The sequence below is a fragment of the Lytechinus pictus genome, chromosome 19, assembly GCF_037042905.1.
Source record: "Lytechinus pictus isolate F3 Inbred chromosome 19, Lp3.0, whole genome shotgun sequence".
In the NCBI taxonomy this organism is placed as follows: Eukaryota; Metazoa; Echinodermata; class Echinoidea; order Temnopleuroida; family Toxopneustidae; genus Lytechinus; species Lytechinus pictus.
The window spans coordinates 6,585,579-6,873,936 of record NC_087263.1 but is presented as its reverse complement, the minus strand read 5'-3'; the positions used below and the strand labels follow the sequence as shown (position 1 = coordinate 6,873,936).

Sequence of the window (288,358 nt, the reverse complement as noted above, 5' to 3'; positions counted from 1 at the left end):
AATAATGTGAATGTATCTGATCTTTCGGCTTGTAATCCTGATAGTCTTGATAACTCTGATCTTGATTTTGCCGAACATGATCCGTGTGTTCAGAAGAGTTTGGATCTGCACGAGGAGGTCGCGAACAGTTTGGGGAGCAGTGGTCCCACATGTTATAACCCTTTTTCAGTTTGCAATATTAAGTTTAGGTCGATTGTGGACACTGCTGCTAGCCTGGCTGACTCGTGGCCTGAACCAGACTCTCAGTCCGCCGGTGTCTGGCGAACTACATGTACTGTGGCCTCGATGGCTACTGAGCCGTCTAGAACAGAGTGGTGCGAGATGAAGGGAGATCCCGTCCCTTCATCTATCAAAGGGTTAGGTCTCTCATCATCTTTCCCCAATAGGTTAGTCCCAATATGGACCCCCCGAATTGTATTTGACCGTGGTAAAATTTATGATATCCAATAGGTAGTAGTTAGGAGTTATCTCTCATCCTTGGCTATTCATAGCTTTACTGCTGTCTTCCCATTTTGGCAGATGAAGGAGATGTAAGATAAAGCCGACATTGTCTGGCTGGCCAGTTTTATGTGGCTTCAAACTCCTAATTTACCCCATACCATGGAGTACCTCAGTCATAACTCCAAATTTATGATCTAAGCTAATAAATAGGGAATGTAGGTCACATTGACATTTCTATAATTGATCCTATATAATACTTGTTATAACAACCATTAAACTTCATGAATCAATGAGATAAATTTATATTCATAGTCAGTGATATTTGATCATTGCTGATCATAATTAATATTTTTCAGGTTCTGAATTAATAACTAAATTCATTCATAGTGATTAAATATAGGAATAATTGATAAGTGGCAAACTACATTAAGTTGACTTTATGAACTGAATATTGCCAAGCTAAGTGTGTACTTTCACTTTACAATGTAATCATCACAACTAAAAGGTTAGGGATGGTATTTATACTAAAAACTTTAAGGATATGAATAAGACTCGAGCATGATTAGTAAGTACATCATGTAGGAATTCGCCTTTTTAAACAATGTTTCACTTGTCAAACTTCATCGGTGAATAATAATAAAAAATTAAACTTTGAATTGTGACCTGTTTATTGAACGATTGATTTACTGATAACAAAAAGTGTTACCGATTGTTGTTACCACCTATAACTAAGTTAATTCATGAAAAAATTTAGGGAATAACCATAGTGGCAAACCCGAGACATCGCTTCTTACGGATGGTGTTAAACAGACTTGTCTGAAATACTATTCCCCATATAATACAAATCCAAAACTCCAAGTTTATAGGGCTGTTAGGCATTTGGGAAGGCAGTCATCTACCTGTAAGCCTTCAATTCTTGGATGGTACCTGAAAAGTTCAATCATGCCCTAAAAATCTCTTGCCGAGAACCCTTGGCTGGAAATAGATTAAGTAGGAGTTTATCCAAGCAAACTTGATGAATGAATTAATATTTCATCACTTTTCACTGGAAAATAATAAGGCGCTTGTAACCAGTATGAGGGATAATTTAAACTGAAGTTGAACAGGTATTAATTTTAATCCTGTTACAACTACCATAAACTGCCATATGAAATGAAATCAGTCACTATTCTGTTAGGCTCTGACCAAGATTAAATCAATGCTCTATTCTTTAACTAGGAACAATTACTCTATCACTTTATGTTTATATTACGCACCTTGGTTGGAAGTGAAAGATTCATGTCTTTCTTGAAACAATAATTCATGTTCCCTTTGAGTTATTTAAAGCAAAATTGTACGAGTGACCTGTATGAGTGTAACTTACATTATCTAATATGGAAATCCACAATATTCGATTGGGCCTTCAAGGCACAAATATCATTCAGCTGAAGTTTTCGAATAAGATCGTTTTTGGGGTGTTTGTTAAGTAGGACTCTTAATAGGATCTGCTTTAATATTGAGGGCACATAAATAACACTTGGTAAATAGGTTTTTAATATATTTACAGAACATCTCACCAAAGGTTTCTTTGAAGCCTGCCCTTCACTTTGCCGCCGGCAAGTCTGGCTGCTGTGTTTCATTAGATAAATCAAGTAACATGATATGGTAATCGTGCTACGTTAATGATTAAAAGTAAAAGTTAAACAACTAATATTATTATCAATAAAAGTACATCAAGGGCTGAGCATACACAGCCAAACTTACAAGTAAAAGTATTCCAAGTAAAAGATATAGTTTTAGAACTATCAAGTTCAGGTAAAATAGATGTTAGGTAAATAACTTGGAGAATAATATTATATTAAGTTAGAATAATAAGTCAAGTAAAAGGGGTAAAAATTATGAAGTTAGTATAGCAGTGGGGTACTTAATCTTTAAAGTATAGTTATCAATTGTAAACCATAAACTAGTAGTCTATTAAAATTTAGCATGGATTCAATTAACATGAATTCATTTGGCTATTTAAAATTATTAATGAGACGAACACTTTTCAGATATCAAGCCATAGAGAATTATATTCTCCACACATATTCTCAATTAAGACCCCTCTTGTAACGATCCTTATACATTTAGCTGACACAAATTCAGTGAAAATGAAATCCACCTCTGTTATCAAATGGAAAGTCAACTTGTATAATCTGTTCCATTTTCAGGCAAATCCTGTCATACCATTGGTCAAGCCTACAAGTTCATTTACACCTTTACTATAGTACTGCCATTCAGGCATAATTGATTGCAAATAATGCGAACTCATTTTCCTTTTAATTAGAAACTGTTTACTACTTTCAGTTCTATTCTCAAGAGTTTAGATATTTTCCAGGTCTATATACATGATTAAAGTTTATCTCAGAATCTCGGATGCAATCAGTTTATTTTAAGAATTGATCGCCCATCAATTTAGAAATCCTTCAATTTACAGAGTTACAGCTTATTGTGAGGTACCATAATATTGGAACTCATTGTTATCCCCGTGAAAAGGGACAATAAGCCTTGACTCAAACTACCGACATAGCATATTAGAATGACAATATGGGTCCTCACTCTCAAAGTTTGGATTCCAGGTTCAATAAGTATGCCGTAGTGATGGCCTACTTTCTTATAGGTGAATTCTCGCCTATCCACCCATCCTTTTGATGATCATGCCATTGCCGTGATTTGTGGCTCTAGGTATATGGTCATTCATTCAACCTTCTTGTTTTCTAAAATTGCTCAACTGCTTGACCTGTGTGGATGCTTTTCATCATAACCAAATTCTGAAATTCGAATATTCAAAGTTTCAGCACATTCAAGAACCCTTGTAGGTTTAGTAACCATATAGGCTACCCGTATATAGACAGAAAATAACAGATACTTATGTTTTGGATTGTCCATTCTGATCTAGTTTAAGAAAGATATTGTATTACAATGTCAAATCATGTACACTCGTAGTTGTACCTACATGTATGTAGTTTTAGTGAAATATTCTATTCTCTATACATGCATGATAACTTCTCAATGATGTACCCAGTATCAGATTTAATATACCATAGGTTCCTTGTAGCTTAAACTATGACTGTTATAAGTGTATGTATTGTTAGTTTTGTTACCAATGTGAAAAGAAATGAATAAAAAAAAATATAAAAAAAAATAAGAGAAAAGAAAAAAAAAAGAAGAAAAGAAGAATGTCAAAAAAGAAAAATGGTTAATGGTTTATTTCTTTTCAAGAAAAGAAATGAACAAATGAAAAAGAATACAAAAGAAAAGAAAAGAATTCAAATGAAAAGAAGAAAAAATAAACGAGAGAACAAAAGAAAATGAAGAAATAAGATAAACGGATGATGTATGTAACACATGTACTGTAAAGTTCTTGCAGGAATATTTTAATTTTATCTCGATAATTGCATTTAAGTAAGATTAGTTTGTTAGGTTAAATGTTAAAGTTTGAGTGGAGGTTTAATTTTAAATAAGTCTAGATAGGATCTATCCTCAATAAGATGGGGAGAAGTGTAGAGACAAGCACTAATTTTATGTACATGTATCATGTGAACACTTCCCTTATTCTTGATTGTATACTGTGTGAACACAGCCTCTAATATAACAATAGACATTTCCCCTCTCTTGGATACAGGATGTTAATGTCAATGCATCCCTTTGTATTATGTTAGCTTTAAGCTGCTGCATTGGGCAATTTATAGGGTTCTATTATAACATCATGCCTTGCTCACCCATGCTTGGCAGTAACTCCTAGTAAGGCCTAGGGTATAAATAGGAGACAGTTTTTAGTTAGGTTAGTTGTTATGAGTTGTTATTGAGTGTGCATGGATCCACCGCTGAACGTGTACTGGCCTGAGGACGCACCATACCCCGGCAGCTATGCTACAGCAAGGACCAGAGCGCTCTGCAACGGCACCTGACATCAACTAGTTCGAGTTCCATTCCAGGCCTTCATCGAACTTCGAGATCCATGTATTAAGGTTAGATTAGTGCATACATGTGTAGGTTAGTATAGTTTACAGTATAAGTTTATAGGCCACGATACAACACTTCTTTCACCAGGTTCTTTGTGAGGTTTGTTGATCGTGTTCCAGACGCCATTGTGGTCATCAAGAGAATGTCAATGAAGCTATTTATGTAGGATTAACAGAGATTAACATCTATTCAAGGTTCAATACTAATCCTTTCGTTCATGGAGTATATGTTTCAAAGGTGAATGTCCAGTATGCTGAATGCAAAACATCACGCAGAAAGCAGTATAGTGGGACTGCAGTATGTTTCCAAACAAGCAGAGTGGGATCCTGGTGGTAACTAAAAAGTCACCAAAGTTTGTTAAAATGTCACCAGAGTTTCTCTTCCAGGCAGTGAAACCTATATCAATATTAGGCTTACATAATTATTGAGCCAGTCGATAACACCAGTAGCAAATTCCTCCAGAGGCAGCACTATATAGCACTATATATTACTATACGAAAACTATTTTTTTGCAGTTCAGCATATTTGATACCATATTCTCGTAGAACATGCTGACCCTCACTATGCAATTGTATTTATGCATATACATGTATTATGCAAATCAGCTGATCACATAATTCCCATTGAATACCAATTGAAAACAAACGGCTATTTCTCCCAGTTGAACCAAATTGGCTATTGGCCCCAACTAAAACAAATTCGGGGACCAAATGGCCCAATGGGTCCAATCAAAACGAGTAAAAAACTAACTGGGTATTTGCAGGATCCCATTATAATTCCAATGGGGACCAATTGAAGACCCATTGGGACCAATCGGCCCCATTAGACTTCAATTGGTCCCCCATTGAATTATAATGGGGCCAGTTTGCCCAATATTGACCCTACAATAGGAACTCGATTGGTACCTAATTTGGACCCATTGGACCTATTGAAGTCCATTTAAACCAATTGAATCCAAATTGAAACCGATTAAAAATTCAATGGGTATTCGTCTTCCATTGGTCCGCACATTGAATTCTAATGGGGACGGTTGGCCCAATTGAAACCAATTGACCCTACAATAGAACCTAAATTGGTATCTAATTTGGACCCATATTGGACCTATTGAAACCCATTGATACTAATTGAATCCAAATGAAACCAAATGAAGCCAATTGAAAATTCAATGAGTGTTCAATTGGAATTTTTATGGAAACGCATCGATTCTCTTCAAAATGCAATTAAAATCACATTGGAGAGCTGAGAGGCATTTGTGTGAAGTTAGTTGACTGGGATAGCAGATCATCCAAAGATTTGCCGCGGAAGAACAATTCCAATTATGTTGTTGTCCAGAGTCTAGAATAGGTCGGAACTTCACACAAATGCATCTTAGCTCTCCAATGTGATTTTAATTGCATTTTGAAGGGAATCGATGCGTTTCCAGGAGAAAAATCCAAATTGAATAATCATGTAGACACGCATACATCATACTATCGAACAAACTTTATTATTTTTTTTTCTTCAAATTTTGATCAACTGAAGTTTAGTTGGAAAAGGGGTTAGATCCACTTTGGACCATTCCGAGAAAAACCACGTGTTTTATTCTCACTAACTGCAATATTCTTATGAGAAACTAAATTGTCATGATGTACGTCTCTATAATGTGAACATAAAATTGGGTATAAAAGAAATCTACCTGCCTTCTATTTTTTTCTATGTATTCTTAAAAAAAAAACTATCATTGTGGACATAACCCCTTTTGCAACTAAACTGAAATGAATCCAATCTATTTTTATTAAAAAAGTGATTTTTCATTGCCACTTTTTTTCACGTTATCATGAAAATTTCAAATTTTCTTTGTTTTCATCAAAGCGACTAAAAATGTAAAGGTTTTTAGACAGAAAACAATAACATTTATGAACAATGGACCTAACCCCTTTTGACAAATGAGCTCTTCAGAAGAGTTTGTTTGCAAAAGGGGTTAGTTCTACTCAAAGAAAATCATTTTTTTTTTTTACCATATTGCAATATTCTTATGCGAAACTAGATTTCCATGATACCTTACCATGATTACATAAAATTGGGTATAAAAGAAATCTACCTGTCTTCATAATTTTTATTATATTCTTTTCCCCCAAAAAATCTTTGTGGACCTAACCCCTTTTGCAACTAAACTGAAATGGACATAACCCCTTTTGAAAAAAAGTGGTTTTTCTTTGCCATTTTAGTTCACTTTTTAATAGGAATTTCAACTTTTCTTTGGCATCATCTTATAGAGCTCCTAAAAAATCTATAGGCCTACATTGAGACATAAAAATCAAATTTAATGAAAAATGGATCTAACCCCTTTTGCAAGTGAGCTCTTCAAATATCGGAGGTGTGGTTCAATTTCTTTAGCACAGAGAACCCCCTTCCCCTTTCTTTTTTGCTCTACTAGATTCGAGTTTTAATTGTATTAGTGGATTTTTTTTCAGTCGTCCTTGACACCAAATCCTGGACCCGCCCCTGAACTTCATTGAATCATACCATGCAACTTTTAAATTCCCTTCGACGGGCTTGAAAATTTCATTTGACGCTCATGCTGGCGGATATGAGATATATCTTTATTAAAGGGGAAGTTCACCCTGTCAAATAGTTTATTGTAAAAATATAGCATAAAATATAATTTAAACTTGGCGAAAGTTTGAGGAAAATTCATCAAAGAATTAAACGAGTTATGACTTTAATCATTTAAATTGCATGGCAGTCGGGCGAGCAACGTTCCTACATATCGTATGAGAAAAATCAATGAAATGTCATTTTCTCAGAAAATTGAAAATGGGTTTTATTGTACATTCTGTATATCAATACACAAATCATTTCACACACCCCCCTGAAAAGAATAATGAAAAATAAGTCACCACGAACAATTAAAGACTACATTTTTGCATTTGCTAGCATATGGGGCAGCTGCTATATAGTAAGGACGTTACCCAAAAAATAAAATTCTAACTTTCTTAATATTTAATGGATTTTTCCCCCAAACCCGCACAAATAGTTCTTATTTTTTTTGTTTCTGCAATGTTTATAACAAAATTTTCGTCAGGGTGAACTTCCCCTTTAACGAGCACTATGACGTCATGTACTGGTAAAGCCATGTCAATCAAAACCCCATTAGTCGCTCAACAAATGACATTGGAAGAAAACAGTAATCTCAAATACTTAGAACTTCTCTATTGTCATGATTGTATCCATGTTTTCCAATTACTTATCCATGTCAATTTGTAAATGGATTATTATAATCTTTGCAAGCATAAATCAACTTGCAAAATGCGGAATCTGACTGATGTTAATAATAATAATACAAAGTTCTTGTATAGCGCATATCACAAATATGAATAATGACTCTATGCGCTTCCAAAGGACTTGGATATTATTACCCCAGCTGTAGCTTGGCAGCCGTAATTACTAAGATTACAGCGCACACGCATTTCAAGGAATAAATTCATGCCAGGTACCCATTCACCTCACCTGGGTTGAGTGCAGCACAATGTGGATACATTTCTTGCCGAAGGAAATTACGCCATGGGTGGGATTCGAACCCACGGCCCTCTGTTTCAAAGTCCGGGGACAAATCCACCGGGCCACAACGCTCCACAGGCCTCAGAGAGATATTATATACTACAGAGAATGGGTAGAAACAAGGGGCAGATCCACTTTTACAAGGGGGGGGGGGGTTGTGCAGGGAAATTAATTTTGACAACAACAAAATAAAGGTTTTCACTACCAAATCCAGGTCATTTTGTTCTTGGAAAAACTTGACGAGCAAAAAGGAAAAAAAGAAGGTTCCTGACTTGCCTATTATGCATAACATATTTCAGGGGGGGGGGGGGGCACGGGCCGGGTGTGACCCCCCCCCCCCCCATCCGCCACTGGTAGAAGAAGAGCACATTTGAAAAGGTATCAATGGACAAATATCACAAAGAAATCTGAACCTTTATTTAAACTCATTAGTTTGAAAAATATTTCCTAATATTGATTTAGATAAAATATACCCTTTCTACGCTTGCATAAAGTAATACATACTTGGCTGTCAAGATGATAAAGATTATAGATGGTATCTCTTAATTATAGAGCAATTTACCACAACAGCGAGCTCTGTACTAATCACTGTTTGATGGATCGTTTTAATATGACCACTCTCCCCAATTTTAAAAATGACAGCTTTATTAGATATCGCTTCAAAATTGGTGTCTCTTTCAGCCCAGTGACATTGAAAGGAGAATGAACATGTTGACATATAAAAGGCGATGGACCCGACTCGTCCGATGACGTGGATGATGCGATTATAATGAACTGGAAAACGAATGCATAAAACCCTTTTTTTCTGGTATGCATGCAGTAATGGTGCTGGTGATTTTGTTTGCGTAATTTCATAAGGAAATAGCCCATATAGTCCAGTCAATCTAGTCAGAATAGGGGGGGGGGGGGGGGGGGGCTAACTCACCACTAATTGCAACACGAGATATCCCACTGCAATGCTTTCCAGAAACGTCCCCCAACCAACATACTAAAAGTCCCAAGAAATCCAAGCAGTGGAAATTTATTAAATTTGCATATTATGCAAATTAGCCATAAAAAGTTAGAAAAAAAAGTTAGAAAATTAAGGAAAATAGTCCAAAGATTATAATTCAAGTGTCCAAAACAATTTAATTTGAGCGAAAATTCATGATGAATAACTGTATTCAATGTTTTTAATAAAAAACGCCGACAAATCTACCTCAATTGCATACTATGCAAATAAGCATCCTTATAAGGAAAAAATATCAAGATATTGTGATTGTTCTCATATAGACTGAAAACATTTCATTTATGTTGACATTTATATGCTACTATCACTAAGCATGAGAATTCATCCTAATGCCTGAAAATTAATTTGCATATTATGCAAATTAGCCATTGAAATTTAAAAAATAAGGAAAATAATCCAAAGATTATGAATTACATGTCAAAATCAATTAATATGAACAAAATTTTATGATGGTTAAACAAGTTCGATGTTTTTATTCAATTAAGCTAGCAAATCTGCCTCATTTGCATATTATGCAAATAAGTATCCTTATATGTGAAATGTCAAGAAATTTTGATTTTCTCACATTGACTGCAGTGAAAACATTTCAGTTGTTCAAATCAATATGCTGATATCACTAAGCATGCATATTTATCCTAATATAATTTGTATTGAAGGAAAATACTGGAAATGTGTTCTTAGCTTCCTAAAGCCATGTTGTTAGTCTGATAAGATGATGGAATTGGCAAGAACAAAGCACAATATTTGAAATTGGTGTGTAGTTAGTTAGAGTTGACAACCCTTTTTTACATGGATGGGAACGACATAGACTTTCTTAAAATTTCACCGTATGAAGAGGGGAGGCCAGGAAAAGCAAACTTATGTCAGGGAAGACCTGATGAGTAGTCTCATTAAGAAGTGTAGCAGAGATTCCATCTGGCCTAGTAGCTACAGGCAGGTTGTTTTCTTTCACAATTTCTTCAGTAGTTTGGCTACACCTGCTTGACTAAACAATATGTTATCTGGTCATGTTTGGGTCAGGACTGGGTTCCAGGACTTGTAGAGCAGCGTCATCATCATCATGGTCAATGGTAAGACTTAAAAAAATTGTCTTCCTTTAGCGCTATTCCAATGTAGTCATAGCGCATGATATTAAGGGCTTCCAACATGCTAATTGTTACAGCCTAGATCATTGTCAATCCGGTCAACAAATTATGTATCATAGGCTTGTCTACAAACCCCTTTTATGGTCCTCATTAATGCATTGTAGCAATATTGAGCTTTACCTTACTGATGTTTTGGAGATCTAACATGCGCAAACCTTCCCAGCCTTCCTATAAAACTCTTGTCTACTTCCGACAAAACTTATGTCCATTGTCTCATTGAGACAACTTGAGTCGGTGTGTCGGAAGAAGACATGGGTAACGGTTGGGTTCTTGTCAAAGTCCTCTTGATTGACATTCAACATGTTCAATCTCCTATGCTCGACTTGTCGGATTTCAGTACAGAGAGTTGTATGATTGTTCAAAGTACATCTGCATGACACTATTAAAGTCAGCATTCCTCCAGAAGAACATCCTTAGTCGTACCATAAATACTGAAAGGTTTATTCCTCTGTATAGCCTCGCAGTATATCCATGAGTAACATATTGTGGCAAAGAAATCCTGGAGTGGATACACACTGTCTAATCATGGAGGTAGGAGTTGTGGATGGTATTTGATGGTGATTGGTGTTCCATTATGTTGTGTCCTCGTGATGGAAAGGCAATAATCTGGCTTAGTCCTCCATCTATTAAAGTTTGCTTGTTTGTTCATTGTGTCACTGAAGAATTTCTGTTTACCAGAAATATCAGGAAATTGATATTATTATTTGCATACGATTTGCTTAGAAACTATAGCTACAATATTTGGAGATGGTTGCCATCCTTACGAGATTTTTCAGAGGAAAGAACAGAAAATGGACGCTTCATCCTGAAGCAGCAACTGGATTCAGCAAGAACGTCTAATCACGATTCATGTATCTGAGAAAGATGTCTATAGACTTTAAGCCTTTATCCTGACTTTACGAATGACTTTCATGTCTCTCGTATGGGCAAATGCTCATTGGTACTCTTTTAAACATTGCCCAGAGATCTCGTGATCCAAGCAAGTAAGCATACTATGATTCAACACCAAGACAAAGTGGTATGCTACAAGAATCAAATATTCGAAGCTAACGGTCCGTTATTTGCACCGGGTGGGACATCTTGTACTGATCACTTGACAGTCCAGAAGCTTGCTAGCATGGACTATACTAGCAAGAAACGCAAAGACTCTACAAAGTCAAGAAGAGAGCAAGACTTGGATAGAAATAATAAGCATGCAAGCAGTGGGATCCATGTAGAACTGACTCATCATTGCACAATATGAGTGGGGTAACTGCTCATAAAAAGTCAATATCAACCAAGCAAGAAGTGTAGAGAAGGTCATCATGGTTACACATAATCTACAGTACATGGAATTTTATAGTAATGTATCATGTATGTGTTTCCTTGAATATTTATAACATGTCGATTGCTTAATATTTGCATGATATGTAAATTACACTTCAAATATTAAGCTGATTATTAATGTATTAGTTCTTAGTGGTCACATCATATTGATCTAGACAAAAAATCATAACTGTTTCTGAGATAAAAATCAAATTTTCTGTGTTTTTCCCCCATATAAGGATGCTCATATATATGCATATGAGGTAATTTAATTACCATTTTTTATTAAAAAAATAAATAAATTTGTAAAACTTATCATTAGCTTCTGTTCAATTTATATTGATTTTTGCATTTGATTTCCAACATTTGGATTATTTTCCTTATTTGCAACTTATTATGGCTAATTTGCATAAAATGCTAATTTTGTGATTGTCCTATGGTTGTATATTTTAGGACTTTTAATTCGGTGTTTAGGAAACATTCCTGTAAGGCATTGTCATATTACAACTTCAATAGATAATCTACTTGCAATTTTTGAGGGATGTATTACCAGTGTGTTTTCTTGAATATTTATAACATGATAGATGCTTATTTGTATAATATGCAAAATAAACTATGTAATCAACGTCTTTAGTGATAACAGCATGTCAATTTCAAAATTAATGAAATGTTTTCAAGCAGTCAATGTAAGAAAATCACAATATCGTTTTCCATACAAGGATGCTAATTTGCATATTATGCAAATGAGGTAGATTTCTTGGCACTTTTAATTAAAAACATTGAATACAGTTGTTTATCATGAATTTTCGCTCAAATTATATTGCTTTGGGCTCTTAATTTGTAATCTTTTTGGACTATTTTCCCTATTTTTCTCACTTTTGGTGGCTAATTTGCATAATATGCAAATTTCATAATTTTTCCACTGCTTGGATTTTTGGGGACTTTTAGTATGTTATAAAGGGGACCTTCCTGGAAAGCATTGCAATAGAATATCCAGTGTTGCAATTAGCTAGTGGTGGGTCAAACCCTATATTGACTGGACGCATCCCATGGACCCGTAATTATGACAGTGGCGCATATTTTCTACGATATTTTCTTGGCTACTATGTATAGTTTACAATCAATGGGCAAAATCAAGCGTACGATTGTTAACTTTTGTGTAAAGGGACTGAAGACCGATGGCTTAAACTCCTCTCCGAGGAAACTGGTGATGAGGATATATATGCCTAATTACTACTATAAACAGACAAAGGACACTTACTAGCGCACAAACATGACAAAGTGGTAGCGGAGTTACCTGGGTCATCGAATTACGTAACTCTCGCTCTGCCGACTGAGGTATCACGCCTCTCAGCTCTATCATCATCATCTATATGATCACACTATCATCACCATGAACATGTCTACAGCTTCAATATCATTCAATGCTTCGGCTACATCTTCTGATATGAACAACCCTACATTAATTGGAACATTAACCTTGATGTTCCATGTCATAAATACCGCTTCAGGAACAGTGTGTCTGTTCACTCTCTTATGCATATTATTCCACAAGAACCTCCGGAGACAGACCTTTATCATTCCTTTCAACATTGTTCTTTGTGATTTCATCTCTGTTGCTACAAGATATTCCGGAGTAAGGGTAAGTCACTGATGAGAAAAACAACTTTTCGATGAAAAATTAATTTAGAAAATGTTTTGATTCTATTATAGGGGCCATAACAAGAAGGGAGAATCCTTAATCTCATCTTGTTTTCTTTTTCTCTTTATAGTTCATGAATTTTATTCCATGACTAATTGTTTGATGAGAGGAATTTCGACCCTTTATGCATTCATTCGTGGTTGACCATTGTGTCGACGAGAATGGTGCTGATAACATAGCTAAATAGCTAACGCGGGATCAACGTTGAAAACCAAAAACTCGAAGGACGCGGAAGAAACTAGCGCAAATTCTGGTGTCACACCTATTGTTTTAGAGGTGATTTATAGTTCCAACCCCCCCCCCCACCCCCCTTGAATAGAATGACTTCAGGGATTCCCGCCCGTGGTTGGAAGACACAGTTGTGTCAACGCTGGAGCAAAGTTGTATAAGGTATGTTGAAGAGCTGTTGGACAACCAGCAATATAGCCATACCATGTTGGCAACTATTACTTGAAACTATTAGGTTGGACCCTTGGTAGCTCCATGGTTGAACAGCGGATGAACCGATGGCCATGGCACAACGTAGGAAGCTAGTTGTTGAAGAGCAGCTAGCTATCGACGGTCAACGATGATATCATGCAATTGGAAAAGATGTTTCGTTGGCAGTACGGAGTCCAGATCAACTTTAAAGGTCAGGTCCACCACAGGGAAATGTTGATTTGAATAAATATAGACAAATCAAACGAGCATAACGCTGACAATTTTATCAAAATCAGATGTCAAATAAGAAAGTTATGACATTTTAAAGTTTCGCTTATTCAAAAAAAAAAAAAAAAAACAGTGATATGCACAACTCAGTGACGTGCAAATGATACAGTCGATGATGTCCCTCACTTACTATTTCTTTTGTTTTTTATTGTTTGAATTCTACAATATTTCATTTTTTACAAATTTGACAATATGGACCAACTTGACTGAACCATGTAGTATTAAACAATGCTTATTCCATATGTTCAGGGAGAAATTATTGCTGTTTCACTTGACAGTGAGGAGAAAATTAGATTATTTCATATAATAAAATACAAAAGAAATAGTGAGTGGATGACGTCATCAGTCTCCTCATTTGCATACTGACCACGATGTGCAACCGTTTGTGAAATTAAGCAAAACTTTAAAATGTCTTAACTTTCTTATTTTACATGAGTTTTTGATGAAATTTTCAGTTTTATGCTTGTTGGATTTTTCTCTTTTTATTCAAATAAACTTTTTTGTTGAAGTGGACTTGTCCTTTAAAGGATTGATGTGGACAGCATGGATGTGCACAAATGAACATTGATCACAACAGGAAAACATGCAATCCACCGTGCGAGGTTTTCGGAAAATTAATGTATCAGATTCATATAGCCTTTTTAGTTATTGCACATGCCCAAAGACCTAGTTGTCTATACAAGAATTTTAAAAATCTTTGAAAAAATCAGAAACAATAAGTTATATAAATAGTCATGAGGAAGAGAAATTAAAATAGAAAACAAATCATGACAATATCCTAAGTTGATATGGATATATCAGTCTGACAATGAGATTGGTGATTCTAAACTACACGTAGATAGACCCCGGGGGCCGGGGGTCAAAGTATATTGCTCTACACATGCATGGCCCAAAAAAAACGCGTTTAAAGCAGGTGTTTTTCAAGTTTTGGACGCGGGCCGCGCATGCACACGTTTCAAGTAGGCCTATCACAAACACCGATTTTTTTTTCAAAGGGTTGTTTTGAAAGACTGGTCATGGTCAATCGTAATGACATATGATTGAGGGTATGTTTTTTTCCACTGCTTTTTTATAAATACTAGCCAAAAATGTGTTAAGAGTATGTTGTTTCCCGAGCTTTATCCCCGGGGACACGCATGTGTACAGTAATTAACTGACACCCCCCCCCCCCCCGGAGATAAGCCTCCAACAAGTCTACAACTGTGTCTTTCGACAAAATGGCCGGGGGGGGGGGGCACTTCCATTCACGAGTGGATACCATGCGCGACCACGGGGTCTCGAAAAGCACCCTAAACACGTAATTTCCATATTCTGAAAATGCACCCCTTAACAAGTATTGGCGTGTGAAACCCTACCCTTAACAAGTATTGGAAACAAAACAATACTCTTGGCAAAAAACCCCTGAAATGAACCCCTAAACAAGTACAGGAATGTTTTATTGTTACGGATCATTCGGTCGTCGGCTTTACCTTATTTGGTTTAGTACGACCTCACCTTCTACACCTCTTGCAAATCGGACTCTAAACACGAAGTGTTGGGGCAAAAAGGACATCCTTTAGAAAACATTTTAATTTTGTTTTATCATCCCCGCAAATTCGACCCTAAACACGTAATTGGTCCTAGCGAAATAGATACCCTTTTTTCCATTATTTTTGTGTTTTTGACACCCTTATCACGTTACGTACGTAACGTGTCCTATCGTAAAAAAGACATCCTTTTTACGTATTTTTTTGGTTGCGCATAGTATCCACTCGTCAATGTAAGTGCCCCCCCCCCCCGGGCAGAATGGACAATAAATCTAAAGCTGTTACGAATTTTTATGAGTGGACAGAGGCCTAAATTTCTTCCTACTGCTTTTTTTTCCAGAAAGGAGTAATTGGTTTCATCGTCTACATGGCAATATTTGGAAGCGACGTGACGTCCCTGTTGAGCATTTTCCTCGCCGCTCTGCATCAGTTCATAACCATTCGAATCGATCCTTTCGGAGCCCGTCGCATCATCACAACGCCACGCTCCATCGCTGCTTGCATCGTTAGTTGGCTACTACCTGTACCCGTCCTTACTGGCCTCTATGTATCCAACGAGGAATACTATTCATATTATCTTGGGGGCATTGACATCGGGCTTCTCTTTCTCACCGGCATGTTTTATCTTTTTCTCTATCGGGCTGTGTCGGAAGGACCACCGGGTGTGGCCATCTCAGAACAGAGAAAGCAGGAAAATAGACAAATCTTCATCACATTGATACTCGTTTATGTGACGACCTTAGTATTCCGAATGATTTACAGAATAGAATATGTTTTATTGGAAATTTATAGGTTAGAACCGCTGGGCCACATGATGAATATTTTTTATGCTCTTTGCGCCTTCTCAAATTCTGTTGTTTATTGGTGGCGCCTCGCGGAGTTTAGGTCCATATTACTAACGTGTGGGAAATGTGGGAAATGCAGAAAGCGAAGAATTGGGGTACTGGTCTAAAGTTTGTTTGTTGTCTATTTAGGCCTATATTTCCGAATGTCAAGTGTGGGTCATAATTATTATGCCTGTTTTGCATATTTGGTGATTATTTAAGAAACATTTTATGTAAATTAGATTTTGGAATAAACTTGTTATAGACCTTATTATTTCGAAGTGAATATTTGTATATTTATATATGTTTTATCATTGTATATAATATCTGCATGTGAATTTAGACCCGGGATTTGTACTTGTCTTTTTAATCAGATGTGGAAATAAATTTGAATTGAATTGTAATTATGGTAGGTGCACAAAACAAATAAGAAATGAAACCAGTTCTGTTTCGGCATATCGTTGAGCATTTGACCCGAGCGCTAACAAGTTCCAGTTGATGTATTTCTCTCCCCTGAAAACCAAGAACAATACTTTTATTTATGTATATAATAAGGTTCAAAATCATGAGAGCAGTTGCTTAAAGCGTGTACTGGTACATGTATTTTATTTGGTGTGGTTTGGTTTGGTTATGATTAGTGTTCTACTAATTAACTTTAAATCAATTGCAATTAATCCATTTATAATTGATGGGTATTAATAGTTAGTTACTTTTTTTGCTTGTTTCTCAAACTAATGTATCACTAGAAAATGGTAAATTGTTAAAAGGTACATTGCAAAAACAATAAAATTTTATTTATGCATACAGTATGAAATAGGCTGATCACATAATCCCCATTGTTTACTGCCTGTTCGACTTATTGTATTTGTTAAAAAAATTGAAGAGTCCATCGAAAATCCATCGAAGATGTACATTAATATCTGTATTAGATATTAACTGCAATGTAGTCATCAGTCTCATCAGACAAGTTTTTCATGAAGTTACGTGTATTTTCACTTCAGTGTTGAACTTAATTAGTTCAGTGTGTATTTATTTTTTTCTTCTCCTTTTCTTTGTTGGGGGTTTGTTGTGAATTTCATGAAAACGTAACTATGACAACATTTCCTTTGATGTCGGTTCCACTTCCATTTTTTTCTTTCGTGGAACTATATTTCGTGTGGTGTACGCCTTTCCCCTTTGGCATTCCGTTAGCAATCTCCTAAAAACTTCAAGCATTCCGTCGATATTTGTTTTGCAGTAACTGTATGAGCAGACAGGTACCGTCCAGTTATTACAAAATATCAATTAAAAGATATAACTATACATTCAAACAAGCCTACATAACGCAAAAGGTAGATAAGGCATTGTTTACAGTCACTTAGGCTATAGACAGGTTTATTCATCAGAAGTTAATCTATCGATTTTAAAGTCTTGCTAGTAATTAACCAAACATCAATTATACGTATATTCGTAACGTTCATGTAATTATAATTTTACGAAGGACATTTATGTAATCCCATCTTCATCTAATTAGAAACCGGAATATGGAGTTTCCGAGTGAATAGGAAACCTATACCATTAGAAGACACGTTCAGTCCGCCTATAGCCTTCCCGAATTCCTTGTGAATCAAATTTTTTTATTATTCGGTTTACTGACACATGGGCACTGGACGGGGCGTCACTTTGCTCTCCAGTGAAATAACCGCCAAAATGAAGCCCGAACGTTGTTTTTCGTTTTCGCCAGTACTTGTGCCACACTCACAAGAGGACGTCTTGATGGGGCATTGAATTCGTAGAGGTGAACTATTACTACGTCACTCATTATCCATACCCTCACTCACCGTTCAATGTTGACTTCAGTATATAGTGATATCACAACGATGTGCTTAATTCCCATGTTAATATCTTGACTGGCGGAGATTGCTTTTCGAACTTTGAGTTGACCTGATATCATTTGAAGACGAACATCAACGTTGCAAATTTTTCATTTTAATTTTTTACACTTGACACCCATCATGTCGCTCATCACGACATCAAGCGTCATAAACGTTTCTTCGTCTTCTGTTGATTTTGAAGTTTTTGACGAGGATAATTTGTTCACAGCTTTAAATATGGTTTTTCGAGTCATGAGCGCGGCTTCAGGGGTCCTCAGTTTATGCACCATGCTGTGTATTATCCTCCACAAGAACCTTCGGAAGCAGAGTAGCATCATTCCTTTCAATATCGTCTTGTGCGATTTCATCTCTATCGTTTTAAGATATATCCCTCCGAGCGTAAGTGATTACCTTCTTTTAAAAAAATGATATAGGTAAACTTTTCTCATAATAGATTGATGAAGATGATAATAATAATTTCATTAATGATAATAATATGATAATAATATATTATTTTCATCATTTTGTTATTATTATTTAACTATTATTATTTTGGTAGTAGTAATAGTAATAAATGTACTACAAATATCAATGTAATTGTCATTATTTTATTATTATTGTTATCATCATTACTGTTATTATGCACTGCACTAAAAAGAAGAAAAGGAAAGTGTTAGAACATAAAATGAATTCTTAAACTAATAGAAATCTAGGTTGGAAAATAGATATATGTTTCAATATTCCTTTCTTTAAATGAAGTGACTTATGGTGATTGCATGAGTGTTAGAGGTAATATATTCCTATTTTAATTGAGAGAATGATAATGTGGCAGCAATTGCCAATAAAATTCAACACGCTAAATTATGAAATTCTGATAAAGAAATATTGAAACAAAATAAAATTTAACTGTACTCAGATTGCATGCCTTCCCGTGTTTATTGTTTTGGTGGCTGATGCAAAGCCCTCAAAATGTGAAATGAGAATATGATGCATATATACATGCTTTTGAACACCCGGCCCCCTAATATAACTAAATAAAAAATAAAAAGAAATAAAACATGTTAACTAAAAATATACGTAGGCCTTTTGATAAATTGTAAACCGGGACATGAAAATATACCAGGGCCTTCTCCGCCGCGTCCATAATTCCATCCATTTTGATGAACTAGTTTTGATCCCGCCAAAACAGGAATTTCTAGGAATGTAGAGCACATAACTTTAGGTTTTGGAGTGTCGAACGGACCAATGTTTGAATTTCCTTCTCTCTATTGATTGCTCCGACAGAACAGACGACTACATGTCATCATCTACACAGCAATTTTAGGCAGCGACTTGACTTCCCTTTTAAGCATCCTTCTCGTCGCCCTGCAACAGTTTATCACCATAAGAGTGGACCCGTTTGGCGCCCGTCGCATCATCACAACTCCTCGGACCATCGCAGCCTGCGTCCTCAGCTGGATCGTACCCTTGTCCTTCACTGCCCTTCTTGCATTAAACCACACTGGAATTGCGACGTTCTTCCTCATCATGGACACGACGATCCTCGTCACCATCGGAATATTTTATCTATTCCTCTATCGGGCCATCTCGAAAGGCCCTCCTGGTGTGCATATCTCGAAACAAAGAAAGCAGGAAAATAGACAAGTTTTTGTTACGATTACTCTTGTTTACGTCACAACTTTGATATTTCGAATGATTTTTCGACTTTTCCATTTGGCGATGGAGCGTTTCATCGGGCATCAAATTTTGTGGCCTCTGACGAATATCGCTATCACCTTCAGCGTGGTGTCCAACTCACTCGTTTATTGGTGGCGCCTAGAAGAATTCAGATTAATATTATTTAAGTGTAAGAAATATACGATTAGACCCACGAAAATCGATGTTCTTGGATAATCACATTTTGACGATGGAAATCATTAATAGGATCAGTATTATACTTTTGATGATATTCAAAAAAATATAGCGCTTAAATGGTGAGATCGTCTTGGCGTAAAGCTGATTTAATGTAGATGCAGAAAAAAGAACATTAAGAAGGTTTGAAGAAAAATCATAAGAGATTACAAGAGTTGTGCATTTCAAACCTTTTATTTTGTTTTGTCGCATGCGACCATGCAGCTGCTCCAGTAATATAAATTCATTAAAAAACTCATTTTCTCGGACTATTAATAATAGTTTCCATTCATTATTTTCTACCATTTTATACCTGTTTTTTATAAATTTACTTATTATTTCCAGTCATCATGAACCATAACAAATTGGGAGTTTCATTCAATTTATAGATGGGGCAGCTTCTTGTATACAATCCAAATGTTTAAATATCATAACATTTTTTTCAGGGGATCTTCGTTCAGCCTTCACCAATATCAAGTTTTCTCTATTTTCTGCTTAAAAAACAAATTTATCGTAAGGACAAAGTACAACGACTACTCTATGCTCTACATAATCCCCCGAACAGAGTTCGGAGGATACTATGGATTTGGCCTCGTCGCGCCGCCGTGTCTGCCGCAGATATTTCCTTGTGAGCGCTCTATCAGCTGCATTTCTTCTCCGATCGTCTTCAAATTTGGCATGAAGGTTGAGTATGGTATAGCAAAGAATCCTATCGATTTTGGTGTTGGCGGAGGTCACATGATAAGGTCAAAGGTCATATTGAGGTCAACATTAAAGTTTACATGCAAGACTTTATTATGACCCCTAACTTTGCAACCGTAATTAAGTCACTTTAATTTCAACCAAACTTGGATGATAGATGGACTTGGGAAACCTGCATGTTATGCCGTAGTCAGAGGTCACATGATAAGGTCAAAGGTCATTTTCAGGTCAACATTAAAGTTTACATGCAAGACTCTCTTATGACACCTAACTCCGCCACCAAAAGTCACTTTTCAACCAAACTCGGATGAGAGATGGACTTGGGGAACTTGCATGTTATGCTGCAGTCAGAGGTCACATGGTAAGGTCAAAGGTCATTTTCAGGTCAACGTTAAAGTTTACATGCAAGACCCTCTTATGACACCTAACTCTGCAACCGTAAGTCACTTTTCAACCAAACTTGGATGGTAGATGGATTTCGGGTACCTGCATGTTATGCTGCAGTCGGAACTAACATGGGACGGTCAAAGGTCATTTTCAGGTCAACGTTAAAAGTTCACATGCAAGATTCTCTTATGACACCTAACTCTGCAACCGCAAGTCACTATTCAACCAAACTTGGATGGTAGATGGACTTGGGGGGCCTGCAGGTTATGCTGCAGTCAGAGGTCACATGGTAAGGTCAAAGGTCATTTTCAGGTCAACGTTGGAGTTTACATGCAAGACTCTCTTTCTCCGCAACCTCAAGTCACTTTTCACCCACACTTGGATGGTAGATGGGCTTGGGGGACCTGCATGCTAGGGTCATTGTCGCCATGATAATTGTATTTTTTGTCAAATTTCTGTGTGAGCTCTATATATCGCAATGACGGATGACGCGGTGGGTTCGGGGGATACATGTTCTCGGCTGCGCGACCCGCCGAGCATCTCTAGTTCTAACCCCGATCATCAGTTTTTGGCTTGACCGCACAAAAGAATGCAGTTTCTCCACGCCCGGGGAAAAATTCCAACATGTTTTCAAACTCCAAACTGTAAAAAAATATTGGGCAAAATTTTAACCAGCACGAGGGTAATTATGTGTCCAATCGATTTGAGGCAGTATTTTAATCAATGTGTGAAGCAACAAAATAATGAGCAACAATCCTTACTTTAGAATGGGCAAAATTTTAATTGCTAGTCATGTTACCGCGTACCCATTAACCTAGATTGAGAGTGGCAAAATGTGAATTGACGCCTTGTCAAAGGACTCTAGGCCGCGATGGTATTCGAACACATTGATTACAAGGCGGGAGCCAGGCTCGGGATCATAAATCAACAAAGAGCAGCCAGCCTCGACAAGACTTTCCTAACTTTTCAATTTATGAATATACTTTCCATCTGCTAGGTTAGATTTTAAAGAACATTAAAATATCTAGCCCTACGCTTTATTCCCTTACTCTAATTTCCTGTCGTTTTGATTATTTTAATCTAAAAAAATTAAGCTTATTAAATTTTGTAATATACCAACATGTACACATTCTTGTATTTTTAGGATAGATCACTTTGTTTAACAAATTTCTCAGACGCAAAGTTACAGGGGAAGATCATTCGACGATATAAATTTTGATAAATACATTACAATAAAGAATTTTTGGTGAAAGTTTGATATAAAAAGGCATAATAAGAGAGTTACGATTTTTTTTATAAAAATTGTAATCTAAAATATGATATAAAGTCAATGCTATTTCCATTTTTGAATGGGCTTTGATGAATAAAACAGTTTTCCTTTTTTATGTAGAAGGAGAGAGGATGTATGAAAAACTGCCCCAAGATGTATTCCCGGTTCTATGAATTTTGCCACACCATTGACTCGGAGCAGATGTCGTTTCACCATATTGACCACTCAAAAAGCATATTGTAGAAAACTTTTATCAAAATTTACCTCGCACGACACAATGGATGGGCTGCTTGACTTTAAAATTATTCCATGCACAATGCATTTCGTGTCGTAATGACCCTCGGTTTATAGATTTAGTCGAAAATGACAGCAGTTATCTAATAAACTCCTTCATTGAAAAACAAATGTAATCGGTGTCTTGTGTACATCCGTGTAGGGGGGGGGGTTAGTGGGTGAGTGCGTATGTGTGATCATGGTGTGATGACGTAGATCCGTAGATTGCTATTGATGGTTGATGATTTCTTCCAGTTTCTTATAAAATATAACCTTCTTACGTATACAGTGGAAGACTGACGGAAAAAAGAATAGTTATAATTCCTATAATGGCTATTATCATTTTGTGACTGACAATGATTCGTATACTTGCCTAAAAGATTGATGAATAATGGTGATAGCTATCCAGATATTATGCAAGAGTCCATTATACCGTTCTGGCCCACTACCACGTTCGTAAAACAGTGTAAACATGTTAACTGCAAATTTAATTAAAATGACTCTTTGTGTTCTCCTGTTATTATAGGAAAATCACCTTTCACGCAACTCAATTTGTTAAGTAACCGAGTTCTCTTGTTTACTTTACCGGTTAGCCCTTAATATCCTTTTCATGTTTTCTACCTTCTTGGTCATATGTTTGAAATATTAATTTCATCTTAATATCACGAGGTCAAACACTATACCATGACGACATGTAAGACCAAACGGAATAGAACCTCTAATACTATATTTATCGAATTGTTTGTATGTTTTACACACTATAAACTCCACGCATATCCCAACAACGGTTGTTTTCGAAGAAATTTCAACGAGCTTTTGGGTTAAAGGAATGAATTCAATCATCCTTATACTGGTCATTACCACAGGAAACTTGAATTTTCGCACCCTGTTGTGCATCTTGCTCCATAAGAAACTTCGAAAACAAAGCAACATCATTCCCTTCAACGTTGTTCTTTGTGATTTCATTTCAATAGCTTTGCGTTTAGGCAGGTAAGAAGAAAATATCCGTTTCAATGCAGAGCCAGACATTTTCTCAACTTAAGATGCCAATATATATTAGATTTTACTTCTTTGATGCACAGAGTAACAAGAAAGCCAAGGGAAAAAGAAATACTATTATACATTTTTCGTCAGTCTTCATTTTCAGAAGAGAAATGCAAAATGGTTAATTTATTTCAATTCTTTAACGAATAATGACCAAAGCATGAGATAATCACGCACCACCAGTGGCGTACCTAGGATTTTCCACAGGGGGGGGGGGGGCAAAATCGGCCGCCAAAAAAATTGACAAGCCAAAAAAAAAAAAAAAAAAGGTCTTCAATCAAAAATAAAGGTTATTGTACCAGAAAGTATATTGACAAGCAAAAAAAAAAAAAAAAAAAAAAAAAAAAGTCTTCAAGCTCGTCAGGGGGGGGGGGCATAAAAGGTCTTCAAGCTCGTCAGGGGGGCAGTGATATGTATTTTGTATGGGTTGTAGCTCGTCAGGGGGGCAGAGTGCCTTTAGGATAGAACATGATCATAACAGAGCACAGTCCTATGTAATTATAATTTCTCATTTTTTTTAATTTAGTGTTTGCCCCCCGGGATTTTTTCTTGCCAAACCCCATTAGTATAACGCCGCTTAGTCTATTATTATGGTGGGATGAATTGTTGTGATAAGTAATAGAAGAGAAGTTCGATCACCTGGGAATTAGACTAAATGATAGTTTAGCCCAAAATTTGTCCAATAACCAACTCGATCGTCTACTATCATTCGGTCTACCATCAGTTCGTCCAATATCCATATGGTCTTATTGCCATAATTTCATCAACTCACCATTTCGTATAATAGCCAGTTGGTCCTCATTGGGCAAAATGAATAACAAGAAAATTGGTATTAGAGCAACTGGTCATGAGATGAAACGTCATAGACGAACTGGTGACTAGACGAAGTGATTATAGGACCAAATGGTTAACTGTTAGACGAAATGTTGACAGACGGAAAGGCATTAGACTAAATGAAGGTAGACCATGTGATGAGAGGACAAATTGGCAATTGGAACCTCAAAAACATTTAAAATTTAACGCGATGACTCCAATGAGAGCGTCCCCATAGCAACAAGACCACTTCACGTGAAGTGGTTATTGAAGCTAGTTCAGGATATTGTGATGAGGGCGCTAAGCGAAGAGTTCTTCTAGAATGGTTTCTTAATCTGGTTTAAACTAAGGAAAACGAAACCTTCAAAACAAGATATCTTGTGCGAAAACAGTCAAATCAAAGAAATAGATCAACGAAAGTTTGAAAAAAAATCAATTAATAATTAAGAACTTTCCCACTGTGTTATTATATACATTTCACTTAAACTGCCTCTTTGATCACATCTATCAGTAGATCGTGTGTTAATTCAATAGGAGGGCATGTAATACAGATTTTCAAAGAATTTAATATGGATAATGAGTTTGTATCACCATTTTGACATTTTGGGGGTATTTTATAGTCCATCAAAGTGAAAGTTGTTCACGTGTGGTGTGACATCACACATCTTTGTCGCATTGCCAATATAAGGATCTTCATAGCATTAGTGATCGCAATATTCAAATGCTCATCATTTTCTCATTATTTGTCCGATTTTTCTCAAACTTTCTTTGATCGTTATATTCTTTGATTTTTGTTATGTTTCCACACAAACCCACTTGTTTCAAATGTTTCATTCCCAGCTACTACTTTAAGAAAGCATACTGAGAATGGGGTCAATGTCAGTCTAGATTTTTCACAAGAGAGTAACATAAAAATTCATATCCATTTCATAAAAAAAACTAGACATGAGAATATCAGAATAACATATAAAGGTTATATATACCTTCTTCACATTCAGCACCATTACATAACTTCCATGTGACTAATGAAGAAATTATGATTATGACATGATTATAATAGAAATAATGATATCAAATCAATTACAATAAGTCATTTTTGCCGTACATCATTCTAAATAGAAGTAAAAAGGTAATTTTTTTTTTATATATTTGCAACCTCAAAAAAATGCACAACAGATCAAAATAAATATGCAATTGGACGGAAACGAAGGAGGCAGCTTAAAGGCGATTTAACTCTTCACTCAAGCCAAGGGTTCTGAGAGCAAAGGCTACAGTGACTTTTGTCCTGAAGGCCCTTAATGTTCTAGTCAATGAGTGAAGACCCTCTTATTGATCGAAGTTTCAATCAGGATCTCTGTCCGCTGACTCGAGAGCAGCCTGCCGTTATCATCGCCTTCCATTTCCATAGATTCATCTTCTGCCATTGACCTGGCCACGGAGGATTATCTCTAGTTAATGGGGAATCTGCGACAATGCTCAGCTCTCCCAGCAACATTTTATAATGATCCTCAATGGACAGGGCCCTTTACGTCTTTTGCTCGCCCCAGGATTGCAAGATCTGGAAATTGTTACACGTACAACTTTTCAGTGATTTATTTTGTAATAACATGTGAATATGATTGATAAATAAAATAAATAACATCAAATAAAAGGCACTCTAATAACGAAGAACTCATTTAGTACATACAAAACTTCTATAGTGACTGCACCTTGCAGAGCTGATTTTCAGCACCCCGAAGTGCAGTCACTATATACAAGCTACATTGGTGCTAAATCAGCACTACATTTTTATAGTGTAAAATCATGACCAATGACTCGGTCACTCACAAACTGATAACCGCAAATTAATCAGATTATTAATTCCCATATACAATCTTGCCTAGATTATAAGTTGATCTCTTGCTCAATTCACAGGCTATTTCTATAATAAATTATAATAAAAATATAATATAACGGAAATTAAAACCAACTCTTGTCCAATGCGTACGTGGCAAGAATCATTTCCTTAATTATTACAGTTGGTCACTCGACAAACACTAATCACATATAATGAAAGCCGTTTCAAATCCACAAGACAAGTCACACTTCACAAATAATCAAATTTTCATATTATATGCATACACCTAACAACATAGTTTGGTAACAAAATATATGGAATAGTTTCATAATGAAATTCAAGTATGATGGTAAGATATATATACTGCTATATCCAAATAGACAAGTAGCACTTCACAAATAATCGAAGTTTCCCATTATATCCATACAACAGTTGGGTAACAAAATATTTGGAACAATTCATAATGAAATTCAAGCATGATGGCAAGATATATAACTCTTATATCCGGATATATCAGGGTGTACACAAAAATTTGGAATTTAATAATAATATAGCACTTGACCATTACTGCACTGATGGGAAGGGGGGGGGGGGCTGGAAGGCCCCCTCAACGTTTCGCCGCAACGTTTGGTCTTTTTTTCGAATCTTCCGCATCTTTTAAGACCATATTTGCGACGTCCGGGACTGAGGGTGGGTGGTTCAGGAGTTCCGCAACATTATGGTTGTGCAGGGAAGTTGGAGTTAGAACTCCCACCACCAAAAAATACTTAAGAACTTGAATTCAGTTTCAATACATATAGTTTTTCAGCCAAAAACCATGAATGTATAAATCTTTTTTCTTATTACCCTTTCAAATTTATTAATCTTATGCTATTTATGTTCGCAACACTGTCACCGACAGATTTCCTCGAAAAACAATAAAGAACAATAAATGGTCGGATTTGCTAAATATACTACAAAGAGTATCAAGACCAGAAATAAGCAAATTTTGAGCTTTATCAAGTGATTTTTAGTTAAAGACTGATTTGTCACATAAACTATCATAATATTAATCAAAGGACCTATAAAAAAAGTTAAATAAAAATGTGGAGAGTACGTGTCAGGCGAAGTGCATTGCCAACGAGATCGGGGGGGGGGGGGGGGGTGGGGGCTCCGAGGCCCCCAGTATTTTCATGGAGCTAAATAGCTCAGTACAGTAAGGCTTAGTTGATGTTCTGTTTTATGGCGTAGGGTTTCAGCAATTTCGCCAAATATTCAGTGAATAGGGAACATAAAAACATGTTTGGTAAAAAAACAACAACAAAAAACGAGGTAATCAACATGTTTCATGACTAACATTGTGTAAACTGTACACAGAATCAGTCGCATTTTACCAAACAATCTTCACCAATATATTTCCACAATTTTTGCAGCTTTTCCCTAAACACACGCAATGAGGAATTTGGTTTGTTAAGAGCACATTCTTTACTCTTTGGTATGAAATGGCATTGGGCATGCTTGCATTAGAGAAGTCCTTTAACCCTATAAGGATTGGGGGAGGGTAATATATATATGAATACATTCACAAAAATGTATCTTCATACCATAACAAAAACATTAACTTGTACACCATCCCACTAAATACAATATCAAAATGTTGACGTCTTGATCAGTGTTACACATTTACAGAATAATAAATAAGATGGAAAGAAGGTCCCCTACATGGGATACAGTATAGATTGGGTATTCTCCACTTATTTATTTTCTACCTCTTCTTCTCGTTCTCCTTCTCCGCCCTTCAACCTCCTCATTCCCCTCCTCCTACTTTTCTTCTTTCTTCTTCATCCCACCTTCTCGCTTTTTTTTCTTGTTTTTCTAACTCCTCCCATTCTTCTTTTAATAGCCTTCCCCTTCTTGTTTTGTGTGTTCTCTCTTCTTCCCCAGTCTCCCTCTTCTTCGTCTTCTCTTCCTCCTTATTCTTCGTCTTCCTCCTCCTCCTCTTCTTCTTATTCTACCTTCTCTTCTTCTTGCTCTTGTTCTTCCTCTTCGTATTATTTGACCTTCTTTAACCCCTCCCTTTCCCCCCTCTCACTCAAATGACGTTTGCACAGATTCACTCCTACATCTACATCAACTCTCTGCATTGGGGTTATCGCCATTTTGATCCATTATGGGCGTGGCCACTGAATCGTAGGTGGGCGGAGACTCTGCAGGGGTCGGGGATGGTGGTTCGTAGGGCGGTGATGGATTTTGCGATTCCGCACAAACCCCATCAACATGGCTATCATTCGTAGCTGCGGCTGTGAAGCCAGCGGAGGCTCCCGTGGAGGTGGCGTTGGTCGGCGTGCGTCGACTGTGATAGCAGCAGCCGATGATACAACAGGTCGGTACGACTACTGCTACGGCGATAAGAAGGACCTCCCAGCCGGTTAGACTACTGCCATAACTAACATCTATAAAAGCAAAGCCAGAGCAGAACAGGGTTTAGTCACCATTCAAATTATGATTATTACGCTTTATTATTTCATTATGCCTTCATACATTATAATGCTTTATTTTCCAGAATACCTTTTTCAGACGTGATCACTTGTTTTATTTCTCAATAGAAATTTCTTCTTAGTGATTTTTTTCTATTCTATTCTTGTCCCAACTTTCTCCACAAAGAAGAGATTTGTTTTTTGTTTTTAATTTCAATACTTGTATTGCATTTATCATCAAGTTTTTATAGTTGTAACCTATTTTGTATAACATGTCCCCTTATGTATGTATGTATGCATGTATGTATGTGTATGCATGTATGTATGTGTATACATGTATATATATATATATATATATATATATATATATATATATAATTTATATGTATATATACACACATACACATATATATATAAAAATACAACTTAAACTCTGTACTGCAATATGCCTATATCAAGTCACTATTATCATTATTTCACTTCATGTATTTGAATTCACTTATTTCACTATGCATCTACGATTACTTAGTAACCTTTGTTTGTATCAGTCTCCTGATTGTTTTAACGAGGAATTATTTTGCAATAAACCGAAATGAATTATGAATCTGAAACCATCATACTATTACGTTCATGTATCAGGAATTCCATTATCTTGCAACCCTGTTACCCTGGTGAAAGCGACTAGCCGACTAGCAAAACCAGTGTCGGTGTAGCGGCGAATTCGGTACCTGGCAGATACGGTACTTGGCACACAATCCACCGGCGGATCGTGTTTCAACTCCGGCGGATTCCGTACCAATATCTCTTCGGCAGATATTGTTATTAATAATATTATTATTCCGCATTTATATAACGCTCAACACATCGGAACGACGTCTCTAAGCGCTTTACAGATATATCATATATTATATGTATTGCTGTCGTTCATGTACGTACCGTATATACGTATACATCATGTGGTACGTGGCTGCGCGCGATAATATATCTCAAACTAAATCACCCCCCCCCCCCCCATATTGCCAGAGCCGCGCATGCGCTGCCGAGGGTGACGTCATAATGAATACGCGTAGTCAATCTGAACCAAATCCGCCGAGGAACCAAATATGCAAACATGGTTCCAAGTATGAATGGTATCTGCCGTTATGAACGGTATTTGCCGGTGGATACCGTATCCGCCGGTGGCCAATATCCGCCGCTACACAGGCCGCACAGAAACGTTGTCAGCCTTACAGAGCGTTAACAGTAAGCCTATAGTCACATCTTTCGGATTGTTAAGTCAAACAATTTATTTCAATATGTAAGGAATGCATTGTTTTTACATTCGGCATCGCTGCCACATTACGATTGCAACAGAGCCTCTGTTAGAGCACTGTCAGCTCTAACAATGTTTCTGTGCCGTCAGTACTGTGGTTGATTGACATGAAGGCCGTCCTCAGTAAAATTTATTTTGTTTATGACGAAGGGGTTAAAGCTTTGCAGAGAGAGCAGTGTTTTCGCTCTCAAATTCTGAAGGGGGTGGGGGTACGAGGAGTTGTTTTTTCATTAAGTTAAACAATTATGGGTAACATAGGGATACTACTAGTCCATGTTTTTTACAGTAGTAATAACAAGATTGCTCGGTTATTATTTTGCGTAAATTAGACCTATATTAAATCCCTTAGTACTCTACAATGTACTCGTAGCTTTATTTTATTCTTTCTGTCTATTCGTATTATTCGGCAGGCATGCCCTCAGCTCCACCCCGATAATAATAATAATAATAACAATGATAACCAAACTAAAAACTAAACTCACCTGAAGTGTCATAATCTAATGTCTGGTCCACATACACGCATCTGGCGGTAGCTAGATAGGCTTTGCTGCAATCGCCGGAATAACCCCACGGACCATGTCTGCATTCATATATCTTATCGTGTTCAACACCATAAGACGAAGAGTATGACGGGCAGAATGAGAAACGGAACCAGATTGGACCATCAGATGTGTACTTCCCATCGTAGTTCATTAGGGTGCCTCCTTCTGACAAATCTGTATGCCCGAGCTGACGACAAAGGATCTAGGGTATTAAAAAGGGGGAAAATAAGGATGATAATTATGTCTTTTCGTTTTTGGTGGTTAAACTATGGAGCATACATGGTGATACATTTTTTTAGTGGGTGGAGGGGGGGGGGGGGTAGAATCCCAGGCCCCTCCCCCATTTATGCGCCAGTGCCTTGTAGGCCAACCTTAATAATAAATAAATGCATTTATATAGCTCCATCTATCTAGAAATATTCTATTCCGAGGCGCATTGATATTATTATTACCCCGGCCTTAGCTCGAGCTGCCTTTCAGCGTTCATGCATTCAAGGAAATTATCCTGCCGGGTACCCATTCACCTCCCCTGGGTTGAGTGCAGCACAATGTGGATACATTTCTTGCTGAAGGAAATTACACCATGGCTGGGATTCGAACCCACGACCCTGTTACTAAGTCCGAAGACTAACCCAGGTAACAAGCCAACGTTGGCTCCACGTTGGAAACTTGAAAGTCGTTGGACGTTGGAAAAACTTGATGGATTAACGTTGAATCGACGTTGGAAACTAGTTTGATGGAAAGATGATGGACAATCAACAATGACACGACGTTGGCAACGTTGGAAACTTGTTAGTTGGAGAGTTGTTGGACAGTCGACAATGTCACAACGTTGGAAACACGTTTGAATGGATAGTTGTTGAACAGCCAGCAAAGGCACAACGTTGGCAACGTTGGAAACTAGTTCGCTGGAAAGTTGTTGAACAACCGACAATGGCACAACGTTGACAAAGTTGGAAACTAGTTTGTTGGAGATTTGTTGGACGGTCGACAATGGCACAACGTTGGAGACTAGTAAGTTGGAGAGTTGTTGGACAGTCGACAATGTCACAACGTTGGAGACACGTTTGATTGGATAGTTGTTGACAGCCAGCAAAGGCACAACGTTGGCAACGTTGGAAACTAGTTCGCTGGAAAGTTGTTGAACAATCAACAATGACACGACGTTGGCAACGTTGGAAACTTGTTAGTTGGAGAGTTGTTGGACAGTCGACAATTGCACAACGATGGAAACTAGTAGGTTGGAGATTAGTTGGATAGTCGACGATGACACAAGGTTGGCAACGTTGGAAACTAGTTCGATGGAAAGTTGTTGAACAACCAACTATGGCACAACGTTGTCAAAGCTAGAAACTAGTTCGATGGAGATTTGTTGGATAGTCGACGATGGCACAACGTTGGAAACTGGTAGATTGGAGATTAGTTAGATAGTATACAATGACACAACGTTGATAAAGCTGGAAACTAGTTAGATGGGAGGTTGTTGAACAACTGACACTGGCACAACGTTGGAAACTGATAGATTGGAGATCAGTAGGATAGTCGACGATGACACAACGTTGGAAAGTTGTTGAACAACAGACAATGGCACAACATTGGAAACTAGTGTGTTGGAGATTTGCTGGACAGCCAACAACGTCACAACGTTGGAAACGCGTGTTTGATTGGATATATAGGTGTTGAACAGCCAACAAAGGCACAGCGTTGACTACGTCGGAAACTAGTTCGATGGAGAGTTGCTGAACAACCGACAAAGGAACAACGTTGGAAACTATTTTCTTGGAGATTTGTTGGACAGTCGACAATGGCACAACGTTGACAAAGGAGTGGAAACTAGTTTGACGGAGAGTTGTTGAACAACGGACAATGGCACAACGTGGACAGCGTAATTGGAATAGTTTATTGGAGAGTTGTTGACAGTTAACATTGACACAATGTTGGAAACTATAGTTTGTTGGATATTTGTTTGACAGTCAACATAATATCCCGGCATAATATACACAGTGTTGAGAACGTTAGAAACTGGTTCATTGGAGAATTGATAATGATATACAGACGACTACTCGCATAATTATTAATGGGGCCAAGGGGGGGGGGGTCGATCAAGTAAGTTTGCTTGTCTATCCATGTCACCCTTGGTATCCCCCAGCAATAAGGGGAAAAGAAATCGAGAGAGAAGGAAAATAATGGGAAGGGAAAGAGGAACTAAAACTAAGTCTAAGGGGAAAACAAAAATAAAGATGGGGTAGAATAAAGAGGCTGCATGCACCGGGGGATGCAAATGTGTCGATTAATATAGAAAATAAAGGAGAAAAACAAGAAAAAAAATGTAGTTCAAGACCAGAATTTCCAGAAACGCCCTCGTCCTTTGCAGCTGGCTCGGCCTTTCACAGTAAGTACGAGATAATTCATAGGCCTACCGTCACATAACTAGAAGAATTATTGAAGAAGGAAATACAAGCATCAAATGTGCCTATTTAAAAATACCATACTATTCTGATGCGCAGAATTAGTCTCGACGTCGGACTCCTTCTGTCATGTCTGTGTAGTCTGCTTCCTTCAATTTTGAACTTGAAGAATCTGGTAGAATTTGGACTGGATAGTGGATATAGACAATTGAATTCCAGAATATCTAGTGATCTGGAACAGTACTTATAAGCTGCATCAGTATTTAGGACCTACAATCTACAGTGGAATTTTCTTTGCACTTGCAGATAATCGGTAACTGCAACCATTGATCCCCTCCGAAAGATCCCGGAGTCAGCTTCTGTGCGCGTACAGTCCGACGCTACTATATTCGTGTAAGTAGTAGTAAAGTAGTACTTAACACCAGTCACTGCACAGTATAACATATACGGTACTAACTAACCTCGTAATTAGCTTGTGTGAGTGACTAATATAATACTAACCTCGCAATACGTGTGAGTGGGAACGAGTATGCGATACCAAGGGCGAGGCAACAGTCATTGGGTGATTTCAATAATTTCAAGTACAGTCATGACAGTGTTGAAATCTGGTGTTGGAGTTGTGACAACACCGTACTTGAATCAGGCTGGTGTTGAGATTGACCTTGGAAAATATGGTGTATTTCCGGCAGTTTGTGTTGAAGGCTGGTGTTGATTGTCATCTGCTGAACCCAACACTGCACTGTGGCTGCATGGTGTTGATGATCTACAAGCAATTTCCCCATTCAGCAACAGTGCACCGGCCCCCCCGGGGGGGGGGGGGGGCACTCGACCAAAAAAGTGGTAGGGGTGTGCCGCGGGCGAGGCAAAAAACGGGGCCTTGGAGCGGGCTTATTGTAAAAAGGAGGGTCCTCGGAACGGACTTCGGAACTACAAATGTTTGTGAAAACGGGGGTCCTCGGAACGGATCTCCGTATCTCTGTGAGTGCGTATGCATCCCTATGGAACGGGCAATCGTGCATGACGCAGCTAGCGCGGCCTCCGCCGGGTGCGCTCTCGCTTAGGCGATGGTCGAAAAGCGCTCTACGGCCGCTTTTCACCAAATTGCAGCTCCTTGTAGCAAATCAATGCGACCGGAACGGCGTGACGAAAAATATGCGAAGCTTTGGAACGGATTTCTTTCTTCTTTTTTCTCGATAAGAAGGAAATGCTATGCCTTGGAGCGGCTTTCTTTGTTCTTTTTCTCAAAAAGACAAAAATGCTATGCCTTGGAACGGAAATTTGAGTGTAAAAATGGGGGTCCCCTCCGCGGCACATACCCACTATGCATTATATACTGAGTGCCCCCCCCCCCCGGACCGGCCCCCAGGGATTGGGAGAATCGTGATTTAAAGTTCAGTGTTGGTGTTGATGAACTGTAGCTCACGAACAGGGGGCGAACACGACGAACCATCTCCGTAAAATTATCTTTTACATTTAAGATGAGAGCAAATCATTAGAGTTTTAATACATTTCAATGAAAAATAATATTACGCTTGGTGTTGGAGCTCAGTTCAGCAGCCCTTTCACGCTCTCAACACCGTACACCGTACTTGAAATCACCCAATGACTTGCTACCTGGCATTCCTGCCTTATTTATTATACGCTGCCTTGAATTGACCTGGTCGGTCCTGCCTGGCCTAGCCTGGACCGAGTGTTTTCCAACTGCAGTCAAACCTGTAGTTGCTATGTGAGGCATGCTACACTTGACGCTGAAATATCATTTAATAGTTATGGCACGAGCGAGACTGGGCCATGGCCATGCATATTGAGATATCAGTTGACTTCTATCTTAATAAAAAAAGAGGCACTCTTTAGTTACAGTAGGCAGTAGTTACGTTACTCTGAGTGAGGCCAAGTTACGCGACCTCCCTTTTAGATTTTGTAAATACTGAGAGACTGCAATTACACATGTGAGTTTTTGTGATGAATAAATATCACACGTAATTCTCTTGATTCCTCTTAATTATGTGAAGAGACTTGTAACAGAAAGAATGAAAAGAAATAAATAGCTGTAATAATAGTTGTAATGTTTTTTGATAGAATCATGAACAGGTTACAGATGATGATGGCACAGTGTTGAAAACTGTTTGATGGAGATGGTGCATCGTTGGATTTGTTTAAAATTAGACCAACAAAGAATCAACGTTACAACAACATTTAACCGATATTAGACAAACATTGAATCAACGTTTACGCTAACATTGGACTAAAGTTGAATCAACTTTCCATCAACATTGGACCAACATTATACCAACGTTGGATCAACGTCACCCAACGTTGGACCAACATTGGACCAACGCTGCCAAACCTGCCTCATCTGGACAATGATTATGCACTCATGAATATTCATTACATCAGTAAATGACCAAAATTTTAGGTAATATTGCTATAATAATTAGAGTATTTATGTTTATTCAATATTTCCACCATGAAAAGTTTCAGAAAAGTATGTGGCTCCATTACCATATCATTTATAATCAAAACATATTATTCTAAGTGAAATATTCAAGGTTAAGTGTGGAAAATGATATTAACTGTATTCTGCCAAGTATAGCAAAGTTGCTCTATATATAGGAGTCAATGACAGGATACAGTGGATAGGTGTAGGATGATAGGAATAGGATATAGGATTAGGATGTAGGGTTTTAGGATAGGATAAGACATGATGATAAAGATTAGAGTGAAGAGTTGTAATGGTAGACTTCACCTTGAAACCAATTAATGTTTTGTTAATTACTGCCATACGTTGGAATAACGTTGGAGCAATGTTGGAGCAACGTTGTGACAACGTTGTAACAATGTTGGAGCAATGTTGCCAGACAACGTTGGAGCATTGTTGCTGGACAGCGTTGAACCAACGTTGTAAACATAGTTGGACTGACGATGTATGCAAGTGCACGTCCATCGCTGCTTCAACGTTGCCCATCAACGTTGCAGCAATGCTGTTATTGATGACTCAGCCGACATTATACCAACGTTGGAGCATTGATGGTGGACAACGTTGAACTGACGTTGGAAATGTTGTTGGTCTGACGATGTATGGACGTGCACTTCTATCGATGATGCAACGTTGCTTACCAACGTTGTAGCAATGTTGTATTTGACTATTTAGCCAACATTGGATCAACGTTGCCAGACAACGTTGAACTGACGTTGGAAATGTTGTTGGTCTGACGATGTATGCGCGTGCACTTCTATCGATGATGCAACGTTGGCCTGCCAACGTTGAGGCAACGTTGGGAAAAAATTTCCCAACGTTGATCCAACGTTGGTCCAACGCTGTATTGTTACCTGGGAATCCACTGGGCCACAACGCTCCACCTTCTATAATTTGTTTTTAAAAATATCATTAAAATTTTGTTGATACATGTCATGTTACTCGATGAGAATCAAAGCAAAAAAAACGACACAGGAGTCCTGCCTTTAAATCTTGCCAGGTTCATAATGTTTAAGGTTTTATGAGCTGTCTTAAAGCAGGATGGCAAAATATATTCATTTGACAAACCCAAGCTAATAGAGAATAGTGTATGCATATGGATGGCTATCTAACACTGACTCTAGGAAGAGCAATCAGGTCACTTCCTTTGCCGAAACGGAAAGGAAATATCCCTTAGCGTTTGGAAGTATTTGCTTACACAGTAAAATATATCGGGTAAAATTTTAACCTGCACAAGGGTAATTATGTGTCAAACAAATTTGGGGCCGTATTTTACCCAATGCAGGAAGCATATTGTCCAGTAAGGTTAAAAGAATAAGCCGCAATTACTTTAGATTTAGAATGGCCAAAAATTTCGTCATACTGGATGAATAAAAATGCCCAATGTTGGTTGGACACATAATAACCCTCATGGAACACTTTTACCTAATATTGTTTAGAGTGTAGCGGAAGAATTCGGGTTATTTTATTGTTGAAGGTTGAATGAGATCTTACCATGAGATTTTTTCATACATGTTGATCTATTTTTTTTAATGAGCACTTTGACATACATCGCTCTTGTCAAATATGAAATACCAGATGTATTTTCTATCCACTGGAAGTATTCAATAGCCCAGGTTCCCTAATTTCATCCTTTCTTTGGATGATTTCTTTTAAAAGTATGATATTTTAATATTGCACTTTTATCCCCATAAACATACATGTTCATGGGGGAAATGTTAACATGTGTGACATATATGATGCACAACATTTTGAGCAATGTAGTCTAGTAATATATGCTTATACGAATCGTAATTTTTTTTTATTGCAAGTACTTTTCTTCTCAGGCATTTCATTTCCTCTTCTCAAATGGAATTATATGCTAGCTACTAACTACTCTGTATTAAAGGTCAAGTCCACCCAAGAATAATGTTGATTTGAATAAATAGAGTAAAATCAAGGAAGCATTAATTATGCTGAAAATTTCATCAAAATTGGATGTAAAATAAGAAAGTTATGATATTTTAAATTTTCGCTTATTTCTCACAAAACAGTGATATGCACAACTCAGTGACATGCAAATTAGACAGTCGATGATGTCCCTCACTCACTATTTATTTTGTTTTTTATTGTTTGAATTATACAATATTTCAATTTTTACAGATTTTACAATAAGGACCAACTTGATTGAACCATATAGTATTAAACAATGCTAATTGCACATGTTCAGGGAGGAATAAATCGTTGTTTCGCACGACAATAGGGAAAAAATTGGAATATTTCATATTTCACATAATAAAATACAAAATAAATAGTGAGTGAGTGATGTCATCAGTCTCTTCATTTGCATACCGACAAGGATGTGAATATAACTGTTTTGTGAAATTAAGCGAAACTTTAAAATATCATAACTTTCTTATTTTGAATATGATTTTTGGTGAAAGTTTCAGTGTTATGCTTGGTGGATTTTTCTCTTTTTATTCGAATCAATTTTTTGTTGGGGTTGACTTGTCCTTTAATAACTATTTAAAAAGGCATATTTTAAGACTAACTATTAAAGCAAATACGAAACCAATAGCGCCATCTCGAGTCCTCAACTACTCATACCTGGCCAGTTTCCTGACACATAATGCTAGTGTAGTCTATAGTAATATAGACCCACTTGAACGATAACATGTTCATGAACCACTCAATACATTTATACTGCAATAATTATGTTACCAAGTTGCAAAAGAATGACTTTTCCTCTTAAAACATTTCAGTTTCTCTATACAAATACAATTATAGGTCAATTTATTCTCTGTAGTATTAGTAGATATCTGAAAATGTATATTTTAAGACTATGTATTTAAAACACAGTCAATGAGAGACCACACACAGTTCACTCCCCCTTTAATAACACAGCCATGCAATGAGAGACCACACACAGGACATTTCCCCTTTAATAACAGTCAATGAGAGACCACACACAGTTCACTCTCCCTTTAATAACACAGCCAATGCTCCATTTAATAACGCAGCCAATGTGAGACCAAGTTCACTCCCCCTTTAATAACACAGTCAATGAGAGACCACACACAGTTCACTCCTCCTTTAATAACACAGTCAATGAGAGACCACACACAGTTCACTCCCCCTTTAATAACACAGTCAATGAGAGACCACACACAGTTCACTCCTCCTTTAATAACACAGTCAATGAGAGACCACACACAGTTCACTCCCCCTTTAATAACACAGTCAATGAGAAACCACACAAAGCGTTGATCAGTTTGATACCTCTTTCAACAATGTGTTCATGCATAGTGCTATACTATTAAAATCAAACAAGAAAACTATGGCTCGTATTCTGAAGTCAGGTTTAACTTAGACCATGGTCTCACTCTGTGCTAAAATTATGGGAAGTCAAAAGTGTCGAACTTTTAATAAGTTGTATGTTTCTTATGTTTACTGTGCTCTTTCCTGATTCACCGATGGTGAAGACAAGCATCTATGTATATTTCCTAGACAATTATGAATGGTGGGAGAGCCAAATGAGCTGAAATATGATATCTCTACCGTTAGTGATTTACGTAACATTTGGCCATCCATACTTAAATCACAACTTTAAACCTGAGTTTAAGTTAAACCCGACTTCAGAATACGGGCCTATGAGTCAAACTTGCATCGCCAAAGCTTGTTACTCACCTCATATTGGTAAAAGCTAGCGTCGCAAATTGGACCCCATACTCCATCATGGTATATTTCAATGACTCCATAATTCCTGTTTACCACTCCATTTTCATCTCGGAACCTCATCGGGTGGTTAGCGACACTTTCTGTGGAATTTAAATTAAAAAAAATAATAAATCATTATAGCTCCACCTGAAGTGAACAGTGTATATTTTTAGACATTTTCACTCCAAAAAGAGGTAAATCCACTCTCAAAAGATGTAAATCTCACTCTAAAACGGCTGGTTCGTCTCACTCTGAGAAAAGTGTGACTAGGGACCAGATTTGCATTTATCTTTGCTTCCTTACATGTTCTGAAGTTAAGTCATCTCTGTTCTTGAAATTCAATTTCTTCTCCGGAAATGCCATTACCTTTTCTTTTTTTCATTTTGTTCACGGACTTAACGAACCTCACGCACAACATGGCAAACAACATTTCTTTGGAACATCTGGCGAACTAGGGTTTTCACTTTTTGGATTATAAATCATTTTGCTACAATTATATTTTCAGTGATACGAATTTGTCAACTTTCGGACAGTATACAGACTTTGTGTCAACCTATTAAAAAGTAGCGAACACTATTTATATTTTTTTTTTCTTCAGACAACATGCATAGAGTACACCATCAAAATACTTGTATAGCATCTTAGGTAACTGTATGGTGCATGACATTAAATGTCAAGTCCACCACAGAGAATGTTGATTTGAATCAATAAGATAAATCAAACAAGCATAACACTGAAAATTTCATTACAAGTGGATGTAAAATACATTTCAAAGTTTCGCTTTTTTTCATAATACAGTTACATTCACAATATTTTATGCAAATGAGAAAGTCGATGATGTCCATCACTCACTATTTCTTATGTTTTTTTTAATTGTTTGAATTATAGTAAAATTTCATTATTTACAGATTTCACAAAAAGGACCCGTTTCAAGTTATATTATGAGTCAGAAACAAACATAATTACACAGCTTCTGTATAGTCGAGAGAGTAGCATTTAATAAGTACTAAAGGTTTGTAGCGCCCTCATTTGGCAGGATAATTACATGCTCCTCAAATATCATAAATATGCCGATATTGTAACATCCTCCCTTATTTGAGCTTTGTGCTAGAGAGAATGTAGATAATTTAAAAAATATCAATGATAAACCAAATAATTAAATGTATGTAAATATTTCTAAAATATAAAACCAAAATACCAGTTTATGAGACTTTCACATTTTTGTAGTTGCAGAAAAATAATTGAGTTCAAAACAGTTCTTCCAGTTGCAAACAAAATGTTTTAAAAGTCCAGGTTAAAGGGATTGTCCGGGCTGAAAATATTAATATCTTAATACATAGAGTAGAATTCACTTAGCAAAATGCCGAAAATTTCATCAAAATCGGATCACAAATAATAAAGTTATTGAAGTTTAAAGTTTAGCAATATTTTGTGAAAACAGTCGTCATGAATATTCATTAGGTGGGCTGATGATGTCACATCTCCACTTTCCGTTTTCTTATGTTATTACATAAAATCATATTTTTTTCATTATGTCATACTTGTGTGAATAATATGTCTCCCTTATAATGAAATAAGTTGCAGCAATAAATATCTAATGCACTAAATCAGATGTCAATCCATTTTTTCTAGTTCTTGGAGGAAAAAAAATGAATAAACCTATTTTCATATAATAAAATACAAAAGAACAAGTGGAGATGTGACATCATCAGTCCACCTAATGAATATTCATGACGACTGTTTTCACAAAATATTGCTAAACTTTAAAATTCAATAACTTTGTTATTTGTTATCCGATTTTGATGAAATTTTTGGCATTTTGCTCAGTGAATTCTACTCTATTTATTAAACTATAAATTCTTTCAGCCCGGACCATCCCTTTAAATTGTCCAGGTATTTCACAAAATAAAAAGTCCAGATAGATGAGTTGATAAATGAGTTGGTTGTTGGTTCAGTTCTGACTTCAAAATTTGCTTGAGTTAAAAAAAAGAAGCAAAAACTTGTTTAAGAAATATTAGCGTTCAGTTTGTTTATTTCACATTCACTCTCTTTCCTTCTTTGGTTTAAATGTTCAAAATGTAACAAAATCCCTCATCTTAAGCGGTTCGCATCGTTGACGTCTAGATCGTCTCAGGGAAGCTGGGTTGGCTGGTTCTGTTTCTGAGGTATTGCATCACGCGACTTCTCCGGACTGTTAATATCCGCAGTCTGGGACATCTGGGTCCTAGTATGGGAAGTATGGCGCTCAGTAGTTGGTACATCAGGTTGAGAATTACCATCAGAAAGTCTCCAGTTGAACAGAGCAGGACCAGTGTCATGTACATATTGTGGTTCAGTTGTGGCTCTGAAGTGTTCTCTGATCCTTCTGAGAACCTGGCTCTCACAGCGAACTTCATAGGGACGGTCATCCAGTTTTTTTAAGGATAACTGCTTTCTTCCACTTCTTGTCATTGTTGAATGGCTGGACTCGTACGGCTGCTCCTTGTGAGAGATCTTTCAACTTTCTTGTATCTCTGTTGAAATACTTTGCTTGACATTTCTGGATTTCTTTCAGTCTCTCAAGATCAGTCTGTGGGTTGCGATCAGGTGCAAGCAACCGAGTCGAAGTGGGGAGGAGAGTACGAGTCCGACGACCCATGAATCTCTGGGCTGGACTACTCTGGATACCTTGTGTAGTGGTGTAGCGAATGTTGAGTAAGGCTAGATCAACATCATCTCCAATATCCTTGCATCTTGTAAGTAGTCTTTTTGCAGTCTTGACAGCAGACTCTGCTTTGCCATTAGCTTTGCTGTTGTAGGAGAGATGGTATTGTGCTCAACTCCAAGCTCCTTGGCAAATTCAGCAAAGTCTCTTGAGGAGAAAGGAGGACCATTGTCAGATACAATGATGTCAGGTACTCCATATCTCCCAAAATGATGTTTGAGTCTCTTGATGACTGCATGGGCAATTGTCCTCAAGCTTTTCCATCTCAAAGAAGTTGGAGTAATAACAAACCATGATGAGATAGGTTTTATTACCATGATGGAAAAGATCAATTCCCATCTTGGCCCATGGTCTGTCAATAATCTGGTGAGACATCAGAGGCTGGGCAGGCTGTGAGATAGAGTTTTCTTGGCATGTGGCACATGTTTGAATAAATTCCTTGATTTCTTTACTCATGCCCGGCCAGTAGAGATGATCCCGAGCTCTCCTCAAAGTTGACTCGACGCCATTGTGACCACGATGTAACCCCTCTTTCATCTTGTGCCTGACTTGTTTTGGGACTACAAGCCGTTCACCCTTGAAGATTAGATCATCACTGACAGAAAGTTCATCTCTGAAACCAAAGTATGGGGTAAGTGACTGAGGAAGTTGTGACTTGTGATCTGGCCACCCTTCAAGAATGGTGTCTTTTGAGTTGGCAGAGTGTTGGGTCATTGGCAGTCTGTCTCTTTATCTCTGCTATCTTGTCATCAGGGAGTGCCAGGTGGTTAACAGCATTCACCACTTCTAGATCATGTTGTCCACTCTCATAGGGAAGAGAAGCACGGCTAATAGCATCAGCCAGGACGTTGTCCTTGCCCTTGAGATATCTCACTTGTATGTCATATGCAAGAGCTCGTAGCAGTAACCCTTGCAGACGCTTTGGAGCTCTATCCAGGTGTTTATTGCAGATGCTTTCAAGAGGTTTGTGGTCAGTGAACACAGTTATTTCACGGCCAAAGTTGTATTGATTCCATTTCTCCAGTACAAATACTATACCAAGCGTTTCTTTCTCAATGACAGAGTATCTGGATTCGGCATCACTCAGCATTCTGCTAGCATAGACTATCGGTCTACCATCTTGTAGCATAACCGCACCCACGCCTGTGGAGCTGGCATCTCTCTGAATTTCTAGCGGTTTACTATGATCGTAGAAAGCCAACACAGGTGCTTGTACTAGCATCTCTTTCAACAGCTTGAAAGCTTTGTCGTGGTTGGAGTCCCAAGTCAACCATGAGTTGATATGTATCAAGTCATTGAGAGGTTTCATCACATCTGATAACTTAGGTATGTATCTGGATAGGTAGTTTACCATGCCACCCAAGCGATGGATGTCATCTTTACAGGAAGGATCGCTCATGTTCAGGATAGCTTCAATCTTTGATGGATCAGGTTTGAGTCCAGAGTTGGATACTACGTGGCCAAGGAATGAGATTTCCTTCAGTCGGAACTGACATTTCTCCTTGTTCAACACAATGCCAACAGCTTGACATCTCCTCAGTAGACAATGTAGTCGGGCATCATGCTCAGCGTCACTGTTGCCCCAGATGATGATGTCATCGGCCACACAGCGGACTCCATGAAGACCATCAAGTGCTTGGTGAAGCCTCTTTGGAAGATTTCACTACTGACTTTCAAACCAAATGGAAGACGTTTCCATCTGTACCTTCCCCAGGGTGTGGCAAAAGTCGTCAGTAAACTAGACTTTTCATCTAACTCGCAGTGAAGGTATCCGTCTTTCAAGTCGCAGATTGAAAAGACTGTAGCATCTGAAAGCTGAGGTAGAATATCATCTAAGACAGGTAAGGGGCAGTGTTCCCCCTTGAGCATGATGTTGAGAGGTCTGGGGTCTAGACAAACACGTACTTTACCAGAATTTTTCTGCACCACAGCCATCTGATTTACCCAATCAGTTGGAGAGCTGACTTCTTCGATGATGTCTTTTGCCTGAAGATCATCAAGTGCATCCTTTACTTTGCCTTTCAAGGATTCAGGGATGATTAGATAGATAGATAGATAGATAGATAGATAGATAGATAGATAGATAAATTTTATTTTCACACGGTAAAAAACCCAAACAGATACATAGTCTGATTTGCATTGGGGCCGTGCCATGAATAAAATGTACAAAGTAAAAGGCACCCAATCTTAGTATACATGAATAATACATAAAACATAATAATCGTTATTATTACCAGGTGATAATACAAAGACAGTAAGTTTATACAAATAATTACGAATTGTAATCAAATGACAAATTAGTAATATACAGAATACCTTCAATATGAATGCATAATACAGAAAATATAACATTATTATAGGGTGAAATATTACTCAGATACATAATTATAAATGGATTAATTTGAATTACTGATAAAAAAAACTATGTCTAACAACACTGCACACTCACCCTTACACACAAACAGATACACACCACACATCCTTGCATACACCCGTCATCATTAGGTCTCATCCCTTTGATTTAACGCATACAGGTATACGGGAAAAAAAAAAAATATATACATACATACCCTCCCCCACCAACCTATCCCTTTGTGATTCACTTCCTTGAATTAGCTAATGCCCTTTTGAAACTGGTAGTGGTATTAGATTGTTGCATTTGGATTGGTAGTGAGTTCCAGCATTGAGCCCCCCTGAACGTAAAAGTTTTCTTACCAGATTCGGTTTTTGCTTGGGGGATATTTAAAGTTAGTGGACCTGACCGTGTATTATATGTATGCGTATAAAATGAAAATCTTTCAATTAAATATGTTGGTGCCTGTCCTGTCATTATTTTAAACATAATTATAGCAATGTTGTCTCTTCTGTTTTCTTGTAGCGTTACCCATTTTAATTTATTTAAATTTTCTTTGGAAGATGAATACCATGGAGATCGATTTATCATTCGGGCAGCCCTATTTTGTAGCTTTTAAAGAATTTTCTGATTAATCAACCCGCAGGTACCCCATACAGCATCGCAATAGTTAAAATGTGACATTATCAGGGAATTATAAACAATGATCAGATCCTTTTCGTCGACGAAGTTCTTTATAGACTTTAACATGAATAAACCACCGTTTACTTTCTTCTGAACATAATCAATATGGTTTTGCCATGTTAAATTAGAATCAAGGATAACACCTAAATATTTGCATTCATCTACCTTACGCAATGGAGTATTATCAATATGTATCTGAAACATATCATTTTTAATTTTACAGAGCCTTTGTTTGGTACCTAGCACAATGTACTCGGTTTTATCGATGTTTAAATGTAGTTTATTTTTAATCAGCCATTTTCTTATGTTTTCTAGATCTTCATTAATCTTAAAACATATTTCAGTGGGGCTTTTGCCTGAGCAATAAATCATCGTATCATCTGCATACAAGCTAACTTTACAATGTTTCAAAATGGACGGTAGATCATTAACAAATATGATAAAAAGTAGGGGTCCCAATATTGACCCCTGGGGAATACCACTCAGGATAAGGCGAGTTTGAGATATATGGCCACTGACTCTTGTAACCTGCCCTCTTCCCTTTAAATAATTCGTGAACCAGTTTATTGACACTCCATCCAGACCATACTGACATAGTTTATCGATTAACAATTCGTGATTTACAGTAACAAACGCTTTGCGCAGATCAAGCTTTACAGCACATACAACATTCCCGTTATCAAATTCATTAAACCAATCATCGGTGATTGAAAGCAGTGTTGTCATGGTTGAATGAAGGGGCCTAAAGCCTGATTGGGAAGCATTCAAGAGATGATGAGAATTAAAGTAATTGTACAATTGGTTAAAAACTATTCTTTCTAAGATTTTTGATAAGATCGGTAAAATAGAAATCGGTCTAAAATTATTAAGTTCATTAGAGCCTCCTTTGTGTAATGCAGTCACGATGGCATTTTTCCACATTTCAGGAACTTCACCGAATATAAAAGACAAGTTTATTATATGTGTTAAGGGCCGAGTGATATATTCGGCAACTAATTTGATCAGTTTAGCGGGTAACTATGATTCTAGCTTTGCAGACAGTAGGCATTGCATCATCCGTACCTGTCAGATGAACATGACTTCAAGGCAGAGTGCCAATTGAAGAAGACGAGAACACATCAGGATACTTGTCAGGTATTATCTCAGCAATGATCCCAGGAACTATGCTGCGTACTAGCTCAAGGGAATCATAATGAACAGTAATGAGCTGCATCTTTTCCCCTGTTGTTTTGCTCAACAGTGGAGGTAGATCTTCCTCTACCACGATATATTCAACTTTGTATTTCTTGCCAGTAGCAAGATTTCTGGTTATCACCTTACACTTGCAAATAGCCTGAGTTGTAGCTTTATTCCACATAGATAGACAGATGTTTGCACTCTGAACTACATCCTCCTTTTTCTAGATACTTTTGTGGTAGAAGATTCACTGTTGCACCTGAGTCCAGCTGGAACGGTACCCTCTGATTGTTGATAAGCATGTTACAGATAATTGGCTCTTTGTCCATATCCACTGCATTAATTTGCACAAAACTAATGCTTTCAGCTGAGGATGAGTAGTCATCATCTCCGACATGGTGAACATTCCTGGTCTTGCACACTGAAGATCCTTTAAAGTGATTAGGCTTACTGCAAGCTTTGCACTTTTGTCCCCATGCTGGACAGGACTCTTTTTTCATCTCATGAATCCTGTTACAGAACTTGCACTTCTTAACCTCTGATTTACCTTTCTGTAGATCTTTCCCCTTTGGTTTCTGCGTGCTATTCTTTTTTTCTTCCAGACTGTGGGAAATGTTTCTGTCCAACCTTATGTATGTCTTCATTCTTTTGACTCATAGCTTTCATTTGGACAGATGAAGCCTCTACAGCTTTACAAACGTCTATAGCAATCGTGAGGTCAAGGTCAGATCTCGAAATGAGTAGTTCTCTCATATGATCATCACGCACACCGAGTAGGACACGATCAACAAGCAGCTTGTCTTTCATACAATCACATAATCCACACGTTTTGCTCATCATACGAAGAACCGTGACATACTGCTCAATGAATTCACCACTCTCTTGATTGCGCTGGTTGAATTTAAATCTCTCAAAGAATTCCCTGCTCTCCGCAAGGAAATGTGTGTTAAACTTGTCCATAATCACAGAACATTTGATGCTTTTAGCCTCAGTAGCAAATTTCATGCCATTGTAGACGCGAAGACATTCCGGTCCAACACTGTGAAGGGGAAGGGCAGTCTGATAACGATCAGGTTGTTGAGAGAGATTTGTGAGAATGGAGTAATTTTCCCATTGCTGGCTCCGCATTTTCCACTCCTCTGCAACATTATTTCCAGCAGGCGCATTTAAATGCCCAGGGGGTTGAATGACAGGCTTAGCAAAAGTAGCTCCAGCTGAAGCTCGGAAGGAGACCCATCACTATGACTATCAGTCATCATGCAATCAACAGTAGTAACAGTATGTCAGAATGGTAATTCACACCAATAGCGATACTGAATGTAGAAAACAGTACACAGACTCACATATGTGGGACACATGCAGGAATGACTCTCAGAAAGCTAGCGAAATCCAGGTCAAATCACAGTCTGCAGATGCATGATAGACTTCAGGGAGAAGAATAATAACTGCTCTACGGAAATATGTAACTTTTTACCGCTGCCATCATGTTTCAAGTTATATTATGAGTCAGACATAAACAGAATAACACAGCTTCTGTATAGGCGAGAGAGTAGCATTTAATAAGTACTAAAGGTTTGTAGCGCCCTTTTTTTGCAGGATCATTACATATGCTCCTCAATTCTCATAAACATGCAGATATTGTAACAGGACCAACTTGATTGAACCATAAAATGTTAAAACAATGGCAATTCCATACTTTTAGGGAGGAATAAAACTTTGATTCACAGAACAATGAGAAAATTAAAACATTTCATATTTCATATAATAAAACACAAAGAAAATGTGAATGACGCCATCCATTCTCTCATTTGCATATAACTATTTTGTGAAATTAATAGAACTTAACAATGTCGTAACTTTCTTATTTTACATCCGATTTTGATGAAATTTTCAGTATTGTGCTTGTCAACTTTTTGTTGGGGTAGACCTCTCCTTTAGAATTGTTTTTAGAATACAAGTATTAATTATGTCGTCAAAGTGTAAACATCACATAATTCTTTTTTACCATATGGAAAACATAGCACACTGACTTCATGCGATTGTTGGCGGGTCGAATTGGGTCCACTCAAATCTAGTCTGTAGCAATCGGTTATCTTCATATCGCTATCAGAACACGATATGTCGTCTATAAGAATCGGCCGAGAAGACCGTGCGAATTCGAATTTGTCGTACATATCGTACTGTGCTCCCGCAAAGCCAAGATGGCGACACGCTGTATCTTGGGAATCACTTGAAAAGTATCCTGCAGCTACATAGCCCCACTCGCCTTTGAGAAAGACCTCAAGACGACCTTGCTCACTGAATCTGTTTCCGGTCATTCGAAGGTCAAAGTCTGACATAAAAAATAAGAAAATAGCCATGCATTTATCACTATGATATCAAATCACCAAAATAGGATCGTTATTTTATATTTGACACGTTTGAAGGTATCCTTCCTGTTAATATATTTTAACGATTTCAAATGAGGTGATGACGATAACTCTTGGATTGGAATGCTCGTAAGCATGAATCATGAATATATACATCTTATTATATGGTATTATCCTAATCACGATCTATCATTCTAGACACTCTTCATGCTGGCTCTTATTGCTATGATCGCAGCCTCTAATTGAGGTACCACCTTATATCAAGTCGTTCCTCGACGAAAACGACTCCATAATTGAAACCAAAAGCTCTGTTATAAGACAGCCTACCATAGAGAAAACGAGACTACCCTTAAAAACAGAAAGGACCTAGACATCTGGACGGTTTGAAAACAAAATTGCGTCCAATGCGTGATCACATAGATGCCTACTTTAATACACCGACTTTAATGAGTGTGGATTCTTGGCCCCTTTACTGCCTTACAAATATAGATAAATAAAATGGAGGCTTTATGTACATTATTTGCTTGTATCTATAATGTAAACATGTGTTCAATTTCACTGTGTATATTTTTATGTAAGAATAGCTTCATATGTTTAATACAGTATGTTTATTATTTTCACTTGGAAGTTGTGAACGAAAAAAATTCTGACTTAGATGAATGAAGACGAACTTTGAACTTTGAATATTTACGCCACCGTACTCACCGATTGGTGGCCCACAAACAACCTGCGCTATATGTTCAGGGTTGCATCGGTCAGCTCTGGGCACTACTGTAAACGTACAATCTCCTATCTGGTCTTCTGTTCCGATGCAATGATAGTCATGGTAATAGATGGTCCCAGATAATGGACCAAGAGAAACAGGCTTTTCATTGGATCCATGCTGGTATCCTAATTGTCGACAGAGAACATCCGCTTCTTTATCACTCCAATCCGAATCGCAAATCAGGCCAGGCTCAGATTCAGCTCGGTATTCAACGACGCCTTCGAAACTACCGGATCCGCTCAGGAGTTTTACAACAGCTGAAGGCTCTGTAGTTTTCGGGGGGGGGGGGGGTAAATAGAAACAATATGGCTTGACACTGGGCTAAGGTAACATTAACGTCCTAATCACATCATAGCTACCTGCTTACAAAACTCCGAAGTGATTATGTTGGACAATCAATGGAATTGTCATTCTTTGAGTCATTGAAGCAGCTATGGCAGTTTGTGGAATGAAGGAAGTCTCACTATAACATTAATATCTTTCTCCATAATGGAGTGCTACATCATACATCCATGTTTATCTTTTAACAAAGATCTGTTTACCCCCAATAAAAACGATATACATCTCTGCCTCCATTCAAGAAAATGTGAATTGTAGTCAAGCCGCTTCCATCAGTTTTCATTATGACTGTGATATGAAAACCTTTTCAGGATACCTGTCGATTTATAATAACGTAACAAAATCTTCATGGGACAAAGTTCTTGGACTGTACATTATAGGGGTATAGCGATCATTGGAATACTGTGATAAACATCGCACTTCTGATTATTGCTTTGATCTATTTGTTTTCATTCAGGTATAAATATTCCCTCTGTAAATGATATCATGTATTTGGATTTCCCTGCTTTGCCACCTGAGGTTAAGACTGACATGAGTACAGAGCAATACTGAGTAGGCCTAAAGTGGGAGACAATAGATCTCCAACGAGACTTTAGTGACTTGTTTCGATTCTTGCTGCCTGAGCGTACTAGAATCCCTTCTCACTAGGGAGTTGTCCCAGCCACTACGCAGATGCTTTCTGGAACGTAGAGAATCTATTGTCAAAATCCCCTTATGACAAAGCATTCTTTGTTGAAAATAGGTGAATCAAAACAGCTGTGCCGTGTGTGACTTTTGACAAACGACGCGTTTGCAATTATTCGTCAGCTCAGAATTTTACGATGACCAGCTGCCCCGGTTCACCAATTTTCAACAAAGGGCTCTCAGCTGCTCATAGTGATTTGACGGGCATTTTCAATCGATTTACTTACTGTGTTGTAGAATCTGTCCCCGTTGCCGTTGCGAAAACTCGCTACTTGCAATTCCCTGGAACATTGCAACCAATTAGGAACGTAAGGAAATATCAGCGTTTATTTGATACATCCACAACTCTGTTATTGGTTGTCTGGTCTTATATGTTTACTAATATCTAAAATCTCACTACCACGATTCACACCATGACTAAACAGTGGTCTTAATCGTGGAGTAGGGCCTAATCGTAGTGAACGTATCTGCCCGTATCAGATCGCATCAGATCAGTCGGTAGAGTGGGAGTTTGTGCGCTAGTGCAATTTGGCATTTAAATCCTCATTACCAGGTCCCTCGCAGAGGACCTTAAGCCGTCGCACAGTGGGCCGGGGCGAAAGAAAAGTGCGCCATAAGTCATTTTGGGCAATTTCAGATTTTTAATTTTTGTCATGCCCAGCTGAAAGACAACACTTTGAAGAATACTTCCGCAAAATATATCTCCTTCGGGAATTTGCATAAAGGTTGTTAATTTCCTACCTCAAATCGTAAAATGTGACATTTTGCGAAATGCCGCGTGTATGACAACTTAGTTAAAAAACAAGCAATTTCACGGGAGGTTTTCATGCAGGAATCTGAAATGGCACCCACATAATCCTGATATATTATTTTTATCGTGTGAAATGGTTTAAATTAGATAAAAGACACATTTCAGGAGTTTTGTTTATAGAACAATTATTCCTCGAAATAGGCTGATAATCCATGTTTTTAGCATTTACATTAGAAACGCTTACATTTCCGTGGATTTCCTTTTAAATTCTATCATCATCATCTTGCCAGATGTCTAAGCTTTAAGTCGATACCAAATTTATCTGCCAGTTTTTGCCCGTTTTCATGTTAGATCCGATTTTACTTGGCACAACACCCCCAAAACCTGTTCAAAAACGGTCATTTTTATACCGCGCAGTCATCGCAGCGCACCGTGTGGGGTGTACATTGCCGTTCATTTTTGCACGGCGAGGACGATTCCCCCTTCCATTCCATGAAAAAGACATATATTCCGGGCATAATGCAAACAAAATAAAGGTTGATAACGCATATAAGGGCTACCCGCCCCTCTTCCTGAGATAAAATTTACTTGTAGAATAATTTCAGCCAAAAGACCTCCTCACAGTAAAACATTCGTGGTCCTATATACTCGGCGTTTTACCCAAGTCTACACCGCTTGATAAAGCACGGTTAATATTTTTCAGATTTTTAAGAATTTTTTAAATCTAATGATCACTTTGATGCCATACAATTATTTTCAGGATCTCATACACACTTGTTAGGCATGTGAGAAGCATAAACCAACATTCACTCTGGTCAATCTTAAAGTAACACATAACACAAAGTTTATATACTACACATTGTTTAGCGTAATTTGTCTTTTCACAGATAGGTTTTAAGTACACTCTAAATTACAGGGATTTAAAATTAGTCCACATGGACTGTAGTTAGGGACCAATCGAATTCCGGATTTAATTGAATCCTTCAGATTCCTTTTTTAAATCTCGAAAGATTTAAATTTAATTTAAATTTAAATCATTTGAGATTTAAATTTAAGTCTTTAGGATTAAAACAAAATCCAGAAATCGATTGGTCCCTAACTACAATCCATCTAGACTTATTTTAAATCCCTGTAATTTAGAGTGTAGCCAATCAAAATTTGGTATCAAAGTGACGTCATATCGGCTTTAAATTATGTGCTGTCGGTTCTACGCCCAAAATTACCCTTAATCAACATGTTAAAGTAAAAATATAACACGGAATATAATTTTGGCGCACTTTCAACTCATTCTGGCCCAATGTGCGTCGGTCCTCTTGTTTCGTGCTTACAAGCATTCATGCTTTCTTAGCAGTCAGGTAAAATCACCACCATTTATTATTTTATTTATAAGATCAGTCAAAGTTTTAATGGATCAAAAACTTTCTCATGACAGTGGTTACTAGACATGCCCCTTTTGTATTTGTTTACTTCATTTTTTTTCCAGTATTAAATGAAACCAATTATCATCACTCAGGGCAAGATATCATTTTATCATATGATATGACATCTCTAAAATCTAGGAAATATTGGAATTATTCGACTTACTATTGCAGATAACGCCTGCTCCGTGCGTGTGGTCTTCAGCACAGTATTGTACGTTGGCGAAACCAGGGAATACGCAGTCAGTCAATCGGGTCTCATTCCCTTCACATTGCATATCGTCCATTAGAAACGGTCCATCGCCCCCATCAAAAAGCTTTGTGTTCCTAGCTCCAAGGGGGTATCCTAATTCTCTGCAGGCAACGTGGGCATCCTCAACGGACCATTCGGTAGGGCATATTCTTCCCCACCTACCCCCATAGTAAACCTCGATCCGACCTTCATCATCGTAATCTCCATCTACAAGTCGTGTAACTGTGAATCACCATAAGATAAGATTAATTCTTAAAAAGAGAGGGAAAGGTATTGGTGTAAGGATTAATTTCAGAAAAATTCAATTGAAGAGATGACCAATCACAATCCAGTTCAGAACTATTACTTTTTCTTCACATTCAAATTTTAAGTAAGAGATTGATCAGCCTAATGTCGAAAGTCGATGACAGTTGCTATTATTCTATAATTGAGTATTAAACATGATTCTCTTTTAGAACAGATTCCCGACCTAACAAATCTTTCAACATGAAAATCAGCCTTGGGTAAAAAGTAAAATGACAATGGGCAAAGATGCAACAAGAGAGGACCTACGTTTGGTGTCGCATTCCATACCCGCGTCTTCCCCATGTCCACAGTCGTGGGTCCCCCAGCCTTTGGTTACACTGCAGTCTCTCAAATGCCGCTTGTCGCTAGTACAGGAAAGTCCGTCAAGAAGAATAGGACCAGTTCCAGGACCAAAGTACGGCTGAGAGTTGGGATAGTTCCGATTTACCAAGGCGTCTAAAGCATCTGGATACCCTAGCTGCCTACACGCCACTCCTGCGTCAATCTTATCCCACAAATCGTCACATATTGTTCCCCATTCTCCAGATCCTCCAAGAATTTCAACACGACCTTCTCCAGGAACGGTTCCGTTTGCTAGACGAAGACTTCCTGTTTTTAGCAAAAGAAAGAAAAAAGGGAGATGACATGCAAATGTGGGTGCGCATATACGTAAAATACTTGTATATCAGGGGGCCGTTTCATAAAGCTCTTCGTAAGAGTGAATTTAAGAACAACTGGTGATCCTTTCTAATGCGCTAAACCATCGCTGAGCCTAATGAATATACAAGACGGGGTCACCTTTCGTTCTTAAAGTCGCTCTTAACTTACGAACAGCTTTATGAAACACCCACCAGATCGAGTTTTCAGTTTACCAAGAAATCCTATTAAATCGAATGCCTACCTATAAGCTATAGGTGATGATTGAGGTTTGGGGTCTAATGTAGACCTGTAATTAAAGAAAAGAACACGAAGACATTTCAATTAAAATGCAATACAGTGCAAATTAACAATTGTGCGTCTAAACTGAACCAACTTCCAAACGATTAGCAATTCAAAGGCATGAATTCATGAAGGCGGATTCTGCAAAGTTCGACGCTGTGAATTCGGGGCGAAGTGTGGCGCTTCAGTCTTACCCTGACTCGTGCAGACGACACCAGCATCTCTGGAATGCCCACACCTTGTATCTTCCACAAGATCGTATTTACAGGTTGAGAGGTTGCTTTCCATTCCGTTACATTTCATGTTCGTCAGCCCCACGGCTCCTTGACCTCCGACGAACAGCCCTGCCACCAATGCCAGGTCAGCTCCACTGTAATTCAGCTGACGACAGACAACAGTCGCTTCTTCAATACTCCAAAGACTATCGCATATTGTCACCCATTGGCTGTCTTGGAAAACTTCAACCCTGCCTTCGGATTCGTAGATACCACCAACCAGACGAACTGACCACGGGACTGCATCTAGGATGAGGGCAGAGCAGAAAAGAGGGAAAGTGTCAAACAGATTCCTGCCAATCGTGTTTTCTACCATTAATCCATTACTATCTTCAACATGTAAGTAAAAGGAAGGATAATCTCAGTCTAACATGCATGCAACAGCAACGAACACCCCTCCCCCGGATATTGAAGGGACTTACTCCTTATTGCAAACGTCCACCGAAATGTAAGTAAGTTGGAACCAAATCCTTCTTTTTGAACGTTATAATGTATTTGATATTTATAAATACAATCTTCATAATTTGCTTATTGTCTCTTGTCAAACTTAGGGGGGGGGGGAGGTGGAACTTGTTGGTAGGATCTTGACATTATTCAGAGGCACAATTATTAAAGTATTCACGAAAACCCGAACCACTGCTCTTTTATTGATGAAAATTAAATGGTCCCATTCAATATTCTATGAATATCAGCCCTTTAACTTCTGAAAATAAGAGACGGATAGATCTTGCCAATTAATTGAAAAAAAAATAATAATGCAGGACATTATACCAAACTTCCGTTCGCGATCGCATTTACCCGTCTAATGAGATACATTTCCTATTCAAAAGGATTATAAAATTTTTTAGTCAATTAATTTCATCAATTAGATATTCCGGAGATAAATGTATCCTTTCTTCACGAATATACAATATGCTTCTTTCCCTGTTTAGGTCAGTATAATGAATCCTTCAGCTCGCGCTTTGCGCTCGCATAACCTCGTTTGTAATATATGAGTCCTGCTTAAACTTTAATATGCTTGTTTTCGGTTAAGGTAAACCAAAATATTTCAGTTTACGATTCGTGAGAGGCTATCTTATTCATGATTCCCTGCAAACAATTTTTTTTTCAAGTCAATACAATACAAAATTTTGAGTTTGCACTTTCCGCTAGCGTTATTTGTTTAATATCCTGAAATATTTATCCCATTTACGATTACAAAATATGCTCAATAGGTAAGGACGTTTTTTTTTCAAATAAACATATTTCAGTTCTCGTCCTGCCTTCGTGACAAATGAATCAAGTTCAACAATATCTTTCTTAAACTGTCCCATTTCAGGTCAATAGAATATGCCAAAAAATGCATTTCGCGCAGTCATTGTTAAATTCAAGATTGACGAGATATACATGAAAAACAATGTGGGATAAAAAGTCTCAGAATTACTTTAAATTAAGTCTTCAGCCGAAAATTTACATGAAAAATTGGGTTTTAAGCCCCATCCCCTATTTAACAATAAATTATAGTGTGCCACTTTAATTCGCAGACTCTCAACGAAATACATTAAAACTTTCCCCTAATTAAAATTATTAAGTATAGTTTTAGTAAATGATTTTGGTTAGGGATTTAATACTAAATATTGCTTTACTGTTTAAACTTGTTCGTGAATTCAATTTCGTACTTGCCTCTCTACATTTTTAATAGCCGTGGGCTCCGCTCATTAGCAAGTTTGAAGTAGTTAGCAATCTTCTAGCAATAACTGAGTAATGACAAGTTGGATTTTGGAGTTTGTCCACTGAATTATTAGGGCGTAATAGCGCATTTAGTATTTAATTTTCAGTTTGGACTTAGCTTAATTTCCACTATAGTCAATTCCTGTGGTGGCACTTAAAAGGCACCCTCTTGTTTCAATAATATGCATTTTGAAGCTTAGTTAGCTATAGGCGGTGACACTTGATATAAGACCTATTTTTCCATTGTTTTATGGATAATTGCCTTATAGAATTTTACAGAGTCTAATAAGTGTTACGAATAAATTATTTACTTTCTTATTGGGATCACAAATTGGTTCCATAGCTCTCACTCCCTCACTCCAATTGATATTTGAACTTAGGTATTTTTAACCAAATAATTATAGAAATTATCAAGATTTCTGGCGGTGAATACAGTACTTGTTTTGAATTTAAGGATCCTTTTTGTAAATAAATTCTGAAAAGTGATTTACTACAAATTGACAAGTGTTATTGCTGCACTGCTTAGGAATTTCGGCAGCAATAAAAGTGTAATCATTTGTTCAATAAAATTAATCATTTGTTAAACAGTCAAGTAGACTGAGTGTTTAATATTTACAATTTATTTGGCAAAAAGACGCCTAACACAAAGCCAAGTGTGCTCCTTGAATTTGTTTTAGTTCAGTTTATTATCGTTGTCTTCGACAAGCAAGAGCTCATTGTCTATATCTGTATAACTTGTAAATACATGTATATATTTTAAAGTTCTTGCACTTAATTTACGAGGGTGCGCCGGCTTTCAATAAATGGTTACAAATTGCGTGCGTTTGTCCAAATTTGATCGCATAATTTTACATCACTGAGATCCAGGTTTGTAAGGCTACTTTAAGCGGCGCGCGTTGCGTAAAATCTAAGCATTTTTTACTATATAGTTCGTGTACTCCAATTCACAAGTTTGACATAATCTATGTAATTTATATAGTATTACAATTTGTGACTTTTGAATTTCCTTTTGCGAATTGTATCTATTCAATACAATTCCTAAAACAATTTGCGCCTTGTATTTTTGCAATTCGCAGGTTGTTCATTTGAACTCCTTGTAACTTATGATATTTTTTGGAGTATTTAGTAAAGATCTCATCGTAGTTAGTATAGGTATACTTGTCGTAGGTGTTATTGTAATATACTGTACACATTATCTTCGAGAGGCTTACATCATTTTTTATATTCCCTCCTAGTGTTGGTGTAAACATTTTAGATGAAAATTAAATATGTCCGGGACACGGGCCTATGAATATTATAGTTCAAGTTCCTCCAGCGATGAATCTTCCCATACAATTGACAGGTACAATCGCTGGCGGAGTGAACGTAAAGTCTCTCGTAGATACAATAATCGTTTGGATTCCTCTGAAAGAAGGAATCCAAGGTTGATGGAAGATCGTGATCACTCCCTTCAACGTTCACGGCATTACCGCAATGCTCGTTGCAATGCAGTAAGTCGTGACGACAGACAAGGGGAAGAAAATAATTATAACCGAAATAGGAGTATGTTGACAGATCCCATTCGCGCCGCAATCGGAGAGATCGCTCTATTTCCCCGCGACAATATAGGGGAGATAATTGCTATTCTAGCGAGACTCCATTGCGATGCGAATGCGATCGTCATCGCTATGACCCATCAAGAAGCGATCATCATCATAAGTCTCCCCTCCGTCGCAGTGGTAGGTCACATCGAGACTCCCCACCAAAATATCGGGATCATCATTATTACTATTATGATAATCAATACAACTCTCCACCGCGAGGCCGAGGTGATTACCATGATTATGATTACCGAAGACACGATCCATCTCCTCCACGTCGTGGGAGACGTTTCGAATCCCCACACAACTATAGGGATGATTATTACGATCGTAACGAATCTCCAAACCGACGTAGGGACGATGATCGCGAGTCCCATTCACATATATATCAAGACCGAAATAGATCTCCATCACCTTATGAAGAAAGACGGAGGGGTGAAGGTTATAGGCGGGATCCCCCGAGAGAATCATTTTACGATTCAAGGATGCGAGGGTGGGATACTCGCCCCCTCCACCTATTCGTCGTTCTCAATCACCATATGAAGAACAGAAGGATGACGGTTTTAGTCAGTATCCTCCTCGAGAATCATTTTATGATTCAAATAGGTGGGATGCTCGCTCTCCTTCTTCCATTCGTTACTCAGAATGGAAGGGTAAAGAACACAGGCAGTCTTCCCCTCGAAGGTCATTTCGTGATCATCATCTTCGGAATACTCCCTCTCCTTCACCCGTCCATTTTCGAGTAAGCACTGAGCACCCTATATAGCACATCTTATTCCCGGGTAAGTTCGGAAGATGAAGGAAATCATACTTCACCCCCTCGATCTTCATATGATCATCGAAGGCGTGAGTCTTGGTCCCCTTCATTTTCTCATCATTCAAACAGTGATGGGTACCCAAGTGTTTCTTCATCTTCTGAAGAATGGACACTTTAAGATTATAAACGGCTAACCCCGCAATCCTTCCATGAGCGCTCGAGGGATACTCGTTCATCTTCATCTGTCCATCTTCAAGAAAATAATGATGGATACCGGATTGATAGTTGCAGAGTAGTGGCATCTTCTCCAACATATGAAAATTGTAAAACCATAAACAATATGTCCTCTGCCGCTAATACTTTCTCACTCAAGCATATCAGGGTTATATACCCCAGATTCAGAATATAAGGGACCTAGCGGGTAAACTTTCCCCCTCCCTTTAAGGCTCCACCGAAGTTACTAAGGAATCTGAAGTAGAAGTATCTACTCATTCTCTTAAACAAAGGTCAATTGAAAAACGAATAAATCTTTTGGAAGACAAGATAGACTTCGTGCTTAATATCCTACAAATCCTTAATACACTGGAGTCCTCTGTCGAAGACCTAGCCACTTGGATTTCCAAATTTGAGCAACTAACAAGAACTTCACAAGAATCAAGGGGTTCCCCCGAGAATACTCCTGAGGCTACAAAGAATCAGACCTCTTTCAACCACCCTTACTCCTCCACAGTCTTGATAAAATCCTCAGAGGAGAGTATTTCATATAAGGGGTGTAAAAGGCTTGATCCTTTTGACATCAGTGACCTACATGCTGATAGATTAGTATCCATCGAAACTGAAGAATATCCGGGAAACGATCTGGGATCGGAGGAATGGGTCCGACCCAAGACAAAGGTGATGTTTAATTCCCCTTTTAATCTTTTAATCTCCCCTTGTTCTTTTATGGTTGGGAGGAATGTGGAGATCGTGGCTGGATCGTGGGCGCACGCATGGCACGTTGGGTCGTGACCTCAGTAGGGCCGCGACGGACCATGCGTGCGACCACGCCATAAGCATATAAATAGCCCCGAGCTCCGAGTCATCAAAGTTAGTTTCTCAGTTTATAAAGTTCAGTCAGTTGTTGGTCCCAGTCAGTCAGTGAGTTTCAGAGTACACAGTTTGTCAGTCTTGAGAGAATACACGTCGAGCCAATGGGCATCTAGTGGTAGCCATCGCCCGCATCGCGTATCGGTCATCATCAGCAGCTTCGTCATGTATGGAGACTCTGAGGATATACTTACCAGGCTCGGATCCTAAGGACTGAACAAGGGATCAAGGTTAACCCTCGTCTCTGTGTCTATACCTCAGGCGGGCTAAGGGTTAATACAATATTATATTATATATATATATATATATACACAACAAAAAAAGTAAGTCCCCCCTTAAACAAACATCCATAATTTCCGAACCACTGGAAGTTGTTAATATATTTTTACATAAGCGTGTAGGTAATTTTATAAGCTACCCTCTTAGTGAATGTTGCGGACATATTTTATGTTTTGCTTTAGTGAGCACCGGTAGAATGCAAAATTGTCACATTTTAAAAGTCACAAGCAAAATATCATGACTTTGATTCCAGTTTATTGGAACGAATTCCTTATTCTCATCATGAAAAATCGTCAGAAGGCTTGTAAAAGGTACTTTCTTAAAGACGATACAACTTTTTTTGCTAAATTTCACGGTTAAATAAACACAGTCAAAATTTGCCATTAATGGATTTTTTACACATTTCTATCGATAAAAATGATCGAACATGATGACAGTTATTTTTGGGAAGAGTATCTTCAACAATATTCATCATTTCACGGGTCAATGAACATGTAATGAAAACAAAAAATACGATTTTCAACTATCATTGGCAAGTAATGCTTCAATTTGGTAACTGAAATTATTTTTTCTCAACCTTTTTCGTGATGTTCATTACCAATTAACATGTTTTAATGATTCAAATGAGTTTAGTTAAGCATTTACGCTTGAATGAACATGTGGAATGTGATAAGCTCTTTTTTATGTTATTGGTAAAAATGAAATTGCTAACTATGGATTTCTGTCACAAACCTTCTTGCAAAGTTAATTTGATTGGATTCTTATGAAAATCCCGATATTTAATGCTTCAGTGAGCACACAATATTCGAAAATTATGCAAATGAGAAAAAAGTTCAAGGCCTTGGCCCCGCTCTGTGCCGAATCGAATGGTTATTTGAGTGTACAGGCCCTTTGGATAGTGTCACTCCGAAGCCATGTGCCAAGTTTCATGAGAAAATTATTGGCAGAAGTAACAAAAACCGTCTATGAAACAAACCCTTCTTTCACTTTTGTTAAAATTTTGAGTTCCTCTCTCATAGACATTTAGTACACTATTGGTGCATATTTTTGAGAATAAGTAACCCCAATTCAATATGGTGGAACTTTTTTTCAAAGCTATCTTTAGCACTATCATTTGGCAGTAATGTTTATCAACCTATGGGCAGAATTCTATGCAAAAATTAAATCGTATTGTTTGTTTATGGATGAGTGAGCACGCCTCAAAGGGGGAAAAGGGGCATTTTTAATGTCACAGACTCATTTTGAGGGGTTATAAAGTGAATAATTGGGGCAAATTCGGTTTCAGATGTAACTTAATTGGTGTTGTTTTTATCATCCATCATTTTTATCACCACACACTTTCCAAACTTTTACACTGTCATGGTTGAGTGACCACACTAAAAAACTTGGGAATTAATACTCAATTTACTGCATAAATTTATTCGTTTCCTAACAATTTTTCAGGATCAGTTGAATTTATGGACAAATAAGTGGTGGATCCATAATTTGGAAGTGGGGAGGTGTCGAGAAATTGGGGGAGGGGAGCCACCGGGGGAGCCACTAACATTTTCCAATTTTAACATGTTTTAACAAGTTACAGAGGATACTACCATAAACCCATATGAGAGGATGCGTCATCACAAAAACAATGTGCTCACTCAACCATGAACATACGTTATCAAATATTTGTGTGGAGTGGCTAAATGATGGATAGTAAAACAACATTATTGCCATAAAATTCACAAAAAAAAAAAAACCTTTGCCCAACTTTGTATTTACACAATCTGAAAAACGACTCTTGTGACTTTCAAAAATGGTCATATTTAATTCAATCTTTGATTACTCATGCATGACCCAACCGATCAATTCCTCCAGGAGTTGCCTAATGAGTGTAAAAAACCACCTACGAAATATTTTGTCTCAAAATTATTCCGTTCGAAAGTTACAGCATTTTGATTTAGGGGGGACTAACTTTTTTTGTTGTGTATATATATATATATATATATATATATAAGACATCAGAAATGCGAAACAAATTCACGAGTAATGCAGTTTTTGAAGTGCCAACAATTAAGTTCTTTTATTCACTCTCCAAATTTTCGATAGACGTCTACCTTCTTCAGGGAAGATTCGTGAATTGTGACAAGTTTGAATGACAGTTGTTTTTATTAAAGCGTTTACCAAGTTTTTACAACAGTTTTTTACCAAGATGCCTATATATATATATATATATATATATATATATGTGTGTGTGTGTGTGTGTGAGGGTGATGGTGTAAGGGTGTGTGTGGGGGTGTGAGGGATGGTATGTATATGTAAGGAAAAAAATGTGACATTTACAGTAGAATAAGAAAAAACAAATCTATAGATGACAACAAAATGAACACAAACCAAGGACTGGAGATCAAGTATCCCATCCCATTAAAAAAAATCGTTCGGCCCTTTAATACTCGCACTCTGTTGTTTTGCTCACACCCACACACCTCTTACCAGGGACTTCCTCCTCCATATACCATGCATCTATATAGGTCCATGCATAGAGCTATTAGCTCTATGGTCCATGCATACACAGACCCTAGCTGGCATGCCTGACAAATAAACTATGACGCTATTCCTAATCCTAACTTTGTTATAATCATACTTGCATGTAAAAATGTAGGCTATTATGGTGACTATATTGGCTTTGCTTGCTATAGACACAGTCATTCTCAATTGATCAGCATTGGCAGTAGATAGAATAACATACACCACAACGAGAAATATCAATTCATTAGACATTTTGGCTGCCCTAGATACCAAGGAGTATACCCCCTTCTCCTCGCTATACACTCGGTGCTATCATCTATCTCTCCCTTATACAATCTACGCGTTATTGTCCATGATAGGCCCCATAGAAAACTGACCAAACCTTGTTTTTCATGTATACAATATTTTTTTATGGTTTCTTGTCAATTCGAGGGTGCTGATTACGAATCTGAATGATGCCACTCGTGTAACCTTGAGCATTTTCCGGAAATTGGCAAAATCCAATATGGCCGCCAAAATATGCAAATTACCCACGAAAATCATAAAATTGCCCGCACATTGGTTTTAAAATGTATGTATTTGTGTTGCAGGAGTGAAATACTCTCTGAAAAAAACGATTCTTGACAAAAAATTATTTTCTAGATATTCAAAATGGCCGCCATAGACCCCTGTGTTCTATATTATGTACAATGTGAATGGGGAAAACTAAATTTCTCAAAAGTGAGCACTAAATGCAAGTTATTGTGATTTTTAGTGAAATAATGGATGAAAACATGATTGCTAACGAAATGTACCATTTGTTATGTCATTTTATATAATAAATGAAGCATTTTAATATTTTAAAAGCCACCAAATGCCATGACAGTATTATGTAAAATGTTCATGGGGACAAAAAAAAATCACAAGAGTGAGAACTAAAACGCATATTACTAGTATTAAGATAAGCGAGTGGAATACTGGCTAAAAACATAATTTTTTACGAAATAAAAAAGCAATTTATGTGATAAATGCTGTATCTTGACATTCAAAATGGCCGCCATAGGCCCATTATACATTATGTACAATGCGATTGGAGAAATTAATTTTCACAAGAGTAAGAACTATAAAATGCATGTAATTGTGATCACCGAGTAAAATAATGTCTGAAAACATGTTTTCTAGCGAAACATATCATTTATTTTGTCATGCATAATATAATGCTGTATAGTGAAATTCAAAATGGACCCTATAGGCCCTAACAGTATTATCTACAATGTGAATGGGGACATGTAATTTTGAAAGAATTTGGATTTACTTGATTATGAAATCCATAAAGTCCTGTTGTATGATAAAACATTATTTGAAAACATGATTTTTATGAAATAAAGCATTTCTTCTGCCATGTAAGTGATAAATACAGTATTTTGACATTCAAAATAGCTGATACAAGTCCTAACTAAATTATGTTACATGCGTAAAGGGAATCTACTTTTTACAAGAGTGAAAATCATAAAATGCAAATAACTGTGATGCATGAGTAAAAATATTGTCCTAAACATTATTTCTAAATAAATACATCACATATTGGTCATGGAGGTAATACATACTCAAATTCAAAATTCAAAGATATTGTATATATGACATAAACAAGGTTATGCCTCTTCTATCCTGGACTATTAGTATTATCATGAATCTCCATGGTATTAATAGCTCCATGGTATTATACCCAAGCCTATGTAGTTCGTTGCATGCAGCTGCAAGAGAAGCCGAGTAGAGGTACATATTATACATCAGCGCTCATACATGGAACCCCCTATTCATACCGTACCTGCACAATCCAATATTGAACAAGTCACTTACCGCTGTCGGATGTTATGCTATTCTGTGCACCAGCAAAGAGTGAGAGAGTACACGCTCCTAGAAGTATTACAATGAAAGTATACTGCATAGTTATATGGACGGCGGACATCTTGGTGGTCTACAAATTCCAGTCCACGGTCGTCAATGCATTCGAGCTTGCTATCAAAGCACAGCCAAGCGTATACGGTAGCTTATATATTCCGGTGATCAGATTTCAGATGCCTGCGCTTTCACCAACGATATAACTAGCGACCTCTCGTCCAGCTTCGAGCTGCGAGCGCGACTAAAAAAGGAAGACGCCGTCTTTATCAACGTCAGGCCTCGAATCCCCTCGAATTTGCTATAATATGACGGTAGTCTAATTCCCAGGGGTCTAATTACAATCATGATGATAAAGATAACACTAAAATGATGCAATGTGTCCTATCCTATAGCCTATATTTAGCGTGTTTGTTTTTAATGTTGCTTTTCCATAGCAATCCAGCTTCACACCCACAGGTTAGTCTGAACATGCTGGAGTTACGCTGTCGTTTTGACGACTATGTTAATGTATATTATGTTAATTACCATGATTATATATGTGCACATTGGTTAAAGTGGAAAATCTGTGCCAAAATGGATTCCTCGTCATAGAAAACATTTGAAGGGCTCTATTATTCATGTTTTCAAACCGTTTTGGACAATACAATAAAGAGAGAGAAATCTTCTTTATATTGCAATTGTTAAAGGACAAGTCCACCCCACAAAAAAAGTTAATTAATTTCACAAAACAGTTCTATGCACATCCAGTGTTCGATATGCAAATGAGGAGACTGATGACGTCATCCACTCACTATTTCTTTTGTATTTTATTATATATATATATATGAAATATTCTTATTTTCTCCTCATTACCAAGTGAAACAACTATTAATTCATCCCTGAACATGTGGATTTAGCATTGTTTAATACATGTACTATTATGGTTCATTCAAGTTAGTCTTTATTGTCAAATCTGAAAAAAATGAAAATGTATGATTCAAACAATAAAAACAAAAGAAATAGTGAGTGATGGACATCATCGACTGACTCCTTGCATTTCACTGAGTTGTAAATAAATTATCACTGATTTGTGAAAAATAAGCCAAACTTTAAAATGCCATAACTTTCTTAGTTTACATCCGATTTTGATGATTTTTTTAGCATTTTTTGTGCTAGTTTGATTTTTCTTTCTTTATTCAAATCAACATTTTTCTGGGGTATTCTAATATCAGATATAATTTTTGATATTCTAATCTGAATATCAACAATTTTCAGCTCGCTCCATTTAGTTAGTGAAATACGTATAGTGAATTCCTACAAACAAGCATTAGAATGCCCCTCTTCAGGTCTGAATTTCCTAAATTTTCAGCTCGCGCTTCGCGCTCGCAATATTTGTTTAGTGAGAGGCGTATGTTAATCATGATTACAATGACTATAAGTGCTTCATATGTTTAGAAGTAATTCTAAAGAAAAAAACGGGGGAGGAAGGGGAAAATGGAGGAAGTAGAAGGTCATGAAAAAGAAGAAGTAGTAGTAGTACTAGGAAAGAAAGAAAGAAAAAAAGAAAAAAAAAAGAGAATGACAAATCTTTATATACCATTTCTAGATTTCTAACTTTTAAAAGCTCTTTATTCTGAACTAAAGAAAAAATCATAGGGCCTATATAAATAAAAAAAAAATACAGCCAACTCGTCAGAGCACACTCCTAATTTTATTTTACATGTACCGGTACGTGTACATACGGAGCCTTTAAAGTGCCATCGACTTGACGACTTGGCGAGATACGTTATCTTGCCAGGTCGACATGATAACCTTATTATGTCGACATGGCGAGATACGTTATCTTGCCAAGTTGACTTATAAAAAGTTACATGTCAACACGGCGAGATATTTTATCTTGCCAAGTCGACTTATAAAAAGTTATACGTCAACTTGGCGAGATATTTAGACTCTCGAGGGCCTTGGACACTTCATATCTTGCCATGTCGACATATAATGTTTTATAAGTCGACTTGGCAAGATATTTCTTAATAATGAATTCTATCATTTTTGAAATCCCCGTTGATATAGAAATCAATGTTCGCTCCCAGTTGGACGGTCCCGTAAGGCGCGTCTACCCCATCCATGTCGTCGTCATTATCGTCATCGTTATCGTTGTGTGCATCGTCGCGTTCTACTCGTAGCTCTAGCACACGCTGATAATACTTGAGGTCATCTCCGGTCACATCGACCCGGCCGATTCCTGGGGTATTCTGTGCCGACCAGTACATTACGCCATCGAAGACAACGAATCGTCGGAACATATTGCTGCTCGAATTACCAGTCGAGTTAGGAAAATACATTTTCCTATCCTTCCCATTTAGTCTGACCGATTCGATATTATTCCGATTAGTATTTTGGCTCCAGTACATTCGATCATCTGCAAATGAATAAGATTTTGTCATCATTTTAAATAATTATGAGAATCCTTTCTGCAAGGAATTTTGTGGTGTTTGCTCTTTTAGAAGATAAGGGCACAGGTAATTTAATATTGGTCATGTTGTGGAATCATTATGATTAAGCCTCTGTTAGGAATTATCTGAGGGAGACCGCACATCTAGCTATGTTATTTCAATGTTGCCTCAAAGTGTTTAAAACATTTTCTGAATATCAATATACATAGTCTTGGGTTTTCAGGAAAAAATTTAAAATTATAATCGAAATTATTCCAACGATACTTCAAAAAAAAATTTGTTTGTATGATGTTTGATTTTTCCTATCATTAAAACCTGTCAGACTGGACGTTATAAAAACGTTAAATAGAAGGAATGTTATATATATATTACATCAAATTGTATTACAACACGATAATTTCAAAACATTTCTAAAATTTTGGGAAATTATATGGTTAGATACAATGTGCTAGCTGGTCAGTCTGAGTTGAAATTGTTACTCAAACCTTTTGTGTCGACGAACAATCCTTTTGCCCATTTAATGTTCTCCTCGACAATACTCTCCTCCATGTTACCAATCCTCCGTGAAATGTGTGAGCTCTCACCCCAGTATAAATTCCTGTAAACAAGGGAGGGCTTAAAAAGTTTACGGCGTAATGTTTTTTACGAAGAATACAGATAAAGATAAACATAAGACAATATTTACCTTTACATTACATTGAAAAACCTTAACACTAAAAGACATAAAAAAACATTAGCTACGGCGACTATATAAACGATTAAGAAAACTCGTTATCTCCCATTCTCAAGACATTCGAATACATATACCTGTATGAAAAGCCAGGAGCGGTGCCGTGATTTTTTTTTAAGAAGGTGAATGCCTAGGGCAAGGCGAATTAAATATGACGTCATATTTTTCCAATTTGAATTATATGGCTTTTAATAATAATAATAATGATAAAAATTATAATGAGGGCACACACCATCCAGAGACGCTCATGGCGCCAGCGCAGCAACAGTTCCTTTAGACATGTGAGATGCAATTACAAATATAAACATAAACGAGGTCAAATATATCTTACGTAATTACTACAAATACGGTTTTGCATCATCCACTAGACTTTTATACAAGGAATAGACATTTCCTTTTATACTCTTCATCCTTCCATTGCTTACTTATTTTTATATTTTATCTCCCCCTGTTCCCTACCCCGCATTTACCCTCCCTTTTTCACGATTTCACCCACTGCGAACACCCCCCCCCCTCCGGTGGCACCGCCCTTGTTAACAGAGACCTGAACTATCGCCAACAATAATTATCCAAATGTAGACTCACCCTTGGAAACGATCGAAAAACACCGTAAAAGGATTGGAGATCCCGGTATCATAGAGAAATTCACCTTCAACGGGAAGCTGATTAATGTCCATTGGGGACATCGAAATTGAGTAAGAATACTCGAAGATCCAGTAGATTATTCGGCCGTTCACATCCAGAGCAAGGTCTCTAATAACTCATTGTTTGAAGAAAAAAAAACAGCAAGAACATAAATATTGATATAATCATCAGCATTGCAATTAATGATATAATAATTATTCATAAAACCTACCTTTTCTTTAACTTATCATTATTTTTATCATCATCATCAGTAGGCCTGTCATTATCATTAATATTATTATAGTTAATATTAGTACAACTATTATTGAAATTAAAATGTTCATCAATTATTTCCTTGTTCCTGTTAGTTGAATACTTACAGTGTATTTTACGTATTCACCCACGGTAAAACTCAAATTCACTCAGAAAAACTGCTTTTCTTCGATAAAGTGGCATTACATAGCACGTGAGACAATTCGAAAATATCTACAAAGTATGCTAAAACTATTTCCAAAGAATGTGTGAAATTGCCAAAGAACTCGCGCCAATTTGATGTTTGTGTATTTATCCAAATCAATATTGCTTACGTGGCCCGAGTCTTTAAACGGTTATTTTATTATTATACTCCTGCGCTATATAAAAACACCCAAAGCTTGGAATTAATATTGTGTTTTAAGACAGCGTTGACTTTGTTATACACTGATTGTGCTTTACTGAATTTCAGAGGTAAGCGATTCCAGAGTTTTGGGGCTATACAAGCAAATGCTCAATCCCCAAGTGTTACTATTTAGGAGGATATGAATTGTTCTTCCAATTGACATTTTCAGAAAATATACAGATCAACAATATACAGAAAGGGCGGGGTGTGTACAAAAAATGAATCTCTTTGCTGATTGGTTTCATATTTTTCATAACATAAACAATGTGTGCTGTAGACCAGAGCTTGACCAAAAAATACTAAATCATACTATTTGATCCGTTGAAAAACGTTTGTTCCCCTGAGCCATCCCACTGAATCCTGTCGATTCTGGTCCCAAAGGCAAAGTAGACCTGGTCCTGTTTAGGGTCGTATTCCACAGCATTGATGCGACTTGCTGCAGCCGTATGTACCACATGGTAAGAAAGATTGAGCAAGTTGACACGTACTTCATAGTTGTCGGTCGTTGCGAATGCAGTTTTATAGATGGTTCGATCATGACTTAGCAATACCTTCGTCAGTGCTGGGAACATAATTGGAAGGTAAATTTAGACTTTAAAGGATTATTGGTAACAATTGACAGTATCACCTAAAAATCAATAATATAAATGTGATATGACCCTTATGGATATACCTCTAAGTATTGCCCCTTTCCGCCCCAAGACACATCTTCTACTTCTTCTTCCTCCTCTTCTTCTCCTCCCCACCTTATTCTTCATGATCTTCTTTTTTCTCCTACTGCTCCTCCTAATCCACCTTTTTTCTCCTTTTTTTCTTCTTCCTGTTCTCCATGTTTTACTCCTACATTTTTCTTCTTTTTTCCTCTTCTTCATTTTCATCTCCATCTCATCCTCCTCCTTTTTCCTTTCCCTTCAGTTTCTTCGTCGGTATCATCATCGCTACGATCTTCATGTCTCTCAACATCAACATCATCATTGATTAGATATCACTATCATAATAATGAATAGACCCCAATTCCATTGTTTTACCATGTTCGCATTGGTTTCCTGTGAATTCCCCGGAGCACTGGCAGGAATATCCATCCAGAATATCGGTACAAGTCGCTCCATTCATGCAGGGTTCACTAACACAAGCTGTAATGTGACAGTGAACACGGCATTGTTTAGCATTGGAGAAAGCGACTCAATTGTTACCTTCTACCACGACTACACTCTAAAAAATGTTGGGCAACATACGGTCCACACAACAATTGGTTAAAACTTTATCCAATTCTGGGTAGTTTTCAACCAATACTGTGTAGTTTTCACCCAAAGCACATATTATTGGTGTAAAACTACCCAGAATTGGATAAAGTTTTAACCAATTGTTGTGTGGACCGTATGTTGCCCAACATTTTTTAGAGTGTACGCATAACCATAATTACCATTAAAACAATCATTATTGCTGCTATTTACTAGACCTATACTACTACTACTAGTATTACTACTGTTATGACAAAGAATGATCTCTACTTCAAATTCACAAAAAAATTACACTAAAGCAATCATAAAGTTTAAGTAAGAATGGAATCGTCCTGCTTTGGACCTTTAATCAAAACTTTGCATCTCGTAAGCAAAGTTAAAAACAACAAAAGTTTCTTCCGAATCGCAACAACATGCTTCAATTATAATTTCAGCAGGTTCGATAAAATTGTAAATCGAACATTGTTTCACAATTTGTATGACCGTCACTCAAATCCCAATGCATTCAACTCTTATTTCAGCTATTAGTGGATTATGACTATGAGCTCGCTAATTCAACCTAAGGCTAAGCCTACTTAGTTCTAGATCTAGATTAGAATTTACAATACAATCAGGCCTGTCTAACGACGTTACAAATACATGTACGATACCGGTGCAAACTATAAACAATGTTAGACCCAGATTAGATTTGTTACTAGTTTAGTTTAACTTTACCAAAAATAAATGTTGGGGCCCAGTACTAGCAGTGAGACTGAATTCAGTTTTATTCTGGGAGTCTTCATGGTGTACTCACAGTCCAGTTCGCGATTTAATTGCCGATTAGTGTGTTCATGTGATTGTAAAGTTCATCCAATACTAGTTGACAGCGTTCACTGTGCAATCCACATTAATGTTGTGTAGATTACATCTCCGAAGCGTACTATGTGCGTGTAGTCCCAAAAGTTCATTAAAATGTTATGCAGAGACATTTTCGAACTCGGTTCCAAATCTCATTATTCAATGCGTGGAAACATTCAGGCAAAAGTCCACATCTTGGTAGAAAGAATAATAAGTTCAGCTAATATTCAAAATAACTTTCATCTCGAGTCAAAATCATACAGGGTTGAAAAGAACGACAAAGCTTCACCCGTTAAGATAAAAGACGTCACTTTTCTTTTCACGCGTTCCGCTTTCCCCACAGTTCACCAATGCCAATCTTTTTCCGAAACCATAGAAACAGTCCATTAGTCATGTTCCGAAGAGCAAAATCTTAATTCTCTCTACATGATAATAATAATTATGTTGAAATAAACTTAACCTTAATACGATACTATCAAGTTTATTCGTAACACCTCCACCCTAAAAGAAAAGAAAAATGTTATAAAGTTATATAATTTAACATTTTTCTTTCATCACATTTACTTCTTCAAAGGTTTCTTTGTAAAAACTCCAAACAAATTAAAAGTAAAATGTAACATCTTGACATTTTTTTTTCATCATTTTCTATTGTTTATTATCTAAAACCACCTCTTTCTAACAGGAAATTCATGACATTTTTATTTTTTTTTTCATAATTTTCTGTTTCTTCCTGTTAAAAAAAAAATATATATACTATTTCTAATGCCTCCACCCATAAAGAAAAAAAAAATGTCATTAAGATAATTTTCATACTACAAAAGAACAAGGTTGTCTCCAAGCAAGATTTTCACTTCCCTAGTAATATCATCATCATAGTTCTGATCAACAACAAGTAACAAAGTTGTAAATATTTAACACATGGCACAGCCATACAATTATTACCTGTATCAGTTTTTCACATTTTCACAAGCATCATGAGGTTTGTATCAACATACACTACTCAAAAAAAGTTAAGGACCACTTTTTAAAACGTACATAAAGATTTTATACAAGGTGTTTTATTTCTGGAAATACCTCAGTACAACTGTCCTAAATGTCCTTAAACACGCTGTAATCAATTTCACGCATGGGTGGTTTAAGTTGTTGCACAATGTCTCTCGCATCACTGCACATCCTGAAAAGTGGGCCCCGAGGGGTATCAGCTACCGACATGAAGTGGTAAAAACGAATGTCTGAGTGTCTTTCAGGCAGTTCAGTAACGAGTGTGACCACCTCCTGCAGCAATAACGGCTTCACAGCGCTGTCTCATGGAGCTGATGAGGCGATTGATGTCTCTGACGTCCAGTGCATCCCATGCAGCCTCCAGAGCCACACCCAGCTGCTGCAGTCCAAGTGGATGGGCTTCGAGCTGCTCGAGACTCCTCCCCATCATGTCCCAGACGTGCTCTATCGGGTTTAAGTCCGGTGACCTCGCTGGCCACTCCATACGCTCAATCCCCTGGCCGTCAAGGAACTCGGTCACCACCCTAGCTCGGTGGGCACGGGCATTGTCATCCATGAAAATGATGTTTTGTCCCACATTTTCTGCAAATGGCACCACTATAGGTTCAAGGACCTCATCCCTGTACCTCACTCCTGTCATTGCTCCCCCTGGGACCACGTAGAGACGAGTACGGTTGGCGTAGGTGATGCCTCCCCACACCATAACGCTGCCTCCCCCATAACGGTCATGTTCTGCAATACAGGGGTCTGCAAATCTCTCTCCTGGTCGCCTCCAGACTCTCGAACGTCCATCATTGTGGTCAAGGGAAAATCTGCTCTCATCTGTGAACAGAACTCTACGCCATTGCTGTCTGGTCCATCTGACATGCTCCCGGGCCCAGTTGAGACGAATTCTTCTGTGAGCAGGGGTGAGTGGGACACACTGAGCTGGCCGTCTGGCATGCATATTGGCTCTGTGAAGTCGGTTACGGATTGTTTGAGTGGAAACAATCACTCCAGTTGCTGCAGCGAAGTCATTGTTGAGGCGGCGTGCACTGTAAAAGCGGTTGCGGAGGCTGAGATTCGTCAAGTAGCGATCATCTCTAGGGGTTGTCGAAACTGGTCGGCCACTGCGGGGTCTCTCGGAGTATAGCCCTGTCTCTCGGTGTCTTTGATTTGCTCTGCTAATGACACTGTGTGACACGCCCATCATTCTGGCTACTCTTCGCTGACTGAGGCCAGCTTTCAGCATCCCAAGGGCTCTGGCTACATCTGTTTCACTTAGGTGGTGTCTTGGCATTGCTGTTGTAGGCAAGTTGTTGATTGTACAGACTAAAGACGGAAAATGCTTTGGAAGACACTTGTCTTATGGCCCACTGCAATGATGCCAGAGACATCATGAAAGAACTGCATGTGTGAAATTGATGTCATTGTGTTTGATGGCATTCTGGACAGCTGTATCTTGACATTGCTATTGTCAGCAAGTTGTTGATTGTAGAGACTAAAGACAGAAAATGCTTTGGAAGCCACTTTTGTACGGGCACATTGCAATGATGCAAGAGACATGAAAGAACTGCATGTGTGAAATTGATTTCATTGTGTTTGATGGCATCCTGGACAGCTGTATCTTGGCATTGCTATTGTCAGCAAGTTGTTGATTGTAGAGACTAAAGACAGAAAATGCTTTGGAAGCCACTTTTGTACGGGCACATTGCAATGATGCAAGAGACATGAAAGAACTGCATGTGTGAAATTGATTTAATTGTGTTTGATGGCATCCTGGACAGCTGTATCTTGGCATTGCTGTTGTCAGCAATTTGTTGATTGTAGAGACTAAAGACAGAAAATGCATTTGAATCCACATTTGTACCACTTCACAATGGGCCCACTTTTCAGGATATGCAATAATGCGAGAGACATCATGCAACAACTGAAACCACCCATGTGTGAAATTGTTACAGGGTGTTTGAGGAGATTCAAGACAGCCATATTCGAGTATTTCTAGAAATACAACACCCGGTTTGAAAATTGTATACACACATTAAAAAGTGGTCCTTAACTTTTTTTGAGTAGTGTATATACAAGAAACGTGAACTTAGACTCGAGACAAAGCATCCGCAATTATGTTATTTTTACCAGAAATATGCTCTATTTTCAAGGGGTAAGGCTGCAAGAGGAGACTCCAACGAAACAATCGCTGGTTCTTATTCCTGAACTTGTCTAAAAAAGAAAGCGGGTTGTGGTCAGTGTATACTTGTACGTCGCCAACACCGCTAGTGACATAAACCTCAAAGTGTTGTACAGCAAGCACCAAACCCAAAGTTTCCTTCTGAACTGTTGAGTACTTTCTTTGGTACCCATTTAGCTTGCGTGAGAAATAACCGACAGGCTTGTCTACCTTACTGTCATCAGTCTGAAACAGTACCGCTCCTACTCCTATGTCACTCGCGTCAATGACCAACTTGAAAGGCTTGCTAAAATCCGGTGCTGCAAGCACAGGATCCCGAGTAAGGATAGCCTTTAAGCAGTCAAATGCTTGCTGGTAGCGCTCAGACCAAACAAACCTAACCCCTTTCTTTAACAGGTCTGTCAGAGGCACTGCTATGGAGCTGAAATTAGGCACAAACCTCCGATAGAAGCCACACATTCCCAGAAAGCGCAGAATCTCGCGTCTGCCAGTCGGACATGGGAAAGCTAAAATAGCTTCAACTTTAGCATCCCTAGGCGCAACAACACCATGACCTACAATGTGTCCCAAATACGTTACCCTGGCCTTCATGAATTCACTCTTCTGGATATTTATTACCAGGTTAGCCTTGACCAGTCTCTCAAAGAGATTGCGCAACTGTGATAGATGAGACTCCCAAGTGTCACTGAAGATGATAATATAATCGATATACACTACGCAGTTCTCAATACCCTGTGTGACTTCACTCATCAATCTTTGAAATGTGGCAGGGGCATTTTTAAGACCAAAGGGCATTACCTTACATTGATAGAACCCATCCGGGGTGGCAAATGCAGAAATTTCCTTCGCCCTGTCTGTCAATGGCACCTGCCAATAACCCTTTAAAAGATATATCTTACTGACACACTTCGCATTTCCTACTCTGTCAATGCAATCCTCTAGCCTGGGGAGTGGGTAGCAGTCCGTCTTCGTTACATTATTGACTTTGCGATAGTCGATACAGAATCTTTGACTACCGTCAGGCTTAGGTACAAGGACAATAGGCGAGCTCCAGGAACTTTTACTAGGTTCTATGATATCATTATTGAGCATCGTTTGAACTTCCGCCCGAACTTGGTCTCTTTTCTGGGGATTTAAGCGATATGGATGCGTCCCCTACATCCACATCATGCATAGCCAATGTTGTCCTACCTGGGACGTCAGAGCTAAGGCTAGGAAAGTCACCTATCAAATCAATAATATCACGTCTATGACCCTCGGGTAGATAATCTAACACTTTATCAAAGTTCCTAACTGTCTCAGAATTAGAAAGTTAAGGAGGTATGGCTTCCGTGAGATCACTATGCCCACACGCACTTTTACCACAGGGCTTCGACCCCTCGGTATCCTCATCAAGCGCCTTAACAGCTACATCAGACATAGTAGCCATCACAACTGGTGCGCTCGACTCACGCTCGTAGTACCTCTTAAGCATGTTGATGTGGCATACTCTCCGACATTTTCGCCTATCTGGTGTGCTCACCACATAGTTTGCATTGTTCAACTGCTTAATGACAACATAAGGGCCACTGAACCTTGCTTTCAGAGGTTCCCCCGGAATAGGTAAGAGTACCAACACCTTGTCACCAGGCGAAAAACTTCGATCCTTGGCTTTCCTATCAGCTCTGACCTTCATGTCTTTCTGCGAAATCCTTAAGTGTTCCCTTGCTAGGTCACATGCCTTTGAAAGTTTACCCCTGAAGTTGGATACATACTCCAAGATATTGCACTCTTCAGGTCCTGTTTCCTCTAAGAGCTTCTCCTTGACCAACTTAAGGGGACCTCGAACCTCATGTCCAAGCACAAGCTCAAAAGGCGTGTAGGTGGTAGACTCGTTAGGAGCATCTCTGATAGCAAATAACAAGAAAGGAATACCCTTATCCCAATCATCTGGGAAATCTGCACAATATGCTTTGATCATCGTCTTCAAAGTCTGATGAAACCTCTCGATTGCACCTTGTGACTGTGGGTGATAAGCTGTGGATCTAAGGTGGTAAACACCCAATTCAGACATGACCTGTTTGAAAACACCAGACATAAAATTGGATCCCTGATCCGACTGTTTTTCCTTCGGAAGGCAATATCTTGTAAAAAAGTGCAACAAGGCATCTAAAACAGTCTTCGCTGTAATCGTCCTTAAGGGTACTGCTTCAGGAAACCTAGAAGACACATCCATGATTGTCAAAAGATATTTACACCCCGACTTGGTTCGAGGCAATGGTCCGACACAGTCTACCAACACTCTACTGAAAGGTTCACCTAACGCCGGAATTGGGATTAAAGGCGCGGGCTTTATAGAAGGTTGGGGCTTCCCCACCATCTGACAAGTGTGGCAAGACCTGCAAAATTCCGACACATCTTTACGTAAGCCGGGCCAAAAGAAATGCTTGGTAACTTTAGACCGAGTCTTCATGGTGCCTAGTTGACCGCCTACATGAATTTCATGTGCCATCCGCAGATCCTCCTGTCGATAAGACTGAGGCAAAACAATCTGATGAAGTATCGACCATTCCTCCGAGGCCTCCATTTCCTCATCAGGACCTCGGATTTTATGTAGAAACACTGTGGGCTATCTTGAGCTTCCTCCTCAGAAATTGCCACCGCAAACAACCGCTGAAGTGAAGGGTCACCGTGTTGAGCCTCAATTAGAGATGACCGACAATACCTCTCACCGTTAGACTCTATCTCATCCGCCCTACTCTCTAAATCCTGAAAGAATGTTTCCGCCAACAAGACTTCCGAATTATCACTCAACTCTACCGACTCATCAACCCATCAACATATTTACGCCCTCCATTGGCAGACTAGAAACTACCCCAACTGTAACCAGCCCAGACACAATATCACTCTCTAGGTATACCTTGCAGGGGCCGCGGAACGGTTTTGAAAGTGGGGGGGGGGGGTGGCTGACCATGCTAAAAATCACAATCATATGGTAATTTTTACGTTTTTGTACACGGTTTTGGAAAAAAGTGGGGGGGGGGGGGCTAAAGCCCCCCCTCCCACCCCCCCCCCCCGGTTCCGCGGCCCCTGCCTTGTACAGTGGCACCGAGATATTTCCTTCCCCAATGCCCCTTACGAGCGCATATAGCCCTGTCCAACTATCCTCAGGCAAATGTGCTACATCTGCAACTAACAGGGTTTGCAACGACCCAGTATCCCGAAGGATAATAACCGGCCTCAATTCGCCATCAGAGTGAGACACAGTACCATGAGACAGAAAACCGCGAAAACCATCAGTCGTCCTTTCTACTGAATCATCAACTGACTTAGTCAAACGACATTTATCTTTTCGGTCTACCTCTCTACCAACCTGCTCTCATGTACTTGGTTTGATGAACATCATTTCCTTCTGGTCATGTTTATCATATGCTAACCTCCAACATTTAGATTCTGTATGCCCTTTCTTTGAACAATACGTGCATTGCAATTTAGATTTACTTCGCGCACCCTGCGGATCACCCGGTTTGCTTTCATGCTGGGACTGAGAGCTCATATCTGACCTAACAGTTGACCTGGGTAGTGACCCTTCCTTGACACTGTCAAATTTCGGGCCCACTTTATTCTTGTGCAACAGTTCATATTCATCAGATACTACAGCAGCCCTGTGCAGCTGGGTAATTCCTTGTTCCTCAACATGTAGTCTAGTCTGAGTAGGCAAGGAACCCTTGAAATCCTCTAATATCATTGCTTCCCTAAGAGACTCATAATCAGATTTGATTTTCAAAGCACCAACCCAGCGATCAAAATACATTGTCTTTTCTCTTACAAGCTCAACGTATGTTTGATCTGATTTTTTCCTAGCCTCCCGAAACTGCCGCCTATAAGCTTCAGGTACTAATTCATATGCAGATAAAATAACTGCCTTCACTGACTCATAATTCTCCGATTCTTTTTCAGACAGAGACAAAAATACCTCTTGGGCCTTACCAACAAGAGCAGTCTGAATAAGCAGCGTCCAAAATTGCTTAGGCCAATCTAACCTCCTTGCTAACTTTTCAAAAGCCAAAAAGAAAGCATCAATTTCATCCTCGCAAAATTTCGGCACCAGTCTTGATTCTTTAGTCAAATCAAACCGAGTATACTTTAGACTAGATTCCATTTCCTACTTCTTTATGTCTAATTGCTTGGCCTCAACTTATAGTCTTTCTTTCTCTAATTCTAGCTTGGCTAACTCAACATCAATATTGCCGTTGCCTTTGCGATCTACTGACTCGAGTTCAAAGTGGTCAGATAGAATGTCAACTATTTCATCCTTTCTTAGCTTTGAATCTATCCTCAAGCCCACGTGACTGGCGACTGCTTTCAACTCACTCTTTTTCAAATTCTTGATTTCACCAAGTGATATGGCCTGCATAGATTTTCCAATATCTAATTCTTCTGCCATACTGAAATATTGTCAGTTTATCAAGTAAAATGAGCAAACAAAGAAAACAACCATGCAATATCACTAGTGTAAGTAATACTAGTATTACTACTGCTATGACAAAGAATTATCTCTACTTCAAATTCACAAAAAAATTACACTAAAGCAATCATAAAGTATCATCATCGCTACGATCTTCATGTCTCTCAACATCAACATCATCATTGATTAGATATCACTATCATAATAATGAATAGACCCCAATTCCATTGTTTTACCATGTTCGCATTGGTTTCCTGTGAATTCCCCGGAGCACTGGCAGGAATATCCATCCAGAATATCGGTACAAGTCGCTCCATACATGCAGGGTTCACTAACACAAGCTGTAATGTGACAGTGAACACGGCATTGTTTAGCATTGGAGAAAGCGACTCAATTGTTACCTTCTACCACGACTACGCATAACCATAATTACCATTAAAACAATCATTATTGCTGCTATTTACTAGACCTATACTACTACTACTAGTATTACTACTGTTATGACAAAGAATTATCTCTACTTCAAATTCACAAAAAAATTACACTAAAGCAATCATAAGGTTTAAGTAAGAATGAAATCGTCCTGCTTTGGACCTTTAATCAAAACTTTGCATCTTGTAAGCAAAGTTAAAAACAACAAAAGTTTCTTCCGAATCGCAACAACATGCTTCAATTATAATTTCAGCAGGTTCGATAAAATTGTAAATCGAACATTGTTTCACAATTTGTATGACCGTCACTCAAATCCCAATGCATTCAACTCTTATTTCAGCTATTAGTGGATTATGACTATGACCTCGCTAATTCAACCTAAAGCTAAGCCTACTTAGTTCTAGATCTAGATTAGAATTTACAAAACAATCAGGCCTGTCTAACGACGTTACAAATACATGTACGATACCGGTGCAAACTATAAACAATGTTAGACCCAGATTAGATTTGTTACTAGTTTAGTTTAACTTTACCAAAAATAAATGTTGGGGCCCAGTACTAGCAGTGAGACTGAATTCAGTTTTATTCTGGGAGTCTTCACGGTGTACTCACAGTCCAGTTCGCGATTTAATTGCCGATTAGTGTGTTCATGTGACTGTGAAGTTCATCCAATACTAGTTGACAGCGTTCACTGTGCAGTCCACATTAATGTTGTGTAGATTACATCTCCGAAGCGTACTATGTGCGTGTAGTCCCAACAGTTCATTTAAATGTTATGCAGACATTTTCGAACTCGGTTCCAAATCTCATTATTCAATGCGTGGAAACATTCAGGCAAAAGTCCACATCTTGGTAGAAAGAATAATAAGTTCAGCTAATATTCAAAATAACTTTCATCTCGAGTCAAAATCATACAGGGTTGAAAAGAACGACAAAGCTTCACCCGTTAAGATAAAAGACGTCACTTTTCTTTTCACGCGTTCCGCTTTCCCCACAGTTCACCAATGCCAATCGTTTTTCCGAAACCATGGAAACAGTCCATTAGTCATGTTCCGAAGAGCAAAATCTTAATTCTCTCTACATGATAATAATATGTTGAAATAAACTTAACCTTAATACGATACTATCAAGTTTATTCGTAACACTACTACTACAAATACCACCTTTAGTATTACTACTACTAGTACTACTACAACTACTAGAGGAGTAAATACTTTATACTATAAAAAATATAAATACTTTATCGTACTTCTTACCTGGAATCTCGCAAGTAAATACATTTCTGCCGCCAATGTTAAAAACATTCGCTAGCTTCGGGGCAATCTTCTTAAGCGCAGTTAGTATCTCGGTGCCATTGCGAAGCTTTATCATTCGACAAAAGGTCTTGACGTTGCAATGCTCGTTATAGTCATAACAGTCTGCACTTGGAGATGATGTGGAATTGACGGAGGCACAGACGACTGTAAAATAAACGGGACTCTCCGTCAGATGCAAATTACATGCACAATATAAAGCCTAGAATAATGTAATGCCTGTCACACAATTGAAACAGACTATTCACCGAACAAAGCTACTACGTAATCTCCGACGACATACCGTCGTTGGTGTACAGTCCGAACAGTCGTATTGAATGTGGTGATTTACATTAAATCAATTTCTAGTAAGTCTACCCACCTTTTCCTACGGTAAAAAAATCGTAATTTTAATGATGATTCCAGTGAAAAATAAGGCTAATGACGAATTTTTAGCTCGTGTGAAACCGAACATGACTAGAATCACGAACGCCACAATCACAAATTCAAATTCTCCTCCGGAGGTGAATTCCAGTTAAGGTTCACTAAAATCACAGTTTTCGAGTGAGCGTTCGAAAGGTCCGATGATTCTAAAGACAAATTGCAATCATCATTACAATGATGATTCAAGATTCACGTGTGAAAAGGCCTTACATCAATGTGAATTACAGTATATATCGGATAGTATAAACATGATTTAAAAAAAAAAGCTAGATATATTTTCTAGAATCGACAAATCAATTAAAAATCATAATACTAATGGGGAATTGCAAGAAATTAATATTTGATACCAATCAATTAAGGGTATGCCCAAAATAACTAGTCCCAACATTTGATTAAAGGCAAATTTGAAGCTGTATGATATCCGATTACTGGAACTCGCTATTACGCTTGCTTTTTGGAATATCAACGACGAGCTACGCTTGATTTGCGCTTGACCTATACTTGCATAAAAAGGAACGGGGGCGAGAGCCCCCCCCCCCCCCCCCCCCCCACACACAAAAAAGGAAGAGAAATTGACAGGAATATGATATTACTTGTTGAATAGTATGTCAAATTTTGACATACTATTAGTAATATCATAATCCTATCTGTCACAAAAAGTAGATTCGCATCTTAAATGCTAACTCGCTTCGCTCTCTCGCAACTTTTACACATTTTCTCACAGAATCCTTGTTTTGTCCCCTCAAATGGTTTGGCTATTTACACCATTTAAATGAACGTAGGTATCTTGCAGTGCGCCGTAACACAAAGTAAACGTTCCTTGGGAGCAATAGTGACCATATACCTTTTGATGAGATGAATAAGAAGATGAGCAACCAGTTGATTAGCAAGTTCAAGCCAACCTACAGAAAGCAAATTATACAGAATATGATAATAATATGGTCATGATGATGCAGAGCCCTTGACGGGGGGGGGGGGGGGGGGGGACGGTCTCACATACTGTTTAAACTCATGATTGTTTGGTCTGCATCGGGCCCGCACGAAATTAGTCCGCACCACAAACGTCCAGTAAACTACATAGCAGAGGGCGCTACTTTAAACGACAAGTCCACCTCAAGAAAATGTTGATTTGAATAAAAAGAGAAAAATCCAACAAGAACAACACTGAATATTACATTTTTTGATTTCGCATAATTTCACAAAACAGTTATATGCACATCCTGGTCAGTATGCAAATGAGGTGACTAATTACATCATCCACTCACTATTTCGATTTAATCTATTAAATGAAATATGAAATATTCTACTTTTCTCCTCACTATCATCTGAAGGGAGTTTCTTCCTCCCCAAATATGTGGAATTACCATTGTTTTAATATTTTTTGGTTCAGTCTAGTTGGTCTTTATTGTAAAGTTTGTAAAAAAATTTGGGGGACGTGTCAGTATCCAATGTCCGTCCATTATTTTGTCATGAAAATGGGATGTTCTTTTTTTTTTTCTTCATTTACGCGTATTTTGTTTTAGTGCCCGTTTTTGATAGTGTAGACCAAAAAGGCAACTACCTAATTAGAAGACGAAAGGAAGCAAGGAAAGAAAGAAAGTAAGTAAAATAGAAAGAAAGAAAGAAATAAAGAAAAAAAGGAAGGAAGGAAGGAAGGAAGGAAGAAAGGAAGAAAGAAAGAAACAAAGAGAATGACAAAGAAGAAAAAGGGGGAAAATTATAAAATTCGGACCATCAAATAAACTTCAATTTAAGTAATCAACATGCACGAATATATTATGTACTTGTCTTTCTTACGGTCTTATCCTCAAAAGGATAGTCCATGCAGGCTGAAACAATATGATTTGAATAGATAAAGAATGCCTGACAAACAAAACGGGGAAAATATGATAATAATCGGACGAGGAATAACGAAGATATGACATTTTGAATACTTGCATTATTTCTGTGAAACTGTTCTATACATGTCTTGATAAATAATATTCAATGAGCAAACTGATGATGTAATATCCCACTTGATCTTTTGTTGTATTTATTGCATTAAATTGTGCTTTAAATTAAATTTTGTCCTCCAAGAAAAAAAACCGGATTGACAACTAAATTAATATATTAGATTATATCTATGCAACTTTTTCTTATTATAGGGGAGACATAATTATCACACACACGTCACGTATTAAAAATATGAAATAATTATGATTTAATGAATTAACATAGGAAAAGGGGAAGATGGGGACATCATCATCAGCCCACCTATCGAACATTCATGATAACGTACGTGCGTATAACTATTTTAACAAAATATTACTAAGTTTTAAAATTCAATAACTGTTTTATTTTTAAGCATGCATATTTTGATGAAGGGAATTTTACTCTATTTTATTCAAATTAAATTATTTTCAGCCCGGAATACCCCTTTAAATTGAGCTAAAATATCTATATATATATATATATATATATATATATATATAGAGGTGGACTTGTAGTACATGTATAACTTCACACATTTATATATATATATATATATATATATATATATAAGCCAACTTACCAAACGCCTCATTTTGAAGATTCGCAATGACATTAGAGAATTACGATGAAAACCAGATAGCAAATTTAGAAATGCATTGAAGAAAAAATAACAAAAAGTGAGTTTCTTCTCATTAATGAAGTATTCAGTATATGACGTGAATTGTCATAAAAGCCGACATCGAAAATTAAAAGTATTGGCAGCCTTTGAAATCGTGGTAAAACCAGCGTGCATATACATGCATGTCGTTCTTTGCTCTTTCTTTTTTTACCGTTGAATAACCTTTTGGTGCTCGGTTTGTGGTTATAAGTATTATTAATGAGCTCATCTTGGAGTTTGACAGTGATCACGGTCATCAGCGCGCTTTTCAAGCGTACTGCATCTATTGGCTAACTATTTATTTTGGCCTGACGAAGAGGGCATAAATGAATAAAGATAGACAAGAGAGGGAGAATGAGAACATTAATGAGAGAGAGAGACAGAGTGGGGGAGGGAGAGAGAGAGGGGGGGGGGGGTCGAAAGAAGCTAAAGCCCGTGGCGAGAAGGGGAAATTTGGAGTGAGAGAAAACTAATAATAATAGCTGGATTTATAAAGCGCTTTTTGCCTGAGGATTCAAAGCGCTGCTATTATTACCCCGGCTTTTAGCTCGAGCTACCATTACCGGCGCTCAGTGCATTCAAGGAATTACTCCTGCCGGGTACACATTCACCTCACCTGGGTCGAGTGCAGCATAGTGTGGATAAAGTTCATGCTGAAGGAAAACACGCCATGGTTAGGATTCGAACCCACGACCCTCTGTGTCAAAGGCGAGAGTCAGAACCACTAGACTACGACGCACCCAGAAAATATTTTAAAAAAGGGGAGTGATCGCGAGAAGAATATATTTCAGTTTCAATGATTACATATCTCTACCATGTCTACGCTACAAAAGAGACACAGTCCATTCTATGCTTGAGAGATGTTTCATTGTTAAAAGAAAAATGAAATATTTCATTTTGATCAGGTACCAGATTAAAAACCTCCGAATATATACAGTAACACATTTTCATTCTATATCATCCACACCGAAACTGTCGTAGGACATAGGCATACTGGCAATTTTCATGCATTTTACGTTTTATTCTTGTGACAGAAATGGTGATTTGTAAGGTATATCATTGATATTGGAAAAATTTCCTACTTCTTTGTCTGAAATTAATTGCCTTAATGAATGGTTGCACAAGAGATGGTGATGATGATGACGACGACGACGATGATGATGTTGATTATTATTATTATTATTATTGCTTTAAATTTACTTTTTTTAATATATTTTTCTCAGATGATAAAAATTCATTGATTAAGCGGGGGTGGGGTGGGGGCTGCTCGCATGTGATGTCACAAAAATGCAAATGTAGATGTCAAAAACTCTGTTTCTTTGATGAAGTTACCCCATCCTTCATAGATACCACCCCTGAATTGTATTGAAAACTAATGGTTGAGCAAGAAGTGACCTTGTATCGCCCGACTGCTAATGGGTCTTCATAAACTAAATTTGAAATGGTAATTATTCATAATACCTTGGCTCTAAATCCTATTAGAGTAGTTTATACGGGTTTTTATCACGCCCTCACTTGCAAATAATTAGTTGTTCGGTCATAAAGAGGGGTCGATATTTCATACCATTCACCGATCGTCCAGAAAAAAACTGACCTTAGATGTCAACTGAACAAAAAGAAATGACATACAGGATCGTTATTAAACGTTTATGATCCGCGCATGGGATATTTACGATATAAAACATAATTTGCTTTTCACTTGCTGCCTTTCACATGGAAAAAAAACGTAATTTGAATGATGATTCCAGTGAAAAATAAGGCTAATGACGAATATAAGCACGTGTGAAACCAAACTCGAACATGATCACAGTCATGATTACAATCGCAATCATTATTACAATAACGATTCAAGATTCACGTGTGAAAAGGCGTTTTCTTAAAATTGTTGGCAGGACTTACCACCCTTTCACACGGTAAAAGATTGTAATCTGAATGATGATTCCAGTGAACAATAAGGCTAATGACGAATTTTAGCACGTGTGAAACCAAACTCAAATCACGAATTCAAATTCTACTCTGGAAGTGAATTCCAGTAGAGTTTCACACAAATTACGGTACGAATTTTTCGTGTGAAAGATCCGATGATTCTATAAAGACGAATTGCAATCATCATTACAATGATGATTCAAGATTTATGTTTGAAAAGGCCCTTAGATTTGTGACATTCATGACAGAACCACAATCCACATCTAGTTTTCCAGAAAAAATGACCTTAGATGTCGATTGAACAAAAAGAAATGACATACAGGGTCGTTATTAAACGCAAATGATCCGCTCGTAGAATATAGAAGAATATTTCTGAATTGCTTTTCACTTTCTTAATGATTTTGCAGGACTTAGATTTGTGACATGCATTTATTTGACAGGACAACAATCCATGCACCTCTAGTTTTAAAGGACAAATCCACCCCAACAAAAAGTTGATTTAAATAAAAGGAGAAAAATCCAGCAAGCACAGCACTTAAAATTTCATCAAATTCGGATGTAAAATAAGAAAGTTATGACATCTTAAAGTTTCGATTAATTTTCACGTAACAGTTATATGCACATCCTGTCGGTATGCAAATGGGGAAACTGATGACGTCACCCACTCACTATTTATTTTGTATTTTATTATATAAAAATGAAATATTCTACTTTTCTCCTCCTTTTAAATGAAACAATGATTAATTCCTCCCGTTACATGTTGAATTGGCATTTGTTTAATACTATTTATGATTCTATGGTTCAGTCAAGTTGGTCCTTATTGTAAAATCTGTAAAAATGAAATATTGTATAATTCAAGCAATAAAAAACCCAAAATAAACAGTGAGTGAGGGACATCATCGTCTGGTTCATTTGCATGCCACTGAGTTGTGCATATCACTGCTCTGTGAAAAATAAACGAAACTTTAAAATGTCATAACTTTCTTATTTTACATCCCATTTTGATGAAATTTTCAGTATTATGCTAGTTTGATTTTTCTCTATTTATTCAAATCAACATTTCTCTGGGGTGGACTTGACCTTTAATGATTTTGCAGGACTTAGATTTGTGACATTCATTCATTTGACAGGACAACATACCACGCCACTTTCAATTCCCTTCGACGGGCTTGAAAATTTTATTTGACGCTCATGCTGGCGGATATGAGATATATCTTTATCAAAGGGGAAGTTCATCCTGACAGTTTACTGTAAAAATATAGCATAAAATACAATTTAAAATTGGCGAAAGTTTGAGGAAAATCCAACAAAGAATAAAACGTGTTATTGGAATTTTGATTAATTAAATTCGGCCGTCATGCAAGCAACTTTCCTACATATCGTATGAGCAAAATCAATGAAATATCATTTTCTCAGAAAATTGAAAATGGGTTTTCTTGTACATTCAGTATATCAATACACAAATCATTTCACACAGACACACGCCTGAAAAGAAAATAAAAAATAAGTCGCCACGAACCATTAACAAGTGGAATGCCTCTGGCCGGCTTACCTGCATCACGCGATTCAATATATCAGCAGTGCTGATTTTGAAAACTACTATAACTCGCACAAGATGTTCAGTGATACTTGGTTACTCGTATTTCCACGTTTTATGAACTAGACCAATACACTTATAGAGATATGATGGCAATTCAACAAATACCCCCAACGTGGCCAAAGTTCTTTGACCTTACATGACCTTTAACCTTGATCATGTGACCTGAAACTCGCACAGGATGTTCAGTGATACTTGATTACTCTTATGTCCACGTTTTATGAACTAGACCAACACACTTTCATATTTATGGCTGTAATTCAACAAATACCCCAATTTGGCCAAAGTTCATTGACCCTAAATGACCTTTGACCTTGATCATGTGACCTGAAACTTGCACAGGATGTTCAGTAATACTTGATTACTATTATGTCCAAGTTTCATGAATCAGATCCATAAACTTTCAAAGTTATGATGGTAATTCAACAGATACCCCCAATTCGGCCAGTTCATTGACCCTAAATGACCTTTGACCTTGGTCATGTGACGTGAAACTCATGCAGGATGTTCAGGGATACTTGATTAACCTTATGTATAAGTTTCATGAATCAGATCCATAAACTTTCAAAGTTATGATGACATTTCAAAAACTTAACCTTAGGTTCAGATTTTGATGTTGATTCCCCCAACATGGTCTAAGTTCATTGACCCTAAATGACCTTTGACCTTGGTCATGTGACATGAAACTCAGATAGGATGTTCAGTAATACTTGATTAACCTTATGGCCAAGTTTCATGAACTAGGTCCATATACTTTCTAAGTTATGCTGTCATTTCAAAAACTTAACCTCAGGTTAAGATTTGGTGTTGACGCCGCCGCCGCCGCCGCCGCCGCCGCCGTCGCCGTCGCCGTCGGAAAAGCGGCGCCTATAGTCTCACTCTGCTATGCAGGTGAGACAAAAACTATTTTTTTGCATTTCGTATTACATAACATATGGGGCAGCTGCTCTTAATTGTGACGTTACAAATAAAAACAAATGAAATTCTAACTACTAAGTGAGGCAGTGTAGCTCAGTCGGTTAGAGCGCCTGTTCCGGAAAAGATCGTAGATCTCAACGTGCGTGGGTTCGAGTCCCGCAGCATGCCGGAAGACGTCTAACAAAAAAACTGATGCTAGCGTTGTGTGTTAACGTGCCTCACCGCTGTGTTCAGTGCGGGTGTGAATGCAGTTGGAAAACACTCCGTCCATCGGAAAGGACGCAAATGTTGGTCCCGTGTATAGGAGAGTCACAACCTATGCACATTAAAACCAATACACTATTCGTCAAAGAGTAGGGTGTTCATCACCCAGTGTATTGCACCTTCCGGTCCCCGGTACTACAATACTGCAAGAATCTTCAGGATTGAAGGAGGCAGTGTAGCTTGAAGAAGAAGAAGAACTTTCTTAATATTTAATGTTTTCCACAAACTTTCACCAATACTTCTTGTTTATTCATTCCTGCTATGTTTACAACAAACTTTTCGTCAGGGGGAACTTCCCCTTTGACGATCGAGCACTATGACGGCACGAACTGGTGAAGCCATGTCAATTAAACACCCCATTAGTCGCTCAACAAATGACATTGGAAAAAAAGAGTAATATCAAATATTTAGAACTTCCATATTGTCATGAGTGTATCCATGTCTTCCAATTACTTATCCTTATACTACTATAAACAGATAAAGGACACGTACTATAGCGCACAAACATGACAAAGTGGTAGCGGAGTTACCGGCCCGGGTAATCGAATTGCGAAACTCTCGCACTGCCGACTGAGGTATCATGCCTCCTATAATAGCTCTATCACCATCATCTATGATCATACTGTCAATATCAGAGGTGTCGATCCTGGGGGGGGCAGGGGGGCGATCGCCCCACCAATGAAAATATTGGGGGGCAAACATATCGTTTTGCCCCCCCCCCCCAATAATTCCGCATGTGTAAAAAATAAAATAAGATTGTAATGTTACACAGAAATCAGCAAGCGAGATCGAAATAGACAATTCGTTCTTTATTTAAAATCATGCTCAAAATGTCCGCTTTTCAGATTGGAATATAAAATTTTCAGCTCGCGCTTCGCGCTCGCATCATTTCTGTAGCAAAAACCCATACTTTTCATGATTAATAGGTGAATAGAATGTCCCGTTTTCAGTTCTAAGCCTCAAAATAACTCGCGGTTCGATTTGCAATAATCTTTTGTTGGATATATATCTTGTTCGTAATTAAAAACGTCCATTAATCTCAATTTTTTTCTGATCAAAATATCATAATTTTCAGCTCGCGCTTCGCGCTCGCATCTATTGTTTTTTAGATACCCATCTTAATCATTGGTACCAAAAATGCATAGAATATCAAGCTTACAGGTCAGAATATAAAGAAATTTCACCTCCGGCTCTCGGCACTCGCATTATCTGTGTAGTGAGATATGTATCCTCATGACAAACAGTCCTAAACAGGCACCTTTTTCCTGTTATCAGATCAGTATACAAAAAAATTTCAGCTCGCGCTTCGCGCTCGCATTAATTTGTTGGTGAGATATGTGTCTCTATCTCAGGAGTCATATACATATTTATATATATATATATATATATATATATATATATATATATATATATATATATATATGTGTGTGTGTGTGTGTGTGTGTGTGTGTGTGTGCGTGTATAGATGTATATATATAAAGGCATATAATAGTGTGTGTGTGTGTGTGTGGGTGAGTTTGTTTGTTTTGTGTGATCGAGCGCCTTTGGAAAGTTGATTCATGATTTTGCCCCCCCCCCCAATCTGAAAAATGGATCGACGCCCCTGACTGTCATCACCATGAACATGTCTACAGCTTCAATATCATTCAATGCTTCTGCTACAGCTTCTGATATGGAAAACCCTACATTAGTTGTAGCATTTATCTTGACGTTCCATTTCATGAATACCGCTTCAGGAGCATTGTGTCTGTTCACAGGGGCGTCGATCCGTTTTTCAGATTGGGGGGGCAAAATCATAAATCAACGTTCCAAAGGCGTTCGATCACACAAAATGAACAAACCACCCCCACACACATAGGCCTATATATATATATATAGGCCTACATATATATATATATATATGTACATGATTCATGAGAAAGAGACACATATCTCACCAACAAATTAATATGCGAGCGCGAAGCGCGAGCTGAAATTTTTTAGTATACTGACCTGGAAACGGGAAAAAGGTACCTGTTTAGGACTTTTTGTAGTAACTCATGAGGACGACATGTATCTCACTAACAGATAATGAGAGTGCCGAGAGCGAGCTGAAATTTATTTATATTCTGACCTGAAAGCTTGATATTCTAAGCGTTTTGAGTACCAATAATTAAGATTGGTATTTAAATGAACAATAGATGCGAAGCGCGAGCTGAAAATTTTGACATTTCTAACTGAAAAAAAGACAGTTTAATTGACGTTTTTAATAAAGAACAAGATATATATCCAACAAAAGATTGTTGCAAATCGAAGCAGGAGTTCTTTTGAGGTTAAGAACTGAAAAGGGGACAATTTCACCTATTTAATAACGAAAAGTATGGGTTTTTGCTACAAAAATGATGCGAGCGCGAAGCGCAAGCTGAAAAATTTTATATTCCAATTTGCAATGCAGACATTTTGAGCACGATTTTAGATAAAGAACGAGTTGTGTATTTCAATCTCGCTTGCTGATTTCTGTGTAACATTATAATCTCATTATTTTATTTTTGCACATGTGGAATTATTGGGTGGGGCAAAACGATATGTTTGCCCCCCCCCCCAATATTTTCATTGGTGGGGCGATCGCCCCCCCCCTGCCCCCCCCCCCCCCCCCCAGGATCGACGCCTCTGTCTGTTCACTCTTTTGTGCATATTATTCAAAAGGAACCCTCCGGAGGCAGAGCTTTATCATCCCTTTCAACATTGTTCTTTGTGATTTCATCTCTATTGCTACAAGATATTTCAATGGAATGGTTAGTAACTGTTGAGAAAAAAAATATCTTGTCACAATGCGACGAAAAATAATATAGAACTCGTGATTCTATCAACCCTAAAACGACTGGGGCATGATGCCCCCCCCCCCTCAACGCTTCGCGCGATATTTCCGAAACGCAAATAGATAGCGCCACAAAATTTTATGACTTTTTTTGCGAAGTCTCACAAAACTATTGAGACCAATTTCGCGACGTACGGGTATAGCATCACGACGCCACACGAATTTTTACGAGATAATGTCATGCCGAAAATGACTCATTTTCAGTTGAAATTCATAAATGGGCGATTATTTTCTTGTTCTTATTGGTCTGTTTAATTAATTTAGGGTTTAATATTTAGTTGTTAAATGGTCTGTAATAGTTTCCAATGAAAAAAAAAACAACGAAATACATAAGAAATTATAAAAACAAAGAAATGCATAAGGAAAATAATGGCAATATTTATTTGCAAATCGGGTGTTAAATATGCAAATGGTCAAAATTCATGTCATCATTGGGGGCTCGATCTCGTCCACTTATTCGTTGAAGCCACCTCTCTCTGATCTTCTGAAGTCTATCACAAATAAAATTGCATATTCATAATGAATTTTAAAAATATTTTCAGAAATCTTTTTATAGTGGCTTGTAGTTTATGTGGTAAAAATGTATTAATGAATGTAATGTGTGAAATTTCGGCGCGATCGGTCGAACGACGGCCGAGATCATGACCCCCCCCCCCCCACTTTTTCGCAAAACCGTGTACAAAAACGTGAGAATGACCATATGATTGTGATTTTTTTGCATGGTCAGCCCCCACTTTGAAAACCATTTCGCGGCCCCTGCAATACATCTCAAATATCCCAATCCTGCATAGGGTTAAGGGCTACAAAAAGAAGGGAAATTCGCCAGGAAAAGAAAATGTCAACTGTTTTATTGTAGTTGATAAATTTTATTCCACGACCAAATTTGGACGAGAGGAATTTCAACCGATTTACCTTCATTTATGGTGTACCCTTGTCATGCTTGTGTCGACGTGAATAAATTGTTGACAACCTAGCTAAATAGCTGACGTTGGATCAACGCTGAAAACCTGAAACTTGAAGGACGTTGGAAGCACTGGCGCAAATTCTTGCGTCACTCTTATTGTTCAGGGGATGATCTAATTGTTCCAATCACGGGCGGATCCAGGATTTTCCAAAAGGGGGGCACATTTATGTCGGAGGAAGAATTTGACAAGCAAAAAAAAAGGCCTTCACTTAAAAAAAAGGGGCACGCCGCTGTTTTAATGACATTTTTACATAGCATGGCGCCAGGGGTTTACGCCCGTGGTTGGAAGGCAGTAAGGCACATTTGTGGCGCTGCATGGAGCAACGTTGGATAGGGTACTAGAGTTGTTGGACGACCAGCAATAATATAGGCATACTATGTTGGCAATGTTACATGAAGCTAGTACTGTTGTTGTTGTTTGTTGGAAATTAATGGCGACCAGTCATATTTGACTATTACCGCCAACTCGTTAGGCCAACTATTATTTTCTTTCTTTTCTTCGACGTGTCCTTTAAAATCGTTCCTCTCCTTTCTTTGTTTTTTTCTTCTAATTATTATTATTATTATTATAAAGACTATCGTATCTTACATGCAGGTTACCGCATGATCCCGTCCCTTCTTACGACACCGTCCAGACATCGTCATGTCTCTCCGGTGTAGACAGGGGGCTCCCTTTGGGATACTCTATAAACTTGAAACTCGGAAAAGAAATAGAGAAATAAACTGTTAAAGAGTCTTTTCCCCTGAAATGATCTCGCATATACCAATCAAATACATGTATGTCCGGTTTTTTTTTGTAAAGAGAAAAGATAAAATTTGATATGGGGAGGTTCGGATGATTCGAAATTTATGGGGGCATCCAAAATGAGGGCTTTAATAAATGAAATGGTGCATTGTTAGATCAAGGTTGTAAGTTAGGTGGACATGGAGTTGGTGTTAGTAAACAAGATATATATATATATATATATATATATATACACATGCATATACACGTTTTTTCCCTTTCTTCCATTTCTTCATCTTTATTCTTTTTCCATTCATTTCTTCTCCTCTTCCTTCCATTCTTTTTTTTTTCATTTTTCCTCCTTCCTTTCCTTTTCCCTTTCATTTTCTCTTACTTTCCTTTGTCTTTTTTTTTTCTCTTCTTTTTTTTTTCTTTTTCAAAATGGATAATAAGCTCTACTGAATACAAGGAATATAACCAAGAATTCAGGAGCCTAAGGATTTCCTCGGGATCGGCGATGTCTGCCTCGACAAGAAGCATTGACCTTTCAATTACATACTTAGGGCATTTTACAATGTAGTGTTCAATTGTTTCTTTTTCCGTACATGAATTGCACTGTCCCGTTTGGTGTATTTTCATTCGCCAGAGATCTTCATTTAGTCCTATATGACCTAATCGGAGTCGACGGAATATCTTTTCTCTTGCTCGTTCTAATGAGCAAGTCGGTGTTTGTAATACAGTCCGACCTCTCTTATCCGGCCTCCCCTTATCCGGATCTCTCTATTATCCGGACGCACATTTGCCGAGATTTTTTTTTTTTTTTTTCAATTCAATCTAGTATGTGAGGAAATGAGATTTCAATCTAAACTCAATCCTATGCGCAAACTCACTTTGATTACATATATTAATTATTTTCCGATATAGTCTACATACAACAACATTATTTTTCATGAAAATCACTGAAAGAATTTAGGCGGGATAATTTTCCAGTAAATCAGGGCGCAGCGCAAACATTTCATCACATTCTCTTTTCGTTTCCCGGGAAAAACAATGCGTGTCTCGCTAGCTAACGCTAGGCCTCAATACGGACAGCGCCATCTATCATGTTTGAGCCTACAGTCAGTATAACAATGGCTGACATTGGGAAGCTGCGATACCCACCGCGATGATCTAATTGTAAAACTTTCATTCTCTTTCGAGGTATGCTCAATCATTTTAGCAGGTAAACTATCCAACAGTTTTGGCCATCGATCGATTTAATTTCCGTAAAAATACCGACTATAATTTGCACTGACACTGCAGTAAATACTGTCTGTACGCCCACTACAATAAATAACGTGTAGCTACCGCCGTTAATGTTGGGCAGGCAGCAGCTGCGTGTATTTAATATTGGGTCTCCCAGATCCGGATAAATCCCTTATCCGGATTGGTGCTGGTCCCAACGTGTCCGGATAAGAGAGGTCGGACTGTACCGACTTTTGGATTACTTTATAGTGTGTGTTAGGGGAGTTTTGCCATCTGGACTGCCATTGATTAAAAGAAATTATCTTTAAAATGTTATTCACTTCGGACGTACATGTACATAAGTAATTTGTTATTTCTATGGGTTTATTGAGAGCTGCTTTAGCATGAAAATCGGCACGTTCATTACCCATTATTCCACAGTGGGACGGGATCCATTCAAAACTAACCTCATTATTTTTCAATTTTAGATGGGACAAACTTAATAGTATTTCCGAAATGAAATTTTCTTCTTTGTTATTCTTTATTGCCAGTAAAGCACTTAAGGAGTCTGTGAAAATAACGGTACCTACATAGAGGTTATCTAGCTGGTGTAGCCAATTAAGGGCCAGCATGATACCTGCCAGTTCGGTTCTGTAAATAGAAGTACCATCTGACAATCTCTTTGATTGTTGATAAGAGAATGCTGGAACGCAAAATGCTGCAGAACTGCGCCCTTCCTTGGGTGTTTTGGATCCATCAGTAAAAATGTGGAGCTGATTATTCCATTTCGTATTAATAAATTCTAAGCTTGTCTGTAGCAAAAATAATGGATTATCTGATTTACTTACCTGGTTTGTTAGTTCCGTTGATATAACTGGTTCCGTTAGTAGCCAAGGGGGAAAATTTGTGGGTTTAAATTTTTCGATACATAAGTAATTATTCGAATTTGCTGTTCGATACCCGAAAGGTTTATTGCAATTCTTACGTTCCATATACTGATATTGCCAGCAAGGTTGTAAGCTTGAGAAAAGAGGATGCTTAGTTTGAAGTTCTATACTATGTTTGAATTTATGAACTATTAAGTGACATTAACAAAAAAGGGGGTCTATTTTCAAGTAATCGCCGGGCCGATCTTGAATTCGCAGCAAAATCATCGAACGATCTCTGATCGGCCGATGATCGCTCGACAGCCTTTGATCCAACAAGTTCAATTTTGACCTAAATCGTTTCGACGGTGTCCGCTCGATTACGTCGGCGCCCGGACGCCGACCACCCGGACACCGAGCGTAAGCATATTTAGGGCGCCGAGTGAAAAGTGAGCAGGTGCCGCCAGAATTTTAACTCCGCGCTAAATTTTGAGCGGCAACCGAGCGATGCCCCGAAAACCAGTGTTGCTCGGATGGCCGCCGCGCGGTGCCCGGGCGAAATTGGCTAAAAACTCGCCGCCCGGTAGCCGAGCAGGCTAATTTTGGGGTTGTGACCGTATAGCCTAATCACATTGTCTAGTTCCAATTCTGTTATCAGTACTAACTGATGATACATGGTATAAACATATGGACCTGCTTACTGTCTCGTAGATCTGTATCTTGATATATGAAAGGTAAGGCCCACCTCAAGATAAATATGATAAAGATGACCTGAAAAATATAAGAAAAAAATCAAGCATCTGGATGGATTATCATGTAATAAAGAGTTTCGAAAAGAGTGTTTGTGAGAGAACCGATGATGTCACGATGGAAATATAAAAGATTTTCTTAAAATGATATAGCGCTTGGATATACACTGAGAATTTAAAATCAACATTATAATCGTGTATGGTGATTTGGTGCCGGGGGGTACTCAAATTATAACATGATACCTATGTGCCGCACCATAAACGAAAATAGGGAGCTCTGGAACTAAACTTTGGTCTTAAAATTGGGGTCTCCGGAACTGCTCTTGGGTCAACGACTGCTAAAACTGTGCAATGCTCTGGAACGGCACAGATTCCGCATTTCGGAGCGTTGCACGAACATGATGAATATGCCTGAAATGATGTAAGCTCTTGTCGAGGCCCTGGCGGCTGCTTCCCGAGCGAAGCGAGGGATTTCCTAATTCGCGAAGCGAATTAGGCCTGGCACGAGTCAGGGCCTCTTGACATCTGAGCTGAATCATATATCCATGAGGAACGTCTTCCTAATGAATATACATGAGTTGTAATATCACCGGTCACCTCGTAGACCAATGAAATGTAAAAGCTGTTTCGTCCGGGGTTCGGAATACTATAGTAGTCCACTTTTCTGCATGGGATTCAATTAATTGCGGGATACTAAAGGGGATATAACCAGCAAAATGCTACAAGCAGTGGCGCTACTACTACTACTACTACTAGTACTGGCCGTAAAAGACCCATCACCGCCCCGAAACTTCCCGGGAGATACTGGTCAGCCGCTGGTCAGACTCGAGTCAAGGGGAAACAACTCTACTCCAGCATTCCCTCACTGCACCGCGGAGAACGATAATCGACACACAGTGGAATCGCATAAAAGAACATTTTTTCCATATCCTGTGGGTAGATTTACAAAAACATATCGTCCTTTCAGTGCAGATTTAATTTTATTGACTTGCAAATCCTTAAATCGGTCAATATTCAGCATTTTAGAGGCATATTCAATGCTCTTTGACATTTCGTCGTCACTCTTCGCCAAGAATCCACGGGTCGCCATCAACATTAGCTCATGAATATTCAATATGACGTCATAGCAGCCCGCGCTCTCATTGGATGATTTTCACCGACCAGTTTTTGGTCGGTATATTGGTAAAAACAATAAAATAACAAAAGAAAGTCGGTGAAATTCGGCCCAGATGTCAAGAGGCACTGTCTCGCGGCGCTCTGCTTCGCTCTCTCCCTTGCTTCGCCATGTTCGCTCGGAAAGCAGCCGACAGGGCCTCGACAAGAGGCTAGAAATGATTGCGTTTGTGCGCGATGAACCAGTCAGCGTTCTTCGAATCGCTGTGCAGAGCAGAGAGTACCGAAGTGACGACGTCACAAAAAGTTTTTTTTTGCATATCATCATATTTGATACCATATTCTGGTAGAGCATGATGACCCCCGGGCCCCTTCCCACTTTTTAAAGTTTGGTGAGAATCAGTCCATGGCGGGCCTGAGATATGCGTAAATACATAATTAGCCCCATTGAAGTCAATGTATTCATGAGGACATATCTTGGGCACCCACAGACCGATTCCTACCATATTTGGCTTGTGGGGGCTCTTCGTCATGCTCTACCAAAATATGGTATAAAAAAGGTGAAATGCAAAAAGTGAACATTGATGACGTCACACTTCGGTTGTCTATAGTGTCCGTTGAACGCATGTCATAGATAGTTTTCGCATTTACTACGGGGAAACTCTTTACAACCCAGGACGAATTTCCAATTGAATACCCATTGAATATCCAAATTGAATACCAATTGGTTTCAATTTGGAGTACATGGAAAGTGAAACAATAGGTACCCATTGAAACCAATAATTGGTCCCAATTAAAACCAATTGACGATTGGTCCCAATAGGAACCATAGGGTTTCAACGGGAACCATAGGGTTTCAACTGGAAATTTGTCTCAATTGGTCCCCAATTGGTTGGACACCGTGACCAATTGAACCCAATTGCAGTCAATTGGTTTCAATTGGAAACAATGGGAACTTCTAATTGGCACAAGTAAAATTAGTAGAATAATATTACATGTATCTCAGTATAAAAATGAGGAAATTCCACCAATATCTGCTCATGTAACTTCAGAAGCATACTCTCTGTCAGCGTATGTATCAATGTAAGGGGCAGAGATGATGTGCAAAGTTTTATTCCATCTGATGAAGAGCAGTTGCTTAAAGCGTGTACTGGTACATGTATTTTATTTGGTGTGGTTTGGTTTGGTTATGGTTAGTTTTCTACTAATTAACTTTAAATCAATTGCAATTGAGGCATTTATAATTTATTGGTATTAATTGTTTTTTACTTGTTTTTTACTTGTTTCTCAAAATGTATAACTGGAAAATGGTAAATGATTAAATGGTACATTGCAAAAACAATAAAATAGTATTTTTGCATAATATGCAAATCAGGTGATCACATAATCCCCATTGAATACAAATTGAAACCAATTGGCTACTTGTCCCAGTTGAACCAAATCGGCTATTGGTTCCAACGAAAACCAATTCGGGATCAAATGGCCCAGTGGGTCCAACTAAAAGTAGCCAAAAACTAGTTGGGCATTTGCAGGTTCCCATTATAATTCAAATGGGGACCAATTGGTCACCCATTGAATTCTAATGGGGCCAGTTTGCCCAATTGACCCTACAATAGAAACTTGATTGGTATCTAATTTGGACCCATTGGATTATTGAAGTCAATTGACACCAATTGAATCCAAATTGAAATCAATTGAAAATTCAATGGGTATTGGTCTTCCATTGGTCCCCACAATGAATTTTAATGGGGACGGTTGGCCCAAATGAGACCAATTGACCCTACAATAGGACCTCAATCGGTATCTAATTTGGAACTATTGAAACCCATTGATACTAATTGAATCCGAATGAAACCAATTGAAAATTCAATGAGTGTTCAATTGGAATTTTATCCTGTAAACGCATCGATTCCTTTGAAAATGCAATTAAATTCACAATGGAGAGCTGAAAGACTTTTGTCGAAAGTTGGTGGACTGGGATAGCAGATCACCCGAAGATGCCGCGGAAGAATTCCGATGCTGTATCAGTCCACCAACTTTCGACAAAAGCCTTTTAGCTGTCCATTGTGATTTGACTTGTATTTTCAAAGGAACTGGTGCCGTTGTAGAGAGTTTCCTCCGAGGAAATACTTAAAGTCCGAATTGTGAATTTGCGACTGTGTTGCGCCAAGTATAAGCGAACAATGAATGAGAAAAAAGAAGAGGGTCTTTGCAACGGGGGGAAAAGGGAATTTATTTTGCTTTTTTTTAATTGGTGATGCTCTGGAACGGGAATTTAGATTGAAAATGGGGGTCCAGATCATGGCACATAGTCTTTAATAGTCTATACTAAGTATCGCCCCTCTGATTCGGTGTAGAATATTTTAGTGGATGTGTACACAAGCAAAACATAAGAGGAAACCTTAATTGCTACACCTGGCCAATTTTTCTCATGTTGTTAAAAGCCAAGCTTTGTTGGGGGTTAGTTGTGAATTTCATGAAAGCGTAACCATGTCAACATTTTCTTTGATGTCGTTTCCACTTCCACCTTTTTATCTTTCTTGGGTTTATATTTCGTGCAGTGTAGGCCTTTCCCCTTAGGCATTCCGTTAGCAATCTCCTAAAATGTTAAGCATTCCGTCGATGTTTGTTTAATTTGCAGTAACTGTATGAGCAGACAGGTACCGTCCAGTTATTACGAAATATCAATTAGAAGATGTAACTATACCTTCAAACAGAAGCCTGCAAATATAACGCAAAAGGTACATAGTGCATTGTTTGCAGTCACTTAGACTAGACATGTTTATTCATCAACAGTTAATTTATCGATTTTAAAGTATTGCTAGTAAGTAACCAAAAATCAATTATACGTATATTTGTAACGTTCCATGTATAATGTTATTTAAGACATTTATGTAATCCCATCTTCATCTAATTAGAAAACGGAATATGGAGTTTCCGAGTGAATAGGAAACCTATACCATTAGAAGACACGTTCAGTCCGCCTATAGCCTACCCGAATTCCTTGTGAATCAAATTTTTGAATTATTCGGTTTACTGACGTATGTGCACTGGACGGGGCGTCACTTTGCTCTCCAGTGAAATAACCGCCAAAATGAAGCCCGAACGTTGTTTTTCGTTTTCGCCAGTACTTGTGCCACACTCACAAGAGGGCGTCCTGATGGGGCATTGAATTCGTAGAGGTGAACTATTACTACATCACTCATTATATGATGTGCTTAATTCCCATTTTAATATCTTGACTGGCAGAGATTGCTTTTCGAAATTTGAGTTGACCTGCTGCCTAATATCATTTGAAGACGAACATCAAGGTTGCAAATTTTTTTTTTTTTTTTTTTGTACACTTGACACCCATCATGTCGCTCATCGCGACATCAAGCGTCATAAACGTTTCTTCGTCTTCTGTTGATTTGGAAGTTTTTGACGAGGATAATTTGTTCAGAGCTTTAAATATGGTTTTTCGAGTCATGAGCGCGGCTTCAGGAGTCCTCAGTTTATGCACCATGCTGTGTATTATCCTCCACAAGAACCTTCGGAAGCAGAGTAGCATCATTCCTTTCAATATCGTCTTGTGCGATTTCATCTCTATCGCTTTAAGATATATTCCTCCGAGCGTAAGTGATTACCTTCTTTAAAAAAATGATATAGGTAAACTTTTCTCATAATAGATTGATGAAGATGATAATAATAATTTTATTAATGATAATAATATGATAATAATACATTATTTTCATCATTTTGTTATTATTATTATAACTATTATTATTTTGGTAGTAGTAGTAGTAATAAATGTACTACAAATATCAATGTAATTGTCATTATTATTATTATTAAAATCATCATCATTACTGTTATTATGCACTGCACTAAAAAGAAGAAAAGGAAAGTGTGAGAACATAAAATGAATTCTTAAAATCATAGAAATCTAGGTTGGAAAATAGATATATGTTTCAATATTCCTTTCTTTAAATGAAGTTACTTATGGTGATTGCATGAGTATAGAGGTAACATATTCCTATTTCAATTGAGAGAATGATAATGTGGCACCAATCTCAGCGGTAAATTGTCAACAAAATTCAACACGCTAAATTATGAAATTCTGATAAAGAAATATTGAAACAAAAGAAAATTTAACTGAACGCAGATTGCATGCCTTCCTGTGTTTGTTTTGGTGGCTGATGCAATGCCCTCAAAATGTGGAATGAGAATATGATGCATATATACATGCTTTTGAACACGCGGCCCCCTAATATAACTACATAAATAAAAAAACAAAACATGTTAACTAAAAATATACGTAGGCCTTTTAATAAATTGTAAACCGGGGCATGAAAATATACCAGGGCCTTCTCCGCCGCGTCCATAATTCCATCCATTTTGACGAACTAGTATTGATTCCTCCAAATCGGGAATTTGTAGAAATGTAGAGCATATGGCCCGTGTTCTGAAGTCCGGTTTAACTTAGACCATGGTCTAACTCTGTGCTAAAGTTATGGGAAGCCAATTCAAAATTCAAAATTTTGTTTACAGCGAATGCTTCTCATGTTTAGTGTGCTCTTTACTAATTCTTTAATGGTGAAGACAACTGTCATATTTATCCTTTCCATGCAGTTAATAATGTTTTGGGAGTCAAATGAGCTGATACATTGAACCTCTACTGTTGTAGATTTATGCTACAACTGGCTTTCCATAGTTATACCACAATTTTAAACCTGAGTTTAAGATAAACCCGTCTTCAGAATACGGGCCCTAAACTTTAGGTTTTGGAGTGTCGAACGGACCGATGTTTGAATTTCCTTCTCTCTATTGATTGCTCCGATAGAACAGAGGACTAAATGTTATCATCTACACAGCAATTTTAGGCAGCGACTTGACTTCCCTTTTAAACATTCTTCTCGTCGCCGTGCAACAGTTTATCACCATAAGAGTGGACCCGTTTGGCGCCCGTCGCATCATCACAACTCCTCGGACCATCGCAGCCTGCGTCCTCAGCTGGATAGTACCATTGTCCTTCACTGCCCTTCTTGCATTAAACCACACTGGAATTGCGTCGTTCTTCCTCATCATGGACACGACGATCCTCGTCACTATCGGAATATTTTATCTCTTCCTCTATCGGGCGATCTCGAAAGGCCCTCCTGGTGTGCATATCTCCAAACAAAGGAAGCAGGAAAATCGACAAGTCTTTATTACGATAACTCTTGTTTACGTCACAACTTTGATATTTCGAATGATTTTTCGACTTTTCCATTTGGCGATGGAGCGTTTCATAGGGCATCAAATGTTGTGGCCTCTGACGAATATCGCTATCACCTTCAGCGTGGTGTCCAACTCACTCGTTTATTGGTGGCGCCTAGAAGAATTCAGATTAATATTATTTAAGTGTAAGAAATATACGATTAGACCCACGAAAATCGATGTTCTTGGATAATCACATTTTGATGATGTAAATCATTAATAGTTATGTCACCTGGTACCCATTTAACACCTGGACTGAGAGTGGAAAATGTGAATTGACGCCTTGCCAAAGGACGCTAGGCGCCGCGATGGTATTCGAACACAATGATCACAAGGCGGGAGCCAGGCAGGCTCGGGATCATAAATCCACAAAGAGCAGCCAGCCTCGACAAGACTTTCCCACCTTTTCAATTAATGAACATACTTTCCATCTGCTAGGTTAGATTTAAAAGAACATTAAAATATGTAGCTGAGAGCCGTACGCTTTATTCCCTTTCTCTTATTTCCTGTCGTATAAAATTTTTTATGACTATATTAATCTAAAAAAGTTAAGCTTATTAAATTTTGTAATATACCAACATGTACACATTCTTGTATTTTTAGGATAGATCACTTTGTTTAACAAACTTCTAAGACGCAACGGTAGATAGCAATTAGAGAGGAAGTTCATTCTGACGATAATACAGAACAATCATAGAGGCGGAGCTATTACAGATTTATGGAACAATATGGAATAATGTTTGGTGAAAGTTTGAAATGCATCAACAAATAAGAGACGTGATTTTTTTCTAAAGATTTTCATTTGAAATATGATATAAGGTCAATATTTTCCATTTTCGAATGGGCTTTGGTGAATACAAAAGTTTTCTCTTTTTATGTAGGAGAGAGGAGGTATGAAAAAGTGCCCCAAGGTAGATTCCCCGGTTCCACGAATTTTTCTCCGCCAATTGCTCCGCTCTTGATTCGGAGCAGATGTCGTTTCACCATAATTTATTGACCACAGAAAAATACATATTGTAGAAATTGACTTTTATCAAAATTTACCTCACACGACATAATGGAAGAGCTGCTCGACTTTAAAATTCTTCCATGCACAATGCATTTCATTTCGTAATGACCCTCGGTTTATAGATTTAGACGAAAATGACATCAGTTATCTAATAAAATCCTTAATTGAAAAAAAAATGTAATCGGTGTCTTGTGTACATCCGTGTGTGGGGGTTGGCGGGTGAGTGTGTATGTGTGATGACGTAGATCCGTAGATTGCACAGTTGACGGTTGATTTCTTCCAGTTTCTTATAAAATATAACCAGCTAACGTATACAGTGGAAGACTGACGGAAACAAGAACTTATAATTCCTATAATGGCCATTATCATTTTGTGACTGACAATGATTCGTATACTTGGCATACTTGCCTAAATAAATTGATGAATAATGGTGATAGCTATACAGACATTATGCAAGAGTCCATTATACCGTTCTGGCCCATTACCGCGTTCGTAAAACTGTGTAAACATGTTAATTGCAAATTAAAGTGACTCTTTGTGTTCTTCTGATATTATGGGAAAATCACTTTTACCAACACCATTTGTTAAGTAACCGAGTTCTCTTGTTTACATTACTTGTAAGCCCTTGATATCTTTTTCATGTTTTCTACATTCTTTGTTATGTTTGAAATCTTAGTTTCAGATTACGAGGTCTAACATCAAACGGGATAGGATCCTCTAATACTAGTAAATGCTAGTTTAGCACAAACGCACAAATAGTGTAGAGTCAACGGATATTTTGTCCAATAACCAACTCGATCGTCTACTATCATTTGGTCTACCATCAGTTCGTCCATTATCCACAAGGTCTTATTGCCATGAGTTTGTCAACCCATCATTTCGTCTAATAGCCGGTTGGCCCTCATTGGGCGAACTGAATAACAAGAAAATGGGTATTAGAGCAACTAGTCATGAGACGAAAGGTCATTGACGAACTGGAGAAACTCCATAGCCTTAGTGATCGCAATATTCAAACGCTCATCATTTTCTCATTATTTGTCCGATTTTTCTCAAACTTTCTTTTATCTTTATATTCTTTGATTTTTTTCCACACAAACCCACTTGTTCCAAATGTTTCATTCCCAGTTATTACTTTAAGAAAGCATACTGAGAACGGGATCTTTGTCAGTCTATATGCCAGATTTATCACAAGAGAGTATTATTATAGGAATTCATATCCATTTTATTAAAAAAACTAGACATGAGAATATCAGATTAACATATAAAGGTTATACCTTCTTCACATCCAGCAACATTACATAACTTCCATGTAACTAATGAAGAAATTATAATTATGACATGATAATAATAGTAATAGTGATATCGAATCAATTACAATGAGCCATTATTGCCGTACATCATTATAAGTAGAAGTAAAAAGGTAAAAAATTACACATTTGTAAAAAAAAAATGCACAACAGAACAAAAGAAATATGCAATTGGATGGAAACGAAGGTGGTAGCTTAAAGACGAATTAGACTAGTCTGCAGTATAAACCCTTCACTTGAGCCAAGGGGTCTGAAAGCAAAGGCTACAATGACTTTTGTCCTGAAGGCCCTTTATGGTCTAGTCTTTCTGTGAAGACCCTCTTATTGATCGAAGTTTCAATCAGGGTCTCTGTCTGCCGACGCGAGAGCAGCCTGCTATTATCGTCGGCTTTCATTTCCATAGATTCATCTTCTGCCATTCAATGGCAAAATATGAATCTATTGAAATGGATTATCTCTTGTTACTGGGGGATCCGCGGCAATGCACAGCACTCTCCCAGCAACATGTATAATGATCCTCCGTGTACAGGGCCGTTTACGTCTTTTGCTCGCCCCTGATGGGGCCCGTTGCATAAAACTTTTTATCTGAGAAAACTTGATTTTACCGGTGTTAAAGTCAATGGCAGAAATCACACTAACCTTAGTTTTCAGTTTTTACCAGAGATTTCTCAGATAAAAAGTTTTATGCAACAGGCCCCAGGATTGCAAGATCTAGAAACTGTAACATGTACAACTTTTCAGCGATTTATTTTGTAATGAAATGTGAATATGATTAATAAATGAATTAAATAACATCAAATAAAAGGCACTCTAATAATGAAGAACTCTTTTAGTACTAACAGAACTTCAATAGTTACTGCACCTTGGAGAGCTGATTTTCTGGTTCAAATTTGAATTACTAAATCAGCACCCCGAAGTGCAGTCACTATATACAAGCTACATTGGTGCTAAATCAGCACTACATTTTTAGAGTGTAAAATCATGACCAATGACTCGGTCACTCACAAACTGATAACCGCAAATTAATCAGATTATTAATTCCCATATACATTCTTGCCTAGATTATAAGTTGATCTCTTGCTCAATTCACAGGCTATTTCTATAATAAATTATAATAAAAATATAATATAACGGAAATTAAAACCAACTCTTGTCCAATGCGTACGTGGCAAGAATCATTTCCTTAATTATTACAGTTGGTCACTCGACAAACACTAATCACATATAATGAAAGCCGTTTCAAATCCACAAGACAAGTCACACTTCACAGATAATCCAATTTTCATATTATATGCATACACCTTACAACATAGTTTGGTAACAAAATATATGAAATAATTTCATAATGAAATTCAAGTATGATGGTAAGATATATTACTGCTATATCCAAATAGACAAGTAACACTTCACAAATAATCGAAGTTTCCCATTATATCCATACAACAGTTAGGTAACAAAATATTTGGAACAATTCATAATGAAATTCAAGCATCATGGCAAGATATATAACTCTTATATCCGAATATATCAGGGTGTACACAAAAAATTGAAATTTAATAATAATATAGCACTTGACCATTACTGCACTGATGGGGGGGGGGGGGGCTGGAAGGCCCCCTCAACGTTTCGCCGCAACGTTTGTTCTTTTTTTCGAATCTTCCGCATCTTGTAAGACCATATTTGCGACGTCCGGGACTGAGGGTGGGTGGTTCAGGAGTTCCGCAACATTATGGTTGTGCAGGGAAGTTGGAGTTAGAACTCCCACCACCAAAAATTACTTAAGAACTTGAATTCAGTTTCAATACATATAGTTTTTCAGCCCAAAACCATGAATGTATAAATCTTTTTTCTTATTACCCTTTCAAATTTATTAATCTTATGCTATTTATGTTCGCAACACTGTCACCGACAGATTTCCTCGAAAAACAATAAAGAACAATAAATGGTCGGATTTGCTAAATATACTACAAAGAGTATCAAGACCAGAAATAAGCAAATTTTGAGCTTTATCAAGTGATTTTTAGTTAAAGACTGATTTGACACATAAACTAGCATAATATTAATCAAAGGACCTTATAAAAAAGTTAAATAAAAATGTGGAGAGTCAGGCGAAGTGCATTGCCAACGAGATCGGGGGGGGGGGAGGGGGGGGGGCTCCGAGGCCCCCAGTATTTTCATGGAGCTAAATAGCTCAGTACAGTAAGGCTTAGTTGATGTTCTGTTTTATGGCGTGGGGTTTCAGCAATTTCGCCAAATATTCAGTGAATAGGGAACATAAAAACATGTTTGGTAAAAAAACAACAACAAAAAACGAGGTAATCAACATGTTTCATGACTAACATTGTGTAAACTTTACACAGAATCAGTCGCATTTTACCAAACAATCTTCACCAATATATTTCCACAATTTTTGCAGCTTTTCCCTAAACACACGCAATGAGGAATTTGGTTTGTTAAGAGCACATTCTTTACTCTTTGGTATAAAATGGCATTGGTCATGCTTGCATTAGAGAAGTCCTTTAACCCTATAAGGATTGGGGGAGGGCATATATATATGAATACATTCACCAAAATGTATCTTCATACCATCTCAAAAACATTAACTTGTACACCATCCCACTAAATACAATATCAAAATGTTGACGTCTTGATCAGTGTTACACATTTACAGAATAATAAATAAGATGGAAAGAATGTCCCCTACATGGGATACAGTATAGATTGGGTATTCTCCACTTATTTATTTTCTACCTCTTCTTCTCGTTCTCCTTCTCCACCCTTCAACCTCCTCATTCCCCTCCTCCTACTTTTCTTCTTTCTTCTTCATCCCACCTTCTCGCTTTTTTTTCTTGTTTTTCTAACTCCTCCCATTCTTCTTTTAATAGCCTTCTCCTTCTTGTTTTGTGTGTTCTCTCTTCTTCCTCAGTCTCCCTCTTCTTCGTCTTCTCTTCCTCCTTATTCTTCGTCTTCCTCCTCCTCCTCTTCTTCTTATTATACTGTTTCTTCTTCTTCTTCTACCTTCTCTTCTTCTTGCTCTTGTTCTTCCTCTTCTTATTATTTGACCTTCTTTATCCCCTCCCTTTCCCCCCTCTCACTCAAATGACGTTTGCACAGATTCACTCCTACATCTACATCAACTCTCTGCATTGGGGTTATCGCCATTTTGATCCATCATGGGCGTGGCCACTGAATCATAGGTGGGCGGAGACTCTGCAGGGGTCGGGGATGGTGGTTCGTAGGGCGGTGATGGAGTTTGCGATTCCGCACAAACCCCATCAACATGGCTATCATTCGTAGCTGCGGCTGTGTAGGCAGCGGAGGCTCCCGTGGAGGTGGCGTTGGTCGGCGTGCGTCGACTGTGATAGCAGCAGCCGATGATACAACAGGTCGGTACGACTACTGCTACGGCGATAAGAAGGACCTCCCAGCCGGTTAGACTACTGCCATAACTAACATCTATAAAAGCAAAGCCAGAGCAGAACAGGGTTTAGTCACCATTCAAATTATGATTATTACGCTTTATTATTTCATTATGCCTTCATACATTATAATGCTTTATTTTCCAGAATACCTTTTTCAGACGTGATCACTTGTTTTATTTATCATATAAATTTCTTCTTAGTGATTTTTTTCTATTCTATTCTTGTCCCAACTTTCTCCACAAAGTAGAGATTTGTTATTTTTTAACTTTCAATGCTTGTATTGCGTGTATCATCACGTTTTTATAGTTGTAACCTATTTTTGTATAACATGTCCCCTTATGTATGTATGTATGCATGTACTGTATGTATGTGTATACATGTATATATATTTATATATATATATATAATTTATATATATATATATACACACATACACATATATATATAAAAATACAACTTAAACTCTGTACTGCAATATGCCTATATCAAGTCACTATTATCATTATTTCACTTCATGTATTTGAATTCACTTATTTCACTATGCATCTACGATTACTTAGTAACCTTTGTTTATATCAGTCTCCTGATTGTTTTAACGAGGAATTATTTTGCAATAAACCAAAATGAATTATGAATCTGAAACCATCCTACTATTACGTTCATGTATCAGGAATTCCATTATCTCGCAACCCTGTTACCCTGGTGAAAGCGACTAGCCGACTAGCAAAACCAGTGTCGGTGTAGCGGCGGATTCGGTACCTAGCAGATACGGTACTTGGCACACAATCCACCGGCGGATCGTGTTCCAACTCTTCGGCAGATATTGTTATTAATAATATTATTATTCCGCATTTATATAACGCTCAACACATCGGAACGACGTCTCTAAGCGCTTTACAGATATATCATATATTATATGTATTGCTGTCGATCATGTACGTACCGTATATACGTATAGTGGAGCGGTTATGTGACAAAAAATGGCCAAGATGCTCGGATCTGGCAGAAAGTGTGAAATTTGGCATACAGGGGTATTTTTGGGCGCTGATTTCAAAAATTGCCGGCCCCAAGCAATTTGACCATCGGGTCGGCCGCCATTTTGAAATCCAAGATGGCCGCCATGAAATATCATTAAATGTCAATTTCTTGAGTTTTACATGGCATGTGACACTGAAATTTGGTATATAGGGGTATTTTGAGGCACTGATTTCAAATATTGCCGGCCCCCAGCAATTTGACCATTTGGTCGGCGGCAAAATGGCCGCCATCTTGAAATCCAAGATGGCCGCCATGATATATTATTGCAATCCTTTTCTCGAGTTTTATATAAACTGCGGTATTGAAATTTGGCATATAGGCTTAATTTGGGGTGCTAATTTCAAATATTGCCGGCCCCAAGTGATTTGACCATCGGGTCGGCCGCCATTTTGAAATCCAAGATGGCCGCCATGAGAAATCATTAATGTCATTTTCTTTAGTTTTACATGACGTGTGACATTGAAATTTGGTATGTTGGGGTATATTTAGGCACTGATTTCAAATATTGCCGTCCCCCCAGCAATTTGACCACTTGGTCAGCGGCTAAATGGCCGCCATTTTGAAATCCAAGATGGCCGCCATGAACAATCATTAAATGTCATTTTCTTGAGTCTTACATGATATGTGACACTGAAATTTGGCATATAGGCTTAATTTGGGGTGCTGATTTCAAATATTGCCAACCCCAAGTGATTTGACCATCGGGTCGGCCGCCATTTTGAAATCCAAGATGGCCGCCATGAGAAATCATTAATGTCATTTTCTTGAGTTTTACATGATTTGTGACACTGAAATTTGGTATGTTGGCGTATTTTTAGGCACTGATTTCAAATATTGCCGGCCCCCAGCAATTTGACCACTTGGTCAGCGGCTAAATTGCTGCAATTTTGAAATTCAAGATGGCTGCCATGAAAAATCATTAAATGTCATTTTTTTAAGTTTTACATGATATGTGACACCTAAATTTGGCATATAGGCTTAATTCGGGGTTCTGATTTCAAATATTGCCGGCCTCAAGCGATTTGACCATCGGGTCAGCCGCCATTTGAAATCAAGATGGCCGCCATGAAAAATCTTTGAACTCATTTTCTTGAATTTTACATATGTGCCACTGAAATGTGTAGTATATCGGTATCTGGGTGAGTTCATTAAAAAAATTGCTGGCTCCAAGCAATCTGACAATTGGTCGGCGGAAAAATGGCCATCAACTTGAATTCGAAGCTGGCTGCCATAGAAATATTGCAATTATTTCGTTGAGTTTTATATGATCTGCGGTATTGCACTTTGACATATAGAAGTAGTGTGGGGAGCTTAATTCAAATATTGCTGGCCCTCAGCGATCTGATCCCCTGAGTCAGGGTTATACTGGCCAAAGATTTTCATTCGAGCCAACCCATTTAATTCTCAATTTTTAATTTTGATATTGCTGATTTACAATAATGAATAAATACATGTATGATTGATATTCTAACACTGATTCTAGGGAGGGTAACTTTACTGAACTTCCTTTTTTTCAAATTGGGAAGATATATCACCACTTTGGAACTATTTTTATACTGGCGGGAGAAGTATTGCCATTTTACTGTCTCAAGTGATGAATTTGATCCTGTCAGGTGTAGTCTTCATAAATGCCGATTTATTTTTAAAATGAGCTGGTCGAGGTACCCTTTTCTGGTCAGATATGGAAAGTCCGACATATATCCTATCCACTGGTAGTAAACATTAAACCCTCGAATTTCATCCTTTTTTTTTTTAGAGCGCCTCTTTAACACACGAGTATATGGGAAATGTTTTAGGCCTGTGATCCCTTATCTGCAAAATGGCAGCCATCTTGAAATCCAAGATGGCTGCCATAAAAAAATCATTATAAAAATCAAGTATCATAATTATAACGTAGGTATTATTTTGAAATTTGGCATCTTGGGGTGTTGAAATTTCCCCCAGTAATCTGTCCAATATGCTGCAAAATGGCCATTATCTTTAAATCTAGAGAGGATCGACTGTCATGAAAATTCATTATAATCATTTTCTTGAGTTCTAAATAATTTGAGGCACTGCATTTTTGACATACAGGCAGGTTTTGGCCTGCTGGTTTTAGAATATTGCTGCCCCAGTGATTGATCCACCGGGTCAGCTGAAAATGACCGCCACTTTGAAATCTAAGATGGCTACTACGAAATATCTTTCAAAAATGTTTTCCTGAATTCTACATTACCTGTGACACTGTAAATTGGTATTAAGAAGCAAAAACTTGTATTGTATGTTAATTTCAAATATGGATAGATAATGAACATATAACACATAACACACTTTATCTGCCATTTTAAATTCCATATGACCCATCATGACACAAAAGACATGATTACCTAGCTTAGTTCTAAGTATTGATTATTGTGGGGGAAAATAATTACAATATGATAGCACGAATCAAAATTCATGTATGGTATAACTGATGGTAATCCATTTATTATTGCTATCAATCATTTATATGCTAGACGGTTGACAGCGAATCTTACAGATCTCCAGGAATTACTTAGGAACGATTCAATTTATAGTCATGTGTTCGACAATCTGATAATGGGAGCATGTTCGCCACACAATCGGGAGATCAAGCTCCGACAGCATCAGACCAAAAGATGTTAAAAGAGGGGAGTTGCTTCTACCCTGTTTGGCGGTCAACGAATTAAAGGGGAAGTTCACCCTGACAAAAAGTTTATTGAAACAATAACAGAATAAATAATGAAAACAAAAATTGAAGGTTTGAGGAAATTCCATCAAATATTTAAAAATCTATTGGAATTTCATTTGGTGTATTTGTGACGTCAGATGCAAGCAGTTCCCCATGTTTCTTATAGTACAAAAATCAATGAAATGTAGCCTCCTCAAAAAAAAATGAAAATGTTTTTTATTGAACCCTCAGTATATCAACAAACAAATGATTTCACACCCGCTCCAGAAAGAAAAAAATTACCCATGATGAACCATTTATGCATTTTATATCACACAACATAATGGGGCAGCTGCTCGTACAGTATATGACGTCACAAATTAAAAACTTAAAATTCTAATATCTTTGATGGATTTACCAATATCTTTTTTATATCATATTTTCTTGTGTTTTTACAACAAACTTTTCTCCGGGGTGAACTTCCCTTTTCAAGGGATAGAGCAACGTCCGATGTGGCGCTGCTAAGTTGCTGCCGGGCTCACGAACTACAGGGTATGGGCAAAATAAATTTTCAGAGCATTTCTGTTACTGAATTCTATTTTGAACAATAAAATATGTATTATAATCATCCATCATTAATATTAATTTCATCATCATCATCATTATCATCATACCACTATATAACCATTAAACCATCAGTACTTCAAGTCTGGAGCAGGTTTCTTCATGTCGATTTGTAATAAGATGTCACAATTATTGGAGCAATATTCTAAAACCAGCAGGCCAAAAACCTGCCTGTATGTCTAAAATGCAGTGCCTCAAATTATTTAAAACCAAGAAAATGATTTTAATGAATTGTCATGACAGTCGATCCTCTCTAGATTTCAAGATGGTGGCCATTTTGCAGCATATCTATTGGACAGATTTCAATATCCCTAGATGCCAAATTTTAAAATAATACATTACGTGATACTAGATAAAGTTATTTTTTTTTCAATGATCTTTTTTAATGGCAGCTATCTTGGATATCATGATGGCTGATATTTTGCTTCTGACTCAGGGGATCAGATCGCTGAGGGCCAGCAATATTTGAAATAAGCACCCCACACTCCGTCGATATGTCAAAGTGCAATACTGCAGATCATATAAAACTCAAAGAAATAATTTACAGCCTCTCAACAGAAAATGATTGTTCCGGATGGTTATTATTCAACCAAAGCCACTTCAAATGTGTAACTGCAGAAGAAGCTAGCTGGTTTGTGTATACATGGTGCTTCATACTTACGTAACATCTATATCAGCAGTTAAGGGTGCCAAAGTATTATAATCCTTGCAACGGACAAAGACGTGGTTGTGTTGGATTTGTTTTCAGTGCCAATACAATGGGTTTTACTCACCATTATAATGTTGTACATCATTCAAACTTGGTAACCATATTGGAATTCAAAATAGCATCTATTTATTATGTTTTTTTCATTGATCAAGGATGCAAAGATCAAGTTTTTCTCCAAATTCAAAGTGTTAAAGGCCATACGTGAGACTTGAGCAAATTATCTTTCATGGCAGCCATCTTGTATTTCAAAATGGCAACCAAACAGGGGTCTGACAATAATCAGTGCCTAAATATATGCCTATATGACAACTTTCAGGGCCAGAGTTCATATAAAACTCAAGACAATTATCATTGCTTTTAATTCATGGCGGTCATTTTGCCAAAACCCGGTGGTTACAGGCTGGTGGCAGGCAAAAATCAGTGCCACGTACTTCTGTATGCCAAAGTTTGGTGTCATATCTAATGTAAAATCCAAGAAAATTATTTTGATATGGTTTTTCATGGCAGCCATCTTGCCGCTGAACTGATGGTCAGATCACTTGTAGCTGGCAATATTTGAAATCAGCACCCCAAAATAGATACTCTATTTGCCCAAGTTCAGAGCACATGTAAAATTAAAGAAAATGATCTTAAGTTATTTTCATGGCGGCCATCTTAGATTTCAAGATGGCGGCTTTTTTTAAATAAGTGCCCTAAACTACACCTACACTGTATATGCTAAATTTTAATACCATAGCTCATTGAAAACTAGAGAAAATTCATGGCGGCCATCTTGGATTTTAAGATGGCGGCCCTTTTGCCGCTGACCTGGAGGTCAAATTGCTGGGGGCCGGCAATGTTTGAAATCAGTGCCTCAAAATACCCCAATATTCCAAATTTCAGTGTCACATGACATGTAAAACTCAAGAAATTGACATTTAATGATTTTTCATGGCGGCCATCTTGGATTTCAAAATGGCGGCCGACCCGATGGTCAAATCGCTTGGGGCCGGCAATTTTTGAAATCAGCGCCCGAAAATACCCCTGTATGCCAAATTTCATACTTTCTGCCAGATTCGAGCATCTTTTTCACATATCTACTGGACTAGTATAAATCATGTGGTACGTGGCTGCGCGCGATACTATATCTCAAACTAAATCACCCCCCCCCCATATTGCCAGAGCCGCGCATGCGCTGCCGAGGGTGACGTCATAATGAATACGCGTAGTCAATCTGAACCAAATCCGCCGAGGAACCAAATCTGCAAACATGGTTCCAAGTATGAATGGTATCTGCCGTTATGAACGGTATTTGCCGGTGGATACCGTATCCGCCGGTGGCCGATACCGTATCCGCCGGTGGCCAATATCCGCCGCTACACAGGCCGCACAGGAACGTTTTCAGCCTTACAGAGCGTTAACAGTAAGCCTATAGTCACATCTTTCGGATTGTTAAGTCAAAACATTTATTTCAATATGTAAGGAATGCATTGTTTTTAAATTCGGCATCGCTGCCACATTACGATTGCAACAGAGCCTCTGTTAGAGCACTGTCAGCTCTAACAATGTTTCTGTGCCGTCAGTACTGTGGTTGATTGACATGAAGGCCGTCCTCAGTAAAATTTATTTTGTTTATGACGAAGGGGTTAAAGCTTTGCAGAGAGAGCAGTGTTTTCGATCTCAAATTCTGAAGGGGATGGGGGTACGAGGAGTTGTTTTTTCATTAAGTTAAACAATTATGGGTAACATAGGGATACTAGTCCATGGTTTTTACAGTAGTAATAACAAGATTGCTCGGTTATTATTTTGCGTAAATTAGACCTATATAAGGGTGTCTGGAGAATTTTTTTTTTTTTTTATTTCAAGAAAATATCACATTTTCTTTGTGAATTTGAAGAGAAATGACCTTCAGACTGACAGAAATGTAACATTTTTGAAAAAAATCCAATTATTGGCTGCATAAAAGAAGAATGAAATTAGGTAAATTTTCAGCATTTCTCTGCCATAGACTGTGTAGTTAAGAAATGGACACACACAAATCCAAATTTTTAGCTTCCGAGAGCTGTTATAAATTTATTATTAATTCCAAAAACTTGTCCATAAAGAGTCCAATAGGATTTTTTATGCTCTATCTGATGGTATGATTTTTATAAAGATTTGGAAACCAGATCACAATGAAAAATTGCGACAAAGTGAAAAAAAATTGTGCAAAACAGAAATTTCATTTTCCCATAGAAAACGCATGGAGAAATGGCAATCTCAACACACACAAAAATAAGGGTTTGCAATTTATCTCTAAATCCTTATTTAAAATGATCATATAAACTTGTCCTTACTGTCAAAAGAAGCCCCTGAATTTTCTCTTTCCATACATGCCAAACACAAGTTAATAATCAATTCAGATCACATTTTTCTAGTAGCCTGAACTTCCCCCAAAAAATGTGCCATATTTTCCTCTAAATCAGCCTGTTTTATGCTGACACTTTTCAGTGTGGCTTCAGACACCCTACCTATATTAAATCCCTTAGTACTCTACAATGTACTCGTAGCTTTATTTTATTCTTTCTGTCTATTCGTATTATTCGGCAGGCATGCCCTCAGCTCCACCCCGATAATAATAATAATAATAACAATGATAACCAAACTAAAAACTAAACTCACCTGAAGTGTCATAATCTAATGTCTGGTCCACATACACGCATCTGGCGGTAGCTAAATAGGCTCTGCTGCAATCGCCGGAATAACCCCACGGACCATGTCTGCATTCATAGATCTTGTCGTGTTCAACACCATAAGACGAAGAGTATGACGGGCAGAATGAGAAACGGAACCAGATTGGACTATCAGATGTGTACTTCCCATCGTAGTTCATTAGGGTGCCTCCTTCTGACAAATCTTTATGCCCGAGCTGACGACAAAGGATCTAGGGTATTAAAAAGGGAGAAAAATAAGGATGATAATTATGTCTTTTCGTTTTTGGTGGTGAAACTATGGAGCATACATGGTGATACATTTTTTTAGTGGGTGGAGGGGGGGGGGTGGGGGGAAGAATCCCAGGCCCCTCCCCCATTTATGCGCCAGTGCCTTGTAGGCCAACCTTAATAATACAAAAATGCATTTATATAGCTCCATCTATCTAGAAATATTCTATTCCGAGGCGCATTGTTATTATTATTACCCCGGCCTTAGCTCGAGCTGCCTTTCAGCGTTCATGCATTCAAGGAAATTATCCTGCCGGGTACCCGTTCACCTCCCCTGGGTTGAGTGCAGCACAATGTGGATACATTTCTTGCTGAAGGAAATTACACCATGGCTGGGATTCGAACCCACGACCCTGTTACTAAGTCCGAAGACTAATCCACTGGGCCACAACGCTCCACCTTCTATAATTTGTTTTTTAAAATCTCATTAAAATTTTGTTGATACATGTCATGTTACTCGATGAGAATCAAAGCAAAAAAAACGACACAGGAGTCCTGCCTTTAAATCTGGCCAGGTTCATAATGTTTAAGGTTTTATGAGCTGTCTTAAAGCAGGATGGCAAAAGATATTCATTTGACAAACCAAAGCTAATAGAGAATAGTGTATGCATATGGATGGCTATCTAACACTGACTCTAGGAAGAGCAATCAGGTCACTTCCTTTGCCGAAACGGAAAGGAAATATCCCTTAGCGTTTGGAAGTATTTGCTTACACAGTAAAATATATCGGGTAAAATTTTAACCTGCACAAGGGTAATTATGTGTCAAACAAATTTGGGGTCGTATTTTACCCAATGCAGGAAGCATATTGTCCAGTAAGGTTAAAAGAATAAGCCGCAATTACTTTAGATCTAGAATGGCCAAAAATTTCGTCATACTGGATAAATAAAAATGCCCAATGTTGGTTGGACACATAATAACCCTCATGGAACACTTTTACCTAATATTGTTTAGAGTGTAGCGGAAGAATTCGGGTTATTTTATTGTTGAAGGTTGAATGAGATCTTACCATGAGATTTTTTCATACATGTTGATCTATTTTTTTTAATGAGCACTTTGACATACATCGCTCTTGTCAAATATGAAATACCAGATGTATTTTCTATCCACTGGAAGTATTCAATAGCCCATGTTCCCTAATTTCATCCTTTCTTTGGATGATTTCTTTTAAAAGTATGATATTTTAATATCGCACTTTTATCCCCATAAACATACATGTTCATGGGGGAAATGTTAACATGTGTGACATATATGATGCACAACATTCTGAGCAATGTAGTCTAGTAATATATGCTTATACGAATCGTAAATTTTTTAATTGCAAGTACTTTTCTTCTCAGGCATTTCATTTCCTCTTCTCAAATGGAATTATATGCTAGCTACTAACTACTCTGTATTAAAGGTCAAGTCCACCCCAGAATAATGTTGATTTGAATAAATAGAGAAAAATCAAGGAAGCATTAATTATGCTGAAAATTTCATCAAAATTGGATGTAAAATAAGAAATTTATGATATTTTAAATTTTCGCTTATTTCTAACAAAACAGTGATATGCACAACTCAGTGACATGCAAATTAGACAGTCGATGATGTCCCTCACTCACTATTTCTTTTGTTTTTTTATTGTTTGAATTATACAATATTTCAATTTTTACAGATTTGACAATAAGGACCAACTTTATTGAACCATATAGTATTAAACAATGCTAATTGCACATGTTCAGGGAGGAATAAATCGTTGTTTCGCACGACAATAGGGAAAAAATTGGAATATTTCATATTTCACATAATAAAATACAAAATAAATAGTGAGTGAGTGATGTCATCAGTCTCTTCATTTGCATACCGACAAGGATGTGAATATAACTGTTTTGTGAAATTAAGCGAAACTTTAAAATATCATAACTTTTTTATTTTGAATATGATTTTTGGTGAAATTTTCAGTGTTATGCTTGGTTGATTTTTCTCTTTTTATTCGAATCAATTTTTTGTTGGGGTTGACTTTTAAGACTAACTATTAAAGCAAATACGAAACCAATAGCGCCATCTCGAGTCCTCAACTACTCATACCTGGCCAGTTTCCTGACCCATAATGCTAGTGTAGTCTATAGTAATATAGACCCACTTGAACGATAACATGTTAATGAACCACTCAATACATTTATACTGCAATAATTATGTTACCAAGTTGCAAAATAATGACTTTTCCTCTTAAAACATTTCAGTTTCTCTATACAAATACAATTATAGGTCAATTTATTCTCTGTAGTATTAGTAGATATCTGAAAATGTATATTTTAAGACTATGTATTTAAAACACAGTCAATGAGAGACCGCACACAGTTCACTCCCCCTTTAATAACACAGTCAATGAGAGACCATACACAGGACATTTCCCCGGATAACAGTCAATGAGAGACCACACACAGTTCACTCCCCCTTTAATAACACAGCCACCCAGGACCAAAATCCAGTTGAAACCAATTAGAGCAAAACCAATTGAAACCTGTTGGCCAACTGGTTTCAATAGGGAAATTGGAACAACTGGAACCAATTGAAACCAGTTGCCAACTGGTTCCAGTTAAAACCAATTGGGCAACTGGAACCAGTTGGCAATTGGTTCCAGTTGAAACCAATTAAGCAACCAGTTGGCAACTGGTTTCAATTGGTTCCAGTTGTTCCAATTTCCCTATTAAAACCAGTTGAATCCAATTGGAGGCAACTGGTTTCAATTGGTTCCAGTTGAAACCAATTGGAGGCAACTGGTTTCAACTGGAACCAGTTGAAACTAATTGGTTTCCAACTGGATCCAATTGGAAATTCCAGTTGGAATGACTTAATTAGTTACAAATTGATTAGAATTTGCACTAACTATATTGCTCATGCCAACAAAGAAGCAGTGCTATATGTTTATTAATACCAATGTAAAGGGCATTGATAAAATAGACTTTTTTAATGTATACATATTTATATGAAAGATCTTCAAATATATGTATTTGTATTTGATGTAATTTGGTAACAATTAGTGGTGTACTAATTATCTAATAATCTATTTTAGTTATAATCTATAACATTTATGAACATGGTTTTCACTGCTAAGCATTCTAAACACTTATCTGAAATAAGTATGGTACTTGAATTAGAAAAGAATTAAATAGATACATTTTAAATGATGATGAATCACATAAAACAATACTCTGTGCACAATGGCAGATAATATGCAAATTAACTGGTTTCAATTGGAACCAGTTGGGTAACCGGAAAATTTCCAATTGGAAGTCATTTCCAGTTATCCAACTGGATCCAGTTAGAATTTCCAGTTACCCAACAGGTTCCAATTAGAATTAATTTCCAGTTAATCACCTTTCCAGTTAGAAGTCATCTCCAGTTACCCAATTGGTTCCAGTTAGGATTTCCAGTTACCCAACTGGTTCCAGTTAGAAATCATTTCCAGTTGGAAGTCATTTCCAGTTACCCAACTGGTTCCAGTTGGGATTTCCAGTTACCCAACTGGTTCCAGTTAGGATTTCCAGTTACCCAACAGGTTCCAATTAGAATTAATTTCCAGTTAATCACCTTTCCAGTTAGAAGTCATCTCCAGTTACCCAATGGTTCCAGTTAGGATTTCCAGTTACCCAACTGGTTCCAGTTAGAAATCATTTCCAGTTGGAAGTCATTTCCAGTTACCCAACTGGTTCCAGTTAGGATTTCCAGTTACCCAACATGTTCCAATTAGAATGAATTTCCAGTTAATCACCTTTCCAGTTAGAAGTCATCTCCAGTTACCCAATGGTTCCAGTTACCCAACTGGTTCCAGTTAGGATTTCCAGTTACCCAACTGGTTCCAGTTAGAAATCACACACAGTTCACTCTCCCTTTAATAACACAGCCAATGTGAGACCACACACAGTTCACTCCCCCTTTAATAACACAGTCTATGAGAGACCACAAACAGTTCACTCTCCCTTTAATAACACAGCCAATGCTCCCTTTGATAACACAGCCAATGTGAGACCACACACAGTTCACTCCCCCTTTAATAACACAGTCAATGAGAAACCACACAAAGCGTTGATCAGTTCGAAACTTCTTCCAACAATGTGTTCATGCATAGTGCTATACTATTAAAATCAAACAAGAAAACTATGGCCCGTATTCTGAAGTCAGGTTTAACTTAGACCATGGTCTAACTCTGTGCTAAAATTATGGGAAGTCAAAAGTGTCGAACTTTTAATAAGTTGTATGTTTCTTATGTTTACTGTGCTCTTTCCTGATTCATCGATGGTGAAGACAAGCATCTATGTATACTTCCTTGACAATTATGAATGGTGGGAGAGCCAAATGAGCTGAAATATGATATCTCTACCGTTAGTGATTTACGTAACATTTGGCCATCCATACTTAAATCACAACTTTAAACCTGAGTTAAAGTTAAACCCGATTTCAGAATACGGGCCTATGAGTCAAACTTGCATCGCCAAAGCTTGTTACTCACCTCATATTGGTAAAAGCTAGCGTCGCAAATTGGACCCCATACTCCATCATGGTATATTTCAATGACTCCATAATTCCTGTTTACCACTCCATTTTCATCTCGGAACCTCATCGGATGGTTAGCGACACTTTCTGTGGAATTTTAATTTAAAAAAATAATAAATCATTATAGCTCCACCTAAAGTGAACAGTGTATATTTTTTATACATTTTCACTCCAAAAAGAGGTAAATCCACTCTCAAAAGATGTAAATCTCACTCTAAAACGGCTGGTTCCTCGTCTCATTCTGAGAAAAGTGTGACTATAAGGACCAGAATAGCTATTTGCATTTATCTTTGCTTCCTTACATGTTCTGAAGTTAAGTAATCTTTGTTCTTGAAATTCAATTTCTTCTCCGGAAATGCCATTACCTTTTCTTTTTTTCATTTTGTTTACATTTGCATTTGGAATTTGGAATATCTGGCGAACTAGGGTTTTCACTTATTGGATTATAAATCATTTTGCTACACTTATATTTTCAGTGATACAAATTTGTCCACTTTCGTACAGTATACGGATTTTGTGTCAACCTATTAAAAAGTAGCAAACACTATTTATATATTTTTTTTCTTCAGACAACATGCATAGAGTACACCATCAAAATACTTGTATAGCATCCTAGGTAACTGTATGGTGCATGACATTAAAGGTCAAGTCCACCCCAGAGAAATGTTGATTTGAATCAATAAGAGAAATTAAACAAGCATAACACTGAAAATTTCATTAAAAGTGGATGTAAAAACATTTCAAAGTTTCGCTTATTTTTCATAATACAGTTATATGCACAACTTAGTGTTATGCAAATGAGAAAGTCGATGATGTCCATCACTCACTATTTCTTATGTTTTTTTTTTATTGTTTGAATTATAGTAAAATTTCATTATTTACAGATTTCACAAAAAGGACCCGTTTCAAGTTATATTATGAGTGAGAAACAAACAGAATTACACAGCTTCTGTATTAATAGTCGAGTAGCATTTAATTAGTACTAAAGGTTTGTAGCGCCCTCTTTTGGCAGGATCATTACATGCTCCTAAAATCTCATAAACATGCCAATATTGTAACATCCTCCCTTCTTTGAGCTTTGTGCTAGAGAGAATGTAGATAATTGAAAAAATATCAATGATAAACCAAACAATAAAATGTATGTAAATATTTCCAAAATATAAAACCAAAATACCAGTTTATGAGACTTTCACATTTTTGTAGTTGCAGAAAAATAATTGAGTTCAAAACAGTTCTTCAAGTTGCAAACAAAATGTTTTAAAAGTTCAGGTTAAATTGTCCAGGTATTTCACAAAATAAAAAGTCCAGATAGATGAGTTGATAAATGAGTTGGTTGTTGGTTCAGTTCTGACTTCAAAATTTGCTTGAGTTAAAATAAAAAACAAAAAACTTGATTAAGAAATGTTAGCGTTTAGTTTGTTTATTTCACATTCACTCTCTTTCCTTCTTTGGTTTAAATGTTCAAAATGTAACAAAATCCCTCATCTTAAGCGGTTCGCATCGCTGACGTCTAGATCGTCTCAGGGAAGCTGGGTTGGTTGGTTCTGTTTCTGAGGTATTCAAGTTTGCATCACGCGACTTCTCCGGACTGTTAATATCCGCAGTCTGGGACATCTTGGTCCTAGTATGGGAAGTATGGCGCTCAGTAGTTGGTACATCAGGTTGAGAATTACCATAAGAAAGTCTCCAGTTGAACAGAGCAGGACCAGCGTCATTTACATCTTGTGGTTCAGATATGGCTCTGAGGTGTTCTCTGTTCCTTCTGAGAACCTGGCCCTCACAGCGAACTTCATAGGAACGGTCATCCAGTTTTTTAAGGATAACTGCTTTCTTCCACTTCTTGTCATTGTCGAATGGCTTGACTCGTGCGACTGCTCCTGGAAAGAGATCTTTCAACTTTCTTGTATCTCTGTTAAAATACTTTGCTTGACATTTCTGGCTTTCTTTCGGTCTCTCAAGATCAGTCTGTGGGTTGCGATCAGGTGCTAGCAACCGAGTCGAAGTGGGGAGGAGAGTACGAGTCCGACCACCCATGAATCTCTGGGCTGGACTTCTCTGGATATCTTGTGTAGGGGTGTAGCGAATGTTGAGTAAGGCTAGATCAACATCATCTCCAGTATCCTTGCATCTTGTAAGTAGTCTTTTTGCAGTCTTGACAGCAGACTCTGCTTTGCCATTAGCTTTGCTGTTGTATGGAGAGATGGTATTGTGCTCAACTCCAAGCTCCTTGGCAAGTTCAGCAAAGTCTCTTGAAGAGAAAAGAGGACCATTGTCAGATACAATGATGTCAGGCACTCCATATCTCCCAAAATGATGTTTGAGTCTCTTGATGACTGCAGGGGCAGTTGTCCTCTGTAGCTTTTCCATCTCAAAGAAGTTGGAGTAATAACAAACCATGATGGAAAAGATCAATTCCAATCTTGGCCCATGGTCTGTCAATAATCTGGTGAGACATCAGAGGCTGGGCAGGCTGTGAGATAGAGTTTTCTTGGCATGTGGCACATGTTTGAATAAATTCCTTGATTTCTTTACTCATGCCCGGCCAGTAGAGATGATCCCGAGCTCTCCTCAACGTTGACTCGACGCCATTGTGACCACGATGTAACTCCTCTTCCATCTTGTGCCTGACATGTTTTGGGACTACAAGCCGTTCACCCTTGAAGATTAGATCATCACTGACAGAAAGTTCATCTCTGAAACCAAAGTATGGGGTGAGTGACTGAGGAAGTTGTGACTTGTGGTCTGGCCACCCTTAAAGAATGGTGTCTTTGAGTTGGCAGAGTGTTGAGTCACTGGTAGTCTGTCTCTTTATCTCTGCTATCTTGTCATCAGGGAGTGCCAAGTGGTTAACAGCATTCACCACTTCTAGATCATGTTGTCCACTCTCATAGGGAAGAGAAGCACGGCTAAGAGCATCAGCCAGGACGTTGTCCTTGCCCTTGAGATATATCACTTGTATGTCATATGCAAGAGCTCGTAGCAGTAACCCTTGCAGACGCTTTGGAGCTCTATCCAGGTGTTTCTTGCAGATGCTTTCAAGAGGTTTGTGGTCAGTGAACACAGTTATTTCACGGCCATAGGAGTATTGATTCCATTTCTCCAGTGCAAATACTATACCTAGCATCTCTTTCAACAGCTTGAAAGCTTTGTCGTGGTTGGAGTCCCAAGTCAACCCTGAGTTGATATGTGTCAATTCATTGAGAGGTTTCGTCACATCTGATAACTTAGGTATGTATCTGGATAGGTAGTTTACCATGCCACGCAAGCGATGGATGTCATCTTTACAGGAAGGATTGCTCATGTTCAGGATAGCTTCAATCTTTGATGGATCAGGTTTGAGTCCAGAGTTGGATACTATGTGGCCAAGGAATGAGATTTCCTTCAGTCGGAACTAACATTTCTCCTTGTTCAACACAATGCCAACATCTTGACATCTCTTCAGTAGACAATGTAGTCGGGCATCATGCTCAGCGTCACTGTTGCCCCAGATGATGATGTCATCGGCCACACAGCGGACTCCATGAAGACCATCAAGCGCTTGGTGAAGCCTCTTTTGGAAGATTTCACTACTGACTTTCAAACCAAAAGGAAGACGTTTCCATCTGTACCTTCCCCAGGGTGTGGGAAAAGTCGTCAGTAAACTAGACTCTTCATCTAACTTGCAGTTAAGGTATCCGTCTTTCAAGTTGCAGATCGAAAAGACTGTAGCATCTGAAAGCTGAGGTAGAATATCATCTAAGACAGGTAAGGGGTAGTGTTTCCTCTTGAGCATGATGTTGAGAGGTCTGGGGTCTAGACAAACACGTACTTTACCAGAATTTGTCTGCACCACAGCCATCTGATTTACCCAATCAGTTGGAGAGCTGACTTCTTCGATGATGTCTTTTGCCTGAAGATCATCAAGTGCATCCTTTACTTTGCCTTTCAAGGATTCAGGGGTGATTCTAGCTGGGCAAACAGTAGGCATTGCATCATCCGTAACTGTCAGATGAACAGGATTTCAAGGCAGATGGCAGAGTGCCAGTTGAAGAAGTCGAGAACACATCAGGATACTTGTCAGGTATTATCTCAGCAATGTCCTCAGGAACTATGCTGCGTACTAGCTCAAGGGAATCATAATGAACAGTAATGAGCTGCATCTTTTCCCCTGCTGTTTTGCTCAACAGTGGAGGTAGATCTTCCTCTACCACGATATATTCAACTTTGTATTTCTTGGCAGTAGCAGGATTTCTGGTTATCACCTTACACTTGCCAATAGCCCGAGTTGTAGCTTTATTCCACATAGATAGACGGATGTTTGCACTCTGAACTACATCCTCCTTGTTTAGATAATTTTGCGGTAGAAGATTCACTGTTGCACCTGAGTCCAGCTGGAACGGTACCCTCTGATTGTTGATAAGCATATTACAGATAATTGGCTCTTTGTCCATATCCACTGCATTTAATTTGCACAAAACTAATGCTTTCAGCTGAGGATGAGTAGTCATCATCTCCGACATGGTGAACATTCCTGGTCTTGCACACTGAAGATCCTTTAAAGTGATTAGGCTTACTACAAGCTTTGCACTTTTGTCCCCATGCTGGACAGGACTCTTTTTTTCATCTCATGAATTCTGTTACAGAACTTACACTTCGAAACCTCTGATTTACCTTTCTGTAGATCTTTCCCCTTTAATTTCTGCGTGCTATTCTTTTTTCTTCCAGACTGTGGGAATTGTTTCTGTCCAACCTTATGTCTTCATTCTTTTGACTCAGAGCTTTCATTTGGACAGATGTAGCCTCTACAGCTTTACACACGTCTATAGCAGTTGTGAGGTCAAGGTCAGATCTCGAAATGAGTAGTTCTCTCATATGATCATCACGCACACCGAGTAGGACACGATCAGCAAGCAGCTTGTCTTTCATACAATCACAGAATCCACACGTTTTGCTCATCATACGAAGAACCGTGACATACTGCTCAATGAATTCACCACTCTCTTGATTGCGCTGGTTGAATTTAAATCTCTCAAAGAATTCCCTGCTCTCCGCAAGGAAATGTGTGTTAAACTTGTCCATAATCACAGAACATTTGATGCTATTAGCCTCAGTAGCAAATTTCATGCCATTGTAGACGCGAAGACATTCCGGTCCAACACTGTGAAGGAGAAGGGCAGTCTGATAACGATCAGGTTGTTGAGAGAGATTTGTGAGAATGGAGTAATTTTTCCATTGCTGGCTCCGCATTTTCCACTCCTCTGCAACATTATTTCCAGCAGGCGCATTAAAATGCCCAGGGTGTTGAATGGAAGGCTTAGCAAAAGTAGCTCCATGCTGAAGCTCGGAAGGAGACCCATCACTATGACTATCAGTCATCATGCAATCAACAGTAGTAACAGTATGTCAGAATGGTAACTCACACCAATAGCGATACTGAATGTAGACAACAGTACACAGACTTACATATGTGGGACACATGCAGGAATGACTCTCAGAAAGCTAGCGAAATCCAGGTCAAATTACAGTCTGCAGATGCATGATATACTTCAGGAAGAATAATAACTGTTCTACGGAAATATGTAACTTTTTACCGCTGCCATCATGTTTCAAATTATATTATGAGTCAGACATAAAGCTAGGAAAAAACAGTACGGAAGAGCAGACCCAGTATTACATGAAAGGAGAGTCTAATCTAATTACTCTTAAGGAGGTACAAGCAGAAAAAGACCTAGGGATATTAATTGATTCAAAGCTGTCTTTTAAAGACCAAGTGTCACAAGCAGCATTAAAGGGAAACAGAGTCTTAGGAATCATTAGAAGATCTTTTGTTTGTCTGGATGCAGTTACAATGTCATATTTGTTTAAAGGTCTTATCAGACCCCTATTAGAGTATGGACAAGCCGCATGGTCACCACATAAATTGAGTGAACAAAGAAAGTTAGAAAGTGTACAGAGGCGAGCCACAAAAATGATTCCAGGTTTTAGAAATCTGTCTTATATGGAACGTCTCATGAAACTAAAATTACCGAGTCTTGCTCATAGGCGAAGGAGAGGTGACATGATTGATGTCTACAAGTACATGACTGGAATATATTACAGACAACACAACCTTTTCACTAAGTCGCAAAGGAGGTCTAGAGGTCATAGGTTGAAGTTGGAAAAGAAATTTTCTAGGCTTGATATTAGAAAGTACTTTTTCAGTAACAGAGTTGTAGATATGTGGAATAGTCTTCCTGACAGTGTTTTTTCGGCCTCTTCAGTCAACTCCTTCAAAATTTGTCTAGATAGGCACTGGTCAAAGAATTATGATTTGCTCTATAAGCCAGTGTAGGCAGTATTGTCTTTGTTTTCCCAAGGTTTTTAGCACACATGTACAAACTTCTGATAGTCCTTTCTCGTGTTAAGTACCGGTATATATATTTTGTTTTAATAACATGGATACTGTACTACCACCAGAGGAGATACTACGATCGATGAACAGGCACTCAACTCAAGCCTACAGCATCGTGGACTTAAAGTAAAGTAAGTAAAGTATAAACATAATTTCACAGCTTCTGTATAGTCGAGAGAGTGGTATTTAATAAGTAAGATCCATAGAGACATCTCTATGGTAAGATCGTATCTCTGTGGTACTAAAGGTTTGTAGCGCCCTCTTTTGGCAGGATCATTACATATGCTCCTCAATTCTCATAAACATGCAGATATTGTAACAGGACTAACTTGATTGAACCATAAAATGTTAAAACAATGGCAATTCCATATGTTTAGGGAGGAATAAAACTTTGATTCACAGAACAATGAGAAAATTAAAACATTTCATATTTCATATAATAAAACACAAAGGAAATGTGAGTGACGCCATCCATTCCAGTGGCGGAGGTGCCGCTCAAAAAAAAAAGTAAAAGAAAGAAAAGGCGCTGCTTGAAAAATAAAAATAAAGGAAAGAAAAGAAAAGGCGCCGCTTAAAAAATTATACACTGATATAATATTAGCAACAGTAAGGAAAGACTATCCCCCAGCAAAGCACAATCATATCATCTTCCTTATCTTTTCTTTTAACTACCCTTTTCCCAACAACTTCGCCGGTTAAAAATAATCAGCAGTGCGCTGCGTGATATAACTGACGCCAATCAAGAATAATCAGCGCCACCTTAATCTAAATCGGCGCTGGACAAGAATAATCAGCGCCATTTGGTTATACGCCAGTCGAGAAAAATCGGCACTGCCAGAGTCTTAACCGGCGCCAATCAAGGATAATCTGCACCACCTAAATCTAAATCGGCGCCATCTGGTTATAAATGGGCGCCGGTACAGAAAAATCAGCACTGCCAGAGTCTTAACCGGCGCCGATCAAGGATAATCTGCGCCACCTAAATCTAAATCGGCACCAGATAAAAATAATCGGCGCCATCTGGTTATAAATCGGCGCCGGTACAGAAAAATCGACGCTGCCTGAGTTCTTAACCGCTGCCGATCAAGGATAATCAGCGCAACCTAAATCTAAACCGGACAAGAATAATCAGCGCCATCTGGTTACAAATCGGCGCTGCCAGAGTCTTAACCGGCGCCGATCAAGGATAATCTGCACCACCTAAATCTAAATCGGCACCAGATAAAAATAATCGGCGCCATCTGGTTATAAATGGGCGCCGGTACAGAAAAATCAGCACTGCCAGAGTCTTAACCGGCGCCGATCAAGGATAATCTGCGCCACCTAAATCTAAATCGGCACCAGATAAAAATAATCGGCGCCATCTGGTTATAAATCGGCGCCGGTACAGAAAAATCGACGCTGCCTGAGTTCTTAACCGCTGCCGATCAAGGATAATCAGCGCCACCTAAATCTAAACCGGACAAGAATAATCAGCGCCATCTGGTTACAAATCGGCGCTGCCAGAGTCTTAACCGGCGCCGATCAAGAATAATCAGCTCCACCTAAATCTAAATCGGCGCCGGGCAAGAATAAACGGCGCCATCTGGTTATAAATCGGCGCCGGTAAAGAAAAATCGGCACTGCCAGAGTCTTAACCGGCGCCGATCAAGGATAATCTGCGCCACCTAAATCTAAATCGGCACCAGATAAAAATAATCGGCGCCATCTGGTTATAAATCGGCGCCGGTACAGAAAAATCGACGCTGCCTGAGTTCTTAACCGGCGCCGATCAAGAATAATCAGCTCCACCTAAATCGAAATCGGCGCCGGACAAGAATAATCAGCACCACCTGGTTAAAAATCGGCGCCAGTCAAGAATAATCGGCGCCTCCTGGTTCTAAATCGGCGCCAGTCAATTATGAATTGCCGCTGCCTGAATCTTACGTGACGTCGGTAAAAATAATCAGCACTACTTGTTCTAAATCGGCGCAGGTCAAGAATAATCAGCGTCCCCTGGTTTCAATAAATAGGCGCCGGTAGAATAATGAAGAAGGGCCTATTGCCAACCAAATCTAGATCGGCGCCGGTCAAGAATGATCAGCGGCACCTGGTTATACATTTCATTGTTGAATGGTCATAACAAAGCTTATCGCATGCCCTTACAGAGTGGACTGGGGCGGGGCAGTTGCCCACAGAATGACAGATGTCATGAAATCTTTAATTTATTTTAAAAATCCCAGAATCATACAAAAGCGTAGAGAAAATCCTTTAATTTTGATCTTATTTTCCAATGCTTTAATAAAAAGAAGGTCAGTCACTTTTCTTCTTTACACATTCCACATTGTGCCACCTCTAAGGCCTTTAGTTTAAGACAGCTACTATCGTGTTTTATGAAGATGATTCGATATTTTAGCCCAAAACTTTGCTAAAACCCGTTGCTAGTACCGGGAGTGTATAATTACGCAACCAGTCGTATATTGAGTTTGAGCTACACAACTCGTTCTTTATTTAAAATCGTGCTTAAATTATCCGCTTCTCAGATTGGAATATAAAAATTTTCAGCTCGCGCTTGGCGCTCGCATCCTTTTTGTAGCAAAACCCCATACTTTTCATGATTAAATAGGTGAATAGAATGTCCCTTTTTCAGGACTTAACGTCAAAAGAACTCCCGCTTCGATTTGCAATAATCTTTTGCTGGATATAATCTTGTTCTTTATTACAAACGTCCATTAAACTGTCATTTTTTTTCAGATCGAAATATCAAAATTTTAAGCTCGCGCTTCGCGCTCGCATCTATTGTTTTTTTAGATACCCATCTTAATCATTGGTACCAAAAATGGATAGAATATCAAGCTTTCTTGTCAGAATATAAAGAAATTTCAGCTCGCCCTCGGCACTCGCATTATCTGTGTAGTAAGATATGTATCCTCCTCATGAGTAACAACAAACAGTCCTAAACAGGCACCTTTTTCCTGTTTTCAGGTCAGTATACTAAAAAATTTCAGATCGCGCTTCGCGCTCGTATTAATTTGTTGGTGAGATATGTGTTTCTATCTCATGAGTCATATAAATATACATATATATGCATATATGTGTGTTTGTGTGAGTTTGTTTGTTTTGTGTGATATCGAGCGCCTTTGGAAAGTTGATTCATGATTTTGCCCCCCAAATCTTAAAAAAATGATCGACGCCCCTGTGTATATGTATATACATAAAGTTAAAAAAAACTTGTATCTCTATTAATATTCGAAAGTATTGGCCTCATCGCTATAAAAGGGTTAATCAACGAGATTTCGAAATCGCACATAACATGCATAATTTGTGTTACTTTTTGCTTGTTTCTTTCTTTAATAAGTTTTTCAATATCTCTCTATATATGTTTTAGAAAGATTATATGTTTAAATTGATGTATATATCTGTTATAATGAGATATGTTTAAGTGGACTTCAGGGAATGGTCGTACGCAGCAAGGGGGAAGGGGGGGGGCACATTCGCGATCTGCTGTTGTGAAAAACATTTTTTTTCCCCTTAACATTTCATGAAAACTATGAAAAATGTGCAAATGTGAAATGTGCACCAAATTTTCGAGTCTTGCCCCCCCCCCCCCCGGAAATATTATCTGCGTGTGGTCATGCAAAATGGCATGACTGGAAATCCTACATTTTGAAAAGAGCATTTGACAGGGTCAGACGTTACCCCTTTTTCAACATTTTCTTTTATGGCGCCGGTGAAGTGCAAAAATATGTGCGCCGCTCGGCAGTGCGCCCCCCCCCCCTTTCGCCAAAAGCTGGATCCGCCTATGCATTCTCTCATTTGCATGCAGACCAGGATGCGCATATAACTATTTGTGAAATTAAGAGAAACTTAACAATGTCGTAACTTTCTTATTTTACATCCGATTTTGATAAAATTTTCAGTATTGTGCTTGTCAACTTTTTGTTGGGGTGGACTTGTCCTTTAGAATTGTTTTAAGAATACAAGTATTAATTATGTCGTCAAAGTGTAAACATCACATAATTCTTTTTTACCATATGGAAAACATAACACACTGACTTCATCCGATTGTTGGCGGGTCGAATTGGGTCCACTCAACTCTAGTCTGTAGCAATCGTTTATCTTCATATCGCTATCAGAACACATTATATTGTCTATAAGAATCGGCCGAGAAGACCGTGCAAATTCGAAATCGTCGTATATATCGTACAGAGCTCCTGCAAAGCCAAGATGGCGACACGCTGTATCTTGGGAATCACGTGAAAAGTATCCTGCAGCTACATAGCCCCACTCGCCTTTGAGAAAGACCTCAAGACGACCTTGCTCACTGAATCTGTTTCCGGTCATTCGAAGGTCAAAGTCTGACATAAAAAAGAAGAAAATAATCATGCCTTTATCACTATGATATCAAATCACCAAAATAGGATCGTTATTTTATATTTGACACGTTTGAAGGTATCCTTCCTGTTAATATATTTTAACGATTTCAAATGAGGTGATGACGATAACTCTTGGTTTGGAATGCTCGTAAGCATGAATCATGAATATGTACCTCTTATTATATGGTATTATCCTAATCACGATCTATCATTCTAGCCGCTCTTCATGCTGGCTCTTATTGCTATGATCGCAGCCTCTAGTTGAGGTACCACTTTATATCAAGTCGTTCCTCGACGAAAACGACTCCAGAATTTAAACCAAAAGCTCTATGTTATAAGACAGCCTACCATAGAGAAAACGAGACTACCCTTAAAAACAGAAAGGACATACATGTAGACATCTGGACGGTTTGAAAACAAAATTGCGTCCAATGCGTGATCACATACATGCCTACTTTAATACACCGACTTTAATGAGTGTGGATTCATGGCCCTTTAATGCCTTACAAATATAGATAAATAAAATGGAGGCTTTATGTGCAGTATTTGCTTGTATCTATTATGTAAACATGTGTTCAATTTCACTGTGTATATTTTTATGTCAGAATAGCTTCATATGTTTAATACGGTATGTTTATTATTTTCACTTGGAAGTTGTGAACGAAAAGATTTCTGACTTGGATGAATGAAGACGAACTTTGAATATTTACGCCACCGTACTCACCGATTGGTGGCCCACAAACAACCTGCGCTATATGGTCAGGGTCGCATCGGTCAGCTCTGGGCACTACTGTAAACGTACAGTCTCCTATCTGGTCTTCTGTTCCGATGCAATGATAGTCATGGTAATAGATGGTCCCAGATAATGGACCAAGAGAAACAGGCTTTTCATTGGATCCATGCTGGTATCCTAATTGTCGACAGAGAACATCTGCTTCTTTATCACTCCAATCCGAATCGCAAATCAGACCAGGCTCAGATTCAATTCGGTATTCAACGATGCCTTCGAAACTACCGGATCCGCTCAGGAGTTTTACAACAGCTGAAGGCTCTGTAGTTTTCGGGGGGGGGGGGTAAATAGAAACAATATGGCAAGGTAACAACGTCCAAATCACCTCATACATGTAGCTACCTGCTTACTAAACTCCGAAGTGATTATGTTGGACAATCAAAGGAATTGTCATTCTTTGAGTCATTGAAGCAGTGCCTATGGGTTACCGTCTCGTGGCATTTCGTGGAATGAAGGAAGTCTCACTATAACAGTAATATATTTCTCCATAATGGAGTGCTACATCATACTTCCATGTTTATCTTTTAACAAAGATCTGTATACCCCCAATAAAAACGATTTACATCTCTGCCTCCATTCAAGAAAATGTGAATTGTAGTCAAGCCGCTTCCATCAGTTTTCATTATGACTGTGATATGAAAACCTTTTCAGGGTCCCTGTTGATTTATAATAACGTAACAAAATCTTCATGGGACGAAGTTCTTGGACTGTACATTATAGGGGTATAGCGATCATGGGAATGCTTTGATCAACATCGCACTTTTGAATATTGCTTTGATCTATTTGTTTTCAGTCAGGTAAAAATATTCCCTCTGTAAATGATATCATGTATTTGGATTTCCCTACTTTGCCACCTGAGGTTAAGACTGACATGAGTACAGAGCAATACTGAGTAGGCCCAAAGTGGGAGACAATAAATCTCCAACGAGACTTTAGTGACTTGTTTCGATTCTTGCTGCCTGAGCGTACTAGAATCCCTTCTCACTAGGGAGTTGTCCCAGCCACTACGCAGACGCTTTCTGGAACGTAGAGAATCTATTGTCAAAATCCCCTTATGACATAGCATTCTTTGTTGAAAATAGGTGAATCAAAACAGCTGTGCTGTGTGTGACTTTGGACAAACGACGCGTTTGCAATTATTCGTCAGCTCAGAATTTTAAGATGACCAGCTGTCCCGGTTCACCAATTTTCAACAAAGGGATCTCAGCTGTTCATAGAGATTTGACGGGCATTTTCAATCGATTTACTATGTTGTAGAATCTGTCCCCGTTGCCGTTGCGGAAACTCGCTACTTACAATTCCCTGAAACATTGCAACCAATAAAGAACGTAAGGAAATATCAGCGTTTATTTGATACATCCACAACTCTGTTATTGGTTGTCTGGTCTTATATGTTTATCTAAAATCTCACAACCACGATTCACACCATGACTAAACATTGGTCTTAATCGTGGAGTAGGGCCTAATCGTAGTGAACGTATCTGCCCGCATCAGATCGCATCAGATCAGTCGGTAGAGTGGGGGTTTGTGCGCTAGTGCCATTTGGCATTTAAATCCTCATTACCAGGTCCCTCGCAGAGGACCTTAAGCCGTCGGTCCTCTTGTTTCGTGCTTACAAGCATTCATGCTTTCTTAGCAGTCAGGTAAAATCACCACCATTTATTATTTTATTTATAAGATCAGTCATGGCAATCGCGTTGATCGTATACAAAGTTTTAATGGATCAAAAACTTTCTCATGACAGTGGGTACTAGACAGGCCCCTTTTGTATTTGTTTACTTCATTTTTTTTCAGTATTAAATGAAACCAATTATCATCACTCAGGGCAAGATATCATTTTATCATATGATATGACAACTCTAAAATCTAGGAAATATTGGAATTATTCGACTTACTATTGCAGATAACGCCTGCTCCGTGCGTGTGGTCTTCAGCACAGTTTTGTACGTTGGCGAAACCAGGGAATACGCAGTCAGTCAATCGGGTCTCATTCCCTTCACATTGCATATCGTCCATTAGAAACGGTCCATCGCCCCCATCAAAAAGCTTTGTGTTCCTAGCTCCAAGGGGGTATCCTAATTCTCTGCAGGCAACGTGGGCATCCTCAACGGACCATTCGGTAGGGCATATTCTTCCCCACCTACCCCCATAGTAAACCTCGATCCGACCTTCATCATCGTAATCTCCATCTACAAGTCGTGTAACTGTGAATCACCATAAGATAAGATTAATTCTTAAAAAGAGAGGGAAAGGTATTGGTGTAAGGATTAATTTCAGAAAAATTCAATTGAAGAGATGACCAAATCACAATCCAGTTCAAAACTATTACTTTTTCTTCACATTCAAATTTTATGTAAGAGATTGATCAGCCTAATGTCGAAAGTCAATGACGGTTGCTATTATTCCAATTGAGTATTAAACATGATTCTCTTTTAGAACAGATTCCCGACCTAACAAATCTTTCAACATGAAAATCAGCCTTGGGTAAAAAGTAAAATGACAATGGGCAAAGATGCAACAAGAGAGGACCTACGTTTGGTGTCGCATTCCATACCCGCGTCTTCCCCATGTCCACAGTCGTGGGTCCCCCAGCCTTTGGTTACACTGCAGTCTCTCAAATGCCGCTTGTCGCTAGTACAGGAAAGTCCGTCAAGAAGAATAGTACCAGTTCCAGGACCAAAGTACGGCTGCGAGTTGGGATAGTTCCGATTTACCAAGGCGTCTAAAGCATCTGGATACCCTAGTTGCCTACACGCCACTCCTGCGTCAATCTTATCCCACAAATCGTCACATATTGTTCCCCATTCTCCAGATCCTCCAAGAATTTCAACACGACCTTCTCCAGGAACGGTTCCGTTTGCTAGACGAAGACTTCCTGTTTTTAGCAAAAGAAAGAAAAAAGGGAGATGACATGTAAATGTGGGTGCGCATACAGGTGAAATACTTGTATATCAGGGGGCCGTTTCATAAAGCTCTTCGTAAGAGTGAATTTAAGAACAACTGGTGATCCTTTCTAATGCGCTAAACCATCGCTGAGCCTAATGAATATACAAGACGGGATCACCTTTCTTTCTTAAAGTCGCTCTTAACTTACGAACAGCTTTATGAAACACCCACCAGATCGAGTTTTCAGTTTACCAAGAAATCCTATTAAATCGAATGCCTACCTATAAGCTATAGTATAGGTGATGATTGAGGTTTGGGGTCTAATGTAGACCTGTAATTAAAGAAAAGAACCCGAAGACATTTCAATTAAAATGCAATACAGTGCAAATTAACAATTGTGCGTCTAAACTGAACCAACTTCCAAACGATTAGCAATTCAAAGGCATGAATTCATGAAGGCGGATTCTGCAAAGTTCGATGCAGTGAATTCGGGGCGAAGTGTGGCGCTTCAGTCTTACCCTGACTCGTGCAGACGACACCAGCATCTCTGGAATGCCCACACCTTGTATCTTCCACAAGATCGTATTTACAGGTTGAGAGGTTGCTTTCCATTCCGTTACATTCCATGTTCGTCAGCCCCACGGCTCCTTGACCTCCGACGAACAGCCCTGCCACCAATGCCAGGTCAGCTCCACTGTAATTCAGCTGACGACAGACAACAGTCGCTTCTTCAATACTCCAAAGACTATCGCATATTGTCACCCATTGGCTGTCTTGGAAAACTTCAACCCTGCCTTCGGATTCGTAGATACCACCAACCAGACGAACTGACCACGGGACTGCATCTATGATGAGGGCAGAGCAGAAAAGAGGGAAAGTGTCAAACAGATTCCTGCCAATCGTGTTTTCTACCATTAATCCATTACTATCTTCAACATGTAAGTAAAAGGAAGGATAATCTCAGTCTAACATGCATGCAACAGCAACGAACACCCCTCCCCCGGGTATTGAAGGGACTTACTCCTTATTGCAAACGTCCACCGAAATGTAAGTAAGTTGGAACCAAATCCTTCTTTTTGAACGTTATAATGTATTTGATATTTATAAATACAATCTTCATAATTTGCTTACTGTGTCTTGTCAAACTTAGGGGGGGGGGGGTGGAACTTGTTGGTAGGACATTGACATTATTCAGAGGCACAAGTATTAAAGTATTCATGAAAACCCGAACCACTGCTCTTTTATTGATGACAATTAAATGGTCCCATTCAATATTCTTTGAATATCAGCACTTTAACTTCTGAAAATAAGAGACGGATAGATCTTGCCAATTAATTGAAAAAAATAATAATGCAGGACATTATACCAAACTTCCGTTTGCGTTTGCATTTACCCGTCTAATGAGATACATTTCCTATTCAAAAGGATTATAAAAAATTTTAGTCAATTCATTTCATCAATTAGATATTCCGGAGATAAATGTATCCTTTCTTCACGAATATACAATATGCTTCTTTCCCAGAGGAGTTATGTTATCGTTATTTGTCTAATATCCTGAAATATTTATCCCATTTACGATTACAAAATATGCTCAATAGGTAAGGACGTGTTTTTTTTTAAATAAACATATTTCAGTTCTCGTCCTGCCTTCGTGACAAATGAATCAAGTTCAACATTATCTTTCTTAAACTGTCCCATTTCAGGTCAATAGAATATGCCAAAAAATGCATTTCGCGCAGTCATTGTCAAATTCAAGATTGACGAGATATACATGAAAAACAATGTGGGATAAAAAGTCTCAGAATTACTTTAAATTAAGTCTTCAGCCGAAAATTTACATGAAAAATTGGGTTTTAAGCCCCATCCCCTATTTAACAATAATGGATCTGCCCCTTAATATCACAAAATTATAGTGTGCCACTTTAATTCGCAGACTCTCAACCAAATATATTAAACTCTCAGAGGAGAGTATTTCATATAAGGGGTGTAAAAGGCTTGATCCTTTTGACCTACATGCTGATAAATTAGTATCCATCGAAACTGGAGAATATCAGGGAAACGATCCGGGATCGGAGGAATGGGTCCGACCCAAGACAAAGGTGATGTTTAATTCCCCTTTTAATCTTTTAATGTCCCCTTGTTTTTTATGGTTGGGAGGAATGTGGAGATCGTGGCTGGATCGTGGGTCGTGACCTCAGTAGTGCCGCGACGGACCATGCGTGCGACCACGCCATAAGCTTATAAATAGCCCCGAGCTCCGAGTCATCAAAGTAAGTTTCTCAGTTTATAAAGTTCAGTCAGTTGTTGGTTCCAGTCAGTCAGTGAGTTTCAGAGTACACAGTTTGTCAGTTATTAAGTCTTGAGAGAATACACGTCGAGTCAATGGGCATCTAGTGGTAGCCATCGCCCGCATCGCGTATCGGTCATCATCAGCAGCTTCGTCATGTATGGAGACTCTGAGGATATACTTACCAGGCTCGGATTTTAAGGACTGAACAAGGGATCAAGGTTAACCCTCGTCTCTGTGTCTATACCTCAGGCGGGCTAAGGGTTACTACAATATTATATATATGGTAGCTCGAGCTAAAGCCGGGGTAATAATAGCAGCGCTTTGTATCCTCAGGCAAAAAGCGCTTTATAAATCCAGCTTTTATTATTAATATTGTTTTATATATATATATATATATATATATATATATATATATATATATATATATATATATATATATGTATGTGTGTGTGTGTGTGGGTGTGTGTGTGTGTGAGGGTGTATGTGTGTGTGTGGGGGTGTGAGGGATGGTATGTATATGTAAGGAAAAAATGTTACATTTAATTACAGTAGAATAAGAAAAAACAAATCTATAGATGACAACAAAGTGAACACAAACCAAGGACTGGAGATAAGTATCCCATCCCATAAAAAAAAATCGTTCGGCCCTTTAATACTCACACTCTGTTGTTTTGCTCACACCCACACCTCTAACAAGGCCCAGGGACTTCCTCCTCCATATACCATGCACCTATATAGGTCCATGCATAGAGCTATTAGCTCTATGGTCCATGCATACACAGACCCTGGCATGCCTGACAAATAAACTATGACGCTATTCCTAATCCTAACTTTGTTATAATCATGCTTGCATGTAAAAATGCAGGCTATTGTGACTATATTGGCTTTGCTTGCTATAGACACAGTCATTCTCAATCGATCAGCTTTGGCAGTAGATAGAATAACATACACCACAACAAGAAATATCCATTCATTTGACATTCTGGCTGCCCTAGATACCAAGGAGTATACCCCCTTCTCCTCGCTATACACTCAGTGCTATCATCTATCTCTCCCTTATACAATCTACGCGTTATTGTCCATGATAGGCCCCATAGAAAACTGACCAAACCTTGTTTTTCATGTATACAATATTTTTTTATGGTTTCTTGTCAATTCGAGGGTGCTGATTACGAATCTGAATGATGCCACTCGTGTAACCTTGAGCATTTTCCGGAAATTGGCAAAATCCAATATGGCCGCCAAAATATGCAAATTACCCACGAAAATCATAAAATTGCCCGCACATTGGTTATAAAATGTATGTATTTGTGTTGCAGGAGTGAAATACTCTCTGAAAAAACGATTTTTGACAAAAAATTATTTTCTAGATATTCAAAATGGCCGCCATAGACCCCTGTGTTCTATATTATGTACAATGTGAATGGGGAAAACTAAATTTCTCAAAAGTGAGCACTAAATGCAAGTAATTGTGATTTTTAGTGAAATAATGGATGAAAACATGATTGCTAACGAAATGTATAATTTGTTATGTCATTTTATATAATAAATGAAGCATTTTAATATTAAAAAAGCCACCAAATGCCATGACAGTATTATGTAAAATGTTCATGGGGACAAAAGAAAATCACAAGAGTGAGAACTAAAACGCATATTACTAGTATTAAGATAAGCGAGTGGAATACTGGCTAAAAACATAATTTTTAACGAAATAAAAAAGCAATTTATGTGATAAATGCTGTATCTTGACATTCAAAATGGCCGCCATAGGCCCATTATACATTATGTACAATTTTCACAAGAGTAAGAACTATAAAATGCATGTAATTGTGATCACCGAGTAAAATAATGTCTGTAAACATGTTTTCTAGCGAAACATATCCTTTCTTTTGTCATGCATAAGATAATGCTGTATAGTGAAATTCAAAATGGCCCCTATAGGCCCTAACAGTATTATCTACAATGTGAATGGGGACATGTAATTTTGAAAGAAAATGGAGTATATATACCCCCTACTCGCTATACAGTCAGTGCTATCATCTATCTCTCCCTCATACAATCTACGCGTTAGTATTATCATGGATCTCCATGGTGCATGGTATTATACCCAAGCCTATGTAGTCCGTTGCATTCGTTGCCTAGACTGAGTAGAGGTACATATTATACATCAGCGCTCATACATGGAACCCCCTATTCATACCGTACCTGCACAATCCAATATTGAACAAGTCACTTACCGCTGTCGGATGTTATACTATTCTGTGCACCAGCAAAGAGTGAGAGAGTACACGCTCCTAGAAGTATTACAATGAAAGTATACTGCATAGTTATATGGACGGCGGACATCTTGGTGGTCTACAAATTCCAGTCCACGGTCGTCAATGCATTCGAGCTCGCTATCAAAGCACAGCCAAGCGTATACGGTAGCTTATATATTCCGGTGATCAGATTTCAGATGCCTGTGCTTTCACCAACGATATAACTAGCGACCTCTCGTCCAGCTTCGAGCTGCGAGCGCGACTAAAAAAGGAAGACGCCGTCCTCATCAACGTCAGGCCTCGAATCCCCTCGAATTTGCTATAATATAACGGTAGTCTAATTCCCAGGGGTCTAATTACAATCATGATGATAAAGATAACACTAAAATGATGCAATGTGTCCTATCCTATAGCCTATATTTAGCGTGTTTGTTTTTAATGTTGCTTTTCCATTGCAATCCAGCTTTACACCCACAGGTTAGTCTGAACATGCTGGAGTTACGCTGTCGTTTTGACGACTATGTTAATGTATATTATGTTAATTACCATGATTATATATATGTGCACATTGGTTAAAGTGGAAAATCTGTGCCAAAATGGATTCCTCGTCATAAAAAACATTTGAAGGGCTCTATTATTCATGTTTTCAAACCGTTTTGGACAATACAATAAAGAGAGAGAAATCTTCTTTATATTGCAATTGTTAAAGGACAAGTCCACCCCACAAAAAGTTAATTAATTTCACAAAACAGTTCTATGCACATCCAGTGTTCGATATGCAAATGAGGAGACTGATGACGTCATCCACTCACTATTTCTTTTGTATTTTATTATATGAAATATTCTTATTTTCTCCTCATTATCAAGTGAAACAACTATTAATTCATCCCTGAACATGTGGATTTAGCATTGTTTAATACATGTACTATTATGGTTCATTCAAGTTAGTCTTTATTGTCAAATCTGAAAAAAATGAAAATGTATGATTCAAACAATAAAAACAAAAGAAATAGTGAGTGATGGACATCATCGACTGACTCCTTGCATTTCACTGAGTTGTAAATAAATTATCACTGATTTGTGAAAAATAAGCCAAACTTAAAAATGCCATAATTTTCTTAGTTTACATCCGATTTTGATGAAATTTTCAGCATTGTGCTAGTTTGATTTTTCTTTCTTTATTCAAATCAACATTATTCTGGGGTATTCTAATATCAGATATAATTTTTGATATTCTAATCTGAATATCAAAAATTTTCAGCTCGCTCCATTTAGTTAGTGAAATACGTATAGTGAATTTCTACAAACAAGCATTAGAATGCCCCTCTTTAGGTCTGAATTTCCTAAATTTTCAGCTCGCGCTTCGCGCTCGCAATATTTGATTAATGAGAGGCGTATGTTATTCATGATTACAATGACTATAAGTGCTTCATATGTTTAGAAGTAATTCTAAAGAATAAAAACGGGGGAGGAAGGGGAAAATTGAGGAAGTAGAAGGTCATGAAAAAGTAGTAGTAGTACTAGGAAAGAAAGAAAAAAAAAGAGAATGACAAATCTTTACATACAATTTCTAGATTTCTAACTTTTAAAAGCTCTTTATTCTGAACTAAAGAAAAAATCATAGGGCCTATATAAATAAAAAAAATACAGCCAACTCGTCAGAGCACACTCCTAATCTTATTTTACATGTACCGGTACGTGTACATACGGAGCCTTTAAAGTGCCATCGACTTGACGACTTGGCGAGATACTTTATCTTGCCAGGTCGACATGATAACCTTATTATGTCGACATGGCGAGATTTTTTTCTCTTTAATCCTCATAAGAGGGACTTTATTTGTTCATAGGATATTTACAATCGTTTTTACAAAAGTCACATACAAAAATATACATAGATGAAATAACGAAACAGGAACTAAAGGATTAAAAGAACCTTTGAGACCTGTTTTAAATCAAGTCTCTTCTGATTACATTTTCTTTTTAAATAACTTCGAAGTTCTACCTTTAGATCTTTCATGAAATAAAAAGCATGAGTCATATGCTTGTCGTTTCCAAAACATTTTCTAATATAATTCCTATAGATTACAAATTGTGAAAAACTTATAATAAGGTTAACCACATTCATTTCTGTTTTTTCTATTTTATGACCTATCACGATAATTTTTTCGTTCAAAACAATCTTTACATCGAACAAAGCATTTATTAATTTAGAAACAATTTTCCAAAAAACTGTTACCACTTGACAAGTAAAAAGAATATGAATACTGGTTTCTGGAACTTCACAAATATTACATAAAATATTTTTTTTAATTTTCCATTTGCAAAGGTTGTCTTTACTTGGTAGTATTCTATGAATTAATTTAAAATTAAATTGTTTAATCCTGTTGTCATTTATAAAATCCAGTTTAAACTCTAATAATCGTTTCCAATTAAATTCAAGAGGCAAGCCCAAGAAATCGTTCCAAAAATAAATACAAGGGAGGTCTCTTTTCTCCTTTTCAATCATCAAATGATAAAAATGTCTGGCTTTCATGCCATTGATTTCTATACAGTCACCTGTTGATATTTCAATAGTGCTGGATTTCGATGACATGCTATTTACATTTCGTGCACTATTACGTAACTTGTCAAGCCAGAACTTCGGGAACGCATTTTTTATTTTCAACAATTCAAAGGTAGAAAGTAATTCTCTTTCTTTAAAAATAGTGCATATTGAATCAATCTTCTTCCATTCACCACCTGTTACGATTTGTTTAACTTTCAAAATATTGTTCTTTATCCAGTTAGGAAAATATAATACATCTTTTTTTATACTTTATGTTACTATTGTACCAAATAATTTCGTTTTCAATATTCGTTACTTTAAACATATCAATATACTTTAAATCAGCCCATGAACAGAACATGTCAACATAAAATATGGGCAAATGTTTTTTCATACAAATACGATACATATCACTCTTTTTGCAATTAAAAGTCAAACAAAGAGGCAAATCCTCGCCGATTTTATGAGTCCAATAATTCAAACAGGGTTTTCCAAGCACTGTCTTCACCTGTAAAATATTTATTGATCCATGATAAACGTAGTGATCGACATTTTGTCTTTAAGTCAACCATTCCTAATCCCCCTTCTTTTTCAGGATTATGACAAATATTACGTTTCACCATTTCTTTTTTGGAATTCCACAAAAAATTGTAAACTAGTTTATTAATATCTTTGATTATTTTAGAAGGGATTGGTACTGCCGTAGCAGTATGTACTATCTGTGACATTACTAAAAATTTTATTACCACCACTTTTCCATGTAATGATAATTTTCTCATTTTCCATGAGTCAAGTGTATTTTTTATTTTTTGAACTTTATTTTCCCAATTGAGAGATTGAACAACATAATATTTTTTTCCAACAAAAACACCAAGACATTTTATAGGATCTTCAGTAAAAAGAAGATTGTTAGTTTCATTGTTGTTTATATTCATTTTCATAAGATTTGATTTAGTCCAATTGATTTTTGGCCCAGCAAATTTTCCAAACGTCTCGACTTCTTTCATTATCTTTTTGATGCATTGTATAGAATCAGTAAAAATTGTTGTATCGTCTGCATATTGTACGATACGTATATCTCTATCGTTCAATCTATGTGGAATTTGGATCCCTTGTATTTGATTATTTTGTCTAATTTTCTGAGCTAAAACCTCTGCAACAATAATAAATAAATATGCCGAAAGTGGGCAACCTTGCCTTACGCCTCTCTCTATTGCAAATTTATCTGATATCCAACCAAAATTTAAAACACGTCCACATGCACCATTATCTAACGTTTCTATCCATCTTAAAAACGAATCTTTAAAATTGAGTTCTTTTAACAAAAAGAATAGGAAATCATGATTCATGGTATCGAAACAAAAAGAATAGGAAATCATGATTCATGGTATCGAAACCTTTTTTGAAATAAAAACATCACAACACCTGGTTTCTTTGTAAACACACAATAGTCAATAGTATCTTGAATCAATCTAATACATTCAGAAGCAGATCGATTTTTTAAAAATCCAGCTTGATCTTGTGATATCAGTTTATCTATCACTTTCTGTAATCGTAAAGAAAGGATACGGGCAGCAAGTTTATAATCAATGTTTAGCAACGAAATAGGGCGCCAATTATCTAAGAGTTTTTTATCACCCTTTTTATACAATAAGGTAAGTATGCCCTGTCTTTGTGAACAAGACAACTGTTTATTTTCATGACCTTCATTGAGACTATCAATTACCATATATTTGATTTCCTCCCAAAAGCATTTATAAAATTCGACGCTGATTCCATCACTCCCAGGTGATTTGTTCAGCTTCATTGACTTTAAGGCCTCAAGACATTCATTTTCTGAAATCTTTCCTTCACATAATTTTGCATCTTCTTCATTCAGAACATTTAAATTGACATCAGATATATAATCTTTAAACCCATCTTCAATATCACTTCTTTTATAAAGTGCATTGTAATAATCCTGTATACCTTTTAAAATATTCTGTTCATCTCTAATAAGTTTTCCATTAATCTGAAGACAATCTATTTCTTTCTTTTTACCTTTTGCTTTTTCAAGTTGAAGAAAATATTTTGTTGACTTTTCACCAAATTCAAGCCACTTTGCCCGAGATCTCACAAAAGCACCTTTGCACTGATATTCATACCATTTGTCTATCTTTTGTCTTATTTTCTTCATTTTATCTATATCTTCTACACTCAAGACATCTATATTCATACATAAACTCTCATATTCATTTTCCATATGAACAATATTTTTTCTTTTTTTTTCTCTTAAGATCAACTGCATATTTCATACTAAATTATTTTATTCGAATTTTACACATTTCCCATCTAAGTTGTTTATCATATCTATTATTAAAATCCATATCAACCTTGTGAATAATACGCTTAATATGCTCTTTAAACGATTCTTCTTTAAGCAACGAGTTGTTCAGTTTCCAACAACCTTTTCCCCTGTCATGTATTAAGATATTAAGTTTCATTGACACTGCATTATGGTCACATTTTAACACAGGTTTAATATCTATGGAATGTGTATATGGAAAGTGCTCTTTTGACATGAGCCAATAATCTAATCCTGAATGAATGTTAAGTGACAATTGTCTCCATGTATACTGTCTTCTCTCTGGAAACATTTTTCTCCATACATCTACTAAGTAATTCTCTTTTCGAAATTTGACAAAGTTTTGTTTTGGTAAATATGCGTATGAAACTCCACTCGTGTCCTTACTTTTGTTTTGAACACAGTTCCAATCTCCACCCGCAATTATAACGTCATTTTGTTTTTTAATATTTTGTACCCAATTACATAATGACGAGTAAAAAGGCTCTTTCTCTTTATTTTTAGCAGGTGCATATACATTTAAACACAAATAAAAGCGATCTAGATATAACAATCTAGCAGCAACTGACCGACCATCACCTTTGTAATATGTGTCGATGACAGTTATAGGTAACCTTTCTTTAATAAAAATTGCTACACCTTTGGAATGATTTGTCCCATGATCAAATAGACATGTACCTTTCCATTCTTTAGAAACTGTATTTTCTATGTTTCGTGACAAGAATGTTTCCTGCAAATAAGCTATGTCACACTTTTGACGATGGAGCCAAAGAAATCTTTTCTTTCTCTTCATTGAATCACGTATCCCTCTTACATTCAATGTTATAAAATGTACGTGATCATGTTTACCCCAGTTCCTAGTTCTTTCATTTTCACAATTCTTTTGTCCTTCGTTTATATTGGTTTCCATGTTGATTTCTCTATGTTTATACTCACATCGTTGTGGAAATTTTATTTCTTTTTCTTTGTAGCTTTCTTCTTCCGTTTCACAGGCTTTAATGCTTTATTCGTCGACGATTTCGGGGGAGTCTCGGGTGACATGGATGTGTCATCATCTACATCGCTTTCACTTCGATTGTTTTCAGCTTCGCTCTCCAATGCTTCCACTTGATCATCGTAATCGCGGATGTTGTTACGCTTAGTCGCGTAGTGCATCGCTCCGTCTGAAGCGTACGCGGATGAACCTTCTTTAGGGCGTGACGCTGATCGCGTTCTTCTAGGTGATCGGAGATCTAAAGCTACGGCTGTTGCAGTGTCGACATTGGTATTCTGCGTCTGCGATGGATGTTGTACCAGTTTCGATACGAATTCAGCAAGACGAGTTTGTCGTGTCTTGTTGGTTGATCGAGATATTTCATCCTGTACGTTGATTCCCTCGCTCGAAGTTTGCGTTTGCGATTGAAACGAAAAAGCGTCGTACGTTGCTAGGTTCCCTGTCGCTTGTTGGGTGTTCGGGCATTCCTTCCTCATATGTCCGGGTTGCTTGCATACTTGGCACCTTACCTCGTTTACACATCTCGAGACGTGGTGTCCTATTTGTAAGCACCTGGAACATGTTGCATGGGCGCCACTGGCATTCTCAGGTTGTCCGGAATGGTAAATGCGAGCCATAAATGTGTTCCCAAAAACAAGTTTCCTGGGAAGAGGTTGCGATGGTGGAGAAATGTGGATAACACGATCACCGTTCAAACAGTTAGTTAGCTGACCATTTACCCTTAGTTTTTGGCGGTATATTTCGCCATGCATCTCATACTTCATCTCCTGTAGTTTAGCTCTTATCACTTCATCACTAACGGATAAGGGTATATCCTTAATGGTAACTCTCGTAAGGTTTTCATCTCTTGACTGGGTGAATGGGTTCACGTCATAAACAGGGACGCTTGCCCCACGTAGCAGTAACCCATTCGATATCAGCTCAACACGGTCGGTATGGGAAGTCAAATAGATCCGCCAAAGACGTCGAATCTGTTGAATTCCGGCAACAACATCACTCTTGAACACCTTCACAAGACTAACATAGATTTCCTCACCCGTAATTGGTTTTTTGTCCTCATTTCTTACGTTATCTGTCCGGATGAAAACGGGTTTTGGTCCTCGGGGAAGGTGCGATTCAGGGTGTGGCGTTGCTTTCTCAGCATACATGTTGATCCAATTACCAAATAAACGCTCGAAATATGGAATTAAACAGCAATATATGAAAAATGATCTCCAAATCTTGAAAAGGTTGATATAAGAATATCAATATCCTGATTACTGAAAACGGATGGTTAGTTCTCTCGTTGATATTTCCAGATATCTTAGTTCCAAAACAGAGGATGCAAAAATACGTCTTAACGCAGCTGTTGCGCCCTCTATCGACATGGTCGACTTATAAAGGGTTATATGTCGACATGGCGAGATAAGTTATCTTGCCAAGTTGACTTATAACAAGTTACATGTCAACACGGCGACATATTTTATCTTGCCAAGTCCACTTATAAAAAGTTATACGTCAACTTGGCGAGATATTTAGACTCTCGAGGGCCTTGGACACTTCATATCTTGCCATGTCGACATATAGTGTTTTATAAGTCGACTTGGCAAGATATTTCTTAATAATGAATTCTATCATTTTTGAAATCCCCGTTGATAAAGAAATCAATGTTCGCTCCCAGTTGGACGGTCCCGTAAGGCGCGTCTACCCCATCCATGTCGTCGTCATTATCGTCATCGCTATCGTTGTGTGCATCGTCGCGTTCTACTCGTAGCTCTAGCACACGCTGATAATACTTGAGGTCATCTCCGGTCACATCGACCCGACCGATTCCTGGGGTATTCTCTGCCGACCAGTACATTACGCCATCGAAGACAACGAATCGTCGGAACTTATTGCTGCTCGAATTACCAGTCGAGTTAGGAAAATACATTTTCCTATCCTTCCCATTTAGTCTGACCGATTCGATATTTTTCCGATTAGTATTTTGGCTCCAGTACATTCGATCATCTGCAAATGAATAAGATTTTGTCATCATTTTAAATAATTATGAGAATCCTTTCTGCAAGGAATTTTGTGGTGTTTGCTCTTTTAGAAGATAAGGGCAGAGGTAATTTAATATTGGTCATGTTGTGGAATCATTATGATTAAGCCTCTGTTAGGAATTATCTGAGGGAGACCGCACATCTATCTATGTTATTTCAATGTTGCCTCAAAGTGTTTTAAACATTTTCTAAATATCAATATACATAGTCTTGGGTTTTCAGGAAAAACTTTAAAATTATATTCGAAATTATTCCAACGATACTTCAAAAAAAAATTTAGTTTGTATGATGTTTGATTTTTCCTATCATTAAAACCTGTCAGACTGGACGTTATAAAAACGTTAAATAGAAGGAATGTTATATATATATTACATCAAATTGTATTACAACACGATAATTTCAAAACATTTCTAAAATTTTGGGAAATGATATGGTTAGATACAATGTGCTAGCTGGTCAGTCTGAGTTGAAATTGTTACTCAAACCTTTTGTGTCGACGAACAATCCTTTTGCCCATTTAATGTTCTCCTCGACAATACTCTCCTCCATGTTACCAATCCTCCGTGAAATGTGTGAGCTCTCACCCCAGTATAAATTCCTGTAAACAAGGCAGGGGGTTAAAAAGTTTACGGCGTAATGTTTTTTACGAAGAATAAAGATAAACATAAGACAATATTTACCTTTACATTACATTGAAAAACCTTTACACTAAAAGAAAAAAAAAACATTAGCTACGGCGACTATATAAACGATTAAGAAAACTCGTTATCTCCCATTCTCAAGACATTCGAATACATATACTTGTATGAAAAGCCAGGAGCGGTGCCGCGATTTTTTTTTAAGAAGGTGAATGCCTGGGGCAAGGCGAATTAAATATGACGTCATATTTTTCCAATTTGAATTATATGGCTTTTAATACTAATAATAATGATAAAAATGATAATGAGGGCACACACCATCCAGAGACGCTCATGGCGCCAGCGCAGCAACAGTTCCTTTAGACATGTGAGATGCAATTACAAATATAAACATAAACGAAGTCAAATATATCTTACGTAATTACTACAAATACGGTTTTGCATCATCCACTAGACTTTTATACAAGGAATAGACATTTCCTTTTATACTCTTCATCCTTCCATTGCTTACTTATTTTTCTATTTTATCTCCCCCTGTTCCCTACCTCGCATTTACCCTCCCTTTTTCACGATTTCACCCACTGCGAACACCACCCCCCCTCCGGTGGCACCGCCCTTGTAAACAGAGACCTGAACTATCGCCAACAATAATTATCCAAATGTAGACTCACCCTTGGAAACGATCGAAAAACACCGTAAAAGGATTGGAGATCCCGGTATCATAGAGAAATTCACCTTCAACGGGAAGCTGATTAATGTCCATTGGGGACATCGAAATCGAGTAAGAAGACTCGACGATCCAGTAGATTATTCGGCCGTTCACATCCAGAGCAAGGTCTATAATAACTCATTGTTTGAAAATTAACAACAACAAAAACAGCAAGAACATAAATATTGATATAATCATCAGCATTGTAATTAATGATGTAATAATTATTCATAAAACCTACCTTTTCTTTAACTTATCATTATTTTTATCATCATCATCAGTAGGCCTGTCAATATCATTAATATTATTATAGTTAATGTTAGTACAACTATTATTGAAATTAAAATGTTCATCAATGATTTCCTTGTTCCTGTTCTTTGAATACTTACAGTGTATTTTACGTATTCACCCACGGTAAAACTCAAATTTCACTCAGAAAAACTGCTTTTCTTTGATAAAGTGGCATTACATAGCACGTGAGACAATACGAAAATATCTACAAAGTATGTTAAAAATATTTCCAAAGAATGTGTGAAATTGCCAAAGAACTCGCGCCAATTTGATGTTTGTGTATTTATCCAAATCAATATTGCTTACGTGGCCCGAGTCTTTAAACGGTTATTTTATTATTATACTCCTGCGCTATATAAAAACACCCAAAGCTTGGAATTAATATTGTGTTTTAAGACAGTGTTGACTTTTTTTATACACTGATTGTGCTTTACTGAATTTCAGAGGTAAGCGATTCCAGAGTTTTGGGGCTACACAAGCAAATGCTCAATCCCCAAGTGTTACTATTTAGGAGGATATGAATTGTTCTTCCAATTGACATTTTCAGAAAATATACAGATCAACAATATACAGAAAGGGCGGGGTGTGTACAAAAAATGAATCTCTTTGCTGATTGGTTTAATATTTTTCATAACATAAACAATGTGTGCTGTAGACCAGAGCTTGACCAAAAAATACTAAATCATACTATTTGATCCGTTGAAAAACGTTTGTTCCCCTGAGCCATCCCACTGAATCCTGTCGATCCTGGTCTCAAAGGCAAAGTAGACCTGGTCCTGTTTAGGGTCGTATTCCACAGCATTGATGCGACTTGCTGCAGCCGTATATACCACATGGTAAGAAAGATTGAGCAAGTTGACACGTTCTTCATAGTTGTCGGTCGTTGCGAATGCAGTTTTATAGATGGTTCGATCATGACTTAGCAATACCTTCGTCAGTGCTGGGAACATAATTGGAAGGTAGATTAAGACTTTAAAGGATTATTGGTGACAATTGACAGTATCACCTAAAAATCAATAATATAAATGTGATATGACCCTTATGGATATACCTCTAAGTATTGCCCCTTTCCGCCCCAAGACACATCTTCTACTTCTTCTTCCTCCTCTTCTTCTCCTCCCCACCTTATTCTTCATGATCTTCTTTTTTCTCCTACTGCTCCTCCTAATCCACCCTTTTTCTCCTTGTTTTCTTCTTCCTGTTCTCCATGTTTTACTCCTACATTTTTCTTCTTTTTTCCTCTTCTTCATTTTCATCTCCATCTCATCCTCCTCCTTTTTCCTTTCCCCTTCAGTTTCTTCGTCGGTATCATCATCGCTACGATCTTCATGTCTCTCAACATCAACATCATCATTGATTAGATATCACTATCATAATAATGAATAGACCCCAATTCCATTGTTTTACCATGTTCGCATTGGTTTCCTGTGAATTCCCCGGAGCACTGGCAGGAATATCCATCCAGAATATCGGTACAAGTCGCTCCATTCATGCAGGGTTCACTAACACAAGCTGTAATGTGACAGTGAACACGGCATTGTTTAGCATTGGAGAAAGCGACTCAATTGTTACCTTCTACCACGACTACGCATAACCATAATTACCATTAAAACAATCATTATTGCTGCGATTTACTAGACCTATACTACTACTACTACTATTAGTATTACTACTGTTATGACAAAGAATTATCTCTACTTCAAATTCACAAAAAAAAATTACACTAAAGCAATCATAAAGTTTAAGTAAGAATGAAATCGTCCTGCTTTGGACCTTTAATCAAAACTTTGTATCTCGTAAGCAAAGTTAAAAACAACAAAAGTTTCTTCCGAATCGCAACAACATGCTTCAATTATAATTTCAGCAGGTTCGATAAAATTGTAAATCGAACATTGTTTCACAATTTGTATGACCGTCACTCAAATCCCAATGCATTCAACTCTTATTTCAGCTATTAGTGGATTATGACTATGAGCTCGCTAATTCAACCTAAGGCTAAGCCTACTTAGTTCTAGATCTAGATTAGAATTTACAATACAATCAGGCCTGTCTAACGACGTTACAAATACATGTACGATACCGGTGCAAACTATAAACAATTTTAGACCCAGATTAGATTTGTTACTAGTTTAGTTTAACTTTACCAAAAATAAATGTTGGGGCCCAGTACTAGCAGTGAGACTGAATTCAGTTTTATTCTGGGAGTCTTCATGGTGTACTCACAGTCCAGTTCGCGATTTAATTGCCGATTAGTGTGTTCATGTGATTGTGAAGTTCATCCAATACTAGTTGACAGCGTTCACTGTGCAGTCCACATTAATGTTGTGTAGATTACATCTCCGAAGCGTACTATGTGCGTGTAGTCCCAACAGTTAATTTAAATGTTATGCAGAGACATTTTCGAACTCGGTTCCAAATCTCATTATTCAATGCGTGGAAACATTCAGGCAAAAGTTCACATCTTGGTAGAAAGAATAATAAGTTCAGCTAATATTCAAAATAACTTTCATCTCGAGTCAAAATCATACAGGGTTGAAAAGAACGACGAAGTTTCACCCGTTAAAATAAAAGACGTCACTTTCCTTTTCACGCGTTCCGCTTTCCCCACAGTTCACCAATGCCAATCGTTTTTCCGAAACCATGGAACAGTCCATTAGTCATGTTCCGAAGAGCAAAATCTTAATTCTCTCTACATGATAATAATATGTTGAAATAAACTTAACCTTAATACGATACTATCAAGTTTATTCGTAACACCTCCACCCTAAAAGAAAAGAAAAAAGTTATAAAGTTATATAATTTTACATTTTTCTTTCATCACATTTACTTCTTCAAAGGTTTCTTTGTAAAAACTCCAAACAAATTAAAAGTAAAATGTAACATCTTGACATTTTTTTTCATCATTTTCTATTGTTTATGTTCTAAAACCACCTCTTTCTAACAGGAAATTCATGACATTTTTTTTCCATCATTTTCTGTTTCTTCCTGTAAAAAAAAAAAAAAAAAACTATTTCTAATGCCTCCACCCATAAAGAAAAAAAAAATGTCATTAAGATAATTTTCATACTACAAAATAACAAGGTTGTCTCCAAGCAAGATTTTCACTTCCCTAGTAATATCATCATCATAGTTCTGATCAACAACAACAAGTAACAAAGTTGTAAATATTTAACACATGGCACAGCCATACAATTATAACCTGTATCAGTTTTTCACATTTTCACAAGCATCATGAGGTTTGTATCAACATATATACATATAAACGTGAACTTAACCTCGAGACAAAGCATCCGCGATTATGTTATTTTTACCAGAAATATGCTCTATTTTCAAGGGGTAAGGCTGCAAGAGGAGACTCCAACGAAACAATCGCTGGTTCTTATTCCTGAACTTGTCTAAAAAGGAAAGCGGGTTGTGGTCAGTGTATACTTGATTACTTGTATGTCGCCAACACCGCTAGTGACATAAACCTCAAAGTTTTGTACAGCAAGCACCAATCCCAAAGTTTCCTTCTCAACTGTTGAGTACTTTCTTTGGTACCCATTTAGCTTGCGTGAGAAATAACCGACAGGCTTCTCTACCTTACTGTCATCAGTCTGAAACAGTACCGCTCCTACTCCTATGTCACTCGCGTCAATGGCCAACTTGAAAGGCTTGCTAAAATCCGGTGCCACAAGCACAGGATCCCGAGTAAGGATAGCCTTTAAGCAGTCAAATGCTTGCTGGCAGCGCTCAGACCAAACAAACCTAACCCCTTTCTTCAACAGGTCTGTCAGAGGCAATGCTATGGAGCTGAAATTAGGCACAAACCTCCGATAGACATGATAGAAGCCACACATTCCCAGAAAGCGCAGAATCTCGCGTCTGCCAGTCGGACATGGGAAAGCTAAAATAGCTTCAACTTTAGCATCCCTAGGCGCAACAACACCATGACCTACAATGTGTCCCAAATACGTTACCCTGGCCTTCATGAATTCACTCTTCTGGATATTTATTACCAGGTTAGCCTTGACCAGTCTCTCAAAGAAATTGCGCAACTGTGATAGATGAGACTCCCAAGTGTCACTGAAGATGATAATATCATCGATATACACTACGCAGTTATCAATACACTGTGTGACTTCATTCATCAATCTTTGAAATGTGGCAGGGGCATTTTTAAGACCAAAGGGCATTACCTTACATTGATAGAACCCATCCGGGGTGGCAAATGCAGAAATTTCCTTCGCCCTGTCTGTCAATGGCACCTGCCAATAACCCTTTAAAAGATCTATCTTACTGACACACTTCGCATTTCCTACTCTGTCAATGCAATCCTCTAGACTGGGGAGTGGGTAGCAGTCTGTCTTCGTTACATTATTGACTTTGCGATAGTCGATACAGAATCTTTGACTACCGTCAGGCTTAGGTACAAGGAAAATAGGCGAGCTCCAGGAACTTTTACTAGGTTCTATGATATCATTATTGAGCATCGTTTGAACTTCCGCCCGAACTTGGTGTGTGCTCGCCACATAGTTTACATTGTTCAACTGCTTAATGACAACATAAGGGCCACTGAACCTTGCTTTCAGAGGTTCCCCCGGAATAGGTAAGAGTACCAACACCTTGTCACCAGGCGAAAAACTTCGAACCTTGGCTTTCCTATCAGCTCTGACCTTCATGTCTTTCTGCGAAATCCTTAAGTGTTCCCTTGCTAGGTCACATGCCTTTGAAAGTCTACCCCTGAAGTTGGATACATACTCCAAGATATTGCACTCTTCAGGTCCTGTTTCCTCTAAGAGCTTCTCCTTGACCAACTTAAGGGGACCTCGAACCTCGTGTCCAAACACACGCTCAAAAGGCGTGTAGGTGGTAGACTCGTTAGGAGCATCTCTGATAGAAAATAACAAGAAAGGAATACCCTTATTCCAATCATCTGGGAAATCTGCACAATATGCTTTGATCATCGTCTTCAAAGTCTGATGAAACCTCTCGATTGCACCTTGTGACTGCGGGTGATAAGCTGTGGATCTAAGGTGGTGAACACCCAATTCAGACATGACCTGTTTGAAAACACCAGACATAAAATGAGATCCCTGATCCGACTGTATTTCCTTCGGAAGGCCATATCTTGTAAAAAAAAGTGCAACAAGGCATCTAAAACAGTCTTCGCTGTAATCGTCCTTAAAGGTACTGCTTCAGGAAACCTAGAAGACACATCCATGATTATCAAAAGATATTTACACCCCGACTTGGTTCGAGGCAATGGTCCGACACAGTCTACCAACACTCTACTGAAAGGTTCACTTAACGCCGGAATTGGGATTAAAGGCGCGGGCTTTATACAAGGTTGGGGCTTCCCCACCATCTGACAAGTGTGGCAAGACCTGCAAAATTCCGACACATCTTTATGTAAGCCGGGCCAAAAGAAATGTTTGGTAACTTTAGACCGAGTCTTCCTGGTGCCTAGATGACCGCCTACAGGAATTTCATGTGCCATCCGCAGAACCTCCTGTCGATAAGACTGAGGCAAAACAATCTGATGAAGTATCGACCATTCCTCGGTGGCTGGTCTTGACGGAGGCCTCCATTTCCTCATCAGGACCTCGGATTTTATGTAGAAACACTGTGGGCTATCTTGAGCTTCCTCCTCAGAAATTGCCACCGGAAACAACCGCTGAAGTGAAGGGTCACCGTGTTGAGCCTCAATTAGAGATGACCGACAATACCTCTCACCGTTAGACTCTATCTCATCCGCCTTACTCTCTAAATCCTGAAAGAATGTTTCCGCCAACAAGACCTCCGAATTATCACTCAACTCTATCGACTCATCGTCATCTCTCATAGACCTACGAAGTTGTGACCTTGTTACTGCACATGCAGGAAATATGCCAGGGAAATCATCCTGCAATTGCTCAGTCTCGGTTCCAGAAACAGGATCATCGGACACTATAGGTGAACCTCTCACTCTCTCACCAGCCAAGTCATTGCCCATCAACATATTTACGCCCTCCATTGGCAGACTAGAAACTACCCCAACTGTAACCAGCCCAGACACAATATCACTCTCTAGGTATACCTTGCAGGGGCCGCGGAACGGTTTTGAAAGTGGGGGGGGGGGGGGCTGAGCCAAAAGTGGGGGGGCTGACCATGCTAAAAATCACAATCATATGGTAATTTTTACGTTTTTGTACACGGTTTTGGAAAAAAGTGGGGGCTGAACCCCAGCCCCCCCCCCCCGGTTCCGCGGCCCCTGCCTTGTACAGTGGCACCGAGATATAGCCTTCCCCAATGCCCCTTACGAGCGCATATAGTCCTGTCCAACTATCCTCGGGCAAATGTGCTACATCTGCAACTAACAGGGTTTGCAACGACCCAGTATCCCGAAGGATAATAACCGGCCTCAATTCGCCATCAGAGTGAGACACAGTACCATGAGACAGAAAACCGCGAAAACCATCAGTCGTCCTTTCTACTGAATCATCAACTGACTTAGTCAAACGACATTTATCTTTTCGGTCTACCTCTCTACCAACCTGCTCTCATGTACTTGGTTTGATGAACATCACTTCCTTCTTGTCATGTTTATCATATGCTAACCTCCAACATTTAGATTCTGTATGCCCTTTCTTTGAACAATACGTGCATTGCAATTTAGATTTACTTCGCGCACCCTGCGGATCACCCGGTTTGCTTTCATGCTGGGACTGAGAGCTCATATCTGACCTAACAGTTGACCTGGGTAGTGACCCTTCCTTGACACTGTCAAATTTAGGGCCCACTTTATTCTTGTGCAACAGTTCATACTCATCAGATACTACAGCAGCCCTGTGCAGCTGGGTAATTCCTTGTTCCTCAACATGTAGTCTAGTCTGAGTAGGCAAGGAACCCTTGAAATCCTCTAATATCATTGCTTCCCTAAGAGACTCATAATCAGATTTGATTTTCAAAGCACCAACCCAGCGATCAAAATACATTGTCTTTTCTTTTACAAGCTCAACGTATGTTTGATCTGATTTTTTTCCTAGCCTCCCGAAACTGCCGCCTATAAGCTTCAGGTACTAATTCATATGCAGATAAAATAACTGCCTTCACTGACTCATAATTCTCCGATTCTTTTTCAGACAGAGACGAAAATACCTCTTGGGCCTTACCAACAAGAGCAGTCTGAATAAGCAGCGTCCAAAATTGCTTAGGCCAATCTAACCTCCTTGCTAACTTTTCAAAAGCCAAAAAGAAAGCATCAATTTCATCCTCGCAAAATTTCGGCACCAGTCTTGATTCTTGAGTCAAATCAAACTGAGTATACTTTAGACTAGATTCCATTTCCAACTTCTTTGTGTCTAATTGCTTGGCCTCAACTTTTAGTCTTTCTTTCTCTAATTCTAGCTTGGCTAACTCAACATCAATATTGCCGTTGCCTTTGCGATCTACTGACTCGAGTTCAAAATGGTCAGATAGAATGTCAACTATTTCATCCTTTCTTAGCTTTGAATCTATCATCAAGCCCACGTGACTGGCGACTGCTTTCAACTCACTCTTTTTCAAATTCTTGATTTCACCAAGTGATATGGCCTGCATAAATTTTCCAATATCTAATTCTTCTGCAATACTGAAATATCAGTTTATCAAGTAAAATGAGCAAACAAAGAAAACAACCATGCAATATCACTATTGTAAGTAATACTCAAAGAGATATGGCTTGAATACGTTCATCTCCCGGACAAGCCCCCATTTGTTATGACAAAGAATTATCTCTACTTCAAATTCACCAAAAAAAAATACACTAAAGCAATCATAAAGTTTAAGTAAGAATGAAATCGTCCTGCTTTGGACCTTTAATCATAACTTTGCATCTCGTAAGCAAAGTTAAAAACAACAAAAGTTTCTTCCGAATCGCAACAACATGCTTCAATTATAATTTCAGCAGGTTCGATAAAATTGTAAATCGAACATTGTTTCACAATTTGTATGACCGTCACTCAAATCCCAATGCATTCAACTCTTATTTCAGCTATTAGCTGATTAGTGGATTAAGACTATGAGCTCACTAATTCAGCCTAAGGCTAAGCCTACTTAGTTCTAGATCTAGATTAGAATTTACAATACAATCAGGCCTGTCTAACGACGTTACAAATACATGTACGATACCGATGCAAACTATAAACAATGTTAGACCCAGATTTGATTTGTTACTAGTTTAGTTTAACTTTACCAAAAATAAATGTTGGGGCCCAGTACTAGCAGTGAGACTGAATTCAGTTTTATTCTGGGAGTCTTCATGGTGTACTCACAGTCCAGTTCGCGATTTAATTGCCGATTAGTGTGTTCATGTGATTGTGAAGTTCATCCAATACTAGTTGACAGCGTTCACTGTGCAAGTCCACATTAATGTTGTGTAGATTACATATCCGAAGCGTACTATGTGCGTGTAGTCCCAACAGTTCATTTAAATGTTATGCAGAGACATTTTCGAACTCGGTTCCAAATCTCATTATTCAATGCGTGGAAACATTCAGGCAAAAGTCCACATCTTGGTAGAAAGAATAATAAGTTCAGCTAATATTCAAAATAACTTTCATCTCGAGTCAAAATCATGCAGGGTTGAAAAGAACGACGAATTTTCACTCGTTAAAATAAAAGACGTCACTTTCCTTTTCACGCGTTCCGCTTTCCCCACAGTTCACCAATGCCAATCGTTTTTCCGAAACCATGGAAACAGTCCATTAGTCATGTTCCGAAGAGCAAAATCTTAATTCTCTCTACATGATAATAATATGTTGAAATAAACTTAACCTTAATACGATACTATCAAGTTTATTCGTAACACCTCCACCCTAAAAGAAAAGAAAAATGTTATAAAGTTATATAATTTTACATTTTTCTTTCATCACATTTACTTCTTCAAAGGTTTCTTTGTAAAAACTCCAAACAAATTGAAAGTAAAATGTAATATCTTGACATTTTTTCCATCATTTTCTATTGTTTATGTTCTAAAACCACCTCTTTCTAACACGAAATTCATGACATTTTTTTTTCATCATTTTCTGTTTCTTCCTGTAAACAAAACAAAAAAATTACTATTTCTAATGCCTCCACCCATAAAGAAAAAAAAAATGTCATTAAGATAATTTTCATACTACAAAAGAACAAGGTTGTCTCCAAGCAAGATTTTCACTTCCCTAGTAATATCATCATCATAGTTCTGATCAACAACAACAAGTAACAAAGTTGTAAATATTTAACACATGGCACAGCCATACAATTATTACCTGTATCAGTTTTTCACATTTTCACAAGCATCATGAGGTTTGTATCAACATATATACATAGAAACGTGAACCTAGACTCGAGACAAAGCATCCGTGATTATGTTATTTTTACCAGAAATATGCTCTATTTTCAAGATGTAAGGCTGCAAGAGGATACTCCAACGAAACAATCGCTGGTTCTTATTCCTGAACTTGTCTAAAAAGGAAAGCGGGTTGTGGTCATTGTATACTTGTATGTCGCCAACACCGCTAGTGACATAAACCTCAAAGTGTTGTACAGCAAGCACCAAACCCAAAGTTTCCTTTTCAACTGTTGAGTACTTTCTTTGGTACCCATTTAGCTTGCGTGAGAAATAACCGACAGGCTTGTCTACCTCACTGTCATCAGTCTGAAACAGTACCGCTCCTACTCCTATGTCACTCGCGCCAATGTCCAACTTGAAAGGCTTGCTAAAATCCGGTGCTGCAAGCACAGGATCCCGAGTAAGGATAGCCTTTAAGCAGTCAAATGCTTGCTGGCAGCGCTCAGACCAAACAAACCTAACCCCTTTCTTCAACAGGTCTGTCAGAGGCACTGCTATGGAGCTGAAATTAGGCACAAACCTCCGATAGAAGCCACACATTCCCATAAAGCGCAGAATCTCGCGTCTGCCAGTCGGACATGGGAAAGCTAAAATAGCTTCAACTTTAGCATCCCTAGGCGCAACAACACCATGACCTACAATGTGTCCCAAATACGTTACCCTGGCCTTCATGAATTCACTCTTCTGCATATTTATTACCAGGTTAGCCTTGATCAGTCTCTCAAATAGATTGCGCAACTGTGATAGATGAGACTCCCAAGTGTCACTAAAGATGATAATATCATCGATATACACTACGCAGTTCTCAATACCCTGTGTGACTTCATTCATCAATCTTTGAAATGTGGCAGGGGCATTTTTAAGACCAAAGGGCATTACCTTACATTGATAGAACCCATCCGGGGTGGCAAATGCAGAAATTTCCTTCGCCCTGTCTGTTAATGGCACCTGCCAATAACCCTTTAAAATATCTATCTTACTGACACACTTCGCATTTCCTACTCTGTCAATGCAATCCTCTAGCCTGAGGAGTGGGTAGCAGTCCGAGTCAAAATCATACAGGGTTGAAAAGAACGACGAAGTTTCACCCGTTAAGATAAAAGACGTCACTTTCCTTTTCACGCGTTCCGTTTTCCCACAGTTCACCAATGCCAATCGTTTTTCCGAAACCATGGAAACAGTCCATTAGTCATGTTCCGAAGAGCAAAATCTTAATTCTCTCTACATGATAATAATATGTTGAAATAAATTGACCTTAATACGATACTATCAAGTTTATTCGTAACACTACTACTACAAATACCACATTTAGTATTACTACTACTATAGTACTACTACAACTACTAGAGGAGTAAATACTTTATACTATAAAAATATAAATACTTTATCGTACTTCTTACCTGCAATCTTGCAAGCAAATACATTTCTGCCGCCAAGGGCAATCTTCTTAAGCGCAGTTGGTATCTCGGTGCCATTGCGAAGCTTTATCATTCGACAAAAGGTCTTGACGTTGCAATGCTCGTTATAGTCATGACAGTCTGCACTTGGAGATGATGTGGAATAGACGGAGGCACAGACGACTGTAAAATAAACGGGACTCTCCGTCAGATGCAAATTACATGCACAATGTAAAGCCTAGAATACTGTAATGCCTGTCACACAACTGAAACAGACTATTCACCGACCAAAGCTACTACGTAATCTCCGACGACATACCGTCGTTGGTGTACAGTCCGAACAGTCGTATTGAATGTGGTGATTTACATTAAATCAATTTCTAGTAAGTCTACCCACCCTTTCCTACGGTAAAAAAATCGTAATTTTAATGATGGTTCCAGTGAAAAATAAGGCTAATGACGAATTTTCAGCTCGTGTGAAACCGAACATGACTAGAATCACGAACACCACAATCACAAATTCAAATTCTCCTCCGGAGGTGAATTCCAGTTAAGGTTCACTAAAATCACAGTTTTCGAGTGAGCGTTCGAAAGGTCCGATGATTCTAAAGACAAATTGCAATCATCATTACAATGATGATTCAAGATTCACGTGTGAAAAGGCGCTACATCAATGTGAATTACAGTATATATCGGATAGTATAAACATGATTAAAAAAAAGCAAGATATATTTTCTAGAATCGACAAATCAATTAAAAATCATAATACTAATGGGGAATTGCACGAAATTTATATTTGATACCAATTAAGGGTATGCCCAAAATAACTAGTCCCAACATTTGATTAAAGGCAAATTTGAAGCTGTATGATATCCGATTACTGGAACTCGCTAAATATTACGCTTGCTTTTTGGAATATCAACGACAAGCTACGCTTGATTTGCGCTTGGCCTATACTTGCATAAAAAGGAACGGGGGCGAGAGCCCCCCCCCCCCCCACAAAAAAGGAAGAGAAATTGACAGGAATATGATATTACTTGTTGAATAGTATGTCATATTAGTATGTCATATTTTGACATACTATCTGTCACAAAAATTAGATTCGCATCTTAAATGCTAACTCGCTTCGCTCTCTCGCAACTTTTACACATTTTCTCACAGAATCCTTGTTTTGTCCCCTCAAATGGTTTGGCTATTTACACAATTTAAATGAACGTAGGTATCTTGCAATGCGCCGTAACACAAAGTAAACGTTCCCTGGGAGCAATAGTGACCATATACCTTTTGATGAGATGAATGAGAAGATGAGCAACCAGTTGATTAGCAAGTTCAAGCCAGCCTACAGAAAGCAAATTATACAGAATATGATAATAATATGGTCATGATGATCCAGAGCCCTTGACGGGAGGGGGGGGGGGCGGTCTCACATACTGTTTAAACTCATGATTGTTTGGTCTGCACCGGGCCCGCACGAAATTAGTCCGCACCACAAACGTCCAGTAAACTACATAGCAGAGGGCGCTACTTTAAACGATAAGTCCACCTCAAGAAAATGTTGATTTGAATAAAAAGAGAAAAATCCAACAAGAGCAACACTGAATATGACATTTTTTGATTTCGCATAATTTCACAAAACAGTTATATGCACATCCTGGTCAGTATGCAAATGAGGTGACTAATTACATCATCCACTCACTATTTCGATTTAATCTATTAAATGAAATATGAAATATTCTACTTTTCTCCTCACTATCATCTGAAGGGAGTTTCTTCCTCCCCAAATATGTGGAATTACCATTGTTTTAATATTTTTTGGTTCAGTCTAGTTGGTCTTTATTGTAAAGTTTGTAAAAAAATTTGGGGGACGTGTCAGTATCCAATGTCCATCCATTATTTTGTCATGAAAATGGGATGTTCTTTTTTTTTTCTTCATTTACGCGTATTTTGTTTTAGTGCCCGTTTTTGATAGTGTAGACCAAAAAGGCAACTACCTAATTAGAAGACGAAAGGAAGCAAGGAAAGAAAGGAAGTAAGTAAAATAGAAAGAAATAAAGAAAGAAAGAAAGAAAGGAAGGAAGGAAGGAATGAAAAAAGGAAGAAACAAAGAAACAAAGAGAATGACAAAGAAGAAAAAGGGGGAAAATTATAAAATTCGGACCATCAAATAAACTTCAATTTAAGTAATCAACATGCACGAATATATTATGAACTTGTCTTTTTTACGGTCTTATCCTCAAAAGGATAGTCCATGCAGGCTGAAACAATATGATTTGAATAGATAAAGAATGCCTGACAAACAAAACGGGGAAAATATTATAATAATCGGACGAGGAATAACGAAGATATGACATTTTAAATACTTGCATTATTTCTGTGAAACTGTTCTATACATGTCTTGATAAATAATATTCAATGAGCAAACTAATGATGTAATATCCCACTTGATCTTTTGTTGTATTTATTGCATTAAATTATGCTTTAAAATAAATTTTGTCCTCCAAGAAAAGAAAACCGGATTGACAACTAAATTAATGTATTAGATTATATCTATGCAACTTTTTCTTATTATAGGGGAGACATAATTATCACACACACGTCACGTATCAAAAATATGAAATGATTATGATTTCATGAATTAACATAGGAAAAGGGGAAGATGGGGACATCATCATCAGCCCACCTATCGAACATTCATGATAACGTTCGTGCGTATAACTATTTTAACAAAATATTACTAAGTTTTAAAATTCAATAACTGTTTTATTTTTAAGCATGCATATTTTGATGAAGGGAATTTTACTCTATTTTATTCAAATTAAATTATTTTCAGCCCGGAATACCCCTTTAAATTGAGCTAAAAAAAAAAAAATATATATATATATATACATATATAAGCCAACTTACCAAACGCCTCATTTTGAAGATTCGCAAATTGCGATGAAAACCAGATAGCAAATTTAGAAATGCATTGAAGAAAAAATAACAAAAAGTGAGTTTCTTCTCATTAATGAAGTATTCAGTATATGACGTGAATTGTCATAAAAGCCGACATCGAAAATTAAAAGTATTGGCAGCCTTTGAAATCGTGGTAAAACCAGCGTGCATATACATGCATGTCGTTCTTTGCTCTTTCTTTTTTTACCGTTGAATAACCTTTTGGTGCTCGGTTTGTGGTTATAAGTATTATAATGAGCTCATCTTGGAGTTTGACAGTGATCACGGTCATCAGCGCGCTTTTCACGCGTACTGCATCTATTGGCTAACTATCTATTTTGGCCTGACGAAGAGGGCATAAATGAATAAAGATAGACAAGAGAGGGAGAAGGAGAAAATTAATGAGAATTGACATGTCCCTTTTTATACATATTTTCAACTTTATTTCAATGATAATGATCCTCGGTGTGTCAAGCATAGCGGATTTGGAATAGAGACGGTCATTATTGGATTTTACTGGCCATTATTCCACGTAGATCAAGTGCGTTGATAACAAAAATGATGCAAGACAACCAGGATGTGCTCTTTATGTGTATATGTTTCCCTTTTCCTTTTTGTTTACGATTGGATAATGCCATTAGATTTGTAAATGCATTTGAAAATAATCATTTTTTATACACAGCAAAAACTGTGGTGTTAACCAGTGTACATAGAGGACCACACCAGTTATTTTACACCGGTGTTAAAATGAAAGTGTTAGTTTAACACCTATAGGTGTTATTACAACACCTTTGGTTGTTACATTTACACTCTTCGGTGTTATGTTCAATCTCTAGGGTGTAATTTTAACACCTCAGGGTGTGGTCCTTTATTAACACCAACTGGTGTCAGTTTTAACACCACAGTTTTTACAGTGTATGGAGAATGGGATAAAACGTATTAATTCCAAGGGCGTAGGCTGGGGTTGCATTGGTGCACGTGCAGTTCCGACACTGGCAAGCAAATTTGTACCCCTTCTTCTGCTTTCAACAGCTGATTTTCCCAACTTCCACCAGGATGTGCACCTCCCCATCTGCTCAAACCAGCTACGCCCCCCTTGATTTATTTGTATACGGATAAATGTTTCGAAATCCCAAACTGGTTTTTACATAATGGTCAGGATCACGTCAACAGAAAGGTTAGCGATTGATCGTAAGCTTGGTTTTCACCCCCGGGGGGGGGGGGGGTGGGGGCACTCAGTATATAATGCATAGTGGGTATGTGCCGCGGAGGGGACCCCCATTTTTACACTCAAATTTCCGTTCCAAGGCATAGCATTTTTGTCTTTTGAGAAAAAATAAGAAATAAATCCGCTCCAAAGCTTCGCATATTTTTCGTTACGCCGTTCCGGTCGCATTGATCTGCTACAATGAGCTGCAGTTTTGGTGAAAAGCGGCCGCAGAGCGCTGTCCGAATACATCGCCTCTGTGCGAGCGCACCCGGCGGAGACCGCGCTAGCTGCATCATGCACGCATGCCCGTTCCATAGGCATGCTTACGCACTCACACGATCCGTTCCAAGGACCCACGTTTTCACAAACATTTGTAGTTCCGAAGCCCGTTCCGAGGACCCTCCTTTTTACAATAAGCCCACTCCAAGGCCCCCGTTTTTTGTCTCGCCCGCGGCACACCCCTACCACTTTTTTGGTCGAGTGCCCCCCCCCCCCGGGGGTTTTCACCAATGATTGCAGAAGCGGATCTAGAGGGGGGGTTGGGGGGTTGCAACCCCCCCAAAAAAAAAATCCGGGGACCATTTTTTTAAATCTTATCTTTTTTAGATGCAAGAAAACGCCATTTTCACACACAGATTTTCAAAAATTTTCCCTACTGTGGGAGGAGGGACACCCCCCTCCCACACCCTCCCCCCTCGCTCGCTCCGCTCGCTTGAACTCGGTCGCTACGCTCCCTCGCATACCACCCCAACCCCCCCCCCTTTATAAAAAGCTGGATCCGCCCCTGGATTGTATACTGTATAGTCAATGCAAATATGCAATCAACTTTAAAGATATTCTTCTACGATGATTGCTAATCTTTGTGTTACGGGTTACGGGACTCTTCGATGTTCCTTGATACAATTTGAATAGCGCGATCTCGTATACGCAATTCATAATTATCGGTAAAACAGGGTTGGTGCCAGGGTACTACTTACAGTATACATCCGAAGAATCAAAAATATTTTATAATGACTTTATGTGGTCATCATTGTAAAGGGGAAGTATTACTAATCAGATATATAACTTCACTTTTCAAAATAGTGATCAGAGATTGCAGAAATCAGCTCTCAAAAATGATTTATTTTCATGCCATATTTCTGCCTTCCACCGGTCCTCTTGCGAGCTCCAGCTGAGTGACGTCACACAATGAGCAGTGAGCAGCTGAGCTGACAGCAGCCCATTGGAGACGATCTTTCCAATCAGCGTTTTTTGCTCTTAGAATTGTTTATTGCTCTTAATATTGGTCTTGTTATATAGATAAAAGTTTGAATTTACTGAACAGTGAAAAAAAAGTGCACATTTAACGTATTTTGGTAACCGATATTTAGCTTAGAATTTTTTTTTTTCAAGAAATATATGTGAATAAACAAAGCATATTTTCACGTAGAAATCACACTTGCGTCACATTAATATTATAATCAATATAAAGCATAGACATTCTTCTTTATGACTGAACAAAAATTATGAAATTTCATTAAGTAGCAAAGTCAGAAACCACAAAAAAAACACGGCAATATCCATCGCGAAATGACTGAAATTGCAGTTGAATTGCCGAAGCATTATTAGGCAACAGCGGCGAGCGTACTTTATTTCATATATCTTAAAAATGCCTTTCCGGTAGGGCGATGGTCTGTAGCCAAATGCGTTGGCCATTGTTTTGTCATGTGCGAGGACCCTGGTTCGAAACTCGGATTTTTTTTTCTGGGCATTTTTTTTTTAATTCCTTCCCCGTCCCTACCCATCTTTTTTTCTCTTTTTATTTTCTTGTGAAATTCTATTCAGACCTGTATTTATCAAATCTTGTTTCTTAATTGCTGCTTTTGATTTTCTTGATTAGATTATTTCTACTCTTATTTGGGATGGGAGGGGTAGAGTTAAAAGTCAAGTCCACATCAACTAAAAATTATTTGAATAGAGTAATTTCCCTTGTTGTTTTTACTCAAAACAGTCATGTACACAAAACAATGATATGCAAATTAGAGTTGTCACTCACATCACATTCGTTTCTATTTTTTGTGGCATTTTGTTTTTTATTCTTTGCAGATTTGACGATAGGAAACTCTTCATCTGATCACAATAGGTCATATTTACGGAACTGTTAAAATAGTAATTATATAAATTTGAATCAAAGTTTTTATGAAATTTCCTGCAATATCTTGTTATTTTTCTTTAAATTCAAATTAATTTTTGATTGCGTGGACTTCTCCTTTACTCTTAATGTAGGGAATGCATAGCAAAATTTATCCAGAAACAAAATTGTCTTAGAATATGCAAATCAGTAATTGGACACATGTTCACTTTTCTTTCATCCATGCCACTTCCTCACATCCACCAGGCTTTCAGTCTTATAACAAAAATGATGAACCATCACACAACAGCACACAACATTCACAGTGCTTCACAATAAATATTTCACTTCTGTTCATACATGCAATAAATATTGTGGAAAACAAATAAAAGGCGTACCCATATTCAAATACCGTTTAAAAGGACAAATATATTATACCTTTCGAGAAAAATCAGCACGTTAAATATCTGATAACAAAACATAATTATGGGGCACTGCAAGAAACTTATGTTCAATTGCAAATCAAGCGTAATTCTTAAATTCAAATTCAAGCGTAATAAGGTCGAGTTGCAATCGCAATTCAACTACATGTTTAATCAAAGGACTTACCCTTGATTTGGGACGTGTGATTGAGTATAACATTTCTCGCAAAATGCCCTAGTAACATTAAAATTGTTCTTTCGTTTTAAATTGTGTGTTATTATTTTTGACAAGCTGTATTCCTGTCCAAGTCAAATTTCTTAGTTCTCTCCAAAACTGTGCTCAAAATTGTTTCCAAGATTGATAAAGAAAATTTTTCTTTTGTATCATTATCAGTCCACAACTTGCAAACCGTATGTCCTGGAAAGAGTGAAGAAAAAAATGGCTATATCCAAATCATAGTAAAAGGACATGATGGAATCTCCCAGATTGAGGTAGCAAGCAGAGACCAGAAGTCACCAGAGTCAGCAAGTGTGCAGATATGTGTGTAGAAGAGAGAAAAAAAGAAATAGTTTAAATAATCAAATCAAAGTATGAATTTAATTATCGTGATGATTGATGACGTGCGGTGGCATGTAATTCCCGGTCAACAACAAATGATAGTATAGGTTAAGACACCTGAAAAGTTCCACTCAGAACACTGGTGCTCTACCTCAAGTGATGTTTGTGTAGGCCCCACTCCACTTCACTACCGCTACACTACCGTACATGTACGCCACCACACCTACCCGGGTAGGTGTGTAGCGTAGTGTAGGCTGTAGCAGTAGTGAAGTGGAGACTACACGAACATCACTTGAGGTACGGTGCTCTCTGAGTCTCTGTGTCATTACAAATATTGCATTTATCTTCATTGTTGAAGGCATTACGCATGCATATATGCAGCAACACTCTAATCAGAAAGAAACACCAGACTCTAATTTTGGCCCACCCAAGGGTTCATTACATGCCGCCGCGCACAGAAAATTCAAGCCATAGAAGTCGTGTGTTGTGGACCCAAAAAGTGAGATCCCAGCACGCGCGACCCACTAGTTAGAAATCCACTGCCAAACGCGGTTCGTGGTGCGAGGTTAGTATACTAATACTAACCTCGCAATACGTATGAGTGATTTTGGCCAGGAATCAGGGTAATCACTGCTGAAAATTTGCCTGGCTTCATGACATCGGCATCATGGTGATATAATTATGTGTATAATAAAAACTTAAACATATCTGAAACAGCAGATTTTCAGCCATGGCCATGCTCCTAAATAATTTAATCGCCTGCCTGAGTCCTGACCAGTTTTAGAAATCTGAAGAAAAAATCTGCTGGAATTGTGCAAAAACATTATGTCTAAAATAAAGACTTTTTAATTTTAATAGTATACGCCAAAATGCATGATTCTAAACTTATATCAGATCTGTATCTGTCATCTGACCTGAATGCATCGTCAGAACAAGTACAGTTTCCAAACATGCTTACCTTGACTTTTGACTGGATCAAACAGCGTAACCTGCAACATGCATCGGGAGCAAGTGAATGGGACCGTGCAGCTTGGAGTTTTTCAATAGTTAGTAGAGCAACACAACGAATACTGTCGAGTGGACAAAATCGATCTTTCCAGTTCACAATTCAATAAAAACCGGGCAAAATAACACAGATCTGGTTCCCTTATAGTCTGAAGTTGTCGAAAACAGAATTCGGATATCACAATACATGAAGAAAACGGTAAATTCGAAGAAAAATAGAGACCAGGAAGGTGAATCAGCTATCAGTGTACTGCTGGCTTGCACAGAGCTAGAGAGCGGCTGAGTGAGTCGATCATCATGTGACGTCATTATTCTCGACTGTATTTGATCACGACGGTTATTGTCTGTCTGGGGGCGGCTGGGGGGCTGAGAAGGGTCTCTAATAATTTCATTTCTTGCATTTCCACGACATCAATAAGACTTTTTAGTGACATATTTGTGTATAAAAAGACAAGACCTTTCCATTCATATATAATTTGTCTATAATCATCACTTTCGTGAATTTTCTTTGAATTATAATTGGTATGGTGTCGAAAATCTGTCTATCTGACGGTGAATTGGATCGGGGTCGCCCTAGTCACTAACCCGTCTCTGTGGTCTAGTGGTTAAGGCACCGGCGTTCAAAGCTGGGGGCCCGGGTTCGATTCCCGGCGGAGACATTTTTTCGGCATCACCAATTTTTCCAAAAAGGGTAGATAGCTCTGGGGAACCTTGATTTAAGCTACGCCTACCATTGTTCTCTTCATCCATTTCTTTCACACAATATTTAAATATAAAAGAGTTGCCAAAGCTGTAGTACATGTATAACTTCACACACACACATATATATATATATATATATTTATACATGTTTAAGTCCTTGCTCATCACGACCCTGAACCTTTACCACTGCATCCAATATGATATAAACGGCTTGATGGTCATAACCCTTGGAAGCGGAAGTGCTGTTGGGTATTTTGTACACCATAAGCAGCACCCTCTTGGTAATTAGCTTGGTATGCTAAAATGTAGAGATTTGATACAAATCTCTGTTATTTTTCAAACAGAAGAAAAAACATTGTTTATTATCTAATTGTTATATTTTTGTTGTAATTCTTTTTCTGACCTAAAAGAACTTCATTTAGTTGAAATAATTCTTTGTGTCATTTTCCTCCTTAGCCAAATCCCCTTTCATTTTGGAGTGAAAACTTTTTTTCTCGGCTTTTTAACAAACCAGCACCCCATATCTCTTTCATTTTTGTCTCTGCCATCTTTACCTTTACCGTTTTCAACTCCGCCGTTTTTTACACTATTAGAAATTTTATACTTAAAAATAAAAAATTCCTGCAACAGAGTCTGGAGAACACCTGTAATCTTACTGCATTGTAATATTACATGCATTTGTGTAAAATTACAGAAAATTTGTTTTTGTGCGTGTACCCTTACAAATCTATTGTAATAAAACTGTTTTCCCCTTTTTAAAACATCTGTTCTGTAAAATTGTGGAAAATCCTCCTGTTATTATAATTTACAAAATTCCTTTTTCTTTTCTGTAAAACCTGTTTTTTAATTTTTCTTCTGTAGAATCTACTGTTTTTTTTAATAGTGTACCTCGGTCACTTTTACCCCTGCCATTATCACATCTTCCATTTTTACCTCTTGTCATTTATGCCTCTGCTCTTTTTACCTCTGCCGTTTTTACCTCAGCCATTATTACCTCTGCCATTTTTCCCTCTGCCATTTTTACCTCTGCCATTCTTACCTCTGCTATTTTTACCTGGCACCTAAAAAACGAACAGGATAGGAATCTAAACAATTAATGAGGGCGCGAAGAGCGAGCTGAAAGTTTGTATTTCCAACCTAAAAACTGGACAATCGTAACACTTCAAAGCCGATTAAGTGTAAACAGGGGCGTAGACAACGGGGGGGATGAGGGGGATGCATCCCCCCCACCTCACAAGGTGGGGGGGATGGCATGTACAATCATCCCCCCCAGGTTTTGGGGAATGATATTTGGTTACTTAATAAGTCATAATGATGATAATAATAGTAATGATAATAATGATAACAATTATAATATTAATAATAATAATAATTATGATGATGATAATAATAATCCTCATCATTATTGTAATTGTGTTTATTGTTATTAGCCGCATTCACACGGTGAAAGCCAATTCAGACGGTAAAAAAAAAGAAAATCTTACAAGTATTTACTGGGCAGGAACGAAAAGAGGCGCAAGATATTTGGTTTCTAAGACACAAATTTGCAAGACTACAAAAGTAAAACTGACTAAGAGACCGATATGTTTGTTTGTTGAGCCATGAATGCTCCTTAAGTAAGTTTACCAACTTACCGCATGTCTCTATTATCTGATTAGCAACTGTTAATCAAGCTGTTTTTGGTATGGGAATGAAGCAACAACTTTTTTCTTTTCATCGAGACTACTTTTCAGGCACGAACCGAGTACTAGCAATACCTTCTCATATATGATATGTATTATATTTATTTATTTATTTATTAGTTTATATCAGATTATATTACAGGTATATGATAGTTATACATATATATATACATTATATGTATTTATTTATTTATTTATTTATATATTTATATACACGTTATTTTCTCAAGTCGGTTTTTATTGAAATACATGTGTGGTCTGGCCCACTCGTGTTATAGGCATTATACATTGTGTGCAAAATGCATCAGCGCAATCTAAAACAGAATAGAAAATGAATGTGATACAACAGTATACATAATAATTCGTGACAGAGAGTACCATACTACTATCTTTATAACAAGTATTATTCAAACAAACATATATAATTATGTATAATCATGAATTGTTCAACTTCATGCTCCCACTATATGACTATTGTTACACTAATACTGATATCAGGACTGACTGGTATACATTAGTTTGTTGTTAAGCTTGCAGCAGCTACATCTTTTCTGTATTGTTAACTATTTATTTATTTTTGTTTTATTTAAGATGCACTTTGTTTTGTATTCATTTAAAGTATGTTGATTGATGCATGAAGACATAAGTTTGAAATGTTTAAAGAAGTTTGTTTCATGTAAAGCGCAGTGTGAATTTACCCTGTCTTGAAATGCGAGATAAAAGGAACATAGTAGTATTAGCATTATCATTTGTATTAGTATTATTTTTTATTTGTATTATTATCATTATTATTATTATTATTATTATTATTATTATTATTATTATTATTATTATTATCATTATTATTATTATTATTATTATTATTATTATTATTATTATTATTATTATTACTATTATAAGACTGAGATCAAATAGAAGTAAATAATGCCCTAATTTGAAACGATGCAATGCCGTTATGGTTCCGATTTCTTCACAAACTTACAGAGCAGTATTGTTACTCCATGGATCATAGTGATACTGTTTATGTTTTTTGTATCTGTATGTTAATGAGCCGCCAGCTAATATCCATCTATGGATACTATGCCTGTTTCTTTGAGGTAAAAAAAAAAGCATAGTATGTACGTATTCATTATGCTTTATAATGAACAGACATATTGTTATTTGTTTGTTGTTTATGTGTTCTATTCACAAATGGCCACAGAGGCTGTTTTCATTCATAACCACATACCCATATCAAGACAACAAAGACTATACCTGCGTGTACACAGTTGACATTGTTTTTTTTTCTGAAGAGGTGTAACAGCAAAATTCACAGAGATAAATAAATACGTAGTGTGGTTCAATATGCAATACTATGTGTCAGTCCATTCTGTATTCGTATGCCACGGTGTGTAGATTTTGTCGATGTATGTCTGTCCATTCAAGGCGTAGTATGTGTGTGGTGCGCGCACCCGTGTGTGTGTGTGTGGGGGGGTGAGTATGTGTGTGTGTGCGTGCGCGCTTGTGTGTGTTATTTTACCTCATTAAGTATGCATCAGATTGCACGATTTCAAGTTCAAAATTGCAAAAGCTCCCTACCGTGGGAGGGGGGACACCCCCCTCCCACACCCTCCCCCCGCTCGGTCGCTTCGCTACCTCGCTCGGGCGCTTCGCGCCCTCACTAGCGTTGGCAGCCCAGTCATCCCCCCCAGGTGTACGAACCTGTAGTCATCATTCTTTGGCTGGCATATATAGGGCTAGATGCGAGTTCGAGAATAGTCGGGCCGGTATGCCTTTTTTCCTATACAAGTTCTTAACAAAAGCTATCTGTTTATATATATTTCGAAATATGGTTTGCTTTAAAGCAAAACTCCCATCAGTTGTTTTAGAGATAATCATACACACAATGAAAAGTGTGTAAAATTGTGCCTTGTAACGTCAGTTACCGTGAAAATGCCCATGTGTATAATTTCGATTTTGAATTATGTATTTTTTCCATAATAAAAGACCACAGATAGCCGGGGGACATTTGATAGTATGTCCCCCCCCCTTCCAAAATGGTAGGGGGGACGCGTCCCCCTGTCCCCCTAGGATTTCCGCCCATGCCTTTAAGGAGGGGGGGGGGTGGGGGACCCCATTTTTCTTTACTACGGGATCTATACAGAGTTGAAAGACCACTACATCTCGTTTTATGCTCGGCTTTTTTTCTTCTCAGCTTTCCCCCCCCCCTTCCACCCCCGTCTCTCTCCTTTTCTGACTTTTTTTCTTTTCTTTTCCGACATCGGGGGATGCGGAACTGTTGTGAAAGTTGGGGGTGCCCATATATAAATCACAATCATTATGGTAATGTTTACAATATTGTTAAAAAGCTCATTGACAAAAAGGTCAACTTCATTTTCCTTCTTATTTACATATCCCATACCGAAATCCAACATTGTCACTTTCCGACACTAAATTTATATCACGTTTGTGAACGCTTGGGGGAAATGAAAGCAGATAAATAAACGAATTGGCTAGTCAATGAAAATTTGAGGCCAATTGGACAATAAGAGAATGGAACCTACCATGGAAAGAGTAAGCATGAATGTCGACAACACGTTTGTTATGGATATCCTCCAACTGACAATGCGAAAAGGGTTCCATGACATTTGCTCCGGCGACAATTGCTCACCAACTTCAACCCTGGGTTTAACATTAAACCCTACACTAAACCTAACATACATATAAACCATATTACAACCCTAATTATTGTCGCAGGAGCAAATGTGGTGTCACCCGAATGTGATGTCACACATTAATTTGGATATGCCAGGGAAATACAATTATGTACCTCTCTCAGAGTCTCTCTTTGCTTTAATAGGGACGCATCATTAGATACACAGGGGGGGGGGGGGGAGCTGGAAGTTTTGTTTGATGCAACATTTTTTATGCAACATTTTTTTCCCTTTCTTCTTTGAGCAAAGTTTTTTTCCCCTCACTCCATTGAGACAAGTTTTTGTTTATTTTTTGCACCTTTTAGATGATTTGTCAGTGGTCCAATTTTTTTTACTCTGACGGTGAGTCAAGTTTTTTCACATATATGTGCTATATATAGCAAGTCAATTTTTTTTGTGAAAAACTTCCAGCCCCCCTGGATATCTAATGGTGCGTCCCTTAGTCCAATTGTATAGCAAACAATAACATCCATTATACTGTTGTGGAACCTGCATTGCATATACCCTTTCCGGGACCCTTTTACAAAACAAAACAATCTACTAAATGAATACAGTAAAATTCACTGAGCAAAATGCTGAAAATCTTACGATTAATGGATTTTAAAGTTTAGTAATACTGCACGCCTTCAGTCAACAAAGTTGGCTGTCTCGATTCTTGTCGGTCTTCCTTTTATGTGTAATTTCTGAGAACCGTTATCATGAAGGCAAGTGGGGGGTTTCACACCGGAATCTGGGTCGAGTTGTGTAGACTTGCATAAGCACGTAAAACGAATAGCGGCGTAGTGTTGCGTAGTCTCTACTTCGTTGTTTATCCAAGCATTGCTTCACTTAGGTCTCCTCGTCTTCCTTTAAAATTATTTCTTTTCTGTCTCAAGCTGTATAATGTATTTAAAAACAATATTTTCTGCATACTCGTCTTGTCTTTCCGTTAATGCCCACAATCATTACAATGATTATTATGGCATATGAACGTCAAGATTGACTTGACCTGTTTTATATATACCTGTATGTTTTATCATGTACTCTGCTCATTGTTTCATACACACTTATATGTTTGTCATGTATTCAAACTCAAAGTTGGAAGACAAATAAAATAACTGAACTGAACAACTCTACCCACGTACATCTCGGTGTGAAACCCCTCTAGATGGTAGGCCTATTATTTATAACGGTCTAATGTTACGTAATGTATTGACTATTCCTGACAGGTCGATACGGAGAAATCGTGAGCAATATTCGTTGACACAAGGGTATCACAAGGGTATCAGTGAATTTATGGAAAGAAGTGGGAGTGTGGGCGAGTGAGGGAGGGAGGGGAGGGCGTTTCTTCTTTTTATTTGGCAACCAGTCAATTTGACTATTTTCGGGAGTTCAAAGAGGCTCAATTTAGGCATTTATTTTTTATTTATAGCATGAAGAACATAAGGCAATATTATAATAAAGAAAATAAAGAGAGAGAGAGAGAGAGAGAGGGGGGGGGGGGAAGAAAAAGCTCTCTTGCATCTCTTTGAATATAAAAAAAGAGAGATGAACTCCACGTACAGATACACAGCCCCGCCTGCCACACACCCACTCTCTGATAGTCTGCAGTCTCAGACTCAAATTCGATACGTACGAGAAACTATACCACGTCAAAAGTGAAGACTAGACTTCAAACTCTCTGTCGCTGTCAAATAAGATAGATACAACCACAAGCAAAGTACATAGTGAATCTAGTCTCACTACTTCAGACCATGCATAATGCATTATGCACTATGCGATTGGCGAAAATAAAAGGTTTCTGCCCGCAGACTAGTTCTCTGACGTGCGTCCCTTTTCCAGCGTCCCTTTAAACAAAGTAAACAAAACACCATACCAGTTTCCACGTGGACCGAACGAAAAATAGCGTCCCCGATATACTGCGCATGCTCGATCCAATTATACTACCGCTGAGCAACGTACGTACACTACAGTGTATTACAAAAACCGCTGACTCTGGTATCTGAAGAATTAGAAGTGATAATAGCGAATTACTTGTCTTCAAGACTTCAGAGGTCGACTGGCAAATGGGGCGTACGAGTTCTCAAAAAGAGATAGGACCAACGTGTGGTCAACAAGGCACTCCGAATCAAGGGTCAGCTAAACGTCCATTCAGTTGTGTTGTGGCTGATGCCGACGAAATTTCCAGCGTGAAAAGACAGCTTCTCCAGATGCCTCCTGTAAAATCTCCGAACGGCGATGGATGCGAGCCAGTGGATGCGGTGGCGGGGAATGCCTCCGCCGAGGCCGCCGCGGGGACAGCGCCCAAGGAGTTTCGGTTTACTGATATCGCGGAGAAAAAATTGAAGGGTGGGAAGTGGACTGAGGCTGAAATAGAATGGTTTATATCGGAAATCGTGAATAAGGATGGAAAAGTGGAAGAGTCGCAAATTGGTAAGAAGATCGTTTATTTTTGTCTTATTCGGTCAGTGGAGCCAAACTCAATCTTTCTGTGAAATCATAATAAAATGACTTCAGTCGATTCGCTGTGAATATAAACAGAAGAACATTAGATTTAGGTTTAAACCTTGAAGATTTGAATTTAAAGATCGGAGATTTAAATAAAAAAGAGGAAAATCAAAGAAGCATAACACTGAAAATTTCATCAAAATCGGATGTAAACAGACTGAAATAAGAAAGTTATTTCCTCCTTTGTGGGCAGTTCATTATTGAAAGTTGGAGATAAGTCTTACCTTGATACCATAGCCAAACTACGACAGTTAGTTGCAAAATTTGTTTGTTAATACCGGTACTTTGAAAACTTTTCATAAAGGCCATCCATGCACTGGAAATGAATAGCAGGCTCGATCACCATTTCCTTTCTGATATCAATCAATGTACAGTGGATGGAAAAGGGAAACAGAATTAGCAGTTTAACCTGCTTTTGCTTTGATGTATAAATGGCAAGTCCACCCTAACCAAAAAAATTATTTGAATAAAAACAGAAAAATCCAACAAGCATAACACTGAAAACTTCATCAAAATCGGATGTAAAACAAGAAAGTTATGACATTTGTTAAAAGTTTTGCTAAATTTCACAGAACAGTTAGCACATCCTGGCTGGTATGCAAATGAGGAGACTGATGATGTCACTTACTCACTATTTCTTTTGTATGTTATATGAATATTCTAATTTTCTCCTCAATGTCAAGTGAAACAATTTATCCCTGAATATGTGGAATTAGCATTATTTAATACTATCATAATATGTTCCAGCCAAGTTGGTCCTTATTGTCAAATCTGTAAAAAATGAAATATTGTTTAATTCAAACAAAAACAACAAAAGAAACAATGAGTGAAGGAAATCATCGGCTGTATGTCACTGAATTGTGCAAATAACTGTTTTGTGAAAAATAAGTGAAACTTTGAAATTATTTTACATCCGATTTTGATGAAATTTTTAGCATTATGCTGTTTTGATTTTTTTTATTCAAATCAACATTTTTCTGGAGTGGACTTGTTATTGGTCATGCTTGTAGTATTTAAAAATCACAAGAGATGGAATTTTGTCCATGGCTTGATTCAATAGCCTGCTGGCATTTGCGCAGTATTTTGTTCATAGGATAATGCAACTGATATATTTGGAGGCAGGAGCGCTCCCTGGCTCCCCGGGCCTGGCTCGAAATTCAGCAGACATTGAAGAATGCTACTTGTCTCAGTGGCAGATCCAGAATGTTGAAGTAGAGAGGTGCAGACAGCTCTTTGAAAATACTGGGGTGGATAACAATTGTATAATATTTATCAGTGTTTTTGTATATTTAGTAGGTGTTTCTCATAATGTGTAGAAGGGTGGGGGGGGGGGGAGAGAGGAGGGGTTGCCCCTTGTGCTAATGCCACTGCCTGGAAAAAATAGATTAGTTGTCTGTATTACTGTGTAGCATCCAGAAATTGCACAAGCTATTGCTTTTGATTTGAATGGGAAATGCATGTGTCAACATAAAAGAGGTCATGAATGGTTCCATTGACAAAAAAAAAATCAAAGAGAAAAGAATGCAATATATGTCAACATGGAAGAGATGGTATGGATGGTGGATGTGTTGTGAATTTGGCAGGTCAAGAAGTATAAATATTGACAGAAAATACTGTAGGATATTGAGGCCACAAGCAGGATGAAAAGAGGGTGAAATGACAAGAGGAGGAACACTGAGAAGAAAGAGGAAGAGGAGGATGAAATAGAGGAAGGTGAAGAAGAAGGTCATAAGGGAAAAGGAGGAGAAGAACAATGAGTATAAGAGAGAACGCAAAAAAAGAGAAGTCAGAAATGGAAGAAGAAGGAGAAGAAGAAGACAAAGATAATGAAGAAGAAGAGGAGGAGGAGGAAGAAGAGGAAGAAGAAGAACGGGGAAAGGAAAGAAGCGGAACCAGAAGAAAGAAGAAAAGATAATAAGGAGAAGGAATGAAATGGGAAGATGTGGAAGAGGGGGGACTGGTAAAGCAAGATTACCAAAACTGGAAAAAACCAACCATTAAAATATATACAAAATGGGGAATAGAAAGGGGGGGGGGTATGGGAACAGATACTGAGAGAAATAATAGCTACGCTTGTCGCATACCTGGTTTGAAAACAAGGAAGATTATAGAGTTCAAGATCATTATCAGGCCAAGTCTCAAACTCTTTTACCAGACGCCACCTATGGAGAGGGGTAATGAAAGATGGCATCAAATTCAAGGTTAAAGGAAACCAGAACCAAGGCAAGAATCAATATTTTTGGAAGGAGCAATTTGAAACAAGTTCCACCAAAATTTTGAGAAGTTTGAAAAGTCTTGCAACAGTGTCTATAGGGATCCGATTTACCGAAATTAGCAAACATGCCTCATAAAGTCAAAATGACTGATATTGTGAACCACTCTCCATTTTGTTTAGTACACACATATTTCCCCTTTATTTCACATATTTGTAATTAATTTCTCTTGACCTTGGCATACATGGCGTGAAATTTTGTGCTCAGGTGGAGACCAGATAAGATTTGAAAGATAATGGGAAAAATCAGAAAATTTGTGTCCAAAAACAAATGGAGAGATGCCCACAAAATTAACCATTTTGGAGCATATTTGCCAAAACGAAAGATTTTGACTTCCATTAGTTTTATATCTAACAAATTTTGATGAAACTTGTTAATTGCATATCTGATTGTACTCATTTGACTTTGAGATTGATTCTCTCCTTGGCAAGCCTTACAGTCTTTAAAAGATTTTTTTTACATTAAATATACATATATATTATGTATATAGAGATGCAGGCGCTGATCCAGGGGACCCCCCCCCCCTTTTGAGTAGCAAAATTAAAATTTGTTATGTAGGAATGCCATTAAAACAGAGATGTGGCCCCTCTTTTGAAATTAAAGGCCTTTTTTTTATGAAATATCCTTTATTTGTGGTTGAAAACCTTTTTTTTTTTGCTTTGCTTGTCAATTTTTTTCGGGTATGAAATATCCTTAATTTTGTTGGAGTGGACTTGTCCTTTTAATAAGCACTATGCAGATTGCAAAAACCAGGGTCTATGCCTGCAGATTCTAAAAAATAGGAGAAGTAGAGATACAGTATGTATACTAGGTATCTTGTTCCCTGTTATAACACACATCAATGGAAAACTGCAGTCTGTATGGGTCACACTTTGGCCTGTAAACCACAGCATATTGTGAACTTACTTTGCCAGAAATTGCAGAATGAGAGGACGACACATTGATTGATGATGTAATTGTATGGTTCTCTTATCTGTCCCGGTGGGATTACGCAGACTTGACCACTTCCCAGAATTACATCAAACAAGATAAGGTTGATAGTACCATGGACCTTGATGCATATATTGATATCTTCTAGCTTCTGGACATACCAATGATCTTTTGTCTGACCATAGAGCTATTAGCTCTATGGTCTGACCATAGAGCTATAAGCTCTATGGTCTGACCATGAAGCTATTAAGAGACCATGGACTCTATACTAGGGTCCTAGTCTGCCGTGCAATCCCTTCACTTGAGTTAATAAGGGTCTGAAAGCGCACTTGCAGCCTATGCTTTTGAATGGAAACAGCAAGTGACAGCAGTGCTAGTGACACAGTCTTTGCGTGGAGACCCACTTGTTGATCAAAGTTTCAAACAGGGTCTGTACAGGCCTGCAGACTACTACATGTAAGGTCTTAGCTCTGACTATGGATGTTCTCAATAGCAAAGCCTAGTCTACAATTTGATGTCCAAAACCATGTATACATGTCACATGTAGAGTGGAGACTAGACTCCTAACCCAGTCAGACCGCAGGTCCCTATGCTAATGAGCAAAAAGGCCAGATTCATCCAAATCATCTCGTGGCTGAATCCTCCTCCTTGCAAAATCTCGTGATTCGTGAGATTTTCTTTCTCTAAGAATTTACCTGTTTTAACCTCAAGTTAAATGAAATATTATTGCACCATCAGATAGAGTAAAAGTTACTCTTTCATATTGGTCATTTATTTTGTCTACAATATTTTGTTAAATAAGTAAATTTCTGGCCTGAAAATGTGCCTTAAAACTGAATTTTCTTCCTCTGTTTTCTTTTGCAAATTGTGCAAAACTTTTTATTTTGAGCCTCAATGATATTTATATCAACATAAAGCTGAACTTCTGTACTTTCTCACAATGCCACTCTTGATATGCAGCACCTTTTAATCGGGTCAAGATCACACTTTTCCCACCAAGGTACAAGACGAGATTTCTGAAATTTTGTACTTGCATGAAATCCAGAGTTCTGATTGGCTGGATAAGATTCACAGAACAACAGGCGCGGGGTATTTGAGGAGATTACCACATGGGAAGTGTGACCTTCCCACGAACCCAGGCACTGGAACCGTTGGAATTTGCCAGTGTGCGGTCTCTTTGACCAATCAGAGTGCAGTATTCTTGTTTTCAAGCTGCTTTATGTACTTGGCAAATGAAAAGTGTGATCTTGACCCGATTAAACCAATTCTTACTTTGAAACCTATATCATTTCAAAGCATACATATTCAGCTTTATCATGATATAAAAATCATTTGGGCTCAAACAAAAATTAAGTGTGAAAATAGCAGCTTTTGTCAGGTGAAAATATTTATTTTGCAGCATATTTTAGATCAAAATTTTAACCTACATTACAAAATCTTTGAATAAATCCAAACACATGACCTGAAAGAATGATTCTTCTTCTTTACAATGGTACCAAATTCATGAAATTCGATGCACAATTAGAGCAGCAATGACCGAATGAAAAGAGGTGTTTTGGTCCGCATCAAGCTCATTAAATATGCAAAACATCTCAAGTCATGAATATCACTTGGATGAAAGAAGCCACTTTCTTGGGACCTGCAGTCTGACTGTAACCCTCTTGTCTGCCATCAGAGCCAGCCACAGTGCATAGTGAAGTGAGTCTACATGTACATGTAGTCTCACTACTTCAGACTCTGTGTTATGCACTATGCATGTTGCGAAAACCAAAGGCAGCAAGGTCTGTGCCTGCAGACTAAGCAAAACCAGGTCTGACAAAGTTTTTCAAAGAGGGTAATTAGGCCTGGAAACTCCATCAAAACCTGATGATAACAAATAATTAAGTGATTAAATTATACATTTTAGCAATATAGTGTGAAAACATAATATGCAGTCATTATGCAATAGGAGAACTGATGATGTCATGTTCCCCACTTTCCCTTTTCTTATGTTATTATTACATGAAATTATATTTTTATAATTATATTTTTATATGTTCATATTTTCAAATATCTTCTACATGTGTGTATGTTATGTCGCCCTTGTAATGAAATAAGTTGCAGCATTGAATAACCTACAGTCAATCTGATTAATTGGTACTGTATTTGAGAAGAAAATATTTCAATACCCAAATTTCCTTGTTTCACTTGCTTTGTAATGTGAGCTTGCATGTTTTTCATGAAATTATCAAAACCAATAGAATTTACCTCCAAAGTTGACTTTATATGGAAGAATATTAACTCATACTCTGTGAACATTTCAGATTGAAAGGGGAATTGTAAAAATTGTTATATGTAATCTTGGAAACTGAAGTAGGCTTAAGCGTAGTTATTTCATCCCGGTATGAAATCAAAACCACAAGTATAGCGTTTAAGTGTATGGTGGCCAACAGCTATCGCTTCTGTTTATCCATGGTTTATCTTCGCAACTTCAGTGGATTCAAGAAGTTGGTCTAGTTAATTGTACAAGTTTAAAGGGAAAGTTTACCCTAGCAGAACATTTATTAGCAGAAAAAAAAGTATTGGTGAAGGTATGAGGAAAATTCATGAAAATAAAAAAAAAGTTATTAGAATTTTGATAATTTGATTTGTGATGACATTCATGTGCAACCAGCTTCCCATGTACTACATGTATTATGCATTAAACAAAATCAATGAATTGTCATTTCCTAAAAAAGTGTTTTATTGTTCCTTCAGTTTATCAGTAGAAAAACTATTTCATACCTGCTCCTTAAAGAAAAGTTTTAGTCATAATGAACCATAAAAATTGAAATTTATGGATTTTATAATACATAACAATGCTTTGATATATTTTATTTTTCGTTCTTATTTTTGTATGCTTATTTTATGTTGATAGTATTTGTTATTATCGTTTGTCCATGGCCTTGCTGAAAAGCAGCTTCTAGCTGAAAGCAGGCTTTTCAACCGTGATTAAATAAATAAAATACAATACAAATACAAACAATATGGGGCAGTTGTTTGTATGTGATGCCACAAATCAAGAACTTTTCTTTAGAGTGAACTCTCCCATTAATTAATCAAATAAAGAAAAAAAAAACCAGGACCAGGGAATCACACTAGTCTTCTGTGCAAATCTGTCATTCAAGAATGTGTCTGAAGACTGTTAACCCCATTCTATCATTGTGAAAATGACTTGACAACCTCATCATCTTCCCTTCTCTCCAAAGCGGAAACAGTAGGCCTATTGAATTGAAGTCAAGTGCCACACACCCTTTCTTCAATTTGAATTTTAGCCCCCAATAAAAAAAACAAAAAACAAACAAGCAAATACCAACATGAATAAGCCTCAGAAACTACTATTTCTTATTGACTTTGCCTTCTTTGACCTGCTCTTGTGGGGAAAAGTTCATACTTTAGAATTTAATAGTCTGCAGGTTCAGACCTTGATTGAAACTGTAATCAGATGAGTTTTCTCAAATGAAAGGGGTTTGGCATTAGATTACAAGACTAGTGTGGGTTTTGTCCAGTCAGAGGATAAAGGTCCAGTCATATTTTGGCCAATGAACTCCATATTTGGTCATGGGGGAAGTGGAGGTCATGATTGTCTTTCTAGGGACCATTTTGCCCCCAGGCCAATCATGCTGCCTATGCATAGATTAGCTGTTTTAAAACAAATCATAACACTTCAATGTTGAGGAAACATGTTCATAACTTCATGATATTGAATCTGTTCGATTTTCATTTAATAAAGAGATAAAACCATTTTTAAAACAGCAAATTTTCAGTAGTAAAAGTAGTATTAAAAGAACAATACAACAAAAAACTTATGATTGATATGAAATGTTCATGGGATAAAATCATTTTTGCCCTATTGGTCTAATGTAACATGAAAAGTAATAACTAAATAGGTCTTTAATTGATAGTAAATTTGTTACATGGTTTTCCTCTAACCCCCCCCCCCCTCCCTCCCTGACAGCTAGGGGACAGGCAGTACATGCATTTTCATAGAGTGGATAAATACCTAATGGAAAGCTATACTAATTACTCCTCTACACTAACAGTGGTTTATTCTGATCACTACTGAAATTTGAGGATGTTTATATTATTTTTTATATTCAAGATTTTGTGTAAAAAGAGGAAATTTAGTGTCTGGTCGAAGAAGACTACCTGTGAAGGCAAGGTCAGGTGTCAGCGTCCCCTCATAAGTGGGTCACTCTTTCACTCCAAGAGTGACCTCAAATGACTGAATCATGCATTATCCACTCCACTTCTCTCTTTAATGTTAATTAGTCCATTATGCTTTTCACACTGCATTTCCTTAACCCCATACTATCTTTAACTCCGGACTATCTTTAATTAATCCCATACTTTCTTTTTCTTTTTGGTTTCACACTGTCTTTCTTAACACCGTACTATTTGCCTAGCCGAGGTTAATACCCCGGACTATTGCACAGCTCATGAATATTGATGATCTTGTGCCACAGAGGGTGATCAACGTGCAATTTTGACTCTGTGATTGGCTAATGCTCAGCCTAACTTTTCCTTACCCCGGTTTGGTTTCACACTGCAGTTCTTAGCACCGCAATAAGCCGGCTAACCCTGTTTTTTAGCAGGCCAGTCGGCCATATAGTACCGTACTATTTATCTTACTAGCCCACTTTGGTAAACTGTAGTGTGAAACCGAAGTGGGCTAAGCTTAACCTCTGGAAATTGGTGGGGCTAAGCCCCCCCCCCCCTTAGCCCCACCTATTTCCAGGGGTTAAGGAAAAAAATTGTAGTGTGAAAAACAGCAAATTTTATTTTCATGGATCTTGCTGTAGAATGTACAGTATTTTATTAAAGCTTGTATCTCTTTTTAGCTTTTTTGTGTATATGTCTATATAATTTTGTTGTTTAATATGAAGTGAAGTTTGCTGTTACTCAAATTCTTCCATGCCCCTGGAGGGGCCGTTCAAGAAATACAAATCACTGCTTCAATGTATCACTGTACATATTCACTGTATCTCTCAAAAATGTCTTTGTTCCTTTGGTGCTCGCAAAGATTGTGTACAGTTAGTATACTACAATGTTGTACTACATACAGTATGGTGCATAGCCCCCATGCCCCTTTTTGTAGCCATTGGTCACAATGGTTATTTTTTGCAATGGCTCGGTTTAGGGAGATGAAATAAGATTGAGCTGTAAAGAATCACTTTGTCAAGAAAATTTGGAATTTATTGTACATCGGTCAGGGAAGGATGAGTGTCTTGAAACTCAAAGGTCAAGTTCACCCCAGAATAGAAAGTTGATTTTGAATCAATAGAGAAAAATAAAACAAACCTATACTGCTGAAAGGTTTGCTTATTTTCACACAGCAGTTCTAAAGGCTATTTCACTCACTATCTCTTTTGTTGTTTCATATTTTGAATGAAACAATATTTTTTTTTACATATTATGTGTGACAATAAGGACCTTTTTTATTGAACTACAGCATGTTAAAACAATGGTAATTTCATATGTTCATGAATGAATAATGACAAGAAGGAGAAAAAATATTTCATATTAAAAATGTATTAAAATATGAAAGAAATGGAGAGATTGATGTTGTAACTGTCTACTCATTCATATACTGAGCAGGATGTTACTAAAAATGTTTTGTGAAATTAAGCGAAACTTTGAAATATAACTAACTTTCTTATTTTACATCCAATGTCCATGAACTTGGGCATTATTACACATTTTTCTTTTTTTTATAATCATGTTACCTTTTTGTTGGGGAGGATTCGCTCTTTTGAGTAAAATTTGCCGTTCTCAAATATTGATCTAGTTAAAAAAAATTATCTACATCCAATGGCAATGAGCCAAGGACAAACACCATAGAGGGCCGTCATTTGTATTTGATCACGTGTAATAAGATCTATTATCCTACTTTTGTGTTTATTAAAGTGAATAAGAATAGTTGAATGCTTTTAAACCCGTTTTCATTATACTCGTCATGATGTTAACATTTTTGGTAAAATTTCATGATATCAGGTTAATCTAGGGTTAAGAAAAATTTAAAAAATTGTGAAGAAAAGAAAAAAAGAAGTCTCAACAAAAGAGGTATGGGTAATGTTAATATCCCCTTGTTATTTAATCAAAATATAAAACAAAAGTAGTCACCTTTATGTTTCTTCATCTTCACAGTAAAGATGCTGCTTAAATTTTTATGCTGTTTACGATATGAATCTCACAGTAGTTTACAAGCAGTTAAAACAGCCATGCTTAATTTATTTAGAATTGAACGTTAAAAATAAAACCTTTTTTTAAAGATTTTAAACACTTGTTTGAATCATTTAAATATAAACAAACTACTGTATGGATCATGTAATAAACAGCGTTGCATAGAAAATTAAACAATATCAGTGCTGTGTATGCCTGATCGTTTAATAAATTTAGTGTCAAAACAAAGACCTAAATAATGGGCTTTATCCCTTATGTTGGACAAAAAGGACTGGGAATTGCAGTTTCCCATGTACAGTACAGTATTGTATTGATAATTTATATGAATTATGTTTGAACGGATGGCAAATAAACTGTTTATTCAGTGGGTGTGCACTAAATGATTGCCAGGTACAAATACGTGTAGTATACAGGCAGGCAAATAAACTTTCACACATCTATAGAGTTCAGTGTCACACTTAGTTTCAAAAGACCAGACAAACAGTTGTCATTTCAAATATTGATTGCAAGTATTATGTGTGTTGAAAGTGCAATAGGGTGGGACCGTGAGAGAGAGGGGGGGGGGGGGGTTACAATATATCAGTGCTGCCAATATAGTGTCACTTCCCCCTCAATAATCCTACTATATTATAGGATAAAATCCTACTAATTCAATTAGTAGGATTTTATCCTTTATGGTAGGTTTTTTACTTCCCCCTCAAAAATCAAAAATCCTATCATATACATGTAGGATGATCCTACTAATTCAATTAGTGACACTAAATAGTGTCCCCTCGATTAGGATGTTTGAAACTTGTAAGAATGATGATTTTGGGATGTTTTTTTTTCGACAAAATTTTAGAGAGAGATAGGATTTTAGGCTTGAAAGGGAGATTAAAAAAGAAATGAAGTTTAGGATTTGTTTCCCAACTAAGGTTGGCAGTTCTGAGATAGACTTAAATTGAACATAGATCAGTATGGGGAGGGGGTCAATGTGAATTATAATGGTTTGCCAATAAAGAGGCTGTTGATTTTTTTTTCATGTTATATTCTGGACGATGTGAAGATTGTGAAGTTTGATTTTTTTAAATGTGTAGCACCCTCTCTCTGTATTGAATCATTCTTTGAAAAAAAGGCCCTTTGAGCATTTCATTAACAAATTTTACTCGTACCTACACATCAGAAAGCTACCAACAAAGCTTATCCTCACACCTTCTACCCGTTTCCTACCTTCTGTGAATCTAATCCAACATAATTTGGTTTTGTATCCTTCACTTCACACAATAACTGTATGAGGGTATTGAATGATAATATTGATAATAGTAATAATATATTGAATTTTAATAGGTGCTTATTCAATAGCACACTATGTACATCTACGTTTATTCACATTAATTCAATCTTGTAAGTAATTTGAATAGCGAACACTGAGTGGCACTTTTTCAGGATTTATCAAAACTTAAAAATGGTAAAGATTATCATTAAAGCATTATTGTAATTTTAATTCTTATTTTTCTCCCCCAGGGTCTTTCTTGATGCTAACGTTCATCAAGGGGTTGGATGCGGAGGAGACGGGCATCCTCACCCGGGCCATGATGCTGAGCGGGGATACCCTGAGTTGGCCCAAGGAATGGGAGGGGAAACTGGTGGACAAGCACTCTACCGGTGGAGTAGGGGATAAAGTCAGCCTCATTCTGGCTCCCGCTCTGGCCGCCTGCGGAATGAAGGTACATTTGCTCTCAGAAGTTTTTGTCTGACTTCTAATTAGTTCATAAGTTCATAAGTTCATTTTATTTGTCTTCCAACTTTGAGTTTGAATACATGACAAACATATAAGTGTGTATGAAACAATGAGCAGAGTACCTGATAAAACATACAGGTATATATAAAACAGAGTATGCAGAAAACATTGTTTTTGAATACATTATACAGCTTAAGACAGAAATGAAATAATTTTAAAGGAAGACGAGGAGACCTAAGTGAAGCAATGCTTGTAAATTAAGGTTCCTCATTACGAATACAAAGAACATTGGATAAACAACAAAGAAATGGCAATATAAAATAATATGATAACTAAAGAGAGAGGCGGGGAGAGAAGAGGGACACATTTATGTACAAAAGGGACAAAATAGGGGACATGAGGACAGAGACCAGCCAGGCCCGGGAAAGGGGGGATGTAAAGTATTGATAATTAGCATTATTATTGGCCGTAAATACAGTCATATTGTACAATGCACACAATTACGACAATTTTAATAATTACGACAATTTTAATAATGGAATGATAAGATATTGACAAATCACCAAGGATGTGTGGTCTAGTTGTTAGAGCATGAGACATAAGGTTTTGAGTTTGAATCTCCTCTCTGCCATTGTCTTCACTTGCCTGATTAACTTTAACGTAAAAGGTTTCCTGTGTTATTGGTACCAGCTTGGTGTTATACCAGCACAAAGCTGTCGTGCTGAGGTCCTACGGGAGTTGCCATAACAGTTACAGAAACAGATTTTCTGATATGGGCAGAATTTCCCATCAGAAATACAGGTATTTTTTTGTGATCAGGTTCGTATAAATGCAGGTAATGATAACCCAGTGGTTTTGGCAACCTGCCAGTTTGTGATTCCCCACTTCCTATGCTAATTCAGTCAATGAAATTTATGATATGATTAGTTTTATGGTTTCGTGTTTACATTTCCAACTCTGCATGTTATTGATTGATCTTGGATTTAATATTAAATGGGTTAAACAAATACATGTAATGTAATGAGGCTTCATATCAAAGAGATTTTACAGTAATCAAAGAAGTTAAATCCACTCCTTTTTTAATCAATATTGATCATTTGAGGAATCACTCTTCCCTTTTCTACCAATATCATGATACAGGTGCCTATGATCTCGGGGCGTGGCCTTGGACATACCGGGGGTACCTTAGACAAGCTGGAGTCCATTCCTGGATACACGGTTCTCCTCCCCTCGGATAGGATGCAAAAGATCATGGAGGATGTCGGTTGCTGCATCTGCGGCCAGACGGCCAATCTTGTTCCCGCAGACAAGATTCTGTATGCCATCCGTGATGTCACTGGCACTGTTCCAAGTTTACCTCTTGTCACAGGTGTGTTTGCATGAGGGTATTAAAGAGGAAGCTCACCCTGATGAAAAGTTTGTTGTAAACATAGCAGAAAAAATAATAAAAAATATTGGTGAAGGTTAGAGGAAAATATATTAGATACCAAGAAAGTTATTAGAATTTTAAGTTTTTTTATTTGTGACATCGTTAATGAACACTGAGCTGCCCCATATGTTATGTAATATTAAATGCATAAATTTCATTTTTTAATGATTCATGATGACTTATTTTTTATTTTCTTTTCAGGAGTGCAAGTGTAATGATTTGTGTATTGATATACTGAAGATTGTACAATAAAAGCCAATTTCAATTTTCTGAAAAAATTACATTGATTTTTTACCATACGGTATGGAAGAAAGCTGCTTGCATAGGATGTCACAAATCAAATGATTAAAATCCTATACTTTTTTTATACTTTGATGGATTTTTCTTAAACCTTCCCCAATGTATTTTATTATTTTTTCTGCTTATTACAATAAACTTTTTGTCAGGGTGAACTTCACCTTTAATAATAATAATAATGATAATAATATATAGCATGTATGAGGTGCCAATTTGTGTAATTACAATTGATTAATAATGCAAATTGATTTGCAATCAGTTTTTGGTCATCTTTTTTAATGACCTTTCTTCATTTTAATTAAGATGAGTACAAACACTTTCCAATGAAGATATTATGAAAGCTATTCCAACATAGCACCTTGCGGTATTCAAATTCTAAGAAAGGGAGTCGAACCATAAAAAAATGAATTATAAACCATGTTTTCATATACAAAATAAACAAGAGAATTTCTTCTTGAAAATGATTGAATATGAATTAACATAATAATTAAATCTGTCATTGTTGGGATTCAGGAAATTCGTAATGATAGTAATTTATGTTTTTTTACCTCCAGCTTCTATCATATCGAAGAAGGCTGCAGAGAGAGTGAACGCGCTGGTCCTAGATGTCAAAGTGGGCAACTCTGCATTCTATTCACAAGATGAAAAGCTAGGAAGAGAAATGGCGACATCCTTGGTAAGTCACTTTCGCATACATTCGTAATTCCGAAGCTTCGTTATTCCGAAGGTTCGGATATTCCGAAGGTTCGTTATTCCGAAGGTTCGTATTTCCGAAGGTTCGTACTTCCGAAGGTTCGTTAGTCCGAAAACGAAATGAGGTTCGTAATTCCGAAGGTTCGTTAGTCCGAAAACGAAGTGAGGTTCGTAATTCCGAAGGTTCTTTAATCCGAAAAAGAAATGAGGTTCGTAATTCCGAAGGTTCGTTAGTCCGAAAACTAATTGATTAACTAACCTTATTTCGTTTTTGGACTAACGAACCTTGGGAACAACGAACCTTATTTCGTTTTCGGATTAACCAACCTTCGGAACAACGAACCTTATTTCGTTTTCGGATTAACGAACCTTCGGAACATCGAACCTTATTTCATTTTTGGATTATCGAACCTTCGGAATAACAAACCTTCGGAATAACGCCACAAATGCTCAGATTAACGAACCCTTTTACGTTTTCGGATAAACGAACATCGAGGTATAGGCAATTTGCGTGTTTCGGAATTACGAACCTTCGGAATAAAGAACCTTCGGAATTACGAACCTTCGGAATTACGAAGTGTAACCGTCACTTTAATAGGATGCAATAAGAAAGGGAGGTGCAAGGTAGAACAGGGAACAAGGGCTAAAGGCCACAGCACACCTTACGATTGGTGATCGACCCAATCTTTATGTTCTGCTTGAAATAAATCTGAATCTGAAAAAAAGCGAAATATCTAGTCGTAGTGACATCATATTCATATAGCAATCATATGAATGGCTACGATTTGAAACTCATTTGGCCTTTACTCCAAAATAAAGGCTTACAATAATACAAAATAGATATATTACTATTCTTATCAGAAGTTGAGAAAAATGTATTTTGTTCCAAAATCAGATCATGGACAAATTATATGATGTGCGGTGGCCTCTAAGGGAGTGAGAGAGAGAATGAGGAAGGAATGAAGATGGGAGTTAATTTATGAAATGAAGGGGAATGATGAAAGCAGGAAGGACAAGAAAGGAAGGAGTAAAAGATAGATGGATCGAGAAGGAAGATAAAGGGATAGAAAAGAGATAGGGGAAACAAGTTGAATAGAGAAAGAGAACACACACGATGAAAGATTACGGTAGTTTGAAAGTGAAGTATGAATGAAGTATTTTTCTTAATAACAAAGGGAGGGTATAAGTAATGCAGACAGAGGGAGAGAACTGAGTGAATCTGGAAGAAATGGTGAGAGCAATAAGGGGATAAAATAGGAGTAAAATGGATAGATGGGTTGAGATGCAGAAGGAAGGAGTAGAAAGAAGTTTGAAGGAATTAAGCAAACAACAAACAAAAAATTGAAGAGTAATATGAAACTAAAAGGAAACCAATAAGGTTATGACCATTGATCATTATTCTTTGTTACAAATCTTTAAGATTATCAGACGCATTTTGAATGACTAAAACTTTGGTATTCTTGGTATAAACCTTGTGGTTTTCACAGGTTCGGGCAAGTAGTATGCTTGGTACCAAGGCTACAGCCCTCATGACGAGAATGGACAACCCGATTGGGCACTGTATAGGAAACACCCTTGAAGTCGCCGAGTCCATCCAATGTCTTCGTGGAAAGGGTCCAAAGGATCTTCGTACTCTCGTGGAGGAACTGGGTGAGCTTGGTCACTTTCATTGATCCTAAGTTCTAGTATTGTGGGGGTTTTTACGATCAAGAAAGTTATTTTGTAAATGTGACGAGTTAGAGCAAAGTCACAAAACTTTTCCATGAATTAATATTCAGTTAAAATATCACTCCTGAAAGAGGAGATTCTCAGCTTTAAAATGATACATAACTCACTGCTATCAGATTTTCTTAATACTCATTACAAAGAGAGGAATATTGACTACTATACAGTGCGTATCATAAAAAAGTTTACACTTTGAAAAAGCCCTGGGAATTAAAAAATATACAACATGTGGGTAATTTTTTCACATACATGTATAATCTTTTTATTTTTCTTTTTCAAGATTTTTTTAAATTTCTCAACTCATTCCATACATATGTATCACATGCACAGATACATCATAATTGAAAAAAAACAGCATACATTTCCAACAAATTCAAATAAATGGTTCATTCTGTATACAAAATATTCCATTTTCTTCAATGCACGTTCATCAAATTATGTTTAAAAGCAGTAATTCTCTCGGTTGTTTTGATTTTTCCAAACCAAGCATAAAATGAGCAAAAGTAGGTTTGATATTCCTGTATTTACATGAATAAATGAAATGTAATCTTGGGTGTGGGTCTCATCTATCCAATGAAAGTAAAAGTTTTTACAGAATGTTACACTTGAGTGAGCACTGTCCATTTTTGCTCGCAGAAATCTGTTTGCGCAGAAATGCTCGTTTTCACGCTGTGTCAATGGGAAAGGGCGAAATCAAACTTACCCTGCAAAACATTTCTCATACATTTCCCTTGCACTTTTAGTCAATTGAAATAAAACATTTTGTAACAACTTTGCCACCCAAATTGAAATTTCAACACTTAGTAAGCTTGCACAACCTTTACCCTTTTTGTGCCAGCTGGATCTGAGGACATAACTGAATCTGAACAAATGTTTATATCAGACATCTCCAGCATTTTATCATTAAGTTTTTATCATTTAAAGTGGGTTTAAATGTCATTTTTTATTTAATACGTGTTTCTCCACACTTTTCCCAAGCTTGACAATGATTTACAAAATAAAAATCAAGCCTTAGCCATTTCATGTAAATCACAGCTCAGTGTAAAGCAAATATCATCACGATGGCCTCTGTGTGTTGGGGCGCAATGCACTCTTCGAGGTGTTTTGGGCAAGGAAACAAGTTTAAAAGTAAAAGTTATCTTCAAATCAATTTTACTAGCTAAATTCCACGTGTTCTTCATGATTAAGGTTACTTTTATTCGCATAACTATTTCAAAGTTCTGCGCAAATCATTTTTCACTAAATTTTCAAAAGTGGTGCTCACTCAAGCGGAAATATTTAACGACATTTATATCGTCATTTGCTTAAATGGATCTGTACTAATGTTAGAATGTGGAAAAATATTCAGGATATTACAAATGTATAATTTTACAGGATTTTTTCTAAGTGGAAACTTTTTTTGATACACACTGTAGAAGAGGGAGTAAAGTTGACAAGTCCTTTGAAGCACAGATACCCTCACACAATCGTGCAAAGTGACAAAAAGGGGATGAGAACCCATTCAATTTATCCTGGATGGGGGTCATCAAATTAGCTCCAAATTTGTCACACTGATTAGGCACATCCTGTTCTTGATTACAAAGAAGTATCCATGGCAGATCCAATCCAGTTTTTAATTTATTTGAGTTCAAAATGAGGGAATATATTGGTTTCAGGAAGAAGAACAAATTACTAAATAGGTCTACCTGTACTTAAAATTGTCAAAATGGCCATTTCGGTTTGTTTGGTACATCAATTTCTTTGAAGTAAATAGAAAAACATACCCTTTTAAGGTATATATGAAAAAAAAAAAAATTGATGCATTGTCACCAAATCAACTTTTAATGTTTTACCGGTACTGAAAATTTCTCAGTGCAACTTTTTTGCTATACCTGGTCACAAATTTACTTTCGTCTTACAACTGTTCACTCTTCGGACTGCACCATGTATGATGGCATGGCACTGATGGTGAAAATCCAAAATATTCTTATGAAAACACCAATGCGATGAATCTTATCTTATGTCTTGTATACAAAAAAATATATTTCAGTATGAGGTTCCCTTTGTTGCAGGCCACCTTGATATGAAGTTAGGTGGAAAAAAAGTGTAAACATCAAAATCACTTCACAAGCATTTCATAAAAATTACATTTTTTTTGCCATGGGAAAATAGAATCATTTGTATAAAAAAAAAAATTTATGCTAATGAATGAAGTGATGATGTTGTAGCACCACCTCTGTTTGCATTCTTTGAAATCTGAACTATTATCTTTTTTGTTTATTTGAGAGTAAATTTTAAGGAAATCTATCCCTTGTATATGATATATGTAAGTGTTTTGTCTTCAAATCATCTTTATCTTTATTAGGTCATCTTAGGTCGGCCAGTGATCACCTTCGCCTCACATATTCATTAACTCGTACATTAGCTGGTGACAGAACTTTTACAGTGTCGGCTTCAAAATCCTGGAACGACCTGCCACTAATAATTAGACAGTCTCCAACATTAGCAATTTTCAAAAAGTCATTAAAAACTCATCTCTTTCGTACTTTGTAGTTTTTAAAATATTACATTTAATTAATTCATTGTAAGCGCTTTGGGCCTAATGGGAAAAGCGCAGTACAAATAATAAGTAATAATAATAATAATAATCTTTTACCCTTTTCAAACTGAAAACCAAAATAATGAAAATGTCATGTTTTCGGAAACAATCCATTAACTGTATATTGTTTAGATAAGAATCTCCAACACTAAGGAAACAACTTCCTGTATTGGCCTATAGATATCCTTGATAGCAAGGTTGGTTCTTTTGAGAGAACCGATCATCACTATCATCAAATACATGTACCTTTGCAGATGATTTTTGTGCGTTGACCTTCAGAGGAGGCGTTATGACTTATAAACAGTATGGCATCCTTTTATTGCATGCACAGTTGGCAAATAAATCACACTGTAATATTCACACCCGAGTGATTCTCGCTTGCAGCAGAATGCTACTATAGATTTATTTTTGTTAACTGTAGACAAAACAGAAGGAGAATGGACTCGGTGGAGATGGGAAGAATGGCATGCATGAACTAATAGGATAAATAAAAGGCCTAGTGCATCGAGCAAGGTCACCTTTTCACACATGAATCTTGAATCATCATTGTAATGATGATTGCTCGAAAACTGTGATTTGAGTGAAACTTCACCTCCGGAGTAGCATTTGAATTTGTGATTCTAATCATGTTCTGGTTTGGTTTCACACGTGCTAGAAGTTTGTCATTAGCCTTATTTTTCACTGGAATCATCATTCAAATTACAAAAAAAAATTATGTGTGAAAGGGCAATATATGAATTGAATACACCTGTATGAAAGGCAATTGAAGCTTTCGATATCCATTTGCTAAATGAATGGGAGAGGAAAACAGGTGTGCTTTCCCAGGGTTTCGGGAGGAGGGGGTGGGGTTGGGTAATGGAGGGATCAGGGATGTTTAAAATGGAGTTTAGAATATACACCAATCTGCAAGCACAGACTCATATTTGACTCTTAACCCTATCAAATTTTTGGGAGATCATATGGCCGAGGGGCTCGAAGCCCCCCCCCCCCCCCTGAGATCTTGGCCGTCAATTGGGCGATCGAGCCGAAAATTGGCACGCTGGTTTTCTGTGACATAATCTACAGAATTGCAGAATAATTTATTTCATGCTTATTTCTATTAAGTGATTATTCTAATTAATGCGTAATAAGTATGCAAAATAATCTTTTTTTTCGTTAATTTCTTTAAAGTTCCAAATGCTCTAATTTTTGGCAAAAAATAATCTTTGTGGTGTTCTTAGCAAATGTACGTGAAAAAAATTGCGATATCAGATCAATATCTTAGGTATTATATTATTTTTTGCAATTTCTTATGTATTTATTTGTTTTTTACCTTTGGTTTTTCATTGTCTTTTCGGTGAACTTTGTTTGGGACTCTTGAGATCATAAAAGCATAAATTAAATCCATTTAGACCTGCAAAACTAAAAATAATCATACATAATTTATGATTATTGGTTGAAGACACAATTTGCATAATTGACTTTCAACACAAAATCAAATTTTTTGAGCAATTTTTGGTCTGCCATGCACTTACAAAATGTTGCATAATTTCGGAACCACGTACCTGGGCGTCGCAAAAGTGGTCTCAAAAGATGCACAAGATATTAAAGTAAAAAGTCAGTGAGAGGCATGGTAAAAAAATATTACGTGAATCGTTGAGGGGGCCTCCCCCCCCCCCCCCCCCCCCCCCCGCCTAGATGGGGTTAAACCATTATACTATTTCTAGAGTGAAGTGCAGACTTCGGCAAAAGAGAAGAAAGGGTAAAAGACACAGAAAATCTTAAAATGAAATGAAAAAATCAGAAAAAAAAAGAGAAACATGTTTTTTTGTTTGTTATGTTATGCAGGTGGTTGTCTAATAGACTCCCTTCAAGGCACCAACACCGGCAAACAACAGATAGCAAACACCCTGGACGACGGAAGAGCTTTGGCCAAGTTCAGGGATATGATCGTAGCGCAAGGGGCGGATGAACACCTGGCTGACCGGCTCTGTGGACTCCCCATGGATGATATTGATGAGGTCTGGCAAGTTCTGAAAAAGGCTGAAAACGAGACCCAACTCCTGGCCGAGAGAACAGGTAATATGAAACTTATTTGGAAAGGAATTACATTGTAATATTTATGATGTTGAAATTTGCGCTTTTAGAATGAAGTTTTGAAGAGAAAAAAAGTGAGACCAAACTCTTGGCGCGAAAAAAAATGCGAACATTAAAACTTTTTGGAAATAAAAACTGTAAAACATATGGCGTTAGTATTTGTGATGTTGAAGATTGAATTTTGAAAAAGGCTGAATGTGAGACCCAACTGTTAGCTAAGAGAATAAGACTGATAATAATATGAAACTTATATTAGAAACAAAAGGTATTTACACTGCAAAATTATGGTGTTCTAACGCTAGCACCATTGTTTACAGAGACACACAACAACAATATGTGTGAAGACCCACTTGTTGATAAAACTTTCAGTCAGGGTCTGCGCATGCTTGCAGACTAACTCTCATTGATGTTTATACTTGGGCAGGGCGGTGTGGTTGCACTAAGCCCCCCAAAATTTCATGACATATTTTTTTTTTTTAAGGAACGAGAATAATCGAAGAAAAGGGAAGTCAAAAGGGAGAACTGTAATATATTCTGAATACTTTGATTTTGAGTTTGATTTTGCCAGCGCCATAATGAGGCTGCGATGAATGCAAGGAATGCTCCCCAGGGAGTGGAAATTGTGCACTTTTCATGCGGGATTGAAATGAATCCAATGACCGGGGTAATAATATGCTGTAACGGGCTTTGAGCCATTCTGGGAAAAGCGCTTTATAAAAATTGGCTATTATTATTATTATTATTTTTTCATATACATTTCTTTTTTGGATATATTTATATACATATCACTTATAGATACATATTTACACTTACCTTCTTCTCTTAGTTTGTTTAATGCTTTATCATATATACTTATATGTCTTTTGCACATTATCAGTTGTTCCCCATTCTTTTCCTTTTTTTTCCCCCCACTCTTATGCACCAGTTTATTATGCCTTTCTTTGTAAACCTGTTTGACCCACCTCTCACTGATTATCTTGTTATTCATCCCATTATCACTGTTTTGTTCCAGATCCTGTTTGATGTTGCCTGCCTCATTATCTTAATCCCTCTTGGCTTGAGGTCTTTTACTGGCCTTACTTACACTAACTTCCCTTTGTGTCTGCCTACTCCTTTTCTTTCACCCCCTTCACCAACCTGATTGGTCTTCTCTACTCACTAATGCCCCTTTTGTCTCCTTGTTTCTAGTGTTGCTGTAGCTTGTTTGTGGTCTATATTATGGTTGTTCCACTTTATATGTTTGTCATTTTGACTCCGAGGAAGATTCTGCTAGGATCGAAAGCTTAGGCCACTTTTTTACTTTCTAATTTACTCCATTGGCTCTCTTTTATTAGATAAGCAGTTTTCAGCAGCTTCTTTTTGCCATTATTATTAATACTACATGTATGTAAAAATCTAAAAAAATAGATTTTCATTTCGAAAAAGTCAGAACTTTTGCTTGATTGATTCGCTTTCTCATCAATTATCATTTCTTTGCCCCTTCTGCCATGCTGTTCCCTCTCAAACTACTAAAAGGAGAATGAAACTCTTGGAGCAAGTTAGCTTTTGTGAAAGCAGAAAAATCAAAGAATAAGATCAACAAAAGTTTGAGTAAAATAGGACTAGCAATAGAAGAGTTATGAGCATTTAAATGTCGAGATCACTAATGCTATGGAGATTCTCCCATTGGCATTGCGACCAAGATCTATGATGTCACAGATGAACAACTCTCCCCTTTTGGACACTGAAAATATACCCCAAAACATCTCTTTTTGCTCATTCTAATCATATGACAAACGATTCATCAATGATATAATGTTGTGAAACCTCTGCACTTGTCCTCTCATATAAAGAGAACACCTCACCTTGTGATATACTCTATAAAAGTGAGAATATAAGTGAAATAAGTACTAAAGTAATGAGGGAGTTGTACGTGTGTGACATCACAGATCTTGGTCGCATTGCCAATGGGAAGATCTACATGGCATTAGTGATCTCAATATTCAAATGCTCATAACTTTCTTATTATTCATTCAATCTTCTTCAAACTTTCAACAATATGTTTCTTAGATTTTTCTCTTTGATATGGATTCAGCTGGTTTCAAGGGTTTCATTCTCCTTTAACTGCTGTCTCTTATCATTCACCTGCACAGGTTATATTTCAAGCATGAATTCTCTGGAGGTTGCTAAAGTGTGTTTGGTTCTGGGAGCTGGAAGGGCCGTCGCTACGGCAGATGTTGACCACTCCGTCGGGGTCAAACTACTGGCACATGTGGGCTCGCATGTCAAGAAAGGTATGTTCAAATTGTGTGCAGTACAAGTGTTCCACAAACTAAATATGTTGTGAAGTGTACACAGCTAATATTGTGTTTTAGTTTGCTTTGCGACAGCTCCTTAGGCCTAATTATAATATCTGTATTATGATAACAAATTTATGTTGCAAATTATGAAATTCAACCCCATTTAGGCAGCACCCCCAGAAAAATCTAGGCTCTTGCTTCAGCACCCCACCCCTCCTTTCCCAGGGCCATGACATGGCTTTAACTTTATATGACAATTAACTACTAGTATTTATTTAAATGGGTATTCAAAAATAAATGTCAAATACGAGTAATTTATTCATGAACTTTTTGAAATACGTGTTTGTTCCTTTTTCTGGTTTAGGAGAACCTTGGGTCACAATCTACCACCAGTCTAGTGATTTCAATGATGGACTAGCCGACCGACTTCAGGCAACATTAGAGTATTCAGATTCGCCCCTCTCAGTCCCAGACATTGTGATTGGTATGGTGAAGCCATCTTGAGTTACTGAAAGCTCTCTTCAATAATTTATACCTCTAACTTTGAAATCATTCTCAGAAAAACACTACATAGTAATAGCTGGATTTATATAGCTCAGCACTTTTTGCCTGAGAAGATACTGATATAATACTACCCCGGCTTTAGCCGTGGAAAGTGTATACAGGGTCATTCTCCAGAAAATGTGACAAATCATTTAAAGGGATCGTTTAACTTTGTGAGCTGCTGATTTAAAAAATTCTCAAACTGAGTTGAAACGTGCGTATGAGTGTCTGTATTTGTCCTCAAAAACCCTGAAACAGACCACAATATAGGACGAAAAACTCTAATTTAGATACAAGTAGCAATTTATTAGCCTGATTTTGAGAACCGTCTAGTAGACGGGTTCAGCTTATGACCAGTTTCCTCCAATTCAAAAAGTCCGTTGGCTATTTTGACTGCCTTATGTTGTGTGTATCTCCTATACACACACTATTAGCTGCACTGTACATTCAGTGTATACCTTGTACACACTGTATGTAGGTCATGCTGTGTTCATCTAGAATTAATGTGTTGTGGTGCACATATTCCCTGTATACACATAGTCATTGAAACCAACTCCCAATTATTTCAAACTTTGGTTTACATCTCCAAGGTTTTAAAATTGATCCTGTAAATATAATACTCTGAAACTTTTGGGATGGTATTTTTACACTACAAGCCTAATGTTTAGCCCATTTTCAGGAACCAAAAGGAGAATTTTCTAAATCAGAACAAAGTGAAATGATCACTTTAAGTTACAGCTCAGATCAACCTTTGACCCATGGCCCCACACCCTTGCAAGAATGAATATGGGTAAAAAAAGTTGCACACCTGAATCCACTTTCAGTAACCTGCAACTCTCAAAAGTTGAGCGTTGTGGCCCAGTGGTTAAGCCTCAGGACTGTGAAACGGAGGGTCATAGGTTCAACCGCAGCCGTGGCGTAGTTTCCTTCAGCAAATAATTTACCCACATTGTGCTGCACTCGACCCAGGTTACATGTAGGTGAATGGGTACCTGACAGGGATTTATAACTTGAAATGTGTTTTTGCTGTAAATAATTACGACTGCCAAATTAAAGCTGGGGTAATAACATCCAAGTCCTTTGGAAGTGCTTAAGGCGACCGCAGACCTTATGATTGGTCTGCGACCCAATTTCAGAATAAAATGTAGTAGGATTTGATGCTAACATTGAGACTTGGAATATCTTACTGTGTAATGTTCTAAATCATTGATATCATACGAATACCTATGTTCAAATCTGTGACTATGCTATCATCCTTCTTAGAATAAAAGCGAATTTAATATCTAGTCGTAATGACGTCAGCAGTCGTACGCTTGGCTACGATTTGAAACTAATTTGGCCTTTACTCCAAAATAAAGGCTTGCAATCTTTCAAAGTGGTTATTTTAATATTCTTTCAATTTTGTTTAACCTCAAATAAAATGATACGTTCCATTCAGAAAATGAGCAAAATGCGATTTGTTCCCAAATCGGATCGCGAACAGTCGTAAGGTGTGCGGTGGCCTTAAGTTATGATCACAATGTGATATACCTGCATTACACATAACTGTTCATTATTAGTATTAATCGGCCAAGAGATGGTTTGGACAATGACTTTTGTGATATTTTTCTTGAGAATGACCCTTCACGCGTGCCAATTGGGTTTGAGACTCCAACATAGGGATTTCTTGCCCAAAAAAGTGCCCATAAAGGGGAGACGTACATGTACATCCTTGTATATGGCTTATTTTTCAAATGATTTTGTGAATGCAGAAGAGAAAGCTTATTTTTCTATAGTTACAGAATGCATTCATTCATTTTTTGAAAGAGTTTGTTTCCTGTGTTAAAATCGATGGCAGAATTGACCTAACACAAGTTTTCACATTATAACCAGAGTTTTATGTGGCAAAAACTTGTATGCAACAAGGTCTGTTGGTCTACAAATAGGAACACATCAATTGATTGATTAATTTTCTATCAAAAATGAAAAAAAGGAGATTGAATCATATTCAATATCTATTCAAAATATACAAGACACATGTATGATACAAGATACCATGTCATTTCATGCTAGAGATATCATCTACTGAAATGCTGCATTTTGATTGGCCAGTAACCAATTTCTCTTCCAGCTCTACATGTACGTAGCATTTGTTGGTGAAAACAGGGTATTATATTTACAGAACCATGCCATACAAGAAAATCAATCAAAATCAATATCAGCTCTAAATATCAGACATTGAAGTATAATGGTTCTCAATTGCAATACCAGTATTTTTCAGGATTTTCTGATAATATATTAATGCACTCATGAGTGCTCAATGCACTGTGAGAGGTTTATGGTGTATGTGACAGGTGGCTATATGTATAACTATATACGCATTATACTATACACTATCATGTATAATACTCCTCTACATGTATCATAGGAGTGTGCATAATACAGTGCATAATTATAAAGCATATTGATTGGGATGCAGTGGTTTAGATTCACCGAGGCAATTAATGCACTCCACAGATCGTGGTTTCACACAATAACCTGGCTTTGGGGGGTTCGTTCAGCGTCATTGTTCATCCGTGAGGTATTTGCTTGCCTTCAAATTAGGGTCCTGCCTCACAGATAGCTGTGATTGATCTTGGGCCCGTCTTACAAAGAGTTGCCATTGATCTTATCAATCAAAACTATGGAAAGCCAGCAAGATCAGCATCTAAAATGCAAATTTGTTCAAAATATTTTCTAGATATGATGTATATTCATACATTCATCGTTCTCTTGAGGATTCTGTGAGATTCTATTTGTTTACTAAGGAGATTGTGCAAATTTCCTGTAGAAAAAAAAATTATGATATGGATGGATTTCCATACAGTTGAGATTGATTGGATCAATCGTACCTCTTTGTAAGACAGGGTGCTTATATCATCCTCAATTCTGGAAATCCATAAATGTTTGAATTCTTCATTCAGGAAACTAGAGCCCCTTTAATTTGAAACAAAGCGGAGCACACTGAATGGCCAAGACAATGATGCAAGCATAGTCTGCAAGCTCAGACTCAGATTTGACACTTTAAACAATTGTACTATGTCTAGAGTGAAGACTAGTCTCCACTATTTGTTTTGTTACTTTTATAGTAGCAGCCACAGTACATAGTGAACCTGGTCTCACTAATTCAGACTGCATTTTGCTCTATGTGAATTGCAAAAACCAAAGGTCTGTGCCTGTAGACTAATGCTAGCATATGGCCGTACACAGAAATGGTGTTGGGGTGGCAGGGGGCAAGACATGTAAAAGTTTTCAAAGAAAGTCCAAAAAGAGGGAACAAAGTGACCGATCTTGTCACGGTGGCACTTTTGCATTTTCTGCAGTGAAATCGTAAAAATGTAAGTTTTCCAAATGTCTGGTGGGCAACTGCTCCCCACTGGGTACGACCATGTGCACGCTGAAGTATGAAGACACTTTGAACAAGGGTATACGCACATAACACCAACATAAGATGTTGGTATTGCTGGTCGGTGTTCCATAGTTGTGGTTTATCGGAATAGAGACCTAGGTCAGTGTTGTTGTGATTTTCTTTTTTGTATCTTCCTATGGAGCAATATCAGTACAACAGGCAATGCTCAATACCAAACATGTTATTTATTTACATTTGTATAGTCTAAACACCCACATTACAGTAGTGAAGAATATACATTTATATTGTTAACTATTGGGCCTGTCATGTGACTGTACCACTACATGCGTTGTCATATTGACTAATGTTTCGTTTTGGTTTCAGGTTCTAACTACAAATAGCATACCTTTAGAATCTCATTCTTCGCTCACAACATACTTAAGTTTATTTCATATAAATATACTTCATATATTTATGAACAAACTTATGCATATGCTGTATATATAAATGTGTAGACCATTATTGGTATTCTCATATTGTTGGAGTGCTTTTATTAAGCTCTTTTTTCTATTGTTATGATTTGAAACAAGATCTAGTATCTAGTTTTATCCCCCAAATATACATAAACTGTTTATAAACATTTAGCCCATTCCTTATATTGGCATTCTCATGTTTTTGAGTGTTTTTATTATTAGTTTCCATTGTTGCATGTACCATATGTTTTGTGAAAAGATCGAGCATTTAGTTTTATCCTACAAATATACCTAAACTGTTTACAGAGGCTCTAGATCATTTAATGGTGTTCTTGTAGTTATAGAGTGTTTTTATAATGCTCGACATTGTTTATGATATGTTTTGGACAAGATAAAACATTCCTTTCTTTTTGTTTTGAACAGTTTCCTCGAAACCTTGAATGTTTTATTAAATTATGGAAATATTGTACCTAAAATAATACCTTTGAACAATGTGAATGCACAAAATTTGTCATATTATATATTTTTCATATTACATATACAATGTAGCTTATGCGTTTATAGAGGTGTTGTGGATAAGTTTCTGGACTTATTGAACCCCAAGATCTGGGGTTCAAATCCCACTGCAGCACTTGCGTCTTATCTACATTTGCCGCTCTCCACACAGGTGTAGTAAATGGGTACCCGGCTGGAATGAATTCTTTGAATGTTCCAGCCTCCAATCAGGGTAGCCATGCTAAAGCTGGGGTAATAATATGCAGCGCTTAGAAACATTTGTATTAAGCGCTATATAAATTTCCATATTATTTCTAACATATTTCACGTAATAATCACTCCTCTGAAATATTGATTATTGTCGTACGCTGGGCAAGTAGTATAGAATACTATTGAATGGGATTATTTGTACTATACAGTGTATGCCTGCATATGTGTATCAAATGTACACAATTCATGTGCTGTGCCTTGACCTAAGGGCAATTCCATAAAATATTTACATCCGACCCCCTATATGTAGGACCTTCAAGAAATTTTCGGTTTCTGATTTCTTGTTATTTTGATAGTCTATAATGTTCTCAAAGGACCATGACTGGGTCAGTTTATGAAGTGAAGTAAAACAAGAGAAAAATGGGGGTCGGACGCACAAAAAGGTTGATCATTTTATGAAATTGCCCTTAATGTAGATATATATGTGCCAAAATAATAATAATAATGATAAAAACAAATGGTAATATTCCAAGATTTACAGGACCCCCCCCCGACAAAAAAAAAAAAATATATATATATATATATTTTGAAAATAATTCTCGCCTTTTTATACATACCTCAGGGTCATGTTTGAAATCATGATACTACTTGTACAGAAGGCCTACTGATTTCAAAGTAACTATCAGGACTTGTAGAATCTTTGGATTTTTTTAAAAATTGAATTGTAGGGCGCATTGCGAACTACACACTCATGTATAATACTGTGTATATGTACGATGTACTTCTATAAGAAGTATAAAAATGATATGAATTGACACAACCGATTGAGGGTTGCCATTCATGTAAGGATTTCCTTTTAATCATACAATATTATTACGCGCCTTGCAGAATTACGATGCAAATTAAAGCAATAATTTCTGAAGTATTCAGTTATTTCATTTTGATCAGGTTCAATATAAGACTCTAGAATTGGAAAATGATACAAAAATATTGTCTAAGACTAAGACATATTTTGAAAAGTAGTGCAGTATGTTCAATTTGCTAGATTCTATATCTTGCGGGTTAGTGAGACATTGTTTTAGTTTAATGTTTTTGATGATCAAAAACATAAGTTTTTTTGTCCTTTGATTAAAAGAAAAAATTATATATTATGCATTATATATTTCTTTATAAAGTTATCAGTAATGATTTGAAATATTCTAAGGAGTTTAAGAAAAAAAAATTAACTCCTGAGCAGGGATTAAATCTATATTTATATTTATAAAGTTTTTATGAAAAAAAAGAGATAAAATCATGCATTCTAATTGTTGTTGAAATAAGTGCAGGTATTGTTTAGTAATGTATATGTATTGTACTTGAGCATATGCCATATGTTTGTTCAACCTCTACATGTATGTTAAACTTATAAATCTTTGCTTTATTTTTCATCATGCTTGTTTTTGTTTTTTTGTTTTTTTAGTTGTTTTGTACAAAGAAATGTAAGTTATATGTATTCATTTGTTTCCTAGACTTAATATTGTTGGCTGTACATATGAAACATAGTTTTTCCATTTTCCATTTTTTTTTCTCTGAATAGATGTTCCTGTTTGATTTTTTTTTCTGTTCCTTCATGTATGTGTAAGTTAATTTCTGACTAAAAAAGTGCAGATTTTTAATCATGAAAAAAAAAGTTTTAAAAGACATCACTTTTATTAATATCTTAAATATTATCTGTTTTGTTGAGGTATGATCTATGAAGACTGAAATTCATTTTTTGCATAGACCTAATATATTATGGTTGACATGAAAGTATCAACAATGTGTATAATTGTTTATATTTATGTGACAATGTAAGGCAAAACCCACAAAAAATCGCCAGAAATTGAATTTTCAGTTAGACATCCGTACTGAATTTCTCAGCTTTATTTAAAATGACATATAACTCCTCTTGGATTAATCCAACTCTCCTTACACATAAAAGAATGTTCACTACCATAGAACTTAACTTTCCAGAAAAGGAGGATTAAAGTTGACAAGCCTTTCAAAGAAGCACAATACAGTCACTTTATGGTGCAAAGATGACAAAGGGTCATTAGATTAGCTGAAAAGTTATTAAGTATGCACATCCTGTTCACGATTACAGGAGAATTAACGCAAGAGTGTATCCAGTTTTCAATTCATCTGTGTATTGGAGTTCAAAGTTAGGGGGAATACTTTGGTTTTCAGGAAGATGAACAAATTTTGACTTAATCAAAACTGTCAAAACACTCCTTTTGGTATTTGGGGTACATGTGTACATCAATTTTTTTTTATAGTGCATAGAAAATTATTCTCTTCTAAGAACAAGAAGTACTAAACACTGAAATTTAACCATTCTGACCAAATCCACTCTAAATATCCTCCTACTGAAAACCACAGAGTAACTATGAATATTTATGGGTATTGACGTGCCTGGTGGGTGTTTCATAAAGCTGTTCGTAAGTTAAGGGCGACTTTGAGAACTGGTGATCCCTTCTTGAGGTAAATGGTATATTCATTGGCGATGGTTTAGCGCGTAAGAAAGGATCACCAGTCGTTCTTAGAGTCTTTATGAAACTGCCCCCTGGTTACATATTTCATTGTACTGACAGATATAGAAGACTAATGATTCTGAGATAGGATTCAACTTGGTAAGGAAATACATGTACTTAAAAAAAAATTTAAGTAAGAATAAACAAGTTTAATGTATAAATAGTTTGTTGAAAAATTATTAAGTTTTCATTGCTTTGTGCCCTCTGCTTCAAGAAAAAAAAAATATGCCACATGTTCTTACTTGCCATTCTTTACAAGTTTGCGTCATTTAATTATTTGAGACTTTGGAGTTTGGACATGTTCAAAATTAAATTTGTCCGCCATATAAAATTATTTTCCATAAACTTATTTTCTGTAAAATAGACAAAGATCGACAGCATCATTAACAGGCATGAATTGATTCATTTGAGACTTTGGAGTTTGCACATGTTCAAAATTAAATTTGTCTGCCATATAAAATTATTTTCCATAAAATGATTAGACAAAGTTCGAAAGTATCGTTACGAGGCAAGAAGTCAGCATGCTATATTGATTTTTTTTTTTCCAATCACCGTAACTGTGTAGTGTTATCTGTAGTTTTGCTTTATTTTCCCAAATTTTACAAGCCATCTAGAATATTTCAGGTTAATCAGTATTCATAGTAGAAATCAATTTTTTATTTATTTATTTTGTGGAGTGTACTATTGTAATACAATAGGGCGTGTAGTGTACTATTTTTTTTCTGTGTACCTTTATCTTCTGTGTTCTATAAACAATAAAATGTGTCTGCTCCCTCAAAAAATGTGGTTCTTGTTATTTAGTGTTTCACTCATTTGCGTCTTGCTAATAATGTTGAATGATGAATTCAGGGGTTCCTTCAGAAATGTCTTTCACAAAAGGCCAGGATTTCAGCGGAACTGAATCGGCTGTGAATCCATCTGAATACATGTATTCGGGTAGCCTATAATCTAGGCGGAGGCTGCAGTTATTGTCTTTGCTGTTATGCTGAACGCAAGCGTTGCGTCTGATCTGGCAAAGACTACGCATTAACGCAGCCACAATGCGTAGTTCGCCAGATCAGACGTATCACTTACGTTTCAAGAACATTCATGGAGGGATTCAAGTCATTTTGAAATGTTCAAACCAGCAGAATACCCTCCAAAATACTGTACTCCTACATGTAAATGTGACCTCAACAAATTTCATTCACGCCACATTCGCCGGGATTATTTGGATGAAATTCAGTTTGATTCTGGGTGGCATGTATTCATCCCTAATTTTATTAGAATTTCTTTTCAAGAAAAAAAAATATGTCAGAATAAGCACCTTCGCCCCTCCACCATTTCTCCCATATGTTTTATAAACAACCCAAAGTGGCATTAATTTATACTTGCCCAACGCTGAGGGCGCTCTTCCCGAGCCTTTCATTACACGCTCTATTGACTGTCCAGTCTACCCCTTATAGTGTCTTTGCTATCAATAAACAGTAATAAAAAAACAAATCATACATCAAAATTGCGCACTCATATAGCTTTTAATCTGTTGCACAGTGGAATCAATTAATGGTGTATATATACACATTTACAGCAATTTAAAGAAATATCATTCTCAATGAGCAAGTGATAGAAAAAAACCCACAAGAGATACAAAAATAGCAATCTTACATAAAATACTGCATGTATGAAAGTAATAATCTAATGACGTCATACATGTATATACATAAAATGAATTGCAAACGAGGAGTTCAGAGGTTCACTCATGTTTTGAGTCATTGAGATGCATTTACAGTAAACTGCCGATTCATCTATTGCCCACTCTCGTCCAATTATCACAAGGTTTACCTTCATTTAGTCGAATGCCATTCCAACCCTCAACATTCCTTTAACAGCCATTTGGCCCTATTATAACCATTCGGGACAATGATCACTTTGTCTAATCACCAGTTTATCTATGACCATTTTGTCTCGTAACCAGTTGGTTTAGTACCCATTTTCTTTTCATTCATTTCGCCCAACTTACCCCTAGTTCAATAATGGCATATGGAGTAAATGGCTATTGGACCAACTGGTTATTAGATGAAATGGTGAATGGATGAAATGAAGATGTGGATAGTGGACAAACTGAACTCTACCAAATGCTAGTAGACAAGTTGATAATTGGACGAATTGGTATTAGACCGATCGGAAATAAACCACATTTACATGTACATTGAGAGTACCAAATTGAGGTGGTTGCGAAGCTGTTGAAACAAGTATAGAAAAGAATTCCTACACTATCACATCAATATTTTCAAAACCAGTTTTTGTTTTAATACCTTAATGAATGAAAGCAAAGAAGTTCTGTAAATTCTGGAGACATTTCCTCATTTGAATATGCATTATATTGCAGAATTACATGAAGTACAATAAGCATAATTATCATTCTACTAGCCTTGTTTAAATAAAGGTACAGTATCACTTGTCCTTTGGTAAAAAGATATAAGGAAACAAAACCTGGAGTACATTAGGTATAAAGACAGTTTAAAGAGAAATTCCAGTAGTTGCAGTAAACACTGATTTCATGAGAAAGTCTGTAAAACCAGGCTTAATTGTCAGTATATCATTGAGGATCTAGATCTGGTACAGTTAAATAATCTGAACTTTGTGAAATCTTGAAATCTACGCTGAAAAATGTTCAGACTGAACTTCCCCAACACAGATTAGCGCACGTGGGACTGTGTATAATTATTGCTTTGAGCGTCGGGCCTGACGCTCTACCCGAATCCTGTGCTTATTTGCCGATTTCTCAGCAATTACACAATTTCTTCCAGAATCCTTTGGCACATGCGTTTTATTTATACAAACATACACTTTGGTGGTCATTTCATTGGATTCTGTACGAACTCATTTTGATATCGTTACCAAAACTAGCATTTACCTTTAATAGATTGAATCTTTGTGTCACATTGCATTCCCTTTTTAACTCAAGGTGGGCAAAGAGTTACTGGTATAGCTATTTACAATATTATGTTTGACTAGTAAATTCATTAATTCATACTCTTAACACTTCATTTTCTTCTCCGGTATTAACCTACAAGTAAATCAACGTTCTATTTTCTTTTGTCTACATATGCGCGGGGCTTAAGCATCGGTTACACATACTTTCATGTTTCTTTTTTCACAAAAAAAGACAATTATTGTTTTGCTTTATACAAGACACAAGTGATATTTCAAGTGTGTATAGTTCAAGAAGTTTTATTCTGATGATGCTGCAATGTAAATTATCTTTAAGTAATGTCTGTTATAAAATAAATATAACAGTATTTCCTATGGATTAGAGGCCAAGTAGAATGGGATATATACACTATATGATTAAATAACGGTTGATATAAATCCAAACACAGTACGCATCAGGAAGCAGCAATTCAGTACATATTTCCAAACTAATTCTCGTCAACAGTATACAATTAAGAACATATATAAGCCATGACTCTCTCCATAAAAAAAAAAATGTAGAAGCATATTATGCCAAATTTTATTGTTTGAAATGATTTTATCTAAAGTGTAATTTTGTGCTAAGGACTTACAATTGCTCCATAACACACAGTATTACAGTATACATATGTATTTCAATTTTAATGTATTTATGTTCAATTGAAATGTCTTTTCTAATGAATTCATGAATGGGTGAAAATTTTTGCACAAATAAAAAACAAGAAATTGTGAAAAATAACATAATGCATAAAACAATGCATTTTCATACTACACTTTTTAATACAAGTAATTATTTATGAATATTTCAAATAGTATTGATATGAAAAAATATCAAGGTTTTTCTTTATGATTGCTAGCAAATAAAAGAGTGTACATGTATATGCATTTCAGCACAAATTAGCAAATTCATAGACTTTGACAATATTCTTTGTAACTATTTCTTTTCTTTTTTTACAATATGAATCTAGGTTGAATATGGTAAGGAAAGATCAATGTCTAACCAGAGTACATTATTGCCACAGCATGACATGTGTAGTCAACGAATATATCCCCTATAGCACAAAACCTTTATATCAATATCATGGCTCTACATATACATGTACATGTGTTGCATCATTATTATTTCAGCAAGTATACAGTGTATATTTACATCATACCAAGGATATATCAGTCCAGACCTTCCAATCTTCTACCAAAAAAGTATTCTTAGAAGGAAAAAAAAGTATTTTTTGAAGAAAAAAAAAGTATTTTTACAAATTAGTCTCAACGTTACAATCACCTGCCTGTTATAGTGAGATCGGTGAAAAAACATGTGCAATGGCTCTTCTTGAAAACTTCATGATTCACCATTCTAAACATGTGCTCATAGGCAAGAATTTACTTGTTCTTTTCATGCAACAAGTTACTGACCCGACAGTGATTTTTACCGGTCTGGGACCGTCGGACCGGCGCTAGTGTCGCGCGCTGTGTATAATACATACTCCATGATCGGAAATTTTTAAAAAAGTAACAAATTATACAAAAAAAGTGGAACAAATACTCCAAAAAGGGAACGGTTGGCATCACTCTGTATCACTCTATCTCCTTGAACACACACACTATTTATTCTACTTCCTATCTGACAGGAAAGATTGAACATAAGTTCCTTATTGCTCTATGATTTCTAAATACTTGAAATCCTGATGTTTGGTTTTGATTTGTTTTGCCACCAAGAAAAAAGGGAGCATTTGAGGAAATGATAAGATAATAAATAATCTAGAACTTGATGATGAATGCTCAATATTTACAATGTGATCATGGCCCCGTCTTACGAAGAGTAGTGATTGATCCAATTGACCACATCTATGGATGGCCAGTAACATGAACATCTAAAATGAAAATTTGTTCAAAATATTTTCTAGATATGATGTACTGTATATTCACACATTTGTCGTTCTCTTGCAGATTCAGTGTGATTCTCTTTGTTTACTAAAGGATATTGTGAAAATTTCCTGGAGAAAAAAATTATGGTATGGATGGATTTCCATACAGTTAAGATTGATTGGATCAATCGTAACTGTTTGTAAGATGGGGCCCTGTTGGAATACCCTCTTTAAGGGTTGCACGATTGTCTATAGCAAACATGTTATACTGTAGTGTAGTAAAAAAAATTCTGGTGACCTCAAAAGTAGGCCCAGAATTTATTTAAAATTTAATTTTCATCTGATAGCAAAGTAATAATCACAGCATAAAATAAAATGTCCACTGGAAATTGGGAAACAACCTTAAACTTGAAGCAGAAAATTGAGACAGATAATTGAGGTTTGCTGTACATCGTGCCTCTGAGAGCACTTAAGGGTAATTTATGTGGATTGCCCAGCATAGCAACAAGATACACAAAGACAATGCCTACAGAAGATTTGTTGTGGCATGATGGTACCCTTATCGCCAACTGGTAGGTACGCTGAATCAGTTCTTTTTATGTTGAATCATGGACAAAGTAACTAAAGTCTGCCTTTAATGTAGGGTAAACTCTAATCTTAGCTATGTTAATTAAAGAAAAAGATAATTCATAATTTCAAATAGCCATACAATCACAATCATTAAGACCCTTTACGAGGGTAAAAATAAAGACTTTACACTGATTCATTACACACAGTCCCATACATTCACTTTGGCATTTGTCCGTTGTTTTTACTGTGGGCTGGGGTCACCATCCCCTAATACCTCGATGCTACTGTCGGAACAGTCAGACCTGGCTTCGTCCCCACCGCCGCGATTCCTGTCGGCAAGACCTATGATTTCTCGTATCGTCGAAGGTAGTTCATTGTGGTTGGAAAGCTGCAGGAAGATGCCCTCGGCTTTCTTTAATATGTCATCAACACTGATTCGCAGTGCTAGCTCATTAATGTGCTGTAAATGGGTAAAAGAAGAAAACAATGGTTAAGAATACAATGTTTGAGCTATGTTATCAGGCACTTGACTATGTCACACGTCCGACTATAAACAAATTTACAACAGCCTTTATCTAGGCTTCAAATAATATGCCCAAAAGCAATGTTATCTATCTAATATAATCAGAATTTGTTTACAAGTACGTTATTGCCACAAACATATAAAGGCAAATCCATGAAGAACAGGGCATGCCTCATACCTCCTAAATGCTTACCCTTCCTGAAATGAATTGTTTCCCCTTATATGCAAAAGCATAATGCTCTCAAATCAATGCAGCTTGTACAGTGTACGATGAGAAATGAAAATGGGTATGAAGAGGGCCCCATGCCTGTGCACCTAACAATTTAATTTAAAATCAATCATGATTTTTTTTTCAAAAAAAATCATTTGATAATGTTCCTTACATTTCCATGAGTAAGAGTGCCTCATATCTCATAAAAATTTGAGAGAAATATATGACTTTTTGAGAAAATACCTTGGCCAGTCATTTTCAGATTGAACAAAAAGATGGTGCCCAATGTCTGCACACCGATTTTGATGAGAAAATCTGTGTTTTGAGGTCATCACATGAAATGCCCCAAATTTATTATTTTTTCACCATTTTGAGTTTTTACTGTATATACGAGATACGAGTGTGTGCAGACAAGGGGAACTGCGCAGACATAGGGGACTTTACCATACTACAAGGTTGATTATTTAATGGGATTTCTTACTGAAGTATTTGAATTATCTAAGAGAAAAGTGCTGACCTTGAGAATGTCATTGAAGTCATAATCATCTCTTTCCATGATGTCCTTCTCGCCATTGAGAATAGCGACACAGATCAAGAGATGAAAGTTCTTACATGGTAGCTGGGTCCATATCACCTAAAACACAAAGACATTTTGTAGATCATCATAATTCCCATCAAAACCTTGACCACTTATTTATCATCATCATCATCAGATGCCGCAGCATCATCACCACAACCAAAATCATTGTCATCATCATTACCATCACCATTATCACATATCATCACCATCATTATCATCTTCACCATCACCAGCATCATTTTCATCATCAACATCATCATCCTCACCATTTTCATCATCACCATCATTGTCGTCATCATCATCATTGTCGTCATCATCACCACCATCATCATCATCATCTTCGCCATTTTCATCATCATCATCATCATTATCGTCATCACCATTACCACCATCATCATCATCAATCTTTCCCCAGTTACAACATACCTCCCATAGCTTCATGATATTCTCAATGGTGAACTCTCTCTTGAAGTGAATGAGTAGCCAACGGAAACAGAAATACAGGTTGCTTGATTCCTTTGATTCTGAAGAAAAAAAGGAGAAAATCCTTAGAGCCCGGTTTTAAGCATTGGCGGTTTAGTACTGTAATTGAAATTTTACCAGTATTCTACCAGGTGTGGAAGCTTAGACCAAGGGATAATGAGACATATACCGTGTTTACACTTAATCGGCAATTGGTTCTGAACCAAATGCCGATGCAGAATCGGCATTTGGATTGCGTTTACACGTTGTTACAGCTCGTGGTTCAGAACCGCGAGCCGATGCAAAAACCTGAAATGATACACATACCTACAATATACGTCATAATAAAGACAACGCTGGATCAGTGCGCTTACAATTACGTCACAATGGTAAAGTAATTGAAATGCGCACAAATTGCCGGTGCAGAATCGGCTTTCTGTTTACACGTAGTAAAAAAGCCGATTCTGCATCGGCTCGTGGTTCAGAACCTACTACTTTGGTGGTGCAAATTGCCGGTTCTGAACCGCGAGCCGATTCAAGTTGCTCGCGTTTACACGCTATGAAAAAGCCGATGCTGAATCGGCTCGCGGTTCAGAACCGCGAGCCGATTCAAATGCCGATTAAGTGTAAACACGGTAATAGTGTGTTCATCCATGATAGTGTTACATCTAGACAAACTAGGAATTACATTATCTGCTAATAGACTGTTGATGTAAGGCAATATTTGTATAAATATTACTAAAGTTGGCTTACGTAGGTAGCTGTAGAACTTAGGTTCAATAACCTGAAGAAGAGAGTTGAGCTGGATGAGTTGTCGTTTCATTCCTTCTTGCTCCATATCAAAGTTCATGCACTGTAGAATAGAATAGAATGGTCGTCAGTGTCATCATCATCATCTTCATCATCTTCATCATCATCCCGTCATCATCATCATCACCATTATCAATTATCATTATCGTCATCATCATCGTCATCTTCTTCATCATCACAATCATAATCATCATCATCTTCATCTTCATCATCATAATCACAATCTTCATCTTAACCATTTCATTTATTATGACTGTCAAACAAGGATACATGTAATTGTATACACTAGTAAATACTTGCTGTTAACATCATATGACATGGACATAATTATACAGAATGGTACGAGTACATGACATCTATATATGAATTACATTCACTGCCTTTGCTTGCATAGTTATAGGCATTTATTGATTAATTCATTTATCTATGTTTGTGGCATAACTGTGAGAAATATATGAATAATTTTCTTCATTTTTTCTATTTATTCTGTCACATTTTATAAGCATTGCCACCATAAAAATAATTATTACTAGCAACATAAATAACAATACTTGTGTCAGGGAAGGAAGAAAAATCTGAATTATGGCTGCAGCAATAGTAATCTTGTTATACAAATGTCAACGAGCAAAAACGAAACAAAAATCAACTAAATGTCTTCAGAAAAACAATTCAATCATTATAAAAGAGAACAAAACCTAATTTATCAAGAATTTCTCACACTCACCAACTGAAGGTCATCCATGAAACCGCATAAGCACCAAAAGGCTTCTACTTCATCGTCCATGACGATCAGCATCGGCGACAGGAGGTCACTCATTCCCTGAACATAACCTGACAAAAATATACATGAAATGTATGTATTTACATGCTCAATGACTCAAGTAGGCTGGGATGTAATGATAATTGTACTGCGAAAGGCATGGCACATTACACATGGAAAAAGGTATTCCTATTGGAGCGAGCATGAGGAAAGATCAAGTAGCAATGTATACAACTAATATTAATCATGACTATATTTTAAATACTGAAAGTTCTCAAATAGTTAGTTTTTAGAGATACAGTAATGTATTGAACAAAAAGTTGGGAGAAAATGCATTACTTTACAATTGAAACCAAATGGTCCTTAATATATATACATGTATGTGTACTTATACAATGGAAAAAGGTATCCCTATTGGAGCGAACATGAGGAAAGAGCAAGTAGCAATATACAACTAATAAATCATGACTAAATTTTAGATACTGAAAGTTCTAAAATAGTTAGTATTTAGAAATACAGTATGTATTGTACCAAAAAGTTGGGAGAAAATGCCTTACATTCATATACATGTATATACATTTGCAAGTCTCTGGAATTTCAGCCACAAGGTCAGGGGTTCAAATCCCACCACAGCACTTGCGCCCCTAGGCAAGGCATTTATCTACATTTGCCACTCCCCACCAAGGTGTAGTAAATGGTTACCACGTATGAAGGAATTGTTTTAATGCTCAAGTATCCGGTCAGGGTTGCCATGCTAAGGCCGGGGTAGTAGTATGTGGCACTTAGAAATGTTGTATAAAGTGTTTTATAATTGATGCATAATATTATTACTCTTACTTTGAGGATGGCAGTTACTCACCAAGGTCAAAGTTGTACATACAGTAGGTCATGAGGATGGAAAAGAGGGTGTCAAGATGAGGATTCGACTCGCCTTCAAAGTATGGATGAATTCTGTCTGTTCGTAGGACATCTTTTTCTGTAGAGCAATTAACAAAAATCTTATTAAAATTTATAAGTTTCTAAATTCTATAATTTCAAATATGAAACAGATAATGCAAAACAGAAAATACAGTATTCAAGAGCAAAATTCCACTTTCAAATTCAATCCTAAAAAATATAAATTCAAATCTCACAATCTAATATTCAATATCAAATGCGAATGCATACCCGATATGAAAGGCCCAATCTTATTGATCAATACGCAGTAGTGCGCGTCCTCTTGGCATGATCTGACCAATGTAGTCATGCCTTTTATACTGCATGCAACTAGGCATTTAAGAGCAAGACTCTAAGTCATACTTAAAGCGTTATAAAACACCCCTCATGCAAACAATAAAACACAAATGTTGTCCTCACCAATGATGCTCTTTCTGTCCCTCAGCATAGCAAACCTTCTCTCTTGTGCCTCTGTGACGGTCTTCCATTGCGCTTTCATGCAGAAATATTCATCCCTGTTTGAAAATCATTAACAAATTATTGGAACCATTATGTTTTCCATTTCATTGTAACTATTTTTGTATAACTGATTGAATGAATAACTGATTGATTTCTTGATTGATTGACGAAGAGGCTGACAATGACAATGATGATTATGATGTTATTGAAGATAATGATAGTGATGATGACGATAACGAAAATGGTGAGGAAGATGATGATGATGACTGTGATGATACTAATAAGATTGTTGTTGCTACTGTTGACGACAATGATTGATATGATGAGTACAAGTCTGATAATCTTAAACAAAATTTCAACTAGGTCTTATTTACACTAAAATACAGTCAAGTCAGTCTATGCATAGATATCATGACATCATTTCAATGCTTTTACATTATGTCCCTCATTAAGCAACTGAAATGAACAAATAAGACAAATTACCACTGAATTTCGAAAATGAATTAGGGCAATTCAATAAAATATCTCACTTGTTGTACTGCTACTTGTGCTTGTGCTGCACTCAACCCAGGTGAGGTGAATGGGTACCTGGCAGAAATTTATTCCTTGAAATGCAGAGCACTGGAAAGACTACTGGAGCTACAGCCGAGGTAATAATATACAAGTCCTTTGGAAGCGCATAGAGACATGTTATGCGCTATACAAGAACTGACCATTATTATTATTATTTCTATTCTTCCTCTGCTTCATGAACTTCTCGAGTGATTTGAGAGCATTACTCCATTTCATGTGAACTTGAAAACAGAGAAAAATCATTCAGGGTACATGCAGATCCCACAAGTACATGTAGGTGGTCACGTATACATAATCGTATGGAATTGCCAAAAAACATTTTATGTACCAATCTTGAAGATCTATCTCTAAGAAATAACTTACTCTTTCTTTCTCCTCAATGATTGTCTTTCTGATCTTGTTGAGTTCCAGGGGTAGTATCTCAGTAGAAACTTCCAGACCTCTTTCCGTAACGATGGTGCTAGACCCTGAAAAAGAGTGTTGTAAAAATTGTTTCAAGACAATGGTTCATATTGATTTGACTTTCAGAAATTATGACCTGTAGGGTCCAAATGGTTGCAAGTGCCTGTTACATGTTGCAAAAATGAAGCCCTGCAAAAAACTTGCCTCTGAGAATCATATTTAAAAAAGTGAATTGCACAAATAATCGGAACACCATCATATCTACTGGATGTGGTAAAGTTCCGATCAGTCTATAAACCGTGATAGAGATCTAATAACGAAATTATTGTTCATTACAGACATTTGATTTGTTTTCCTTCCTCCTAGCTCTATAATAAACAATATTACATACAACAACCATCCTGGTATAGACTCCATTATATATGCTGCCACAGAGATTACCACATCATCTATCAAGAAACACTCTTCTTCTAAGTTAATGATTTTTGTTGGGGGGGGGGGGTTGTTTCTTAAACAGGACCTCTGCAAAGTTATTCAATGTTGATAAATGCCTTGACCGGATAAGTTCAAGTTGGTTTGAATAAAACCAGAAAAAAACTGTTTCAATTTATTTTTTCTTGTTTGCATCATGAAATGATGCACCAGATACATGTACAAACCTTAAATTACATGTAAACCTGATTTCCTCTTTGCACTAGTTAAACTATCCCAATAAGGTGGTGGTGGTGGTGATTTTTTTACCTGATTGCTAAGAAAGCATGAATGCTTGTAAGCAAGCAATCAGAGGACCGACGGCTTAAGGTCCTCTCCGAAGGACCTGGTACTGAGGATTAATGCCTTACCAAAGGGCACTAGCGCACCAAGTGGGAATCGAACCCGGGTCACCGGAATACGAATCCCCCGCTCTACCGACTGAGCTACCGCGCCTCTAGTAGTCTGGATGACTGAACACTCAAATTAAAACAACATCAACAACAGGCAAGGTAGGTGTTCATAAAGCTGTTAGTAAGTTACGCATGACCTTTCATGCATATACTTCTGCACTGAATCAGAAACAATGGAATCATTTAGGGCAAGAAACGGTCACCACTCATGCATCAAGTCATTCATAACTTACGAACAGCATCATGACACACCCACATTGATAATGAAGTAAATGAAACCTTTAGGCCCGTATTCTGAAGTCAGGTTTAACTGAGACCATGGTCTAACTCTGTGCTAAATTTATGGGGAGCCAAAAATTCAAAAATTCTGTTTCTATTGTATATTCCTTATGCTTAATATTTTGCTTTCATAATAAAGAAAATTACTTCAAAATACTTAATTCATCATTCCCAGACAATCATGAATAATTTGGGTGTTATATGATTTAATATTGTGGATGTGTACTGTTAGGGACTTGTTCCCCAATTGGCTTTCCATAGTTGAACCACAACTTTAAACCAGGGTTTAATTGAAACCTGAGTTCAGAATACAGGCCTTTGGCACTATTTTTCCTTCTTACCCCTCTGAATATTCTGCGTAGCACATCATCAACTTTCGTTATCCTTCCCTCCTTGTCCTGATACTGGAGCCACTCGACCTCTGTCATAGGATCTAACCGGTCAACATTGGGCCTTTCTCCAAGCCGGATCTGTTTGCAAATTGCATTTTTTAAGGATGGAAGCGGATATAAAATGAAATAATTAATAAATAGAATCTCAGTTGCTATTTCAATTGTTTAATGTGGCCAATAATTAAATGTACATTACAACTGGCAGTAGTTAGTTCTACATTTATGTATAATCTTTACCATGATTGCACTTCTGTGAAATTATTGATGCTGATTGGCTGCCAAGATGCCTGTTACCACAGAAGCTTCGCAAAGTTTCAATAATAATTCTAGGTCTCTGCGTAACAAATCTAGAATTTACAAAAAAATATATAGCCAAAGCATGCTTACAAAACTATAAAATGTAAATACTGCCAATGTATGTGCCGCTTGCATGCACATACTGTACATTTGAAATCTTGACAAAGTGATACATACCAACTCATACCTGTTGATAGTAAAATGAGACCATACACTTACAAGGCCTAAATATTGACACTGTAGTTATTCCATGTTTGGGCATGAGATCCACAATTAACTCTTTGCACGCTGAATTAATTTTGGGGGTATAATAAAGACAATTGTTTCTATGTTATTTTCTTTAGTTCAAGATATCCATATTGCACCATTGATTCTTATTATCATTATATAGATGTTATCCAAGAACTGCTGCCTTTTATTAGCTTATCTAATTTAAAGGTAGGGGAGAAAACTAATCATTACGATCGTTAAATTTAATTAATGTACAAATGTGCAAAATTGCAACATCAGCGTGCAGAGAAGGTTAAAGAAGGTTTAATAAAGCTAATTCCACTAATTATAAAAAAACGATACCTGTGACTGTGAAACAAGGCCATATCCTTGCTCGGCCTGCAGATTGACACTAAGCCCTTCCAGGTCAGGCATGAGGTCAGCGTATTCGTCGGAAGGCCGATGGGTGTTGGTAGGCAAGAGGATGGCATCCTTCAGGAAGTTGGTGACCTTTGAGAACCCTCCCATTGTCGCGGAAACGGGGTCCTTCATGAATTGCTGGGATGGAATGGAATTAAGGGACAAAAACTGTCTCAGAGGGAACGGAGATGGTGGATTATGAAATGACCGAAACAAAACTCGCAGTAGAGTCATTCTGTTCAAATTGTTACCTTTTTTTACATCGTCTTCAGGAACCAATTTAGTGAAAACAATTTTTTATACCTGTATGTAACTTCTGAAGGTTTCCATGGCAAAGAAGAATAGTGTAGTAGGTTTCACGGTACACCATGTATCTTACCTTACTTGGGCAAGTGTTGGTCCTGAAAAGGACCGCCCAAACTCTACGTTTCGACAAGTGTGCTCTCGTCGTTCATTCTCCTGAAGACGACACAAACACACTTGTCGAAACGTTGTGTTTGGGTGGTCCTTTTCAGGACCAACGCTTGCCCAAGAAAGATACATGGTGTACCGTGAAACCTGCTACACTATTATACATGTATTTTAATTTCTATTTAACATACCTGAATAAGTTATAGGTAATTTAAATTAAAATTGATTGTAAGAAGGAATCTAATTCCACAACACTAATGAAATGATGAATGGTAGTTAACCCCTTGCCTACTGGAAGTGGTGGTCCCTGTATAGAGCCTATAGGAATTATAGAATTCAGTAGTCAACAGGTTAATAAATTCAACAAAATGTCTCTACTCTGAATCTTAATCATGTAATTTTACTCCATCAAATGTGGTAATAATGTATCAAGGAGGATTATAATGTATCTAAATGCTGTACATGTAAGTTTTAGAATAACCAAAATAAGAAAATGTCTCAAACTACCATTCATAGCAAAGTGAAAGTGAAATATAACCTCTCAAAAACAATAGTACTGGCTGGCTGAAAAATTTGCATTTTAGGTTTATTCGTTTACAAGTCGTCTTGTCATCTATCCAAGGAAAACACAAATCTAATTCAAATCTTACTGAAACTACATGTGATGATGTTTCCCCAAGGATGTGTAGCTCGTTGAAGGAGCGGGAAAGAGCGTCTGTGTCGTTGGGAGTGACGATGTACAGTCTTGAGTCATTGGGTGACCTGGAAAGTTGACAAAAATGCAAAATTAGTTCTTATGCTGAAAAATATAATCTAATGTAGGTCTTGAAAGAATAGATTGGCAAGATGGTTAAGTGAAGTAACTCCTTAAAATTCCCACATCATCAACTAAAATGGTTATAAACTGAGAAAACATGAGGGTTAAGAAAGTATAAGAAAGAAAAATTGAGGGAAGGGGAAAATAATTGAAGTAAAATTGTTTAAACTTGACAAATATTAATAGGTACCAGTACTGATAGGTTCATGTACCACACCATATACTCAAACAAAACCAGCAATCGACATACTTTTTAATGTAATCTCTGAAAATCTTGTATCCCTCCCTCCCCGTCCGTCCGTCCGTCCCCCTCCCTTACTTCCTTCCTTCTATTAATCTATCCATCTAACCATCCATTCACCATCTATATATGTGTATCTGTCTATTATTTTTAGTCAAATGATGTGCTCTGAGATTTTGAAAGAATGTTTCAACAAAGAATTACAATACTCTGTGAACTATTATTTCTAACATAATTCCACCCATAGGGCTTTGTCAAGTTGTGACAAAATATTATTGCATGAAAACAGATAATCCCAGGAACACCCTAACTTTAAAACTATTATGTATCTTTGAAAACCATAACATATAACTTACTTTGTGAGCATGACATATTTTTCAATGACATGGACAAAGGCCGAGCTGCCCCCATCATGGAAGTGAAGCGGTGGCATCGCAACATTGTCCTTCAGGATAAAAACAAGATAGGACCAGCCAAGATTCTGCTTGGAGCGACGGATTGTCTTCACGTCTGAGAGAGAAAAACTCATGGCGTACTTGTTCCTTCGTGGGACAGAGGCACCAGTAGTGGGCGGGTTTACGACAACATTATCATCTGCACAATGGAAAGATAAGTACAGCTTTAGTATTATTCCTTTTACATTACTATGATTCCATTTCTAAAAAGCAAAGCTAATATAGAAAAAAAATATTTTGCAAACCTTTGCTCATCCAACATTTACTTTATCCCTATATTAACTGTGCAAGAAAACCCCAACATTATGCAGACTGGCATTTATGGAAAAATTATCTGATGTAGTTTATTATCCATGGCAGTTAAAGAGTTAATGAGCCAGTCTCCATGTTACTGTACAGCATAATTACATAATATGATACCATAACGCGAGATGACCATCTGGGAAACCAAAACATGATGACAATCTAACAAGAAATATCAAAATACTGCGCAACCCCTGAGCATGACCTGACCGATAAGGTGATGTGTTTGCTGTGTTGTATCATGAACATTTTCACCATACCCAACTGGAAATCTAATTGTGATATTAAGTCAGATTAAAATCATTTTGAAACACCCCACCCCCCCTCCTCCCCTGGACCCTGTAACACACAGCTTGGTGACTGATCATTGGGCTTTTTTTTATTGATCACACAATAATCGATTAAATCAATTGGAGAAATCAGCACCACTATGAATAGCTAAGCTTTATTCTACTGGGACCCGAGGCCCGTAACACAAAGCTTAGCAATTATCGTAGAAACACTTTTCTACGATTGATTCCATTGACTACAATACACAATCAATCGTGAAAATCAAGCGTATGATCAATCGCTAACCTTTGTGTTACAGGCCCCTGGGGAGTGCTCCATCAACATTCTTGTCGGACAAGTTGTCAGATCTGACAACTTTACTTGATTTTGATTGGTTGAGGAGCACTATTACTATGTAACTATCAGATAAAATGGGACATGTCAGATAAAAGTCCGACAAGTCCTTTCATGAAACGCTCCCCTTAGACTAACCTGATGCTTGATTGTCCCTCTGGTATGTGACCGTGTTGACCATGGTCCAGTCCTGGTCCTGCTGCGGTAGACTAAATCCACCCTCATGGATCGGGACCCATTCCACATACTCCCCTCGCTTCTGTAAGAGCATATGGGTGCCATCCTGGCATAGATTAGAATACATTGGAACTGGACGCTTGTTAAGGACTTGTTATGAGCATGCATAGCATGGAGCAAGTTCTGGACAGATTCTTACATTCCAACAATGTCAACTGTCAAACACTCAATGGAAATGAAAATTTACAACAAAAACATCATATTTCATTAATTACATCTTTTGCTCAAAAGCTCAGAAAAAAGCTTTCAAATTAAAAAATTCAAATATTTATTCAAACTGAATATTGTTTTATTTCTTTCTGAGCAAATGCAATTGATAAGGGTTGTTTCATACTTCTTATGTAATTCACTTTTTTATTCAAGGCAATGTTACATCGTTCGCGCAGGCTTTCCGTGTGACTTGCGGGTAACTATTTTTGCTACCTGCAGGTCGCCTGCTAAAGTATGACAGTATCTCACTCGCAGAGGCCTCAGGAGCACACACAAGTCTGATTTGCATGCAGAAAAGGTTTCAACATGCTCAAAAAATTATGCGTGTGAGTTGTGGGCAATCACCCGCAAGGCTTGCACGGAACGTTGTGACAGAGCCTTAATTACTATGTACTACTATAGCCTAATATTTATGAATGATATTGAAGGGCAAATTCTTAATTGGGATATATTTTGTTCACCTTTTTCACCAGTTGCACTCTTCCTTCAAGTAAAACATCGTCTTCTGCTTCGCCGTGTGTTGTGTGGATGAACACACCACTCTGCTGGAAGACAACCTACAATTAAAGAAAAGAGGAAATGGCTTCATCATCATCAGAGAAAGATCTCGGGATTCTTGTCAATAAATCACTAAAAGTTGCTTCCCAATGTGCAGCAGCGGCCGAGAGGCAATATGGTACTAGGGATGATCAAATGCAACTTTACATTTAAAAACAGACAAGTGATCCTGAAACTGTACAAATCGCTGGTACGTCTACACTTGGACTATGCAATGCAGACTTGGAATCCATACCTAGCAAAGGACAAACAAATACTGGAGAAGGTCCAAGCAAGAGCTACTAAAATGATCCCTGATATCCATGATCTATCCTATGAAGACAGGCTTGCCAGATTAAACCTCACTACGTTAGAAAGTAGAGAAAGGGGAGACCTCTCATTCAAACATACCGAATCATGACACAAATGGACAAATCAAACCCGGACAATTATTTCCAGAGAGTAGAGTGTGCCAGAACAAGAGGACACTCTCTTAAATTTGCCAAGCAACGATCTAGACTGGATATACGGAAACACTTCTTTAGCCAAAGGATTGTCAATCATTGGAATAAACTCCCACAGTCCACAGTTGAGGCACCAACACTCCTGCAATTTAAGATACAATTATCAAAATTGGGTTTTTAAATGGGCTCTAAGAGCCTCCTTAACCCTGCCACACTCATCTGTACACCCTCGTCATGAAGACAGTGAGATGTGGCCATCAAGGTAACTTCATCATCATCTGGTACAGGTAGAAGGCGGTGGCCTGTAATTCCCGGTCACTCCATCTATGGTTTTAGTCTGGTGAATTTATTACTGTACGCATGCTGAGGAGTGGGAGTCATGGAAGATCAAAGCGATGATCCCACCAATATTTATCTACAATGTATGCCTTTTACATGATTCTGTTGTTGGCAAGACTACTATACTTTCAGGTAGGCTATTCCAATCATATATCACTCTTCTGCTAAAAGACTTGCGGCGAACGTCCGGTCTACAGTACTCTTTCTGAAGCTTCAGGCAGTGTCCCCTTGTTGATCTACCTACTGATTTTGTGAAGAAGTGATCTTGGGGGAGATGATAAGTCCAGCTTTATCAAGAGGAAATAAGTTCATCACAGGGTATTTAAACTAGCATGGCAATTTGTTTTGATTTCAAGAAAAAAAAATTGGGAAGGGGCAGGGGCCAAGGGGGGGAATAACAATGTTTGAAGCGAATTGGATTTAATATCTTAACTCTTTTCCCACTTTGTTCGAAAAGAGTCACATACAGCAGACTGCCAAGTTTGACTCAAGTCACAATCTATTCACAATACACACACAGACTCCAGATAATAAATTATCATAACAATAGAGTCTAGAGACTAGATCTCATCTAACTTGGCTCTAATTCAAATTATTTTTTCTGAAAAAAAAATTAAAAAACAGAGATTGAAAAACAAAAGACAACATTTTCTAGCCATATTTCTTTCCACCAATAGAAGTTGTATAGGCCTACATCATTACATGATTTAGTAGGCCTAGATTTAGGGCTAGAGGGGTCTAGATCTTTTAGAATATCACGATACGCGCGCTGTCGTCTTGAGAAAAAAAAAAAAACAAGATGGCGACGTAAACACGGTGGCAAGTTTTCCCCGTCTTTCCATAATATTTTTGTTTTTTTAATGAATATCGTAGAAATGTTGGAAATGAAGTTGTATCCCATTTACATGATTTAGGTCTAGATCTAGATCTTTTAAAAGTAGAAATCTCGGGGGCGAAAGTTACTTTCAGTTTTTTTCGCGGTACACGCACATGAATGAGACGTAATACCTGGCTCAGCTCCGTGGAGAGTTAGCCTACATGTACGTTAGTAAATGATTTTACTCTTTAGGAGCCTCCTGACCTGGCTAAATAGAGGGCTAAAACTTTAAGTTAGAAAATCGATCTAACGTTAGAATAGCAATGAATTAGCAGTAGCATATAACGTTGTCGTTAGACAGATCTTGTCCAAAACTGGCAAAAGAAAAAGAGAAAATAAGCCAAACATTGCCAACCTTAGGCTTATTTTGCCACACATAGTAACAAAAGTACAAAACAGAGAAGAAGGTTTAGTCATAACATTGTTTATTGAATGAGTGGGCTAAATAACTTAGTCTGGTGAGGACTAGCCTAGCCAGGCGGCTTCTTGATCGAGTAAAAATCATTTACTAACGTAGGCTTACTCTAAACGAAGCCAGGGAGTCCTCCCTATTCATCTGCGTGTACCGCAAAAAACCCTGAAACTTTTGCCCCCGAGATTTCTACTTTCCTTCTAAAAGATCTAGCTCTAAATCATGTACATGGGATAAAACTTCATTTCCGACATTTCTACGCTCTCGTTGTTATTTTTAAACAAGAATTCATCAAAAAAATGAAAAAATATTGTGAAAAGACGGAAGAGACTTGCCCGATGTTTACGCCGCCATCTTGTTTCTTATTGTACTTCCCCAACGGTACACGCAGATGAATAGGGAGGACTCCCTGGCTTCGTTGGGAGGCAGTGTAGCTCAGTCGGTTAGAGCGCCTGTTCCGGATAAGATCGTAGATCTCAACGTGCGTGGGTTCGAGTCCCGCAGCATGCTGGAAGACGTCTAACAAAAAAAACTGATGCTAGCGTTGTGTGTTAACTTGCCTCACCGCTGTGTTCAGTGCGGGTGTGAATGCAGTTGGAAAACACTCCGTCCATCGGAAAGGACGCAAATGTCGGTCCCGTGTATAGGAGAGTCACAACCTATTCACGTTAAAACCAATACACTATTCGTCAAAGAGTAGGGTGTTCACACTCATTCAATGAACAAGGTTATGATATAACCTTGTTCTCAGTTATATCTCCATGTGTGGCAAAATAAGGATGGCAATGTTTGGCTTATTTTCTCTTTTTCTTTGGGACAAATGCTTGATTTTTTTACACTGACAGTTTCCATCACACCTATTTGTCATACAACTTGGCCATATAGTAAATTTGATTCTTTAAATTATTTTTTTCTTAATTAAAAATAGAGATAAAAAATGAAAATTTTCTTGCCATATTATTTTCCACCAATAGAGGGCGTACACAAAAATATGCCAAAAATTCAAGTCTTTGAGCGCTCTAGTGAATACAAAAATTATTCCCAAGTTACAAATGAAAAATAGATTGCAACTGTATGGAAATTAGTAATTTTGGTCACAAAAGTGATATTTTAATCATTTTTTAAAGTGTGTGCTCTGTACAGCATTGGCATGCCATAGTCCCACCCGTAGATTCCCCACAGGCAGGATGGTTGCAGTGAACAAGTGGGTGTTCACCCGGTGTATTGCACCTGCCGGTCGCGGTCCCCGGTATGGTAGTGTATCCTATTGCCGGACACCTTTATTTCAGTGCTTTAAAAATGACAACTAGAAGAAATAAAATCAAGAAAAATTCGCACTTGCTATTCCAAATATTATGAAAATTATTAATATGATAAAATTATTTTATATTTACCAACCATTTTCTTTGCATCGCACTTGCCGCATACCCCTCCACGAAAAACAATTACTTTCGTGCGCGACAAATTACATCATGATTCCGGACGCGCGCCGGACGGGTAAAGATATGTCTTGTCTTGTCTTGTAAATACTGCACTTGAACGCCTCAAGAGGCTATAAACGTGCAGGCCATTCATGCAATCGCTGCCGCTATATACTTCTTTTAGTTAGCTTTAACATGTTTTTGCTTAGCTGTTTCTTAAATGCAGCTAGATCAGGTGCATTTTTAGTGGTGGGAGAAAGTAAATTCCACTCTACAATTGTACGAGGGTAGAGGGAATATTTGTAGCAATCCTTATTTGCTCTGATTATATTGAAGTTTAAGTCATGAGACTGTCTGGTTATTCTAGTTGTTGGCCTGGAGGATGCTTTTGAAGTGATTTGATTTATATTACTTGTTCTCCTGTCTTGGAGAGTATCCCATTTTAGAATACTCATCATTTCAGTAACACTACTTGTGCGTTGATATTTGTTAGATACAAATCGTGCTGCTCTTCTTTGAGTTTTTTCAAGTTTATCTTGAAGATTTTTCTGGTGGGGATCCCACACAGAGCTACAATATTCCAGCCTAGGCCGCACAAGAGTCTTGTAGGCGATATCTTTAGTTTGAGTTGAACAATTCCATAGATTACGTTTCAACAATCCAAGTATACTGTTTGCTTTGTTTACGGTTGTATTAATATGATTAGTCCAAGACAAATTATTTGACAAATGAACACCTAGATAAGGATAGCTGTCAACGATGCCCAGTTCAGAGTTCCCTAGATGGTATTTATAGGGAGTGATTTTCTTCTTGTGTGTAACATGCATAATAAAACACTTTGATGTGTTAAATTGCATTTGCCAGATATTTTGCCATTCACACAATTTGTTAATGTCACTTTGAAGAAGATCACAGTCTTCAGTTGAGGAAATATTTCTGTACAATATAACATCGTCGGCAAACATCCTTACCCTGGCATTAATTTGGTCTGGTAGATCGTTTATATATGCAAGAAACAGGAGAGGGCCGAGGACTGTGCCCTGCGGGACCCCAGAGGTCACCAAAGCATCAATGGAGGTTTGACCATCCAGTATAACTCTCTGGTTTCGATTAGTAAGAAAAGTATCAATCCAGGCTTTGGTTTTCCCTCTAATACCAAGGTTATCGATTTTCAATAAGAGTCTCTTGTGCGGTACAGTATCGAACGCCTTACTGAAGTCCATAATACAGACATCAGTTCGGCCACGATCATTGAGTGTCTGTGCTAGGTCATTTACTAATCCAGCTAATTGAGTTTCACAAGACCTACCTCTTCTAAATCCATGTTGATTTTCACAGAGTATTGAGTGTTTATCAAAATGTTGCATAATATTAGTATAAATTATGTGTTCGAGTTGTTTGCATAAAATACAAGTCAAAGAGACAGGTCTGTAATTTTGTGGAAGTGTCCTGTCACCCTTTTTGAATATAGGGGAGACATTGGCATTAAGCCACTCTTTGGGTAAGTCCCCAGTTACAATTGATTTTTGATAGATTATCTGTAGGATAGGTGCTACGCTTGAAGCACATTCCTTGAGAACTCTAGATGGAATATTATCTGGACCTGAAGCTTTATTAACTTTCAGATTTTTCAGAAGTTTTTCAACACCCTTAACAGTAACTGTAATATCTGGCATATCTGGTACAGAACTATTGTCTAATTTTGGCATAAAAGAGAGATCCTCCTGCGTGAAAACAGAACAGAACTGATCATTCAGTGCTTGAGCTTTGGATTTTGCATCGGAATGTACACGTCCTTCGGTCTTAATAGAGAAGATACACCAAATACATCTCTTCGTAGAGTCTTAATATAATTCCAGAAGGGTTTTGAATTGTCACTCTTGAGGCAATCGCCAATTTTTCGAACATGCTCTTGTCGTAGTTTTCTCATGTCTCTATCATTTTTACGTCTTAATTGCTTGTACAAATTCCAAAGTTCTGGATTATTTGAGTTTCTGGCCCTTTTATAGAGCTTGTGTTTCTTCTTGATATTACGTTTCATGGTTGAGTTTATCCAAGGAACATTTGGTTTGGAAGAAGTTTTCTTGGATGGAATGTTTACATTCATAGATGATTTTAAGGTGTTTGAAAATCTTTCCCAAAGATCGTTGACAGTTGAGTTCTGAACAATTTCATCAGAGAGGTGATTATATAACTTATTCAAATCTTAATTTATCTTAGTAAATTCAGCTCTCTTATAGAGATACACTTTTCGTTTTGGAAGTTTGACCATCTTTGGTTTAATAGCAGCGTGAATAATGACCACATCATGGTCACTTATGCCTGGTTTAATATCAACCTTTTCAAGAAAGGATGGGATGTTAGTAAAACAGAGATCCAATATAGCATTGTTTCTAGTAGGTGACTTCACCATTTGCTGTAAATTGTGATCCTGAGCAGTGTCAATCATGGCATTACTTGGACCTGGGTATCGACCACTGGGCTTTAAGGTGTTTAATTCCCAGTCCACGTCTGGCAGATTAAAATCCCCCAACAACCATATGGATGATTGTCTTGGGATTTTTACCAAGGAATTATCAAGCAATTTAATGTATTCGGAATCTGTGGTTTGTGATCTATAAAAGGCACCAACAAACACTGGGGGTGAACCACTCGCATGTATGCTGATCCATTTAAGTTCACAGTTTGGCTGATCAAGGCTAGGTTCTTCCTGTGCAATAAGTTCAGATTTGGTAGCAATAAAGACACCACCACCATGGTTATCACTATCTCTATCATTACGAAAAACATTGTAATTTGATGGGAAAATTTCACCAGAGACAATCCTTGATTATAATGATGTGAGAATAAATTTCTGTGATTTCTTTCTTCTTATATCATATCATGAATAAATTCTAACTTTTTGTTTGCTTTTTTAATATCGAATCTGAGCAGATGTTGGTAATAAATTCGTGTTTGATAACTTAATTTATTTTTTATTTTTTGGTTAGCTGCATGTTTCATGGCACTTTCCAGTGCTTGTTCGTATCGTGACGCTCATCAAGTTCTATCGATGCGCAGCCGATCGTCGACGGCTCTACTCACGGTAAACCTCGCGCACGGTACCTTGAGAACTAGCCGTCGACGATCACCCACAATACAACTCACCTCATCATTCGATCGAAGGAGCCGACGAGATTGAAATTCGGCAAATCAGGCCCATATTTCCGTTAGAAAATATATCAATTCATTCAATTGTTAATGCAAAACTATGTTATATGATATTTTAAGCATTTTCTGTCATTTTAGAGATAAATAAGGTAGAAATTTGATTTTTCGCCTTGTTTTTGCAATCTTGTTCTATGTATTGATCTGTGAAAATGAATTGCGGAAGTCTTACGTTACGAAATTGTTTTCGAACGCATTTATATGCGCGTCCGGAATCACAATAGTGTCCGGTAATACAATACGTGACTATACTACAATACTGCAAGAATCTTCAGGATTGAAGGAGGCAGTGTAGCTTGAAGAAGAAGACTCACTGGCTTCGTTTAGAGTAAGCCTACGTTAGTAAATGATTTTTACTCTCAAGAAGCCGCCTGGCTAGTGAGGACGGACGACGACGAATATCACGGATATGCACTCTGCTCCATCAAAAAAATGAACGTGTGGGACTGTACAAGATATTTTCTGAAACAGAACAAGAACATTTTAGTACTTTACCTCCAATATAAGCTTTCTTCTTGTACGAGGCATGCTTGAAATTTAATAAATCTGGACCGTGAAGAATATCATAAACACTTACCTCTGACACAAAGTCAGTATTTGCCATTATCAGGTGACTGTCTGTTATCAGCTGCTGAGGATGACGTAGCGCTTGATTTTAAGGTTTATGACGTCATATCCCAAAACAAAACAAATGCAATATCTTTCGATCATCATCATCGTCAGCTGCAATTTTATGATCATCATAATATGTTATTTTTATTATTGAGAAGCCAATTTGAATGAATGCATTTACTTCGTCCTTTTTTTTTTTTGGGGGGGGGGGGTATGGATCTGCCCATGTTGAAAAATGCGAGTGCCCCGGCCATGTGAATCACTTGCCACAGGAAAAATCAAGTTTAATTATTTGGGCAAATATGTAAAAATATATAGTATCTAAAAAATAAAAAGAATACATAAAAAAAGAATCTATATCATAGCTGGGCCATGGAATGCAGACAATAGGAGAAAATTTGGTGACCATTTCACATCGTGTCATGTCAGTGATATTCGTTGCATATTTTCTCTCATCCAATCATATACCCATCAATCATACATAGCGGCTTTAAATTGTGAATCGCTATAACACTTTCCTTTCAATTGGAATAATTGAACATGCTCACCATGGCCTTGTTCCTTCTCATCAACGAGAGTGAATGAAACATGGGCTTAAAGGGTAAAACAAAAGTTGTTACATGTATATTTTATCATTTTTTTTCTCGATATTCTTTTTTTCTTCAATTTTCAAGCTTAAAGAATTAATTCACAATTAAATAATCATGGGGGTTTGGAAGTGATATGTGGGGGCTATATTATCTGAATTATGGAAAGTGATTTTATTAAAATGATATTACACAATTCGAATAATTTTTGTTCGATTTGAAACTGAGATGATATAGGCCGAGATCAAAACATCATACAAATCTATTACTATATATAGGCATGATAGACCGTGCTCTCTATCAAACAAATCGTTTTAATTAGATCGTGAATATATGTCGAGCCAACATAACCACTGGCGTGCCCCCCCCCCCCCCCTTGAAAAGCAAATGTAAAAACGCCACTAAAACAGAAGTGTGCCCCTATTTTGAAAGTGAAGAACTTTTTTCCTTTTTTTTTTTGCTTGTAATTTTTTTCGGCGACGCACTATCCTAACTTTTTTTTTTTTTTTTTTTGGTTGGCAAATTTTTCCTCGGAAAAATGTGCCCCCCCCCCGCTTTAGAAAATACTGGATCCGCCCCTGCATGTAACCTTAATATATTTGAACAAGGAGGGATTCCTCTGATCATATTCCAAAATTAATTAAAATCAAGACATGTTTCGCATTGTAGAGCTCAATATAATTGCAATTTCGACGATGATTGTCATAATTAGGACAAACGAACGCCACATTCAATTTTTGACAGAAATCTTATTTTGCTTTTTGTTAGGATGTTTAGGCACTGGAGGTCCGGCGAAGGGGGGGGGGGGCGCATACCACCACCCCCATCCCCACTTGATTTTTTTCTTTCTCTCACGCACACTTGTTGGTTAGGTTTGTTATACAGCATGAACAGAGAAATATGTTGTTCATCATGTTCATGAGTGGTGATAACAATTTTGTTGTTGTTGTTGTTTATTTTTGTCTGTCGTTTTGTTAAAGTACCCGCCCTTGCTATATTGTTTCATTGTTTCCATTCCTGTACGTGGATATCCCACCCAGCAATCGAACACATGAAAAATATAATAAATTGACGCAGTGTTTACATTTAATGCCATCGTATTACCTGCACATATGACGAGAAGACTATTAAACCAGCTAGCCCGTGTGTTTTGTGTAATCATTAGGCCCCTTTTGGCCATTCGAAGCTTGATGGAATAGCGAGGGTAAGTCATGCCGTATATTTTTTTTTTGAAATGATTGTATCTGATTTGTCAGTGTTTCAACATTTGAGTTGATCGATACTCAGTATGTTTGTATTCATGTTAGGAAGCAAATATGTTGTATTTGAGACTGAGACTGCGCAGTGGGAGTTGGGGCCCGGGTGGCATTACCGTAAGGGGTGGGGGGGGGGGCTATGATTGTTCAACTGGCGGAAAGAAGGGGAAAGTATGAAAAAATGATATTGGGTAGAAATTAGAATGCTAACAGAACAAACACTTGGGTCGTGTCAATCCTATATCCCTGTTCTCAAATATGAATAAAAGAAAACAAAAGGGAAAATACGACCAAATTTTATGTGGATTTTAACTAAAGGACACTGACAATTGTCATATGCCCAATATTACGCCGTATTTTTTTTTTTACTTCGAGTCCCTTACCTTACCTTAACCCTTTGTATCAGTGGCGTAACTACGGGGGGGCATGGGGGGGCACGTGCCCGCCCCCCCCCCCAATCGGCTGACCAAAAAAAAAAAAAAAAAAAAAAAAACGGGGAAAAGGAGAAAAAGAGGGAGAAAAGAAGAGAAACGTAGTAGGAAAGGAGACCTCATTATTCATTATAATGTTATATTATATTATAATTATGTTATGTTACATTATTTTCATCATAACTTTATGGAAAATAATTTGCTCATGGCCTATGTCTTCATTGTTCCTGGTGCTCGCATTGTCTGCTTAACGAGATATATAATCCTGTTGTACTAAAACCTCCCGTTTTCAAGTCAATATACACCAAATATATTTCCTCGCACTTCGAGTTATTGTTTTATGTAGTGACATATGCTTCTTTTTCAAGACTACTTAAAGTGATTGCCCCATGTTAAGGTCTTAATGAAAAAACATTTCCTGTCCGTGATAACGTTCGCATTAGTGGATTGGTGAGATATGTCTGCCTTCCATGAATTCCTAAAATCAATCCTTAAAATGTCCCTTTTTCTCATCTAAATATCAAAAAATTTCGGCTCGCGCTTCGCGCTCGCATCAATTGGTTAGTGAAATACGTATGGTCTGAATTCCTACAAGCAATCCTTATAATGCCCCCACTTCTGGGGAGTGTTTCATCAATATTTTCATCCGACAAGTTGTCAGATCTGACATCTTTCCGTGATTTTGATTGGCTGAGAGGCACTGTTCCTATGGTAACTGTCTGATAAAATGGGACTTGTCGGATAAAACGTCCGACAAGTCCTTTCATGAAACGCCCCCCGGTCTGAATTACCTAAATTTTCAGCTCGCGCTTCGCGCTCGCAATATTTGATTAGTGAGATGCGTATGATAATCATAATTACAATGACTACAAAAAAGTGCTTCATGTGTTTAGATGTTATTCTAACAAACTTCAGCAAGCGCTTGGCACTCGCATTAGATGACTATGGTGAGATATGTGTACTCTTAATGGATCATAGTCCTTAAAATCTCCCTGTTTGGGGTCAATATATACAAAATTTTCAGCTCGCGCTTCGCGCTCGCATTGTTTAGCGAGACAGATATACGTATTATAATTACAAAAATGTTATTATAATGTCCCTTATTAGGTTTGAATATCAAAAATTCTCAGCTTGCGCTTCGCGCTCGCATTATTTTTGCCCAGTGAGATACATATATCCGTTCAATGGCATTGTCCTTAAAATCAGTGTCTCTATTAGGTCAGTATATCTGGCAACTGAGCGCGCGAAGCGCGCTCACTAAGTGACTCAAAATTTTTGCTGGTGCCCCCCAATGCCGCGACCCACGGTACGCCACTGCTTTGTATAATATACGCTTTTTATCTATCAAAGAATGTCAAATTAGGACCCCTAAAACAATTCGTTTGTGATCTTTATTTTCTCATTTTTTTCGTTTAAAGTAAACATGTCAGTGAAGCAGAAAAGAAAGATTATTCTAACCATCGCCGTTGTTATCGCTATTGTGATAGCTGTCTCAGTTGCCGTTTATTACACAGTACTCAAAGAAGGTAAGCACACTAGACTATATCCCATCCAGAAAAATAAATAAATAAACAAATTATGTTTGAATAAAACTTCATACTTACTCCTGTGTTGGACATGGATGCTTATATTTTTAAGGAGGACACGCCCCCCCAAAAAATAAATTAGAATAAAATGGCCGTGATTGTTGCATTTCAAGAGAGTGCTTTGAGACAAATCGACAAGTTGTCTCTATGAAAAGTATTTTTCCTTTCTAACTTCAGTGAACGGCTTCCCTGAAAAAAAGAGGAAATGCTAACCGTACAAATAAAACGTAATCCGTTTTGGGAATATTTTTTTAAGAGATGCATGGATAAACAAATTATGAATTTATGAATACAATACCTGGGATACAATGCAATATCATACTGTCGCAGTTGAAGACGCTCTGACATCTAACACGAATATGCAAATGTATATATAAATGAAATATATATATCTCACAGTATCACGATTGGTTTAGTAAATGCCGTAGAAATACAGTGCGCTTCCTCGATCTCCAGCGCATTGATTTCTTTGAAAGGTGAATTTCACAATCCGTATGCCCATGAACAAATGTGTTTTCACGGCTGTTTCAGAAACGGATTTTGAACCCCCCCCCCTCTTTTTTTGGTTTTTGGTCAAATCATGGGCACTGACAAAATTATGGCTTTACCTTTCATTTTTTGAGAGAAACGCTCCTTTTAAAATCTACGTTTTTTTTTTATTTCTACGGCATTTACTCAACCAATTGTAATTATTATTTTCCTTATATGCCGAAGCAGACTATTTTTATTTTACACAGATACTTTTACTGCTAAAATTCGACTGTATGATGAATAATATACGATAACACTTCAAATTTTAATGTGATCGTTTTTAATATTTTGTATTCCTTTAAAGGCACTCACTCCAAAGCAGCCAAGCCTTTTCTAGGTTCGCCATCTGGATGCTGCAAGCTCCAGAAGGTGTGTGCTCAGGGCTGATGCAAAAGAGGAGCGGGGGCAAGCGCCCTGCTATTTGTCAAGTAACGTAAAATAAAGAAGGAAATTAAATATATATTTATGTATATCACAGTTTAACCTCTTTGCTTAAGTGATTATTACAAAACAAATCCAGATAAGCTTATTAATGTTTAATGTATTATTGAACGAAATTAGATAAATACAAACAACGTGTGGCAACTCTTGTAAAAATTTAATAAGCAGTGAAAGAAGTGAAAATGAGAAAATATATATGTAGTTTCTCAGTACACAGAGTAATATGAAAAAAAGATAATTCATTGATCAGTAAATCTACACAAACATGACAATTGCACATTTTGGCTCAAATAGTTTGAAAATAAATCCTCTTCGTAATCCAAAGCACATGTGATCGCACCATTTAATTTACAGACAGACTATTCTGGTTTTTGTGTTTGTATTTTGTCATTTGTATTGTACAGCTTTACATTCAAGAAAGGATATAATCTCTTGCCTTGAGCTGTGTCAACAATCCTGCCATCAAAATTTATTTCAAGAGGACAATTAAAAGACTTACATTTACGTTCCTTACTTCGCAGACACCGTCCTTTTGTGAGTATTTTGTTGATTTGATTATTTATTTATTCATTTACTTAAATATTTATTTATTTTTCTTTTTTATTTCACTTTGTGTCAAGGTTAAAAAATATCGCATTTGTAAAACACAACCTATCCACTAAGATATAAATATTAAACAACACGTTTGCAATAAATAAAATGAATCTCGTACATGTACTTCCAATGAAAATGCAATCATATTATAAAAATCATTAGTTAAATTGAATTAATCAAATGAACAAAGATGCAATTCTTGATCATTCATCAATAGTTTTGTCAGAAACGATGAAATGTCAATATTGATAATTAGAAAATATAACAATTTTGCGTGTTTATATTAACAATAATCAAAATAAGCGGAAACCGGGGCGTCTGTACTTTTGATATTAATCTAAGGTGTTTAATTTGAAAATTGATTTTTGAAATGCCGACATTCGATCAGTAGCAAATAAGATTCTTTTTACACAGCTGTTTCCCACATAATAGCGAAATAATCTACAAATGTATTTTTATTTTTGAGAAAAATTAGTAAGAAATCAAACATGAAAATAAACAAGTTTTAATTGCTTTCCCAGATGTCTAACAGTGTTATTTAATTTGCTGGATGGATTGATTTATAGTAAAGGTAATATATGTTGGACGAGCTCTTGTCCCCTGAGACAGTTTTGTGAACCTTTTGCTTGAAGAGGGAAGAACAGACATAGGTATCAAACGAAGAAAAGTAAGTATTTATCTGCGTAATAGTTTTTATCATTGATAAACTTTTATTTGCAATTTTCTTTTATTGCTGTATTCCTATCAATTTTATATAGGCCCCCTAAAAAGATAAAAGGTTTCAAACTGGTAACTTTATCATGCTTCCCCTACATTGCAGCGCTTTATTAATTAAATACTTTTTATGTAATAATGTCTATAAACAAAGTATCTACAACTTATTTATCCTTATATCTAAGGATGTCAGTAATTATCTTCCGTTAAGCATTTATCTTATAATTGGAATATGTAATATTTTCTAAATTGCCTGTTGTTCCTTATTCATCCCATCTAACGTTTTGTTGAAATGGACTTAATATTAATATCTCAGTCAAATTTGCTCTACGGCAGCAGCAAAGCTAGTCGAAAACAGCCTTTTTATTCATTTTTATTCAAATACCTATATCATGATATGACCTACATTGTTAAAAAACCTGATTTTACAGGGAAAAAAATCAGATTTTGCAGAAAACAATAACATAATCATTCTGTAAATTCACAAAACAGAAATTTTCTGCACTTTAACAGAACAGGTCTGTTTAAAAAGGGGAAAAGGGTGTTTTATTTAAGGAAATTTGCCATGTTCCATACACCAAATACCAATTTCCTGTAATGTTACATGATCATGATGATATAATGTAAGATTACGCAATCTGGTAAGATTACAGGTGTTCTCGAGACTCTGCTGCAGGAACTTCTTTTATTTTAAGGACAAATGTTCTAACAGTGTATATGAAGCTCTTACAAACAAATGTTAAAATAGCTGTTTTTCGACTCGCCGTACGGCCACATAAAACCAAATGAGACTGAGGTGTAAGGGTTGTTAGGATCCAGCCGCGGTTCACTACCCTTCCGTCTTATAGAGAATGATCATCATGTTCATAGCAGTGCACATGGCTTTGCTTAGTGGAGATCATTTTTTATTTCGAAATTCGGTGTGTGAAATTCTGATGATTCTTAAGGCCACCGCTTACCTTACGACTGTTCGCGATCCAAGTTTGGAACAAATCGCATTTTGTTCATTTTCTGAAGATGTGAATTGAACATATCATTTTATTTGAGGTTAAAATTAATTGAAAGAATAATATTATAACCATTTTGAAAGATTGCAAGCCTTTATTTTGGAGCAAAGGCCAAATTAGTTTCAAATCGTAGCCAATCGTACGACTGCTATGACGTCATTACGACTAGATATTAAATTCGCTTTTATTCTAAGAAGGATGATAACATAGTCACAGATTTGATCATAGGTATTCGTACGATGATTTAGAACATTACACAGTAAGATATTCCAAGTCTCAATATTAGCATCAAATTATACTACATTTTATTCTGAAATCGGGTCGCAGACCAGTCGTAAGGTGTGCGGTCGTCTTTAGATATCTCCGTGTTCATGATACTATTGATTTTGTATTTCAATTTTTTTCAATGAGAGAGAGAGAGAGAGAGAGAAACTGAAACGAGGGGGGCAAAAATGTTCAAGAATACATGGAATTGAGAGAGCGAGGCGATAGAGTTGAATGTAAAACTTTTAAAACGTTAAGCATATCACTCTATTGTTTAGAATTTTGAATAAGTTATTTTGAATCTTAAACAATTTATTAAGAATTCTAAGCAATTTGTTGAAAAAAGTTTACACAGTATCTAAACAGTTTAAAAAGAAGTTCAAAAGTGTAAACAACTAGTTAAAGTGGTGGGCTTAAACAACGTGCTTAATTTGTATGTAACCAAGGGGATTTGGCATCGCGTCTCCATAGCTTTCATCTCCACCATTGTCATCATCATCCTCATCCCATCGTCTCCCTCTTCTGAACTGATATTTTTGTATAAAAATGTAGCCTTTCTGCCAAACAAATTTATTAATCAGTTTAATGAGCTCGAATCAGGCCCGGGGGTTGTCATTTGTTTCCAAGCAATCTGCTTATGATGGCAATTTTTCTCCTGCCAATTGTAAATGTTGTAAGATTTTTTTAAAATAGATAATAATGTGTGTGTGTGGGGGTGTTGAATGATATTTTAAGTACACTTTATCTATGATTAATGCCAAAATTGGTAAAGAATAATATGTTTGTTATGTTATGAAAAATGTTTTATACGAATGATATGAATGTATGCAGAAGAGAACAATAAATCACATCACATCAAATCAGTAAACTAATCCAGAATGTGAGTCATGATAACTTCGAATGTTTTTATCTCCCCGATGCAGCCATTCCGAGTCAAATTTGACTTCGCAAAACTTGCTGACGTTGAAATATACATTTTCTGAAATTCCCGAATTTCTATTTACAGCATGGTTTATATCACGATGAGGGCTTTGGTAGTATTTCTGGTATCTGCACTCGTAGTAACTGTGATCGCAGATTCAAGTTCCGAATCCAACTCTGGGAGTGGAAGTCGGAGTGGGAGTTGGAGTGGTAAGATAAGTTGAAATGCATTATAAATAAGATTAATTATGCATTGATTCTACTCAGTAAGAACTGATTATATTCATTTGTGTTATAATGATTATCACCATCATTGCAAACAGTCTTTATTTAATAACGATAATAATGATTCTAATAACCAAAAAATTATAATAATTTTGATGGTGATAATAATGCGCCTCGGAATAGATTATTTCTAAATAGATGGCGCATTGCCTATTACTATTACCATAATAATAATGATAATAAAAATAATGATAACAATAAAAAATATCAACACTAATAATGATAATAGACCTTACATATAATCATTTTTCAGTAATCACCGGGGCCAACTAGTTTATAATATACACACATCAATTATACAATGTCTATTATTTGGCCAAAATGTGATTCAGTTCATTGAACGATTCTGATAGTCGGTAACAATTAAAATACAGTTACAATTAATATTTCAAAGCGATCTATTGTATGTCTCTGGTATGACGTGAACGATTTGGTCGGCATTAAGGGCATGACTGATTACATTTCCATAAGTTCATCATGCCATCCTTTTTTCTTTTATAAAAATACCATGGCACTGCAATTGCATGTGAAGTGTTACATAATTAGATTACCCGCCTCTTGCCCCCTCCCCCCAAAGAAAAAAAAATAGAATAGAATAAATGTATAAGAAACAAAACGAAATAAACTAAAATAAAAAATAAAAACAATAAAACAATAATCAAAATAATCAAATTCAGAAATAATGTTGCATGAGCAGAAGAGCGAGGAAGAATCGGTTCCTTCCAAGAAAATTGTACATTGTGTGGGTAATATATAGACCTATGTGATATTGTATAATCAAAATAAAATGAATAACATCAATGACATTCGGGGGCGGCACCGGGGGCAGGGTGTTTGTCTCTCTTGTGATTTTTTTTCAAGTAGTTAAGACGGGGAATGATATGGAGGAAATGGGAAGCAAATAAAAAAAAGAAGAGTATAAAAGGAAATCGTGTTACTCTATCATACCCCCATATTTACACTGATGAAATTATGACGCCTTGTTAACAACTTCACATGACGCCCCCACCAAAATATCCCGACGCCGCCCCTGATGCCATTTCATTTAATTTTCTTAAATTTACCATTTTTAAATCAGGTAAGCGACGGAGGCGAACTACCAGAGCGCCAACGACGACTCAGCCTGCCACTGTCATAACCACTGGATTAAAACCTACAACTATCCAGGCCATGGCGACAACTAGCTCGACGCAAACATGTATGAAACCTCCGTAGTTTGGATAGCTATACAGCGCGTCCCCCCAAAATGTACCTCTGATATGCGGCTAAATTACCTCATAAAATAAAAATTATTTTCAATGAAATGTATGGATTTAGGAAGCTCACATCATGTTCTAACTTCTATAAACATTTCATTGGTCTCGCTTCAGTGGTTTTGAATACACAGTCTATTATGTAACAGTGGTGCTTATCAGCCCATTCCAAGTTTGCATGTATGCAGCACTGCTGTGTGTTCTGCACTTTCTATCGTATCAACCCCCTTTGAACATTCTGACCAAGGAATTCCCTGATCTGACCAGGGAAATCTCCATGATCTAACCAGGCTCATCACATCACAACCATGAACATGATCAGAAGGGCAAAAACAATATTTGACAGTCCATTTCGTGTTTGATAACAGATGCACAATGATTAGGACAACAGGTCATGTCTGTTTCATGCCTAATTCATGCTTAATACTACATTTTTGTTCTTATTATTTTTTTCAGTTAATAAGCTACTGTGGTTAAGTTAATCCAATGTAACTGTCAAATGTCAAATATTTCTCTGGTAAAGTTCCTTTTCGCAAAGGGTAATTAACTTGTGGATTACCCTTTATTTTTCAGCTTATTTTACTCATCCATCATTCACATTTTCTTTCCAAGATGGTGCACTGATCCCCCTTATCAATCATCAAACAATCATAATTTTTATGTTTCTTATCCTTCTGAACATGCCAAAGTTTATGATTTGATGAGCCTAGATATGATAAGGGAAATGTCCCTGCTCAGATCCTGGATGTAAAAATTGGGGTTGATATGCCATAGACAATGCAGAAATGCATCAATGCTGCAAACTTGAAATAAGCTAAAATGCACCACTGTTACATAACAGCGTGAGCATTCAAAATTTTCATAGAAGTTAGATCACGAGATGAGCTTTCTACTAATGAACATTTATTTGAGAATACTACCACATTTTATAATTAATTCAGCCGTATGTCAGAGGGACATTTTTTTGGGGACGCGCTGTATAGTTTTCTGTCTGTATGCTTTGTAGTTATATTGCCACTTCAATTGGGTGGACATGATTTACATAGTACTCTGCAAGCCGGGGACCTACTGCTTTCCTTTTAATCTTTAAGACGTTTCAGGCTGAAAATGATTAAATCTACATAAATGGAATGCAATCCATTGAGTAAAACGCTGATGATTTCATCAAAATCCGATAACAAATTACGAAGTTATTGAATTTCATAGTTTAACAATATTTTTAAACAGTTATTTGCACGCAGTAATGATTATTCATTAAGTTGGAGGATGATGTCATGTCCCCACTTCCTTTCGTTATTTATATATATAAAAAAAAATCATAATTATTTGATATTTTCATACGTGTGTACGAAATGTCTCTCTTGTAACGGAATAAGTAACAGAAACGAACATCTTATTCATAAAAGCAGTTTTCAATTCATTTTTATTTATTCTTGATGGACAAAATTTGAAATGAAAATGATTGTATTCAGAAGTATATGTGGGAGGTAAGACACCATCAAATTGCTTATTATTGTTTCACAGAAATAATGTAACTCATTCTTTACAATTTTTATGACATTACTGTTGTTTCATGTCTGATTTTGATGAAGTTTTAGTGTTCCTTTGCCTGATTTTTACCCTGCCTGATCGAATCAGATTATTTTCAGCTTGGAGTCTATGTTGATAACAATATTATAAAATTAAATATTCATGCAAGCGAAAATATCGGGTTATACATAAATTTGCAAGCCATTTTTGGTTGCAGCTTAGATTCTTTAATTTATTTAGAAAATTTTAAGAAGTCTAGTTAACAACAACGAATGATGTTCTCTTATAACTGAATTATTTAAATATGATGTTAATTCTTTCGTTTGAAATAATCAAAGCATTACGCCTAGTTAGGCGAACCTTTCTTTACGTTGCCGTATGATGCAACTATCTATATATAAAAATATGATTATTGGTGATAAATTATAAATAAGTATATTGTCTGTTTTATTATTGGTTTTGTTTTCAGTTACAACTCCATCAGCATGTGTTCAGACCTGCATTGATATGTGTTCAACGACCACATTCGCAGCAACTACAACGATTCCAAATGAGGCAACAACCAAGCTGTCGACGGATGTCCAGTCTCAAACTACTCAAGGGGCTACAACTAACACACCGACAGCTGGTAGTTTGGTTACACAACTACCGACTGAAAGTCCTACAGAACTGCCAACGCAGGCTGGAACAACAACAATTCTTCCAACTGAGGGGACATCAAGCCCGTCACCAGAAGCAACAAGTGCGAACCCAACCGAATCCACATCCGAGTCTACGACAAAATCATTAACCAGTGATGCAACGCCAGCAACAACTCAGGTAGCAACTGCTACTCCTACTCAAGCAACAACCAATGCTCCTACTCAACCAACAACAAATGCTCCCACTCAAGTAGCAACCAATGCTCCTACTCAAGCAACAACCAATGCTCCTACTCAAGCAACAACCAATGCTCCCACTCAAGCAACAACCAATGCTCCTACTCAAGCAACAACCAATGCTCCTACTCAAGCATCAACCAATGCTCCTACTCAAGCAACAACCAATGCTCCTACTCAAGCAACAAGCAATGCTGCTACTCAAGCAACAACCAATGCTCCAACTCAAGCAACAACCAATGCTCCTACTCAAGCAACAACAAATGCTCCCACTCAAGCATCAACCAATGCTCCCACTCAAGCAACAACTAATGCTGCTACTCAAGCATCAACCAATGCTCCCACTCAAGCAACAACCAATGCTCCTACTCAAGCATCAACCAATGCTCCCACTCAAGCAACAACCAATGCTGCTACTCAAGCAATAACCAATGCTCCTACTCAGGCAACAACAAATGCTCCCACTCAAGTAACAACCAATGCTCCCACTCAAGCAACAACCAATGCTCCTACTCAAGCAACAACCAATGCTCCTACTCAAGCATCAACCAATGCTCCCACTCAAGCAACAACCAATGCTCCTACTCAAGCAACGAGCAATGCTGCTACTCAAGCAACAACCAATGCTCCAACTCAAGGAACAACCAATGCTCCCACTCAGGCAACAACTAATTCTCCAACTCAAGCAACAACCAATGCTGCTACTCAAGCAACAACCAATGCTCCTACTCAAGCAACAACAAATGCTCCTACTCAAGCATCAACCAATGCTCCTACTCAAGCAACAACTAATGCTGCTACTCAAGCATCAACCAATGCTCCCACTCAAGCATCAACCAATGCTCCTACTCAAGCAACTACCATTGCTCCAACTCAAGCAACAACTTCAAATGTCATTTCCATTACACCTCTGACTGACATTGTAACAAATGCAGCTGTTATAACGACGACTGCTCCTGTGGAATTAACGACCATTGCCGAGACTACTGAGACGAAATTATCAACAAAGGCCCCTCAAGAGACAACAACATCTGTTCTCACACAAGCCTCAACAAACGCCCCCACTCAAGCAACAACCAATGCTCCTACTCAAGCAACAACAAATGCTGCTACTCAAGCAACAAGCAATGCTCCTACTCAAGCAACAAGCAATGCTGCTACTCAAGCAACAACCAATGCTCCAACTCAAGGAACAACCAATGCTCCCACTCAGGCAACAACCAATTCTCCAACTCAAGCAACAACCAATGCTCCCACCCAAGCAACAACCAGTGTTCCTACTCAAGCAACAACCAATGCTGCTACTCAAGCCTCATCAAACGCTCCTACTCAAGCAACAACCAATGCTCCCACTCAAGCCTCAACAAACGCTCCTACCCAACCAACAACCAATGCTGCTACTCAAGCAACAACCAATGCTGCTACTCAGGTCTCAACAAACGCTCCTACTCAAGCAACAACAAATGCTCCTACTCAAGCAACAAGCAATGCTGCTACTCAAGCATCAACCAATGTTCCTACTCAAACCTCAACAAATGCTCCTACTCAAGCAATAACCAATGCTCCCACTCAAGCAACAACCAATACTCCTACTCAAGCAACAACCAATGCTCCTACTCAAGCAACAACAAATGCTCCTACTCAAGCATCAACCAATGTTCCTACTCAAACCTCAACAAATGCTCCTACTCAAGCAATAACCAATGCTCCCACTCAAGCAACAACCAATGCTCCTACTCAAGCAACAACAAATGCTCCTACTCAAGCAACAAGCAATGCTGCTACTCAAGCAACAACCAATGCTCCAACTCAAGGAACAACCAATGCTCCCACTCAGGCAACAACTAATTCTCCAACTCAAGTAACAACCAATGCTCCTACTCAAGCAACAACCAATGCTCCTACTCAAGCAACAACAATTGCTCCAACTCAAGCAACAACTTCAAATGTCATTTCCATTACACCTCTGACTGACATTGTAACAAATGCAGCTGTCGTAACGACGACTGTTCCTGTGGAATTAACGACCATTGTCGAGACTACTGAGACGAAATCATCAACAAAGGCCCCTCAAGAGACAACAACATCCGTTCTCACCCAAGCAACAACCAATGCCCCTACACAGGCAACTACCAATGCTCCTACCCAAGCATCAACTAATGCTCCTACTCAAGCAACAACCAATGCTCCCACTCAAGCCTCAACAAACGCCCCCACTCAAGCAACAACTAATGCTCCTACTCAAGCAACAACAAATGCTGCTACTCAAGCAACAACAAGTGCTCCTACTCAAGCAAATACCAATGCTCCCATCCAAGCAACAACCAATGCTCCTACTCAAGCAACAACCAATGCTCCTACTCAAGCATCAACCAATGCTCCCACTCAAGCAACAACCAATGCTCCTACCCAACAAACAACCAATGCTGCTACTCAAGCAACAACCAACGCTGCTACTCAAGTCTCAACAAATGCTCCTACTCGAGCAACAACCAATGCTCCCACTCAAGCAACAACAAATGCTCCTACTCAAGCAACAACCAATGCCCCTACACAGGCAACTACCAATGCTCCTACTCAAGCAACAACCAATGCTCCCACTCAAGAAACAACCAATGCTCCTACTCAAGCAACAACAAATGCTCCTACTCAAGCAACAACTAATGCTCCTACACAGGCAACTACCAATGCTCCTACTCAAGCATCAACCAATGCACCCACTCAATCAACAACAAATGCTCCTACTCAGGCAACCACTAATGCTCCAACACAGGCAACTACCAATGCTCCTACTCAACCAACAACCAATGCTGCTACTCAAGCAACAACCAATGCTGCTACTCAAGTCTCAACAAATGCTCCTACTCAAGCAACAACCAATGCTCCTACTCAATCCTCAACAAACGCCCTCACTCAAGCAACAACCAATGCTCCTACTCAATCATCAACCAATGCACCCACTCAAGCAACAACAAATGCTCCCACTCAAGCAACAACAAATGCTCCTACTCAAGCAACAACCAATGCTCCCACTCAAGCAACAACCAATACTCCCACTCAAGCAACAACCAATGCTCCTACTCAAGCAACAACCAATGCTCCTACTCAAGCAACAACAAATGCTCCTACTCAAGCAACAAGCAATGCTGCTACTCAAGCAACAACCAATGCTCCAACTCAAGGAACAACCAATGCTCCCACTCAGGCAACAACTAATTCTCCAACTCAAGCAACAACCAATGCTGCTACTCAAGTCTCAACAAGTGCTCCTACTCAAGCAACAACCAATGCTCCTACTCAAGCCTCAACAAACGCCCCCACTCAAGCAACAACCAATGCTCCTACTCAAGCAACAACCAATGCTCCCACTCAAGCAACAACCAATGCTCCTGCTCAAGCAACAACCAATGCTCCTACTCAAGCCTCAACAAACGCCCTCACTCAAGCAACAACCAATGCTCCCACTCAAGCAACAACCAATGCTCCCACTCAAGCAACAACCAATGCTCCCACTCAAGCAACAACCAATGCTCCTACTCAAGCAACAACCAATGCTCCCACCCAAGCAACTACCAATGCCCCTACTGAGGCAACCACTAATACTCCAACCGAAGTAGTGACCACAGCAGTTCGAACTCAACCCATTACAACCACCCCCGTTGTTTCAACCAGCAGCACAACAGTTGCACCAATCGCCGTTATAGAGGCATGCGAAACGTCATGCTCCCCTAACCAGGCACTTGAGACCTGTCGTCAAATCTTCGATGCTTTTGACATGACTCTCTCTGCCTTGTTCTGTGATGGCCTAGCTTCTGCCGCAGCAAGTGTCATCTGCACGGCATGCGCTCTCAGCAATATCATTTAATTCACTAAGACGATGGCGGTACCAAGATAGAAGGGACCATATAAAAAAAAAGATGATTCTCCAGTTAGAACATTGCTCCCTACCAGTTGCAAGCCCGCCCACCGCCTTCCAAAATACAAACACCCATGATTGCATTCATGTTATGTCCCTTGAATTATGATTTAGTTTTTGTTTTTCCCCGCGTCCACCTCATTTATTTCCGTTTACTCCGCATTTTAAACTTCAGCTTGGTGCCGCCACACAGTCTTTCCTATATTTTCTTTGCTTCGGTTACTCCCTCTATAGAAATAATGAATGAAAATATATAAAATAGGAGACTAATATATTTGAGGATTGAGATTATGAAAGTAAACGGATGTGCCTGCCGGTAAATAATAATAGTGGTAATAATGATAATTTTGAAGAAAAAAAAATCCATGAATGCCTAAATGGCAAGTACTTGACCGTGGCCTTATTACTTTTACTCAATACAATACGATGGAGATATCTTGAATAGCTGTCCCATTCAATATTTGTTTCTTTCATTCTTTGTACATGGTCTAATTCGGCGCCGAATAGCTTTATTTTCCTATGTTAATGTATTTTTTCACAAGAACTTGTTCAGTCATTGATTAATGAATAATCATCAATTATTATGAGTAAAATGACACTGCCCTTATGTTGAAGTTATATTTTGTTATCATTTTATTTTAATTGTAATATCAATATATATATGATGGTGATAACAATGATGTTACCGCTATCACCGCCATCATTATCATGATTATCATTATCGCAACCACCTTAATAAAGTGTAAGACAAAATGCATAATACATAAAATTAGTCTTCGAGAGAAGGCATAGGTTTGAAAATAATAAGAAAAAGAGAGAAGGGGGTGGGACAAACATATAGTAAGAAAGTGAGAGACAGAGAGAGAGAGAGAGAGGTTGCATGTGTGTGTGTAAGGCGGGAACTTGTCCGGGGAAAGGATGGCCATAAACCATAATTTCCAGTGAGAGAGGGGATTGAAGAGACGCTGAAGCGAAATGTAAAATTATATATATATATATATTTGAATGCAAAGGCAAAAAGAAATACGAGCATTGCCATGATCATTTCATCGACATCGGATAATAATAGGCCTACAATAAATTTATGAAATATTTATGTCACACTTTTTTGTTTGCAAAAACCAGTGAAAAACACATCATTTGGGATTGATAGGACTATAATGCAAAAATGGTAATTGATGACGTCAAACAATCCCAACTTCGTTTAAAGGCAAGAAATCGTCACGTAAGATAAATCCAAACGGCATGGTTGATCTTCACAGCAATCAATTGCTGTTGAATTAATGAAAATTCGTCAAATCCATTAAATCATTCACACTTTGCCACAGTTTCCAACAACTCTCCTGCACATTTCCTTGTACTTCTGGAGTGGGTCAATCGGTAACCCCTTGACCTTTGCCCTTTCATCCCATTGTCTCATTTGAAGGATGAGGTCATGGTGTGGGGACGCCTCAAAGGATGCCGCTTCATCAGCATCCATGGGGCCGCCTTGGTGTACAAGCGTCATCTTACTTGCTTCAGACAGTTCTAGAGTGAAAAAAAAACCCAGGTACAATGGCAAAGTTTGAAGATGAATATTTTGATGCACACAATGACAGCCTTCCGATTTTACATAAGGTTTAAAATGTCGTAACATTTACAGGAATGGTAAGACCCACCTATTTGTTTTTTAAATATACGGCGTCATGGACGTTCAGGCCTTCACTATATTTGTCATTTTGCCTCCGACGAAGATTCTGCTAGGATCGAAAGCTTAGGCCCCTTTTGACTTTCTATATTTGTTTTCCACATTATAATTTTTTGGCAAGGAAGAAACATTCAATTAAACGCAGATTGTACTTCGTATGAAGTAATATTTCAAATTTACTTGTTACATCAGAAAGTATAGATGGCCCTACTTTATATAGAATACACAACAGGACGTTTCCATGACGTTTACTATAAGAGAATCCGAAGGGGTCTTAGCAGCATATGCGCTTATGGTTTCATTCCTTTCCGCATTTTTATTCTGCTTTATTTCTCTTCCATTCAACCTTCAATTAATTTTATTTTGTTGAAGGCTTCATAATAAAAAAAAGTTTAATAAAACATACAAATATAAAAAAACAAACTGGGATGTTAAAAACGTGACATTCATAGTTTTACCACAATAATTTTGCTAAAGTCAATAGACAATTCTATCAAATTCGTACGTTTTCTATATTTTTCGTTTTTGTAAACCAAGTATCTTTTGGCGTCCACGTGACCTCTGACCAGCTTGCAAACTGTTTCCGGAAGACCGAGGTCGAGCAGGAACCTCTATCCCAAGATCTCATGATTCGCTGCTCCCAAAGCAACCCCGCCTGTTTCCATGCGAGATGAGCCTTGCTCCATGCCAACGAGATGCCCAATGTCGTGTAGCAGCGCACCTAATATGACCTTTAAATGTAAAGTTTGATAATAATTGGATTAGTAAACAAATAAGTATAAAGAGCTTTATTCGAATAACAAGTCGGCCATCAATGCTACCACTACATTATGGCAAAGTCTAGGAAAAACGGTGCAATATAAACCGACTGAGAGCTATTTCATTTGCAATTTAATGCAAGGTCATGGAATCATCAAGCTATACTAAAACAGCAAAAATAACAATAATAGCAAATTCGAATAATTTCATTTGAAAAACATCACAACTTTGCACCGAACCTCTGATCATGCAGTTAAACACGAGCTCGGCTAATGGTACATGTATGTAGCAATTAAATGTACAAATAATTAAAATTTCAAATTTGTAACCAATAACACAAATACCACTGGACATTCATGTTTTTCATTAGATTATGGACCTATTTTAAGCCAGGACTTTTGTGTGTAATTGTGATACTCCATGATAAAATTCCGTTCCCCCCTCTCTCTATCTCTCTCAAAAAAGATGATGGTGTTACCGGTGCATATATGACGTCACGAAATCAAATATTGAATATCAGTAGCTATATTTTTCATTTTTCTTGTCAAACCGTCATCAATATCTCATATTCTGCTGACGGTATAGGGTCTACGCCTGCAGAATAATTAGCAATTCTGTTTGTTAAATAAAATGTAGACTTTGTACTGTTCTAAACCATACAGACAACAAGTGACTATATAATATAAAAACTCGCTTACCTCCTCCCCGTAACCACCCTTCTCTGCCTGCATAGCACATTGGATCATGTGTTCAGTCTGCGAAACCGGCTCCCCTATGTAATCTTCACTGCCGTGGTCATCGAACAGCCTGAAGATTCGGTCGACTACAGATTCAACGTCCACATTTCCCGCCATAATCGAAATGCGTAAGCATGTAACTATAAGGACAATCCACGTATGATAGGCCTTTATTCGGGTAGGCCCAAAACGAGTGACATTTACCCGGATATCTTAGGAAATGATCTGCTTTGTATCAAAGTCTATCGCTAAGTCCAATGAAACATAAAAATAAAAAAAGTCTATCGCTAAGCTAATATCTTGAGATCAATGACACTATCTGGTTCCTGATTCGCCTGATAAATAGCTACGGTTAACCATGGACCTAGGTCCATAGGATCGATGCACAAACAAGACAAAATGGGACACAATTTATGTTTTCAGACCATATTTCTAAATGCTTGGTTTACAGGTCGCTGCACGCGATGAATAAGACTACCACGCACTGTTCCATCTTTTTACCTTTCGAGAATAGAAAGTCCCGATTTAGCATGGAAACCATCAATATGCCATCTATGCCAGCTACAGAGGCTTAATGCGTGAAACATTCTGATGGGGTAAGCCATGGCGATATGGGTCAACATTTTAGAGCGGAGCGATCACGGCGATCGAGCACACATCGAGCGAAATTCTATGTATATTTTGCAATATACACTATCAATATAAATATAGGGTCCTAATGTATACTTATATCTTCACACTGCTTATTGCAAAATCAGATTGCAAACGGACTGTGAAGTTTGCGCTGGTGTTTACATGACAAAATGTGTTCTTGCACATTTTAGAGCGACGTTTACCCGGGGGGGGGGGGGCACTCGACCAAAAAAGTGGTAGGGGTGTGCCGCGGGCGAGACAAAAAACGGGGGCCTTGGAGCGGGCGAATTGTAAAAAGGAGGGTCCTCGGAACGGGCTTCGAAACTACAAATGTTTGTGAAAACGGGGGTCCTTGGAACGGGTCGCCTGCGTGCGAGTGCGTATGCATCCCTATGGAACGTGCATGCAGCTAGCCCGGCGGCGCGACTGACGGGCGCGCTAGCGCAGAGGCGATGGTCGGACAGCGAGCTGCGGCCGCTTTTCACCAAAATTGCGACCGGAACGGCGTACCGGAAAATATGCGAAGCCCTGGAGCGGATTTTTTTCCTTCTTTTTTCTCGAGAAGAAGAAAATGCTATGCTTTGGAGCGGCTTTCTTTGTTCTTTTTCTCAATAAGACAAAAATGCTATGCCTCGGAACGGAAATTTGAGTGTAAAAATGGGGGTCCCCTCCGCGGCACATACCCACTATGCATTATATACTGAGTGCCCCCCCCTGTTGGTCATCTTCCGTTCAGCCCTCTTATTCACTGTACTTTGAAACAACAACACCAACAACAGCAAATCGGTTGTTTTAATATGTTTGTCTAGTGCAAGAGCACCTTTTTGGGGTGAAATTTTTCTCGAATTCAGCTTAAAAGCATGTCATCAACACAATCCAGGTAAATTGCTGGCCTTAAACACAATTTTCATGGTTGAGCTGTCTTCTATGGCAAGCGTTTCTATCTAATGAGAAGGCGATTGGTATTACAATGGCCTAGTGCAATGAACTGATATTGCGTAATGCATTTAACATAATTTTAATCACTATATTAAACCCCTAACAAGGAGGAGTCTAGACACACTACACGATGTATTGCTCACAATATTTGACCCGTTGCATAACAAAAAAAAAACCTAAATTGACAGAATATCAGTTTTTGTATTCATTAAATTATTTTTTCTATTTTTGATGAATGATAGTTGCGCTTACTCTGCTCATCCATGGATTTGCTTTACTTCCCTTCTTTCAGATAATAATCAAGATTTTACGTTTGGTTTGATAATTTCGATATTTGTGATTAAATTCCATATTACATTTGCATATTCGTTTGTTATTCAATATAGTTGCTCTATATTCAACTGTACAAATTGTAATACTCAAAGGTACTATGAATAGACTTCAAATTGCTTACCATGCTAACAGTAATATTTTATTGGACTATGAAATAAATGATGAAAAAAAAAACGGTCAACATCCACATATATTCAGGAAGCTATAATGACCCATATGATTATGAACCAATTTTTCTTGACATATGGGGTGTTTTTCCTCTCGTGTGATACATGAATCGGGTTTTTTATTGCACGAAACAATATTAAGAAAAATATCATTTTCATATTGATTAATCGATACAGAACTACAGCATTCCTTTAATCTCTCACATTTTATCCCGATTAGACTGTTATTTTCATAGTGACCGATTTGACTGAAATAGAATAAGAATAACACATTTCTTAATTTTTTTTTGCATTTAATCTTTAAACATCAATATGCAAAACGATTCACAATTGAAATAAACCAATTAAAATCAAACAACACGTTCAGAAGTATTGTATATTAAAGAAAATATTCAAAAGTTCTAAAATCCTTGATGCAACTTTCGTTGGAGGTAAAAGCTGAATATTTTGCATTATTCTCCTTACAAAATAAAAATATTTACAATCTAATCATTATGAAATGCAAGTTTTTAATGGCAACATTTAATTACAATCAAATCAATCTATCACTACCAGTAATCTACCATCAGTCTCCCTATAGCATAGCTATAGCTAAATGCAAGAAATATAAAGAGAAAGAGAGTAAAAGAAAGAGAGAGAGAGAGAGAGAGAAGGGGGTCAGGTAATAGATGTACAAATTAAACAAAGTTTACGACCAACAAGAATACATTCTATTACTACAATTGCACACATCAACTTCATATAAAGAATAATAAATTGAGAAATATACAATATATTACACATACATGTACATAAGGATGGCGTTAATGAAGCTACAATAATATATGTTTTCCCCATTATCTACATTTCTTTTAATCATTATTATTTCTTCCTCTTTGCAATGCAACCATAACAGGTAACCCATCCCCCAAAACAACATGAAATTGAGCATGTTCTGTCAATAAAGGGAATTAGATTTCGGGTATCATCTAACATAACAAAATCTAATAATTATATAACTAATATTGGAGTTGGCGTGTATTTATCTAATTAGAAATTTTAAATTCTTATAAGTTACTTTAACCAAGAATTAAAATTGGTTAATCAGGAAATTGTTCAGTATTTTGCTTAAAGTGTTTTCACCTCTTGCTCCACAGTCATACTGCTGGACTAATGTATTAACGTTTGCGCTTGACTTTGCACCGTTTCAAGTCACAGCTCCATCGATCAAGGCATAAACTGTGCACGAAATTACGACGAAAGAGCTTATTTGTAGCTGCATATATAAAGGGATTTATAGTCGAGTTACTCCAAACAAATGAACTTGTGACTTCCCATGTTAAGTCGGTGACGCAGTCGGTTCCACAGATTGCGTACATGAAAGTGGACACTTGGCTAGGTAACCAACAGATCAAAAAACAACCCACGAGGATGCTCAGGACGATCGCAGCTCTGCGATGCTTTGCAAAACTTCTTTCTTCTGTATTCGGCACAACTGCGATTCGACCACTGACTGGTTTGTCTTCTGGGAGCCGGATATGTTGGACAGTTGTACGAAAACTAGAAGTTGATGGGCCTGGTTCTGAACACTCGGCAACGTTCATATCCCTGAGAGGACTGTTTCCTTGACCTTCCGATGAGCCCATTCCTTCTTGACTGACCCCGGTAGATTGTGTTGCTTGGTTGGATTTGTTTGAGGGAGGACTCTGCCCTACGACACCCCTCGATCTACGTTTGATGTTAGCATACACCGCAAGATTGAAAAATATCAGAACTGAAAACGGTATGAAGAATGAGATCACGTTCTGGAGCATTGTCCCCGAGAAACTAACCGCAAACCCCATCTCACAGTTGTCAGTATAATCTATCTTGTTTTCTCCTGCTATAGAATCCCATGCAAACGCAAGGATGAAGTACCAGATGAATGTAGCTGCCCAAACGCAGCCAAGTATGACACCAATTCTTTTCTTGGTCTGGAAAGTCTGGTACCTCATACCCATCGTCAGAAGACAGTAGCGGTCCCAGCTTATCAGGACCATTGTCCAGACGGATATGAGGACAACCGAGTAGTCTAACACCAACCAAAGCTTGCAGAAGATCTCGCCAAGTATCCATTGGTCCTTTATGAGCCATGATAGGTTGATCGTCCAGACCAGAGCTCCTACTATGATATCAGTCATTGCGAGGTTAAGGATGAAGATGTTTGCCACGCTCGCCCGTATGCGTTTGTCCCGGATGTAAGCAAGGATGACAAAAAGGTTTCCAATGAACGTCACGACACTGAAGATGGAAACAACCATTGGAACAATGGCAAGCCACGTTGAAGAGAATGGATACTCGTAGGTGTACGAAGAGAAATAGCTTGATGAGTAATCGAAAGTGTGGTCCGAAGAAAGGCTGTCGTTGTAATCGGAGGAGTAACTGTCCACAGACTCGGAGATGGCACTCCCGTTTCCCGCTACTGCCGAGCCACTTGAACTACTAAAAACCATGGTTGGTTTAGGTGCGTACTTCTCTGGACAATCGTTCAAATTGGCATCTAAATGGTTGATTCAACCTTGCTAAGCATATATTTAGCGTGTCCACGCTCAGAAACCAGTCATTATGCAACAAAACAAAGTCTACGATTCAAAGGCATTTAATTTGTTATTAATTGTAATTACATCGATTCATTATCTTAATAGAAGGCAAATCTTGCGGTTATTTCTGTACCAATTACCATCATACTTAGCTAACCATGCAAACACATGCACTGGGGAGTTTCCGGAAAGCATTTAAGTGTTTCAACTTGAGTATAGCAGCTATATATATATATATTTTGCAATACCCTTGAATTGTCGAAATTCAAGTTATTCCTTATTTTAATTTATGATTCAAGCACTACACAATTATGGGAAGAGTGAAGTAGTTTCGATGCATTGGTCTCCAAATCCAAGTTCGTAATTAAAAGTGTTGCCATTGGATGTCAGGCTGGTACGAAGTCTTCTTGACGTCTCTAGATCAACGTTAAGGTCGGGGGTGGGGGGGGGGGTAAAGAAAGAATGGTAAAATTGTCATGATTATGTGTAAAACAAACAAACAACGGAAACATTTAATTTTGACAACAATTTTCAGAATAGGGTTCACGCAAGCGGGGCTCGCCCCCTACTGTTTTATTATTCACAGTTTGTCATTGTTATTATTATTACTATTTCTTTGTATGAAATTGCGCATGGTAAATTTTTTTTCCTGTATAATAGCACCGTTTGACACACTCTCTTTACTGCATCCTGAACAAGGCGAGGGCTTCATGTCGAAGGTTCCATGGTATATTCCGTTTCTAATGTACAATATGAGAGTACGTTGAAGCACTATTCAGCACATACTGTATTATGAACCAGCTTGGAGCATATGCCACCTCATTGTTTTAATATAGCTTGAAGAAATGCAAATTTCAAACAAATCTTCAAGATTCACTTAGGCTATCAATAAGAAAATCGATATTAATCATGAGCAAGAAAAGACCCGACCGTCCCCCAAACGGCAGCAATGTCTTCCCAGCAAACAACGCCAAATGCAGTTTCACAAGCAATCAATAATATAATTATTCAATAAATCTTCTATTGCGTAATACATAACGTAGTTCCGACGGGGAAGAAGTTGAACCGCTTAGAATTTTCCACACTAGTGACAATTCTTGTAGATATTTCAAAGCACAAGGGTTCCGATACTAACAGTGATTCAGAAAATATATATATATACATAACTGGGGAAGCCGCGGTTGTTTAATTTCGTCGAGAATAAAGCAATGACCTTTATCCAAGCAACATTATTTTTACGCTTTTTCGAGTTAGTATGAAGAATGTATTATTGTTTGGATTTAAAGACCGCACGCACTTTCGAAAGATATAGCGCTAGCTCATAAAACAGTTGTCTTGTGTATTCCATAAACAAAATAAAACCAAATAAAAAATAATAATAATGTCAATAATTAAAACAATCTAAAGATCGACCTAAGTGTACATTAATAATTACAATCAAATTGCACTAACATTGTGTTTTGTATCACCCTCTAGTAAAAGATTTATATACACCTAAAGGGGCTACCCTTGGTAAATAAGAACTATTATCATTGTTATTATTATCATTATTATTTTTTTGTTTATTATCATGAATATTAAAGTCATTATTAACATTATTATTATCATCATTTTCATTGTTAGTATTAATATTATTATCATGCTAGCTTATAACTGTTTCTATGTTTTTAGGGAGAAGAGGATCCAAGACAGGGTGAAAGATTTGAAATATTACCTTACACATTATAACGTTTTAAACACCCTAACTTACCTCTGCCAGCACGTGCAGCTTCGGGAGACACCAGGGTTGTATTTATACAGCTTCAACAGTTCGTGGTATTCAACGAATGATTAAAACAAAAACTAGCCACTGTAACAGGGAATTCTATTTTCCTTAGACAGGTTGGAAGATAAAAAAGTTTATCAGTAAAAAGTGAAATTTTCACCTCCTCCTAGTCTGTTGAAGCACCCATTCCCAGGTTGCATCCGAACTTTGGTGTCAACCTGACAAATGCCCATGAGTTTTATCAGCGTCATGTCAAACGCACCAGGTTAATATTGCTCATGAAGATAGCGCTTTGCGCGCGAAAATTATTGATAGCAATATGGGAGGGGCTTGTATGGATGAAAGGAACCTTTGGCTGACCAATCGATTCCAAAGCCATCTCGTGCTATATTCAACTCTTGGATTTTCTGAATTTTAACTTCAGTCAACTCCTTTTGATCTTTTCAAAGGTCATATTCTTCATTCTAAAGGTGTTTATTCATGTATGTATACCACATCAAGGTGGGTTTTTGGTTAGTTGAGAAAAACTATAGTTAAGGGCAAGGTATCTACGTTGAGATCAAATGTTAAGTTGAATAAGAGCTTGAGCCCCTTAAAAGCTTATTTCATAGCATCGGTTTCATTTTATTATGGTGCGTACAAAGAAAGAATGGAGCAATATGCCTATATCCACTTTAATCCGATTAACCCTATATTGCCACAAGGCATATTATCTTAAAACGCAAACAGGACCAAAACCTAAGAAATTGTTGAGATGCAAGGTTCCTTATTCCTCTATCATTATTCATATTTGATTTATTATTAAAGTTTTGAAGTTCATCGGGGTTTTTTTTCTTAGATTTCGAACATCTCCATGTAAGGCTTCATTTTAAGAATAATCTCTCATCTCATTTTGCATTGATAGTGACGGAAATTCGACTTGGAATGAAATTTATTGTATTCACTGATTTCCAACCATAACCGACTCAGAAAACTTTGTTCTCTATGGAGGGATGCATGCACGTTGTTGTATTTATCAAATGACTATTCTCTATTCGAATCGCAAGTAAGAATAATTTTTAATTGGATAAGAGACAGTATAAAGGGTCATGGGTAGGTAACTAAATTATAATGCCAAATGCCAGAATTAAGCAATGTTCAATTCAATTCATTTTGTTTGCGTCCGGAAAATTATGGATATAAATGGGTATGTGTGTGTCAGCTCATTTAACATGTAGAAATTCGGAGAGAACGAATAACTGGTGACATCTGGGGAGCGTTTCATGAAAGTTGTCAGCACTGACAAGTTGGCTTTCTCCGACAGTTACCATAGTAACAGTCAGAGGCAAATGCTCACAGCCAATCAAAACCAAGGATTTCACTGAAATTGTCAGCACCGACAATTTAGTCAGTGCTGAAAACTTTCATGAAACACCCCCAGATGTTTACGCTTTCAACGCAAACGACTCAGTGTGTGTGTGTGTGTATGTGTGCTTATGAGGGAGGGGTTGCTAATGCAAACGTGGGTTTAATTACAATATTCGTTACTTGTGTGTTTTTATCATTTCTTATTTATATGACTTTAATCTAGTATTTAATAAAGATCTGTCACACACTTTTTATTCGTCTTGGAATTTCTCTCTCTCTCCTTTTTTCAATTCAAGAATAATCCGTTTTTATGCGACGCATCAAAACAACCAGGATTTATGAGTCGTTTGTATATTGCCGAATATATTTTTGCTTCACCCGAGCATCCAATAAAGCCTTCAGTTGAAAAAAAGAAAACAGGAAATTATCGAGTCCTTGCTTCGGCTAAATGTTCATTTCATTGCCTATTAATCATATGACTACACTTAATGAAAAATCTCGTTATTAAATGCCGATTGTTTCGTTGATTATTAGTTTGGGTGTTTGTTGAAAGAGTACAATACACCGGTACAAATTCAAACAACTTATTTATTGAAGGATTGGTATGATTGTACCATAAATTGTAATAACTGTAAAAAAACCCGCAAAATTATTGACTTACTCTCTGATTGGCTTACTCCCCCTTATTCCCCCGGGGGGTGGAAATATGTCATTTTTATCACGTATCTTGGCATTATCAATGAATAAGTGATACATAAGAATCCATCTTAAATTATTAAGACGAAATGCCCCTCGAGAACGAAAAGTACGGAACTTTCCCATCACTGCGGTATCTGTAGTTATGTATATAGTTTCTAGTATTTTCTTTTTCCTATTCATAGTTTTTTTCTCTAAATTTTAAAGTAAATAATTCTGAGGTACAAAGTTTTGAGAAATGCTAAAGTGTCGATCTACTCTCTTTGGCAATCCTTGAATTTCGTCTAAATGGAAAACATATCTCCCAGGCGTTGTATTGGATGCTTTTCATCTTGTCATCCTTCACACGGCATTACAACTGTCAAAATGCATACATGACACGTTTCCAATATTCACAACCCAACAGAATATGATATTGTTTTCGTTATTTTTCGATAAACCGATTAAACAGTTTAATGTAAATGTTTGATCATTTTCAGCGTATATAGTGTAGCTCTTCTGTCGAACTTTACTTGATGTGGATCGCCGGAGTCATCTTGATTCTAAAGATATGACGTGTGAGGGAGATGATAGCATTATTGCTTTTTATAATCCATGGATATCAAGAATGACATCAATTCAATACATCTAAGATCAGCCTTCAAGGCAAAAGTGACCACACAAATTGAGCAAGCAGAGTAGTTTCTCCTTGATATGAAAGTGGGCAAAGCTCTTATTCGTCAATCGTGTATCGGAAGAGCTTTGCAAAGAGTCCCCTGAGATATGAAATCGGTCAAGTATTATTGTCATTCTGAAGAAAGATCCCAAATCTATTACAAACTAAAACTAGGCCTATGTAATGACCCAGCGTTTTAATTAGAATTTGAGCGAAGGTACCCATTGTAAGGAACGATACAATTTTGGAATCATGGTATACATGGTATAGTTTCCTGGATGACCATCTAATTTACAAATTTGTTTACATCATGTGCATTGGTTTATAATTAAATGGTTGCCATCGTACCTATAATCTGAATACAGTGCTTGTTTTAATTAAACATTTCTTCTGAAAGTTGCAATATAATGAAACTGTACGAATAATAATTTTACGTATTTCTCATAGATTATGCTTTCTAAGGTCTAATTCACACAGGTATAATGAGCCTTAGTCTTAGGCAAATAAAAAAACTACATTATTTGATTATCAGGTAAAGCAATTTACGCAGGTTTCTGTCTGAATAATAACAATAATGATGAAGATGATGATGATGATGATAATAATGATAATAGTAATAATGATGATGATGATTACCAGTGTGTTGGCTCAGTTGGTAGAGCGTCCGTCTCACAACCGGAAGGTCAGGAGTTCGAACCCCGGCCGCGTCAGACCAAAAGACGTTAAAAGATGGCAGTTGCTGCTACCCTGTTTGGCGTTCAACGATTAAAGGGATAGAGCCTCGTCGATCTGGCACTGCACAGCGGCTGTCGGGCCCACGATCAATGGGGCAAAGCGAATTTTCGGAGTATTTCATTTCATGTCTATTTCGAACAATAAAATATGGATTTTTATTTTCATACTAATAATTATAATAATAATAACGTTTTGGTCCTTCTCTTTTTTCATGAGGATTTTTTTCCAACGAGTTAGTTTCATCAGTTTAGCATTGTTCAATATTCCGTTTTGTTAAACGTGTGTGAGAAAATATTCTTTCATTTGAACTAGATTGACTTGTTTCATTTGAATGTATTGATCTCTGCTTCAAAATAGAAACCAGCAGTGCCATAACTATGGGAGGAGGAGGGGTACATATACGACCAACAAGATGGAAATCGGTGTTAGATTATTCATTTTGCCGTCATTGTCGTTGAAATATCAAATTTGTACTTGCGATCTATGTCCACTCCGCCTGTTCAATGCCCCTTATCGTGCAGTTTTATTTTCAATACAAACATGATACGATACTCTGACAAGTTCATCCTCGACCAGTCAAATAACTCAATAATGATGATTCTCCGGGTTTACTCTGTGTTGACATTGGCCTCCGTGTCGAAGAAATTCCCCGCGGGATGGATTTTTCACCTCTGAAACTAAACATTCGCTGGTAAACTCCTCCTTATCAATAATGATATATAATTTTTTTTACCCGCAGATTATCTACTTTCCTATTTCGTGGCGCACTATTTATTACCCTGGCGTCAGTCGCACCTGCGAAACAAGTTACGCCATGTCGACCCTCTGCTTCAAAGTCCGGAGACTGGGCCGCAATGCAGCATAACGTTCCACAACGGAGTCCTCCAGCTGCTAAAAGCTCACCACCCACGCGAACAAAACCGATTCCGAACCGATGGATTACATGCCAATAGAAAAGCAAAAATAGACTTTGTCGATCTGGGTTTTGGGCACGAGTTTGTTTCATTCAATTGTTGAGGCGGCGCCATTCATGGCTGCCTTCAACTGCTATGTGACACAGATATGATATTACAGAGTTTTCGCATTTACTACGGATACACTCTCTACTATGCACCAATTCCTTTGAAAATGTAATTAAAATCACAATGGAGAGCTTAGAGGCATTTGTCGAAAGTTGGTGGACAGGGGACAGCAGATCATCCGAAAATTTGCACCGGACGAACAATTGCAAATATGTCGTTGTCCAGAGTCAAGAGATTCCGATGCTGTTCCGATCCAAAAACTTTCGACAAAAAAGCCGCACAACTCTCCATTGTGATTTAACTTGCATTTTCAAAAGAAATTGGTGCGTGTAGAGAGTGTATCCGTAGTAACTGCGAAAAGTCCGTACACCGACGATCGGAGTCAGACGGATTTTAGATGTGTAGATCAGCGCATTTGATACGGTTTAGCTAGACAGGAGACTGTGACCCACGAATTTAATTGCCAGCTACCCACCAATAGATGCAATATCGATACGATAGACCATAGAGCTATCTCTATGGATAGACTGTAATGCTATAGATCTAAGCCTTAATCATTTGTTTCTCCCTTGAAATGTACTCAATTTGTTTGAAGAACCACTTTCCTATCTATGCCATAATGCATCATGATCGATTCTGAGGACATATCTAGCCCGGGGTGCAGTTCCGGGCTGCTGGCTTGAGCGGTCGTATGTGAAAGAAAGACGAATTTTTACATGCCACACAGCTTGCGTTGCAGGGCTTGCAAAATGGTTATTCAACAGCTTTTTACGACGGGGTCAAAAGTCTCTTCCAAAATCAACTTGCGTCGCAAAGGTCCGCTCGCGTCGTTGTGCGAAAACATACTAATAGTCGACTATACAGTGCGTCCCACAAAAAACGAAACCGAGATTTATCGATGATTTATCATAACTTAATAATACATACAATAGACAAATAACCTACCATTGTAAAGCTCAGAATCTCCTCTTTTATCTGAAATTACTGAGATTATTTCTCATTCACGCATGAATGAGCAAAACAATTTGAAGAGTCATTTGGCGGGCTGTATCTGGGTTTCAAAAAGAAAACCACATTTCGAAAAAGTTCAATATCTGCTCTTTAATTTGATACCTCAATTACAGAAAATGGTCGAGAAATAAGAGAGTTCTGGTTATTTGAAATAAGGCTTGAATTTCAATAATTTCATAAAATGAAGAGGTTTTACAGGCTAGCGTTCAAACTCACTCGACACTCCTTTTTGTTGACGATCAGCCATGCATGAAGTCTTTTGTTAACCATGCGATAGCTTCTGTGGGAAACCGGTGAAAACACGTTTATTTAATGAAATTATGGAAATACAAGCATTGTTTCGAGCGAAAGTAACTTTTTTACTTCATGACCATTTTTTGTGATTAAGGTATCAAATTAAAGAGCAGATATTGAACTTTTTAGGCATGTGAATTTATTTTTAAAATTCAGATACCCCCGCCAAATGAGTTTTTGGTATCCTTTCTTCAAAATTTTTTTGCTCACTCATGCGTGGATGAGGAATAATCTAAGTAATATCAGATGAAAGAGGAGATTCTAAGCTTTACATTGGTAGGTCATTTGTCTATTATATTTGTGATTAAGTTATGATAAATCATCGCTAAATCTCGGTTTCGTTTTTTCTGGGACGCACTGTATAATATAAAAGAAGTTTTGGCACCTGCAGCGGTGACGCATTCAAGAACACAGAAATGTATTCAAACTACCGTTAATTAACAATGGACACTGAGCTGGGCGGTCTTTGCTGTAAACTGGTGACCCAATTACAGCAGTTGTCCTACGTTTCGGAGCTGACGAAAATTTGCACATGAATATGATATGTTTGTCCAGATCTAGTCACAGAAGAAACTGCTGTTTTGATTCACTTTTTTTTTTATAAAGACTGCTTTGTCATGAACATGCAAGGCAGGTATTCAATAATACATTTTCTATATCCTGACGACGTCATGGAAGCAAAAACTCACCAATATAAGATCAGTAGGGGAAGGCGGGGTAAGTTGTGACACATTTTGCCTTTTGCATGTTAGAATTGATATGATTAATAATCTTGAAGAAATAAGTACCTTGCCTTAAAATACATTTCTTCTGAAATATTTTTCACCTATGTATAACTTTCTACCCAAACACTGAAAGTCATTGTCACCTTTGAAAAAAGAGATGTCAAATGGCTCAACTTGCCCCATCTGTGAGGTATGTTGAGCAACAAAATCTATGTACAAAATGTATGTGGGAAGAACCAGCATGTCATTTTTTTATTTAAAGTGTTTTCACTTGCTAATTCTCTATAAAAACTACCGTCCTCTAAAAGGAAAACAACAGTCAGTATATTTGCTCATTTCTGCCTGCAAACCGATGGCTTTTAAAGATATGTTTTTTATTATATATATTACCATAAGAATTACCATGGTTCAACTTACCCCAGTCCGAACTTTATGCGATAATTTTGCATCAACACATTTCTTATGCATCCATCATGTAAAAGACCATGACAAGAATGAAGATCCATACCTGGACTAACAATGCTGTTCTTATGTCTTTATTTGAAGACGTGTGTTTGTAAAAGCACTTATCTATTTCACATCCTTTTTTGCTTTTTTGGCTGAAATTTGTATTTTCCCTCTAAATAAGTACTTTTTGTTTCAAAGTTGAAAACAATGTAGTGTGGTTAGGGGTTATGCAATGGGTCATCAATACATGACACCACCACAATGTCTGACTCATTTATTATTGGCCTGGGGCTGGTGGCTCAACTTGCTCCTATGCTCAACTTACCCTGCCTTTCCCTACACTGCAGATTTAAGACTCGCAAAAAGTGTGAATATTGGTATACATACTGTACCTCCATTTCTGCAGGGTCATACATGATTGTTTGCGGTTTTTTAAGTGCCCTCTTTGATTTGCGGAGCGCGTTGTCCTCAAACTGTGTTTTCGAATCATCTTTAACTCAACCCACATAATTCTTTAAATATAATGTCGCCACCTTTTGTCAGTGAGAGATGATTTTAAGTGTCAAACTCGCAATAAGATGTTTGCATATCGAATCATCTACCCACTCATGCTGGTAAGCATGGTAAGGGTTTAATGATTATCTAACGTTCCAATATCCTGGATAAATAGTGAAGTTCCGATTAAATCTATTTAAATTCTTTAATTCCTTGTTAACAAAGATTAGACAGTTGTAGCTTTGAATTTTAGCCCATTTACATATCTTGTATAATTACGAAAATATATAGTACTAAATTCGAAATAAGTGAAATCAAGAAAAAATACAAAAATCTTATTTTGCATTAATCTTTGATCTCGGTTCTAGGGTTAAATCCAGATTGATATAGTTTCTACTTATTCAGTTGAAAGTAATGTTAATCTATTATTAATTTCGGGAAAGGAGAGACATCATCTAATTTCAGAAAACCCTCTCCAATATGTGTGATATAAGCTGCTGTTTTTCATGTCATCCATTTACTTATTAATTTAGCTACTAAATCTGAAGATCCCCCAGTCAGTGCACTGCAATGAATCTATTTCCCATGAAGCCGTTATCCTAAAAGATTTGCAGAAAGTAATTGCAAGATGATTTTCAACTTTGAAATTAGGGGAATATAAAATTGACACTATCACTATCACCTCTCACATAAATGTCATTGAAAATATTTCAGCTCTATTCCAATTATGGTTTCAATGACTGTCGACAAAATTTATTCATGGCAGTTTGTACAAGCCGATTCAATCTAAACAGAAACAAAAAATTTACCCAATATTGGGTAAAAAGGGAACATGCATGTTTAGGCCAACTGGGTGATTTTCCCCCAAATATTAATGACATTGGGTAAAATGCATATTTGAAGGGTAAATATCAACGCAACATTGCAAAAAAAATTATGAAATATTTGGTGTTTTTTTTTACCCAACAAACATGCATGTTCCCATTTTACCCAATATTGGGTAAATTTTATTTTAGAGTGTTGATAATATCAAGTCTTTGAATATTTCATCAATACCATAGCGTAACTGTTACACATTACATAAGACATGTAGGACACATTACTCATTCCGGACAGATAATATTTATTATAATTATTCGTGACAAATATCTGATTAAATTGACCAATATTATTGTAAAGTGTACCTTTTTTTTTTATATCACCCGGTAGAAATCACACATCAAAATCTAACGCGAAGTGCTTATCTTACTGTATTCCGCTTATGCTTATAGCAGGGGCCGCGGAACCGGGGGGGGGGGGCTGGAGGGGGGCTTCAGCCCCCCACTTTTTTCCAAAAACGTAAAAATTACCATATGATTGTGATTTTTAGCATGGTCAGCCCCCCCACTTTTGGCTCAGCCCCCCCTCACTTTGAAAACCGTTCCGCGGCCCCTGTATAGAAGGGTAGTTTATATCTTGGCTCCGTAACACATAGGTTTGCAATCAATCACTAAATACCGATGACCAATCAAGATAATCGTTGCATGCTTACTCTGATTAAAATACTGACCGGGAACCAATCATTGCGGATCTTTCATATTTCCGATTCATCGCAAACCTTTGTGTAGCGGATCCCTCGACGGTAGTAGTTGTTCGCAACGAAGACCCTCCACTCAGTAATACCTCAGTCACATTTCCCCTACGGCGGCCGTACGGCGAGTCGAAAACATTTTTGTACCAGCGACATATTAGGTGGTTTTAAATGAATTAAACGGCTCATTTCGACTCGCCGTAGTGCCGCCGTAGGGGAAATGTGACCGAGGTGTAAGGGAAGGGGAAAAGAGGAAGGACTGGTGTATTGGTGTGTATACCATATGCAATGAGTGAATTTAGGTTTTCCGAACTAATAAGTACCAACGTCCAGATCTAGACTAATAGAAGGGTCACGTCAATGCATTGTTACCATGGTTACCGTTTTTTACATTATATGTCCTAAACAGTGGTCGATATTCTTTTAAAAAAATATGTCGCGTATATACATGTAGCTACCAGTTAAAGGGGCGGTCCACCCTAAAGAAAAGTTTATTCTAAAAATTGCAGAGAAAAATGATTAAAACAAATATTGGTGAAGATTTTGAGGAAAATCCGTTAAGGATTAAAAAAGTTATTAGAATTCTAAGTTTTGGATTTGTGACGTCATAAATGAGCAGCTACCCCCTATGTCATGTAATATAAAATGCATGTATTTTACTTTTTAAAGGTTTCTGATGACTTATTTTTGTTTTCTTTTCATGATCGGGTGTGAAACGATTTGTCTATTGATTTACAATAGGTACAGTAAAAAATAATTTACCACTTTCTGAGAAAAGGACATTTCATGATTTACCATTCGCTTTGTAGGAATGCGGCTCGCATATGACGTCACAAATCAAATAATTGAAATTCTAATCACTTTTTAATTCTTTGATCGAGTTTTCTTAAACCTTAGGAATTATTTTTTAAATAATTTTTTCTGCTATTTTTATAATAAAATTTTTGTCAGGGTGAACTTCCCCTTTAATTGTAAACTTTGGAAACTGCAGGCAGGCGGGAGGAAGCGAGGTATTGAAATAAGATTATAAACATGTGCCATTACATATAATTTTCATAGAATGTGACCAAATTGTATCGAAGAAAAAAAAATTTATATGGTTATATTCACTTGGAACATTTCTTAAACGAGTCACAAATAATTTTTCGTAATTATGTAAAACAAACCGATTCCAAAGCCGAGCGATTATCTGCCATGGGTAATAACGTGGCATTCTTTATTGATCTACAGTCAATTTGTGGGGCTGTAACATAACATTGATTAGGCCGTGCTAAAGCCGGGGTAATAATTTCAATGCAATTCAATGTCTTTATTTCCAACACATTCAAACTTTACAAATCTACAACACAAAAGATCATATAAATGCAATTCAAATCATTAGAAATAAACATATTTAAATACAGTAGATGACAAATGCATTCCATAAATCATTCATGTACAAAGTCGATGTGGAAAAGGGGGAACTAAAGGGCAACGCCTGTGGGTTAAAACGCTACCCCAGTAAGAAAAATAGGTGAACTGTGTTCACAAAAGACAAAAGAATCTCAACAAACAGAAGGAAAAAAAATGAAGAAAAAAAATCACACCACAAAGTCAATCACACATGGAGGGGGGGGGGGGTATAATATGAATGAGCATACATTGTAGGAAAACAAATTAATGACTATAAGTGGATAGCAAGCTTGACTTACACTTCCTTTAATACAGTGTAAGTAGCAACATGATGTGACATTGGCATTCAAAGAATTCCATATTCGAGGACCTTGATGACTGATCAATTTCAGAGAGCGATCATTTTCTACTTTTGAGTAGCGCAATTTCGATCTTTGCCGGGTAATTATGTTAAGCAGGGCCCGCTGGGAGAACAGTTTTTGGAACTGAAGTGGCTACCATGGATAAAATATGACATTATTATTATTGATTAAAGGCGCATGTTAACATTGCAAACGTCATAATTGGAAAAAAAATAATACTGAACATTAATTCATGCTGGATTTATTATTGTTCTTATTGATGAGAAAACATACACAAAGAAGAAAAAAAAAACATGTATACGTGCAGACACTTTCAAGATAAACTGAAAAAAATAATTTACTAAAGGCCTCGTCCCACTGGATGCAGAACGTATCTCTAAGGGTCACAGTAGACAAGCAAAATTTCGGGGGGGGGGGGCTTCAACCGTTTTCATCCGCTCCAGAAATGGACAAAATTAGCGAAAATTTGCCGAAAACATAACGTTAAATAACGGACGTCGGTAGTATTTAGCGGGATGTTAAACGGATGTTCATCAGATGCCTAGCAGATGAAATGGGATGGAAGTGGATGGCTGCTCCAAAGGCGTTACCGGGGGTTTTAAAGACTTTATAGACGAGATGCATACATCCTCTCTATTTCCGCGCTACTAACGATATATAGACGTTCCATGTACCTTATCTCTCATCCCTCTTTCCGTTGTTCCGCTGCAGTGAATATGAGTTTCGAGGATTCCCAGAAGATGCAGAGAGAAACAGCGGACGTTTAACGGATAACGGAGATGGGACGTTGGTTTCTCGTAGTTTTGTGGATTTACATCGTACACGGCGGAACGTTCATCCGTTCTAAAAGTTTTGTGCAGCTCAAAACTCTGTACGCGGATGAAATCACAGTGGATGGATGCTCGATGGGTAGAGCGTATGTAACACGTTTGCGATGAGTACACAACGGATGCATAGCGTTTTCCAACGGATGGCAAGTTTTTTTCACGCTTTACATCCGGTTTGCATGCGTAAGTGCAGTTGGACCAGGCCTTTAAAGGCCTTGTCCACTAGCCGACGGACACAAAACTTATTCATAACGGATACAGCGGACAAGCCAAATTTCGGGTACGATTTATTTTCTGGGCTTTATTGTTATAACATATCACGGACACAGGTGATAAATGGGATCTTTCAGCTGCTTTTTTTTTAAAGTCAAATCATTGTTTACCTGTGCCTTAATAGACGTTATAAGAGCCATTGGTGCCAATTCATTTTTTTATATCCACCACAGGCATGACAGGGTCATAAGCGCAAGATGTGCAGAAGTCTGATTGTATTGACAAAAGTTTCTTGTCTGGGCCTTCCGACATGTTTCCAAGGAAACTCTCTAGATCGAAGACGCTCGTTTGCAGATATTAGGTAACCGTGCTGTCATTAAGGCTTCCAGTGGCAACCTGAATCTGATTTGCATTTTGACATTTCATTTTACAATTTTTAAAGTCACAAGCCCAACGATCAAGCAACAAAAACTTCCTAAAGTTCCGACGAAAGTGGACATTAGTAGCAGCATAGATAAAGGGATTAATGGTTGAGTTACACCAAAGAAGTAAATTCGCGACCTCCCACAAACGAGTGGAGACGCAATCGGTATCACAAACTGCATACATGACGCTTGTTACTTGGTAGGGTAACCAACAGAGAATGAAACAGCCGATAAGGATTGCTAACACGAAGGCTGCTTTTCGATGCCTAGCGAATGTTCGACCTGCTTTCTTTGAAGTAGAGGTTCTTTCATTTGACAGTTCTCTTGTGAGGGGGTTTTCTCCACCTGCGCGGTTGTCAGTAAGCTCGGTAGTTACATTTGCTGCAGTAGCATCACCACCGCGGCTAGGCGAGACTGCTACTGGGCCAGATGGACCGTCGGGATGACGGTAGTTTATCCTCCTTGGAGATCTAGGCCCAAAGCTTTTCTTTGGTGACCTAGCCGACGTATTTATTGAACTTGAAGTGCTTTGGCCGACGGTACCCCTGGACCTTCGTTTTATGTTACTGTACACAGCAATGTTAAGGATAATTAAGATAGCAAATGGAATGAAGAATCCAAAAATGTTGATGACGATCGTTGCGACCAGGTTGTATGTAAACTCCATTTCACAGTTTTGTGAATAATCTACGTTATATTCACCGGTAATGGGACTCCATGCAAAAGCAAGGAATGTGTATATCAGAATATGAATTGTCCAAGAAATGGCAAGGATCACGCAAATACGCTTTTTCGTTTGGAATGTTTTATACCGCATCCCCATCGTCAGGAGACAGTAACGGTCCCAGCTGATGAGTACCATGGTGAGCGTAGACATCATGGTAACTACGAAATCGACGTCTAGCCAGATTTTGCAGAACACTTCTCCATAGGCCCAGACGTCCTTCATGATCCAGGCAGTGTTAATCGAAATGATGAAAGCACCGACGACAAAGTCTGTTATTGCAAGGTTTAAGATGAAGAGGTTCGCTACATTATTCCTGATGCGTTTGTCCCAAAAGTAAGCTGTAATCACCATCGCGTTCCCCACTACAGTGACCGCGATTATTATCGAAAGAGTCAAAGGGACAGTGGCGAGCCATGCAATCGAATGCATGGGATGTTCACTTATATCGTACAAATCTTGATCTTCGCAGCAGCTGGAGGTGTTTCGATGAGTATCACTCGTGTTTTCCATTTCGATTAAGCCATCAAATCAGGGATTTAAGATTGAATAATTGATACTGGACTTACTTAATCATTTTAGTTCTTAAAAGCTTATTTGTTTTTGTCCGGTATGGAACACTAGTCAGGGCAGGACATGTACGCTTTCAACGTTCTGTCGATCTGCAGGGTTTCAGTCGATATCAAAGTCAGTATACACTCGCGACGTATTCTGTCTTATGACGAGTCCGGTTTGAAATTTGGTCTCCAATTTGTGGTAATGGCTCAGGTATCACTTAATAGTCAAACATCGACGAGAGAGTTTCATATAAAGACTGGTTACTTATACGTATTTGTTCTGAACCCACCAATTTGTTTCCGTTTGACAAACTGAAATTTCCTCAAGTATCGGAACTGTCAATCAAAACAGACTCATGATAGATATCCAAGATTTCCATAGAACCTGGTTCGTTGCATCTGTAAAATATTAAACAAAACCATTAGCATTTTTTTTTTGTAAATTCCTTATTCCGGTACGTTTGATATGGCAGAAAATGCTTAATGATAATGATAGGTAATCGCCGGCCTCATTAACTGGAGGTCAGTTAGATCAAATAGAGGCTGAATCATTCTACAAATTTATTAAAATGGTCTTGTCGTTTTCTAGCTTGGCGCCCGGAGATTGGTAATAACAAAAAAGAAAATAAATTCACATCACAAAGTCATTCACACAGGGATGGGGGGAGGGGGGGTAGGAATATCAAATATGCATGTACATACATTGAAGGAACATGGGCGCCGGGAAATCTATGCCAAAGGAAAGGGGAACCAGGGGCTGGAAAATTTGACAAGCCAAAAAAAAAAAAAAAGGTTAGCACCCAAAATGTAAGGTCATTTTAACCCAAATAAAATTGACAAGCAAAAATAAAAACAAAACAAAAAAGCCAAGGTTTTCATTCAAAATATAAGGTCATTTAGTCCAAAATACAGGTATTTTTTCGATTGTGAATGATGTAGTTTTCTCCATCATAACAGACCAAAAATAGTAGGGGGACATTTGATATTGTGTCCCCCTACTATTTTTGGTAGGGGGACGCGTCCCCTGGCCTTTCTGGGATTTCCGCCCATGTGAGGACAAATTAATGACTATAAGAGGATAGCAAGCTTGACTTACATTCTTTCGTTTAAAACAGTTTAAGAAGCTACATGATGTAACATTGACATTCAAAGAATTCCATATTCGAGGACCTTGATGGCGGATCAATTTCAGAGAGCGATCATTTTCTTCTTTTGAGTAGTGCAATTTTGATCTTTGCCGGGTAATCATGTTAAGCAGGGCCCGCAGGGAGAACAGTTTTTGGAACTGAAGTGGCTCTCATGGGTACAATATGACATTATTATTATTGATTAAAGGCGCATGTTAACATTACAAACATCATATTGGAAAAAATAATACTGAACATTCATTCATGCTGAATTTATTATTGTTCTTATTGATTAAAAAAAATACACAAAGAAGAAAAAAATGCATACATGGATACGTGCAGACACTTTCAAGATAAAATATCTCCTCGGATATACTGAAAAACCATTATTTACTAAAGGCCTCGTCGGTGGATGCAGACCGTATCAATAAAGGACACATCGGACGAGCAAACTTTCAGAGAGAGGGGGTGGGGGGGGGGGGGCTTCATCCGTTTCTATCCGCTCCAGAAATTGACAAAATTATCGAAAATTTGCCGAAAACATAACGGAAAATAACGGACGTTGGTATAATTAAGCGGGGATGTTAAACGGATGTTTATCGGATGCCTAGCGGATGAAAGGTGATGAAAGTGGATAGCTCCTCCGAAGGTGTTACCGGAGAGGTTTGAATACTTTATACGAGATGCATACGCTTTAACATCCTCTCTATTTCCGTGCTCAATGTACCTTATCTTTCCTCCCTCTTTCCGGTGTTCCGCTGCAGTGAATATGAGCTTCAAGGATTCCCAAAAGATACAGAGAGAAACAACGGACGTTTAACGGATGATAACGGAGATTGGATGTTTGTTTCTCGTAATGTTGCGGATTTACGTCGTACACGGCGAACGTTCATCCGTTCTAAAAGTTTTGTGCAGCTCAAAACTTTGTACGCAGATAAAATCACAGTGGGTGGATGCTCGATGGGTAGAGCGTATGTAACACGTTTGCAATGAGTACACATCGGATGCATAGCGTTTTCCAACGGATGGCAAGATTTTTTACGCTTTACATACGGTTTGCATGCGTAATTGCAGTGGGACCAGGCCTTTAAAGGCCTGGTCCCACTGGCCAACGGACACAAAACGTATTCATAACGGATACAGCGGACAAGCCAAATTTCGAGGTGGCTCCATCCGTTTTCATCCGCTCCAGACAATTGACAAAACTGCTAAATGTGCGAACAATGAAATCACAGTGGACGGATGCTCGATGCATAAAGAGCGTATGAAACACGTATGCAAAGGGTACACAGCGGATACATAACGTTTTCCAACGGATGGCAAGATTATTTCCTGTTTTACATCCTCTCTACATCCGTAAGTGCAGTAGGACCTTTAAATCTAAAATAAAGACCCTTCTTTTCCTGCAACTTTTGTAATAACGTGTGACATATTGGAGAGCTGGCGCCTCTGAATGTCGTTGTTGTTTTTTTGCAGATAAATGGCGCTATACAAATGCTGTTCTCATCATCATCATGAAATAAAAATTGTGTTTCCGGTCAATTTACATTTCACCCTTTTGAAGGACTTTTCGGGTACAATTTCTTGTCTTAGCTTCATTGTTAACATATCACGGACACAGGTGATAAGTAGGATCTTTCAGCTGCTTTCATTTTTTAAAAGTCAAATCATTGTTTACCTGTGCCTTAATACACGTTATAAGAGCCATTGGTGCCAAAGCATTCATTTTTAAAATGTTATATCCACCACAGGCATGACAGGGCCATAGGCGCAACATGTGCAGCAGTCAGATAATTGTATTGACAAAAGTTTCGTGTCTGGGCCTTCCGACATGTTTGCAAGGAAACTCTCTAGATTGAAGACGGTCGTTTTGCAGATATTAGGTAACCGTGCTGCCATTAAGGCTTCCAGTGGCAACCTGAATCTGATTTGCATTTTGACATTTCATTTTACAATTTTTAAAGTTACAAGCCCAACGATCAAGCAACAAAAACTTCCTAAAGTTCCGACGAAAGTGGACATTAGTAGCAGCATAGATAAAGGGATTAATGGTTGAGTTACACCAAAGAAGTAAATTCGTGACCTCCCACAAACGAGTGGAGACGCAATCGGTATCACAGACTGCATACATTACGCTTGTTACTTGGTAAGGTAGCCAACAGAGCAGGAAACAGCCGATAAGGATGGCTAACACGAAGGCTGCTTTTCGATGCTTGGCAAATGTTCGACTTGCTTTCTTTGAAGTAGAGGCTCTTTCATTTGACAGTTTTTTTGTGATGGGGTTTTCTCCATCTGCGAGGTTGTCAGTAGTCTCGGTAGTTACATTTGCTGCAGCAGCATCACCACCGCGGCTAGGTGAATCTGCTACTGGGCCAAATGGACCGTCGGGATGACGGTAGTCTACCCTCCTTGGAGATCGAGGCCCAACGCTTCTCTTTGATGACCTAGCCGACGGATTTATTGAACTTGAAGGGCTTTGGCCGACGGTACCCCTAGACCTTCGTTTTATGTTACTGTACACAGCAATGTTAAGGATAATTAAGATAGTAAATGGAATGAAGAATCCGCAAATGTTGATGACGATCGTTGCGACCAGGTTGTATACAAATTCCATTTCACAGTTTTGTGAATAATCTACGTTATATTCACCGGTAATGGGACTCCATGCGAAAGCAAGGAATGTGTATATCAGGCTAACAATTGTCCAAGAAATGGCAAGGATCACGCAGATACGCTTTTTCGTTTGGAATGTTTTGTACCGCATCCCCATCGTCAGGAGACAGTAACGATCCCAGCTGATGAGTACCATGGTGAGCAAAGACATCATGGTGACTACGAAATCAACTTCTAGCCAGATTTTGCAGAACACTTCTCCATAGGTCCAGACGTCCTTGATGATCCAGGCAGTGTCGAAGGAAATGATGAAAGCACCGACGACAAAGTCTGTTATTGCAAGGTTTAAGATGAGGAGGTTCGCTACATTATTCCTGATGCGTTTGTCCCGAAAGTAAGCTGCAATCACCATCGCGTTCCCCACTACAGTGACTGCGATAATTATCGAAAGAGTCAAAGGGACAGTGGCTAGCCACGCAATCGAATGCACGGAATGTACACTTATATCATACAAATCTCGATCCTCGCAACAGCTCGAGGTGTTATGATGAATATCTCTCGTGTTTTCCATTTCGATTGAGCTATCTAATCAGGGATTTAAGATTTAATAATCGTTACTGGGTTTACTTTATTCCTTTACAGCTCAATAGCTTATTTGTTTTTGTCCGGTATAGAACAGTATGCCAGGCCAGGACATGCACGTTTTCAACGTTCTGCCGATCTGCAGGGTTTCAGTCGGTATAAAAGTCAGTATACACTCGCTGATGTATTCTGTCTTTTGACGAGTCTGGTTTGAAATTGGGTCTCCAAATTGTGGTAATGGCTCAGGTGTCACTCAACTATCAAACATCGACGAGAGAGTTTCATATAAAGACTGGTTGCTTATACGTATTTGTTCTGAACCCACCAGTTTGTTTCCTTTTGACAAACTGTGAAATTTCTTCAATTATCGGCACTGTCAATCAAAGCAGACTTTCTTGATAGTTATACAAAATTTCCATAAAACCTGGTTCGTTGCATCTGTAAAATATTAAACAAAACCATTAGCAATTTTTTTCTTCTATATTCGTTCTTCAGGTACGTTTGATATGGCGGGAAATGCTTAATAATAATGATAGGTAATCACCGGCCTCATTAACTGGAGGTCAGTTAGATCAAATAGAGGCTGAATCATTCTACAAATTTATTAAAATGGTCTTGTCGTTTTCTAGCTTGGCGCCCGGAGATTGGTGATAACAAAAAAGAAAATAAATTCACATCACAAAGTCATTCACACAGGGATTGGGGGGGGGGGGGGTAGGAATATCAAATATGCATGTACATACCTTGAAGGAACGTGGGCGCCGGGAAATCTATGCCAAAGGGTAGGGGGAAAAGGGGCTGGAAAATTTGACAAGCAAAAAAAAAAAAAAAAAGCTTAGCACCCAAAACGTAAGGTCATTTTTACCCAAATAAAATTGACAAGCAAAAATAAAAACAAAAACAAAAAAGCCAAGGTTTTCATTCAAAATGTTAGGTCATTTAGTCCAAAATACAGGTATTATTTCGATTGTGAATGATGTATTTTTCTCCATCATAACAGACCAAAAATAGTAGGGGGACATTTGATATTGTGTCCCCCTAGTATTTTTGGTATGGGGACGCGTCCCCTGGCCAAGACAAATTAATGACTAAAAGAGGATAGCAAGCTTGACTTACATTCTTTCGTTTAAAACAGTTTAAGTAGCTACATGATGTAACATTGACATTCAAAGAATTCCATATTCGAGGACCTTGATGGCGGATCGATTTCAGAGAGCGATCATTTTCTACTTTTGAGTAGTGCAATTTCGATCTTTGCCGGGTAATCATGTTAAGCAGGGCCCGCTGGGAGAACATTTTTTTTTACTGAAGTGGCTCTCATGGGTACAAGATGACATTATTATTTTTGATTAAAGGCATATGTTAACATTCCAAACGTCATATTGGGAAAAATAATACTGAACATTCATTCATGCTGAATTTATTATTGTTCCTATTGATGAAAACAATATACACAAAGAAGAAAAATGCATACAGGTATACGTGCAGACACTTTCAAGTTATGATATCTCCTTGGATATACTGAAAAACCATTATTTACTTAAGGCCTCATCCACTGGCTGATGCATGCAGACCGTATCTAAAGAACACAGCGGACAAGCAAACTTTCGTGGAGATGGGGGGGGGGGGGGGGCTTCATCCGTTTCAATCCGCTCCAGAAGTGGACAATATTAGCGAAAATTTGCCGAAAACATAACGGAAAATAACGGACGTTGGTATTATTTAGCGGGGATCTTAAACGGATGTTCATCGCATGCCTAGCGGATGAAAGGGGATATAAGTGGATGAGTCGAAGGCGTTGCCGGGGTTTTGATGACTTTATATACGAGATGAATACATCCTCTCCATTTCCGCGCTACTAACGATATATAGACGTTCCATGTGCCTTGTCTTTTCTCCCTCTTTCCGTTAATATGATTTTCGAGGATTCCCAGAAGATGCAGAGAGGAAACAGCCGACGTTCAACGGATGATAACGGAGATGGGACGTTGGTTTCTCGTAATGTTGCGGATTGTTCCGTTCTAAAAGTTTTGTGCAGCTCAAAACTTTGTGCGCGGATGAAATCACACCGGATGGATGCTCGATGGGTAGAGCATATGTAACACGTATGCAATGAATACACAACGGATGCATAGCATTTTCCAACGGATGGCAAGATTTTTTTTACACTTTACATCCGGTTTGCATTCGTATTTTGCATTAGTTGTATAAATGACAAAACAGAAAGATATCAATGCACGTGCAATTTTTGACCAAAAACATAAACAAAATTTGCATAAATTCTCGTTTTTTTAAATAAAATTATTAACCGGACTGTCCAGAAAACGATTGCAATTGATTTCTACAATCTAAATCATTGTGAAATGCGTATTTATTGGCTGCAGAGGTTATGCGACAAAGTCTCTCCATTTCTTCCTCTCAAGAATGGGGACAACCAACAGAAGGAAGCTGGCTTTGGACTTAATGGAGATCGCCACAAGGTCCTCAGCCTGGATTTGGAATAAATATAAAGCCAACTTACCAAACAAGCAGCTGGAGGTGGCATCTTGTCTTGATGCTGCTGGCCCGCCTCCTGCCACATAGCCATATCGAGGATAATGGGCCGAAATGGCTGGCAGGAGGACCTCGACTGAGGATCCAGCTGTTCTGGAGGACATTTCTCTGCACAAGGTGTGTTTTGATTATCTCAATTGTCTGTGCAAAATCTGAAAATATTTGATTTTCATGAAAAATCCAATATAGCCGACAAAAATGGCGTCCTCTGGGCTTTCCTTACAGGATATGACCCGGCAGCAACACATTTTCTTGACCACTGATATCATGCCAACATGATGGGACCATCAAACCTTATGTACCCGATCAGCTGAATAAACTCTCCAAGCCCCCGGTCTAGATGGAAGTGGATGGCTTCTCCGAAGGTGTTACCGGGGGTTTTGAAGACTTTATATACGAGATGCATACATCCTCTCCATTTCCGCGCTACTAACGATATATAGACGTTCCATGTACCTTATCTTTCCTCCCTCTTTCCGTGAATATGAGTTTCGAGGATTCCCAGAAGATGTAGAAAGGAACAGCAGATGTTTAACGGAGATGGAAGGTTGGCCGGTTCTCGTATTGTTGCGGATTTACGTCGTACGCGGCGGAAAGATCATCCGTTCTAAAAGTTTTGTGCAGCTCATAACCTTGTGCGCGGATGAAATCACAGTGGATGGATGCTCGATGAGTACACAACGGATGCATAGCGGTTTCCAACGGATGGCAAGATTTTGTCACGCTTTACTTCCGGTTTGCATCCGTAAGTGCAGTGGGACCAGGCCTTTAAAGGCCTGGTCCCACTTGCCGACGGACACAAAACGTATCCATAACGAATACAGCGGACAAGCAAAAGTTCGAGGTGGCTCCATCCGTTTTCATCCGCTCCAGACAATAGAGACTTTTAGGAGCAGTGAACGAGAACGGCGTAGCAGTCGTTTGATCGTTCGAGTCAACGTCGTCGTCTGCACTTGTTCACTACAGATGCGAATACTTTAGATTTCACTCGACTTGTACGTGTACGTACGTCAAAGTGAAACAGTGCGATAACCAGCGGGTCATGACACGCTGCCCGACCCGAAAGATCTGGCTTACCATCGCCTGGCGGACCGGTCGGGTGATGCGAAGGTGCAACTTGTGCACACTTGCCCTTTCACTTGCTTTGATTCCTTTTTACGCGAGTTAGGATACATATCGATATGTATTTTGAAGATCAGAAAGCAATTTCAAATATGATAAACATAATGCATCGTACAACTTACATTAATTTTGTGAAAAAGTCACTGAAAACTGTGTTTTAAAAGGGAAAGGTTGATCTTAATGCTGGGCTTGAGCGGTTGAAATGACGTCACTCACGTGCACGTCGACTATGATTTAGGAGAACTGCAAAATGGATGTGGCGAGGTTCTCCATTCTGATAGTGGACGTGTGTGAGGACCTGAGGCATATGGAACGCCAAAAAATGACGTCATCTCGTACCAGTTGACTATGTCGACGTGCGTTTCTAAAAGCGCTCATTGGAAAAACCTGCAAAATGGGCGAACAATGAAATCACAGTGGACGGATGCTCGATGCATACAGAGCGTATGAAACACGTATGCAACGGGTACACAACGGATACATAACGTTTTCCAACGGATGGCAATATTATTTTCTGTTTTACATCCTCTCTGCATCCGTAAGTGCAATGGGACCAAGCCTTTAATCTCCTGAGGATATCAATATACAACGAATGTTATTGTATAGGATGACATGTGACGACATTGAGACCTTCAAATCTGAAATAAAGACCCTTCTCTTCCTGCAACTTTTGGAATAACGTGTCACATATTGGGGAGCTGGCGCCTCTGAATGTCGTTGTTGTTTTTTCCAGATAAATGGCGCTAAACAAAAGCTGTTCTCGTCATCATCATGAAATAAATATTGTGTTTCTGGTCAATTTATATTTCTCCCTTTTGAAGCACTTCTCGGGTACGATTTCTTGTCTGGGCTTCATTGTTATAACATATTACGGACACAGGTGATGAGTGGGATCTTTCAGCTGCTTTTTATAAAGTCAAATCATTGTTAACCTGTGCCTTAATAGACGGTATAAGAGCCATTGGTGCCAATGCATTTATTTTTATTTTTATATCGGCTACAGGCATGACAAAGTCATAGGTGCTAGATGTGCAGTAGTCTGATTGTATTGACAAAAGTTTCTTGTCTGGGCCTTCCGACATGTTTCCAAGGAAACTCTCTAGATCGAAGACGATCGTTTGCAGATATTAGGTTACCGTGCTGTCATTAAGGCTTCCGGTGGCAACCTGAATCTGATTTGCATTTTGACATTTCATTTTACAATGTTTAAAGTCACAAGCCCAACGATCAAGCAACAAAAACTTCCTAAAGTTCCGACGAAAGTGGACATTAGTAGCAGCATAGATAAAGGGATTAATGGTTGAGTTACCCCAAAGAAGTAAATTCGTGACCTCCCACAAACGAGTGGAGACGCAATCGGTATCACAGACTGCATACATTACGCTTGTTACTTGGTAGGGTAACCAACAGAGAAGGAAACAGCCGATAAGGATGGCTAACACGAATGCTGCTTTTCGATGCCTAGCGAATGTTCGACCTTCTTCCTTTGGAGTCGAGTCTCTTTCATTTGACAGTTTTCTTGTGAAGGAATTTTCTCCATCTGCGCGGTTGTCAGTAGACTCGATAGTTACATTTGCTGCAACAGCATCACCACCGCGGCTATGAGAATCTGCTAGTGGGCCAGAGAGACCGTCTGGAGGATGGTAGTTTACCCTCCTTGGAGATCTAGGTCCAAAGCTTTTCTTCGGTGACCTAGCCGACGTATGTATTGAAGGGCTTTGGCCGACGGTACCCCTAGACCTACGTTTTATGTTACTGTACACAGAAATGTTAAGGATAATTAAGATAGTAAACGGAATGAAGAATTCGAAAATGTTGATGACGAGCGTTGCGGCCACGTTGTATGTAAACTCCATTTCACAGTTTTGTGAATAATCTACGTTATATTCACCGGTAATGGGACTCCATGCGAAAGCAAGGAATGTGTATATCAGGCTAACAATTGTCCAAGAAATGGCAAGGATCACGCAGATACGCTTTTTCGTTTGGAATGTTTTGTACCGCATCCCCATCGTCAGGAGACAGTAACGATCCCAGCTGATGAGTACCATGGTGAGCAAAGACATCATGGTGACTACGAAATCAACGTCTAGCCAGATTTTGCAGAACACTTCTCCATAGGTCCAGACGTCATTGATGATCCAGGCAGTGTCAATGGAAATGATGAAAGCACCGACGACAAAGTCTGTTATTGCAAGGTTTAAGATGAAGAGGTTCGCTACATTATCCCTGATGCGTTTGTCCCGAAAGTAAGCTACAATCACCATCGCGTTCCCCACAACAGTGACCGCGATTATTATCGAAAGAGTCGAAGGGACAGTGGCTAGCCACGCAATCGAATGCATGGGATGTTCACTTATATCATACAAATCTTGATATTCGCAACAGCTGGATGTGTTTGGATGAATATCACTCGCGTTTTCCATTTCGATTAAGCTATCAATTCAGGGATTTAAGATTAAACAATCGATATTGGTCTTACTTTATCCCTTTACAGCTCAATAGCTTATACACTGTCAGGCCAGGACATGTACGCTTTCAATGTTCTGCCGATCTGCAGGGTTTCAGTCGATATCAAAGTCAGTGTACACTCGCTGATTTTTTCTGTCTTTTGACGAGTCCGGTTAGAAATTTGGTCTCCAAATTGTGGCAATGGCTCAGGTATCACTTAATAGTCAAACATCGACGAGAGAGTTTCATATAAAGACTGGTTGCTTATATACGTATTTGTTCTGAAACAAGGTAACCTGTCAATTTGGTTCCATTTGACCAACCGTGAAATGTCCTCAATTATCGGCACTGTCAATCAGAGCAGACTTTCATGATAGATATCCAAGATTTCCAAAGAAACTAGTTTGTTGCATCTGTAAAATATTAAACAAAACCATTAGCAATTTTTATATTTCTTAATTCGTTCTTCAGGTACGTTTGATATGGCAGATGGCGGGAAATGCTTAATGATAAAAGCAAGGGCGGAAATCTGTCTCCAAAGGTAGGGGGGCTAGAGGGGGGGGGGGGGCTGGAAAATTTGACAAGCAAAAAAGGGTGATCCCCCAAAATGTAAGGTCATTTCGCCGAAATAAATTTGAAAAGAAAAAAAAAGGTTATCGCTCAATAAGTAAGGTAATCTCGTCCAAAATATATGTTTTATTTCAATTTCATTCTTTCCATCGCAAAAGACCGAAACTTGTAGGGGGACATTTGAAGAGATAAGACTTCTCTCCCCCTTCCCCCGGGTGACGGAGGACAGTCTGAACGGTCTACATGTGTCCCTACTATTTTGGGTAGGGGGGACACGTCCCCCCCTGGGATTTCCGCCCATGGATAAAAGTTAATCGCCGGCCTCATTAACGGGAGGTCAATTTGAACAAATCATTCCAATCATTTATCCAAATGGTCTGGTCGTTTTCTAGCTTGGTGCCCGTAGATTGGTAACAAAATATAATGGTATAGGCTTCGCTGACAGAGCGGTTTGGTAAATGAAATTACTGCCATGGTAATAATCAGATTTCATTATTTTATCATCATAAACCAAAAATGAGCACGTTGAGTAAGTAAATCCTCTAATCCTACATGATTATTCTAAACACGTTCACTTTGAGGGAAATCGCCGATGAAATTACCGCCGACCACGCTTTAAACACGCTTTAATTGCCTGGACATGGGCGGAAGAAATAAACGAGTTGGCTTTTAATGAATATATTTCAATTCGTGATTAAATGTCAAATAATATTATCGCCTCTACGATCAATGTTAATCAACCTAATAGTAGTACAAACAACGATTGCTTTGATATGAGAAATACTGTGGCCTGAAATCGCCGGAGAAAAACCATAAATTCGTTTGATGGGGGGGGGGGGGTGTAAAATTAAAGCACATTGAGCTGATCCCATTTAGATCATCTACGAGTTGATATGGGTACTGAAGGGGTACTTAATAATACTGTATACTTCATGAACTCATTTCTCTCATTATAATACTATTTCTGTGTCATTCGCCATCATCATGCCTCATTTCTGCTTTCTCTCTCTTAAAACAAAAGAAAGGAAACGGTACTGGTATCCCCTTCGCCGCTATAGCGCAAATTATGTTTTGAGTTGCAATAAAAAAGGTATACCTTCTATGATAATAATTTCTGATAATCGCATTTCTACCATAACACAATATTGGCAAGCACTGGTATCATTCCTGTGTGTAATGAAACAAGTTTGAATCAGCGATCCGGTTCGAGGAGCCTCCGATGGCCTTTTTTCTACACTTACCATGCCTACTTATACTACTGCTACTACTCCTATTACTAATTCTGCTACTACTATATACTATTACTACTACTACTACTTCTGCTGCTACTACTACTACTACTACTACTACTACTGCTGCTGCTGCTGCTTCGATCTACTTCTTCTACTAATTCTACTGCTAATACGTCTACTACTATCAATTCTTCTTCTGCTACTACAAAAAGCGGTTTGATTGGCCATATCTGAGTGCAAAAAATATAATGCTCCATCGTACGCGCTATTTCCGGAAGTGTGAATGAAAGAACACACACACATCTCTCTCACACACACACACACCCACACACACACATGCTTCTATTTTTTGTATTTTTACTTTTTTTAAATGTATTTATCTGCTTATTAAAGTTATTTGTTTTATCTTATGATTTTTTTTTGTTTTTATTATTCATTTATTTATTTATCATTATTATTATTATTATGTGTTTTTTTTGGGGGGAGGGGTATTCCAAAAAAAATTGAGTGATGACCTTTTATATTTTACGTTGACTTCTTAATGAGCCCCTCTTGCTATCCTAAATCGCGCATCCGCCCCTGACTGATAACATCACCTACTACTAGCAGTACATCATCAAAACTAACAAGGATGACAGGTAATTCAGGTGATGTCCCACCTACTCATATGACCGTCATGTCAGTTAATGGCATCTTTATTGTTTGACAAACGTTCAAAACTTGCCTTTAGATTATTATTTTTGCTTCTGAAACGTTTATGTTTACCCATGTCCTTACTGGTAACTATGCATCGCAGCTATGCCTAGCTCTATTACCCTGTTCACACGAAGCGCTTTTTGTGCTACTATACTACTATACTTCCACTTCTATAAATGCTACTTCTTTCTGCAAGTAATACCAAATATGAAATTAATATCTCTGAGCAGGAACTGATTGGGGTGTCAAATGGTAATGTTTTTCATCCTTTCATTTTATCTGTCAACCAAGGAGTATAAACCGAAAGTGTGCTTTGTTTGTACATTCAGTATAATTACCATTCGTTCTTCCTGGGTCTGAAAGGGACTATGAGAAGTTATTTTTATAATTAATATGGAGAGTGTCAGTTACATGTCAGATATTGACCATGTTGACATGTCTGAGATTTTGATTAATATCATATTGAAGGAATGCTTTATTTCTTTTTAAGATCCATTTTTCGTGACACTCAACGATAATAAAAGAAAAGACGGTTGTTCGTATAATGGAAACACACACTCATACACACTCTCACCAACGAATGTATATCGTAAATCGTAAATTCATAGTCCACCAAGGAATCAAGAGTATCAATTCATCGAAATAAAAATATACAATTAAACCATTAAACAATCCAAATAGAAACAACAGATGGATGATGATGATGATGATAATGATGATGATGTTGATGATAATGATGATGATGATGATGACGATTATGATGACGATGAATATATCGAAATTAGTAATGATAATACCAAAAATCACAATATGAAAATAATAATCTTTTCTATCATGTATTATATTACCATCACCAATTGCAATCATCTTCATCATCACTTCATTAACACAATGCATATACCTTGAACATTGTGCATGAAGTTCGTGCATGTAATTGCACGGGATAAAGCTATGCCAATTTAAAACATTCCCATATGTTACAAATCTGTTTTTGATTTAAGCCCCACTGATTAATCTTCCATTTTACTGACATCATCTTCTTATCTCTTAACAGTCTCTTTCTGTCTAATGACTTCTACAAATTAGTGACGGCTTGGAACAGATAAATAGCCGGTATGCAGAGACAATGACTGGTATAAGGCACCCCTCCCCTCCATCCCCACCCCACAAACGGAAGGTAAAGATGTGTTATGTCGTATTACAGTGACTATTCGTGTAATAAAGGTTAACTTATCTATTGTATTCATTTGACTAGTGACACCTTTGAGTATGATTCCATTTATTCTTTGGTACTTGCCGCACCCATCTCGTATACTGAATTTTATTTTAACGATTAATACATCTCGGGTATGCGCGTTTTAACAAGCATTTTTATGGCGTTTTTGTGCTTGCCCCATGTCCATTAATTATTTTGTTCATCGATATTTTTATAATTATGTGTCAACCCTTATTTTATCATTACCTCTATTTGTTCCGGTTATGTTCTGTTGATAATTCTGTTTTTGTTGTGATCTATTTTTTCTTTGTGTATATATGATTTTGTTCTCATTGTGTTCCTTTTAATGAATTTGGAAATAAATACTTGAATTGAATTGAAAAAAAAAATTAGTTCTAAAGAGTGCATTACTAGTTTAATTGTAAACAAATTTCGACCCCTAAATACAGACATAGGAAATAAGGAATTATTATTCAAATAAACAAACAAAAAAAAGGGGAAAATGAAATAAATGAAATGAGGAAAGAGGGAGCAACAAAGATGGGATGGAGGGGGGGGGGGAGAGAAAGGGAAACCCATACACACCCAACCTTGCGCACCAAAACACACCCACGCACACACACTCACACACAGATAAGCACAAATTCATCATCTTCATCATCACTTCAAATACGCTATGCACATACCTTGAACATTGTGCATGATATTCGTGCATGTAATTACTGGAAACACACCCACACGCGTGCATCATGATACAACCACGCACAAATCCTCACACACGCACAAAACCCTCACACACAGATGAGCACAAAGTCATCATCACACACACAAACCATGCCATGTACACGCACACAAGTTAGGTTAATTTTCAAGCTACATAATCATGTGACTTAACTCTGATCAATTCTGAAATTTCCTGCTCAAGAGAGAAATTCAAAGCAAAAGATCACAATTGAATAGATATTCATTCTCGTACATCCTTCCGCCATCAACCCTATTCTGTAAAATCTCGAAGAATTTAGTCAATATTCAAGAGATCCAAATCATTTATTTTTTTTTTGCAGCGGTGATGAAAGGAGGGCAATCAATTGTTACCTTGAAATTGATATTTAATTCTTTCTTTTTTCGTTTGCCTCTTAGAATATGCACCTACAATATAGAAAACAGGGCATGAACAAGAGAGAGAGAGAGATAGGTATTGAGTGATGGCGGTTTATGAAAGGACTCGAGAAATTATGATGCTACCGAGATTTAGACATCAAAATGCATTTGCTAAAAAAAAATGTTTCTTATAAAAAATAAATTGTGTGGACAATCCTGTTATAATTATGTGCCTAAAGGCGTGTACCGATAAAATATGAATTACAAATTAATGACGTAATTACGGATGTCAAATGCTAGTTTTTTTAATGGGTTCTTTAAAAAAGGGTTCTCTTTACGATATATTTGTCAAACGTTCTATTTATCGATTGCCCTAGTTATTTAAAAGAAAACCATAAAAATATGACGTATAAGTTCTGAAAATATTATTGTATTTATCCTCTTTAATCCTCATAAGCAGGACTTTATTTATTTACAATCGTTATATACAAAAGTCACATACAAAAATATACATAAATGAACACTAAACAGGAACTAAAGGATTGAAGGAACTCTTGAGACCTGTTTTAAATCAAGTCATTTCTGATTACATTTTCTTTTTAAATAAATTCGATTTTTTTTTTTAATAAATAGAATAAAGAGTATCGGCCATATGTTTGTCCTTTCCCAGACATCTTCTGATATAATTCCTACAGATTACAAATTGTGTACAATTCAAAATAAGGTTAACCACATTCATTTTTGTTTTTTACATGTATATCCCATGACCTATCAGAATATTTTTTCATTCAAAACAATCTTTACATCAAACAAAGCATCTATTAATTTAGAAACAATTTTCCAAAATACTATTACTACTTGACAGGTAAAATGAATATGAATACTGGTTTTTGGAACTTTACAAATTTACATTACTATGAAATAAGAAAATGTATGGTCTTGATATTATCCAGGCATATTTTTGTGTAAAATTAACTATTAGCCATTGTATAAAAAATAGTTTTTTACTGTTTTTTTTTTCTTTGAAACGTTTTGACAGATATTTCAAATAAAATCCTTTGGGCATGTTTATACATTCATTAAAAAAATATTTAGAAAAGTGCTACACAAAATGTTGTATTAATGTTATAAAACGTAAATCAATTATAATGTATTAATCACCTCTGAGACCATCTCTTTTAGAAATGCTGAATGATAAAACGTGTAGCTAGTTAATGTTATGTCTCGCTCAACGCACCTTGGTATACATCGTGTTAATTAAAATGTAGGAAATGAACGTTAATCGTCTCAAGGCTACGAAGGTATTGAGGGGCACGCGATGTCGATTTAAAAATTAGACATTATATTTTCATTATGAAGTATGGAATAGAAAGTTGATAAAGGTGGTGTTGAACAAATGAAAGCATAATTATGAGAGAAGAGATGTAAAGTAATGCATGAAACACTACAAGGTAGATAGCAGAGAGAACAACAGAAAATGCTGAAAAACAAAAGAGGGAGAAGATGGAGAAGAGGGATTGATAATAGGTAGAATAATGAAATCCAAAGAATGATGATAACAATAATAATAATAATATCAAGACTATTACTACTAATGATAATAATTGGCAAAAATTATAGAAAGACTGCGAAGGAAAACAAAAGTAGTAGAAGAAAATGATGATGATGAAAAACAAGAAAATATGAAGAAGACACACGTCGATACACACAAAAAAAAGACGAGAACAAATAAAAAAAAAAGAGAATGAGGATATAACGAAAAATATTAATAAAGGACGAGAATACACGATGGGGCAAATAAAGAAGAAAAGGGAAATAAATAGAATAAAGAAATGAAAACAAGTCTACACTATAAAGTGAAGGGAAAGAGACAGATGAGTCTATCCCTGCTCCTTATTCATAATCTCAGGCAGATTATAGGCATATTAGAGCAGTGTACATACCATGTTAAATTATTAACCTAACCTCCCCGACCCCAAAAGTGGTACCCTTAAGTATAAACCGTAGTGACTTACCTCGATGAAAAACTTTTAATAACAAAAATGATGATTCCCAATAAATTCTGATGAATGGAAATAGATCTGACAACATTGTCAAAGCTAAAAACATTGCAGACATTGATATTCTCGCAGAAGATTAGCTACTCCAACTGTGGATTGGGTATCGTGGAATACAATTTAGCCCTGTGATCTATGATGGTCAATCATATGAAGGCCAAATCATCAAATGTATCTTGCTTACGAAATAATCATTCCGCCAATGATAGGATAAATGCATGGATGATTCGCACGTACCACATCGACCAATAATAATGATGGGAAATGATATCTTAACTAGAACGGAGTACAAACACGACTACTCTCCAAGAGCTTAAAAGGTTGAAGTCCAACGTTGGCCAAACAGGTGTTTATCACGGATTGCGATGATGGCGATGTTGAATCCTCCACTCATTCGTCCATAACCACCATGACTACGGTCAAAGCACAACGTTGGTGATTCTTTAAAATCGCTGGTCTTTAACACAAGTATTGCATTCGCAGGATCATAATTTCCTTTATGAAATGAGATGAAATAGTGAACCCTTCTATATGAAAATAACAAGAACTTTTTGCAATCACTGCGCAGATGCTTTCTAGAACGATTATAATCTATTGTAACAAGCCCTTCGAAGACAAAGAGGTCTTTTTCAAAAATCGGCGAATAAGAACAGCAGTGTCGTCTGTGACTCTAAAAAAAACGAGATAAAACAATTTAGTACGGAAGATGTTGATCATCGTGGTAGACATGGTAGAAAAGAATCGGTAAAGGAAATAATCTGTTGTCTCACCACGATGCGGCAAACTGAAATTGCAATTTCAGTTTGCCGCATCGTGAGATTCGAAAAGTCTTTGCCCCCGCTTGACTAATAAGAACTAAGAGTGTAAATTAATTAATAAAACAAAATAAAACGACTTTCGTTAATTTAGCTATACAACTGTGTAGATTATATCATTCTTGACCCTTGTGCAAAAATTTGAGGCAATCGGGCGACCCATGGCGTAGATCTCAAAGGGGCCATATTGCCCCTCCCCCCCCCCCCCCTTCCCGGTAATAACAAGCTTTGAAATACCCCGATATTATTATGGTTAAATCATAATTTTTTAAAGTGCTATGATAAGACCGGTGTTTGTACTACTACCAATAATCAAGAAATATTCTCACAATGACCGCCATTTTGGATATATGCATATCAGGGCGTTTTTACACCACTTAGACTTTATTGGAATTTTAGTATGTAATTTTGGGGAGGTCATGGAAATGCATTGCGGTGAAAAAATTCTGTTGAAATTTGTCTGAGGTCAAAACTTATTTTTCCTGGACTATGATGCAAATGAAAAGGAAAAGATTGCAGAAAGGGGGAAAATAATAATAGTTAAGATTATATTTGGAGATGATAAAACATTCAATTTTCCGAGGAAAATTCATATTTCTTTTTCAAACAAGTGCGCACCGAGTTACCAAAAATGTGCACAGCATTTCCATTTATTGGAAAAGAGCATCCTCACGGGCATAGGTGCCGCGGCCGGGCAAGTATCCTGCTTTCACAATGATGCCAGGATATGCCCCCCCCCCCCCCCGCCAGTGTATTTAAGGAACGTTTTTGTTGCTTTATGATCAAAATTGTAACCAATATATATATTTAAAAGTCATTTGAATTATTCGATTCACAAATGGGTTTATCACAAACATACTCTCATGATAACGGATAAAGCTTTTGCAATGAAATAAAACTAAGGATCTGCCTTGACCTCATTTTTTGTAAGAATAAATTAAACGCGGGAGAGGAGCGACCGCGTGAGAAATTTTGCGTTTTTAGAATGCAATATTAGGCAAATTAGCATTTTTACTGCAGTCATTGTCTTAAAGATGAATCAGCGTATTAACATAATTTGATACGGAAAAAAAAGTTTCTGTCTTGAAAAGTGGGGGGGGGGTGATTCTACGTGCCATTCCCCCTCTCCGATAAGTGGGGGATATATCCCCATCCCCCGACATTTACGCCCGTGTTCAGTGATCACTAAGTGAAGTTTTGATAATGATAGCTTAAGGATGTCATTTCTAAATGTACTTAATTTAATAAAAATGCAAACAAAATCATTGTTCGATCAAAGCCATCCTACTTAAAAATGGCTGCGATTGTTTTGTATGATATACATGTAAGGTGCGTCAACTTATCACCTTTTTACATGCTAACCTAAGTGCTTTTTGGAAACCCGAAACCAACAAATTAACATGGTTAATGCGCTATTGAGCATCACGTTCAATAAAAAAACATAAAAACTACTTTCAGTACCACCCCAACAACCAGTCCTGACGTTCTAATTTAAGTTATAACTTTACTAAGATTTTGTTTCCAACGCAACCTTTCATTATATTAGTTTTGTTACAATGCGTTTTTACATTAGAAGAAAAGTGGAAATATATAATACAAACACACTCTCTTGAAAATGGAAACCCAATTATATTCTCTTGTACATCGCAATTACATCACAAACAATGACTCCAGTTTTTTCTTTTTCGCTCAGCATATCAATTTCACTGAGAAAAGTAACAGTGATATCATAACAAGACTTTCTTCCCCC

At 37.5% G+C, this 288,358-nt stretch overlaps 15 protein-coding genes and 1 long non-coding RNA gene across 20 annotated transcripts; 3 read left to right on the top strand and 13 right to left on the bottom strand.

The window, feature by feature from the left end:
- The first annotated feature begins 12,788 nt into the window (after positions 1-12,788).
- Positions 12,789-22,682, top strand: LOC135157578 (uncharacterized). Its single transcript, XR_010296570.1, has 3 exons — positions 12,789-13,066; positions 15,701-18,436; positions 19,322-22,682. It is a non-coding gene; the product is annotated as an uncharacterized LOC135157578 (long non-coding RNA).
- Positions 22,683-25,329: 2,647 nt separating this feature from the next.
- On the bottom strand, positions 25,330-64,429 carry LOC129282654 (scavenger receptor cysteine-rich domain superfamily protein-like). Of its 2 annotated transcripts, XR_010296569.1 has the most exons (10): positions 63,896-64,429; positions 54,059-54,385; positions 53,193-53,534; positions 52,554-52,862; positions 49,135-49,461; positions 48,066-48,392; positions 39,114-39,244; positions 30,504-30,765; positions 26,474-28,685; positions 25,330-25,974 (listed from the first exon to the last, which is right to left on the bottom strand). XR_010296569.1 is itself a non-coding variant. In XM_064113702.1 (9 exons), exons 1-9 carry the CDS (start codon positions 64,002-64,004, stop codon positions 28,363-28,365), a joined length of 2,457 nt encoding a protein of 818 aa, XP_063969772.1. In that variant the 5' UTR covers positions 64,005-64,429; the 3' UTR covers positions 25,992-28,362. The 2 variants fall into 2 exon arrangements, 1 of the variants encoding a protein (XP_063969772.1); XM_064113702.1 differs by lacking the exon at positions 25,330-25,974 and having other exon boundaries at positions 25,992-28,685.
- A 1,083-nt stretch (positions 64,430-65,512) lies between these two features.
- On the bottom strand, positions 65,513-83,052 carry LOC135157575 (prolow-density lipoprotein receptor-related protein 1-like). The gene is made up of 8 exons (XM_064113629.1): positions 82,795-83,052; positions 81,088-81,145; positions 79,764-79,967; positions 78,312-78,416; positions 68,692-68,943; positions 67,685-67,859; positions 66,855-66,967; positions 65,513-66,335 (listed from the first exon to the last, which is right to left on the bottom strand). Exons 1-8 carry the CDS (start codon positions 82,825-82,827, stop codon positions 65,944-65,946), a joined length of 1,332 nt encoding a protein of 443 aa, XP_063969699.1. The 5' UTR covers positions 82,828-83,052; the 3' UTR covers positions 65,513-65,943.
- A 20,472-nt stretch (positions 83,053-103,524) lies between these two features.
- On the bottom strand, positions 103,525-121,262 carry LOC135153102 (uncharacterized). Its single transcript, XM_064113837.1, has 3 exons — positions 119,545-121,262; positions 114,730-114,991; positions 103,525-107,084 (listed from the first exon to the last, which is right to left on the bottom strand). The coding sequence occupies exons 1-3, from the start codon at positions 119,653-119,655 to the stop codon at positions 106,762-106,764; spliced, it is 696 nt and encodes a 231-aa protein (XP_063969907.1). The 5' UTR covers positions 119,656-121,262; the 3' UTR covers positions 103,525-106,761.
- On the bottom strand, positions 121,050-121,985 carry LOC135157662 (uncharacterized protein K02A2.6-like). The gene has a single exon (XM_064114058.1). It carries the CDS (start codon positions 121,983-121,985, stop codon positions 121,050-121,052), a length of 936 nt encoding a protein of 311 aa, XP_063970128.1.
- Positions 121,986-122,979: 994 nt separating this feature from the next.
- On the bottom strand, positions 122,980-123,555 carry LOC135157661 (uncharacterized protein K02A2.6-like). The gene has a single exon (XM_064114057.1). The coding sequence runs from the start codon at positions 123,553-123,555 to the stop codon at positions 122,980-122,982; it is 576 nt and encodes a 191-aa protein (XP_063970127.1).
- Positions 123,556-128,216: 4,661 nt separating this feature from the next.
- LOC129283120 (scavenger receptor cysteine-rich domain superfamily protein-like) lies at positions 128,217-138,801 on the bottom strand. Its single transcript, XM_064113836.1, has 6 exons — positions 138,517-138,801; positions 134,508-134,834; positions 133,637-133,978; positions 132,999-133,307; positions 131,038-131,364; positions 128,217-130,295 (listed from the first exon to the last, which is right to left on the bottom strand). Exons 1-6 carry the CDS (start codon positions 138,623-138,625, stop codon positions 129,928-129,930), a joined length of 1,782 nt encoding a protein of 593 aa, XP_063969906.1. The 5' UTR covers positions 138,626-138,801; the 3' UTR covers positions 128,217-129,927.
- Positions 138,802-143,355: 4,554 nt separating this feature from the next.
- LOC135157660 (prolow-density lipoprotein receptor-related protein 1-like) lies at positions 143,356-161,729 on the bottom strand. The gene is made up of 8 exons (XM_064114056.1): positions 161,718-161,729; positions 160,095-160,152; positions 158,817-158,996; positions 149,490-149,594; positions 148,771-149,022; positions 147,754-147,919; positions 146,930-147,042; positions 143,356-146,409 (listed from the first exon to the last, which is right to left on the bottom strand). Exons 1-8 carry the CDS (start codon positions 161,727-161,729, stop codon positions 146,018-146,020), a joined length of 1,278 nt encoding a protein of 425 aa, XP_063970126.1. The 3' UTR covers positions 143,356-146,017.
- Positions 161,730-185,529: 23,800 nt separating this feature from the next.
- LOC129282650 (thymidine phosphorylase-like) lies at positions 185,530-202,461 on the top strand. The gene is made up of 7 exons (XM_064113891.1): positions 185,530-185,727; positions 186,882-187,110; positions 188,022-188,143; positions 189,648-189,810; positions 194,291-194,521; positions 196,672-196,812; positions 197,183-202,461. Exons 1-7 carry the CDS (start codon positions 185,536-185,538, stop codon positions 197,320-197,322), a joined length of 1,218 nt encoding a protein of 405 aa, XP_063969961.1. The 5' UTR covers positions 185,530-185,535; the 3' UTR covers positions 197,323-202,461.
- A 3,489-nt stretch (positions 202,462-205,950) lies between these two features.
- On the bottom strand, positions 205,951-229,287 carry LOC129283272 (TBC1 domain family member 15-like). Of its 4 annotated transcripts, none has more exons than XM_054919106.2 (15): positions 229,170-229,287; positions 221,797-221,892; positions 221,027-221,171; positions 219,863-220,100; positions 219,099-219,210; positions 217,981-218,175; positions 217,060-217,188; positions 215,517-215,620; positions 214,542-214,636; positions 214,045-214,161; positions 213,150-213,256; positions 212,369-212,468; positions 211,580-211,677; positions 211,091-211,207; positions 205,951-210,299 (listed from the first exon to the last, which is right to left on the bottom strand). In XM_054919106.2, exons 1-15 carry the CDS (start codon positions 229,194-229,196, stop codon positions 210,081-210,083), a joined length of 1,899 nt encoding a protein of 632 aa, XP_054775081.2. In that variant the 5' UTR covers positions 229,197-229,287; the 3' UTR covers positions 205,951-210,080. The 4 variants fall into 4 exon arrangements, with proteins under 4 accessions (XP_054775081.2, XP_054775083.2, XP_054775082.2 ...); XM_054919108.2 differs by having other exon boundaries at positions 221,027-221,147; positions 229,170-229,284; XM_054919107.2 differs by having other exon boundaries at positions 221,027-221,147; positions 229,088-229,197.
- Positions 229,288-235,217: 5,930 nt separating this feature from the next.
- Positions 235,218-246,157, top strand: LOC129282649 (mucin-2-like). The gene is made up of 4 exons (XM_064114001.1): positions 235,218-235,297; positions 237,622-237,746; positions 238,900-239,019; positions 241,074-246,157. The coding sequence occupies exons 2-4, from the start codon at positions 237,623-237,625 to the stop codon at positions 245,345-245,347; spliced, it is 4,518 nt and encodes a 1,505-aa protein (XP_063970071.1). The 5' UTR covers positions 235,218-235,297; position 237,622; the 3' UTR covers positions 245,348-246,157.
- Positions 246,139-248,820, bottom strand: LOC129282553 (2-amino-1-hydroxyethylphosphonate dioxygenase (glycine-forming)-like). The gene is given in 3 exon segments (XM_054918440.2): positions 246,139-246,925; positions 247,591-247,816; positions 248,543-248,820. Coding segments are annotated over 3 exon segments (597 nt in total). The 5' UTR covers positions 248,699-248,820; the 3' UTR covers positions 246,139-246,710.
- A 2,122-nt stretch (positions 248,821-250,942) lies between these two features.
- Positions 250,943-255,219, bottom strand: LOC129282648 (muscarinic acetylcholine receptor M3-like). Its single transcript, XM_054918526.2, has 2 exons — positions 254,962-255,219; positions 250,943-253,627 (listed from the first exon to the last, which is right to left on the bottom strand). Exon 2 carries the CDS (start codon positions 253,122-253,124, stop codon positions 251,811-251,813), a length of 1,314 nt encoding a protein of 437 aa, XP_054774501.2. The 5' UTR covers positions 253,125-253,627; positions 254,962-255,219; the 3' UTR covers positions 250,943-251,810.
- An 8,306-nt stretch (positions 255,220-263,525) lies between these two features.
- On the bottom strand, positions 263,526-269,216 carry LOC135157587 (muscarinic acetylcholine receptor M3-like). The gene has a single exon (XM_064113800.1). It carries the CDS (start codon positions 268,427-268,429, stop codon positions 267,125-267,127), a length of 1,305 nt encoding a protein of 434 aa, XP_063969870.1. The 5' UTR covers positions 268,430-269,216; the 3' UTR covers positions 263,526-267,124.
- Positions 269,217-270,949: 1,733 nt separating this feature from the next.
- LOC129282557 (histamine H2 receptor-like) lies at positions 270,950-275,382 on the bottom strand. The gene is made up of 3 exons (XM_064114055.1): positions 275,317-275,382; positions 273,539-273,593; positions 270,950-272,798 (listed from the first exon to the last, which is right to left on the bottom strand). The coding sequence occupies exons 1-3, from the start codon at positions 275,380-275,382 to the stop codon at positions 271,480-271,482; spliced, it is 1,440 nt and encodes a 479-aa protein (XP_063970125.1). The 3' UTR covers positions 270,950-271,479.
- A 115-nt stretch (positions 275,383-275,497) lies between these two features.
- On the bottom strand, positions 275,498-278,896 carry LOC129282520 (histamine H2 receptor-like). The gene has a single exon (XM_054918414.2). The coding sequence runs from the start codon at positions 278,894-278,896 to the stop codon at positions 277,598-277,600; it is 1,299 nt and encodes a 432-aa protein (XP_054774389.2). The 3' UTR covers positions 275,498-277,597.
- Positions 278,897-288,358: the final 9,462 nt, after the last annotated feature.

What these genes read in the sequence shown, in the direction of transcription:
- LOC129282654 (XM_064113702.1), bottom strand. Translation starts at nt 64,004, where the DNA reads ATGTCCGCCGTCCATATAACTATGCAGTATACTTTCATTGTAATACTT. An exon ending in TGTCGTCTGCACGAGTCAGG is followed by an intron (nt 53,535 to 54,058) that starts GTAAGACTGAAG and finishes TGCTAAAAACAG; the next exon opens with GAAGTCTTCGTCTAGCAAAC. An exon ending in TGTGCTATGTTTTCCATATG is followed by an intron (nt 39,245 to 48,065) that starts GTAAAAAAGAAT and finishes TAAATTCCACAG; the next exon opens with AAAGTGTCGCTAACCACCCG.
- LOC135157575 (XM_064113629.1), bottom strand. Translation starts at nt 82,827, where the DNA reads ATGTCATTGCGAATCTTCAAAATGAGGCGTTTG. An exon ending in CTTATTCATCTCATCAAAAG is followed by an intron (nt 79,968 to 81,087) that starts GTATATGGTCAC and finishes TTTATTTTACAG; the next exon opens with TCGTCTGTGCCTCCGTCAAT. An exon ending in TTTTTCGATCGTTTCCAAGG is followed by an intron (nt 66,968 to 67,684) that starts GTGAGTCTACAT and finishes CCTTGTTTACAG; the next exon opens with GAATTTATACTGGGGTGAGA.
- LOC135153102 (XM_064113837.1), bottom strand. Translation starts at nt 119,655, where the DNA reads ATGAGGTTCCGAGATGAAAATGGAGTGGTAAACAGGAATTATGGAGTC. An exon ending in CTAGCTTTTACCAATATGAG is followed by an intron (nt 114,992 to 119,544) that starts GTGAGTAACAAG and finishes TTAATACCCTAG; the next exon opens with ATCCTTTGTCGTCAGCTCGG. An exon ending in ATTAGATTATGACACTTCAG is followed by an intron (nt 107,085 to 114,729) that starts GTGAGTTTAGTT and finishes TTGCTTTTATAG; the next exon opens with ATGTTAGTTATGGCAGTAGT.
- LOC135157662 (XM_064114058.1), bottom strand. Translation starts at nt 121,985, where the DNA reads ATGGTTTGTTATTACTCCAACTTCTTTGAGATGGAAAAGCTACAGAGG.
- LOC135157661 (XM_064114057.1), bottom strand. Translation starts at nt 123,555, where the DNA reads ATGCCTACTGTTTGCCCAGCTAGAATCACCCCTGAATCCTTGAAAGGC.
- LOC129283120 (XM_064113836.1), bottom strand. Translation starts at nt 138,625, where the DNA reads ATGTCCGCCGTCCATATAACTATGCAGTATACTTTCATTGTAATACTT. An exon ending in TGTCGTCTGCACGAGTCAGG is followed by an intron (nt 133,979 to 134,507) that starts GTAAGACTGAAG and finishes TGCTAAAAACAG; the next exon opens with GAAGTCTTCGTCTAGCAAAC. An exon ending in TGTTTGTGGGCCACCAATCG is followed by an intron (nt 130,296 to 131,037) that starts GTGAGTACGGTG and finishes TTTTTATGTCAG; the next exon opens with ACTTTGACCTTCGAATGACC.
- LOC135157660 (XM_064114056.1), bottom strand. An exon ending in GTTTTTCAACGGATCAAATA is followed by an intron (nt 147,920 to 148,770) that starts GTATGATTTAGT and finishes GAGTTATTATAG; the next exon opens with ACCTTGCTCTGGATGTGAAC. An exon ending in TTTTTCGATCGTTTCCAAGG is followed by an intron (nt 147,043 to 147,753) that starts GTGAGTCTACAT and finishes CCTTGTTTACAG; the next exon opens with GAATTTATACTGGGGTGAGA.
- LOC129282650 (XM_064113891.1), top strand. Translation starts at nt 185,536, where the DNA reads ATGCTAACGTTCATCAAGGGGTTGGATGCGGAGGAGACGGGCATCCTC. An exon ending in GAGAAATGGCGACATCCTTG is followed by an intron (nt 188,144 to 189,647) that starts GTAAGTCACTTT and finishes TGGTTTTCACAG; the next exon opens with GTTCGGGCAAGTAGTATGCT. An exon ending in GGGCTCGCATGTCAAGAAAG is followed by an intron (nt 196,813 to 197,182) that starts GTATGTTCAAAT and finishes TTTCTGGTTTAG; the next exon opens with GAGAACCTTGGGTCACAATC.
- LOC129283272 (XM_054919105.2), bottom strand. Translation starts at nt 229,120, where the DNA reads ATGCCTCGTACAAGAAGAAAGCTTATATTGGAG. An exon ending in GAGGGACAATCAAGCATCAG is followed by an intron (nt 220,101 to 221,026) that starts GTTAGTCTAAGG and finishes TCCATTGTGCAG; the next exon opens with ATGATAATGTTGTCGTAAAC. An exon ending in GCCTTGTTTCACAGTCACAG is followed by an intron (nt 217,189 to 217,980) that starts GTATCGTTTTTT and finishes ATTTGCAAACAG; the next exon opens with ATCCGGCTTGGAGAAAGGCC.
- LOC129282649 (XM_064114001.1), top strand. Translation starts at nt 237,623, where the DNA reads ATGGTTTATATCACGATGAGGGCTTTGGTAGTATTTCTGGTATCTGCA. An exon ending in TCGGAGTGGGAGTTGGAGTG is followed by an intron (nt 237,747 to 238,899) that starts GTAAGATAAGTT and finishes TTTTTAAATCAG; the next exon opens with GTAAGCGACGGAGGCGAACT. An exon ending in AACTAGCTCGACGCAAACAT is followed by an intron (nt 239,020 to 241,073) that starts GTATGAAACCTC and finishes TTTTGTTTTCAG; the next exon opens with TTACAACTCCATCAGCATGT.
- LOC129282648 (XM_054918526.2), bottom strand. Translation starts at nt 253,124, where the DNA reads ATGGTTTTTAGTAGTTCAAGTGGCTCGGCAGTAGCGGGAAACGGGAGT.
- LOC135157587 (XM_064113800.1), bottom strand. Translation starts at nt 268,429, where the DNA reads ATGGAAAACACGAGTGATACTCATCGAAACACCTCCAGCTGCTGCGAA.
- LOC129282557 (XM_064114055.1), bottom strand. Translation starts at nt 275,382, where the DNA reads ATGGCTATGTGGCAGGAGGCGGGCCAGCAGCATCAAGACAAGATGCCA. An exon ending in CACCTCCAGCTGCTTGTTTG is followed by an intron (nt 273,594 to 275,316) that starts GTAAGTTGGCTT and finishes CAAATTTTCCAG; the next exon opens with CCCCTTTTCCCCCTACCCTT. An exon ending in GGCGCCCACGTTCCTTCAAG is followed by an intron (nt 272,799 to 273,538) that starts GTATGTACATGC and finishes ATCCCTGATTAG; the next exon opens with ATAGCTCAATCGAAATGGAA.
- LOC129282520 (XM_054918414.2), bottom strand. Translation starts at nt 278,896, where the DNA reads ATGGAAAACGCGAGTGATATTCATCCAAACACATCCAGCTGTTGCGAA.